At 34.8% G+C, this 263,328-nt stretch overlaps 3 protein-coding genes and 1 long non-coding RNA gene across 46 annotated transcripts; 2 read left to right on the forward strand and 2 right to left on the reverse strand.

Annotated features, from left to right (window-relative positions):
• Positions 1 to 3,046: 3,046 nt before the first annotated feature.
• abcc8 (ATP binding cassette subfamily C member 8) lies at positions 3,047 to 134,324 on the forward strand. 5 transcript variants are annotated; one of them, XM_087310752.1, is made up of 40 exons: positions 3,047 to 3,624; positions 13,354 to 13,533; positions 20,878 to 21,019; positions 22,343 to 22,464; positions 26,274 to 26,440; positions 30,422 to 30,664; positions 36,836 to 37,024; positions 38,358 to 38,522; positions 38,597 to 38,752; positions 42,921 to 43,055; positions 44,936 to 45,098; positions 54,552 to 54,592; positions 54,671 to 54,816; positions 57,804 to 57,912; positions 60,374 to 60,490; positions 60,597 to 60,669; positions 62,236 to 62,341; positions 69,672 to 69,704; positions 76,686 to 76,718; positions 78,677 to 78,775; positions 85,361 to 85,445; positions 85,869 to 85,949; positions 86,018 to 86,155; positions 97,994 to 98,119; positions 100,760 to 100,856; positions 105,813 to 106,060; positions 112,579 to 112,745; positions 113,862 to 113,931; positions 114,494 to 114,651; positions 116,857 to 116,949; positions 117,060 to 117,162; positions 118,697 to 118,810; positions 119,494 to 119,614; positions 122,635 to 122,765; positions 124,915 to 124,993; positions 125,074 to 125,182; positions 127,458 to 127,561; positions 130,112 to 130,245; positions 133,748 to 133,810; positions 134,066 to 134,324. In XM_087310752.1, exons 2-40 carry the CDS (start codon positions 13,527 to 13,529, stop codon positions 134,201 to 134,203), a joined length of 4,605 nt encoding a protein of 1,534 aa, XP_087166878.1. In that variant the 5' UTR covers positions 3,047 to 3,624; positions 13,354 to 13,526; the 3' UTR covers positions 134,204 to 134,324.
• A 4,501-nt stretch (positions 134,325 to 138,825) lies between these two features.
• Positions 138,826 to 139,971, forward strand: kcnj11 (potassium inwardly rectifying channel subfamily J member 11). Its single transcript, NM_001039827.1, has one exon. It carries the CDS (start codon positions 138,826 to 138,828, stop codon positions 139,969 to 139,971), a length of 1,146 nt encoding a protein of 381 aa, NP_001034916.1.
• Positions 139,972 to 144,933: 4,962 nt separating this feature from the next.
• mob2a (MOB kinase activator 2a) lies at positions 144,934 to 233,200 on the reverse strand. Of its 39 annotated transcripts, none has more exons than XR_015525661.1 (7): positions 232,866 to 233,200; positions 162,360 to 162,523; positions 156,564 to 156,657; positions 151,935 to 152,059; positions 148,338 to 148,897; positions 147,011 to 147,086; positions 144,934 to 146,048 (listed from the first exon to the last, which is right to left on the reverse strand). XR_015525661.1 is itself a non-coding variant. In NM_001430950.2 (5 exon segments), coding segments are annotated over 5 exon segments (672 nt in total). In that variant the 5' UTR covers positions 232,883 to 233,090; the 3' UTR covers positions 144,934 to 148,625.
• Positions 166,504 to 172,492, reverse strand: LOC147830876 (uncharacterized). The gene is made up of 2 exons (XR_015526546.1): positions 170,334 to 172,492; positions 166,504 to 169,925 (listed from the first exon to the last, which is right to left on the reverse strand). It is a non-coding gene; the product is annotated as an uncharacterized LOC147830876 (long non-coding RNA).
• Positions 233,201 to 263,328: the final 30,128 nt, after the last annotated feature.

Genomic DNA, 263,328 nt, shown 5'->3' on the forward strand with positions numbered 1-263,328 from the left:
TTCAGACAGGTTAGACTGGTTAGAACTGTGTTGTTAGAGTTTGGGCTAAGGGCACCACACAGTGTTTTTAAGACCATAAACTGCTATACAAGTTTACTTTTTGTGGCATGTACATGCTTTCAAGTAGACCACAGGTGAATATTTGACATTTTTTGAAAATATGCTTTGCAAGTAGTCAAGCGCTAAAGTGCGTAGACACCAAGTGTGGGTTTTTAGTACAGCACATAGTCTGCATATGGTGAGCATTAAAACCAAAGAACTAAACATTTTAAGATATCTTGCATACATGACATTCTGAAGTTCCCATTGATTAATGGTCTCATTGATTAATGTAGTCCAAAGCATAATGTATTTGCTATTGAGGTTTCTGAAAGTTATGAGTGATATAATTACTCAGTTTTGCTCTGAAACAGCAATTATAAAAGATTTAATAGATATCACACCCTTCTACACTTAATGTGGTATTCCTAAGGCTGTATTCACATTCAATGTACAAAAGGGATGGTTACGTATGTCATGACTCATGCATTGATTATTGCAGCTTTGCTCTGTCCTTTGGCTATGTGTTACTATAACTGTATGTAGTGCTATGTGTGGGGTTAAGAAAATATACTACCACTGGTGTTCAACAATGAGACAAAAAGAAAACAATTCAAGCATACTGATGTGCATGTAGATTCTCGTGAAAAATATATTTGAGCTTGAAGGCACATTGCACTACCAGTAATGGCCTGCTGGTTGCAGCAGATAGTAATTGTGCCTTTAAGCATTTTTCCCTACCGAGTTTTTTATTTATTTATTTATTTTTGCAAATTCAGTGAACCAGCGACATGTTTTTTAAATAGGTTTTATGAATAGCATGTATTTAATTTGCTTTAAAATATATTTTACTTATTTTGTTGGTCATATTTTGTCTTCAATTCTTGTGTGTAAATGTGAAATGATGTGTCTTATATCCCACCAATCATTTAGGATTTACACTCTGAGAAATAAAGGTACTGGAGCTGTCACTGGGGCAGTACTTTTTCAAAAGGAACATACTTGTACCTGAAGAGTCTTTAATGGTACCTCAAAGGTACTTTTTAGGTAAATTTGAGGACTAATGTGGACTTTTGAGGTACCAGTGTGGACTCTTTAGGTACAAATATGTATCTTTTAAAAAAGGTCTTGCCTCAGCGACAGCTCCTTTACCTTTATTTCTGAGAGTGAATAGTGTGTTTACTTTAATGTGTATATATATCTACATGAGGGCTATTACTTAGTACATATTATGCAAGTATATATGGGGTCAGGAAGCAGAGTTAAGCGATAGTTCACCCAAAATAAAACACTTACAAACTATTTACTCTCCCTCAAATAGTTCCTAACCTTGTATTACCTTCTGTTAAACAAAAGAAGATACTTTGAAAAAAAGATGAAAATGTGTAACCATTAAATTTCTTATCAGGAAAAACAAATATTATGGATTAAATATATTATTATGAGATAACAAATATTATATTAAGTTTGAAGCAAGCAGTGCAACATGTTTTTGGTGCATTTATTGTGAACATCGTTTTTCTTAAACAGTTCTTGTGAGATGAAGGTTAGATAAAGTGTTTTGTGTTCAAAAGAAGAAAAAAGATTTGTGTCAAATGAATGATGAGAAAATGATGACAGATTTTTTATTTTATTTATTTTTTTATTTTTTTATTTTTTTGCTGTGAACTATCTCTTTAAAGAAAGCTACTGTATTTTTTGACAGGCTAAGGACTTAATGTCATGGCATGTCTTATTTTTGTTTGCAAAATGCTGTTTTATGTACTCCAGTTAAAATAACTGGGTTAAAAATACCCCAACATATAACCCAACTATAGGTTATTATAGCACCTTCTCACACTGTAAAAAATCTTAATCTTAATCAAATTTTTGAGATCAGAGTTGAATTTACTCATAAAAATGACTCAACTGCATGTTTGTTCAATGAAAGTAAAAACATTGTTCAGGAGCCTTTCAATTTCGATTACTTAATTTGAGCATTTAGTAAACAATAAAGAGTTGAGTTAACTTAAAATTTTAAAGCCACCGGCTGCAAAGAAATTTGAGTTTTTGCTTCTGTTGAAGTTGGGTCAAAATTTTCAGTAAAGTATTCTTGACTTAAACCAGCTTTTTCAGTCAACTTAAAAGAATTTAGCACAACTTGCAGCCACTGAAGCATAATAGACTCAAAATTTCTTTGCAGCCGGTTGCTTTAAAATTTTTACCTCAACATTTTATTTTTACAGTGCAACTATTGGTTATTTTAACCCAATGCACTGGGTCCTATAAAATTATATCCATCATATAAAATTTAACAATATAATTTTTAACAATTAAGAGTGCTGGTGAAAGGGATATAAAAGTCACATCACAGAGAGGTCATTTGATTCAAAGATAACAACAATGTTATTGCATTTGGTGTCATGGTGGCGCAATGGTTAGCACGATCAGAAAGTCGCTAGTTTGAGTGCCCACTGGGTTAGTTGGCATTTCTGGAAGGGCATCCGCTGCATAAAACATATTCTAGATAAGTTGGTGTTTTTTCCGCTGTGGCGACCCCTGATTAATAAAGGGACCATGCCAAAAAGAAAATGAATTATTGCGTTATGGCTTAGATAAACTTTATAAAGCAAAAACAACTTTATGTATGCATGTTAATACAGCTGTTCTGTATCAGTTAAATCAGTTGACTGTTGAAATTAAAATATTTTAACCCAACTGGTCGAGTTATTAAATAAATAACCCAATTAAGGTAAACAAAACAACCTCAAAAGCACCACATATCTAACCCAACTGGTTGAGTTATTAATAAATAACCCAACAACGCACCAACTATTTTTTAACTCAACCACTGGGTTAAATGAACAACTCATTGTTTTTTAGAGTGGTGATGTATGGCAACTGATGATATGGCGGTGTCTCTTTGTTTTGAGCTATAGGGAGGCGGTGTGTTGTGCTGACGACACCCTTTACCCACGACCCGATTGGTTAGTTCGCACTAGTATTATCTTCAGCACCTGTCGAATTTGGCCCATATACGCAGAGCGAATGATGATTAGTAGGGTGCATTCTTGCAGGAAAGCAAGAATATTAGCTTCTTTTTTAAATATCAGCCTGAATATTAATTAATCCAAGGTTTATTACGTTTATTCGACATCATATATTTGAGGTTATGCTCGTTATCATTTATCATTACATATACTTCAAGCATTTGCAGCGTGACACCGATTACGGTATTCGTTTTTGTGTGATTTACTGAGCAGTGTTGAGTCAGTGATTGATCGCTTGTATCGCGCGTGTGTACGTGACGTCTGAATGAACTGGATTCCTCGACCAACTTTCAAATCGATGTTTGGGAATTTGAAACTGTCGGATTCTGTGACGGCTCTTTTCAGCACCTTGGTTAGTTCCTTTGAGGTAAACTCGAACCATATGGCAGACGCACGGACAAATTTCAGCTGTTTTTTATTCCTGACCTATTCCCGTGTGAGTTAGGCGCTTTTTTTTGAACGACGAGGTCTCTGGACTGGATTGAACACCATCATATGAAGTCGCAATTTTGTTTACGACTGGAATTTCAAGATGATGATCACACGCTACAGACCGGTATGCAAGTTTCTTTGTGGCTTGGGTTAGAAATGTTTATGATGTTATATTACGTTGAAAATTTGCATTTACACGACGTTATATCGTTAATAGCATATGTGCTGCTTGTTTTTTAACTGATTTTCTGTGAGGAAGTTGTTAAGAAAACCTTACGAGCTTTTTCCAAAACATTGCTCTTGCTTGCGGGAAAGACCTCCTCTCCCATGTCAATTTCGTGAGCTTTATGTCGTTTTATAACCCACGGGACTACTTACAGCTTTAAATTTCAACACCTTTTTAGTTTTGTCAAGATTCGACAGGATTCAGTGAATGAAAGCAAGTGAAAGATGTTCTGCGCATGCGCACTCAATTTAGAATGAATCCTGTGTTTAAATGGGGTAAAGCTCAAAAGATCAAAAATCAATATACTACAGCCAACTTTTCTTTACAGTGCTTGCGGAAATATGCAATTATATAGCTTTACAAAGAGACATTAAATACAAATAAATGAATTTAAATGGAAAAAAATAATATATATATATATATATATATATATATATATATATATATATATATATATATATATATATATATATATATGTATTTAATAAGGCTTGAATTCATGATGTAAGATTCATAATGTTGCACACTAACAGAGAGTGTCTCAATGACCTGATGACTAAGAGCTTTAATCTGGTGTAAATAAAGGACGCTTGATGTGAACTACCGTTCACAGAATTTAATGCACACACAAGATGACAATAGACACATTACTTATTTGTAAAATCACATTACTATTTGTGCTGCAAATTATTTTAAACTAAGTTAATCCATGATGATGTTGATGATGAATACATTGCTTTGGTAATCTTTGCTGAGAGCAAAAGATAGCAAGGAGAGCGCTAAAATAAAACCTCGTACTCTTGTCTCAATTGGAAACACATCGCAGTACTGTAGTTAAATAATCAGACATTTCTGGTTCACAGGGAATTGAATATATATTGACTGAAATAATATACTCCAAGGCCCACTTTTGATTGACCTGTCGAGTGGAGCAGATTATAGAGTCATGCTACTCATTTAATCTTCAGCAAATGCTTCTTTATGGGAATTAAATGATGGCAGTGCATTTAAGTTTCCGCTCCACTGCATCTGCTGGTCCGAGAACATTAAAAATGAGGTTGCTTACCTTGTTTATTTTTTAAATGTACTGTGACAGGAATGCACTTCAAGCAGATAGAGTCAATTTGCACGTTGGCTTTCTGAAATAACAAATCCATAACACACCACATCTGTCTGTCTCCCCTTGAATACCTTATGAATCAACTTTATCCTCTCACCACCGTCATTAGGATATCAGAGTATTTGTATGGGGTTGTTTTACATTGGATTGTAATGATAAGTCGCAGACCCTAAACACTGTAGTATCTAATATCTGTATGGATCACGTAGGCTGTCTACACACTGAAAGGTGTAATTTGTCAAACAGCTACTTTTAATTGAGATTTATTTTAACAAAGCCTTGAGTGTTTAAGAAAAGCCTGTACTTGTATTGTAATGGTCTATAGACATGTACAATAGTTTATGGGTAGGGCTGCAAGATTCTGGCCAAAATGCGATGTTTAAGCTTAAAATCAAGATCACAATTTTCTCATAATTCTGTAAATGTAAAACAAAGGTTCATATAGTATACTATTAAATGGTAAAACAACAATAATAATATTAGGCCTAGGTGTAGGTCTACTGTTGGTAAAATGCTACATTTTGTATAGACTTCGAATGACTGTAAATACGTCCTGGTTGTTAGTTCACAGTAAAGTGATTACATCAGAATATATTTATTCATAATGCTGATGTTTAATCATTATGTTTGAGACATATGTTTGTCATTTGTCATTGAGAAAATTATCAGACATTTTTTTCACTGATAAAATGAGACATTTGTCATTATCAGATTCCCTCTTGCATTATATTCAACATTGTATACTGTAGGCTAGAGTAGTTAAACCGATACTGTTAAACAATTAATTTCATTCACTACACTTTGTGTTCACTATGAAAGATAAAACATATAAAATGCTTGTCATAATCATGACTTTAAAATGCAATATGATCATTTATATGATGTGCGCGGTTTTGGTTTCACTTTCACTGCCGAGTTCGGCTCATGTCATGAAAATGTACTTGAAAATCATACTTCCAGATCATTCTGTGCGAAAAAACAAAACATTATTTACAAATTTGTTAACTGTTATTCACAGCCTATGCAGGTTCTGTTCACTAAAGCAGACATCATCGGTGGGCATGCACGCATCCTCTCAGTAGTAAACAAACAGTGGGTCAGCTCATGTGTGATTTCGCAGCCGTGAATATGTCATTACATGAAGACAGAAATGACATTTTTGGGTAAATTACACCTTATAAATACAGTTTGTGACTCTTTCAACACCATTTGGAGGTGTCCATTTTGTTGAGCAACAATGCATATAAAACAATGTGAAGACTTGTGCGACTGCCTCTATGGTTCTCTCCTGACCGTGAAAATATAATTGGCTGAATTGTAGGAAAGGTGATTTAAGATTATGTGTAGGATTGAATTGAGATCGCAATTTTTCCGATTAATTTTGCAGCTATAGTATGGAGTCAATCTAGGGCCATATATACTTGCAGAATAAAATAACTTTTTGTAAACAAAAAAATTTAGTTTTAAGCAAAAATAAATAAATAAATAAATGCAAGTCTCCAAAAATTGCATAGCGAAAATACACTTTTGAAAAATAAAAATAATTTTGCTAACAAAAATAAAGAACTTTAAAGGGAAAATGAAGTTTTGAGAAACAAAATGAAATTTGCAAACAAAAATAAAGCAGTGCAAAAAAAACAAAAACCAACAACATATATTTGCAAAACATTTTTTATAGCATTGTCATAACAAAACCCATCCAGGCACTTGCAATGCTCGTTTTAATTAGTTTTTTAGTAGGGCTGTGTGATTCAGGGAAAATATCTAATTGTGATTTTTTTTTTTTTTGACAGATATTGCGACTTCATTTTGATTTGCGATTTAAATATGTAGCCAAGCTTCAGCTCAATAATCTGTTTCGTAGCTTCTTACTGCTAAAATGGAAGAAAAAAAAGGAACTTAAAAGATATTAAGCCTGTGGTGCTTTTTTAGGTGCTGGTTGTTGTATTTTCTCTTGCTGTGGAAACAATTCTGCGACAGCAGATTGCAAATGACCTTGTTTTGTTTGGTGTCTGTGGCTTTGAAACCAAGATATTCGCACCTACCAACATGCTGATTTAAAAAAAAAAAATTAATTAGTCTATTAATGATCCGAAAGTGGCAGACACCGTCATCCCACTTATTCGCGCTTTTTTGTTAGTTTTTTTTATTGTGGGTGTTCAGCATACTTCGGTTGCAAAATTCTGATTGGGCAGAATAAAAGCGTGCTCACTCAATTGGCTAGTAAGACTGTCACACACAGACGGCAGTTACGCATTTGCTCTTGGTGGGGGAAGTTAAGCAATATTTATTTCATATCGCAGCCTTTTGCTAATTAGCTAATCACAATGTTTCAAATCATGATTTGTGATTTGATTTTGATTAATCACACAGCCCTACTTTTTAGTCAACCTTGAGTTTGTGATGCTGTTGTTTACTTTGCACTTAATGTTTCTGCATGTTTCTCTTTGTGGCCCTGAGTTGACAAGGGGGCGGAGAAAAAGGAACTTGGGCATTTTATGGCAGGCCGGGACATACTGGGCTGTTAGACCACCTCAGTGATACTGTGTATCCAGGTGATGACGTCACTTAAATGGAAAATATTTTAGTTTTTTTCTTTGCGCTGCTTGATTTTTATTTGCAGTTCTTGTTTAGTTTGCAAATTTCATTTTTATTTCTCAAAACTTAATTTTCCTTTTGCAGTTCTTTATTTTTGATTTTTGGAGATTTGCATTTTTTTTTTTTTTTGCTCAATACTTTTTTGTGTTTGCAAAACTTTCTTTTATTTTGCAAGTATATATTATGGCCCTAGATTGACTGCGTAGTAGTGTAGTAGTAGCAACATTTATCCAAATTAAAAAATATATAAACAGTATATAAACAGTATGAAACATCTGGAGTCATAGCTTATAAAATTTGCATTTAGAGAAAATATTGTGAAGTCTAAAAATAATATAAGTCTAATTTTAAGAAACAGCTCAGCCAAAAATGAAAATGACCCCTCAATATACTCACCTTCAAGCCATCCTTGGTGATTTATTTTCTGTCAAACTAACACACTCTGAGTAGTTTTAAATTTTATCCTGGCTCTTCCATGCTGTATAATAGTGTTGGATAGTGGCGTTTATTTTGAAGCTTCCAAAAGCTAATAAATCTGTTGTAAAACTAACCAATATGCTGCCAGGTGGTTAACACACGTCTCATGAAGCAGATTGATGTGTTTTTCTACCAAAATTATTTCACATTTTTAAATTATTAACCAATCAATTACTTTGGTGGTGGCAGAATAAATGTTATGCATGACTGACGTACATTATATGACATATGACTCTTGACACATGTGTAGGGGAAGCTCTGGGAATAGATTTGTCTCACGGCAACCACTTGCCACACAGTTTGTTTACCACAGAAGATGACAACAAACAAGGAAACTAGTTTGCTTGTTGTTACTGTATATTGGTATAGAGTATACTGCTCTGCTTCATTCATCGTATATGTCAGTTGTGCATTCAACTTCTAGCAGAAGTCATTGAGTGAAGTGTAAAATGTTACAATTAGAAATATATCTGTTACAAAAACACATCTATCTGCTTCATCATACATGTGTTAATCCTCTAGCGGTGTATGGGTTGGTTTTGCATGCTTATATTTATGTGCTATTGAAAGCTTCAAAATAAAAGCCACTATCCAACCCCATTACACAACACGGGTAAGCCAAAGTTTGTGGTGGGTGAGTGAATTATGTGGTAACTAAAATGTTTGGGTGAACTATTGCTTTAACAATTGCATGCTGTTGGGGATGTTTTCATCCACTCTGAGGTGATTTTGAGACTTAATTTGGTAACATTTTTCTCTGTGTTTCAGAAAATAGAATGATTTTCGGTGACAAATGCTATTCTGCCACATATTTTGGGAAAATGCTCTGGAATTTTTCAAAAACTCAACAATATACTCTATGCAAATTGACTACCCTTTTGTTATGCTCAGGGCGGTTTTGCCCTATTGACTTCCATTATAATGACATTTTTTGATTTTAAAGCCATGATCATATAATCATGTATTCTTCATTGTTGGTGGTTTCCCTGTTGGGAAGAGGTAAAATTTGTGATTTTTACTGTTGATCATCAGTTACAGTGGTGCAAATAAAAAATAAGCAGCTCAGCTCTCAGAATATAGTAAACATAGTAAGTGTATTTATGCATGCATACTATAATGTGCTGTTTTACTCCACAGAGCTTCATACTGTATAAAAGCCAGAAACCTTTTTGGGTTAATGATGCTAGCTAATTAACGACAGTTACAATGACAAACTTTATCTCTTCTCAACAGGGATGCAACGATTAACCGATTTCACTATTAACCGCGCTTTCATTTGTCACAGTTAATTAATCGTAAAGGCTTTTTAACAAAGGCTAATATCCACACACACTGGATTAACTATGGCTCAGGCTATTAACTAAGGGCCGTTTATATGTAGCATCTTTTGCAAAGTTAAATTTGTTTTATTCATTTACTCATGCTCTCCAGGTGCTCCTAGCTGAAAGAATGGCTCGAGCGCACCACGAGTCACGTGACAAGAACTGGCCCGATCAGCTTCATACTTTGTGTGGAGTATATACATTTCTACTCCAAAGATAAAAAAATACAAAATTAAAAATACTAAACAATTTTTTAATATAGTAAAAGTGCCTTTGAGACCGAGGTTCAGCAGCCTTTGACTACATTTGTTCTCTTTAAAAGGCAAATACTTAGCTGATAACTTAGATTTGCATTATACAAATATATACATGACGGTTCATATGACTGTGGTGACCCCGGATTAGTAACTGGATTAAGCCGAAAAGAAAATGAATTAATGAAAGAAATATATATTTTTATTTATTCAAATTTTTATTTATTGATTCATTGTTCTGTCATTTATTTCCAGTGTAAAAATTATTATTATTATGGGGGCGAGGCAGTGGCGCAGTAGGTAGTGCTGTCGCTTCACAGCAAGAAGGTCACTGGTTTGAACCTCAGCTTAGTTGGTGTTTCTGTGTGGAGTTTGCATGTTCTCCCTGCCTTTGCGTGGGTTTCCTCCGGGTGCTCCGGTTTCCCCCATAGTCCAAAGACATGTGGTAAAGGTGAATTGGGTAGGCTAAATTGTCCGTAGTGTATGAGTGTGTGTGTGAATTTGTGTGTGGATGTTTCCCAGAGATGGGTTGCGGCTGGAAGGGCATCCGCTGCGTAAAAAAACTTGCTGGATAAGTTGGCAGTTCATTCTACTGTGGCGACCCCGGATTAATAAAGGGACTAAGCCGACAAGAAAATGAATGAATTAAATTATTATTATGTTTATATTATTGCTTTGTGCTGTATTAATGGGTTATATGCACAGCTAGTGTTTTTCAACCATCTAGTAGGGTTGGGCGATGTCGACCAATTTGGCATCGTTTGATGTCTAATGTAAAGCATTGTGATGGACAAAGGCATCATCGTCATAGGCTGTTGTGAATTATTTAATAATAAAATAAATAATAAATTAATTAATAATCAATTCATAGCAAATTAAATATTTGTAGCCAACCTTTTCAACTACCTGACCCACATAGTCTTTGTTTAACATATAACCAAATCAGAAAGAAATAAAGATAGGTTACACACAAATTACCACCTGTCAATCACTTTTTCCGTGGGACATGATGAATAGGCAGAGTGATCTGTGTCGTCATAATGGCGTCGACAAACTTGGTGCACAACCAACAGGAACCAACCACCAGTATTTGAGGTTTACACTAAAATTACTAAGTACAAGTGTGAAAGCGAAAGATTGAAGCAGTGCACTGACGCTGTGACACGTTACCTTATAGATTCAATAGACTGAAGAGTCGTTAAATAGAGACAAGACTAATTAAATATCACGTTTAACAACTAAAGTGAGACGCGATCCAGCGGTACATTTTTGATAAATGTGTACTGCTCTCTGGGGTTTTGTGCTCAAAGCACCCACTGACTGCTGGAGCTCAGACACGTACATATGTTGCAGCTCATGACTGCGTGTGTGTGTTTTTGTGTGTGTGTGGTCATGTGATGTGCATTTTCAGCAGTATATAGTGAACGGAGAGCTTTTCAGAAATTCTTAATGAAACGCCTGTGTGGATGTGGAAGGTTTTTGTTCTAAAATGGCATTTTAAAACTAAGACGCATTAGTGTAAACGCGGCCTAAGTGTGTATTTTTCATAAGTGGGTTGCTGCTGCGACAGTGGTGGGGTAAAGGATCGCGATGCCGGCTCAGCAGCATGATGTCTAATAGCCATCGGCGATGGATGATGGCATCGTCTATTGACCCAACCCCACCCTCCTGTAAAAACTTTATGTGACTATTTTCAATTTCAGAAGGTTTCTTTTACCGCATTGACGTTGTAATGTAATTCAAATACAATTAGTTAAATAGACTTCCGTCCATTTGGTTGTTAAAGCTTAAAAAAGATGAAAAACAGCAGGCGGCGTCATTAGCAGCAGGCCAGCGCAGAAAAATTGGGGTAAAATTAATTTCCATATTTTAAAGACATACTGTGGAAAAATAAAATTTAATGTAGTGCTTCTTGTTTGGTCTGCTAAATATCGGATTTCAGCCAGGTAGTGCTGTTTTTCGAGGAAATTAGATCTTAAACGTGGGGATTTTATATAGGATGACAATTAACAGGAAACCCTGGGGCTGGCTGAATGAAGTTATGCATATACCCTACTGGTTACTAAGCAGCAATAAAGAACACTTTAAAATATAAGGAATTGTATTGACCTTATTCTAAAATGCGGAATTGTGCCTGTTATCGCGATTTTCTTAGGACTTCCGATTCAGTCGCCTATGGGAGAAATGACTAGGAATAATAAACGGCAGAAAATGGTCAAACTGCTTGCTCTACAAACAAATGTTTGCATGACTATACAGACCAAGTAGAATAATATAATAAAAAAATATCAAATTGCAACATCAAGCAGCGTAACGAGCAGTTTTTAACGTCAAAAAATGAATGGAAGTGAATGAGACCGGAAGTCTTGAGCCAAAAAGATGCAAATGGCAGCGCCCGCTCGTCGGCGGAGAATAAGGTGAATAAACTAGTAGTGTTTTTTACGGTGGCCGGGAAGTGCAAAACAACATTACAAAGTTTGAAACACTTTTACAAAGCTTGAGACAAATTTACATTTTAAAAAACATTTTTACTTATCATCAGACACAATTACATAGGAAAAACAATTTTACCAAGGACGTAACAAATTTACATTTTATAAAACAAATTAACAAGATGCAAAACACTTTTACAAATCCCGAAACAAATTTACGATTACAGATTCCCTACGGAAAGGGAATGTACTGTACCACACCCCGGAAGTGACGTAGAATGTACCAGACATCGGTAATGTAAATTTGTTTTGTCCTTGGTATAATTGATTTTCCTATGTAATTGTGTCTGATGATAGGTAAACATGTTTTTCAAAATGTAAATTTGTCTCGAGCTTTGTTAAAGTGTTTTAAACTTTTAATTGTTGTTTCGCACTTCCCGGCCACCGTAGTTTTGAAATAAATGAATGCGTAATTATCATGATTACCATGAAACTGTGATTGACTATAATCGGACAACCAAAATCTATAATCGTTGCATCCATACTTCCCAATAGGGAAAACTACCAACATTCAAGAATGCATGATTATTTGGTGTGATGACTTTGCATTCATAAAATGCGATTATAATGGAAGTCAAAAACAGCCACGAACACAAGAAAAGGGTAGTAAATTCGAACAATACAAGGGTTAAACTGTGTTAAACTTGAGCCACATTACCTTCTAAAAATCAACATCAGCCTTTAAAAAAAACTCAAATCATTATTTCTGTGTGACCTCAATCCTTAGCCTTTCGTCCTTGAGCCATTCCATAGTTTCCTTTGTTTGTGAATGCCCTCACAATCCTGCTAAAACAGTCTTTGCTTATGGTGAGTCAGTTCACATCATGAACATGTTTAACATCTCATGGCGTGAACCTCACTGTGACGTGCGTGCAGGTTTTTCAGTGCCGCCTGCAATGCAATTCCTCCCCCCCATCCCATCTCCTCTCTCTTCTATCATTCTCTCTCTCTCCTTCTCTCTCGTCTCATCACACTTTCATGCACACACTCCGCCATACAGCAATCCTCCCACAAGGTCAACTCTCAGCTCTTGATCACCGCAACACCGGCAGATCGCATCCCGATCACGCAAGCAGAGATGCTTTTTGTGTTTTAACACCATAAAGCTACTGCGGGTTATTTAAAGCATGCCCGTGAGCCGTGGCTCTGCCGCTGGAATCCGATGCAGGCGTCCCCCTGTCGGACTGTTTGGATGTGCTCATCCCATGCAGAAGCGCAGTCGTTGTTGCACTCTACCTGTCTAGCGATACACTCTGGCTGATATCCTTCCACCTACAGCAAGGATGTAACGGCTTCTCCGTGGACAGATAATGCACTGAGAGGATCTCTTTTATCTCTTTTCCCCTCTGCCGGATTCACCACAGAGACCAGACACCACCATGTCCTTGGCGTTCTGCGGCAACGACAACAACTCGGCTGCGTATAACGTGGATGCCGGAGTCCTGAACAACGGCTGTTTCCTGGACGCCCTCACAGTGGTGCCACACGTCTTCCTGCTCTTCATCACATTTCCTATCCTCTTCATCGGTGAGTGTCAATGACAGGTGAGAGAACTAGCGCATGCTGGAGTGACAGATCTCTCCTTAATGTAATTATGCTAACAGACAGTTTTGGGTGTAATTAGTTACAAAATAACTAGTTACTATAATTAGATTAAGTTTTTGCAGGAGAAGTAAAGTAAGAGATTAATTTTCATTTTCAGGTCAGTTACTTATACTGTACTTTTTTAAATACTTTAAATTTAATAGTTTTGGATCAATCGATTAAAAGGAGCAGAGTAATGCATTTGGGTTTGAGTCCCAGCTGGGTCAGTTGGCATTTCTGTGTAGAGTTTGCATGTTCTCCCTGTGTTGGTGTGGGTTTTCTCTGGGTGTTCTATGGAGCTGTTAATATTCCAAAACAATCTGAATTTGAATTGTTTTAATTTGAATTATTGACAATTGTAATTAAATAGATCTGAATTTTTATATGCTGTAAAAAATGTTTTGAACTTGAATTTCTCAACTTGACTTTGAGGGTGCTTTCACACCTGCCTTATTTAGTTCGGTTAAATCGCACTAGAGTTTGTTTTCCCTCTTGGTACGGTTCGTTTGGGCAGGATGTAAATGTATCAATTGCACTCAAGTGCGCACCTAAAGCGGACCAAAAAAGCATACCGAGACCTCATTGAAGAAGGTTTCAAACGAAACTTGGAGCGGTTCGCTTGTGGTGAGAATGCAATCTGAACTAAAACAGACCCAACCGTAAAAAAATACTGTGCCTTTTTGGACTATTCCAGTTGCCGTAGGCCAATGCGCTGTGCATTATGGGATGTGGAGGAAAAATATTTGTTTACAGCACATTAAACATAGAGAGAGAAAAACATTCCTGATGGATCGTTGGTAATATTTCCAGAAGATGACCATGTCGCTAAATTAATTCACACCTCCTCCTGAAGGGACGTGCGATGCGTCTTCGCTGTTTGGAATGCCTTAAAACATTTTTTTTTAGCCGCAGTCTCTTTCCATTCTAAAAATGTATAGTTTGTCTAAAGTGATGTATACAAACAATATTTTATACTATGAGCAGGGATACAATCAGCCAGCACAGTCGTCCCTCCATATTCAAAAGCAATGTTTGTGTCTGCCGGTTTGTTCACCTGCGGGAGTTCCATTGGCATTTTCCCGAATGTAAATTCTGACCAATCGATAAGCAGTTTAGGAAATATGTTTAACAGCATCTTGATTTTGTCACATGACTGCATTTTGGTTCTTTTCAACTGGTTAGGGCCAAAGCAATCAGTGTGGTGCCAAAAAGACCCAAAGACAGCAGAAAATGCTAGAATGTATCATTTGTTGCCCTCGATCCATACCAAATGAACTGAACTACAGATGTGAAAGCACCCTAAATTTCTTAACTTGAATAGTGAATCGTCTACTCTTCCCTGTTGATCACCCCTGACTTTCTTTCTGCTGAATCTGAATTTCCCGATCTGAATTTGTGGTTTTGAATTTTAGGATATTGAACTTGATGTTCTAAATTTTTGAAACTGTATTTTAACAAAACTGGATATCTGCAGTCTACGAATTCAGAACACAAAAACTTCTGAAATTGAAAATACTTATATAAAAAAATTCCGCCTTAAAAAATTCAGAAGTTCAAAAATTCAGAAGTTCAATAATCAAGTTAAGAAATTCAGATTGAAATGAAGAAATTCAAATTCATTTTATAAAAACGTTTAACAGCATTTAAAATTTCAGATTTTTTAAATTAAAATTGTCAATAATTCAAATGAACACAATTTAAATCCAGATTGTTTTGGCATATTATTACTTCCATAGTGCTCTGATATCCCCCACAGTCAAAACCCATGCAGTATAGGTGAATTATATAAACTAAATTGTCTGTAGTGTATGTGTGTGCATATGGGAGTGTATGGGTGTTTCCCAGTACTAGGTTGCAGCTAGAAGAGCATCTATGTTAAACATATGCTGGATGAGTTGGAGGTTCATTCCACTGTGGTGACCTCTAATGAATAAAGGGACTAAGCTGAAGGAAAATGAATGAATGAATGAATGATTTAACAGGTAGATTGAACATGTTTGAGAAACAATGAACTGAGTCAGAAATCAATGTATGCATGAAATATTGAAACCAAGGGGTATGAAAGTTTCACATTATACACCATCTGCAACAGCAGCATGGCTGCATATGGAAGTCAGGAGATGCACAAATAATTTTTTTCTGTCATTATTGCGAAATTTTACAACAAACAAGCACATGTTTTAATACATTCATAACAGTGTTTAAAAAAAAATGATTAAAAAAACCAACCCAGGCTCATTCTGGAAATGTAGCCATAGCAGACCTTTCTGGAGAACGCGGAATACGTCCCGGGAAGTACTTATTTGTACAGCTATTGTTTTCGCGAATCCGCGAGAGGCCGATGTGCATGCTTTTTTTTTTTTGCGACTCGGATGCCTTTCGCGAACAAACTGCCATTCGCGTCTGCGCTGTTCTCGTGTAAAAAGCCGCTGAAGGCCGATGTCGAGCGACCGTCTGTCCGACTGACTGACTGAATGATGGCCGACCCAGCCACCCTCCTCCTCCTCCTCCTCCCCTAAACCCAAGCAACGATTTGCAAAAGTCATCCAGAAAAAGAAAAGCCCTCGTCTGATTTTGACCGTGTTTTCGGATTTCACCGCATTCTCGCCCCATTATAAAACTCGTTCGCTTCATCTTTTGGATTCTGTTTTTTTGTCTTACCTGATTACTGGAACTGCTCTTCAGAATGACCTTGGATTGAAAAAATAATAATTTAAGCACAAAATAAACATAAATAAATTGCTCACTGCTTATGTAATATGATGAAATATGTCAATGAAACAGCTTGTAAATAATGTCACACAGCATTACATCAACCTCAGGCAAGATTTTCAGTGTTCACAGATTATTAGTTTGTTTGAGAAATGAAGACCTAGAGAGAATTTCTGTGAACATTTTCACTTTAAAAGTGTATATATATACATATAAAAAAATTAAAATGATCTAGTAAAATATTATTTACTGTCATCATGGCAAAGATAAAATTAATCAGTTATTAGAAATAAGTTATTGAAACTACTATGTTTAGAAACATGTTGAAAAAAATCTGCTCTCTGTTAAAAAGAAATTCTGGAAAAAAAATAAACATGGGGCCTAATAATTCAGGGGGGCTTATATATATATAGGAAAAGTTAAGAGACCACTTGAAATTTTACAGGATTTACTGTTTAATGTGCTTGAGTAAAATGCGCACAAGCACTCACGCACATCAGGCGCTCAAGCACATAACTATAAATCACAAATCCAGAAAAACAAAGAAGAAAGCAACACACTGAATTGTTTTTTTGTGTACTTTAAAGTTACACCCATAAAAATAGATATAGGCGTCTACTTTTTGAGTGATGATTTGTGTGTGAAAGGATGAGAGAAACAAACAGGAAATGATAAATGATGTCTTTGAATACATTTCAGAACATTTGGCTCATTCATTACGAAAATAAACGCTGCATAATTGATCATTTGGCATCAGTAATGCGTTCGGCCAACCACATAGGGAGACCAGCATAGTGTGTGTCAATCCACTTTGGAAAGCATTTTTATTTTAGACAAACAAATGTGACCTTAGTGGTGGAATGTACAGCTGAAGCCATCATGCTGTCAGAGAGTCCGGTTACAGGAAGGATGACAGTCGATTTGCCATACCAGAGGAGTCAGAACGACATTAAACAATTCCACTAATGTCAGTGGGTCAGGGAACTAACCTGACACCTAGTGCCAAACTTTTTAGTGATTTCCCAGATGACAGAATCAGAATACTGTCTGATTAATTAAATAACAAAAAACATTTATTTATTTATTTATTTATTTGTTTGTTTGTTTGTTTGTTTGTTTGTTTGTTTGTTTGTTTGCTTGCTTATTTTGTTTATTTACTTGTTTATATATTTAACTTTTATATATTGATTTACTCATTTATTTATTTACTTTTTTGTTTTGTGTATTTCATTCTGTCATTCAGCAAGTGTGCATTATATTAATCAAAGTAGACTGTGGCTATATCTGATTTCGGCTACTACTCAGGCAGTACTGCTTTTGAATTTGAATTTACTACTCGACAGTTTAGTACTCGAAGTACATTCTATAAAGTATGAATGTGAGTAGTATGAAGGTAACTCGGACGTACTACATCTGCCTTTTTGCCATCATCACATGACCTACCCACATCAATTGCGTTGCATTACTCCCAGTGCATTATGTAATAGCGCAGCCTCCATTGGATGTGCACTTCAGAATCTCGCCAGAAGTACTAGTTTATCCTGGTACTTCTTGCATACTGATTTTCGAATTCTGTGAATTCCGATATACCACTCGGCTCGCATACTGTTTTTAGCGTGCTATATAGTATGGAATTATGATTCTTTTGAATTTTATAATGATACAAGAATTAGCCAAGATTACAAGTTGTATCTGAGTGCAAGTACCTTGGAGTTTTGATTCAAATTTTTTATTTAAGTCTCAGGTTAAAAAGGTTTGTAAACGTGTCAGATTCAGTTTAGCAATTTTTTGATTTATTAGTGATCAGATGTCACGTGAGGCTGCCCTAATCTATTATCACTCCATGATTATTTCTCAGGGCGAGGCAGTGGCACAGTAGGTAGTGCTGTCGCCTCACAGCAAGAAGGTCGCTGAGTCACTAGCTCGAACCTCGGCTCAGTTGGCGTTTCTGTGTGGATTTTGCATTTTCTCCCTGCCTTCGCGAGGGTTTCCTCCGGGTGCTCTGGTTTCCCCCACAGTCTAAAGACATGCAGTACAGGTGAATTGGGTAGGCTAAATTGTCCGTAGTGTGTGTGTGAATCTTTCCCAGAGATGAGTTGTGACTGGAAGGGCATCCGCTGCGTAAAAACTTGCTGGATAAGTTAGCGATTTAATCCGCTGTGGCGACCCCGGATTAATAAAGGGACTAAGCCGACAAGAAAATGAATGAATGAATGAATGAATGAATGAATGAATGAATGAATGAATGAATGAATAAATGAATAATTATTTCTCATATCAGTTATTGTTTAACCACTTGGTCCCAAGCATTACTACTTTGAAGCCACTTGAATCATTATACAAACAGTCCTTGAAAACTCTTAATAAGAAATCAGTTCAATTTCACGATTGTTTAATATTAAAGAAACACAACCTGCTTAGTTGGGAAAATTTAATTAAATATGTACATATCTGTTTAATGTTTAAGACCCTAGATAACCCGACTTCACCACTAAATCAGTTTGTGAATATAAAAACGACTGCTTACAGAACGACTAGAGGTGATGAAAGAGGGGACTGTATTAATCCTCTCAAAAAGTAAATTCAGTCAGTCAGTATTTTCAGTAAAAGCTGCTAAAGAATGGACCTCCATCCCACCAACAATTAGAAGATCATGCACTTTTCCTTCTTTTTAGTCTCATGTTAAAAATTGGTTATTGACAAATCAGCATTGTCAGCATTAGTACTGTATTCTTGACACATTTGTTCTGTTTGTTTTTGGCTTTTTGTCCTCTTCTGCTGCCATCAGTCTGTTCTTGTTTTTTTACTTTTTAATTGTATTTTATATATGAAATGTATTTAATGTTTAATGCTGTGCTTCTATTTTAGGTGTGACTTTTTAACATTTTGTAAGGGGTCTACAGATGAAAAATAGTAATTCTTGGCTAATTCTGGCACATTTTACAGAAATGTTTATTAATGTGCATTGACCCTGTAAACAAATAATCTAAATGATACGATTTTATAACTGCGGTGATAAAAAAATCAAATGTGGCCACATTTTATAATACTATTCTACAGGGGTTGAACAATGACACTAAAACACATGGTTTAATTCATTATCATGGTGTAGTGTCTCCTTTTGCACCCCAATACAGCATCAATTCATCTTGAGAATGACAGATACTGTCCTGCACAGATGTCCTGCCAGATGGATTTTGAAACATTCTTCCTGTAGAATTGTAGCGAGATCACTGCGTGGCACAGGTCAAGGAAAACATTTCCTTACTCGCTCCTAAAAAACAGCCCAAAGTGGCTCAATAATATTTAGGTCAGGTGACTGTGCAGGCCATGGGAGATTTCCAACTTTACTTCACTTAACTGTGTATTAAACCACTCTGTTACCAGTTATGCTGTGTGTATTGGTGCATTATCATCCTGAAACATGCCGCTGCCTTCAGGAGACAATGTTTGAACCATTGGTTGCAGATGGTCCTCCAGAATGGTTCAGTAGTCATTGGCAGTGATGTGCCTATCTAGCACAAGTATTGCACCTAAAGAATGCCAGGATATTGGAGCCCAAACCATCACTGATCCACCTGGGTGGTACGATTCTTCAGGGCTTCTCCATACAGTAACTCTCCCGGATGTGGAAAAGACAGTGAAGGTGGACTCATGAGAGAATAATACATACAGATTTTTGCTGCTGGCACCTTCGAAAACTGTCATTTGGCATTGGCACAACTGACCAAAGGTGTGGTTATAGCAGCCCGGTCATGTATATTGACCCTGTGGATCTCGCAATTTATTGTTGCTGTTGTTGTTGTTTTTGTTATTAACGTTTTTCAGATTTAACAGAGTTTTAAGGTGTTTAAGTAAGTATCCTATAAAGAGTTATCGTCTAAAAATAATTTAATTTCATTGTGGTTCGACAGATTTGTGCAGTGCTGCAAAATACAGTTACCTCTAAATTCCCTTGTCATTGAATTACACTTATGGCAACTTTCACTTGGAAACCTTAACCTTTCTGAGTCCTGCTTTGTAATCTATTCTAGTTTAATATACTAATTAAAATGTACCACAGCCATTAAAGAAGCGACTCTTAGGGAATCAGAAAATGTTATATTAATCTTACTTTTAAATTTATATAAATCCTGTCTTGATAATTCTTGAAATTGAATGTATCATTTCATAATATATGCATTATTTCACAATAGTATAATTCAAATAATCATCTCCTAACTCTAACCTTAAAATCACTGTTAATATGCAGCACTGTTTGGTTAGTTGTTTGGTTTGATGTAAGTTATTATCTTTTTACATATATATCCAGTACTTCTAGAAATCAGCGCTAAAATCCGTCTCAGTGAAATTTTAACAACCTGTAAAATGCATTGCCTAGATGTTTTTTGACAAATAGACCCTTTTTCATGCTATAATAAATAGCACATTTCTGACTTCACATAAAAACGCCTAACAAATATGCTTTCTGTATGTTGTTCTTTACTAGGGACTATGATGCATGGAAATCCTAATTATTCCTCAAGGATATTTCACATTGCTTTCTGTCAAAAGTTATTTATTTTATTTTATTTTTTACCATTCCACTGTAGGTTGGGGGAGTCAGAGCTCCAAGGTTCATATCCATCACAGCACGTGGCTGCACTTCCCTGGACACAACTTTCGCTGGATCCTCACCTTCATTCTGCTGTTTGTCACCGTCTGTGAAATAGCCGAGGGCATTGTGTCTGATGGGTGAGATAAATCTATATGTCTGTCTGTCTGTCTATCTATATACAACACCTACTGTAGGTCATTTTGACCATTCAAATTTTTAGGTTTAGAAGATTTTTTGGATTATGACATTCTTCTTATGGCAGTGGAAAAACCATTAAAAAAAATAAGCAATGAATCATAATAATTAATAATTAATAGCATTAATAATAATAATAATAATAATAATAATAATAATAATAATAATAATAATAATAATAATAATAATTATTATTATTATTATTATTATTATTATTATCATTAGTAGTAGTAGTAGTAGTAGTAGTAGTAGTATAGTAATAATGACAGATACATTCAAGTATTTATTTAATTTATTTACATTATATCAAACTTGAAGGATGAAATATCTTTTACTACATTTAATTTTCAGTTCAATAATTACAAAATTTTTACAAAAATATCTTTTAGTGCTCTATTTAGTACAACTAAAGTTAGCAGTTGGCAATTATTTTTTTGTTTTTCAAAAAACAAATCCTAATTTCATCAAGGCTGCATTTATTTGGTTAAAAAATAAAGTAAAATGGTTTAATAATAATAATAATAATAATAACAATTATTATTATTATTATTATTATTATTATTAGTAGTAGTAGTAGTAGTAGTAGTAGCAGCAGTAGCAGTAGTATACTGGATTAAAATATTAAAACTTTCATTTAAAATAACTTTCTCCATTTTAATGGAATTATTTGTATTTCTTTCTGTCATACAATTGTTTTGTTTTAGCAACCAATACTTTAACAATCATTCTTATATTAATTGCGGCACAAAATGACTTTCTTTATTAAAATGTTTATCATTTGTCAAGCATTGATCAGCTTAGTATTTTTTTGTAAAAATGTATGTTAAGTTAATTCAGAATTATGGAGTTATAATAAAAAATAAATAGAAATAAAAATAAATAAAAATATGGAGCTTAGTAGGTCTGACTAGGTCACTTGGTGTTTCTGTGTGTAGTTTGCATGTTCTCCCCTGTCTTCGTGTGGGTTTTCTCTCGGTGCTCCAGTTTCCCCCACATTCCAAAGACATGCAGTATAGTGAATTAAATAAACTAAATTGACTGTAGTGTATGAGTGTATGTATAGATGTATCCCAGTACGGGGTTGTGGCTGGAAGGGCATCTGCTTTGTAAAACACATGCTGAAAAACTTGAGCTCTGATGAATAAGGGACTAATTAGTTAATTAATTATAAAAATAGTGAAATCTATATAAGGTCATAGTCCAATTAATACATTAGCAATGATTTCTAAATGGATCTGTGTTGTTTTTCTCTCTCTCTTTCTCAGGTTTAATCAGTCTGTCCACCTGCACCTCTACATGCCCTCATGCTTGGCCTTCATGGCTGCCATTACATCAATCATCTACTATCACAACATAGAGACCTCCAACTTCCCCAAACTCCTGATAAGTATGTGTCAACTTTATAATGTCTTTTCTTGTTTCACATTGAGTGTTCTTTTATTTGTATGTAGCATATGTGCTATTCATATATTGTAAAAAAGTAATTACTTACTTTTCTTTTTTTTCTTAACTTAAAAAGTGATGGACAACTTAATTTTGCATGTTCATTTACTTATTCATTTTAAATTGAATTAAATTCATCTTTATTTCTACAGTGCTTTTACAATGTACATTGTGTCAAAGCAGCTTAACATAGAAGTTCTAGGAAATTGAAATAGTGTCAGTCCAGTTTTCAGAGTTGAAGTTCAGATCAGTTCAGTTTAGGGGTGCTTTTCCAAAACCATCATTAGCAAACTAAGGTCACAAGTTCCCTTGTTACAAAAATAGTTTGTTAATTTGCCGTTTCCCAAATTTATCGTTCCAACGAACTGCGTCGGAACCTTGTGCACTTGCAACAACACCTCTGGAGCTGTACTTAGAAACTTGTTTCCTGACTGTGTTCCAGTCCCACTTATCCCCCATATGCCCTATTCATTTAGAACATTCTAACATTTAGAACTTGGAATGATTAAAAATAAAAAAGTATTAAAGTCATCACTCTTAGCTGTAAATTGTTTTCAAAGTATTTTTACAAATCAATTTTAGCAATCTTCATGTTTACAATTGCGCTCCCTTCGCAGTGCACTTTGAAGACATCGATGTCATTTTGAACACAGCCTTATGGCAAAAGCTATAGGTGAGCTATTATTTGAAAGTGGAATTTATGTTACGTCTCCAAAGCTTTTGAAAACAAAAAATATATATCTAGCATACGTTAATGCTTTTAATTTATAATATAGGTAATTTATTAAGTATCTTTACTGTATATGCAATGGGCCTGTTGGTTAGAACATTTCTGCAGTGGTTTGCATGTCTCAATTCGTAAAAGTAGACTTTAAAAATAAATGAATAAATAAATAAATAAACAATATCCTACTTAATAATCATCATCATCATCATCATCACAATTAATCTTATCAATAATATTATTAAGGTCGGATTTTTAATAAATATTACATATAAATTTTTTTTTAAAATAAATAGCCTTATTATTTTTTTATTATATGATTTATATATGAAATTAGAATACTTGATTGCTTTTGTAAGTGGTTTAATGTTTTAGAATAGATTATGTAATATTCTTATAATATTTGTAAAGGGAACATAGGCCCTATACAGTATGTGCCATTTACATATTCAACTAATTTGGAAAATGAGTGCATGTTTTTAGCAAAACTAATATTGGATTTTATTTTAAATGCATGTGCGTGGAAAAAAAATATTATTTCCACAAAGAACTTATGAGATTCCTCTCTAAAGAAGTTGTTACTCCACCCTGTTTAGAGCATCATTATGGGTGTTTTATGTTATAACTAATGCAGTTCAAACGATGGCTCTGCAGCAGAGAAACTATTCATATAGACTAACTGTTCTATATAGAAATTATTCATTTGAAAGCAACTCACTTTTTAAAGTCAGCTAATAGTCTTAAATGTACTAGGTTTACTCACCCTATTTGAGTTAAGACAACGAATCACTTTTGATGGAGTAATCTAAACTTTTTATATAGTGAGCTAAAGCACGACTCACATCAATGAGGCTATTACAGCCGTTTTAATAATTCATTTGTAATATAGGCAGAAAATATTTTCTACACATGGCTTTACACAGATCAAAAAATGGGTTACATTCCTACTGATATTTTCCAACAACAGTTTCTTTTCCAGAATGAAATTGTTATTTAGAATAATTTTGGATCGTCTTAACATTGCCTAGATCAGGGTTTTTTCAAAAGTTCAATGCCAGTGACTTACAACCCCCACTATCCTCTGAGGAGGTTATCTATATACAAAAGGTTCGAACAATAGCGCACACAAATACCAATTGTCGTAGGACCCCCTTTGGGGATCATGACCCCCATTTTGAGAACCACAAGTCTAAAGATTAAAGGGGGGGTTAGGTCGCTCGGTGATTTCCCAAAAAATGCACTAAATTATTATACATTACTAGTTACATTAAAAACAACAACATGCGAATAAAAACCCATCAACCTTTTGATTTTTGTCCATTTGATTGCAAATCCTGGGTTGAATATATTATATTTACGAAACAGCAAGATTATTAGTTGCAGCATATTGGAGTTTTAGTTGCATCATGTTAAACTTTCTGACACCCTTTTGACACCTTTTTGTTTAAAACTAAGTACAGAATCTCTTAATGTGGCGGTCTCCAAAATTGAACCAAGAATAGACTTGATTATGCTACCAAACATTGTTCCCATCTCCTCAGTTGGTAATTGTTGAAATTAAACCAGTGAATAAATTACTATAAAACATTATAGTGCATTTTTAAAGAGCCCCAATTTTACTCCTTTTACAAGATGTAAGATGAGTCTAGTGTCTCCAGAATGTATCTGTAAAGTTTCAGCTAAAAACACACATCAGATTATATATTATACAATGCAGAATATGCCCAATTTAGCCTCAAAGCAAAGTGAAGCTATTATTGTAGTCTGTGCTTTAAATACAAATGAGCTTGTTCTCCCCACTCACTGTTTCTATGTGTGTGGCTGCATCTTGTGTGTTATGTAGCATAAATGGCAGTCAGTGACAGATACAGGGAAGAAGCAGATCCAGTTTAGGTTGCGAATTACAGGGGGGGGGGGGGGTTGGGGGGGGGGGGGGGTCTGACCCCCTAATCAAAACTTGATCCCCCCCCTGATGGACATCAAAACAAGATGTATGGGGGGTCTGCCCTTTAATAGTTAAGAAATAGTTTGCTCTGATCTGTATCTTAAATAATTTTAATAATTAAAATAATCAATAACTTCAATATACAGTTGACCACCCCTATGATGGTTCATACCATTGTGAATGCATGTTTGAGCCAAAAATATTAATTCATTGATTTGAAACTAGCAGATCTAAAGCACCAACAGACAGTTCACAAGTGTTTACAAAACATACTTCTTTAAAAAAAGTGTTTGTTAGTATCTGTAAAACTAGATGCATAGTTTGTATTTTATTATACACTAGCTTACACATGGAGGTTAAACAGTAAAATAAAAAACAGGGAGTCTTTCATGGTCAGAAAAACCAAAACCTGGCAGGAAACCAAACCGGTCACCGTTTATTTAATGTCACAAATGTCATTGAGAATCAATCAATATCCCTCGAAGCACTGAAAACGTAATAACAAGTTTGATTAATAAATTAGATGTAATTGAATTAAATCTATAAATTTGGTTCAGTGAGGCATATTACTGAACATAACCGAATATCTTGATTATTATTAAGATTTGGACCCTGATTTAATGTCAGGAAAAAAAAAATGACACTTCACACTTGGTGTTTGTATCATTCCAATATGTACTATACCTACACACAAATCTGTCCAAACAGCTTCCAAAAGTTGATTTTGCATCATAGGTGCCCTTTAATTTTGTCAATGTGCTAGTGTTTATATAGGCCCATTGGTGTGTGCTGTTTGTATATTTAAAACCCACTTGCGAGGATAGTGAGGGATTGCAATTCACTGGTATTGTTATTTTGGCAGCTGTGGGCATTCAACATTCATTGACTGCAATATTTATTTGGGATGGCAGAACTTTGTGAAAAAGACTCCAACCATACTTATCATCCTATCAAAGAACATCTAGCTAGAACAACAAAGTTTGGCCTGCTGAGCAGAACCAGCAGAGATTTATGCCTTTTAGTGCTAATGTGTGAAGAGAATTTGATGTCATTCATCATTATATTCACTGGCTTTCTTTCACAGCTTTGCTCATTTACTGGGTTCTGGCATTCGTCTCTAAAACAATCAAGTTTGCCAAGTACACCGAGCACGGCATTGGACTGAGACAGCTGCGGTTCGGGATCACTGGCTTGCTTACCCTTCTATACGGTCTCCTGCTGGCTGTGGAAATCAACGTCATCTTCAGTAGGGTAAATAATGTGTGTCTGTGCGGTTTCTGTTCCTGGTCAGTCTTTCTCAGTTCTTTTCAGGGTTCCCACAGGCCATGAAATATAATGCAATTTTATTAAAAGTCAGGGAAATTGGATATATTTGTGTTCGAGTCATAGAATGTTATGCAGTTTTGTTTGTCGAGTTAATTGTAGTTTTCATTAACCAAAATGTCATTTTTCTATGTTGTATTTTTTTATAAATACAGTATCATGCTGTTTTGTCAGCTATTGTTATGGTTTGGTTATATTTTTCGGCTCATCAACTTTTAGTCACTGAAGTCAAATGCAATCATCAGACTGTACCTGTTATTTAAGGTTCAGAATAATATCAATTTAATTGTGGACTTACTATGTCCCTTTTAACAAAATGTAATCTAAATAATAAGTATCTAATGTCCCTAGAGCAGAGGTGGGCAAACTCCAGCTCCAACCCTAATCCAACACACCTGAACATGCTAATCAGTGGCTTCAAGATCACTAGAAATCTTTAAGCAGGTGTGTTTGATTAGAGTTGGAGCTAAACTGTGCAGGAGACCGGCCCTCCAGGACCGAGTTTGTCCACCCCTGCCCTAGAGTGTGTATGTGAAGTTTCAGCTCAAAACACCTCATAAATAATGTGTTATAACTCTTTAAAACTGCCTCTTTTTGGCTTTGATCCAAATTGTGCCATATTTGTGACTGTCACTTTAAATTCATATGAGATTGTAATGTGATTGGGTACGCTGACAACAGAAGTGCATACAACGTAAAACAAATAAAACAAAGAGAGGTTCAAACACTGATGGCAAGGAAGACACGTCATAATGTGTACAATCAGTAAAACAGGACTCAGCACAGACGTGTGTATGAGTGCTCTCTTTATAGTCCGGGTAATGAATGAATGAATGAGCTTCAGCTGTGTCTGTGGTGTGTATAATCCCTGGAACTCTGAACAGATGCATGTTGTTAATTAATTAATTCCATCTTACCATTAGAGGCTGGCTGTATTCACACACTGTCACCACACAACTGTGTTTAAACCCCTCATAAAAGTTGTGTTTTGCATAATAGGTACCTTTTAAGAGCCTTGGGTTTAAAATGACCACTTTAAAGGCCGGGTGATAAAAAGTAGATTACTGAAAAGCTAAGTGTAGATTTGTAAAACTACTATTGAGCTGTGAAATATGAAAAAGGGAACTATTCACAGTCACACAAACAGTAAGTACCTCAGATTTAGAAACAAAAATAAAGAAAAAATATTAGTACATGATCAATTGATGATCTGAAAGTGGCCAAACATTTTAATATTGTTATTATTTTAACATATTGTTTTAATATTAAACTATTAATAGTGCTGGGCAATGATTATGATTATTTATGACTAATCACATCTAAAATAAATGTACATCTGTGTGCTGTGTATATTCATTATGTACATACACATAAACACATGTATACATATGTTTGAGAAAAAAATAATTAACGTTTGGACATATATAAATGTATATGATACAAATTATACATAAATTTAAATATATATATATATATATATATATATATATATATATATATTTATATATATATATATATATATATATATATATATATATATATATATATATATATATATATATATATATATGTAACACCATTGTGAATAGTTTTTTTAATTTATGTATGTATTACATAAACATAGCAAATATAAATAATGTACACAAACATATTATGTCAAAGCAACCTTTTATTTTGCATGTGATTAATCAATGAATGTAATTATTCTTTGCCCAGCACTAATTATTAGTATGTGTGTGTGTGTGTGCGTGTGTGTGTGTGTGTGTGTGTGTGTGTGCGTGTGCGTGTGCGTGTGTGCGTGTGCGTGTGTGTGTGTGCGTGTGCAAAATAGAGGCCTGTTTTTCTATCCATTAGATGCCATAAAAATTCTGCTTTTTCAGTCAGTTAAGGGTCATCGACTTTGATACTTGGCTTAAAGCGGGAACCCTGTCTCTTTCTTCAGACTTTGAACATGAATTACTCACTGTATCCTCAAATTGCAGTCTCAGGGAATACAAAAGTCAGATCACGTATGCTTTGTCAGCCTGACAGACTAGAGGGAATTCGGGATGTACTGAAGTGAATCCAGTCCAGTCTCCTAATTTTAGTGTTATCTGTCAGAATACAAAGTATTTACCATTTTCCAATATCCTTCAAACCCGACATCAGAAGAACATTTTTATTCTATGAAGCCTCAACAGTAAATAAAGGGTATTTATATTTATTTACTACTATTACTATATATATATATATATATATATATATATATATATATATATATATATATATATATATATATATATATATATATATATATATATATATATATTTTTTTTTTTTTTTTTTTTTTATCAGTCATTATATAAGCAATATCCCATGCGGTATATTGGCACTGGTGGTAGGCGTGCATTGGCACAAGGCCACATGCCATGGTCATAGTATGCCACCAGTGAGGATATACAGCCATATCGCACTGCTATGAGTGTGATAATGTGTTTTACAACAGTTTGATGGCATAATTGTGTATATAAAAAAAATCAAACATGGAGAGTCTCAAAAATGATTTTGTAAGAGGAACAATTTTCTTCTGCTGTGCATTCACATCTGAAGCTGGTCAGAAAAGCAGAAACTGTTAATATTGGACCTCACAAACATCCCTTTAGAGCTAGTATTTAAAAGATTCTCTAGCATCATGTCTGAAGTGATGACAAAACAGGTGATTTTGCTAACATTTTAAGATTACAAGGCTAAACGGCATGAAATGCCATCAGTCTACAGAGATTTCCCAATATTTCTCTGTCACCATCTTGTGGCAGAACGTCAAACATCTTTGTTCTGCGCAGTATGGTAGGCTGGCCACCAACGCGCTGAATCTCCGAAATTTATAAATATTTAAAATAGGCACTATCTTTCTAAATAAACTGCATAGTTTATTATTATTACATAGAAAAAGCCTTAAAAGTACATTATGTTGTCCAACAGGTGCAATATCTGTCAAACTGCAGTCCTCTGCTTTCCACTTGTGTGGGTGAAGTAATACTGTATGCAAAGGTGAAGAGGCTATATGAGTGCTGATATTATTTTAATATATCACGGCTATCAGCCAATCAGATTCGAGAACCAGACAGAATTGTTGTATATTTATACATATACATATATATAGATAGATAGATAAATAGATAGATCTCATCACCTTAGTATTAAAAGGTTCTATCTGACATTTTTGTCAAAATTGAGTTATTTTTGCTATATGTAATGCAAAAACTTTGAACCTCAATATCTCTAAATCATTCAGAAATCAGGTAGAACCTTATAAATCCAAGGGGACGATATATACTGTACAAAAAGTTATAGAAAAAAAAATATTAGCCCTTCTGTGATTTTTTTTTTTCGGTGTTTATTTTTTTTCCAAACATTACCCAAATGTTTGAATTAAAAAAAAATCAGTATTATTAGCCCCTTTAAACAATATTTTCTTTTTAAAAGAGAGACTATTACAATGTTACCAAAATCTATACTCAATAAATATTTAGTTTAGTGACTTTAAGCAGTTTTCATATTTGTATTCATTTTAATGTTTTTGTTGCATTGTTCAAAATATTTTAATTGATTTGATTACAAAAGATTTTTTTCAAGCAAGCAAGATCCCCTTTGCCACATTTATTATATTTTCTAACTTTTGTAGATGAAACAGCCATTTAATCTTTAATTTTTTCCATTGTTAATTAGTCTCTTAACTTATTCAATTAAAATTCATTGTCTATTTATAGGACGCCTGAAGCTAGTAAGTTTAAGAGAAAAATTACTCTTCTTAAACCGGTTTTGTTAATGTTGAGATTAGAAACATTGCTTTTAAACTGCCACTTTATATCATGTACAGTCAATGCAAGAATTTTTGACTAGACCTTCTGTTTTTTTTTTCTTCAATAGAGATATATGTGTTTTGCACATGCAACTGAAGTGAAGCCCCCAGAAGATTTGCAGGATCTAGGGGTCCGATTCCTGCAGCCATTTGTAAACCTACTGTCTAAGAGCACATACTGGTGGATGAACACCTTTATCACTTCAGCACACAGACGTCCAATTGATCTGAAGGTCATCGGCAGACTACCAATCGCTATGAGAGCTCTGACCAACTACATTAAGCTCCGCCAGGCCTTTGAAGCTCAGAAGGTACTGTACAGTTTAAGAATCTGTCATTGTATTTTTACATTATTATCTGTTAGGATTATTAGGATAGTATTTTAAGCTAATTCCTATTTTTATCTCAATAATAAAGGATGTGCTCTAAACATATTTATATTACACTTTACTATTGTTAATATTATAAAGTGCTAGAGTGATTTTTGTTGGCTGTTTTGAGCTATTCTTCTTGCAGAATAGTGATTGTCACTATGTGATTCTGATGGAGGAAAACTTTTCCTTACTCAATCCTTCAAAACACCTCAAATTGGCTCAATAATATTTAGATCAGGTGACTGTGCAGGCCAATTATATTAAGCTATAAAAGCCCCAAGCCACGCACACACGGTGACTGAAAAATAATTTGTATTTTGTGAAACTAGAAAAGATTAGATACTCCCTTCAAAGACATAACAGAAAGTTTGTTAAAATTTAGAAGCCCTTTTTTCTCGTGTTAAAACTCTCCAGCTAGATCTAGACTGATCACCTTTACTAGCTTTTGACAATAATATTACAGCAGTTTGTAATCTTTCATCACTCGATTTGTAGCATTGAGATTGTTGCATAAATGTAGAAAACTGCCATTCATTTAGTCGTGTAATTGGGTTTTATTTTATTATTATTTTCATAGATTTATTTATTTTAATTGTTTCTATAAGAGTTGTTTGATATGTTTGTAAATTGTAAAAATTTTAAATAAATCATAAATAAAAAAAGAAACGAAACAAACACCAATTTGATGATGAAACAAATATCATATCATTATGGTTATAACATTGTTTATCAACATTTGGCTCATTTTGGATTCTCAGAATTTATAGAACTTATAGGAACTACATCAGGACCATGGTTTTTGTTAACATCCCTCAAAATAGTCTATAGTGTATTACCAAAATGTTTGTAATTTTAAGCAACTTTATTTAGGCTCGTTTGTAGTGAATCCCGGTATAATTTCTATTTCTTTGACGCTTATTTTTTATTCACGTTTACCTATTCGGAAGACTGTAAAAGTGTTTCTGTCCTTTCAAACCTCTGAGACATTCGTTTGTCTTCAGAACACAAATTAAGATATTTTAGTTCAAATCTGTGAGCTCCCTCGACCATCATATAGTCATCAAGGTTCTTGAATTGTCTATAAAAATGCTAAAAACGCATCATCAGAACTGACCATATGCCTTTGGTTGTTTAATCGAAATATTATCAAGACATTAAAACACTTTTATGTGCACATAACTTCTTTGGATGTGCCTATGCTTTGTTTCAAATCACATAAAGTCATTATTATTATTATTATTATTATTTGCACACACACAAGTATTCTTGTAGCTTAATAATATTCGTAATTAACCAATGTAGATAAATGTTTTCTTAAACCTTTGTTTATTTATTTATTTATTTATTTATTTATTTATTTATTTATTTATTTATTTTTACATTTTATTAATCATTAAAGTTGTATGTAATTAGAGCTACTTGAAATGCCTAAGGTAATTACCTTCCGGTATTAAACACATTTTATCCAGCATTTTGGTCAGAAATGGATTTATATTTATATAATTATAAGATTTATATACAGAATGACCTTTTATGTATTGCAAATACTAAAAGAAAATAAACTTTGCATTCAAAGATTAAAATTTGAAAAAAAAATCTCAGTTTAATTTGAACATTTTAAATCTTAGTAGATCACATTTGTTGGTCAATCAACCCATTTTTTGTTAATTAAAAAAATGTATGTCTGCTCTTGTCACACTTTTTAAAGTGTTTAAGTATTTTGAATGTTAAAATAGGGGTCTCCCACATTTGTTTTCACATGACATCATTGATGAGCTGCGAAATTCAGATGAAGGGCAGGAAGTGATTCTTCTCCATAGGAATCGCAATCAGAACATCAAAATGTTTCTGGTTTATGTTGTGTATAATTATTTAAATTGGCTAAAATGCTGAACAAATTTTTTTGACTTCCAAAAGATTTTGCTCATAAAGCGGAAAAAATACAAGTAACTGGCTGAAAAACAGAATAAAAGGCTGCATATAATAAACATTTTTTCAGTACATCCATGTATACAAGCTTTTTTTGATTGCAATAATTTGTTTGACAGCACTAATAAAAATTATATACAGGCCTAGCGATGTGTATATGTTGATATATTATATATAAATCGGGTATAAACACTTTCCCAGAGATGGGTTGCGGCTGGAAGGGCATTTGCTGTGTAAAAACGTGCAGGATAAGTTGGCGGTTCATTCCTTTGTGGCGACCCCTGATTAATAAAGGGCCTAAGCTGAAAAGAAAATGAATGAATGAATGATACAAACACCACACATATATAAAATCGAGGAGAACATAAATAAATTACCCTGCCATGTTTTGCAATATAGTATAACTGTTAGTTAATAATTGCTACAGAATACTGTAGTATAATAAACTGTAATAAATAGCTTTAGTGTTAACTGGTGGTGCATTGTGATGGTGTATAGTTATAGTGTAGAAAACTGAAGCCTATTGGATAATTTGCTTATTAGTACAGGTGTGTTGTTCCACAGCAACCTTATAATTGACAGGTGAATTCAAGTAATTATCTATAGTATGCTTCAAAACACTAGTATTTATTATAATATTTTTTTTCATGTAATAGCTTACAGTAACCACTGACTCGATTTCAGGCAAATATGTTTTAGTTTAGTAGAAAACACAGTCATCTTCATAATATAAGGATCATGCCCAACAAATGTATCTCCTTCGAAATATAGTCTAAATTACAAATAACAAACTTTCCCCTAATGCATGTCTCCCATTCAGTTTTTTTTTTACTTCCTGCCCTCCATCTGAATTTTGCTTGTCACCATGTGATTGCAAACCTATATGATCTACTATTTGGTAAACATTTGAATGCTCAACATATACAAAAACCTTACTTATACATTCTGCACAGTAAAATAGTTAATTTAAAATTAACCAGGTTTCAACTTTACCTATTAAATGAAACATATGTTCTGTATGTTGATATTTTAAGCCAGTTTATTTGATGTAAGTTGAAATGGCCTTTAAATTTAACTTGATTCAACTTAAAAAATACACAAAGCAGCAGTGTAGCAGGATACTATCATACTTCATCAAAATGTTCTCAGAAGTAGATGTTTAAATATAAAGCACATCCGGCTGTCTGTTCTCAGTCGGTTTGGGAATAACGTCTTTCTCTTTGATGCTGAAAAGAATGACGCTTGGGTGAAAAGTCACGTACGTCACAAACCACATGAAGACAGATGTGGAATACCACTGAATTATCATGTAAAGAGTGTGTACATGTCTTCAAAACACTGAAAAACGGAAGATGTTCCTTTTGCTCTGTGAATACAGTGACATTTTGACCCTCACAAGGGTGAAGGACCTCTTTATGTCTGTTCTTATGGGAATAAAGAGCAAATGACGTGTGTAGTTACGTGTTTGTGCACAGTTACAATGTTTGTGCACCCAGTTTCAGGTAGCAGAAAGAAAAGCTTCAGAAAAAACAAATCAAATGCATTGTTGGAGATTCTGTGAGAAATTAGATTATTTAAAATGTATATTAAGAGAAAATTAAATGTGTTTTTGACCATGAGTGTGTATAAACACAGTTAAGATATTAAAATTAATCAATATTAACAATTTTAATAAGTTAATTAGGTTTCAAAAAATTTTTTAAGTTATGCAAATTTTAACTGAATATTTGTAGTCAGTTTGATTGATGTAAGTTAAGATGACTAAAAAATATCGTTCAAAATATTAACCAAAACCATTAAACTTTAATATAGAATAGGGTTAACACTTTAAAAATGTATTTATTCAGTCTTTCATTCAACATTTTTATCAATATAGGCTTATTCCGAAAATGTAGCCCTATATACATTTCTGGAGATCGCGAATTATGTAGCCAGAAGTATGTATGGCTGCATTTCATTCCTAAAATGAATGCTATGGGGCGGTATGACGCTGTTCCTTATCACACTTACCAGCTGACCGATTACCTCTGTATGGACTGCTCTCCCGCTTTTACCAGTTTGACTAGTAGCTTGCCATGTACGCCGGCAGACTTGAGACGGAGAGGGTTGACCACAATGACGGTGAACAATGATGTCCGGTGAACAATGGTTTCAGAAATCGGATAGGATAAAAACAGAAGCCAAAAATAATCAAATAAACTAATAAATAACAGAGTGAGAAAGTTATCCAATCTGAAAATGTGGTAAAAATCAAGTGAGGGCTTTTATTTTTCTGGATTGCTTTTTAAAACTGTCGGCTGGGATTAGGGAAGGTAATGGGCAGGTCAATCGGCGCTTTTGAAAACATTATTGGTTAAGTTTAGGGAAGGAGGGTGGGTCAGTCAATCGGTCAGTCAGTCATTCAGTTAGTCGACAGCGGTGGATCTACACAAGAATGACAGAAGCGATTGGCACTCCAGAGATATATTTGAGATCTTTAAAAGTGTACACAGCAGCCTCTGGTGGATTTAAGCAAGTACAGTAGGTGGCAATGGCACTTTTAAGAGAAATTGAGACCTTAAAAAAGAATGCACAGTGCAAAAATCGTGCCTTCTGGAAAGTATTTGGTGCTCTTCAGAAATGTATGTAACGGTGTGTTTTCAGAATGAGCCTTGGTTGTTTTTATGCAGTATAGTAAAATACTTTTAAAAAAATAATGGTTGTTGCCAGATGTAGGCATAATCCCACGTAATTTGTATCGATCATTTGAATGTGGTCAAACATTGGCCCATGTACATTTCCTGCTTGTTATCAAATTATTTGATAACTGTATAAAGAAGCAAATCAATCATAACTTAACGTTAAAACAACTATCATACCAATATATATCAATTTGTGGCTCTTTTTGAATTCTCTGAAGCTTTATAAATGTAAAAAAAAAATGTTAAAAAGAACTACATCCCTCGAAATGGTCTATAGTGCATTTCCAACAGTATTGGAATTTTTAACAATTGTTTTAGGCTTGGTGTTAAAAAATTGCTTGTAGTGAATGCCAGTATAATTTCTATTTCTTTTATACCTATTTTTCTTTTGCTTTTACCTATTCTGAAGACTGTAAAAGTGTTTCTGTCCTTGCAAACCCCTGGGACCTTTGTTTGTCTTTGGAACAGAAATTAAAATATTTAAGGTGAAATATTAGAGCTCTCTCATTCTTCTTATAGTCATCATGGTTCTCGGATTGTCTATAAAAATACCAAAAAAACATGTAATAATGTTAACAGCCACCTGGCCGCGGGGAAATAGGAGGCAGAAAATCAATGCACTTTAACATAATTTAATAACAAATTAAACAAAACAAACTGAAAGCAACAGTCACATAATATGTCCATGCCCGGCCCTCTCTCGTCTAGCACTCACGTCTCTACTCCTTTTAGCTTTCAGGTCTCCTTCGTTAGACTCGAGGCAGGTAATGCGTCAGGGTGTGTCTGATTATCTCACTCACAGTGTTTGGATGTTTCCAAGTACTGGGTTGCGGCTGGTAGGATATCCGCTGCGTGATGCCTCATTTACACAAGCAGCGAATTTGTAGTAGCCTGTCGCTCTGGGTGGCGGGCTGCTGCAAATGCAAGTCTGTGTAGGTCAGCACAAATAATACAACCGGCCTCTGAGCGAGCTGAGAGATGATCACTTGAGCTCTACTGGTATTCCTATTGGCTGTCGCTTAAGAAAGTCGCTCATCATTTGCAGAAAGTTGAAGAATTCTCAACATGCCCACCTTGTTGCCAACGATCGCTGTCTCTCACGTAGATGGAGGTCGCTGGAAGTCTCTCACTCTACGTTGAAATAAACAGTCACTTTGTTGTGTAGAGTCAGTAGTGTGAATGTGGCTTAAAAAATATGCTCGAATAGTTAGCGGTCACTGTGGCAACCCTTGATAAATAATGGACGAAGCCGAAGGAAAATGAATGAATGTCAGTTATTTGATGTAATTAAAGTGGGAACTGGAATACTTGGTCTTACAGTGTTTGTAAGCAGTTTGTTTAGTTTAGGGCTACTTGTATCCTATTGCAGTATGTGGACATCTTTGTTTTTACCTTTAATGCGTTCTGACATTTTTCTGGAAACTGGAGTGTATAAAAATGGGAATAAATGACATTGTTTATGTTTTTTTGTTTTTTATTTTTGCTGTTACATATTCAGGGTCCCCAAGACACTCCGCCACAGGGGTCTAAGTGGATCTGGGCAGCTCTTCGACAGGCCTTCGGAAAGCCTCTCATCCTCAGCATCACCTACCGTTTCATGGCAGATCTTCTTGGCTTTGCTGGCCCACTCTGCATCTCAGGCATCGTTCACCATCTCAGTAAAGAGAACCACACCATTCTGCCACCAGTAAGAACATTTATATATTTTACACTTATCAGAACAACATGCAAAACCATCAAAAATCTGACAAAATTAAAATTGAGTTGTTGGCTGTCTAGTGGGGTATTTTGAAGGTAAAATTAGAAGCAGTTTCTGCGAGGGATTCAGTTAAGGTCATGGCTGCGTCTTTTCATGTAACATTTCCCTCTTGTGTTACAAAGCGTTTTATCGTCATGTGCCTGCCATTAATTATTAAAAAGCTGAACAGCATAATGTCTGGATGTCTTCCAGTGGGCAGGTTTCAGCTTGTTTTCATGTCTTTGCATGATGTAATTCACTTCACTTTGAAAATTAGCTTTGACGGAACCCACTTCTGATAATTAGTTCTCATTTACAAATACAAAATTTTAATAATGTGTGTTATTCAGAGTAGCAGTTCTCAACATAGCTGACATGTTCTAGATAAATTGAATCCACTATTCACTCGCCAATGGCATTTTAAATGAGTTTAAGAAGCTTAATTTTTCCCATTTGCATAGTAGTACTGATTAAATTCCTTGCATTGAATGCATTGAAGGAATTTAAAATTCTGTTAGTGTTGGTCCGTTTGGCTCCTTCATTCCTTATTAATCTGTAATTACATGGTATGTTTTGCATATTGGAATTCTAATTAGTTTCCAGCACTCTTTCTTTGGTGGAAAATTGCTGATCGGAGACAAGTTAGCGTCATAGTATTAGGGGGATCACACTCCTCAGCCTTTCTGGCAAAGTCTATGTCAGGGTACTGGAGAAGAGAATCCGACTAATGGTTGAACTTAGGATCCAGAAGAAAAAATGCGGTTTTTGTCCAGGCCATGGTGCACTGGACCAGCTCATCAGGGTGCTCGAGGGTTCATAGGAGTATGCCCAACCAGTTCATATGTTTTTTGTGGACTTAAAGAAGGCTTTCACCCATGTCCCTTGTGGCATTCTCTGAGGGTGCTCTGGGAGTATGGGGTTCAGAGGCACTCTGTTAAGGGCCACCTCGTCCCTGTATAACCAGAGTAGAAATTTGGTTTGCATTTCCGGCAATAAGTGAAACTTGTTTCCAGTGCATGTTCCAGCAGGGTTGCCCTTTGTCACCAATTCTGTTCATAATTTTTATTACGTGTGCACTTGTATAGGCTACAGAGTGTGAGAGCAGAGCTCATTAATATTCATGACCATTCCAAATATGGTCAAAACCAAAATACTATAAAGATATTAGAGAACAATTGAGCATATTGGATTAAATCACTCTTTGACACTTTTAATGGTAAATTTCTCACTGTGTGTTTTAAGTGATTTCTGACAATCTTGCCTGGCCCTTGGTGTGTTTCAGGTGAAGCATCTTGGAATGTACTTCATCTCCTCCCAGGAGTTCCTTGCCAATGGTTATGTACTAGCCGTGCTCTTGTTCTTTGCCCTGCTTCTCCAGAGAACTTTCCTTCAGGCCTCCTACTACGTTGCCATTGAGACTGGAATCAACTTGAGAGGAGCCATACAGGTCAGTACACTGAATTCAGTGACTTTTGATTGCCCAAGTCCCTTAAAATAATATGCTAATCCTTCTACTTCCAGACAAAGATCTTCAATAAAATAATGCGACTCTGCACCTCCAACCTGTCCATGGGGGGAATGTCTGTGGGTCAGATTTGCAACCTTGTTGCCATAGACACCAACCAACTAATGTGGTTCTTCTTCCTCTGTCCCAACCTGTTTGCAATGCCAGTTCAGGTAATCTTCATCAAACTGTATTTATTATTATTTATATATGATATCTTAAGTACCTTAAGAGCTAGGAGGAGTTAGGGATGGTGAGAATTTCATGCATGTTGGGAGTTAAGGAAGTAATGCACCTACCAAAACCAACCAACTAATGTGATTTTCTTCCTCTGTGCCAACCTGTTTGCAATGCCGGTTCAGGTAATCTTCATCTGAGGTTATGTATGAAACTGTATATACTATTAAATCCATTTAATATAATTTCTTCTGCCACCTAAATACTTTGAACAGATATAAGAAATGAGCTAAAAGGAGTTTGGAATGGTGTAAGGAGTTTAGAATTGGCATGCATTCACCAACACCAACCAACTAATGTAGTTTTTCTTCCTGTTTCCTAACCTGTTTGCAATGCCGGGTCAAGTAATCTTCATGTGAGGTCATCCATGAAACTGTATATATCATTAAATCTGTTCAATATAACCCCCTGCACCCTAAATATCTTGAACAGATATAAGAAATTACCTAGGAGGAGCTGGGGATATTGTATGGAATTGGCATGCAGCAACCATCTAATGTGTTTTTTCTTCTTCTTTTATGGCTCTTTTCCACTGACTGGTACAGTACTGTACGGTTCGGGTTGGTACGGGTCATCTTTATCAGGCTTGCGTTTCCACTACCAAGAGTACCCTTTAGGTGGGCGTGGTGTATGACAGGGAGTTTTACCATTCCCCATGAGTTAGGGATGGTATAGGAAGTTTAGAATTGTCATGCACCAGCCAACACTAACCAACTAATCGGGGTTTTCTTCCTCTATCCCAACCAGTTTGCAGTGCCAGCTCAGGTATTTTTCATGTGAGGTTATGTAACCAACACCAACCAACTGATGTGGTTTTCCAACCTGTTTGTAATATGGGTTTAGGTAATATTCATTTAAAGTCATGTATGAAACTGTATATATTATTAAATCCATTCAATATACATAATGGGATTGAAACCACGCTGTCACACCATAACATGGTAATCTCAATCTTGGCCTGAAGCTGGTATTTCCCTCACATGGTTTGTTATCTGTACTTGACCCACATAGGAAGAGATTTTGCTTCAACATGTCCAATCCCTGCAAAAGTGAATTTAATTATATTTCGAAATTAAGACTGTTTCAGAGACTTCAATTAATTCAGTTCTATAGAAAATCATCGAATTTGGCAATTTGTGTAGATCACACTAACAATAATAACTGTATGTAGGAATTCTCTTTATAAATTTCTTTTTAGATAAAAACAAACTTTTTAAAAATGAAATGTACACCGAATGTTAACACAGATCTCAAAAAAATCATCGACATAGATCACAAATAAAATATTCAATAATTCAGTAATTGAAATAAAACTCTATATAAATAATCACATAAATAATCACCTTTCATAGGTAAAATTCAGTGAATCAGAAATTCCCATCCTATTTTCTTATCAAGCTGACACTTTTAAAGGAAATGAAATATATACAGCAAATGAAAAGAAAATGTAAAAATGCTGCAAACCCACTCGGTATTCGTCACACTCTTCCTGCTATTGGATGTGTTTCTCCTGAGGTTAGGGAGAGTGAAATGCCAGATACCTCTGGAAGATCTATTTTTAGTCTGTGAATGACAGTATTTTGTCCTCGAAAATCTCATCTTGTAAAATGGAGCAACACTTGACGGAATTTGTGTTTTTGTCAATGGGGCTCTTGAATGATGAGGACCTACTGTAAGTGCTCTCATTTAAATAATTAATGCACTCATTTGAGCTATGGGGAAAATTCAATAAGTCAATAATAATTAACTCTTAAAATAAATACAATTATATTATTCAAGCATTTAATAATTATTCTTTTAAAACATAAAGAGATTTTTTTCTAATATATGTATGCATGCATGTGTGTACTGTATGTATGCATCACTCTCAAGAAGCACTAGGAAGTCTCTACATTGTGCATGGCACGTACTTCGCTCCTGGGGTTGCCCATTGTTGCCTTGATTAGATCCCTGATGTATTTTCAGTGAACAACAACCTTTTTTTTTCATCACTGCATGTAAACTACACGCTCAGCTTCTCCATAGTAATACGGTTTTGTTATATCTCTATATATAAATATAATGGCTGCTAATAAAAAAATAGTTGCTGATAGTTACTATATTTAAATAACTATATTTAATTATGTTTAAATCATAAAATCTATTGCTATTTCAATCATAATTTAATGCCGTTATTTGTTCCATGGCAGCCTTGTTTTCTCGCATAAATTTTAAAAATGTTTATAATGTTGTTAATAAGAAGAATAACTTATTTATAGTTAAACTAATTGCATATAGACAAATTAGACAAGTTATTAAAAAAAACTGACATTGCAATATTTTATTTTTCTCTGATATATATTAAGACATTGAATATAAATGCAGCAGATGAAATTAAGAAGTCTATTTGGGGTAAAAAATCATCACTTTAGACACACTGGGATTGTTTTTTTTAAGGGAGTGCATCTACATAAAACATAATAAACCGATCACCAACACTGAGAAATACCGTTGAACAATGATACTGTATGAATAAAATATACATTTTATGGAAGTCTAGCAATATTCAGATACACAAATTTAATAATCAAATGTAAAATAATACAGTGTAGTCTTTATTGTAGAAACAGATAAATACACTTCATCTTTCTTAAAATTAGAAACCTAATTGCACATCCCTAAAACACACATGCTGAAAATGATAAACGTTTTGGTAAATTTATGGATAAGCATCGCGATGACCTACAAAAAGCCTTTTCAAATGTGGTTCTTGATTAATTATAATACAGATTTGACATTACAGATCCTGCGATATGACTATTGCAGATGCACATATTTCAATATCGATGATGAATTTATTTATATTGCAGCCCTGGTTGGTACCAAAAAAGCGGTGACCTTTGGATCCAACTTTAGTGGTTAAGCGGTTACTAGTGGCTATTCTACAGGGTTTCCATGCATCATTGAACTTCTGGAATAACACAATCGTTTAAAAAGATTAATTCCAGACATTGAAAGTCGGGAGATTCCATGGGTTTTGTTCAAATCATCATGGAATATCAGTGATTTATTTTTGTTCAAATTTAAATATACATGTATCGATATTTTAATATAAAAAAATTATTTGAATTATTATTCATTGTTATTGTGTTGTTTAAGTGATTGCCGGTTGACAGTGAGGAGTAAAACAGCAATCAAAAAAATTGCCTAGCCATAACAATAGCCAAAACAATTTAAAGCAATAGTGTATTCCTTAGTAGTGAATCAGTTATTCACCCTCAATTGATTCCAACCGCTCCGTAGGCTCATTCTAAGAACATACCCCTATATACATTCCTGGAAATTGCAAATTATGTAGCCAGAAGTAAATATCAGCTTCATTTCGTTTTTCAAACAAACGCTACAGCTTCCCTACATATGGATGGCTGTCCCACTTTTACCAGTTTGTCTGTTGGCTCACTGCGAATGTCGCCAGACTTGAGATGCCGAGAGGAGTTGACTGCTACAACGGGGTTTGAGTCTGGTGGACAATAATTCCAGAAAGCGGGTGAGACAAAAACAAATGCCAAAAAATTAAATAAACAAGTAAATAACAGGGTGAGAATGTGGTAAAATCTGAAAATGTGGTAAAAATCAGGGGGCTTTTCTTTTGCTGGATTGCTTTCCAAATCACTGTCGCTTGGGTTTAGGGAAGTAGGTAGGTGCTGGTAAATTAAATAGGGCTATGTTTTCAGGACGAGCCTGGGTTGTCCAAACCTTTTTGAGTTTCTTTTCAAACACAAAAGAAGATATTTTAAAGAAAGCTGAAAAACATCGACTTTCATAGTCAGAAAAACAAATACTATGGAAGTTAGTTACAAATTTCCAGCGTTCTTCAAAAAAGCTTCTTTTGTGTTTAATAGTAAACTCATTAATGTTTGAAATAAGTAAAGGTTAAGTGAATGATGACAGAATTGTAATTTTTGAGTGAGCTATTCCTTTAAATGTCTTTGTTCTTGTTGTTGTTGTCTGCTTTTTGCTCAGTAAACGTCAGGGAAAAGGCTTAGAGTGGGAACCCTAAATTTAACTGCGACAGGGCTACTGAATATGGAAAGCATTACAAAGGCGTTTTCATTCTGCTTTCAGATCATAGTGGGAATCATCCTCCTTTACTACCTCCTGGGAATAAGTGCCTTGATAGGGGCCACAATCATCACTCTTCTGGCTCCAGTGCAGTACTTTGTGGCAACCAAGTTATCAGATGCACAGAAAAGCACATTGGTGAGCTACTTTATTTTGGTTAATGTCCTAATGAGGCCATATAAATGAATAGAGATGTTTTTCTTTCTATTTAGTGTGCTTGTGCCATCTTAAGATTTGTAAAAGGATTTATTGTATTTAAGAACAGACTCAATCCGTCAATTACAGTCCTGCACAATTACATAAAGACACCCAATAAAGGGTACTTCCGTGGAGAGAATTCCAAAATAAATTTTACAATGTGAGCGCTGTGCTTGTAAAATCAAGTCAAGTTGAGCTTCATTGTCAATACGCTACATAGGACTGGACAAAAAAACATTAAAAAAACCCCATCATCATATCATGTTTCATATCATTTGGTATCCATAATTATTTACATTAGTTTTTTTTTTAACAACCGATTTAAGTATATTAGATTTTTTTACATTTAACCACTTTATTTTAATTTACCAACAATACTAAGTCAAATAGATTTAATAGTCAAAAAACAAAAAAATAAAAATAAACAAAAATAATTCATCTTTTTAACTAGCTGTAAGTTACCTAAAAAAGACGAGCACATCACATGCACACCGCTTGCAAACCATGTGCAGTTCGTTCCCTATTTGCGAGCACAAGTTGCGTGCCCTCGATTGGAAATAACAAACGTACACCCTAAGCTTATTGGCATTACTTCCAAGTTGCATGCTCTACAGCCACATTTTAATAAAACTATAACATTTCATGCCAAAACTTCATACCAAACTATTTTTTAGCGTCATTGACAATGATGTACGGTCGATAAATACTGTAACCGTTTTTATCGCCCTTATCTACCGCTAAATAAAGTAAAATGTAATGTCATTTACATTTAGTCATTTAGCAGACGCTTTTATCCAAAGCGACTTACAAATGAGGACAAGGAAGCAATTTACACAACTAAGAGCAACAATGAATAAGTACTAAAGGCAAGTTTCAGGTCTGTAAAGTCTAAGAAGGGAAGTGTTAGTAGGTTTTTTTTTTTTTTTTTTTTTTTTTGTACAGTTAGTGTGATATTCAAATAGGCAATTGCAGATTAGGAAGTGAAGTGGAGACTAAATAGTTGAGTTTTTAGTCGTTTCTTGAAAATAGCGAGTGACTCTGCTGTTCTGATGCAGTTAGGGAGTTCATTCCACCAACTGGGCAGATTGAGCGTGAGCGTTCGCGAAAGTGATTTTTTCCCTCTTTGGGATGGAACCACGAGGCGACGTTCATTCACAGAACGCAAGTTTCTGGAGGGCACATAGATCTGCAGAAGTGAGTCATTTTTCGCAGGACCACAGTGCTACATAAATAAACACAATCATAAATATGAACACAAGCTATTTTAAACCTGTGCATGCTAACTTACTGAACTACTAACTATACAAATACTATAAACACTAAACAAGACACATAATAAAAGTACTTTTCACATAAGACAGAGCAACATTGTGCAGAAGAGGTATTTAAGTTTGAAAAAGCAAGTAGTTTGATACGATTTGTGGTACATTCACTTTAGTAAACATTGTTTTCCTTATTGAAATCCTCTAAGATGGAGATTAAATAAAGTATCCGGTGCATATAGAGTGTTTCTAAGAATGGTTTGGCATACCCACACCTGTGTGAAGTGTACATAGAAAAGCATCTTTAACAGAGATTTATCATCCACATTGTTAGAATGGGCTGAATTTATACAATAAGGTCAGTGTTATTAACTCTTTGTGTTCAGAGTTGATTGAGAAGCTAAGGTAATGTGCTTTATATTTCTGCCAGAGATAATAGTAAACCTATGTCTTGTCCAAATGAAAATCTTGTCAAATATTGAACTCAAATAACACCCAAGAGGTTTTTCATCTCCCGTAGCATTGTTACTAATGTATAATGTATGTGATGATGCTTAGGAGTATTCCAGCGAGCGGCTGAAGAAGACCAACGAATTGCTGCGGGGTATTAAACTCCTGAAGCTGTACGCTTGGGAACACATCTTCTGCTCGAATGTGGAGGAGACCCGGTGCAAGGAGCTCACCAGCTTGCAGGCCTTTGCCCTCTACACGTCTATATCCAGTAAGAAGCCTCAGCTTTCACAGTTACCACATATCAGAAAAAAAGTGTCGCTTGTTAAAATCGTTTCATATAGGGTGGATGACGGGGGTTGGAGATTGTAATATAGAGGTATTGTATTTTAAGTATGGGTTAAAGCTGTGTCCTGTTGCAGCTTACAGTCTTACAGGTATAATAGCTACAGTTTGGCAGGAACAGTATATTTAAATGAAATCTTTCTGCCTGCCAATTTTAGGCAACACGACAACAGCTACGGCCATAATTTCAAACTGTATTACATTACAATGTGCATAGAGTAATATGGAAATTTGTAATCATGAAAACATTTTTAAAGTAATAAGTTCTGTCGCCTCACAGCAAAAAGGTCACTGGTTTAAGCCTCAGCTGGGTCAGTTGGCGTTTCTATGTTTAGTTAGCATGTTTTCCCACCGTTCGCATGGGTTTGCTCCAGTTTCCCCCACAGTCCAAAGACATGTGGTACAGGTGAATTGGGAAGGCTAAATTGTCCAAAGTGTGTGATTATGAATGAGTGTGTATGGATGTTTCCCAAAGATGGGTTGCAGCTGGATGGGAAGGCATTTACATAGAACATATGCTGGATAAGTTGGTGGTTCATTCTGCTTTGGTGACCCCAGATTAATAAAGGGACTAAACTGAAAAGAAAATGAATGAATGAATGTTTTAGCTGTTTAGATTGGAACGAAGCAGTTTATTTGTAAGGATAGTGGCTGTTTTAAAATATTTGTAATTTCTGGGAGACAGCACGTCTTTATCCATCAGCCTGCCATTGAGCTATGCAAAGACAGTTAATGTTGTCCACTTACAAGATGGCTACAGAGACCGCATAATAAGCCCTTAGAGAAGAAAACTCAGCATACAACTACTAACTACAGCTGATCAAATCATAATAAATCTGGTGACATTCTAAGTCAATCAGTTTCTTTTGTATGTTGCAGTGCTGTATTTATACCATATAATTGTTGCTTTGGCTTTTTCAGGGTTAATTATTGTGATCTTCCGATTGCAACAAAGAAATACTTGGAGATTTCTCTGTAGACTGATGGCATTTCATGCCGTTCAGCCTTATATTCCAAAAATGTGAGCAAAATCACTTGTCTTGTCATCACTTTAGACGTTATGCTAGAGAAACATTCAAATGCTAGCTCTAAAGTGACGTTGGTGATTGAGCAGCGATTTCTGCTGTTCTCAGTCAGCTGCAGATGTGAATGAAAGGCAAAGGCAAGTAGTTCCTCATACAAAAGGATTTTTAGACGTGTTTTTTTATATATATATATATATATATTTACCATTGAACTGTTGTATGAACACAATATCACACTCATAGCAGTGTGATGGGGCTGTATATTGTCACTTCCCACCAGTGCCGTTATACAGCCATATTGCACTGCTACGAGTGTGATATTGCTCATATATATATACATAAATGAAGAGTTCAGATGCAAAAACTTCTAAGTGCCATCTGAAATTTCCATTCGAAATGAAAAATGTTCTCACCTTAGTTTATATTAAAATTGTTAAAATAGAATTTTAAAAGGCAAATATATAGTTACTTATTTAACTCAAAAAAGGCAATGACGCTCTAAAAGGGGAAATGAAGCACTCATTTACATTATTTTGTAAATTGGATTCCACTTTAATGAAAATATATTAAACAAACTCGAGAAATGTAACAATTTAGAGGAAAACGGCATGTTTCACTATAGCTTTTAGACCTAGGGGGCAGCCATCTTGGAATATCACTGTGTCTGACATCACAGGGTTGATTCCGTTCCCTCAGCTGAACAGATACAGTGGAAGTAAAAGACTGAACACGGAGACTGGAAAGCCTAATTTAACCCAATGTCTGAAGTTGTGGACATGGAGCTGGTGCAAATACAAGCATCAGGTGTGGGTGTAATATAAAAATAGATATATTTATTCTATTTTTCATTTTTTTCCCCTTTTAATTACTGATAATTTCATGTGCTTTGGTCCACTCTCTGTATTACGCTGCCTGACGTATGAGTTTTAACTAGAGATCTGCGAGGGACAAAATTTTTAATCCCACTACCGCCAGGTTTTAGTCCGAACCCTGAGCAGCACATTTTTAACTAAATTCTTTCAAATTATCCAACAAATCCATTATTTTGATAAAGAATGTAAAATATTTTGTAAGGGTGGAAAAATGTCACCCATAACAAATATTTAAAGCAGTTAAAAGCCTCAGTTTGCTTTCTGAAGGTACTTTAATTTAACTAAAGGTCACACAGTCTTTCATCCACAAAGCCTGTTTGTTCGGTGGTCTCATTAGCAATATTAGAGAAGAGCTGTGTTGTTCAGAAGGAGAACATCCTGGATGCAGTGGAGCAAAGAGCTGCCAGGTTTATGTATGATTTACTTTAAATCAATATTTTCTACCCTAATGAATTTTCTGCGGAGGATTATGGAATTGGGATAGATCCACAAGTATCAGTTTTAGCAGAAAAGAACCAGAAAACTCAGTTGGGGGAGGAAATTCATTAGTGTGATGTAGACACACAGGAACAATGTGAATCACTGAGACAGTTGTGAAAGGGCTTGATAACATCAGCAGTTCTGTCAGCAGTTCTGTTCTCTAAAAATATATAATTTTCATCCCCAGTAGGTTTTGGAATCAAAGCAATGTCATGTTTCTAAAAAAGCATCAGTGGAATGAACTTGTCAACCCATTCTGGACATGATTGAACTTAATGTGATTTAGTTCTAATGGCAATTCTGGGTGCCATCCGTTCTTCAAAGAACATAAAGGTCATCTTAGAGTAATGGATCATGTCAGTAGGAATAACTGCAGGCCATATATTCTCTACGCATTGGTCAGTGTATTTTGATTTAGAGACAATTGCAAATATTGTTTAGCAGCATACCTTGAGGCAAGAGCTGCTAATGGTTTAATATCTGCGACAGTTCAGTCACTACACTATAGATCAAAAATCAAAAAATAGATTTTTTAACAATCCCATACAAATCAAGAGAGATCAACCTAAACAGTTACCTAAACAGATTTAAGTATAGTTGTATGTCTGAGTTACCCGCAATGAACAACAGAAAAGTTTTTGGTTTTCCATGTGGTCTCTGGTTGACTAGAGCCTACTACTAAAGGTCTGCACGGGACAGTTTTTTTCAGGCTACATCTACACTAATCCGGAATTTTTTTTTTTTGTCTAAAAAAAGGTCTATATTCACACTACCATTTTTTTTCCGCCATCCATATAAAAATGACTGAAAATGCTTTCGTTCAGTATATTTACAGTGCACCTGGAAAGTATTCATCGAGCTTTACCACATTTCTTTATGTTACAGCCTGATACTAAAATGAATTAAATTAATTTATTTTCTCAAAAATTCAACACACTATACCCCATAATAACAATGTGAAATTGTTGCAAATTTATTAAAAATAAAAAAGTATTTATCATGTCATACTCTCATGTCTTTGCAAAGAAACTGGGATTAAAAGATCTGTTCCAACTCTCTGTTATCAGCTGCACCTCAAGAATGAGTTTACAAGTTTAGAATGTTTTTAAAACAGTGCATTTTAGTAATAAGCTCTCTGTCATTGTTCTGTGTTATCTGGTGTAAAGCAAGAGTAGCAAATATATTAACTCGCAACTAATAACTAATGGAATAACTATATTTTCCATAACTAATGGAAAAGCTTTGCAAAAACATCTGCATACCATGATTTTTTGCTGTTGTTGTGTTGTTGAAACGGTCCAAACGAAACAGTGAATTTTAATTATTCAGCCATTTCCAGCCACTAAAATCACCTAAAAATAACTTTAATTACAAGTTGCAGCTGGTCTAATGCTTCCAGCCATGATTGCATAATTCATATTGTGGCCTGTTTGGCCTTTTACTTACTGCTTTCTTATATATTTTTTAATTCTACTAATATTTAGCTGTTTTATGCTTTTTACTTTTTTAATGAACATTAACCCTCAAACTTCCCCTAGGACATTTTTTGGGCAAAATCATTATATTTAGATTTTTTTTTTAAATAGTTGCCTTAATTTGAACAGTTCAAAACTTGGCTACTTTGTCAAAGTTTGCCTTCTGAAAACACACACACATACAAAAAAGAAATTCAACTATGTTAAGTGGTTGGTCTCCAAACACTGCAGACACCTCAACGGAAACCCTGTCCTGCCTTCAACTGATTGGAGAATGAAGCATAAGTGACTGATGTAACATGAATTTTTCTTTTCAGAGTTGAATTTTTTCAACTGCAAGCGCACAGCACGCAACAACAAAAACGCAAGGCGCAGCAGGTGGTTGAAACATGAGACACTCAAGGTGTATAAGCAGCGCACAAAACTCTCACGGCCATTAGTTATTCATTTTAAAAAGGCACCTCTCCACCATAGCTTAATTTGTGCCAGAACAAGCTGGATCCAGAACCTCTGAAATCTGAGCTGGCATTGTACATTTGAACAAACCCCCTGCTCACACGCACCCCCGCCCTTAAAACCAACAAAATGCCAACCAGTCATATGCCAAAATGAAGGTCTGAACCTATACATCGTATTCAATGAGTCAAAATACTCACACACACACGAACACACAAAGACCCCTCCCCTACCTCCACCCCCCCATCCCCCCCACCACAATATGTGACTGGTCCTCGCATCTTTAGTCTATGGTTGGTCTTAAATGACTGCAATAATATTTTAGTTGGAACGAAAGCAATATTACTCATGACATAAAAAATAAGCATATTTTTACATAACTATACAACTGAATTTGCGCAAAATAATGTAATTTTTTTATTTATTACTTTTTACTACTTTACATTCTTAGCCAATCATCATTAGTTATGTGGTTGTCCCACCAGTAAACACAATTTGCCACTTCAGCAAATTCATACATTTTCTTTTTGGCTTAGTCCTTTTATTAATCAGGGGTCGCCACAGCAAAAGGAACTGCCAACTTATCCAGCAAATGTTTTACGCGGCGAATGGCCTTCCATCTGCAACCCAACACTGGGAAACACCCGTATACTCTTGCATTCACACTCATACACTACATTTAGTTCATCAGTTGACCTGTACCGCATGTCTTTGGACTGTGGGGGAAACCGGAGCACCCAGAGGAAACCCACACGAACATGAGGAGAACATGCAAACACAGAAATGCTAACTGACCGAGCTGAGGCTCAAACCAGCAACCTTCTTGCTGTGATTCAATTGTGCCACCCACTGTGCCACCGTGATGCCCGGACTTAATTCAACAAAGTAAAAAAATAAATAAATAATAATAAAAATTTGCCTTAATTTGTCTCATTGGAAATGAATGGGGAATACTAAAATTAAAAACTTTCTTTGAATCTGTACTTTTAGATGTATATAAATAAAATTATTTTAATGCATAAATTGATTGATTTTATTTTATTAAAGACAGTGACATGACATTTATTTTTAAATAAACAAATTGGGTTCACATTTGAGATCTTCAAACCCAAAAAGTCCACAAGGGAAGGATTAAATGCAATATCAAGACATTTAACCGATGCTGAGTATAGTGAACGCCTCAGTAACATCTGGATGGAATTGGGTCAGAAACGTGAGTAGCTAAATCGGAAGCATCTCAAAAACCAACAAAGCACTAACTCAAATAGAACTAAATCAGCAATGTGTTTGCATGCTAGTGCATTATCTGTATGAAATACCTTTGAGATTTATAGTTATCAGCTAAGAGGGATTACAGGGATTTAAATTAGTCCATAGGGTGCCCATTATAACATTAGCAGACATCTGTGAGTTATGAATGTAGTCAGGTCTCGTTTGCCCTCATTTAACGAAGCATGACGATGTAAAGTTCGTAAGAATGATAGCATGCTATTAGCAATCACTTTATAGCAGTTGCTGAATGTTAATTATTTAAACAGTTCCTGGTATTTGCTGATTCGCTAGCCATCTTGCTTTACTATCTTTGTTTGTTAATTACTAGGATTAAAACATCCACTCATTCACTGTCAGCATCCAGCTGGCACACACATTTTGCGGATACAGCATCCCTCAGCACTTTTCTTTTTGAATGTGGGGTTTTTGGAAGAAGTTCTTTACATGGTGAAAGACAGGATTCAATGCAAGCTATTTAAAAGAGGAACATTCATGGAGTTGCACTTTTTAGTATGTAGGTTAGAAACTAGGGCACGCATTATAGAAATTAGGATTTGCCCCCTGCTGGCATGGAATAACCAAACAAACAAACAAACAAAAACAAATATCACACCTTCATGTACATGCATTTTTAAATTTTTTATATATTTAAAACTTTATTTTATTTTAGTTAATTTATTTTTTATTATATTCTATTTTATTTTCATATTTTATTTTATGATATTTACATTTATTTCATTTTATCTGCATGTTTTATTTTATTTATTGACAGGCTTACATAATATAATTATATTTATCTGCATTTTATTGTATTTTGTTTATCTGTATACGCAACATTATTTTTATTTACATGCATATTTAATTGTATTTGCATATTTAATTTAAATAATGTTATCTGCATATTTTATTTTATTTATCTGTTTATGCATATTTTCTTTTATGCAATCTTTGTACATAATTTATACATAATTAGAACATACAGAATTTTATCTGCACATTTCATTTTATTTGCATATTTTATTTAATTTATTTTATATGTAGTTTTTATACACAAATATAACATACATAATTTTACTTATCTTTTTATGTTATTTTATTTTAGATTTTTATTTTATTTGCACATTTTATTTGATTGTAATTATCTGTAAAGGCTTACATAGTTTTATTATATTTACCCGCATATTTAATTTTATTGTGTTTTATCTATCTTCATCTGCATACATCATTTTATTTCATTTCATTTATCTGTGTACACATTTTATTTTATTTATCAGCTTATTTTATTTTATTAATCTGCATATGCATACATTATTTTTCATTTATCTGAATATTTTATTTTTGATTTATTTGCATATTTGATTTTATGTTTTATTAATTTGCATATGCATACAAAATTTTGTTTGATTTATATACATATTTTATTTCATTTATATGCATACGCAAACATTATTTTTTATTTATCTGCATTTTTTTTTTTTTTTGTTTTTTGCTTTGCGAATTATTGCCCCCCGTTTAGTTTTTTCCCCCAAGTTCTGTTTAACGGAGAGCAGTTTAAGTAATAGTTTTAATTACTCATCTCTAATAACTGATTTATTTTATCTTTGCCATGATAACATTAAATAATATTTGACTAGATATTTTTTAAGACACTTCTATACAGCTTAAAGGGACATTTAAAAGCTTAACCAGATTAATTAGGTTAACTAGGCAGGTTAGGGTAATTAGGCAAGTTATTGTATAACGATGGTTTGTTCTGTAGACTATAGACTGTAGACTAAAAAAAAAAAAAGCTTAAAGGGGCTAATAATTTTTTTTCCCTATAATGGTTCATAAAAATTTAAAAACTGCTTTTATTCTAGCCGAAATAAAACAAATACGATTTTTTCCAGAAGAAAAAAATATTATTAGACATACTGTGAAAATTTCTTTGATCTGTTCAACATAAATTGTGAAGTTTAAAAAAAAAGAAAAAAAATTCAAGGGGGGGCTAATAATTCTGACTTCAACTGTAATTGTATTTAAATTTATTTGCATGTTTTATTTTATTTGCTAATTTAATTTAATAATATTGTATCTGCATATTTTATTTAATTTTATTTCATTTATCTGTATATGCATGTGTTATTTTATGTATTTTTATACATAATTTTATACATAATTATAACATACATAATTTTACTCATCTGCATATTTTGTTTTATTTGAATATTTTGTTTATTTCATTTGCATATTTTATTTACTGTTATTTACATTAATTTTATTTTATCCGCATGTTTTATTTATTCATTCATTTTCTTTTCGGCTTAGTCCCTTTATTAATCCGGGGTCGCCACAGCGGAATGAACCGCCAACTTATCCAGCACGTTTTTACGCAGCAGATGCCCTTCCAGCTGCAACCCATCACTATGAATGCATGTTTTATTTGATTGTATTATTTTGCATATGCCTACATAATTTTATTATATTTACCTGCATATTTCATTTTATTGTTTTTTATTTATCTTCATGCACGTACATCATTTTATTTCATTTCATTTCATTTATCTGTATAAACACATTTTATTTTATTTATCAGCTTATTTTATTTATCTGCATATGCATACATTGTTTTCATTTTTCTGCATATTTTAATTTTTTATTTATTTCATATTTTATTTTATATGGTTTATCAGTTTACATATGCATACATAATTGTATTTGATTTATATGCATAATTTATTTTATTTGCATATTTATTTTAAAACAATTTTATTTATATATTTTATTTTATTTCATTTATCTGTATACACATTCATTACTTTATGTATTTTTATACATCATTTTATACATAATTATAACATACATATAACATACATACATCTATTTTTTATTTGGCATATTTTATTTAAAGTTATTTACATTAATTTCATTTTATCTGCATGTTTTATTTGATTGTATTTTTCTGCATAGGCTTACATAATTTTATTATACAGTATTTCCTTGTATATTTTATTTTATTGTGTTTTATTTATCTTCATACGCATGCATCATTTTATTTTATTTCATTTCATTTCATTTATCTATATAAACATATTTTATTTGATCTTTCAGCATATTTTATTGATATGCATACACATACATTATTTTTTTTATTTATCTGCATATTTTATGTTTTTATTTATTTGCATATGCATACATACTTTTTATTTAAATGCATATTTTATTTTATTTGCATATTTTATTTAATTTTTATCTGCACATATTTATTTCATTTATTTAATCTGTTTACACATATTTTATTTTATTTGTAATTTTTATACATAATTGTAAACATAATTATAATATTAATATTTTTACTTATATGCATATTTGATTCTAAATATAGATATTTTATATTTAAACATTTTATTTTATGTGGCAAATATTTTTTTTATTTTTTATTTTTTGCTTTGTTGATTTTTAAAATATCCCTGTCTTATATACTCTTTAGCTATTTAGCTATATAATCTTCTCTCAGATCTGTTTGAGACATGAGTACAAATTTGAATCCTAGATTCAGAATAACATACAGAAAAGCAGTAATATATTGTGCTTACAGATACATCTATATGTATGGTGCTATATAGTATTGCTAGATAAGTGTTAGTGTTCTTATACTCATTTTAAGGAATTTACTTGCTCACCTTGAGTAATGGTAGAGGAGCTGTACTACATCTCAGAATGTCTTTACTATTAATGATAGTAAATTCTACTGAGTAAACAACATTTATGTTTTGCTTACTTTTTTGTAAAAAACCGCATTGTTTGTTTGTCTTCACAGTATTTATGAACACCGCTATTCCCATTGCTGCAGTACTCGTTGTAAGTATAAGGAATTCTACATACGATCTGTTGATTTATTGAAATAGCAGAGTGAAACATCAAATGTTATTCTTACAGACATTCGTGGCTCATGTGCATCTGTCTGACGATGCGGATTTGTCTCCTGCTGTGGCCTTTGCCTCCCTGTCGCTCTTCCATATCCTGGTCACTCCTCTCTTTCTGCTGTCCAGTGTTGTGCGATCCACTGTCAAAGCCCTGGTCAGGTCAGATACACACCAGTAGAAAAGGATACATTTCATTTCATTTGGTTTCATCACAGACAGTTATCCAATGTTGGGGAATGTTACTTAAAAAGTATGTATATATATATATATATATATATATATATATATATATATATATATATATATATGGGACAATGTGAGAGACCATGTACATCTTGGATATTTCATCATAAATATTATCATTTATTTTAGTGGAACTTATATAATAATTACCACAACTAGCCAACCATAAAATCTAAAAATAAATGATGATCCTGCTTAAGAAATGCAACAAAAATAGAGTAGACATATTACAGTATTAGTTTTAGAGTGTTAATTAAAGCATATATTTTTAGAAAATATAAAAATAACATTGACATCTGTCCACGCATAATATGGAAATATGAGTGTAAAGTACTGTCAAAATCTACTGACATGGTTTAATTTTTTTGCTTCTGTTGATTATTCATGCATGTCAGAACACTACTAAACTAGTTTTAGTGCTTAGTGGCTACATCTACACCTTTGAATATGTCACCTGCATTCTTAACCAATCATTATCAGTTATGTGCCACCCCTACACACAACACGCCAGTCATCGTTAATTATTTGGTTTGTAGATCATATAAAGATTTTTAGTTCTTTATAACAATAAAAAATAAACTTGCTAATTAGCTAGTGCTACACTGTAGTTGTGAACAGTTTTTAAGCCATTTGTACCTTACTATACAACAACAACCCAGACAATATATCACGTTAAACTATTAGAAAATGTTAATAAAAGTCACTTTTTCCTACTTTTTAAGGTTAAAAGTTGTTGGAAGAAAGATCAATGTCTCAGAAATGCAATTCAAAAGCACACATAAAAACATGAATCACAAAATACAGAAAACTGCTAATTTATGGATATTATTTTACAGTGTATAAGGCAGATGACAGCAGGCATGTAACAGTTTTTTCTCAGCAGTTAATGAATAATTCAGAGGCCTTAAAATTGCATTTCAAATACGATCCAGTAGACTTTTATAAAATGAACCATATTTATATGCACCGCTTAATTTCTGTTTGGCTTTTTGCTGTAGACATATGACAGTGATACAACCAACAGCAAGAGTTCAGGATTTATAGATTTTAATTAACCGCTCAGGAAGAGAATGAATCGCTTCTGCCTGTTTCAATCTTTTTCACTCTTCATCACAGATACATTCTCCTGTGAAGAAGCAAATGTGTGTCTGTGTGCCTTGGGTTAAAACTCATCAACCCAATGACGTGGAACACATTTAGAGAGTGAAGGCTGTATTTATAGTGTACAAACAGGTCGTTGATCAGAGCTGTCTGGAAAACAGGCCATATGTGACTCTATATATATGACTTGGCACCAGAAGGAAATTGACTAGCTGCTAGAGATCAGAATTTTTCCTGATAGCATCAGTTGCTTCCATTGACTTTACAACATCATTTCTTGGCAACAGTGTGCTTTAGACTAGAACATAAAATATATGTATAGCCTTCAAATCTTGTTTTATTTTCTCGATGTTGGACTGTGGTTCTATTTTAGAGTGGGGATGAAGGGTATGTAATAGGTTACATGCAAAGATGGATTTTCTATCCATTTCTTTTTTAGTTAAAGGTCCCATGAAGTGCTTTGAAAGTGCATTTTGTATTTGAAGATTGACGTAACATCAATTGAAACATGAAGACAGGGCGAGAAATATACTAGCCAAAAACAGCCATTAGCTCCAAGTGTATCCGTCTGCGGACTGCAAAACGGGGGCGTATCATGAAGGGGCTTAACTGAAATTAAAATTAGAGAGAGTAACTTGCAGTTATCGAAATCCCTTTGAACCATGCGAGATGTCACAACGACATGTTGTTGGTTAGTTGGCGGAAATACTTACCAGAGTACATTTTCACCAAATATTTTTAATAATGAGTCTTCTCCAAGTTTATCCACAACCCATTCAGTTAATATGTTATTATATTTATTTAACTAGCAACTCCACCATGCAGCTCACACACTTCATCCGTTTTGTCATGACAGCCTGCTCGGCGTCGCCCCCTGTGGTTGCAAATAACAGTACAATGGCGACCACATCACGTTTGACAGCCTCTGCAATTTGTGGCTGTACATCAAAAACTATGATGGTTGGGTTTAGGTTTGGGGAACATGTAGATAATAACAATTATAGTGTGGTTTAGAGTTGTGGTAGGTATAGACATTCATAACTATGATGGTTGGGTTTTGGTTTTGGGAGGGTGTAGACCGTAATAATGATGATAGTTGAGTTTAGAGTTGGGAAAGGTGTAGATGTTTGTAACATTAGTGGTTGGGTTTAGATTTTGGGAGGGTGAAGACGTTAATAAAGATGATGGTTGGGTTCACGTTTGGAGAAGGTGTAGACAAAAATAATGATAATAGTTGGGTTTAAGTTTGTGGAAAGTGTAGACGTCAATAATGATGATGGCTGGGTTTAGGGTTGTGGTAGGTGTAGACATTTATAACTATGATGATTGGGTTTAGGTTTGGGGAACGTGTAGATGTCAATAATAATGAAGGTTGGATTGAGGGTTGTGGTAAGTATAGACATTAATAACTGTGATGGTGGGGTTTAGTTGTAAAGAAAGTGTAGGATATGAAGTCTGAAATCGTCTTGTCTTCTGTCTTGTCGTCTTGTCTTCTTGTCTTTAAGTGTTTTTTATTTTATTATTATTATTATTATTTTTTACCTGTGAGTAACCCTTCCTTTTCTGGAGAACCGTGGGAGGATTATCATGAAAGAGTTTTTTTTTTCTTTCACGAAAATGAATTTTTTTCCTTATTTCTTTAATTAAATTCAGTTTTTTATGAGCCCTGTCAGAAAAAATGAGCTTTTATTTTGGTATTTGATCAAACAGAGAAAGAAGAAATTTGTCCTTTTTTTGTGATGGAATATCACTCGATATACTGTATTGATTTTTCTTGTTTGATTTGGGTTTTTTTTGGCCAGTGTTCAGAAGCTCAGCGAGTTTTTCTCCTGTGATGAGATTGGAGGTGAACAGGAGCCCAGAGCAACTGTCGTCCCTAATTCAACCAATCACAACAAGTATCAGGCACTGGTAAGTCAAGTCAGTTCATCATAAACACTTACTCTCACCAAGAGCAAAAGAAACGACAGTTAAAATGTCACACTGTTACCAAATAAAATGTTTCGTTTCATTCATTCATTCATTCATTCATTCATTCATTCATTCATTCATTCATTCATTCATTCATTCATTCATTTATTCATTCATTTATAAAATAGTTTTTTTTATTCATGATATAAATAATATTAATTAAATTATTTATATAACTTTTTGTTATATAAATAAACAATCAATGTAAACACTTTATTGATTTTATTATTATTATTATTATTATTATTATTATTATTATTATTATTATTATTATTTTATTATTGCTACTACTATTACTATTATTCATATTACTACTACTATTATTACTATTATTAATATTATTTTATCATTATTATTAATATTATCATTATTATTATTGTTATTATTATTAATAATACTATTATTATTATTATTATTATTATTATTATTATTATTATTGTTATTTATTATTATTATTATTATTATTATTATTATTATTATTATTATTACAGCCTGACAATAGAATATTCCATTTTGTATATGTTATTTATTCAAACTTCAGCTACATACTTTAGGCTTTTAAAACTACTTCATACAGTACTTCAATGTCATGCTTTTTCTGTAAAGAGATAAATACATTTATTTAGATGTTAACTTTTAAAAATCTGTTTTGTTAAATGTTTTATAAATTAAATATGTGGATATGTACTATTTAGGCAAAAATGTGAAAAGGGCGACAACAGAAATGCATAGATATTCATTATTTTGATAAAAAAATCTGTTGTTGATATGAATAGCTCTTAAAAGGACAATTCACACAAAAATGCTAATTCTATCATCAATTACTTCAATTGTTCAATACCTGTGAGTGTCTTCTGTTAAACATGTGAGGGATAATCAACGGCTTTCCATGTGTTAAATGATTTTATACAATAGTTGACTGACTGGTTCTTGAATCTGATTGGCTGACAACCGTGCTATATTCTGCTATATCAGAACTCGTACAGCCTCTTCACTCTTGTGTATTACTCCTCTCACATGAGTGTGAGGTCTTCAGTTTGACAAATATTGCAGCTGTTGGACAGCAATGTACTTTTGAGTCTTTTTTTTAGACTAGAATGTATTTTTTTGTAGCAGAGCAAAGATGGTTGACGTTGTCCATCCACAAGATGGTGACGGAGACCTCATAATAAGCCCTTAGAGGGGAAAAACTACAGCTCAGCAAATCTGGCTTATAAACCTGGCAAGTGACATTCTATGTCTATCTCTCTCTCTCTTTTTAATAGCAGTGCTGTATCTATACAATATAATTGTGGTGTAATGAGTGTGAGATGGGACTCAAATATCAGAAATGTATGTATTTTGTGTTCTCCACTCTTTGTATAACCCTGAGTTACTTTTTGGATGGCCATCTGTTTGTTTCTAATGAGTCTTCTGTTTTGTTACTGCAGACTAGCTCAGTAAAATGAAGGAAAGAAGAAATGCCTGCATGTGTTTAGAGTTTTTCCTCATTGCAAACACAACAGTAATCTGGTAGTGATTGCGCTGCTTTGGCTTTTTCGGGGTTAATTATTGTGATCTCTTGATTGCACCAGAGAAATACTGGGAAATCTCTGTAGACTGATGGCATTTCATGCTGTTCAGCCTTATAATCTTAAAATGTCAGCAAAGTCACCTGTTTTGTCATCACTTTAGATATTATGCTAGAGAATTATGCAAATATGAGCTCCAAACTGCCGATTTGACTTTAAAATAACTACATTCTTGCTTTAAATACGCTTAAAAGTTGATTTTGTAGCATAATTGATGAGTATTTTTCATAGTTTTGCAGATTTCCCATCCGCCATTACCCGTCCTCATTGGTTTCATGTGCAGCACATGGGAGTTGCTATATGGTAACTACAAACATTTGGGAAAGCGTGTTTATTTCAAACTATGATCAAAACTGAGTAGAACTACCTGTTCTATTCAAAGAAAATAATGCACACCCTCCAGCCAATCAGAATCAAGAATTTTAACAGATCATAGTATAAAATCGAAGATATTTTGAAGAATGCTAGTATCTGGCACTTATTGACATCCATAGTATTTTTTTGCGTACTATGGAAGTCGATGGGTACAAGCAACCAGCATTATTCAAATTATCTTCTTTTGTAAAGCTCAAAGGTTTAAAACCATGTGAGGGAGAGGGAGAGGTTTTTTTTGTGAACTATTCTATTAGTAGTTATTCTGCCACAATAACCGGCCATAACAAGTGCCATATTGCATTTGGATGGCCTATATTGTTTTCTAGGACTGTGGCTATACATGATTTATGTTTGTAGTATCATAGTATAGTTAGGCATGGAGAGTTTATTACACTATAAGAGGCTGTTCAAGCTGAGCTGAATTAGATATGTTGTTTTTCTCACCTCTAATAAAGCCTCTGAAGGTTGTGAACCGTAAGCGCCCTGTTAGAGAGGACTGGAACAGCTTTGCCCTCCAGAGCGAGCAAGAGGACGAGGTGCTGGCGGTGGGGGATGAAGATATCTGCATCAAGGTGAGACAGGTTATTTCTATACCCTGGCAGGAAATGAGAAATTGAGCTATATGAAGAATTTATTGAGAATGATAAAAACAGTCATTCTGTGTTTTGTCTATTACAGATAACAAATGGATATTTCAGCTGGACTGAAGGCACCTCAACGTTGTCCAATGTGAATATTAAGATTCCTTTTGGTGAGTCAAAATAAATAAAGATGCTTGTGAATCTGGCTTGTGGGAATTCCTTGTCCTATTTAAACCAAAACACATACCTACATTCATCTATAAATTAAGATTCTCATGACAATCCAAATTAGGGCTGCACAATATATCATTCAGCATCTATATTACAATGTGCACATCTGCAATTGTCACATCATAGGATCTGCAATGTCAAATTGGGATTATAATTAATCATAAAGCGCAGTTCATAACACTATACTCTAATAGTGTGAAACATTTATTTTTTTTATTTCAGACCTCTAACTGTGCACTTTCAAGCCAACTTAAATTATTTGGATTAAATAATCTTCAATGTTTGAGTGATATTTTGCATTTGAATATTGAATTTTTGTGCCTAAATGCTGTTAGACTCCAGCAAAAAAAAAAAAATTTAGGTCATTTTTATCTTTGCTCTTTTTTTTTCATCTGTACTTTATTTTGTTTAGGTTTGTATATTTTTGTGTAATTTTGTATTTTATGCAGGTTCACTTGCCTACAAAATCATTCAATGTTAAATCATGAATTAATAACTTATTTAAAAATAAACAAAACATATGTTAACATTTTCTATAGACTCCAGTTTTCGAGTTTAAAACATTTTTTTTTTTTTTAATAAAATCCTTTACTATTGTTTTATTTATTTTTTAAAGTTGACAGGAAGGGGTGCTAAATACTGTGACATTTTCAGTTTTACCATGGCTTCTGTCAGGGGCTCTCAACCTTTTTTACTTCGGGGCCCACCTCCTTCTCTGGAAATGCTTATTTTAAACCATTATTCATTATTAAAACATTTTTTTTGTTTATACTATTATTATGTTTTTTTCAACAGCATTTTATATAAAATATATATATATATATATATATATATATATATATATATATATATATATATATATATATATATATATATATATACAGTTGAATTCAGAATTTTTAGCCCCCCTGAATTATTAGCCCTCCTGTTTATTTTTACTCCAATTTCTATTTAACGGAGAGAAGATTTTTTTTAACCCATTTCTAAACATAATACTTTTAATAACTCATTTCTAATAACAGTTAGACACTAAATAATATATGACTAGATATTTTTCAAGATACTTCTATACAGCTTCAAGTGACATTTAAAGGCTTAACTAGGTTAATTAGGTTAACTAGGCAGGTTAGGGTAATTAGGCAAGTTATTGTATAACAATGGTTTTTTCTGTAGACTATCTAAAATAAATATAGCTTAAAGGGGCTAAAAATTTTGACCTTAAAATGGGATTTTTTAAAATATTAACAACTGTTTTTAGTCCAGCCAAAATAAACAAATAAGACTTTCTCCAGAAGAAAAAATATTATCAGGCATACTGTGAAAGTTTCCTTCTCTGTTAAACATTATTTAATAAATATTAAAAAAAAATAAAATAAAATCCAAAAGGGGGCTTATAATTCAGACTTCAACTGTATATATACAGTATATATACACACAACAACAAATTCTGTGAAAATCATATAGATATATTTTGTAACTTTACTCTTTATTAAATTTTTCTGCAGGTCAGTTAACTATGATAGTGGGCCAGGTGGGTTGTGGAAAATCCTCTCTGTTGCTTGCTGCACTAGGCGAGATGCAGAAGATCTCCGGCACAGTTATATGGAACAGGTAAGAATGCAGAAATTCTTTAAATGATTACTTTCAGTATGGAGCCTTGACCTTTGCATTTAACTTGTGGAGCATTTTACAGTACTGGAGACTAAAGGTCATGCTACAACTATAAAAATAACAACACTGAGAAACAGCACAGTTAATCAATTTTAGACGGATCAATTTTTCCCAGCTAAAAAAAATACAAGACAATCTAAAATCATCCAAGCTAAACATTTAAAGTGGCAGATGACAAACATGCATAACATGCTTAATAATCAAAGCTATAAATAAATTTGTGTGAACACTATTAAATTTATTTTTAATGTTCATAACCATGAACATGAACATAAACATTTAATTTTACATTTTTAATTTTAATAAGAAAAGGGTTCAATTATGTAACATTAAAACTAAAACTAAAAATTATGCTCTAATGACAGAAAAATATTAAATCTATGCCATTTTGTACGGTAGAAGAATACAATGTCTTCAAATGTTTTCTAGTCGAGCTGCTGCAAAAGTTCACATTTTGCAAGTGTCAACAAAATCTCTTCTTCTGCATCTAAAAAACTACTTAGTAAGTGTAGTTTGAGAACACTTTTAGTTAATTACTTTCATTCATTTTCCTTCGGCTTAGCTACTGTTTTTCAGGGGTCCCCACAGTGGAATGAACTGCCAACTATTCCAGCATATGTTTTACACAGTGGATGCCCATCCAGTAGCAACACACGCATAAATTCTCACATTCACACACTCATACACCACGGTTAATTTAGTTTATTCAATTCACTCATAGCGCACGTCTATAATCGAAGCACCCAGAAGAAAACTACACCAACATAGGGAGAACATGCACCCTCCACACAGAAATGCAAACTGACCCAGCTGGGACTCAAATCCATGACCTTCGTGCTCTGAGGTGACTGTGCTAACCACTGAGCCACTGTGCCACCAAAATGACTTTAACATAAATTAATTATATTTATTTGTTACCTCTGTTAAGGTGATTGAATGACATCATATGTCAATTCCTCTTCCTGTGTCTTATTTGGTTTCTTCTGAGGAAAATGTACAGCCAATCAGAATTCACCTCACTTTACTCACATCAGTCACATGACACAATTACAGCAAATATACTTTCACATGCATTGCACTGTAAAAAAATACAGGGTTCCACAAAATTCATTATTGTCCCAACGATTAAGTTAACTTCACATATATATTTATGTGGATTGAACATAAAAAAAATTCAAGAGTTCACACTTAGAAGTGTGACAACTTGTTAGCAGGTTTGGCATGCTGTCCCGGGAGAGAACCCTGAGCTCGGAGAAAGTTGAGCCCAGGGCTCCCGCCAGGTCCATAGAGCATGTGAGGGGAGTACGAAGTCAGGTGTTTCTCGAGAGCTCCCCTCGGCAAAAGAGGAAAAGAGGAGAAGGGGTGGATGGGGGTTTCTTCGGGAAAACGAAGATAAGGGAGTAGTTCTTAGCAAGGTTACTTATAGTGTGTTTGGATGAATCTGATTGGCTAGCTAATGAGTGTAGATGAGTGGCCAGCTGCAGTCAATCATATCACATGCTCCTCTCGAAATTAGTTTGTGAAACTTCATTTAAGTTGTCTTAATGAAATCTCAAGTATTGTGTTGTTTCAGCTCATTTTAAATAAGTAGTTTAAACGAGCAAAAACACAAGCATTTTTTTGAATGTATGCAATTTACCAGTGTGGTCACAGTAAAACAATCTCAGATCACCTCATAAATGTCTTAATTCAAAGGTCATTGACAGAAATGTCATATGTTACTTCATCCCATAATGCCTAAAATGTCAGAGGATTAAGGCTAACAAGGTGCTGTCAGCAATACAAAGCTGGTCCACACACCTGACTTTCTAGGGTTTAACAGAGGATGTGATGTTCATTCTACCATCATATCAAGGGCCCTTCATAAACTAGTCACCTGTTCTTTATCCTGCAGACTATTGGTGATTACAATGTTGATTTGAGGTTTGTGTTTTGATGTCAGCACACTCTTTTAAAAAATGCATCCTGGGTCAAGCACACTACAGAAGGGTGTTTGCTCGAGCACCAGTCCCCCATGGCAACGACCAGCCAAATCAAAGGGGTACTTAAGATAACAATGGGATTAGGCAGACAATGTGCATCCTCTTAAAATATTTTAGATTACAATCTAAAATTATAAACCTGTAAGAGTGCTGCATGAATTGGATAGAAAAGAAGCCTCATTAAAATAAGTGGGCTTTAAAGAATGAGTGGCAGTTTTTTTTGGCAACAACAGGAAATTATTATGCCTTTTGCTTGCTTTGTGTAAATTATAGTTTTGGTTTTGTGACTGAAAAAGCATTAATCTAAAAATAGCGTAACAAATTGGGAATTTTTTAAAAAGCTGCTATTGTCATCTGTGTTAACATCCAAAAATTAATCTGTGAAAACTATGATGTCACATGTTGTTGTTGCTAATGCTTTAATAGCAAAGTGTAGATTTTTTTCATATTACAACCGATACACACATTGCAAATTCAACATATACACTCACTGGCCACTTTATTAGGTACACCTTACTAGTATCAAATCGGACCCCCTTTTGCCTTCAGAACTCCATTAATCCTTTGTGGCATAGTTTCAACAAAGGACTGGAAATTTTCCTCAGACATTTTGGTCCATTTTGACATGATAGCATCACGCAGTGGCTTCAGATTTGTCGGCTGCGCATCCTTGATGCAAATTTTGAAAAAAAAAGGTGCTCTATTGGATTGAGATCTGGTGACTGTAGAGGCCATTTGAGTACTTTGAACTCATTGTCATGTTCAGGAAACCAGTCTGAGATGATTCACGCTTTATGACATGGCACCTTATCCTGCTGGATCAGAAGATAGGGTACACTGTGGTCATAAAGGGATGTACATGGTCAGCAGCAATACTCAGGTAGGCAGTGGCATGGACACAATGCTCAATTTATACTAATAGGCCCAAAGTATGCCTCAGTTTCCTGTTCTTAGCTTATAGGAGACGCACACGGTGTGGTCTTCTGCTGCTGTAGTCCATCCGCCTCAAGGTTCAACATGTTGTTGGTTCAGAGATGCTCTTCTGCATACCCTAGTTGTATCAAGTGGTTTTTTGAGTTACTGTTGCCTTCTATCAGCTCAAACCAGTTTAGCCATTCTCCTCTGACATCAGCAAGGCATTTTTCGTCCACAGAACTGGATATTTTCTCTTTTTCAGACCGTTCTCTGTAAACCCTAGAGAAGTTCGTGTTTGAAAATCCTAGTAGATCATCAGTTTATGAAACACTCAAACCAGCCCGTCTGGCACCAACAACCATGTGTGTCATGCTGTCATGTGATTGGCTGATTAGAAATGTGCGTTATTGAGCAGTTGGACAGGTGTAATTATTAAAGTGGCTGTGGGTGTACATCAGTTCAGAGTCACCGATTGCACATCGTTGGCTTTATAAGGTTTTTACATACATTGACACTTCCAGATATACATAAAGAAATAAATGCATAAGTAATAAACTGATCCATAAATTAAACAATCAAGTCTTTGCAAAAGCAAAACTTTATTTAATTAAATTATAAACATTGATCATCATATATGAATGAAAGTCCAAAATAGTTTGTTTGACATGTAAAAAGGAACCCCATTGGTTTGGATCTTCAAACATGCAGGCCTGACTCAAGAATGAGTTGTTCTTGTGCACTAAAAGACACCAAAATCAAATCAAACTTTAATGCTTTAAAAAAATCATCCTTTTAAGAGGATACTTTGAGCGTAGGATCAGGATTCTATCAAATTGGATTAAAACATCTCAGTGTATTGATAAAATATCAAAATTTCATTTTGAGGTTAAATAATGCTTTATTTCAAAGACATTTGCGATACCATATCCAAATATCCACATGGCTGAATACATGTGTCCAGTATGGCTATTGTAACTTGGCGAATCTAAATATATACTTGCTCTAAAAATGATCTACAAAGTCAGCGCATAATGTTTTCTGGTAATCTACTCTTTAAGTTAAATGCTGATCAAATGTTTATTCTTCCAGTATAAAAATGAGCTGGGTAAATGGGGGTTTTCTAATTGGAAAGGAAATGGTTTTTACGTGTGAATGTTCATGAACATGACCTTTTTTTGGCTGATGATCAGAGAGTATCAGCCACTGTGGGAAGAAAAGGTCTTTTATCTGAATCGTTCATCAGACAAATGACTCTCACAGCTTTTGATCTCAAGTTGTCATTCCCTAAACATCAAAAATAGCTGCGATAATACTGTATGTAATAGATAAGCTAAGTAGTCTTTGATCCCTGACAGCTATGGCCAGTAAACATTGGCTTTATTTTCCTGTGACATCTATTGTTGAAAACTAAAAATATATGAAGAGTTCAGATCCAAAAACCTCTTAGTGCTATATGAAGTTTTCCTCTAAAATTAGCATTTTTTTAAAATCAGGTTTTTGTGTGTGGGCAAAGAGCTTAGAATCACCAAGAGGTGACACTCAGTAGAACGTTCCATTGCAACAGCAGCGCATATTCCGCCATTTTGGAGTGAAAGTGATCGGCCATCTATTGGATCTTATTGCTGTCGTGATGGCAAGCAGCTGATTCGTTTAAAAAGTGCAATAAAGCTGAAATACAACCTGAAAGACGACAATACAACACTTACAATCAAAGACTGTTGATTATTAGCACTTTTAATAGTTAATTTTACAGTTTTGTTTAATACATTTTAACCATATTTGTTTTCTTGAAACTGTCACTTTTAGGTGAAATTAATAGTTTTAACAGTTTACGCACTGTCATAATACAAATGAATACTGGCACGTTAAATTTAATTAACATGACTTTAAAAAACTTGTTGATAACAGATTGACAGTACTTTTTGTTGCTGTATTATGTTATAATAGTATATAGTATTTTTTTCAGTGTTGTCTGTTAAAGACAGACTAATAAAGCTTTATGTAAAAAGTCACTTTGTCCAAAATGATTGAATTCTGACACAAAAATGTATAATTTTTTCATTCAAATGATGTCATTTGACACCATATACATATATATATTTTTGTTGTGGGGTATACTCCTTTTTGTATCACTCTAATTTGAGTAAAGCTAAAAAAATTAAATCGTAATCGAAGTTGTTTTGTTAACCTTACTTTCATGTTATAAGTGAAAGATACCAGATATAGTAAACATTTTGGAAATTGTTGGTTTTCATTGAGATATTGTTTAAAATGTTACTCATTTATACTGAGACCATACTTTATATATATATATATATATATATATATATATATATAATATTTTAACTCATATTTAACTCAATAATGTCATTCAGTTATTCGTGCTGCTGTTCTATTGGAATTTTCATTCCAAAATGGCCACCGCAAGACACAAGCGGCATTTAGTGGCTGTTTCCCAAACAACAACAGAGTGTCGCCTCTTGGTGATTCTATGCTATTTGGTGTAGGTTTCAGTAATTTTCCTTTTTTAGCAAATAATGTTATTTCCATTGGCTTTAAAGTGAAATAACTGAACATAAACCAAGGTTGAGAAAAATGCTCATTTCAGACACCACTTAGACATTTATGCATTTAAACTTTCAATAATATTATAAATTAATGTCAAAGATTGCGGGACTTTCAGGTAAATGCTTAAAATGACAACATTTAAGGTAATCTACAACACAATTTAGTAATAGCAGTATATGTAGCAGTAAATAAGCTAAATTCATTTAAATCTTTGTTCTCTTTTTAATCTGTAATCATTAACGATTAAGTCAATATTAGGTGTTATTGTTACCAGCGATGGGAATAACGGCGCTATAAATAAACGGCGTTACTAACGGCAATACTTTTTTTTTTCTTTAACTAGTAATTAAATAATTTATTCTTTCCTCCTTTTCCACGCCGTTATCGGTACTGACAATAAAACGCACGTTACTATAATTGCGAACACTGAAGTGGTTTTCATGCAAGCAGAAAAAAAAGAGTCTCTGCACCTCAAATCTTGTGAGTTGTAGTCTGTTTAATAAATACTTAAAGTTCTAAACCATCTATTGTGTTTTATTGTGCAACTATAGTAATGATAATATTTATAACAATATGTTGAATTTGATAGTTGTCCCTCATATTGTCCCACAACAACATTGAATAGTGTAGATTATTGTACAATGTTTTCTATTTATTTTAAAGTTATTTAACAAATTAGATTGTTTTAAAGTAACGCCATTGTTACTTTCCCTGGTAGTTAGTTACTTTTATAGTTATGTAACTCAGTCATTAACTATTTACTATTTACTATTTGTAAGTAACCAGTAACCATAACTAATTACTTTATTTTTTTCACACTGACTTTTACTTACACTGACTGTTAGTTACAACATAGGTGCAAATGTCTCCTTTTTAAAAATATAAAACTGATATAAACATCTAAAGCTTACAGTTGGTCACTTCGGCCTAAATCGATCAACGATTTTTTTCAGGTCACCTCGAACTACAGTTTCTCATTAAATCTTAACCACACAAATGCTCTTTAGTATCTGGCATGCCCTGTCCCCTTCAAGACCCTTCTCATTTGCTTTTCATTTGATGTCCCACCCTTTTTCCACATCTCGTGTTGAGATTATGTCAAACATGGAATAAAATGCATATTTCAAAGCTCTTCATGGCACCTTTAATAATGTCAGGCGTTTTATAATGGCATGTGTTGGCTAATCTCTCAGTAGGGTGTATAAAAATTACTCCTGGAGCTGTACACGTCATCTGCTCTCTGCACTTGTCCCTTAAGTGAATTTGTCATTAAATCAATTACTAAGCAAAGATAATGAAGGTGGAAATGTTCAAATAAAAGATGATTAAGGCCAAACTCTGCATTCTTAGCTTAACTATAATGCCAGCTTGGAAAAATAAGTGTTTCGCATGGATTTACTGTAGATGTCCCATAGTTTCTGTTTTGAAAGGTCACAGAATAAGAGCTACAACCACAGCTAACACCTTCAGGCAGAAGAAAAGCTCTTATTTATATTCCTGTTGACTTTTCAAGGACGATTTATTTAGTTTAGCCTTAGAGCTCATTTCAGTTCAAGCTGTGGCATTTCACAGATTTGTTTCGCACATCATTTTATCTTGCTTTTCAGAATCATTACAATATTCCGGCACACTGTTTGTCATGGATCTCTTAGAAACGTTAAATGCAATATTAATGACTGATTCTTGTTTACGATCATTGATAGTGTCTTTTTAAAATTGTGTTTTTTAGCACAGTTTTTCAGTCAGGATTTTAGTATTTACCCCTCATTTGTTAAACTATTAATTTTCTGTTTATTACTTTGCAGAATGCCCACCTTGGATGCTGAAGGAAATGAAAGGTTGGTTCTTTTGTCTTTCAAAGCTACAGAACACAACATTAGCGCATCTTGTTAATTATTGTGTACACATGGGGAGACTGAATGGATGTATCCTGTCATGCTGTGCAGCATTAAGCCTTTTCTCTGTGGTGGCTTGTTGGCGTTAATCCCATGGCTTTCTTCTTCTGCTCTTAAGTCACCATCAGCTTTATTATGGCTTTAGACATATACATTTTACTATTATTAAAATATACAATCTTTTTAATAAATGTGCTATTTTAGAGAGAAGGAGCTATGACATCACTTTCGATCGGCTGTTGGCATTACATTGGGTCTCTAGACAAAATGCCCATAAGGTATCCCCATAGGCTTTATAGATTATTGCAAATAATAAGCTCTGTGTTCAAACATAGTTCATTATATGTTGTCCATCAAGATAATCTTCTCAATATACTACATCTTGCATGACTTTTGTACCCTAAATACAAGCACTAAAAATGCTAACCTATATATAACCTTAGCTATAAATGAAGTAGCTCGTCTTCTACATCATCACCAACACTGTGATCCTGATAACTTGTTAAGTTTACTTTTTGGAAAAATGGTCGATGATAAGGATATACACTAACAATTTATTTTAATCAGAATACTATATACATGTGCACAGTGGCGGAAAAAAAGTATTGAACATGTCATCATTTTTATCAGAAATTTATTTTAAAGGTGGTGTTGACTCAAAATTTTCCCCAGATCAAAAGAAATCCATATATGCAAAGAAAATAAATCTAATTAGTTTACAAATATAGTTTTGTGTCATAAAATAAAATGACAAGGAAAAAGTATCAAGTTCAGCAGTAAAAGCCTTGACAGCAGCTGAAATCTCTCAGTAGGTTTTCAGCAAACCTCTCCCCTTCATCAGTGTAAATTAATATTCACTGCTTCAGTCCCAGCACCTACATTAGCAGGATGATGAAGATGAAACCAGAGTGGACATTTCGGATAATGAATCAAAACACATCTAAGGAAACTCAAATGCTTTCAAAGACAGAAAATCAAGCTATAGAATGGCCTAACCAATCACTGAGTCTACTAAGAAACCCAGAAATGTGAAAAGGGTCTATACTTCTTATGTCGCTTCCTTCACCAATTTCAATTCGCTTTTGAGTTTGTTTCTGTGGTGTATGTTGTTGCTAAGCAACAGTGCACTTGCTGCTATCTGGAAAGTTAAGATGTTTTTACTAACTTCCCCCATTACACATCAACTGAAGTTTATAATATGATATAATGGCCTCTTATGGCCCAAGCTGTTTTTACATGCATTTTTTTTTATTTCTCTTTGCTATTTGGCTTATTGGAACCTACTTAGAATAAAACTTAAGTATCATCCTTTGATATGATGTACATTTAGAGAAAAAAAGATGTCCATATATGTAGACTCATGGTCCGAATTTAAATAAAACACAATAAAGTCACCTTTTTGTAACAGAATAAAAAAAAACTCTTTATTTCTGCCTCGAACACAGCAGTTCTTTTCTTGACAGTTTTTTAATGCATCAACTCATACACACATTTTTTGAACATGTTTTGACTATCAGTAAAAACAAAATGTTTTGCCAATTTTGGACAGTTAAAAATAGTGTTTGGGACATTTCATATGCTGCAAAACAGTTGCAGGATGGCACTGTATGTTTGTAACAAAATATAAAACATAAGACAAGAACTAAAATGTGCTGTCCGGGTATGTGGCCACTAAGCCCTAGGAGGATAGTGAACCACCCTTTTAAGTAAATACTTGAAATGCATTTCACACAGCTGAATTTATATTTTTTAATATGTAGCTGAATTTAATATTCTATTAAGCTTTACAGTTCAATTGAAAACAGCTAATCCAGAATGTTAACAGTTGTGAAACCTTAGTAAAATACCTAAAAAGCTTGTTTCAAATAGATAATGATAATCTGTCACCTACAGTCGGACACAGGCAATTCTCGCTCACTGACAACCGTGTCGCACACAGAGCTGATGTGATGCATGTGAGTGCTAAAAGCTCCCGTGTCCCATTTCCTTGTGCGAAGTAACCGTGCCTAGAAACATAGACTGTAAAAGATATGGATGTAGTATCCGTGACTTCATCCATAGGTTTCTGAAGAACTCAAAAGAAGCTACAAGTAGGCGCAACAAACCTCGCCATTTTGTTCGCACATCATTGCACCGACCGAGGGTGACCGAATAAGGGCAAAGAGTTGGGAGCGTGAGCGGAGCTACATTTTGCTTAGACAGGATTTTCTTTAGGAGAGACACTTAATGCTCCTTTACCAGCAACTTGTTTGTGTTCTGATCACATGTGCTTGGTTGTGTACTATATCAACAAAGTGTTTTGACTTTTAAAAACACTATTGTAATACATTGAGCCACTAAGCATTGTTCTTATGACTGGAGGAAAACGCGAACTAACACTGTATGACAACAGTTCAGATGACTGTTATAGCCTACAGCTAATCAATCTGTCAGATTCTGGAGAGCATTACAGCTCTAAAGAAAATTATAAATGATAAATGATTTTAAATAAAACAAATACATTTATAAATATGGTATATATGTATATATGGCTAATCAGCTGGAATCAGCTGAGGTGAAGTGACGTCGACCAGTGAGACCAGTTGTCTCTCAAGTGGCCACACCCTTAATTATGCTGACTTAATATAACTTAATATAAACGAAACAGATGAGTTATAAAAAATTCACCCCCCTCACAGTTGTCATGAAGGTAATATTAGTTATCCGAACCAAAATCGTTCTCTGTACCAGGCTGTAAACACTTTTTTTTCTGCTGTAAAGTTGGCCATTTTAACAGTGGGGTCAAAAGAAATCTGCTCTTTTGTGGAGCCAGGACTAGCGAAATTTCTATGCACTGCAGTTTCATTTACTTCCGTATTTGCATCACGAGGGAGAGCGGGAGGTTAAAAAAGACAACTAGTGTGATTGTTTCTCTTTGCAACAGACTGAAAAAAAGTGGTATTTTTTACAGTATTTTCAAGAGCTCAAGATTTTTTGAAAGCAGCAGCGGCTACCACTTTCCCTTTAACCATTCTTTGAACAGATTATTAATGAGCCTAATATTAACCGTGTGCACGTGATTATACTTTCATTATCGCACATGGTTTTTTGGCTTTCTTCTGCTTAGATATTTTTGTTTATGTGGTGTAATTGATATCCTGTTCAAAAGCATTGCTTCAATAAGAGATTAACTCTCCATTTATCCATAGTTAACTGATCTAGGACCTTTAGCCTGGACAGAATGCTGTGTCTAGTTGTAGGTACTTTTTTAAAAATGTCACTTGTTATTAAAAACATTTTTGTTGAATAAAAAGTTATATTTTGTTTGTTTTCACCCATTATTTAAAATTTTTGTCAAGGAAAAAATATGTTTGGTGTGGCCAATGCGACACTATTAAACCACAACCCATTTGCTCATGCTCATTGAGCAAAGTCCTAACACAAAAAATTCAAACAAGTAATTTTAACATGCCTAAGTCAAAGTTATGCATATAAAATATATTTTCCCATCAACAAAAATGTGGCTAGTGAAAATGGTGAGTGGTTAGTAACATTGGAAAACTACTAGCCACAGTGGTTAGTGATCAAAAAAGTTAATACCAAGCCTACAGTACCTACTTCTGGGCTAAAAAAAAAAAAAGCATCTAGTCAGGTTGCTTGCTATTTTTAAGCTAGTTGTTTTCCATTGGAGAGAGAGAGAGAGAGTGAGAGAGAGAGAAGGAGAGAGAGAGAGAGAGAGAGCAGAAAACAAGGAGGGAGAAAAAAATATCTGGAAATGACACCAACAGGATTTATGTTGCTTGTACACTAGCCATTAAGTAAGGACTCCAGCATAGACAGCTGCAATTTTAATAGCTTTCTTATCTACTATAATGGGTAGACTCTGTTAAATACATAAGCTCTGTTGGGAAGGGCTCAGATATTAGCTCTTTGAAGGACTATTAAAAAGCATTTTACTGCAAAGTCGACAGTTGGTGCTGGTGATAAAATGTACTACCGTCCCCTTGATCATCAATAAAACAGCAAGCACTGTCACAATGTGTGAATGTGTGCGCGAGCTGCGTCTGTCCTGTTCTTGGCTGTTGAGCTGGAATGCAGCCAAGAATAGACATCTCTTATTACCACTGGTGGCAATCACTATGCCATACATTACAAAGCCAAGGTGTATTATTACAGACACTTACAGAGACCATTTCAAAAAGACATCTGCTTTTTCCTGCAATTCACTAAAATGAAAAAGGCATTTGAATACTTCATAAACACCATCATAAATAAATAAATAAAGTTAATTTCTTTGCTCCAATCATTCTTTGTATGTGACTGACAGTTTTTACAATAAAGTTTGACATCCAATCAAAATCCATTGTCATTACTCAAAAGGAGGATGTTAATAATGGAATACTAACAACATACTACATCAGGGGAAAAAACCCGATTCATTGGATAAATAAGTAAGAAAGTTGATTTATATAATAATTTATTTGGGCTAAATGAAAGCAAATTAAATTCATTAATGTTCCACTTAATTATTTTATTTAAATTCAGCCTATATTAATTGTTTGCAACTACTTGCCTTAACAAAACTTAGTAAATCCAATGAATCATTGTTTAAATTTACTAAATACACAGAAAATCTTAAGGCAAGGCAAGTTTATTTATATAGCACATTTCATACACAATGGTAATTCAAAGTGCTTCACATAAACAAGAATAAAAGAAACAAGAAAATAAAAAAGACAAAGAATTAAAAATGATTAAAAATAGATCAAAAACAGATTAAAATGTGTTAAAATGGGTTTTAAAAGAATGAAAAAGAAAAGAAAGACATAGAAGTGTGATCTGTCAGAAGTAGCAAAGTGCTCATTCAGAAAACAGATGTGTTTTCAGTCTTGATTTGAATGCGTCTAATGTTGGAGCACATCTGATCATTTCTGGAAGCTGAATCCCACAGTGAGGGGTGTAGTTGCTGAAAGCGGATTCACCCTGCTTTGACTGAACTCTTTCTAATTTACTCAGAGAGTGATCTGTTGGGTTTGTATGCAGTGAGCATATCTTTAATGTATTGAGGTCCAAGGCCATTTAGGTATTTAAAGACTGCTAATAATACTTAAAAATATATACTGAATGTAACTGGGAGCCAGTATGGAGACCTGAGAACAGGGGTGGTGTGCTCGGATTTTCTGGTTTTGGTCAGAATCCTGGATTGAACGTTCTGAATGAACTGTCTGACTGGCTTTTTGGGAAGGGCGGTGAGGAGGCCGTTACAGTAATCCAACCTGCTGGTGATAAAAGCATGAACAAGTTTCTCTATGTCCTCACTGGAAACAGCAAAGCATCTAATTCTAGCAATGTTTTTGAAATAATTGTATACCGATTTATTTACTGCTTTGACATGACTATTGAAATTTAGATCTGACTCCAGAGTCACACCAAGATTCTTGACCTTATTTTTTGTTCTTTGACTTTTAGAGGCAAGGGACGCATTCACCTTGAGAGCCTCATCTCTGTTCCCAAATGCAATGACTGTTTTCTCTTTGTTTAACTGAAAACTTTTTGGCATATCCAACTGTTATTTCATCAATGCATTGGCAGAGGGTGTCAATGGGCTATATAGGCAGTATGTATAAGTAGGAAACTATTATTTCAGTTACTTGTCACTATTAATGTTTTTTTTTTTATATATGACCTCATATATTAATTTATGTGTGGTGAGAGGTGTTCCCTTAGTCAGCATTAGACCGAATACATTAAGAAAAGCGATTAATTACTTTACTTTAAAAAAAAATTTAGAAAACACATTGCCTTAAATTAAAGATTTAAAAACAAAAAGTGAGTAAACCTATTCTAACTTGGAACCATTAAGTTGACTTGACGTAATTTTTATAATTATGCTCAGGTCATTTACTTAATCATTTTTAAGGCAATGGGTTTACTCAATTAAAGTCAACATATCGATTTTTACAGTGTAGAAACTGTTGATTTATTGTTGAAAATAATGTTGAAAAAAATGTTAAATATCAAATGTTGCTAAAAGGTTTAACAAAATACTTAAAGAAATGCGGCAATTTAAACTAATGCTAATTGTGCTGATTGAAACTGCTAATTGTGCCAATTAAAACTAACTGAAACTGCATTGCAATATTAACTTTGATCCATATGAAAAGTCTACAAATGTGTTTACATTGTAAAAGACATGAAAATAAAATCAGTCAAAATGGTTAGCCCTTTTGTGAATTTTTTTTATTTTTCAAATGTTCCCCAAATAATGTTTAACAGAGCAAGAATTTTTTCACAGTATTTCCTATTATAATTTTTCTTCTGTAAAAAGTCTTATTTCTTTTATTTATTTATTTATTTTATTATTTTAAGGTCAATATTATTAGCCCCCTTGAGCAAATTTTTTATTTATTTATTTATTTTTTGGGATTGTCTACAGAACAAACCATCTTTATACAATGTTTTGCCTAATTACCATAACTTGTAATTAACCTAATGTATTCCTAGACCTATATATTCCAAACATAGCTGACTTTTCACACATGTTATCCTACAAACCTTATTACTTCTAATTAATGCAACTCTCAATACGTCTAATGAATACTATAAAGTCTGATCTTGAATTGTGATGAAAGTCCAAATGCTCAATAGAAATATAGTTTTTTTTCTAACTGTCGACATCATTATGTAAAGTTTCTCTGGGTCAGCTTCACTGCATTGCGATTCATCTATACATGATTACACAGCACTTCTCCAGCCTCCTATTACATGGCATCAGCACCACTGCTTCAGTTCTAATGTAAAGCACAGTGGTGCTGAAAAAGAAATGTTCCGCAGAGGTCATTGTGATAAGCTTGGGAGTGCTTGGTTGTTTATTTATTATTATTTTTTTTTTCATGAAGCTTTAGGGAAACCTGAAAGTAATATTTATGAATTTTGTGTTTTCAGCCCCCCAGATGCAGCTGCAGAAGGGGATATCAGGTGTGTACACCTAAAACACACATACAAACACAAATATTTTTGTAATGTGATTTTTTTTTATCAATACTAAAGGGAAATTTATATATATATTTTTTCTGTAAGCATTTTTTTAAAAGGAAGTATTAAGTATCAAGAGTTTATTCTTATCATAGGAAACAGATCCCGTTTGCTGAAGCACTTTTGTTTTTATTTTGAAGCCAGTTTACAAAAATGTATTCTGTCATTATTTATTCAACCTCATTGAATAAATGTATAATATACAAATGTATGATTAAATTAAATGGGCAAAAGCATATCAATAATATCTATTGTTTTTTTTCCATTACTAAAATAAAAAACAAAATAAAAACAAAAACAAAAAAAAATTCAACAACAATACATTTTATGATTACATTAAATCTCTAAACGTACACCATGTTGAGCCTTGAGGCAGATGTGCTACAGCAGCAGAAGACCACACCGGGTGCCAATCATTTTAGCTAAGAACAGGAGACTGAGGCTATAATTTGCACAGGCTCAGCAAAATTGGACAATAAAAGATTGGAAAATTGTTGCCTGGTCTGAAGAGTCTCGATTTCTGCTACGACATTCGGACGGTAGGGTCAGAATTTGGCATCAACAACATGAAAGCATGGATCCATCTTGCCTGGTATCAACGGTTCAGGCTGCTGCTGGTGGTGTAATGGTGTGGGGATATTTTCTTGTAACACTTTGGGTCCATTAGTACCAATTGAGCATCATGTCAACGCCACAGCCTACCTGATTATTGCTGCTGACCATGTCCATCTCTTTATGACCACAGTTTACCCAACTTCTGATGACAACTTCCAGCGGGATAGCATGCCATGTCGTAAAGCATGTATTATCTCAGACTGGTTTCTTGAACATGACAATGAGTTTGCTGTACTCAAATGGCCTCCACAGTCACTAGAGCTCAATCCAATAGACCACCTTTGGCATGTGGTGGAACAAGAGATTCGCATCATGGATGTGCAGCCGACAAATCTGCAGCAACTGTGTGATGCTATCATGTCAATATGGACCTAAATCTATGAGGAACATTTACAATACCTTGTTGAATCTATGCCACAGAAGATTAGGCAGTTCTGAAGGCAAAAGGGAGTCCAACTCGATACTAGTAAGGTGTACCTAATAAAGTGGCTGGTTGATGTATTTACTAACATGAAAAACAATGATCAATGCTAGTACACCATCTGAGTTAACATGACCTAACAATGAACGACTGTATTTTCGCTAATGAATAAATATTAACTAACATTAAACCTTTTACTAATAATAGTTCCATTTTATAAAATGTTACTAAGTTTCTTTGTTCTGTTAAATACAAATTAAGATATTGTTAAAAGTGCTGATTGCTATAACCTATTGACTGCAATAGTCATTTTGGGGCAACCAACATTCTTCAAAATATCTGCATTTGTGTTCAACAGAAGCCAAAAAGATTTGTAAAGGTTTAACACCACATGAGGTTGAGTACACTAAAAAAAGCGATTCTTCTGCTTGTTCAAACTGCTTATATAAAATGAGCTGAAACAACACAATTATTGAGATTTATTTGGGGACAACTTAATTTTATGATTAATTGACTTAAATTTTACTTAATTAATATTTGTCTGGACAGATTGAATAAATTGTGTGGAAAGCTTCATTTTTACACTGTAAATGATGAGGTCATTTGAATTTTTAGGTGAACAATCCCTTTCATAGTAGTTGAGCATAATCGTTTGGGCTTTAATATTATAGTAGTGTGCAAGGAATATATAAAATATCTATCTTTATTTTTGTCATCATTGTTTTTGTGTACAGCTTCTTCAAATTATAACTCTTAGTTTAGATCAGATTAAAATAAAAAGCTTGAACAAGCCTTTCTTTTATATTTAAGAGCAACATTGGTGTTGTGAAGGAGGTCACTGATGTTATGGCAACCCCTCTGACAGGAAAAGAGGCGCTGTGGCATACGCTTCCCAGAAGCCCTGGCTCCTAAACACAACACTAGCGGAGAACATCACCTTCGAGATGCCTTTAATAAAGCAAAGGTAAATGACCTGCATTTACTTTAACAGCAAGGATTTTTTTCACAGTATTTACTAGAATATTGTTTCTTCTGGAGAAAATCTTATTTGTTTTATTTCAGCTATAATATAAGCAGTTTTAAACCCATTTTAGTCAAGTTATTAGCCCCCTTAACCCTTGTTTGCTGCTGTGGATGTTTTTATCCACTCTGGGGTGATTTTGAGTCTTAATTTGACCACATGATTTAACCATGATATTTGGTGACAAATCTTTTGACATATTTTGGGAGAATGCTTAGAATATTTTTAAAACTCACCAATACACCCTCGACAAATTTACTATTATTTTATTATGTTGATGGCTGTTTTTGCCCCAATGACTTCCATTATAATGACATTTTTCTGATTGCAAAGCCATGACACCGAACAATGATGCATTCTTTATTTGTTGCTGGTTTTCCTTGTTAGGAAGTGGTAAAAGTTGTGATTCTTACTGTTGATTATCAGTTGCAATGCAATAAAAGTTGAGTTTCTGGCTTAAAATGATATGGTTATATGGAGTGTGTGTGTGTGTGCATGTGTGTGAGAGAGACGTTTGTGCACTATAGACATCTAAACATAGACAGACTTTTTAGACTTTACCGATAGACTTACCGTAGACTTTTTGATCCAATAAATTTTGTTAACATACTTTTTTTTGTCCTACGTACTATCCATAACACAAAATTTGGGCTGTCAGGCAAAATTTGGGTTGTCAGTGAAAATCTAATAGACATCTAAGAATAGGCCAAAACTAGACGAGTCGTCAAATAAACAGAAATGATTGATGACACATATAAAGTCTGTCTAATCTGTCTATGTGATGACTAGTCTAGTTTTGTCTAGTTTTAGACTAGTTTTAGACTAGCCCAAATTTTGTGTTTAATGGATATGTAATAGGTATCTTAATGTAGACAGCTTGGCTAAAACAAGGCTATGGACAGGCTATAGATTTCGTCAAATAGACAGATTAGACAGACTTTATGTGTCGTCATTCATTTCTGTTTATTTGACGACTCGTCTAGTTTTGGCCTATTCTTGGACGTTTATTAGATTTTCACTGACAGCCCAAATTTAGTCTGACAGCCCAAATTTTGTGTTTAATAGACATGTAATAGACATCTAAACGTAGAAAGCTTGACCAAGTTGGTCATTGCAGTCATTCATTTGTGTTTATTTGATGACTCGTCATCAATTCTGTTCACAATTTTTATAGACAATTTCAAGGCGCAGCCTTGGGCTGGAGGGGTTCCGGTTCGGGGACCACAAGATTTCATCTCTGTTATTCACAGACAATGTTGTTCTGTTGGCTTCATTGAGCATGAACCTTCAGCATGCACTGGGGCGGTTTGCTGCCGAGTGTGACGCGGCTGGGATGACAATGAGCACTTCCAAGTCCGAGGCCATGTTGCTCCACCGGAAAAAGGTGGTTTGTCATCTCCAAGTTGGAGAAAAGTCCTTACCCCAGGTGGAGGAGTTTAAGTATCTCCGGGTTTTGTTCACGGTTGAGGGAAGGATAGAACATGAGATCGACAGGTGGATTGGTGCAACATCAGCAGTAATGCAGTCGACGTACCGGTCCGTTGTGGTAAAGAAGGAACTAAGCCGAAAGTCAAAGCTTTTGATTTACCGGTCAATCTATGTTCTACCTCTCACCAATGTTCATGAGCTTTGGGTCATGACCGAAAGGACAAGATCTCGGATACAAGCGGCAAAAATGAGTTTCCTTCGAACGGTAGCAGGGTGCACTCTTATGGATAGGGTGAGGAGCTCTGAAACTAGGTAGGAGCTCGGTGTAGAGTCGCTGCTCCTCCACATCGAGAGAAGTCAGCTGAGGTGGCTCGGACATCTGTTTCGGATGCCTCCTGGATGCCTACCTAGGGAGGTGTTCCAGGCATGTTCCATCGGGAGGAGACCTCAGGGAAGACCCAGGACATGCTGGAGGGACTATGTCTCTCGGCTGGCCTGGGAACGCCTCGGGATCCCCCCGGAGGAGCTGGAGGAAGTTTCTGGGGAGAGGGAAGTCTGGGGTTCTTTCCTAAGACTGCTGCCCCGGCAACCCGGCCTCGGAAAAGTGGCCGAAAATGAATGAATGAATGATAGATGACTTGTCTATTTGTCTAGTTTTGGCCTATTCTTAGATATCTATTAGATTTTCACTAACAGTCCAAATTTTGCTTGACAGACCAAATTTTGTGTTTAATAGACGTCTAAATGTAGACATCTTGGCTAAAACGAGGCTAAGCTTGGGCTGTCAGTGAAAATCTAATAGTAATAATAATTTTGCACAGGCCTTTCTAAAGGTTTAATTTTGCCTAATGATGATTAACAGTAAAAATGAAAAATTTTACCTTTTTCTAAGAAGGAAAAACACCAACAATCAAGAATGCGTGATTATTTGGTTTCATGGCTTTGCAGTCAATAAATGTCAAGTAAAGTCAATGTTTCTTTAAAGCACTTTTTAAAAACAAGTAAAAATGGGTTTTAGGGCTAGATTTAAAAACAGAAAGGGTTGTGGCCTGCCTAACATGGAGAGGCAAACTATTCCAAAGTTTGGGGGCCACCACTGCAAAGTCACGGTCACTCCTACTTATTAAACTTGTGCGTGGAACAGCCAAAAGTACCTAATCAGCACATCTAAGTGTCCTTGATGGAGTGTACAATTCAATTAATGAAGACAAATACCCTGGTGCTAGTCCATTTAGGCATTTAAACACCAAAACTAGAATTGTAAAATGTATCTTAAAACTGCAAGGGAAGACAATGAAGAGAAGCCAGTATAGGTGTAATGTGCTCCTATTTGCGTGTCCCTGTCAGCAAACGAGCAACAGCATTCTGCACCATCTGTAGACAAGTAAGGGAGGCATGGCTAATTTCCACATAGAGGGCATTACAGTAATCTAGTTGAGTCGAAATAAAAATATGTATAACCCTTTCAAAGTCGCTAAAAGAAAGAAATTATTTTGAATAATTTAGATAATTTCCTCAACTGGAAAAAATAGCTTTAATTACTGAATTAATCTGTTAATTCAGTTTGAAGTCACTAACCATAATAACACCCAAGTTTTTTACACTAGATTTTACAAAATGTTTTAACACCCTAAAATTAAAACCAAATGTTTTAATGGAAGTCAATGGGGCAAAAACAGCCACCAACATAATGAAAGGGTAGTCAATTTGAACAGTACACAAGGGTTAAGCAATATTTTTTTCCTGATTGTCTACAGAACAAACTACTGTTATACAATAACTTGATACTAGTATCTTGAATATATTTAGTAAATTATGCACTGTCAAAATTCCAAAGATAAAATAAATCAGTTATTATAAATGAGTTATTAAAACTATTATGTTTAGAAATGAGTTAAAACAAATATTCTCTCAGTTAAACAAAAAATTGGGAAAAAAAAAAAAAATCAGTAGGGCTTTCAACTGTAGACGTGTTTATCAGTTGATTGCTCACTTCATAGAGAGAGGATACTAGATTTGTTGCCAACACATTTATTTAAGAAAGATGACACCATATGGCGTCTAGGTACAGCATTTATGTCTAATGGGCCCGCTGAACACATTAACCTCTGTCAAACACTCAGTTGCTGTAGTGATGTACAAAAGTCAAGTGTTTACCTTCGTTATTTGTGTCCATTCGTCAATATAAAAGCGTTCTTTCTCCCAGTGTGACATTCGATCATTATCGCCTCTTTAAATTTCAGCAGCAGTCATTAGACTGATGTGGTCTTCGGTAAGTGTCTCTCTGTGAGCTGATGAGTCTTGTAATCTCTCTTGTATATTCAAATTCCCTGGAGCCTCCACAGCTGGCAAGTGTCAACAGTGTCTCTACTGAAAATACATGAATTTAGGACACATTTTACACTAGAGATGTGCTTCTCAGGAATAAGGCCAATATGATACGCAACTCAATGCATAGCCAATAATACAATACATAAAAATCAACACAAGCTCATTCTGAAAACGCAGTACCACAGACGTTTCTGGAGACCGCGAATTATGTAGCTGGAGGTACGTATGGCTGCATTTCATTTTTTTAATTGAACGATACGGGGCGGTATCACGCCGTTCATTTGACCGCTTACCCCCGTGTGAAGGGCTGCAACCAGTTTGTCTGGCTAGCTCGTTGTGTATGTTGGCGAACTTGAGATGCAGAAAGCAGTTGACCATAATGACGATGACCGGGTTCGATTCCGGGGAAGATCGGTTTCAGAAATCAGGTAAGACAAAAACAGATTCCAAAAAATAGTGAACAACAGGGTGAGGATGTGGTAAAATTCGAAAACGTGGTAAAAGTCTTTTTGGGGAAGTAAGTGGGTATGCGGGTCAATCTGTAAAATTGGTTGGGTTTAGAGAAGGAGGAGGGTGGGTCAGTCGATTGGCCGGTCGCCCAGCAAACTATTCAGTCATTCAGTCGGTCGACAGCGGCCTCTGGTGAGTTTACACGGGAACAGCACGGACGCGAGCTGCACTAGCGAGAGACATTTGAGAATCGAAAAAGCACACATAGAGGCCTCTCGCGGATTCTTGAAAACAAAAACTGCAAAAAAATGGACCTCCCGGGACGTATTTTGTAGCCTCCAGAAACGTCCACGGGACTACGTTTTTAGATCGAGCCTGGGTTGATAAAAAAAAATATATATATATATATATATATATATATATATATATATATATATATATATATATATATACCCCATCACGATGCAGTGCAATTTGAGCTTAATCCGGTTCCATTCAACACGATGCAATAGAAAGATGCTATAGAAAAAATATAAATCTTCAGATTAAGCTCAGTTCCTTTATAATACTAATAGAAAAGCTGTGAAATTACTTGCTGCCTCTCTCACATAGCATAGACTACTATTATAGCTTTGCAGATTTTCTGTTTGGTTTTCCTATAGTTTTCTGATAGCATTCAATAGTTCCAACTTAGCTGATTGATAATAGAGCTTGTTTGGCACACTGTCCCGGGAGAGAGCCCTGAGCTTATAAGATTTAGGGGCTTTTGAGCTCAGGCAGATCTCGATGAACTCCCCCGACTTGTCTCTGGCTAGGGATGGCTAAAGACTGATATACAGCTTACTAAGAGCTTGACTATGATGCCAATTTGGAATGTTTATTTTTCTTGAGTCATGTGTTTTTGAACTGTGGAATGAAACCGGGGAGCCCGAGGTAAACCCACGCAAGCATGGGGAAAAACAAGGAAACTACCTACTGAACCTACTAGTTCAGTAGGGACTTTAACTAGTAACATTCTTGTTGTGAGTCAACAATGCTAATCACTGGGCTGCTGTGTTGCCCACTCTAAAAAAGGGAGGGGGAGTAGGGGTGGGAGGAAGGATTCTTCAAGACGAAGATATTTGAGGTATGAAACTCTGGTTATTTACAGTGAGTTAGGAGTCGTGTGATTCTTGAATCATGTGGAAAACGTGTGTGTGTGTGTGTGTGTGTGTGTGTGTGTGTGTGTGTGTGTGTGTGTGTGTGTGTGTGTGTGTGTGTGTGTGTGTGTGTGTGTGTGTGTGTGTGTGTGTGTGTGTGTGTTTGAGGGGTGTATAATTAGTCAGTGTAATAAGTCCTGAACAGCTTCAGCTGTGTGTGTTTGCAATCATGGTGGATCTGGACCAGGTGTCTGAGCGAAGTGCATGATGGCATTTATGGTTCATTAAAGTGCCAAATTTGTAGTTCTTCAGCGACTGCACTGGCTGGATCGCTGGTGATTGTGACACTTATGGGGTACATATCAGTAATGAGCCGAAGTTGAAAATTTTGATGGGTTTGTGAATGTAATTTTAATACCATTCGAAGTAGTTTGTGTCTTAAAGGTGCAGTATGTACATCTCGTCACTAGAGGGCACATATTCAAAACAAACAAAAAAAGTGTAGTTTGATCATGCACTAAGCGAGTGTGGAATCATGGGAGTTGTCATCTTCATTACATCCTACAGAAGTCATGCAAAAATCATGTTCATAGATAAGCTAAAGTGCACTTATTATCATGGTAGTATGAAGCAGAGTAATGTGAAAAGCTATCGAAGCGAAATGAAACCGCTGAAGCAATTGCTAATAAAAGCAGCGGAGCTTCTAATTAGCCACAGTTGACCACTTCTAGTTCTTTCAGTCATGATCACATGGGGAAAGAAGCAGTGCTGTTTTATTAACCTAAATATCTTTTAAGGTACAGTTATAATGCTGCTCTGTGCAGTCGAATAAATCACACAACATATTAAAGCGTCTTTTTTAGCATATTTAGCATGTGTGACGTCATTAGCATGGTGACACAGTATGTGACTCTAGTTTAAATCTTCAAAACAATTGAGATAATGTAAGTATTTAAGTCAGCAAAACACCAATGTTCTGGTAGGTTTTGCATATTGCATATTGTGCCTTTAATTAGCTATTATATCACTAACAGAGTCCATGCAGAGAATCGGTCATTCATTATTAACCACCAAATCTATTTCTACATGAATATTTTAAAAAGTAATAAAGATAGATTGCCACATAGTGTTACATTTCTATCCAACTGTGCTTCAGTCACGTATCTGTTGTTGTTTCCAGGTACAGAGCAGTAATTGAAGCATGTTCTCTCCAGCCGGACATTGACATCCTGCCTCAGGGGGACCAGACGATAATCGGAGAGCGGGTCAGTGTGCCGCCCATGCGACTTTAGTGACGCATTTAATTTCCAGCCATCTGGAATGCTTTTAGTACTAAACATAGTAGAGTTTCACTTATGAACATCCATAATGAATTCCACTAACAAACACACATTTAGTGTGGAACATCCTCGTGTTTTAGTATCCAAGCAGCTGTTTAAAGGACACCCTGTCTTTTGTTTACTCTTGTTCAGTCAGGTTTTTATTTCAGGTCACATTTAAGGTTGTAAATGGCCTAAAAGCTGCCTTCCACCTCATTTAAGCAGTGTTAGCCCGGTCAACACGATCGATTGTTATGCTAGATGTGTATAGTACGTTACCGTAACAACTTCTACCCCATGTCCCCTTTCTAATGAGGTGTTTTATCAATAATGCCTTGCTTGTAACTTTCTCCTTCATAAACTTTCCAGGGTATTATTCTTTCTGGAGGCCAGAGACAACGGATTAGTGTGGCTCGAGCTCTTTATCAAACTACCAATGTGGTGTTCCTGGTAGGTTCAGATACATCTGTACTAATAGTGAAGTAAGACATCAATTAATTACTTGTCTGTTTTCACAGGATGATCCTTTCTCTGCACTAGACATTCACTTAAGTGATCATCTGATGCAGGAGGGTATTCTTAAACTATTGAGGGAGGAGAAGAGAACGGTGGTGATTGTGACACACAAACTGCAGTATCTTCCTCATGCAGACTGGGTACTGCGCATTTTCATTTTCTTTTACACAGGAACACTCCATTATTTAGAAAATAGGCTCATTTTACAACTCCCCTAGTGTTAAACTGTTGAGTTTTACTATGTTTAAATGTGTTTAGGGAATCTCTGGGTCTGGCTCGAGTACATATAGCTTAGCTTAGCATAAATAATTCAATCGGATTAGACCATTAGCATTGAATTTTGAATTTTGTTATTACATCAGTATTAAGACAGACAGAAATGAAAAGTTGCTAATTTCTAGGTTGATAGGACGAATCAGACAATGTTTTGGAATATGTCTGGTAAATGTAGGTGGCATAGTGAATGTAATCATTTGAAGTGGTCAGTTTCTTATCTAAATCATTACATGAACAACAATTAGCATCTCACTAAAAATGACCAAAAGCTTGACTTTTCTATTTTTACGTCTGTATTAAGGCAGACACAAATTAAAAAGTTGCTTATTACTAGGCTAATAGGAGGAATCAGACTGCTTTGGAATATGTTTGGTAGTTTTGGTGGCATTGTGAATGCATTTTTAATACTATTTGAAGTAATCAGTGTCTTAAAGGCACAGTGTGTAAATCTTGTCACTAGAGGGCACATATTCAATACCCAAAAAGTGTAGTTTGATGAAGTGTGGAATCATGGGAGTTGTCATCTTCAGCACATCTTGCGGATCTCATCCAAAAATTAAATTAGTTTTTAGCTTAGCATAGATCATTAAATCAGATTAGACCATTAGTATCTCGCTCAAAAATGACCAAAAGCTTGACATTTCAATTTTTACATCTGTATTAAGACAGACATAAATTAAAAGTTGCTCATTTCTATGTCGATGGGAGAAGTCAGACAATGCTTTGGAATATGTCCAGTCACTTTCGGCAGCATTTTAATACTAATTGAGGTGTTTAAAACACAAAAAGTGTAGTTTGATGAAGTGTGGAATCATGAGATTTGTCATCTACAGCACATCTTACAGATCTCATGCTGAAATCCTATTAGCTTTTAGGTTAGCTTAGCATAGATCTTGAATCAGATTAGACCATTAGCATCTCACTCAAAAATGTCCAAAATCTTGACTTTTTTATTTTTACATCTGTATTAAGACATACAGAAATTAAAAGGTTGCTCATTTCTAAGTTGGCATCTTCATTATTTATGGATCTCAAGGTGAAATCATAGTAGCTTTTAGCTTAGTTTAGCATAGATCATTAATTTGGACTTGATCATTAGCTTTTCGCTCAAAATTACCAAAGTGTTTGAATCATTTTCTGTGTTTACATTGTGTAGTAAGACTAGTAACTATACTCTCATTCATTTTTATTTATTTTTACTTTAATTTTAATATTCTAGAAACGTTGATGCTGTATAATGGCTGCGGCTTCGTAGCGATATTACACAGATTCTAACTGGTGGTGGAAGTTGGTTCTGGGGACTATTTTCAGGCACTGTGTAATTTAATTGCACTTGTTGCAACCATGTTATGACAACAAAGTTCCTTGCTTTTTTGCATTGGATAGAGTAATCTATAGTTCATAGCTGTAAAGGCTAGAAGATAGCAACCATTTTGTTTTTCATTGATTAATACATGATCTAACTACAGAAGTCAAGTTTTCAATAGGAAAATAATCTGAAGGTCATATTTTAGCAAGATGCTTATGGTCTAATCCAATTCAATGATCTATGCTAAGCTATGCTAAAAGAGATGCTGCCAGACCTGCAGATTGGCTCACTGGATTCAAAAATGGTAAAAAAAAAAATAAAAAAAAACACTGACATTTGTTGTTTGTTCAAAATACTTAATTATTAAAAGATGAAACAACACAATTCTTGAGGTTTTTTTGGTGACAACTTAAATGTTGGCAATGCATGGCGCAGTAGGTAGTGCTGTCGCCTCACAGCAAGAAGGTTGCTGGTTTGCTGATTCAAACTTCGGCTCGGCTCAGTTGGCGTTTCAGTTAGACTGCATTCCTCCGGGTGTTACGGTTTCCCCCACTGTCCAAAGACATGTGGTACAGGTGAATTGGGTTGGCAAAATTGTCCGTAGTGTATGAGTGTGTGTATGAATGAGTGTGTGGATGTTTCCCGTAGATGGGTTACGGCTGGAAGGGCATCCGCTGCATAAAAACGTGCTGGATAAGTTGGCGGTTCATTCCGCTGTGGTGACACTGGATTAATAAAGGGACTAAGCCGACAAGAAAATGAATAAATGAATAAACTTAAATGTTTCATGTTGAATTACCTTAATTTTGTAAAAACTAATAAGTTAAAACTAGAACCTAAAGTTCGTTGACGAACTTTGATGTTGGCTTGAGAAAGCCAACGTGACTGCGCCGGGGACTCAAAGGCAGTTGGCAGGAAGCACAGCGGTTGAGAAGTGGTTGCTAGGCGGTTGCTAAGATGTTGCTAAGGCATTCCTAGGTAGTTGCTAGGGTGTTCTGAGTGGTTTCTAGGCTGTTGCTAGGGTCCACTGGACTGTTAATCGGAAGGCCTCATTTACATTTTTGATCAAATCGAGAGAGAGAGAGAGAGAGAGAGAGAGAGAACTGATTTGTTCAGGTTGTTTAATGCAGATCACTATAGTATAGTTAGTATTTATAGTATATATTATAATCTGAACAAAATTACATTATAATAAATATCATATAAAGAAAAATATTAAATTAAAATACTAATGAAACAATAGCACATGCATTTAGTTAATTTGTCTTTTATTTAATCAGTCTTATCAGTTTTGCAGTTAATAAAGAGTACAGTCAATTTACAGTAATTTGCAGCGTTATATATATAGTTATAGTTATATAGTTATATATACAGTTTACAGGAAGAAAATTGCATTAAATACAATATTAGGCCATCTTCATCACGTGGTTAATTCTGACCAATGACGTTGTTTCACCCCACTGGCCACTAACACAATGTTATAATCGTAATATTTAATTGTCATCACCTGGGTGATTTTATTTTTTTTTGGTACAGCATAGGCCAAAAGCTTGGCTTTCATTGTCATTATCACAAGTGAGGAGAAGGCTTTTTTGCGGTACAGGGGGATAAAAAATAATCCTTATAACCCTAACCATAAATGTGTGTGTGTGTATGTATATATATATATATATATATATATATATATATATATATATATATATATATATATATATATATACACACACATATATATATATATATATATATATATATATATATATATATATATATATATATATATGTATACATATATATATATATATATATATATATATATATATATATATATATATATATATATATATATATATATATATATATATATATATATATATACACTGTTGAAGTCAGAATTATTAACCCCCAGTTTATTTTTTTTTCCCTTTTTTAAATATTGCCCAAATGGTGTTTAACAGAGCAAGGAAATTTTCACAGTATGTCTGATAATATTTTTCTTCTTGAGAAAGTCTTATTTGTTTTATTTCGGCTAGAATAAAAGCAGTTATTAATTATTTAAAAACCATTTTTGGGACACAATTATTATCCCCTTTAAGATATATTTTTTTTGATAATCTACAGAACAAACCATCGTTATAAAATAACTTGCCTAATTACCCTAACCTGCCTAGTTACCCTTATTAACCTAGTTAAGGCTTTAAATGTGACTTTAAGCTGTATAGAAGTGTCTTGAAAAATATCAAGTCAAACATTATTTAATGTCATCATGGCAAAGATAAAATAAATCAGTAATTAGAAATAGGTTTTTAAAACTATTATGCTAAGAAATGTGCTGAAACAATCTTCCCTCCATTAAACAGAAATTGGGGAAAAAATAAACAGGGGAGCTAATAATTCTGACATCAACTGTATGAATATATATATATATATATATATATATATATATATATATATATATATATATATATATATATATATATATATATATATATACAGGGCTCGAAATTAACTTTTTTACTTGGTAGCACCGGTGCTCCCAACTTCAAATATTCAGGGGCACCAAAATAAATTTAGGAGCACAAGAAAAAATTTAGGAGCACCCACCAAAAATGAATGAGCACCGCTGCAAATTGCTTTTTAAGGGATTTATTGTATTTTAAAACAACATCAATAGGACTGACAAAAACCAGAAACAACTATCTAACTAATGCTGCGAAGACATTGATATTTGTGTGCAATAATTCTAAAATGAATGTCTAATAATTAGGCCATAGAATATTAGTATATTAATATATATTGATGATGAAAATGACAATAATAGTAACAATGAATTCCATTTCTCATTATGATACTGCCTTGAATGTGCATGAATGTAGGTTATCTGCTATAAAATGTCTGTTACTTTATATAAAATAATTGTATAGTTTGCATCAAACAAAAATGAAGCATTGCAGTAAGAAATATTGATTTTGTACTGCTGTTTTTATATGCATGTCAATTTAATAAATAATATTTCTGCTACAAAACAAACAAAAGATTATAATAAATAATTCAATTCAATGATGAAAGCTGCAAAGCAGTCATCAGTAAATAAATAAAAAAATAATATACACCTCAAAAAAGAATAGACAAAAGAAAGAAAGTAAAGTCTCACTTCTATCACTCTTTAAAAGTTTTGGTTTCAGTTTGTGTCAATTTAAAGGTTCAGTCTGAGATGATCTTCATTTTTCTGTGTTTGTGGAAAAGCTGGCGAGTCAGCCGACCCAATTTATGAGCAGGCAGAGCAGGATTATTGCACTAACCATCGGCGCAATACTGGTCTTTGTTATGAGCCGCAGTTTCAGTGATCTCAGCTGGTGGATCATTATTCACCACGTGACGTGTCACGATCTCTCTCATCTACACCTCAATTTTAGGTGGGGTTTGCAAACCTGTGTGCTTTAAGTTTTTACTCTTCAGCCGTTTGCATTTCCCGTGGTCATAAAAGCTCCTTCCCTGTCATCTGACAGCGGAATACCTTGAGTGATTGACAGCTAATATGAACCAATATAGCGGCAGGGAAGAGCGATTCAGCACGTTTTTACAAAAAATCAAAACAGGTCGCACTACAAGAGCGATTTAGCACGTTTTTACAAAAAATCAAAACAGGTCGCACTACAAACATTATCAGCAGTTGCACTAATGCGCCCAAATATGTTATGAGGTCGCATAGATTAATTTTCAGGCGCATATGCGACCTTTTAATTAATTTTAAATAAATTAAAATACTAATGAAACAATAGCACATGCATTTAGTTAATTTGTCTTTTATTTAATCAGTCTTATAATTTTTGCAGTTAATATAGAGTACAGTCAATTTACAGTAATTTGCAGCATTATATATATAGTTATAGTTATATAGTTATATATACAGTTTACAGGAAGAAAATCGCATTAAATACAATATTATAGGACGTCTTCATCACGTGGTTAATTCTGACCAATGACGTTGTTCCACCCCACTGGCACTAACACAATGTTATAATCGTAATATTTAGTTGTCATCACCTGGGTGATTTTATTTATTTTTTGGTACAGCATAGACCAAAAGCTTCATTGTCATTATCACAAGTGAGGAGAAGGCTCTTTTGCGGCACAGAATATTGTTTTGAAAGAAATATCTGAAGTAAACTTATGTTTTTGCCAACATAAAAGGGGGATTAAGAAATAATCCTTATAACCCTAACCATAAATGTGTGTATGTGTTATATATGTATATATGTATGTATATATATACATACATATATATAGTTGAAGTCAGAATTATTAACCCCCATTTGATTTTTTTTCCCCTTTTTTAAATATTTCCCAAATTATGTTTAACAGAGCAAGGAAATTTTCACTGTATGTCTGATAATATTTTTCTTCTTGAGAAAGTCTTATTTGTTTTATTTCGGCTAGAATAAAAGCAGTTATTAATTATTTAAAAACTATTTTTGGGACACAATTATTTGCCCCTTTAAGCAATTTTTTTTTTGATAGTCTACAGAACAAACCATCGTTATACAATAACTTGCCTAATTACCCTAACCTGCCTAGTTCACCTTATTAACCTAGTTAAGGCTTTAAATGTCACTTTAAGCTGTATAGAAATGTCTTGAAAAATATCAAGTCAAATATTATTTACTGTCATCATGACAAAGATAAAATAAAGAAGTTATTAGAAATGAGTTATTAAAACTATTATGCTTAGAAATGTGCTGAAACAATCTTCCCTCCATTAAACAGAAATTGGGGAAAAAATAAACAGGGGAGCTAATAATTCTGACTTCAACTGTATGTATATATATGTATATACATACACTTTATTTTACCTGTTTGTAAATAATTGTTCTTAACATTTTTGCTTTAAAACATTATAATACTGTTTGGATTTTCCCCCCATAATAATAAATTGTGAACATTGCAGTGTAAATTGCAATCCAGATGTTACAGAGAGAAATTGATGCAGCAACAGCAGAGCATATTAAGGGGATATAAAAAATCCCCTTAATATATTTTGTATATATATATATATTCACTATTTTAAAATACATTTTCTTTGCTGTGTGTTTTTATTGGTTATGATGCTGTTTGGATGTTTTATTTTTGCACAATAAATAAAATGTGATTTAAAAAGTGCAAACATTGTCTTTGTTAGAATTTACACGTGATTACAACGGTATAAAGACGTTCAGGTCCGACCGGACCGAATGGAAAGAAATTGTAGGTTTTGAAGATGGATTATTAGTTTTGTGGCAAGGACATAGCTGTTTTAGAGGGTTAAAATACAGATTAAAAATAAAGTTAGAAGGATTTTATATTAAATATGTTTATTGTATAATATACGTGAATGTTCGCATGGCTTTCATTTTCATTATCACAAGTAAAGGAGAAGGCTTTTCACGGCACATAATATTTTGTTTTGAAAGAAATATCTGAAGTAAAGTTATGTTTCTGCCAACATCAGAGGCATGCATTTTAAAACTCACAGGGTAGCAGACAGAAATGCATGCGGGTCGATTCCGACGCGGATGATTCTGCATCCAGGGCTGCGTTTCCCGATAACGATTGATCTTAGCACTTAAGAGCGTTTTCTACGAGTCATTTTGCGAACGTTCGTTATTGTTTCACGTGCGTTTCCCAAAAATGCACTTAACACAATTGCACGTAGCCCAGCTTTAAGTGCAACTTAGGAGTCGCTATCCGTTTGTTAAGTGCTGAAATGTCACGCTATAGAATGGCTCGTTATTGTTGCACATGTTATAGCAATCCATATAATTCTTCTTCTACTTGTGTGAATGTATATTCAACTCGAATAACATAAAAAAAAAAATATTTTTGAGCCAGTTTAAAAACATAAATTAACTGGAAAGTCGTACTGTAAAAACACTGTCTTGCTCCAATCTCGCATAAAACTAATTCTAACAGTCCTTGCCGGAAATGACATCAGCATCATTTTCGATATTTATATGAAACCTTAATTAAGTAGAATTATTTATCAATTTCTTTATCAAAAATTGCTTATCTCACATCAAAATAAATAAATAAGTAAATAAATAAATAAATAAATAAATAAATAAATAAATAAATAAATAAATAAGCTCTTACATTTATTTTTGAAAAGTTTAGCCTAATTATTAATTATTATTATTTGTATATTGAATTGTGTAATGTGTAGAAAATATAAATGAATAGAGATATACGTACAAATAATATGAATAATGACTTTGAAGAGAAGTAAATTGTAGGTGCAATTTGCCGGTTGTCCAGCAGGTGCCCTCATAACTCTGTCTCCTTACGATGCACTTAAGGCTTTACGATTACTCCAGAGCACTCGTAGATCCACGAAGATTTTCAAGTGCTACTTAAGTTACGATGCTTTTGGGAAACAGACCGTAATATTAAGATCAGTCGTACGATCATTTCTACGAACTTCTTAGGCTTACGATGCTTTTGGGAAACGCAGCCCAGATCAGTTTTATTAGGCTTTTTGGAGTTCACCGCGAGCATAATATGAATGACTGATGACCAGAATTAAGTTCAATCTTACCTCGATTTTGACCACAGATCTGTCTGCCTCTTAAAGGAACACTAAATAGTGCTGTATGACTTGTATTTGTGTATTTTCGCTGAGAAATTTTAATGTAAACAGCTTCAAATGTTGTAACAAGCACGTCTGAAATGAGCCGAACTTTCTGTAGAGCAAAAACAGTCAGCCCGGACATCTCCGCCTCTTAAAGGGCCATTACTAAATTACAAAGGGCTCAAAAATGGTTCTCTGGCGCCATCTCGTGGACACTCTGACAAGCTTTAGGTTTGAAATTAACAAATTTAATATAAAAAAAATATTTATAGGAAAACTGTTATTTATAATTACACCAAATAAATATGATAATTATCTTCAATTTAAAGCACATCTTTTGGCCAAATTTGAGGATTGTATACTTTTTTATATGCCCCAAATACTCGATTGTAATATTTACAATTTTTTAATTCAAAAAATTTTTAATTCAAAAACTACAAATCTTATCGGCATGAGGACATACAGCAACCATCTCATGGGCAATAGACAGCTTTTGACCAAATTTGGGGCTTGTAGCATCTAAGCCCTGGGAGGAGAAGCGATTGCTTTTTTTTGGTCAGAAGCCGGAATAATAATAATAATAAGAATAATAATAAGAATAAGTTTAAGTAGCATTACAGTATGTTGGCTTTCTCAAGCCAACATAATAATTCCTTCTTGTTGTCCCACAATCAGTTGTGTGGAACCCAACATTTGTACAGTGTAGATCAGGTTTAATGCAGAAATCATTGACACTTCTCTGGTAAAGGTAAAAGGGGAATAAATAGAGGAATTGTTGAATATGTGTGCTGCTGTGCTCTTAGTAGAATCCTAATTTAAAAGTCAAATCTCACAAAGCCTGAATAATAAATTATTAGCTTTTATTCATTATCTGTCACGTACATCCTAAACCTATAGAAATCGTTTTAGAGGAATCCCCTAATGCATTTTATTTATAGCTCAGAGTTTATTGTAAAGGATGAATTATTTCATTTCTGTTACATTTTCAGCTGAAAATCCTGCTGACACAATTCATTATACACCAAACTGAGCGAAATAGACCGTCTGGTCTGAAGAAAAATCTAATTAAATCCCCGTTTGGCCACTATGAGAGGAATCAAACCGCAGACCAAACCAAAGCCATTCAATCAAAATAGGGTCACTGGGGTTTTAGAATAAGCAAAATCAAAAATTATTCTTCAGCCTAACCTGATTTAGTTTTTCGCCAGAACAAAAAGGCCAGGAAACTGTGGACAAAAACACTTTATGTAACATGAATATACTCAGCCTTGCCCCTTCAGAAACACTCCGGTGCATAAAAGACCTGCATTTTAAGCTTCATCCAGGGGTATTTCACCAAAAAAAAAAAAGATAATTCTGTCATCATTTACTCACCCTTCACTTGGTTTAGACCATTCTGAGTTTCTTTTTTTTTTACATAAAAGCATGGAACGTGTAACAGTTGACTCCTGGGGCCCTATCTTACACCCGGCGCAAAAAGGCACAAGACATGTTTTGCTCGATTTGTTATTATTTTTAGACCACCGCAACCTAGAGCTGCACAACTAATCGTAAAAAGATTGCGATCTCGATTTGACCCCCTAGACAATCTTAATCCAGCATATCTACGATTCTGTCAATCATATTTTCAAGTTCAGGAAAGATGCAATGGTGGCCGCACAAGTCTTCACATTGTTTTACATACGTTGTTCAGCAAGGTAGACACCTCCAATTGGTTTTGAAGGAGTCACATGCTGTATTTATAAGATATAGTGCACCTCAAAAATGTAGTTTGTGTCTTCATGTAAAGTATTTGCGACCGAAAAATCACAGGTGACGTGAGCTGACCGTCAGCTTTTACCACAGGGAGGGCGGGCACGCGCACGCTTTTGAATTAAGTTTACTTTAGTGAAAAGAACCTGCATAAACTGTGAATAACAGGTAATAAAGTTGTAAATAACATTCTATTTTTGGCACAGAGTGATCGTTAGGGAGGAATTAAAATAGACTACTCCATTGACCAAGTAAAAGCTGTGCAAGTTGTATGTGCCTATGCAGGTCCAAACACTTACACATTACTTAATACAAACAGGAAGTACACCTCTACACAAATATATTTAGGATAGGATTAAAATGTTACATAAATATAAAAAAAAAACTACCTCCATGCCTTCTTTATCTCGGGGGGCTTTTTCAGTTTATTCATGGCAATTTGCATTTGTAAAATGTTATTATTAGTAGCAGTGTTATTAATATATGCATATTCATATTTATTTTAATAAAAACTAGTTTAGATTTGTCCACCTGTCGGGTTTTGGAGACGTATGCATCACTTTTTGGGGCAAAAGAATAAGATATGTGGATATAACTCAGTTTAAACACTTCATTATTTTTGTTCATTTATTCGTTTGCTGAAAATTAGAACTAAATTTAGAAATATTTTTTAAACAAATCTTTGCGCTTAACAAACAAAATTAAATATGTAGGCTGGTGGATGTCTTCAGTGGAGTGCGAACAACACAGTTTTCTTTATCCACAAAGGTAAAGAGTAAAAGTAAAGTAAAGAGAAAGTAAAGTGGCCAAATGGAGAAGACACATTCTTTATCCTCGTGCTGCAGATGGTCTGTTTAACTGTTTTCTCGCTATTGAAGATGAAGTTTTTCCACTTACAAGGTTCGCTATGCAATAAGCTAATGAGCCATGGCGTGGCACAACTGACTCATATAGGGAATGGGAGGTCAGATCCTGATTGGTATAATGCACATAATGGTCAATACACACCCATTACTTATTAAGGGAATAGACCATACACTAGGGCACAAACCATATTTTTCCAACCTTAAAATAGCAAAAGTGGATTCGGACATGCCCTTAATGCTTTTTCATCATGTGCTTTAGACTTTGCGCCTAGATCATTAAAAAAGAGCCCCTAGTATTTATTTTTCCTACTATGGATGTCAGTGTTTACAGGTTTTCAGCTTTCTTCAAAATATCTTGTTTTGTGTTCAACAGAAAAAACTCAAAAAAGCATTACAACCACTTAAGGGAGAGTAAACAGTGAGAACATTTTCATTTTTGGGTGAACTATCCCTTTAAAAATTATTTACAATTTTACCTTTTAGCATTATTATAGAAGTGTAATGCTACACACAAAAATATGGCTATGACTTTACATTTAAAAAGTCAACACACAAAAAAACTGTTCTTAGAAGTTGAACTCAATTAAATTAATTTGTGAATATAAAAGCAGAAAAAGACAAAGAAAAACTTTGGTATTGGCATTCATCTTTGTGTTTTCATCGATTTATGTATTTAAGGAGCTCTAAAATTTAATTTTAGTACTTTCAGAGTAGTTTTAGAGTCCGTGCATCATGTTGACAAGGCAAAGTTATAATATTGGTTAAAAAACATTATGTTAACCTGCATTTATTTTTTAAATTACTCATTTTATTGCTAATTAAAGTAACTTTGTATAAAAGGATCTACTAAAAGAATTAATGTAAATCAATCAACTCATGGTATCATTACCAACCTTGTTATTATAAATTAATTAAGTCTCTTGTCTCTTTCATTTTGACCCTGGTTGATGAATTGCCTTGTTAATTGTCCTCTTTATGGCACTCAATAAATCACCAGCAGTCAAGAGTTTTTCAACTCCCTGTTCTTTGGACATAGCCACTTTAGGCTGTCAGACAGTTACGGGTATGCTTGTTGTTAAATATTGTCTTTGCTTCTCATGGGACATTAAAAAAGTCCACCTTCTGTAAGAAGAAAGAAGTAATAATCAATGTTTGTTGTTTTTATTTGTAGATCATCGCGATGAAGGATGGCAGCATACAGACAGAGGGAACATTAAAGGACATCCAAAAATCTCAGCCTGAGCTCTTTGAGCAGTGGAAGACTCTGATGCACAGACAAGACAAGGAATTTGAGAAGGTAGACTGCTGAAAATAAATGAGATATGAGAGAAAGCGTTTTGAAGGTCAAGTTCATTTGTTTTGCTTTGTAAAGCCAAAATACTCACTTGAGCTTTTTTGTTGACATCTGTTTGCATTGTTTGAGAGATTAACCTGGGTTTCTGCTGATTAAAATGCAAGCTTAGCAATCAAGTGCGCAATATTTATGGGATACACTGTGAAGAGAATGCATGTAAATGTTGGCATAAAAAAAAGGCAGTGACGGAAATGAATTCAATTCTCTAAACAAGTGCCAAATGTGCCATCTAGTGGCCAACAAAGCTACCAATCAGGTATTTGAATAGTCAGTCTATGTCCTAAAATACAGTAGTGCTAATGGAATCTCTTTTAACACTAGGACATCTTGAATTATATAACTACCGGAATGGCCAGAGTGGTTAATCTGACCATTTTCACATAAGTCATATGAGATACTAGAACTGAGATTGAATGTCTGTCATCATAAATCAGAAAATGTTGGAACAGTATGAAAAATGTGAATAAAAATAGAAAGTAGTGATTTCTAAATTTACTTTGACTTGTATTTAATTGCAGATGATAAAACAAACATTATTTAACATATTCCTCATGTGTTTTTTTTTTAAATAAACACACTAGGTTCCAAAAAATTTGGAACAGCAAAGCATGTACCTCTGTAATGTTGCTATTTGTTTTCACAACATTTAAAAGATGTTTAGGGACTGAAGACACCAAGTGATGAAGTGTTTCAAGTGTTATTTTGTCCAACACTTCCTGCAAACAAGTCTTAAAGTGGGCAACAATACAGGCTCTTCATTGTCGCATTTTGCACTTCAAAATGCACTGCACATTATCTTTTGGAGACAGGTCAGGACTGCAGGCAGGTCAGTTAAGTACCTGTATCCTCTTCCTCCGCAGCTAGGACTTTGTATTGTGTGCAGAATATGGTTTTGCATTTCCTGCAGACACAAAATGTCATGAGGTGTCAATATTGGGTTGGATTTAGATCTCCAGCGTCTATAGACAATGTTATTTTGACGTCCAATAATGACGTGAAATGACGTTGATATTTTGTTGATTTTAGGTTGTGTTGGAAAATGGCCCAAATCCAATGTCGAGCCAACTTCTTAAACCAACATCATAGTGACATCAAATATTGACATTTATTATCTGGTTTGGCAACCAAAATCCAATGTCTGATTGACGTCATAGTGGTAACGTCCACACAACATCAAGCTGTAACATCATTAGACGTTGATATTTGGTTGGAAAGTAACCAAAATGCAATGTCTATCCGACATTGGATATTGATGGCGGCCTAACGTTGGGTTCTGATGTCAACACGATTTTTATGTTTTTGGCAACAGAAACTTATGTTTCTGTTGTCAAAAATGAGTCATGAATATTTAAAGGCAAGGCAATAAGTAGCGAACACTGAAATGCATTTAGACAATTTGCTATGGTAATTCAAAGTAGAAATATTCAGATAACAAAGTTAGAAAGAAATATACACACCATTTTGTTATTATAGTTACTGTATATATTTTAACACTCATTCAGAAACGTTTGGCTTAGGCCTTAATTTATCAGTGGCTGCCACAGCAGAATGAACCTAGCAATTGCACTTACGTATGTTTTATGTGGCAGATGCTCTTTCCTAGGTGTCTTCACCTAGCAATGTAAAACACCCATACACTCTCTCACACACAAACTCGAACTCTACAAACAATTTTGTTTTACTCAGTTCAACTCATATTTGATCGTCGGCATTTACACAGCACACGGCAAAGGCACAATGACCAGGAAAAAAAAGACCAGGCTCTGATTAATAGCTGCTAATTAAAGAATGCTCTTTACTCTATTCCTGTATGTAATCTATCTGTTTGCAGCTTTTGACAAGCTTTTACTATAGTTTATGACAGAAAGGTTCTCATTTGTCCATCTTCTTTTGATGTATAGGCTTATTTAAACATTTAGGCATCTTAATGTTATATCCATGGCGTGATTTATGCACGTGATGTATCCATGCACTAGTTTTAAATTAGTTTATATTGGTTACGTGGCTGACATTGCGCTCTCTCGTTCTTGTTAACATGCCTAAATGCCTGTGCTATATAAGTTCTCGCGTATGAGATTTAAGGTTTGGGACTCTGCTGAAGTCTGATCTGAAATGAAAGCACCAGTGTTGACGTCATTCGCTATGGTTTTTAATGACGCGTGACTGGCATTGACAAGTGAAAATCCGATCTACCTGCTTACACTGCAGACATGAGAACACAGATCGGATTCCTATCGGATAAATTTCCACATATGAACAAGACCTGAATCTGGTTTGAGTAAATCGGAATCCACGTGATTTGTTCCTGCTTACACGTACATGGGCCATATCCGATCTGTGCCACATGGGAGAAAAAAAAATCGTAATTGAGTCACTTGAACAGTGCAGTGTAAATGCGGCCTTAGATAACACCTCCATCATAGTCTCAGATCTTTAAACATGCTGAATGAAGGACATTTTCAGTGACACAAATGCCAAATAAACACAGTTTGCATAACTAATAAACAGACCTTTGATCTAGTTTACTTAATCAGTGGAATAGACTAACCAGAATGTCCTGTTTTCTGTTATTCATGGTTCCAGGAGACGGTAGATGAAAACATGACGGTGCTGGAAAGAAAAAACTTGCGGCGAGCCATGTACTCCAGAGAGGCTTTGAAGACTGAGGAAGATGAGGAAGGTAAGAGTACAAGAGCTTGAAATTTTATATAACAATGCACAAAGACAATGCGGGGCCCTGCAAGGAATCCTCATTAATCTTCATTAAAGATTTGTGTGACAAGTGGGGTAGTGCCTCTTGTTTTCTTCGTAGTATTTGCTGACTGCAGCTTCAGGAGGGAAAGCCAGTTTTCTAACAGTACTCTAGCATGCCTTGCAGTTTTCTGTGATTTCATTTGTAAGTTCGCCTGAAAAGATTACCTGAGGTAATTAGATCATTGATGTGCATTCCTGTCCAAGCTGTTGATGTGAACGTTCTATGCCAGGATGTATGGATGCCCACCTTCACCATCTGTCAGGAACTAGAGGTTCAGTTGACAGATGGCTGAGGTCCTTGGACTTGGTAGGGAGCCTGGATTGGGCTCTGTAATGAATCTGTAATTAAGAAGTAAGATCTTCACAAAACTCTTTCTCCTTGTAGGAGAGAGCAACTTATTGGCATCCCTTTATTGGTATCTGCTTGTGACAATCATGCTCCTGGAGCATTGTTGACTTCAGGTACAGCCCTGCTTCAACACACCAGCCAGAAATGTTCAGTCAATTATAAACTTTGGCTGTTTCTTAATATCAAGATTGCAGAGAATGGACTTGTATTCTTGTGGAGGCTGGTGTATATGCAGAGCTAGTGTTTCTTCCCATATTAATGAACATCTGGTGAACGGTTTCAATTTTACACGGTTGCTTTTACAGCATTGATGTTGCAATGTAATTAAAATATAATCAGTTCAATAAACTTTGTCATTCATTTAGTTGCTCAAGCATAAACGAGATAAAAAGCCGTTTACATGCACGAGCCTACCAGGATAAGCAGGCTACTGCAGAAGCTCAATCGAATATACTAGGGTAAAATAAATGTTCATATTTTAAAGACATGGCGCAGGAAAAAATATTTAATGCAGTGTTTCTTGTACAATCTAAGACCCACTTTATATTGGTAATCACTCAGCCAGTGGAGATTGCTGCTTTTTAAAGATCTTAAACACGCCAATTCTACTAATACCAGTGAAACTTTTCTAATCAATTTTTTTTATTTATTTATTTTGTTTTCATGTTTAGCACAATAAGTGCCCAAACCTCATGGGTTTGCATTCTGTTGTATACTGCTGTTCTGCCATGTGATGTCTCAGTATGTGTGTTTCTATACTTTAAACACAACAATCAACATTTCATCTGTGAAGTGTCTTTCGTAAAATACAGCACACAGAAAAGCCTATGAGTGGAACAAGGTTAAGGTAAAAAAAATGTTATATTTTAAATATCACATCAAATTTCTGTAGCTTGAACTTGTTCCATCCATTTGCTGTTCTACAAAGTTTTGCTGGTATTAGTAAGTGATAAATAAGCTATGAACAACTGATCTGTAAAGTGTGAGTTAATATATTAGTTAAGTGTTAGTTATTAGCTTATGTATGTTATTGGGATGTTATTCTAAAGTTGCAACTATTCACCATTTACTAACAGTTAATAAATGAAGAAGTATTGCAACTTTCAAATAACGTCCTAATAACATGTATAAATTATTAACTGATACTTAACAAGACTTTAAAGGTAATTTACTAACAGCTTGTTCATGATCAACTACTAATTTATTAGGTATAGCTATAAATCATTAAAATGCAGTTAACAAGTCATTTATAACTTGTTAACTAACAGCTTGTAAGTTATCTGTTGGCTATCGATAAGGCACAGTTATAAATAATTAACAAACAATAACTTTTATTTAACAAGTCATTTATAACACATTAACTAACAGTTTATTAATGATCTATTAACTAGTTATAATGGATAGTTATTTTAAAGTGTTACCCAATTTAGCTACAAATTCACATTTTTTCGTTAAACCCCTGTAAACACCCACAATCTTTACTAGCGCTGCTGTGTCTCTCTATGGGGCCGCCTTCCTTGCATTCTAATTCTTAAATAATAAACTTGCAAAAGATATGAGAACGTTTCCTATTACTTACATGCTTATTCCAGATATATACACATGTCCGATTTTTTTTTAGAGAGTCTGTCAGTATCAGCCTCAAACTGATACGACTAACAGCTACACGGACTAACAGTATTTACTCAACGGCAAAGTGTATGCTAGTAGAGGCATGACGCTTCCTGGTGATGTGGAGCCAGTCCGTGAATCACAGCACATTATGTTAGCTGACCAATCAGAGCCTCTTGAGGGTGAGTTTTGGGGAAACTAGGAAGTACAATAGTCGTTTTCATGTTAGTTGAGTAGCTGTATATGATCAAAGTAAGATATAAAAAAATTATGTGATTTTCTATAAGTGAAGCATGAGCACACATTATATGTATATAATGTATTAAAAGTTATATCGCTGACCTGTAAATGATAGCGAATATAAAATTCTGTCCTTACCCACATGGGATTTCTGGGACTATGAGAGTGTGGGCTGCAATTCCAGTCCAATTTGTTATGCCTTTCACTTGCTAACTTCCCTCTATCTTGTTCCCTCAGCTCCATTGATTATGTTACAGAAATGTCCACTATTACCAAAAAAATATGAAAGGGTTTAAATGTTATACCCTAAACCCTTGAGCACTTGGGAACTACACTGTTGTGATGTGACAATCGCATTGCATTGGGAGATATAGAGTGGACATATTAAGCCAACTAGCTCACTTGGTTAATATCAAGGGATTGAGGGTATGTCCATGTAAACTTCCCTCTTCCATTTGACGAAGTGGAACACACCGGGAACAAGGCAAGTGAAGTTCATGAGTGTGTGTCTAAAAGTGGATTGGAATGCAGCCAAGCATGCTGCATTTGATGCACCCTCGATATCATGAACACATCCGTTTAATTTCACGCATCCTCAGTTCTTGTTGTGTTGAGAATTGGAATTGAACTTTGATGTTTTATTATGACCATCGAGTCCCAGTTTGGCCAGTAGACATTTCTGTGTGGAGTTTGCATGCTCGCGTCGGTTTCCTCAGGGTGCTTTGGTTTCCTCCAAAGTCCAAAGACATGCGGTACAAGTGAACTGGATTCACTCAATTGGCCATAGTGTACGAATGTTTGGGTGTTTCCCAGTACTGAGTTGCTCCTGGAAGGGCATCCACTGCTTAAAACATATGCAGGAATAGTTGGTGGTTCATTCCGCTCTGGGGACCCTGATAAATAAGGGAAGTGAAGAAAAATTAATAAATGAAAGAACAAACGGATGCAACATCCCTTAAGAACACTAATTAAGAAACAGCACTTGAGTAGCTTGTTTCGGGTGTTCTTGGTCAATGCTGGAGCTAAACTCTGCATAACGGGAGCTGCTCAAGATTTATAAACTACATCATGTTTTTATTGTTCTCAGCAGCACAATAATTTGCAGATATTTGAAACTTTATCATCAAGCTGAGCGAATGGTCATATTTGGATGGTCTTCTAGATGTTAAGTCAGCATGAAGCCTGTATTGTATTAGCCTCATTCAGCTAACTTTAGTGCATTAAATAGGTCCTGCGCTCTTGCGGTGGAAGAAAGTAAGGATTTACAGTAATGGAGTACTCTCTTGATGGCCAGAAATAGGCCAAGTGCCAGTCATGTGGCAGTTGGCCAAATTTGAGACTGCAGTTAAAAGATGAATCCCCTGAAGAAGCATGGGCGGATCTACCAGGGTGGCAATTGTAGTCCAAACAAAAGACTTTTAAGAACTGCTTTGTTTAGGGCATCATGCAGCCTCTACTCCTCCAGTCCTTATTTATAAGTGCAGTATCATAGTGCTTGCTTTTTTAAGACCATTAGGCTATTTACTTTTTAATTAATTTGTACTTTAATGATAAATGAAAGATGAATATTATGGGTAAGGGCATACTTATATTAGGTAAGGCTGCCTTGAACCGTGCCGAAGCATGATTGTCCCCCTTCACCTCTCCCCAGCGACCTGCACTCACATTGCATTTTTACCTACCAAACCTGAGCACGCTTACGTCATCGATGATGTTACTTTTCAGTTTATCAGGGGTGTGTTTCCCAAAACCATCATTAGCGAACAAAGGTTGCAAGTTCCGTCATTACAAACATAGTTTGTTGATTTGCCGTTTCCTAAATCCGTTGCTCTAACGAACATTCGCAAACTGCATCGCAAACTTGAGCACTCACAATTACACCTCTGGAGCTGTAGTTAGAAACATAGTTCCTGGCTTTATTCTATTCCCACTTATCCCCACATGTCCTATTAATTTAGAACATTCCAACATTCAAAGTTGGAATTAATAAAAATAAAAAAAGCATTACAGTTATCACTCTTAGGTGTAATTTGCTTTCAAACTATTTTTACATTTCAGTTTTAGCGATCTTCATGTTTACAATTGTGCTCCCTTCGCAGTGAACTTTGAAGTCATATATAGGTGATTATTTAAAAGCGGTATTTATGTTACGTGTCCAAAGCTTGTGAAAACAAAAAGCATATGTTAATTCTTTTAATTTATAGTAGGTTATTTATTAAGTATTTGTACTGTATGTGACATGGGCCTGCTGGTTAGAACTTTCTGCTGTGGTTTACAAGTGTCAAATTGTAAATGTAGACTTTTAAAAATATAATAATAATAAAATAAACAAACAATATCCTACTTAATAATAATAATCATCATTATCATCATCATCATCATCATCATTAATAGTATTAATGTTATTATTAAAGTATGATTTTTCATTTCCTAATACATAATGAATATAAAATTTCCTTTTATATTAAATAGCCTCGGTATTTATTCGTATGTTTTATATATGATATTAGAATTTGTGCTTGCTTTTGTAAGTGATTTTAGGTTTTAGAATAGTATATGTAATGTTCTTAATAATATTTGTAAAGGAAGCACAGGCTGAAACTCAATACAGTTTCAGCCTGCATTTGTTAATGGATTTGTAATTTGCTGATTGTTGTATTTGTTTCCTTCGCATACTAATAGAAGAGTCTTTGGAGAGCGACGATGATGATAACCTGTCTCAAGTGATGAGGCACAGAGCCACCATCCCGTGGAGATCCTGTGGGACGTACCTGAGCTCTGCAGGCCTCCTCCTTCTCCTCCTGCTCCTGCTGTCCCAGCTTCTCAAACACTCCCTTTTGGTGGCCATCGACTACTGGCTCGCTCATTGGACGTCCAAAGTCATCACAGCCAAAATCGATGCGGCTGCACACAACTGTTCTCTAGTACAGGTAAATATAAGTCATATATGTGTGAACTGTTTTTACTCTTTCTGAAGAATTTGAATGGTGGAAATTGAGTGATAGGGCATTGAGGTTGGTTGTGGCTGTGTGGTTGCTCAAGTGTTTTATATGGCTGCCAGGCAATTCACAAATCTGTATGATATTATGTCTGGGTGGCACGGTGGCTCAGTGGTTGACACAGAGGGGAATAATGGATAACAATCATGTAGAAGTGCATAAACCTAACTGTAAGCCTAAACTCAACATATCCCTTTATTCTGATTGGCTGATTGAAATGTTGTTCCAGGATCAACATAGATGTTAATTCAGGAACATGTCCTACTTGGTGAAACCAGGTTGGCGGAAACATATTCCTCATTATAATATCGTAAAAAAGAAGCATGCTTTATATTTCCATGAGGCATATCAATTCTAAGAATAGCATGCATACAAGAAAAAGACAGGAGAAGGTCCTAAGAGCCAGACACAAACACTTCAGATTATTAATAGACCACCCTGTCACTAAAGAAGAGCATGTTGTGGAGGGTATGTTGTGGTGTGTGCTATGACAGCTTAGATAACAGTGTGAGACTAGACTCCAGTTGTTCAGCATTAGAGCCGAGTCATGTTATCTAATAAACCTCAACTTGACTGAGTCAGATGGTTAAAACGGTTGTACTTGGAGGATGTCTCAGTGGTACTGCTGACGAGTAGGGTATGTTTAGACATAAATGTATCTCCCCATAAACAGATATAAATACAATCTTCAAATCCCGTGCTATTTGCAGATTTGACTTACATCAGATTCTTCCATCCACTCTCTCCATCCACTCACTATCACTCTCTCAATGGGCATCAGTGTAACTTACCCTAGTATGTACAATGTACTAGGGTTGTCACCACACTGGAATTCGGTACCAATCCATACTGAAATTTTAAAAACATCCATTTCCCACTAACAATTGAGCACTGTTGAGCACGTTCTTAAACAGTGCTGATTTGCCAATGCGTTCACATGCTCACGTTCTTAAATATTGCTGATTTGCCAATGTGTTTACATGCTCAACAGAAATGATTGTGATTGGCAGTGAAGGTCATCAGTTCACTGAACTCACCACTGCTTACTGAGTGCAACTACTGATATAGGGACACTGGGGCGTTTTAAAGCTACCATTTATAAATGGATTGCTCGTAAGTCAGCTTATAGACAAACCAGCTGATAGATGTGACTTAAAAATGCTCTAGTGTCCCTTTATCTGTGTTTAAGAATGTGCTAAACAACACTTAAATATTAGCGGGAAATGGTTGTTTTTAAAATTCCAGTATCGTGACAACCCTACAATCACTGGAATACTGGAGTCATACCTCACCGGCAAATCTTTCTGGGTTTCCTGGAGAGGAGAGGTGTCCAAAGCAACCGATCACTGGGGTACCTCAGGGATAAGTTCTTGGACCCCATTTATTTTCAAATACATTCTATTTTCAAGACCCATCACTAGGAACCATTGTTCAATCACATGGTTTCCTTTATTGTCATGCTAACAACATGTATCCCTAAAAAAATTCCCTCTACCTCCGTCTTCAAGAACTTAAGCACTTAAATATAAATAAATAAACTCAAGCTGATGATATGAGGTGGTAGCGCATTGGGTAGCGATGTTGCCTACAGCACATAGGTCACTGGTTCGAGCCTCTGCTGGGTCAGTTGAAATTTCTGTGTCAAGTTTGCATGTTCTCCCCTTGTTGGCGTGAGTTTTTTCCGGGTGCTCCAGACATGTGCTGTAGGTGAATTAAATAAGCTAAATTGTCTGTAGTGTATGTGTGTGAATGAGAGTGTATGGGTGTTTACCAGTGAAGGGTTGTAGCTGGAAGGGCATCCGCTGTGTAAAACATACGGTGGATAAGTTGGTGGTTCATTCCACTGTGGCCATCCCTGATTAATAAAGGGACTAAGCTGAAAAGAAAATTAATGAGTAAATGATTGACCTATGGCTACTATTGATTAGGCTATTTTTACCTGTCAGAACACTGCTAAACTCGCTTTTTTTGCTTTGATGTACTGGCTCCATCTCGTCCTGTGAATGCCAAGCTCACATTATCTCCTGCAATCTTAGCCAATCATCATTAGTTATGTGGTTGTCCCACACCCAACATATACACACCAAACATAATCAGTTATGTGCCCTACCACTTCAACAACACATAGAGCAGGTTCTATACATGAAAGAGCCTAATCAGATGAAAATCGCTTTCTTAAGCTCAATTATTCCCATCACTTGCTGCCATTTTATATACACTACCTGACAAAAGTCTTGTTGTCGATGCCAGTTGTAAAAGCAACAAATAATAACTTGACTTCTAGTTCAACAGGCCTTTAGTCAACAGAAGATGACAAATTCTTCAGCAGGATAGCACTCCTTCTCATACTTCAACCTCCACATTAAAATTCCTGAAAGTAACGAAAGTCAAGGTGCTCCAGGATTGGCCAGCCCAGTCACCAAACATGAACATTGAGCATGTACAGGGTGAGGTACAGGAGGAGCCACTGAAGATGCATCCAAAAGATCTTGAGGAACCTGCAGGAATGCTTTCTTTGCCATGCCAGATGACTTTATTAATGAGTTATTTGAGTAATTGCAAGCTCATAGGTGTCATACACAATATTCATTCGTTTTCCCCTGCAGCATAACTTTATATTCCATACTGTACATTATTTCTGTTAAGTTATGGCCTACTCAGACTATACTATCCGTACTGTGCCCAGGCCGGTTTCCCGCATCGTTTGAGAAGTGTGAGTGCGCTGAATCAGAGTTCACTTGGGCTTTGGCGCGGTACGCGTGTTTGTGAGTGCAAAACGCGCCAAAGCCCAAAACTGAAAGCGAGACGTGACTTTTAAGGGACTGTTTCATATGGATTTATTAATTATTTTTACTGTTTAGTCGCAAACTGCCGTAGTTTATTAAATACGCAAACCCCTCACTGCACGACAGCTGCACACCTTCAGCAAACCTCCTAATTCCTGCCGCACGAGGGCTTTATGAATGTTTATGAGCGTCAAAAGTGGCTGATGTGTTTGGCGAAATATCTGAGTGTGTGTCACCGCATCCCTAAGGACTGAAGCGATATAACTAGAGAAATCTCCACTGTGCTGAGCGAGAGTGCTTACTGAACAGCGCAGCATCGATGACGTAAGCGTGCCCAGGCCCGATTGTAATGTGAGTGCGAGGCGTGGGGGGTGACGGGAGGGGGGACAAGCGTGCTTTGGCCCAGTTCGAGGCAACTGTACATAGTGCGAGTACGGCCTTAGAAGACTTTTGTTTAAGCAAAGTCAGACCTTACTCTCCTAATTAAATAAATAAAAATCAAAGCATGTTTTGGTAAAACAAGCATGATCTAGAGGCCTTTGTCTTCCTAAAACTTGGATAGACAATAAGACTTTTGTCAGGTAGTGTAAATTTAATAACTACATTTAAAAATGTTATTTCTCAATAATCAGTTAAAAGTTAAACAGGAAAAATCCCAAACTATCACATGTTGTTGTTTTTGCAATTTGCATTAGCGCTGTTAAATTTGACTATGAAAAATACCCAGTCACGTTTATTTAAAAAAATACTTGAAGTGGAGTGAAATTTAGATATGTAGTCTCAACAATTTGACCAGTTTTGTCTGAAATGTGTCACAGACCACCTCCTAAAATGGTTTGAGTGATTGGATTTATATTTAATTCAAATGCATTTTGAATGGCATTTATACCTACACTTTTCCTGATTAAATAGCTATCCTATGAGTAAAAGCAGATGAAGTGACCAGCCTCATAGGCCTTATAGGTCCAGCATAAAGGATTCCTCACACACAGCTGTTCTATGTGATAAGTGGAAAAAAAATGCTGCTCCTGAGCAGAGATAAGTACAGGACAACTTACCAGCCTATTTCACAAACCGGCTTATTCCGATCAATACTTGATTCCTAATCACAGCTTAGGAAATGCTTCAATGCATTTTAAACAGCAGTTTGTGCTGCAGCATTAAATATAAGGTGGATTCAACCCAATTTAGATTTTCCACTAATTAGTTGGTCTTTTTCAGAGTCAGTTCTCTGTATTGATGTTCTTTGATGGAGGTCTACAGTAATAATTAGCCTTCTCCATAGCCAGATTGATTTTCTTTCATTTTGTTGTTTCTTCAGCATATACAATTAGCTTTAGAAGTGTTCCACTACATAAATCAAAATCAGTCACACAATCCTCAGTGTTGATGTGTAATTGGAAGAATTTGCTTGGTAGCAGTGTTAATAGATTTTTTCGAATACACTTAAGATCCGTTCCCACCAAGCATGTGTGGGGAGATTAAATAAAATAAAAAAATGCTGCTGAAATACCATAAAGGAAATTGGGGGAAGTGTGGGAGAACCGTGATGTTGGTGTAATCTTTCTCTAGTGGGAAGGGAGCATAATGATTGGAGATGGAATGAAGAGGCAGATTATTAGCGGAGTCGATCTGAATCTGTGAAGAGAGCAGAGAATTGTCATTAGTGCTTTGATTGAAGTCAGAAGCTCCCTTAGCAACGGTACTCTTGTCCTTATATTTGCCCTGATTAATAGGGTTAACAAGGAGCAGGTGCTCACAATCAGGCTGCTTCATTCTCGTTGTGGTTACTTTGGTGAGGGTGACGAGATGATGACTATGATTAGTACACAATCCAGACCAGATGAAACCGGACAGGTCTAAATGTATCTGGTTGTTTAAACCACAGACAGTTGAAGTCAGAAGTATAGCAAGTGCTCACAACTGTTACACATGCTGAACTCAGGACCAGTACTTTCTGCACATGCTTTTTTTACGCAGAGTCTGTGCTCGCATAGTCTGTGCTCGCTGTAAATACACTTTTCTTCAGCTTACATTAGAAACCAGGTAGTTTATTGTTAGGAAACTAACATCGGGCAAGTCTTATGTATGGAAGTCTTTTTTTATATAATACCCCAATAGTTTACCCTTTAGCAGTCAACTGCAAGGAACCTGGAACTTCAAACAAAAGTGACATTTAGCCTACAATCCTTGCACAACCTACAGTTTTATCTGTTATCTCTCTCTTTTGGTAGTACACAATTTAAACGGGAGGTTTTGGAAACCAGATCTAATTTCAGCGGGGACCATTCAGAACGGGTAGAAAATTATTCTACTAATTCTACTACTAAGCTGGCAGCGGGTGAACAAAGACTGAATATATGATGGGAGTGGTCAAGTATGGAATAAAACCTTGTGGTAGTGGGACTAAAAAGTTTGTCCCGTGCAGACCTCTAGCTTGCACGTGTTGTCTGAAGCAGCGTGTATGCAATGTGTCTATTCGTTCTATTTGGATCCTCTGCACTTTGTCGCTTCTGCACTTGATCTGCAATATAAGATTATTACTTGTCTTGGATGCGGAAATAAAGCAGCGTGCACGCAAAATGTTGCAGACCACGATGGATGTGGAGAACTCGCGGGAGACGTAGAGTGTGCGCATAGAAAAGGGAGATCAAAGTGCAGGAAAAAAAGACTCGTCTCTGTGCACTAGAATAAGCAGCTTGCTCCCTCGTTGTTTAATATGTTTAGTGAAGTGCCACAAAGTAAGAAAGTGCCTCAAATTATGTTCTGTCTTGGGCTACTACCCAGCAGGCACACAACGTCATAAGTTGTTAATATTGGGTTAGATTTGGGTCATGACGTCAGGTGATCAAAATTCAATGTGTAGCCAGCGTTTAAAGACTAATTTATACTTCCGCATCAAGCACATGCATGCTCTAGCGCAGCCTTCACATGGTCACATAGCTCTCGCTGACAGAAGCCGGCGCTGATGCACATCTCTCAAAAAAATTAACAAGACATCGCATGCTCTTTGATTGTTATGGACGTGACGAATGTGTAATGGCATTTGTGTGACTTTGGTAAATCTAACCTAATATTAACAACTTATGACATTGTGTGCATGCTGGGTAGTAGCCCAAGTCAGAAAACCTCTTGCGTTTTGCATCTGTCCCTTTCTGAAAGGATCAGATGTCAGAAGCACTTCAAAACTTATGTGCATGTCAATATCATCAGCTCAAGTTCGTTATTTCAAATATAGATGTACACGCAAGCTCTCTTGAAAAAAAGTGAAACCATTTTTAGACGGCCTTGTAAATAACAACACCACAGATGGCAGATTGTGTTCTTCTTCTTGGCTTTGTGGCTGTTTATCAAGACAACAAGGTTTGTTTGAGCTCAGCTCAACCATAGCTTGCTATTATATGTGTATAGTATTACAATGTAATGTCTTGGCTGTGTATTTAAAAATGGCACTTTCTTTGTTTTAATCTGCTGGCTTGTACACACGCTAGTAATGTTTGTCACTGTCTTGGAGCGCACTAGCTTATACTGTAGATATTCATAAAACTAACATAATGAAACTAACATTGACTTTTTAATTGCAGAGATATATTCATCCTTGAACCCAGGTGGACTCCAAGCGAGCTGTTTTTTTTTTACAGTGCCATCATTTTCTTTCCACAGGACATCGGCTTTACTCACTCATCATACCTGCTGGTGTTCAGCCTGCTGTGCTGCCTGGGAATCGTGCTGTGTTTAGCAACATCAGTGGCTGTGGAGTGGACAGGCCTGCGGGTGGCCAAAGAACTGCACCACAATCTGCTCAGTAATATTATTCTTGCCCCAATGAGGTACATCTGAAACCTTCCCATACTTCTCAAATGTTTATGTGAAATATTATTGCAAATCAAATGTACATCATTGAGTCATGGTGTGTGTGGTAACATATCTGAGTCATGTTGTTTGTGTGTGGTTATATATCAGATCAGAAAATGTGCTGTAGTTGTCTGTTTTGGCATGTGAGAGAGTTTAAGTGCACTATAAAAATTAATGTAAATTAAACACAATTGTAATTGTTAATTTAAAGTGCACTTGTAATATTTACAGCATTACAGGCTACCAAAATTGCCAGTAATACTGTACATTTGACAGCAATTTCACAATTTGTTTTACATTTATTTAAAGATTTTCAATGACAAAATAATAGTATATACAGCATTTTTACAGTGTCTGCTCTGTTTAATTGCATTTATCTTTATGAATATATATATATATATATATATATATATATATATATATATATATATATATATATATATATATATATATATATATATATATATATATATATATATATTCACTTAGTTTGACAATGTTTTGGAGATTTGGCAAAGCTACACAGAAAGGGTAGCTAAAAATAAAAAAAAGAAATAAATGAATGAAAAATACTAAATAAACACAATCAAAACAAAAATACTACAACATTTAATTTACTGTATTTTGTTTTGTTTATGATTAGCAACTCTTTATATTTGTTATCCCGGATCCAATATTTCATTTGACTAACAGAAAATCATCAACAATCAACAAATGTGTTCTTAAAGGGTTAGTTCACCCAAAAATTTAAAGTATGTAATTAATTATTCACCCTCATGTTGTTTCAACCCCTTCAGACTTTTATTCTTCCTCAAATACAAATGAAGATTTGTTTTAGGTGAAATTTGAGAGCTCCCTCATCCTCAGTAGACAGCCTTGTTCCCGACTTGTTCAAAGCCCATAAAGGCACCAACAATATGTGCAATATACTGACACTGAGGAATAAGTAAAGTCATTATTTTTGGTTTTGAATTAATTTGCAGGGGGGGTTGGGGGGTTCATATAATGTTTAGTCAAAGTGGTTTGGCTGAACAAATATAAATATGTTAATATTTTATATATAAATTGCTCACTCTGTCTTCTTTTCCTAGGCTCTTCGAAACGACACCTTTAGGAAGCATATTAAATCGTTTCTCTTCCGACACCAATACAATAGATCAGGTATTATGTCCAAACAATAACTAAAATGAATTCTTTGTGCAGTATTTGCACAATAGGCAATATATACATTTGAAGTCAGAATTAGTAGCCCTTATTTTTTCAATACATTTATAAACATAATAGGTTTAATTACAAATTTATTTTATCTTTGCTATGATGACTGCACAATATTTTACTAGATATTTTTGTAAGATTCTAGTATTCAGCTTAAAGTGACATTTAAAGGCTTAGGTTAGTCATTGTATAACAGTGGTTTGTTCTGTAGACAATCGAAAACAAATATTGAATAATGGGGCTAAAAATATTGACCCTTTAAATGATTCTTAAAAAATTAAAAACTGCTTTTATTCTTGCCGAAATAAAATAAATAATAAAAAAAATATTAGAAAATACTGTAAAAAAATTCTTGCTCCCTTAAACATCATTTGGCAAATATTTTTCTTCCTAAAAGGGCTAATCATTTTGACTTTTAATGTACATATCCTTAGTGATTATTAGAAACTGCATTTAGCATTAGCTTCTTCTATCTGCATATAAATATTTCTGTCTCTTTATGTTCCAGCACATTCCTGCTACTCTTGAGTGTCTGAGTCGCTCAACGCTGCTGTGTGTGTCAGCTCTGGGTGTGATCTCATACGTTACTCCAGTTTTCCTCATCGTATTAGCCCCTCTGACTATCGCCTGCTACTTCATCCAGAAATACTTCAGAGTCGCCTCGAAGTAATTCAGTTTTTGCTTCTTGCCATTTATTTATTTATTTATTTATTATGTGAATGATATTGTGTGTATGTACAGTATAACATATTATTCGGCACATCTGGTGTCAATAACCAGACTGAACTGTTCTGACAACAGTTCTGACTGGTTCTCGAGTTTGATTGGCTGATAGCCATGCAATATTTTGCAATATCAGAACTCGTACAGCCTATTCACTCTTGTGTATTACTCCACCCACATAGAGTGGCAGCAAATCAATAAACTCACTACAGTTTGACAAATATTGCAGCTGTTGGACAACACAATGTACTTTGAGGCTTTTTTCAGGTGAGAATGTAGTTGTTTAGATTGCAACTAAGTAGTTTATTTATAAGAATAGTGCCTATTTTAAATATTTATATTTTTTCCCAACTCCTTTTTATTATATTTTAACATGTATATACACTTTCTATGTGTCAGATATAACATAAACCAACAAGCAAACAAATTGACAAACAAAACAGAAAGCTTCATTATGTATTCATTTCTTAATATATAAGTTACTTTTTTCCATTGACATGTTTGTTACCATGTCTTTCAGCCAATGATCTATAGTTGGAGCATGTATACTTTTCCAATTTAAAGAAATAAGCCGTTTAGTTTACAGAATACATATATTCATAAATATATGCTCCGTCTTTTTAAACTTGATCTCCTTGGGATATAAATGAAATTTTAAAAAAATTTAAGGACACATTAGTATATTAACCTTAAGTCAAGTTTTCAAGAATTTCTTCACACCTTTCCAAAAGTTATGTATTTCTTTACATTCCCATATACAGCGATGCAACGTTCCTTTAAGGTCCCTGCATCTCAAGCAAGTTTCTAGAATATTTTCTCTTTATTTATGCAACAAAACGGGAGTTGTGTAAATCTTCATCAACCACTTAAATTGTAACAGTTTCAGACGAGTGTTCATTGTTAGTTATTGAGCTTCCTCGCATGTATTAATCCAGCCCTCTGCAAAAATATCCTCCTTAAGAACTAAATACTTATAATTTTGGAGATTCAGTGCATCGGCGGCTAGCCTGTCATACTGAGCAGAGCAAAAACGATTGCCGTTCTGCCACAAGATGGCAACAGAGACCGCATAATATGTCCTTAGGGGAGAAAAACACATTATTTTGTGTAAGTTTCCACCTACAGCAGATCAAATCCTTATTAAACAGGCAATTGACATTATTAGACGATCTCTGTCTTTTGGAGTGTTTGCTTTGCTTTGGCCTTTTTTTGCAGTTAATTATTGTAAAATCTCAATCGCAAAAGGAAATCTCTGTAGAGTGATGGCATTTCATGCTGTTCAGCCTTATAATCTTAAAATGTGAGCAAAATCATCTGTTTTATCATCACTTTAGATATCAAGCTAGAGAATCATTTAAAGTTAGCTCTAAAGTGGCGTTTGGGAATTAGCAATGATTTCTGCTGTTCTGACAGTCAGTTGCAGATGTGAATGCACGATGGGAGAAAGTAATTCCTTGTACAAACAGATTTTTGAAACTCTCCATGTTTAATTTTCTTTTTATATACACCATTATGGTGTTGAACTGTTGTATAAACACAATATCACACTCGTAGCACTGCGAAATGTCTATATATTATCACTGGTGGGACATTAAAGCGGGTCGCACACCGGATGCACACATTTGCATGTTATTTAAAGTGAAACTATTCAGATTGCCTTCTGTAGCGTGGCAGAAATATGAACAGTGTCCTAAGTCGTAGCTGGACGCCGCAGACAGCTGCCGACATCGAGCCTCGGCTGCGTCAGTTGGCATTTATGTGTGGATTTTGCATGTTCTCTCTGTGTTGGTGTGGGTTTCTTCCGGGTGCTTTGGTTTCCCCCACAAGTCCAAAGACATGTGCTATAGGTGAATTGGGTTTGCTAAAATTGACCGTAGTGTATGTGTGTGTGGGTGAGTGTGTATGGATGTTTCCCAGTGATGGGTTGTGGGTGGAAGGGCATCTGTCGCATAAAACATATGCTGGATAAGTTGGTGATTCATTTCACTGTGGTGACCCTAAAATAATAAAGGGACTAAGCTAAAAAGAAAATGAAATGTGTTGAAATAAAAAATCTTCTTCCCATTAAACAGAAATTGTTGAAATAAATATACAAGGGGCTAATAATTCTGACTTCAACTGTATATATGTCTGTGTGTGTATTTGCAGAGATCTCCAGCAGCTAGAAGACAGCACACAGCTTCCTCTGCTCTCACACTTCTCTGAGACAGTAGAGGGACTCACAACCATCAGAGCATTTAGGTGGGCAGAAACACTCTGTTATAGTCTCAGCACTTGTTCAGTCATGCAACACCTTCTAAGTGCCTTTACAAGTGTATTAAACGGCTTCTTGGTGTATTTTCCTTTCTTAGGTATGAGCCTAGATTCAGACAGAGGCTTCTACAGTTCACAGATGCCAATAACATGGCCTCTCTCTTCCTCACAGCAGCAAACCGCTGGTTGGAGGTTCGAATGGTGAGTCTGTAACCCACTCAACTGCCCTGTTTTTTGTGTGGTGTTTATTCATGTTACAGCCTTATTCCAAACTGGATACCTCATAATGACTATGTGAAAAACGATTTTTTTGAATATGTTGCAAGTTTCTTAAAAATAAAACACCTGAAGAAATCACATGTACAGAAGTATTCACAGCCTTGCTGTAAAGCTCTAAATTGAGCTCAGGTACGTTCTGTTTCCACTGATCATTCTTGAGATGTTTCAGCAGCTTAATATGATTTAATAGGAGCACCTGTGGTAAATTCAGTGGATTGAACATGATTTGAAAAGGCATACACATGTCTATACAAGGTCCCAGGGTTGACAGTGCATGTCAAAGCACAAACCAAGCATGAAGACAAAGGAATTGTCTGTAGACCTCTGAAACAGGATTGTCTTGAGGCACAAGGCTGAAGAAGCTTACAGAAGAATTTCTGCTACTCTGAAAGTTCCAATGAGCCCAGTGGTCTCCATCATCCATAAGTGGAAGATGTTTGTAACCACCAAGATTCTTCCTAGAGCTGCCTGGCCGACCATCTAAGCTGAGTGATTGGGAAGAAGGGCCTTAGTGAGGGAGGTGATCAATAACCTGATGGTCACTCTGTCTGAGCTCCAGCGTTCTTCTGTGGAGAGAGGAAAACCTTACAGCAGGACAACCATCAGTGCAGCAATCCACCAATCAGGCCTGTATGGTAGAGTGGTCAGACAGAAGCCACTACCCACATGGAATTTGCCAAAGTCATCTGATGGACTCTCAGACCATAAGAAACTAAATACTCTGGTCTAATGATACTAATATTGAACTCGAGTGAATGTCAGGTGTTACGTTTGGAGAAAACCATGCACCGCTCATCACCAGGCTAATACCATCCATGCAGTGAAGCATGGTGGTGGAAGCATCATGCTGTGGGGATGTTTTTCAGCAGCGGGAACTGGAAGACTAGTCAGAATAGAGGGGAAGATGAATGCAGCAATGTACAGTGACGTCCTAAATGAAAACCTGCTTCAAAGTGCTCTTGACCTCAGACTGGGGCGACGGTTCATCTTCCAGCAGGACAATGACCCAAAGCACACCACCAAAATATCAATGGAGTGGCTTCATAGCAACTCGGTAAATGTCCTTGAGTGGTCCAGCCAGAGCCCAATCCTAAATCCTATTGAACATCTCTGGAGAGATCTGAAAATGGCTGTACACAGTCGATTCCCATCCAACCTGCTAGAGCTTGAGAGGTACTGCAAAGTGGAATGGGCAAAAATTCCCAAAGACATGTGTGCCAAGCTTGTGGCATCATATTCAAAAAGACTTGAGGCAGTAATTGCTGCCAAAGGTGCATCAACAAAGTATTGAGCAAAGGTTGTGAATGCTTCTGTACATGTGATTTTTCAGTTTTTTTCTTTCGAAAAATCTTTTTTCACATTGTCATTTTGGGGTATTGTGTGTAGAATTTTGGGAAAATAATTGTACTTCTTGTCAACTCCACAATGACCAGCAGTCTGTTTTATCTCTGCACAGGAGTACATCGGGGCCTGTATTGTTCTAATAGCAGCCGTTGCCTCCATTACAAACTCCCTGTACAGTCATCTATCCACAGGGCTGGTGGGGCTGGGACTCACATATGCCCTAATGGTATGACAAACACACACACACACACACACACACACACACACACACACACACACACACACACACACACACACACACACACACACACACACACACACACACACACACACACACACACACACACACACACACACATATATATACACATACAGTTGAAGTCTGAATTATTAGCCTCCTAAATTATTAGCCCCATGTTTATTTTTCCCTCAGTTTAGAGAAGATTTGTTTCAACACATTTCTAAACATAATAGTTTTTAAAATTTCTGATTTATTTTATCTTTGCCATGAGGTCAGTAAATATTATTTTACTAGATATTATTCTAGACACTAATATTCAGCTTAAAGTGACATTTAAAGGCTTAATTAGGTTTATTCGGCAGGTTAGGGTAATTAGGCATTTCATTAATAATGGTTTGTTCTGTAGACTATCAAATTAAAATATTGCCTAAGGGGGCTAATAATATTGACGTTAAATGGTTTTTAAAAAATGTAAAACTAGTCAAAATAAAACAAATAAGACTTTCTCCAGAAGAAAAAAATATATAATAGGAAATACTGTGAAAAAAAATCCTTGCTCTGTTAAACATCATTTGGGAAATATTTGAAAAAGGAAGGCTAATAATTTTGTCTTCTACATGATAATCATCAGCAATATTGGGTAACTTGTGCAATATTTTGTCTCTCAGGTATCCAACTACCTGAACTGGATGGTGCGTAATCTAGCAGACATGGAGGTGCAGCTTGGGGCTGTGAAGAGAATAAAAGCCTTACTAAGGACAGAACCTGAAAACTATGAGGGTCTTCTGTGTGAGTATCATGTGACCACGCTTACTGACTAAAGCTGTTTCGCTCCTTACTTTGAGTCTCAGTTTCAGCAGACATGCACGCTCAGCATCTGTCTCCTTCATTTCTTGTTTGCTCAGGTTCAGGTTCATATTATTCGTACCCTGTATGTGGTAGACTAGCTTTTGCAATGTTATGAGTTCTCTAGTCCCTCTGGGATTTTGCTGGGATTTTTTAATTTTTATATTTGCACTGTAATATGAGTGATTTCTGTGATTGCTTTTCTGAAAACTAAGCTTCAAGTCTTGTGTTTTGCTGTGAAAATATATAAAAGTTTTGATCTCAGGAAACCATTAGGCTCTGTTGCTAATAATAATAATAAAAATGAATAAAAAAATAGTTTTAAAGTTCCCAGCATCACTTTATCTGCCTCTGGACTAAAATGTTGCAATAAAAAAAATTATCTGCATTAAAAATGTCAAAATAAAAAAAATATGACTGTTAATAAATTGACATGTATATTCATAAGGCCTATAGGCTATAGTTTTAATAAGGCTTAGCTTTACAAAACAGGATTATAAATGATAAATCTTTGCTTAAAAAATTATTTCATGCTAGGAATATATACAAATATTATATATCAAACTAAAGATTGAAGATTCTGCTTTTAAATAAACAAAACGCATTGTATTTTAACCTGTGTTCAGGTTTTATTGCCAATTGAATCTAGATAGAAACAGAGATTGTTACCAGATATATAGTATATAACACACACAGACATATACACTCACTGGCAACTTTATTATGTACACCTTACTAGTAGTATCCAGTTGGCCCACCTTTTGCCTTCAGAACTGCCTTAATCCTCAGTGGCATAGACTTTAACAAGATACTGGAAATATTCCTCAGAGATTTTGGTCCATATTGACATAATAGCATCACCCAGTTTCTGCAGATTTGTCAGCTGCACATCCATGATGCAAATCTCCCGCACATCCCAAAGATGCTCTATTAGAACCATCTGGTGACTAGGGAGGCCATTTGAAGCTAGTCTGAGATGATCACGCTTTATAAAATGGCACAGTATCCTGCTGGAAGTAGCCATCAGAAGATGGGTACACTGTGGTCATAAAGGGAAGGACATGGTCAGCAACAATACTCAGGTTGGCTGTGGCGTTGACATGATGCTTAATTGGTACTAGTGGACCCATAGTGTGGCAAGAAAATATCGCTCACACTATTACACCACCACCACCAGCCTGAACCGTTAATACAAGGCAGGAGTGATCCATGCTTTCATGTTGTTGACGCCAAATTTTTCCCTACCATCCGAATGTCACAGCAGATATAGAGACTCATCAGACCAGGCAACAATTTTCCAATCTTCTATTGTCTAATTTTAGTGTGCCTGTGCGAGGTGTAGCCTCCGTTTTCTGTTCTTAGCTGACATGAGTAGACCACAGTGTGGTCTTTTGCTGCTATAGCCCATCTGCCTCAAGGTTGGACGTGTTGTGCGTTCAGAGATGCTCTTCTGCATACCTCGGTTGTAACGAGTGGTTATTTGAGTTACTGTTGCCTTTCTATCAGCTTGAACCAGTCTGGCCATTCTCCTCTTACCTCTGGCATCAACAAGGCATTTGCGCCCAAAGAACTGCCACTCACTGAATATTTTTTCTTTTTCTTTTTCGTTTAACCCCAGAGATGGTTGTGCATGAAAATCTCAGTAGATCAGCAGTTTCTGAAATACTCAGACCAGCCTGTCTGGGACAAACAACCATGCCACGTTCAAAGTCACTTAAATCCCCTTTTTTCCTAATTCTGATGCTTGGTTTGAAATGCAGCAAGTCATCTTGACCATGTCTACATGCCTAAATGCATTGAGATGCTGCCATGGGATTGTCTGATTAAAAATTTGCATTAAGGAGCAGGTGATCCTAATAAAGTGGCCGGTGTGTGTGTGTGTGTGTATATATATATATATATATATATATATATATATATATATATATATATATATATATATATATATATATATATATATATATATATATATATATATATTATAATTATATAAATTTATTTATTTTCCAAAAAATGTATCCAAATTTTTGTATTTTTGATTGTGATAAAAGTTGTGATTAAAAAAAACGTGAAAAAAAATTAAGTGTGTGTGTACAGGTTTTTGGAAACTTACAGGGACAGAAAGATGTCTAATGACATTTGTGTGACTTAACAGTACTCTATAAAAATACTCACCTTGTGTCAATGTAATTCAAAATGCTTAAAATTATAGATGATAAGGGGATACTTTTGATATAATAAAAATTTGCTGCAGGTTTCCTGTGAGATTTGAGTTTATGGACATGTAATAATAGTTTTGTTTACTGAATAAAATGCATTATGCCTATAAGGTGTCCTTGTATTCCAAGTATACTTGTATGTTTGTGTGTGTGTGTGTGTGCTTGTATATTTTGTTTGTGGTGTCTGTCAAATGTAAAAGATTTGAGAACTGTCCTATCACAACTTCAATAGTCAAAATTTTGGTATTTTCACAGTAAAACACTAGAATTAAACCAAATAAGTTCTTAAGTTTTAGAAAAGCAATCACTAAATCATTTCAGATTGCAAAATTGCAAAATAAAATGATGGGTTGGAATATAGTAATTACAGAACTTTCATTTTTGGGTGAACTAACCCTTCACTGTAAAAAATCTTGAGCTCCACACAATCCCTTCCTGTCGTTATAACACAAATTAAGGTAATTCAATGTTTATTACAAATTTAAGTTGATTGAACTTAGAACCATTAAACTGTAGTATAAGTGGTTTGACCAAGCAGCAAACATCATTTTTTTAAAGAGTGTTTAACCATAAACAGTTACATTAAAAACCTTACACTTTGACTTAAAAACACATTATAGACACGAGCATGTGGACAGCAAACTCTCACTGCCAACGGTTGTGTATAAGTCTGATGAGTTTCTGTTTATCTTTCTCTGTATACCTAACGCCTCCTATGTCTTCGCTTAAATGTTTCTCTTTCAGCGGCATCTCAGGTTCCAGAAGGCTGGCCTCAGCAGGGTGAAATTCAAATCCAAAATCTGAGCGTGAGATACGATAGTACCCTGAAACCGGTCCTCAAACATGTCAATGCCCACATCAAACCAGGACAAAAGGTAGAGTTGCTGTCAAATATCACTGCCGAAACTCTAAAAGAATTACAGTTGAATTCAGAATTATTAGCCCTCCTGAATATTTTTTCCCAGTTTCTGTTTAACATGATGACAAAACATAATATTTTACTATAAAATTTTCAAGATATTAGTATTCAGCTTAAAGTGACATTTCACTATCAAGGACCAGGCTACAACCCTTGCTTGTGAAACTTTATTACAAGTTGTTTTAGTGAAGTAGGTAATAGTTATAAAGATTGAGTCGAGATGTATGGATGATCGTTAAACTGGCTGATCAGGGAGTCTTGTCCAGGGAGACTCAGAGTAAGGGCTCGATCTCATAGGTTAGGGTGGAACCTTTAGAAGACCCCCGATGAAGCCTGTGGAAGAAGGATTTTAAGAGGTATAAGGAGGGGAGGGAGGTGTGTAGGGGATAAGTTGGTGAGTTTAGAAGGAAATTAGGTGGGAGTGAGTGAGAATCTGAGACAAACGGTTTAGGGAGGATCCATTTCCCCTAAATAGTAGACGAGGGAAGCTGATTTGTTTAGGCATGGCCCCACTACTAAACTTTTGTTAATTCTTTAACTCCATTGAAAGGCTAAACAAGGTTATCTTGGCAAAGTAATTAGGCAAGTCATTAGCCCCTTTCACACATACAGGTCTTTCCGGAAAATTACCGGCAATTTTCCAGAAATGGATGATGTGTGAATTGGCCCTTTTTGAAAATACCGCCAAATTTGTTCTGGCAATTTTCCGGAAAGAGAAGTTTTACTGAACATTACCAGGAACTTTCCGTTATGCTGCTCTGTGTGAACACAGAAAGATATTTGATGGAAAGAGCACGTTGACGTTTGGAACACGCTGACGTGAGACGTCTACTTCAGCCAATCAGAACATTCAGATACACTCACATCCATGCTGTTTATGAAAATAAAAGCCTTTGGTTATTTTTCCAGGCACATTTAGCTGCTAGTTGTTAGTCAGATAATGTTTCTATGTTCCTTCTTTATGCCAACTGTGTCAAAAAATAACAATAAACTGCCAGTGATAAATCACTGTTTAACTTCAAGCTCTGCTTCAGTTGCTTGTTGCGTGTGTTCCTCCATGTTTTCATTGAAGCTGTTCACAGTATTTATCCATCCACAGAATTTGAAATATAGTCAAAAGTGTAAACATTTAGTTGCGGTTAGCGCTTCTGCTTTTGGATGCCTCTGGGACAAAAACTGCTGTATGAATGCTAAAGCTTTAAATACAAATTAAACCATCAACAAAAGCCTGACCCCTTCGATCTTTACAAATACAAGGGCAGCCTTTAAGAGGTCATTTGGTTAATAATGTCAAAATTTACTGGTATTTTGGAATGTTTGTGTGAATGGTCTTTTCTGGAAAAATTCAGGAACATCCTTGCCTGTGTGAACAGCGCTTTTTTGACTTTACTAGTAAAGTTGTTCCGGAAATTTTCCAGATATTTACTGGTTTCACTGTGTGAAAGGGGCTATTGTTATAACAAAGGTTTGTTCCGTAGTCAACCGGAAAAAAAAATTGCTTAAAGGGGCTAATAATATTGACCTTAAAATGATTTTAAAAAATTAAATCTACTTTTATTCTAGCCGAAATAAAAAGAAAAGTCAAGTCAAGTCAACTTTATTGTCAATCAAACCATGCAACATTACATTACACAGTAGACTGAAATTGCGTTTCTCCCATACTCCAATGTGCAATTTAAAAAACAAAAACAAAAATATGACACACACTAGACATAAACTAAACATTTAACTAATATAGTACAAGATAAATTAAATAATAGACACTAATAAACTGTGAACAGTTACCATATATCCTATTGTTCCAGAATGGGACCAAGTTGAGGTATTTATTGTAGTGCAATTAGGTGCAGTATGGCAAAAGTGCAAAGTGCAAAGTAGCAGCTTAGAGGTAAGTGAATTTTGTAAACATGTTACACGTGCAAGGAATATTAAAAGACTTCTTCCAGAAAAAAATATATATTATATGAAATACAGTGAAAAAGTTCTTGCTCTGTTAAACATAATTTGGGAAAATTTTTTTTTTAAAATTCCAGCAGGTTGAATAATTTTGACCACCTGTGTGTATAATGAAGGGAAATAAATGACATTGTGTTCTTCCGTTACAGCTTGGAATCTGTGGTAGAACAGGAAGTGGCAAATCATCGTTCTCCTTAGCTTTCTTCCGGATGGTGGACACATTTGAGGGTAAATATTTTTCGAGCTAATATACAAACTGTAATTTCAAATATGGCATGAACTTTAAGTCATTACATATGATCCAACAGGACGAATAATCATTGACGACATCGATATAGCAAAGCTGCCTCTTCAGACGCTGAGGTCACGCTTCTCCATTATTCAACAAGATCCATTCCTATTCAGTGGAACAATCCGGTATGACCCCACATTTTCGCACTAACTGTCACAGCCCATTAGAGCTGCATGATCAGTCATAAAACATGATCATCTTGATTCAACCCATCACGCAATCTTAATCCAGCATTGCTTATATTATAATTATATTTCATCTTTACATTGTTTTCTATACATCGCGACAAACTCTGAATGTTATTGAACTCTTTATTCTTCCAATTCAGTTCTGTCTTCATGTACTATGTTGCAAAATTACATGTTTGCCAGCGTGAAATCACTCGTGGCCTGATGCGTTTGAGTTTTCTATGATCATGTTTAAGCATACCAAAAACAATATTAATGTGTAAATTTCTTATACGTTTCATTACATTTCTTTAGATTTGATTGACTATTGTGTATTATGAGCAAAGACTATTATGTCTTATTTTATTGTTTGAAAAAGTAATGCTCTGAAATAAATTTTGATTTGATTTACTTCAAACAGAATATCCAACGCTATCCCACAGCAAATCGTAACTTGTTTGATTTAGTGGCTTATTCGTATCAATACGTACGATCTCATTCGTACAATTTAGTACAATTTGCTTATCCCCCAAAGACGGCTGGGTTGGGAGTGTGGTTGGGTGCCACACACCTTTTTAATATCATACAAATTAGCCACTAAACTGACAAAACCTAAAATAGTTATGTTTACTTATGAGATCAGGCTGGAATATCATACACTTAAGACAATTCTTCAAACAAAATACATTTCATCATAATCAACAAAAATATTTCCTTATCTTTTTACTCTTAAATAACAAATAAATTTAGACGCGCAAGCTTATTAACAGACATATAGAATCGTGATCTTTGTTTGAAGCCAAAAAATCATTGACAGCTCTATAACCTGTATAGAAATCTGATACATGTAAATATATGCAAATTACTTATATAATGTAACATATTTGAATATATATACACATACATACATACATACGTATGTTTGTGTGTGTGTGTGTGTGTGTGTGTGTGTGTGTGTGTGTGTGTGTGTGTGTGTGTGCGTGTGTGTGTGTGTGTTTAAACAAAAATTGCAACCTACCTATATTTTTTGTATCATTGGAATTACAGATATTTACATATATGTTTCTGTATATTAGATATAAATATAAAAACCATATATGAACATATATAAAATGAAAGCTAAAAAATATGAACATATATACTTGAGGTCAGAATTATTAGCCCCCCTGAATTAATAGCACCCCTGCTTATTTTTCCCCCAATTTCTGTTTAAAGGAGAGAAGATTTTTTCATATAAAACTATTAATCTCTAATAACATTTTTATTTTTTTCTTTGCCATGATGACAGTAAACTAGATATTTTTCAAGACAGTTTTATACAGCCTAAAGTGACATTTAAAGGCTTAATTAGGTTAATTAGGGTTACTATACAGGTTAGGATAATTAGGCAAGTTATTGTATAACAATGATTTGTTCTGTAGACTGTCAGGAAAAAATAAGCTGAAAGGGGATTAAAATCTTTTCTTAAAATAGCTTTTAAAAAAATAGCTTTTCTTCTAGCCAAAATAAAACAAATAAGATTTTTTCCAGAAGAAAAGAATATTATCAGAAATACTGTGAAAATGTCCTTGCCCTGTTAAACATCATTTGGGAAATATCTAAAAAATCAAATAAAAATCAAAGGGGGGCTAATAATTCTGACTTCAACTGCATGTATACATTTTTAAACCAATATATGAAAGCGGCCATTTTTGCAATATTTCAAAATATATGTAGCATATATAACATATTTTGTATTTTAGTTGAATCAAATAAACTTTTCTAGTCATCTCAACTTGCATCAATCAAACCTACCAAAAAATATTAAATTAAACTTTGTATAACTTACAATAATGAGACCTGATTAACGTATTCAAATAAGTTAAAGCAACAAAATATTTGTTGTCTTGACTGTGTCATTACAATTTTTACAGTGTATGTAATATATAAATATGAACTTGTATGTCATATATGTAATTTGCATATATTGTCACATTTCATATTTCTATATGGGAAAAGTATAAACAGTTCTTTTCAGTTACACAATCTAAATTTTAACTTCATTTTACATTATGAATGAAGACAGATAAGCATGAATTAGCATTAATAGAATATTCATCAGTGCTGTTTCCTCTTCGAATGTGCCCTAGTAACAGCTCTACAGCTTAGCGGTGTGTGACCAGAGCGGAAGGATTTCTGGGCCAAATGAATTAATAATAAGACATTGTATAATATCTCATTTTCTTCTGTTCAGATTTAATCTAGATCCAGAGATGAAGGCTACAGACAGCATGCTGTGGGAGGCGTTAGAAATTGCACAACTCAAACCGGTAGTCAAAACCCTCCCTGGAGGACTAGGTAAGACAAATAAGACCGTAAGCATCCATGACACACATGTCATTTCAGATCTTTGACTTTATTTGTTATGTGAAAATATCATTTTTTTGGACAAAAACAGTGTCTGAACAGTGTGGATATATTTTTTTCTGCATTAAAAGCTTAGCTTAGCTTGCTACATTCTTTTTTTTAAGTAGTTTGCCCAGCATTGCTACTTCCTCATTAACGAAACTTAATCATCTTGACACATCATCCACATTTGTTTAATATTTTATGGCCTACCATATTGGACATTCAGCTGTGTGTTAATCTGCCGCATGCAGAGAAATCTCCTCAGGTCATTGGATAACTTTGCATTCAGAAGTTAATGTCCAAACAGAACTTGATATAAGTCACATTGTTGTTGCAGATGAAATATATTAGGAAAACATGATTTAAATATTTCCCAGTTGGCCAGATATTAATTAATTGCCATTTGAACATCTTTACCGAAGCCTCTCTAGTTGACGGTTGGTCTCACGCATCTGCCATGTTAGTAGTTTGTTTACATTTTTTTTCCTCAAGTTTTTGCTTAATTCCTATTGCTTAATCTATTGTGGGCAATATTAGCAGTTACAGTATAGATGGTTCTTAGTTTTAGCGGACTTCAGATTAACAATTGCGCTCCCTTCATAGTGCACTCCGAAATAATTTATGCTAATTTGAACACAGCCGTAGCTCATAACAAAAGCTATATGTGACTATGATTTACTAGCAGAAATCTATAGTCTATAAAGATAATCTATAAAGGTATTAAATTACAGAAATTTGCCATAAAATAATAGGCGTTAAATAACAGAAATTTGTCATAAAATAACAGGCGTTAAATTACAGAAATTTGCCTTAAAATAACAGCCGTTAAATTACAGAAATTTGCCATAAAATAATGGGCGTTAAATTACAGAAATTTGTCAGAAAATAACGGGCAATTAATTACAGAAATTTGCCATAAAATAACAGCCGTTAAATTACAGAAATTTTCCATAAAATAACGGGCGTTAAATTACAGAAATTTGTCGTAAATAACGGGCGTTTAATTACAGAAATTTTCCATAAAATAATAGGCGTTAAATTACAGAAATTTGTCATAAAATAACGGGCGTTAAATTACAGAAATTTGCCATAAAATAACAAACGTTAAATTACAGAAATTTTTCAGAAAATAACGGGCGTTAAATTACAGAAATTTGCCATAAAATAATAGGCATTAAATTACAGAAATTTGTCGTAAAATAACGCGCGTTAAATTACAGAAATTTGCCATAAAATAACGGCCGTTAAATTACAGAAATTTGTCGGGAAAAAACAGGCAATTAATTACAGAAATTTGCCATAAAATAATGGGCGTTAAATTACAGAAATTTGTCGGAAAATAACGGCCGTTAAATTACATAAATTTGCCATAAAATAACGGCCGTTAAATTACATAAATTTGTCATAAAATAATGGGCGTTAAATTACAGAAATTTGTCATAAAATAACATGCGTTAAATTACAGAAATTTACTGTAAAGTAATGGCCGTTAAATTACAAAATATTTGCAGTAAAATAACAGCCGTTTTACATTTACATTTTACCAGAAATTTTAATTTAAGGATATTTCTGTAACTTAACTCCTGCTATTATATGGTAAATTTATGTAATTTAACGCCTGTTATTTTAAGTTTTTTTTTCCGTCACCCCAGTTGTCGGAAAAAAAACGTAAAATTAAGGGGTTTTTTTAACAGTGAAGAATATGAGATTAGCCTACGTGCTAGCTATGGTAAGCTGTTTTATAGTCTAGAGTAAAACGTGGAATATTATCCATATAGTTTTATTAAATAAACAAAGAAATATAGGCCCAATATGTAAATTATTATTATTAAATAATAATAATTTACTGCAAATTGTCTCTAAAGAAGTTGTTACTCCACTCTATTTAGAGCGTCATTACAGATGTTTTTACTTTAAAAATAACCAACGTAGTTCAAACAACAGATCTGCGACAGAGCAACTACATAGTTGTTTACCCAAACAATGCATCTTACCCTGGTAGGTCAGGCGTGAGTAATGTCGTTGTTTGAAAAACACAAACCAGACCAACGCTTACTAACAGCCTGATGAAGCCTCTGATCTGAATCTGATTGTCAGGTTACATATATTTTAGGAATTGGGCGTGGCTAACTTATTTAACCACGCCCCTCCAGCTATCAGTTTTACAACAAACATAAATAGATAGGAGGAGGTGTCTGTTGGATTGAAATGTAAATCTCCCTTAACCCTTTTCCAGAAACGCCTATTTTACTACATCCAATCAGCTTGCAGTAGAAAAAACAAGCCACACCCACTAGTTTGTCATTAAATAATTCGCTTCTCTAGGAACTGCATCACAATACAAAAAATAAATGAATAAAACAGTTGCAGTTTCGGTTCATGTGGACTTTAAAAGACCTCCAGACATCAAACCAGCTGTACCAACATCTCACTGTGAACATATAATCTATATTGGAATTTAAAATATTTGAGTGATAAATCTCTTACCTTGCATTTCAGATGCCATAATAACCGAAGGAGGAGAGAACTTCAGCCAGGGGCAACGTCAGCTGTTCTGCCTGGCACGCGCATTTGTGCGGAAGAGCAGTATTCTGATTATGGACGAGGCCACTGCTTCCATAGACATGGCCACGGTGTGTGTCTGTGTGTTTGTGTGTGTGTTTAAAAGTACAATAGAGAGTAAGAGTGTCTAAGAGGTAGACAGCAAAGCCCCAGAGGCCACAGCCTAAATATATTCTTCTCCTCGAACTGCTCTTCATCTCTTCTGAAGAAATGAAGCGTGGCCGAACTAATGGACTTTAATAGAGGAACACAGACAGTCAGAGGCAATCTGACTGATTTACAATGAAGGGAAAGCATCTATGTGAAAAACACTGTTGCTTATACACCACCTGCAGACTGATATGAGGAACTCAAAATAAATACATTATTATTAAAGCACTAACGTAATATACTAGCACTTAAATTATAAATTTAATAATTTGTTATTATAAATAAATAATATTATTTAGAGTATATTATAGTAATATATTGTAAATATATAGTAAATAATGTATATAGATAATGATATATGTGGGTGGCGCAGTGGGTAGCACAAGTCCAAAGACGTGCTATAGGTGAATTGAATAAGCTAAATTGACTGTAGTGTATGAGTGTGAATAGATGTGTATGGGTGTTTCCCAGTGCTGGGTTGCAGCTAAAAGGGCATCCACTGTATAAAACATATGCTGGAAAAGTTGGCGGTTCATTCCGCTGTGGCGATCCCAGATTAATAAAGGGACTAAGCTGAAAATGAATGAACGAATAAATAATATATTAGTACTTCACTTAAATGATTAATTCCATATTTAGTTACAATTACATATTATTATTTAAAATGTTACATTATAGTTATAATAAAATGATTTGTTAATAAAAATATATGTCAAAATTCAATGATACATTTTATATTATTAATATAATCATGTATTTTTTTAGATAACTAAAAATACATATATTTTTAGAAGTTAACTATAAAAATACAAATAGTTAACAATGATCTGTTTTCAATGGGTTTGATTGACAAATGAATTATAAAAATATTTTAATTATATAATGTTATATAAAATTAAATTAAAGTTTTAAAATATTTGGTTAAGAAATAAATAAGGAAAATAATTATAATTAATATAATCAAACAAAATATTGCTCTTTAAAAACAGTTGTGGGTAAAAGGTTAAAAATGTACCTAAAAGAATATAATATATCTCATTCATACACTACGGCCAATTAAGCTTATTCAATTCTCCTATACCACATGTTTTTGGACCGTGGGGGAAACCAGAGCACCCGGAGAAAACCCACACCAACACGGGGACAACATGCAAACACTACACAGAGATGCCAACTGACCCAGCTGGGACTCGAACCATCAAACTTCTTGCTGTTGTTCAATCGTGCTACCCACTGCGCCACCGTGTTCCTAATTAACTACGTAATTAAATTAACACACAGTGCTCAGCGTACATTTAATTTATGAAAATGAATCAATTTCTCAGTGAATATAGTTCATATATTTTGGTGCATTTGAACAAAACAGATTCACTAATTAAAATAATATTTTAGTCACTGAACATCTTTATAAATAGAAATAAATTTAATTAAAGTTTATTTATAAACTAGTTTCGAGAGGATCACACGTGCTTATGATTGTCCACGGCTGGTCCCACATTAGCTAACACATGATTCACCAATCAGACGATTCCTAAGTCACTATAAATTAGTTTCATACCTCAGTATTTTCGTCTTAAAGAATCCCCCTCCCACCCCTACTCCCCCTTCTTTCTAGATTGGGCGACACAGCAGCCCAGCGAACAGCATTGTTGCCTTACAACAAGAATGTTACTGGTTAAAGTCTCTACAAAGCCAATCGACATTTCTGTGTGGCGTTTGCTTGTTCTCAGGAGTAAACTTAGTGTTTCGGGGGCCCTAAGCAATTCCAGGTATGAAGCCCTGACATTTTTGAAAAATAAACTGCATGTTAAAAACTATATATACAGTTGAAATCAGCCCCCCCTTTTTTCTTCTTTTTTAAATATTTCCCAAATAATGTTTAACAGAGCAAGGAAATTTTCACAGCAAGTCTGATAATATTTTTTGTTCTGGGGGAAAGTCTTATTTGTTAATTTCGGCTAGAATAGAAGCAGTTTTACATTTTTCAAAAGCCATTTTAAGGTCAAAATTATTAGGACCTTTAAGCTATATATTTTTTCGATCTAGTGAAATATTATTTACTGTCATCATGGCAAAGATAAAATAAATCAGTCATTAGAGATGAGTTACTAATCCATTGTGTTTAGAAGTATGTTAATACAATCTTTTCTCCGTTAAACAGAAATTGGGGGAAAACATAAACTGGGAGACTAATAATTCAGGGGGCTAATAATTCTGACTTCAACTGTTCGTTTCACTGTACCAGGAAAATACCTCACACTCGCGATGCTGTAACATTTGCCGTCGATATGCAGAGGAATGATCTGCTCTCAATGCTGCAGGTGTGAGGGACGGCTGTGTAGCACTGTGCCACCTTTGAGTACTCTGAGGCAGGGAGAAGACCGACGGCATTAACCACAGGTCGTTGCGAAGAGTAACATTAGGAACGTTACAGCCACGGACACGAGTCTCTAAAAATGTCCAGTAACGCCTAAAAACATTTGCTAGTCACTTTTTTTTTATTTGGCACTAGGAGGGTCTGAAAAGTCACTATGTTGGCAACACTGGCTGGCAGTGTCTTTGAAGCACTTACACTTCCCGTTTGTGCAGTACAGAAGGAACGTTCCATTATTCATGGGGGCCCCGGTTTTCAATAGAAGAAATAACGTTAAAATCTTAACGGTTATAGTCAGATTTTACAATATATAAAAAATGTATAAAAAAGCTATATGATTAATATAGACTTTTTGGCATTGGTCGGGTACCCCTTATTTCTCTAGGGTCCTAAGCGGCTGCTTACCTCACTTATTGGTTAAGTCCACCCCTGCTTGTTTTCACCATGCTCACAGTGGTTACTCCCGGGTTTTTCCCACAGTCCAAAAACACATGACTTAAATAAATTGAACACAAATTGGCACCATAGCTGAGCTCCTAGCTGTACAGCTGTATATCTCTCTATAGCCACCTCTATATCTGTCAATAGCCAGAACAAGTCAGGGGAGATCTACCTGATCTCAAACTCCCCTCTTAGGGGCTCAAGCTTTATAATCAATCATAGGCTAAGTGTAAACTCTTGAAATTCATGTTAAACTAAAAAATATTGACAAAAAAATATATATGATTTTTTTGTTTCTTTAAATTTTACCGTTTAGTTTTTTTTGTTTTTTTTGTTTTTTTCATATTTACCACTAACATATAAATTTGGACTACTCATTTTTTGGACCGTTCTTGTAAGCTGTTTTGTAAGATTAACCCAAAATTTGTCTTCAGTACTGACTAATATAATATATATATATGCACAAATATAATATTGTAAAGCATCTTATTGAAAATTTTGTGTTAAATGAGAGATTTGCGATGGGTGAACTCATATCTGAGCACCGAACACTTCAATCAATGTACTTCAGGTTAAAATTGAGAAACTCTCTTGCTCTTTTATTGTAGGAGAGCATTCTACAGAAAGTTGTGATGACAGCCTTCGCCGACAGAACTGTGGTCACCATCGCCGTAAGTTCCCTATTAGGTTCCTTTCTGACTTTAATATTTAAAGTCTAGTTGTCATTAAAGTCTAATGGAACAATGACGACGATTCAAGTCTTTTAATGATTGAGAGCCATTTTACCCTGCTCAAGCAAAGGCATTTTAATTTGTGTGTTTGTGTGTGTGTGTGTGTGTGTGTGTGTGTGTGTGTGTGTGTGTGTGTGTGTGTGTGTGTGTGTGTGTGTGTGTGTGTGTGTGTGTGTGTGTGTGTGTTTTCCATAGCATCGTGTTCACACCATCCTGAATGCAGACCTGGTGATTGTGATGAAGAGAGGAGTCATTCTGGAGTTTGATAAGCCGGAGGTTCTTCTCGACCAGGAGGACAGTGTGTTTGCATCATTCGTGCGAGCGGACAAATGAGCAGGGAGACCCTCTACTGAAAGTGCAATTGTATCATGAATAATGCATTATTTATTACTGTGATTATCATCACATTTGTAAATACAAAGTTAATCATTTATTAATAAAAATATATAAACAAGCTCTACTTTTATTTATTTTTATTATATATACTTTAAAAAGTGATTAGTTGAAAATTTCCAAAAGTAGTAGTCCAAATTACAGATTTACTCACTTTTAAAAGGGTTTGTTCACCTAAAAATGAAAATGCTAGATCTTTAATACAGTGTTTTTAAGGTTGGAAAAGTGCTTGGATATTGGACACAGAGCTTGAACCTGTTTAATTTTAAATTCCAGGGCTCAAAATTGTGACAGTCTTGGTTGCATATGTGCCTGAAATTTTATCTATGCTACTTCAAAATATATTTGGGAGCATTTGTGCAAGTGGATAAAATTGTTCCCGTGCGACCCATTTTCACTGCCAAATGTTTACAGTATATTTATTATTTATTTTAGTTATTGCGTATTTAGGAGACATTCACATCTCAAATGCATATTTTCACCTAAAAATGCCAAACGCAGCGCTCAGAAATAGTTTAAAACAGTTGACATGTCAACTCTCTGCAGTAAACAAAGCCTGCAATGCCTGCCCCGCCTTACAGCTCTTCTGATTGGCCCACTGCTCTTGAACTGGACGTAAATAGAATAGCTAATATCAGCTGCCAATCACTGAGCCAATGCCTTCCTTCAAATCAGCTACAGCCACGAACATGTAAAGGTCTGGGTACAATGAAAATGACACTGACAAATTTTGTTTTAGAAACCACATAAAGTTACAAATAATGGCACATTTTACCATTTTTGGGTGAACTGTCCCAATAAATCTATGCTCCAAAGTATTCAACAATGTCCTTTTGTGTTTTTAAAAAAAAAACACAAAGGATTTAAATGTGAAAGTAGTACATGTAGCATATATATAAACCAAAACAATTGCACCTTAACCTCTTAAGGCCTAGGCTGTTTTTTACAGCATTTTTTTTCTCTTTGCTATTTGGGCTTATTGGAACCTAATTAGAATAAAAATCTAAGTTTCATCTTTTGATATGATGTACTTTTAGAAAAGAAATTATGTCCATATATGTGGACTCGTGGTCCCAATTTACAGAAAACACTTTTTCCTGAAAGTTTTTATTGCATATATAACACACATACATATTACACATAATACAAATTTTTTGAACATGTTTTGACTATCAGAGAGTCAAAATAATTTTTTTTTGGCCATTTTGGACTGTTAAAAACACTGTTTGGGACATTTTAAAAGCCAATATGGCTTAGTTTTTAGGTACGTTCGACTTGAACCACGGCTGCAGCCAGTGATCAACGGGATAAGCCAAGGTGGGCGCGGAGTTCAAAATGGAGTCTTCAAGCCGGACACTTTGGGGCTTAAAGTTCCTGCAAACATGATGACTGATCACATGACATGATAAACTATTTGTTTATTTATTGCAATAACAACAAAAGATTTACAGTAAAATAAAACAGAATACAGTCTCTGCAAACTGTAGTTCATTTTCAACAATAAGGGAGTCATGAATTCATTTTAAGTAGCCTATAACAAACGTATGAGAGTATTAAGGGGGAAGCGAGAGGTCATTACTTGTAATAAAATGCATTCATTATTTTTAGTTATTACATTATTTTATTATAAGTAGAAGACTTATTTTAGTTGATATTTGGGTTATTCACTCAAATATATCATTTAAATTGGCTGATATTTTAGAAATTATGGGATGTGTTGGGAAAAAATGCATTGAGTGTGTTATAGTGACATAAGGAGTTAAGAAATGGAACCATTTTTTGCACTATACAGTATAACTTGCAGAATTTCATACAAAAATATTTTAGAGCCAAATGTGGTATGGCATTCAATAGTAAAGACTCAATAGTAAAGAACGGATGTCTTGTCATAAGCAACCCTTGCTAATGTGTTAATGTATCACTATTCACATATACGATTATGGAGTGTAATAAACTATGGATGAATAACATTATATTTTATTATGTTCTATTATTTAAACAATTTGCTAATGAAATGATTATATACAGTTGAAGTCAGAATTATTAGCCCCCCTGTTTATTTTCCCCAATTTCTGTTTAACGCAAAGAAGATTTTTTCAACACATTTCTAAAAATAATAGTTTTAATAATTAATTTCTAATAACTGATTTATTTTATCTTTGCCATGTTGACAGTAAATAATATTTGACTTGATATTTTTCATGACACTTCTATACAGCTTAAAGTGACATTTAAAGGTTTAACTAGGGTAATTAGATTAACTAGGCAGGTTAAGGTAATTAGGCAAGTTATTGTATAACGATGGTTTGATTTGTAGACTATCCAAAAAAAATAGCTTAAAGGGACTAATAATATTGACCTTAAAAAGGATTTAAAAAAATTTAAAACTGCTTTTTCTCTAGCCGAAATAAAACAAAGTAATGCTTTATATAATATATAATGCTTTTTTAAACCTTATAAACAGTTTGAAATTGTTATATCTTATATTGAAATGGATTTTCAATAGGTTCTTAAATACATAAAAAATGATTATATTGGTAATTAAATGAATAGGCTAGGTTTATCAAACACTGTAAGAAAAAAAAAAGGTCAAATGACGGCTGCCAAACAAAAACCATAAAATTACGGTAAAATGTCTTAGTTGAAATAAAGTGCAAAAAATAATAAATCTACAGATATTTTCATTAAAATGTTTACAGAAAAACACTGTTATTTTACAGACTTTTCCTAGATTATTATGATCAAATCCGTTCAATAAAGGTATACACTAAGAGTTCTACAAAGAAACACTATTATACAGACTTCTCCTAGATTATTATGATCAAACACCATCAATAAAGTTACTGCACTAAAAGTTCAAGAGAAAACAATGTTATTTAAAAGAATTTTCCGTCAATCATTACAATTAAACACCTTTAATAACATCCCAAGACATGCTCATGATCGTAATTTGACAGTTTTAATTTGGATCAAAAATTTTTGGAAAAAACAACAAACGAGATACAACGGATTAAAATTCTCACAACTTTAAAATTACAGTTGTTACATTTTATTAAATAGTGTTTATGTAAAACATGTAGAGGTTTTAGTTATATGGAATAATTCAGTTACAGATCTTAAATGAAATGGAACTGTAACATGAAGGGGACGCTGACAAATGAGTGCAGATCCTAAGGCAAGCAACAGTCAACACAGGAGTAACAGATGTAACATTTTGCAGGGAATCCAGAGTCATGATCAAATAACAGGCAAATGGTCAGTCCCGCAGCAAACAACATAAACAATTAACAAGCAAAGCAAGGCAAGGCAAGGCAAAAGAAGAGAAACGCGTCATAATGTTCACAGTAGCAGCATAACAAGACTAAGCAATTGGTGCGTGCGTCTGTGCTGCTTTTAAAGTGCATGTAATCAGTTCATAAGAATCCTCCGACTGTGTGTGTGCAATCAGCGGAATCTGAAACAGGTGTATGTGAGCACTCTTAGTGTGTTACTTTATTAAATGGATTTGATAGTAATAATCTAGGAAAAGTCTGTAAAATAACAGTGTTTCTCTGTAAACCTTTTAATGAAAATATCTGTAGATTTATTATTTTTTGCACTTTTTTCAACAAAGAAATTTTACCTTAATTTTATGGTTTTTGTTTGGCAGCAGCAGCTGCCAGTCATTTAACCTTTTTTTTACTTTTTTTTTTTTTTTTTACAGAGCAAGTAATTACAATTTATTACTTTCATTTTACTTAATGTTAAATGTACTTAAAAAACATGAAAAAACATTGTAAATAATATGTCAATGTTTTTGTAAAAAACAGACAAATTGCTGTAATTTGTCATTACTTATATAGTACATAAAATAACAGTCAAGCCGTTAATTTACAGAAAATGTTTGTGATTTTTACGAACTTTTGAAAATAATTTAAAATAACAGAATACTGTATAAATAATACTGTAATTTCCCTGTATAAAAAAACACAAATGTCAGTAATTTGTCTTTAATAATAAAGTACCTAAAATGAAAGTCAAACGGTTAATTTAGAGAGATTGGTTGTCATTTTACTAAGTTTTGAATATAATGTGAAATGACAAAAAATTACAGTAAAAAATTTAAGGATATTTTCTGTAAAATTAGTTTTTTTTTTAACAGTGTAGGGAAAGAGATATCTACAAACGCTTTTTGCTGTAATGAGCAGGCTAAAGCATCAATGACTATAGTACAGATAGTAATGCAGCCCTCACTGTCATGGGTATATAGTGGTCTGTACAGAACATGTCTTTTAATTATTGACGCAGAGCGGTTTTTTGTGGTAAAGTTCGCGTTTTGCACGCATGCCCTGTGTCTGCTCTGTGCAGCGCAGTCACATCTGAGGATGTGTGAGAATATATCCGGTTGCAATTGACAGGCAGCGGCAGCCGGTGAACTAAAAGCGGCGCCTTCCCACGGGACCTCCTCACCTCTAGTGAGCGAGTGCGCGCGCAGCGCCTGGACGGACACGCGGAAAGTGCGCAAAAGCTGTGCCATGTTACAACTTAGCAGCGCGCCAGCGAAACAGTAGCATGGACCAGCAATGTTGTCCAGAAAAGGACTCATTCCCGAGGATTATTTGTTGACTCGGTTGGCGGAGGATGTGTTACAGCCTAAATTCAAGACTAAACAGCGAAAAGCGCGATTCGTCGCCAAAAACGGAACGTGCAACGTCGCGCACACGAACATTCGCGAACAGGGACGGTTTCTACAGGACGTGTTCACCACTTTGGTGGATCTGAAATGGCTTCATACTCTGGTGATCTTCACCATGTCCTTCCTGTGCAGTTGGCTTTTGTTCGGGATGATCTGGTGGCTGATCGCCTTCGCGCACGGAGACCTGGATTTGAAAGGCGAGGACTTTGTGCCGTGCGTAACGGACATCCACTCGTTCTCCTCCGCCTTTCTGTTCTCCATCGAGGTGCAGGTGACCATCGGCTTCGGAGGACGGATGATCACGGAGGAATGCGTTTCGGCCATCGTCATACTTATTCTTCAGAACATAGTGGGTCTTGTGATAAACGCCATCATGTTAGGATGCATCTTCATGAAAACGGCGCAAGCAAACCGGCGAGCGGAAACGCTCATCTTCAGCAAACACGCGGTGATAACTGTCCGAAACAACAAGCTGTGCTTCATGTTTCGCCTTGGTGACCTGAGGAAGAGCATGATTATCAGTGCCACCGTCCACATGCAGGTGGTACGAAAGACCGTCACCAGCGAAGGCGAGATGGTGCCTTTGGACCAGATAGACATCCAGATGGACAACCCGGTGGGCACCAACAGCATCTTTCTGGTGTCCCCCCTCATCATCAGTCACACCATTGACAAAAACAGCCCTCTGTATGATCTGTCCGCGGACGATTTACTGCATGAGGACATCGAGGTGATTGTCGTCCTGGAAGGGGTCGTGGAGACCACCGGCATCACCACTCAAGCGAGGACCTCTTACCTGTCCGAGGAGATTTTATGGGGTCATAGGTTTGTGCCTACGGTGTCTGAGGAGGACGGGATGTATGCTGTGGACTACTCGAAGTTTGGAAACACGGTTAAAGTGGCGACGCCGAACAGCAGTGCGCGGACTCTCGAGGAAGCGGGAGGGATGGAGAGGTTCAAACTGCAGGAGACCAGCGGCGCATGCGCAGCAGTGAGGAGAAGAGTCAAACACCCAAACACCAAAGAAATGTGACTTGCTTCTATCATTATCCTCCTGAGACACGACAAAAGTTTTTTTTAAATATAGATTTTTTTTTTCAAATAATAAATCTCCACAATTTGATATATTAAACATGTTTAATGTAAATCAGAGATCGATTTATATTGTCTTAAAATTAATAAAAAATTAAATGATCAATTATATCAGGTTTGATTCGCATTTTGGCGATCAAATACAATCAATGTACACGTGCTTTTACATACAGAACATTTTAAATACACATGTTTATTTTCATGTTTTAAAAATGATGTGGAAATTAAATGTCAAATATGAGTGAATCTTCCAACATCACTCAGACTAATAGATATATTTATGTAAAAAGAAAACTATAAGCAACATATGCTATAAATGCATACATAAAAGAAGGTGATCATGCTAACGTTTATTACGCTTAAAATTATTAAAAACGTTTTGTTGAAAAAAAAAATCTGAATGATTTAAAATAATTATTTTCATGGGGGGGGGGGGGGGGGGGGGGGGGGGCACTATGACCTTTTTTATGTGTCATTAAACGATTCTTCTAAAAATGTGCCTGACAATTATTGTTATTTTTTTAATAAACTTTTATTCTAGTCAATATTATTTGTATTACTTTTTTCCTCAGAAAAATACATTTAAAAAAAGGACACTATCTGTATTATGTTTATTGTTTTGATGACAGAAAATTCATTTTCGTCTTTCTCTCATTTAAGATGCATTATTAAAATCATTTATTATTGATATCAACAAAACCGACATGTCCACTACTGTGGCCAAAGAAATAAGCAGATCTCAGGAGGTAATGGTGAAATACTATGTTTGTATGTATAAACACTAGAGCATTATTATAGAGAGATTGTTGGCTATATTTTACTGTTGAAAATGTTTTTTTCTTCATAAAAAGATCTCTTAGTGAGGCTATGCTCGTTTGATTAAAGCTCTCAGGGTATTGAATAACTGCATATGCAATGGAAATGCGCATGATGTTTAATAAAATGAATATTTTATGCTTGCCTTATTATATAAACCAGCCTGTTTATTAGTACTGCTCATGTTTTAGATGTGTGCCACATATTAACATTTTATAAATAGCAATGGGCTTTGCTATGGTTTTCACATGGGTGGTTTTCCTACAGTCTAACTTGGTTTATTTTATGATAATACATTTTGGTGCTCCGGATGCTGCTAAGAATTTAATTAGCACGTGTCATCGTTGCTTGGCAACCGTCTGAGTCAGGTTAATTAATATTCATAAGCCAAGTTAGGCTCGTTTGAGGTGGGCCTCGCCTTGACTGCAATGTAAACGAGAGCAGGTGGCTGCAGTAAGAGGAGGGCTCAAAAATTACATCAGAAGTCAAGTCGGACACTTCCCGAATCTCGCTGTTTTGCCGCCCTGAAATGTCACCAGTGGCGGAGATTGCATTCGCGTTTTTTATCGCAGACGAATGACCTCATGAAAAAATACTATGGTGATTTATAGTAAATATTATAGTGTTTTTGAACATGTTTTTTCAGTATTGGCTTATGTTTATTGTTGCGATACCAGAGCAACTATAGAATTTAAATAGGCTATTTTGATTCATTCATTCATTTTCTTGTCGGCTTAGTCCCTTTATTAATCCGGGGTCACCACAGTGGAATGAACCGCCAACTTATCCAGCAAGTTTTTACGCAGCGGATGCCCTTCCAGCCGCAACCCATCTCTGGGAAACATTCACACACACATTCACACACTACGGATTATTTAGCATACCCAATTCACCTGTACCGCATGTCTTTGGACTGTGGGGGAAACCGGAGCACCCAGAGGAAACCCACGCGAACGCTGGGAGAACATGCAAACTCCACACAGAAACGCCAACTGAGCCGAGGCTCGAACCAGCGACCTTCTTGCTGTGAGGCGACAGCACTACTGCGCCACTACTAGCTTCGGCCCGGCTATTTTTATAATATGGCTCAAAACACTTATTCCTATAATTTACTGTAGCTATTATTTAATGTGGCAGTGGATGCAATTGAAATATCTCAGTTTTTACAAAAAGATGGTCACAATCACAGAAGATGAGCAGCTCATTGCTTAAAAGGGTGTATTTAAAATATAAATTTGTATATTTAACAAATGTTAAAAGAATGACTAAATAAACAGCTTATACAGCAAGAAAGCTTTCAAGAAGTCTCATTTGGCTACATTTTAAAAATAGCTATAGCAAGATGCTTTTGAGTGACAGGTCATGACAAATGTTTGTTTGACATAAAGAAATTCTTAAAGGGGTTTTGTTATATTGACATGCTTATCAGGCCTTTATAAACTCCAGCCAGACTAAAATAAACAGCCTAAGAGTTTCTCCAAAAAAAAAAAAAAAAAAATGCAACTGTAGGAAAGACTGTGAAAATGTTCTTGGTCTATTAAACATGACTTTTGACTACACGTGTGTGTGTGTGTGTGTGTGTGTTTTGTTTACTACACCACTTTCACTTTTCATATGAAACCACACAAAGATGAGGCATAATGGCAAAGCAGTCTGATTACCTTTGTATGTATATGCATGTATGTGTGAATTGGATTGACTTTCAATAAATAAATGCATAAAAATTACAATACAAAATTCACACAAACATACAAAAAAGTGAAAACGACAACAAACAGGACTTTAAACTGAGAGAGAAATATAATACACATGCACATACTAGTAACATTTAGTTATATTAGATAGGTCACGTTGTTTTTACAAATATGTGTTTTGTTTTTGTTTACGTGTAAATCTAAAAAAATAACTATATGTAATACTCTTTTTTTATTATTAGCAACGAAAATACAAAAAAGGTAGGCTATTCAACAAAGCCAAGCATAAACCTTAGTAAAAACAAGAAAAAGAATAAGGTGTAATTTATCAGTCTCATCCAATAAGTGTGTCTTCAGCCAGTCGTTTCCCATCATGCTTTTTGCGAGCACAGTCTTTGGAGAGCAACCGCTGCCGACTGCTCAATCCGAGGCACCCGCCTCACCGTCGCGAGTTTTTAGACGCACGTCAGTGACATCAGAGCGAGGCGAAAGCAACGCGGACGCATTTCTAACCGGCATGCATCTTGCGGTAATCACTGGTGATCGGTTCTGTGCAGATTTTGGCCTAAACGAGTCTAATGCTCAAATATGTAAACAAACGCCGTGCATCACAGCTATTTCACTGAGAAAGGCTGCCATCGTGTGGTCATGCAAAGTAGTGCTGAAATTTCTGCTGTTGTTTCACAGTATTAAACGGACAATTCGCCCCAAAAATTACTGACACGGCGGTAAACTTTTCTTTCTTCTGAGACACAAAAGAAATTATGAAGGATGAATGATAGTCATAGTAGAAACGCATATGCAGCCAACCTTTTAGTCCATTGTGTTCAACAGAAGGAAGAAAGTCCCAACAAGTCATGGGTGAGTAACTTAAATGATGACAGAACTGTCATTTTTGGATGAACCGCCCATTGAGTCAGCGTTTTTCAGAATACTCCGGTCATAAATGGTGTTTAAAGCTGCACTACTTGCTACACTCTTAAGCAGGGGTGCCCAAACTCAGAGGAGGACCGGTGTCCTGCATATTTAGCTCAAATTTCCTTTAACACACGTTTGGAAGTTTGTGATATAGCTACCTAAAAAGAGCTTGATTAGCTGTTTCAGGTGTGCTGTGGTTGGAACTTGGAACTCAACTCTGTAGGACACTGGCCCTCCAGGACTGAATTTGGGCACCCCTGCTTTAAAAGGTTCTTTATCAGCGTTGATAACAATTTAAAGAATCTTTAAGACATTACCTTTTCTTTTCACAAAAGATTATGATTCATAAAAAATCTCATAATAAAAAATGTTTTTGAAAGAACTTTTCAGGGTCTTTGGAAAACAAAATAGTATTTTCTATGCCAGGGATGCCCACGCTTTTTTGTATGATGGGCCTAAAAGTTAAAAATAAATCAAGACATTACTTTAAATCATATTAACTGCACTATAAAAAAATCCATAATTTTACGGTTTATTTCCGGCAGTTGGAGTGCCGGAAAAAGTAAAATAACGACAGTTAAATTACAGAAACATACCGTTAAATAACGGATACTAAATTACAGAAATTTCCTTAAATTTATTTTTCTGGTAAGTTTCTGTAATTTAACTGCTATTATTTTAAACTTTTTCCAGTTGCCGGAAATAAACAGAAAAATTACAGTTTTTTTTTTTTTTACAAAAATTACAAAATTAAAAAAAAGAAATTATATATATAATAAATATATATATAACGTCCGTTAAATTACAAAAAATACCGTAAAATAACAGACATAAAATTATAGAAATTTCCTTGAATTTAAATTTCTGGTAAATTTCTGTAATTTAATATCTATTATTTTACTGTAAATTTCTGTAATTTAACGGCTGTTATTTTACGGGGTTACCAGTCGCCAGAAAAAAACTGTAAAATATATATATATATATTTTTTTTACAGTGTATAATTTTAAATGCTAACTTATTAAAATAAAAAATAAAAAAACATTTATACCACAGTGTGGTTCAATGCTGAATACACTAGTCAAGCAGAATCTGCTGTTGCCTTTATTTACTCACTAATGTCGGCATTGACCGCTATATCTCGGGTGACAGTACGTACAAAAAAAAGAAGATATTTTTACATTTCATTGAAACATTTCACATTTTAGTTTGTTTTTTGTTAGTTGGCAATAAAGCAAACAAAATTAAATTTTAAGTTACAGTCTTTAAAACATGGATCTCAAACTCAAATCCTGGAGGGCCGCAGCTCTGCAGTTTTGCCCCAACCCTAATCAAACACAGCTGATCCAAATAATTAAGGTGTTCAAGACTACTAGAGACTATCAGCAGGTGTGATTTGGAGGTGGTTGGACATTATGGATATTTTATAGAATGTTTCAACCAAAACGTCCTCAGAAATAAACAACACACACTAAGGTAACATGGCATTTCTTGATTTTATTCGATTATATTTCGCAGAGCTTTAAAATATTGAGTGGCTTTTAACTTAGATAATTAAAATACATAAAAGAAAGCAAGAACCAAATAACTCTGCAAATAAAGTATAAAATAAATAAAATAAGTAGGAGAGATGCTCTCTCACTAAAGGCAATTATTGTTTTTTTTTATATTGTTACAATTTATTTCCTTGGAGAGAAAAAAAACTTAGTGTGCATTTTCTACACAAGTGGGCTGCCACAATAATCATGACCTCTGATCATTTAGAAAAAAAGGGAGAAATAAAAAAAAAAGTGTTTCAGCATTGGAGATGTGCTTTTCTCATCAATGCAACACAGCAAGTCTACTGCCATGCAACAATTATGTGTCAGTGTCTGCAGCATCTCTCTGAGGGCGCAGAGAAGCAGATATCGCTAATATCCTTGTCAAAAAACTACCGAGCAAGTCCAGACTTTCCCAAGAGCATTACTGGGAACATCAGATAATTTCTGCCACAAAATAATAAAATAAGGCTTATATTTTAAATCCCAGCTATGAGTTTCTTTCTCAGAACTGCAATTTTTAGATTAGCATCTTGCAATTTAGGAGTTTTCCCTTTCAGAAACGCTAAAAATACTTGATTCTGATTGGTCACTTAGAACATTTCAAGGTATATTACTCACAGATAACAACTGCTGATGCTAATAACACAAGCTCATCCGGGTACTTCAAATCCTGACCGTTAGTGAGTATATCCACATGCTTAGTTCTAATCTTATCTCTGAGGCCGCTGGTCTTGACTTTTTGGCGCCATATTGTGACTGAATAATACGGAACGGATTGAGCCATTTTTCATCCTTTACGTTTGATTAAAGGTAGGTGTTTTGTCTCTACTTGTTCATTTATTCATTTTTTTAACTAGCAGCCATGTAATACGTGGGAAAATTACCATTTGGCTGGTTGTTTTCTCAAAACTTGTAACCGTTATCGTCACACATTTGTTACTTTGTATCTTAGAATTTCTTAAAAGATAATGTGAACTAATTGTGATTTCAAAGTCTGTGTGAAGTCAAAACTTAATATGTTTGGTTAATCTTTAGGTCAGAGGTGTCCAAACTCGATAATGGAGGGCCAGTGTCCTGCAGATTTTTGCTCCAACTTGCTTTAACACACCTGCACAGAAGCTTCTAGTACATCTTAAGCTGCGGTCACATTAGAGTTTAAGCATGCATTATTCTGTTGTGCAGCGCTACAAAAAGGGGCGGGATTAAACAAGCTTAATAAGCTGCAGTCACATAAGAGTTTGAGCATGCGAAATTCTGTCGTGCGGCGCAGCGAAATTGGGCAGGAATAAACAAGATTTTCAGGCATTAAAAAAAGCGAGCGATTGCTCCATGTTTTAAATTTCTGTCCAGAGATGTCATGTTTTGATCCTTGATTGGTCTTACGCAGTCAAGTGATACGATTTCGCAGGTCAGAGTTCACCAAGATTGAACTTTGCTCCGCAGCAACCTGCTAAACTTGACGCATGACCCTGCCTTTCTGGTCTGACGCATTCGCATGCGTATGAATGCAAGTCTATGGGAGGAAAAGCCCAGTGTGACCGCAGCTTTAGACATTTTTAAAAGCGAGCGATTGCTCCATCTTTTAAATTTCACACAAACTCTAGTGTGACCGCAGCTTAATGCTTGATCATGCCATATTTTGTCGTGCGGCGCTGCGAAAAGGGGCTGGATTAAACAAGCTTATTAGCCATTTAAAAACAGCGAGCAATTGCTCCATGTTTTAAATTTCTGTCCAGAGCGATCATGTTTTGATCCTTGATTGGTCCCATGCAGTCAAGTAATGCGATTTCGCAGGTCAGAGGTCACCAAGCTCGAACTTTGCACCGCAGCAACCTGTGAAACTTGACGCATTCACATGCGTATGAATAGAAGTCTATGGGAGGAAAAGCCCAGTGTGACCGTAGCTTAAGAGCTTGATTAGCTGGTTCAGGTGTGTTTGATTAGGGTTGGAGCTCAACTCTCGAGGACACCGGCCATCCAGGATCGAGTCTGGACACCCCTGCTTAGGTGAACAATGGAGTACATGCACACAGACTTTAGCATTTCAGTCAGCAAGCCCCAGGGTTTCCGGTTACCCTGCTAAAAAAAACTGCTTAAACCAGCCTAAGCTGTTTGGGTGGTTTTAGCTGTATGTAGCTGGTCTTTTTTTCCAGCTCGACCAGCTAAGACCAGGCTGGAAATGGATTGAAACCAGCCTGGAGATGTCCAAAACCACTTTAAAAACAGACTGGGCTGGTTTAAGCAGTTTTTTTAGCAGGAATAATAGTCGTCCCATTGAAAATTGCTGCGTTCAAGATCTGATTTCTTTTAAAAAAGTGATTTTCACGCTAGCCTGCTCCTAATGATAGCGCCTGCGTTTAAAAGGTCTTTCGTCTCGTTTTACGCTTTAAAAAACAAATGAGTGCTTAAGTCAATTGATTATATTTGAATAACATTATAAAGTCGATGAAGTAAAAGGAACCTTATGAAATTGAAAATAGTCACATAAAGCTTTCACCGGATGTTCATCATTGGCTGAAAAACACTAGCTGTGCATACAGCCCATAAATCCATGCACGCTAATTCATGGAAAAAACATGTTGTTGACTTCAGCCACAATATTCTTAACCACGCCCCTCTCACATTTAGTTTGCTTCGAATGAATGATGCAGAAGTAGAAAGCCCCGCCCCCTACTCAATATTCCGTTTCAGGTGGAAGTGCATCAACATACTGAATTATCTCAAACAAGTCTCAGCAACTTCCAGTTCAAGCAGACTTTAAAAGTTAAAACTCACTATTTCACGTTATCATACATCTCTTGATTCTGAGGGAAAAGAACTCAATTTTGACTTTTGCGATTGTCTTTAAGTAGCAAAACTTTTTCCTCAGAAGCAAGTTTATATTGGAAATCAGACTTTTTCACTCGTAATTCCATTAAGAAAGTTGTGACTATATATATATACACATATATACATACATACATAAGCCTATATATTATTAGTATTATTCAGTGGCAGAAACAGGCTTCGATGTCACCATTATTAAAAGAGAGGTTAAAAAGTAAAAATAATAGGAAGTGGATAATAGGAAAAATAGGAAGTGGATGATGACTTGGGATATAAATGCACGAGAGCCTTTGCACTAGTCTGTCACAGTTTTATGTAAAATAAAGCTGCAGAGATTACGAACAGTCAGTCGGTTTGGGACTTCACTCCCTCCACAAGGGGGAGCCAGAGGTCGATGATAAATTCCTAAACATTGTTGCATATAAACAGACAATACCTTTGCTATATATCCAAGGCACTGATGAGAGCGCAGCTGAAATACCATTCCCTAAAATAAAATCATAATAAAAAAAACTCCAAGAGCGCATGCGCAAAACAATAATAATAACAATAAAAAAGCAAAATAAAATATAACTTGTTCCTATATAAATGACAATGGAGACAGATTGTTTTGTCCTGTAGGAAACATTCACACCAATCTGTGCTGGTACAAGAATTGCAGACTACCGGCCCTCATCCCCACCTTTTGATTATCAAGAGGCTGAGGAGTAGTGATGGAGGGGCTTGTCCTTACTTTTTTGTCATCATCCCCCCCTCCCTTTTTTTTTTTGATCGAGGAGCTTCATGAATGAGACGTTTAGGCTCATCTCTCGGTGACGTGATTGTGTGCAGTGGGGGGCAGCGGGGCGCACAGCACCTCCGACAGGTCGTCCATGATGCAGGTCTCCTTGGGGTCAATCAGGTTGAATTCCCTGATAAAGACGATGAAATGTGCGTACAGTGTGTTCAAGTGTCCCTGCAGGTCCAAAGCCACAATCTCTTTAAAGTGAGCCCAGTAGATGTGCGCCAGCACGTGGAACAGATACCGACAGACCTTTTTCACCAGAGACTCGAACGAGTTGGGAAAGTCTTTGCCTGAAAAGAAATTGAGACAATTATATTTGTATAATTGATTGATTTCATTTTTTATTATTTAATTCTTTATAAATGAATGTCATACAGTAAGCATACTTTTCTAGATTTAATCAGTTGTGATAAAGTGAACTAGGGCTACATGATATTGGAAGAATCTGGTAAATAAATAAAGAAATACATTTTTGGCCTCTCAAACATCACAAATACAAAAACACAAACACAGAGCACAAACGCAAAGCTTCCTACACCACAGAATAACCAACACACATCTCTAGACATACAATCTACTTCATGGTCATTTATTCAGTAGGGTAATGGCAGACGGTATTAAAGATTTCTTAAAAATATTTGTTTTTGCTGTGTGTACTCTGTATCATCAACCGGAAGTAAGCTATTAAAATTCATAATAAAGAGGATGAGTTGAGTGCTGAACTATCTGTAAGGCTGGTCTGGTTTGTATACAGTTCCATAAGCTGCTTCTAGGGATCCATTATGATCTTAGCCATATTAATGATCTTTGCAAGTATTTACTTGCTTCTAGCTCCAAGACTTACCAGCAAGAAATATTATAGGAGATAATACTTTCAACCAGACTGGTACCTCAAACCTACCTCAGAATACTCTTACTAACATTAAAACATTTTTTTTTAAAGTCTCTGTGTTGCCTTCTTGTAGATATAGTCTGCATGTTCACCAAAATTTAAGCCAGTATCTAAAATAATTCCCAGATACTTAAAATAGTTTACAGTCTCCACATGTTGACCCTCAATCATAACTGGATGACATATAGGCTGCCCTTCCCTATTCTTATAATTAGTTCCTTAGTATTTAAAGCAATAAGTGACAAAACACTTTTGTCGGCTCGCACAACTCTAGCTCCTTCTTTTCCTTTGACCATAAGTCCGACCACAGCCAGTCCATGTCATCAGCATACTTATAAGGTAATATTGCTTACAGAAATCTGCATTTCACTTATGTACATCGAAAATAATGCAGGTGATATCACACAGCCTAGGGGTACTCCAGTGTTCAAAACAACCTCTTCAGATATTGAACCCTTTACAGACATTCTTTAAGAACGATCAGTAAAAAAATCCTTTGTCCATAACACTAACACAACATTACAAGCAAAAATAAATAAACAATGTTTTATGGTTGGCGGCAAAGTGGCTCAGTGGTTAGCACTTTCACCTCACAGCAAGAATTAAATAAAGTGAATTGGATAAACGACATTTGGCCGTAGTGTATGTGTGTGAATGAGTGTTTCCCAGTACTGGGTTGCAGCTGGAATGATATCTGCTGTGTAAAACATATGCTAGATAAGTTGGCGGTTCATTCCGCTGTAGCGACCCCTGACTAATAATGGGACTAAGCCAAAGAAAAATTAATAAATGTTTTAATGTTTTCTGGGGAGTTTTTAAATACACAAATTGAACAATCAAATGTAACAACATGGTCATCATAGTATAAATAATCAAAAAAATTATATCTTATAATATCTTTATCTTATAATCTTTAGTAATTCATCTAATCCTACAATGTGATTATTGCGGATATGTAGATTAGGATAGACATGCTCAAAAATATATATTGTTCAGCCCTAATTTAATTCATTTTAGGGTGAGTAAATGTAATTTTTTGGGTGAACTATCACTTTAAGGAGGCATATATAAATTGCACTTTCCCCAGAAGATAAAATATTTTCGCAAATACTTAGAAAATGTCCTTGATAGTATATATTTGGGCTGTAATGGCTAGGTTGAACAGTCGATACATGATTTGTATGAATCACAACGAACATTTTTTTATACTTGTAGATTAATCCTAAATTATTAATGATTGCAGAGATCGTCTCTCGCGTCATTCAAATCACATGTATGAAAGCATTTAGGCTTTCCTGTAAATAAAATGAAGATGAAAGAAGTTGTGGTAGAGTTATTCAGGATGTGGTGGGTTTGTTTGGTTATTCAAGGTGTTTTTTTGTCACTACTTGTTTAGCCTGCATTAATGCATTCAGTGTAAGCTGCATGATTAATCAGTAAAATATCGTGATCTCAGCACCCACGCAACATAAATTATAAATGATGGTGATTTGCATATGTTTATTAATCCTTCGAATCGCTGCATTGAATCAAATTTGTGTTTGAGAAACCCAAAAATCATGAAAGATATTCAGTATTTAGGCTTGATTTAGTTATGAAGTTACAAAAAGTCAAATAACCTAGAATTACTGGGATAACATTTTATAGTTTAGATAAAACCACTGTTGTTTATGGTAAAGATTAAAATTACTGTCATGCTCAAAAATGAAAGTTGTAGGCAGAAATTATATTATTTAACCAATAGGTGGCGACAACCAGCCATCAAAAATATGCCACTCAATTCTTCAAAACATTATCCATCTAGCAATGAAACAGACAGTTTTATGAGTGAATAACCAAATTATTTATTGAAAATTAGATTAAAAACAAATATGGGCTGTACAAATGATAATGGTAGATTTATACATTTAGCATAACCAGCAACAGTAGAAGTAAAAGTGAATTTTTTACAGTCCTGAATATTTTACTATTTATTTTTGCTCAGCTGATTATTTCTTCATTTTATTTTATTTTATGAAACCAAAAAGTTTCTTGCAGTACTGTAATTGGTAATAAATAGAAAGCAAATTACATTCTCTCCTCTTTGGCAGATCCAAAAAATGGTCTGATCCATGACTAAAAAAATTAAAAGATTTGTAATTCGTTACACCATATATATATATATATATATATATATATATATATATATATATATATATATATATATATATATATATAATTATTATTGTATTATTGTTTAATTATATATATCTTTTTTACTACAGCATAAATATTGCCAAAAGTAAACATATATGTTTATTCACAAGGCTCATTGCACAATATGAACCCAGGAGGGTATCAGTGGTCCAGGACATTTCACATCAAACTTCAAGAAAATCTAATCCCGTAGTTTTCCATTATGACGAAAAGAGGGCACCGATTACACACACACTCACCATATTTTGTGGGAAAGATTTCTTCATCCGTCACTAATTTCTGCACAAACGTCATGACGAGGTCGACATACTGAGGCGCTGTGCACTTTGTCTTCTTTCCCCTTTCGTCATACCAGTAGTATATTCTGTGGAAAAAAAGATGACAAACGGGGAAATTTACCTTTTTGTGAGTCACTTTTCACACACATTAGGATATGTTCAACACTTTACTGTTAAAGCAACTGGAATGCAGCCGCCGTCACCTTTTTAAGGAGGACTGTGCATCACGAAAGTCAGTTTGGGAGGCTAGCATGGGTTCAAGGGGATGTAGACATTACAAATCTCCTGGAATGCAGACTGTCCGCATAACTGACCCTACAGCAGGACTCAAACACCAAACCAAATAAAAACCACTCAACCACTAAACCTTAACTGAAATAACCGCCATGGTAAACTAAAGCCCAACTGGTACGTAAACAAGGATGAATGGACAGCCAAATAAATGGTGATCGGAAAACCAATTTCTTTTGTTTTTGCCATGATGGCAATACATATATTACTAGGTAATTTGCAAAACACTAGTGCATTTTGTCGATTTAACACATTGGGTTAATTAGGCAAGTTAGGTTGCCATTGAGCAACAGTGTCTTGTTCTGTAGACAACTGAAAGAAATTCAAGGGATCTACTATAATATTGACTTCAGCATTTTTATATATACATTTTTGTAAGAAAACAAGAGGTTCTCCAGAAGATATATATAGTATGATTGTAGTATTTTGTATTTTAAGTTCTATATTGGCATCAGTGGTTCCGTGAAGAATATTCCACGAAAAGCTCTTTATAGTAAAAGTAGATATAATAAAAATGTCTTTTAAGATATAAAAATGTTTTTTTCTCTTTGAAAAATCGAACAATAAAAGTTGTTTTTATGGCATCACTGCAAAAATGTATTTAGAGCCCTTTTTATGTGTGATTTTCTGAAATGTCAAACAAATAAATGTATAAATATCTACAATTCTCCTAAAATTATATTGTGGGAATTATAATAATAATAATAATAATAATAATAATAAATATATATATATATATATATATATATATATATATATATATATATATATATATACTAAAGAAAAAAAATCTGGGGTGCCGGAAAAAAAAAGTAAAATAATGGCCATTAATTTACAGAAATTTACTGTAAAGACACAGAGGTTAAATAACAGAAATTTACCAGATATGTAAATTTAAGGAAATTTCTGTAATTTGATGGCCATTATTTTACAGTAAATTTCTGTAATTTAATGGCCGTTATTTTACTTTTTTTTTCGGCACCCAAGCTGCCAGAAATAAACCATAAAATTACGTTTTATTTATTTATTTATTTTTTTATACAGTGTACAGTGAGGGGAAAGGTATATGATCCCCTGCTGATTTTGTATGTTTGTATTTTTTGAGGCGACAGCAGTGTTTGTGTTGTCAAGACAACTACAGAGACTTCTAAAGATGGTGGAGAGACTAGTGGCCACTGTTTTAAGTTATCCAGAGCTGTATTACTTTACAAACATTAAATATCACAATATTATTAAATATTATAATAATAACAATATAAACAGCAACATTCGAACACAATACGCAGCTGATTCAGTCACTGCCTGGTGACGTAAGAAAAAATAAAATAAATAAAAATTCGCACTTCCACAAAAAAAGGCGGTGTGGCGCGCATTTTTGGAATGTAAAATCATGTTTTGTGTGCTCTGCCCCTTAGTCGTTTAATCATTTCTCCATTAATTTAAATTTTATTATAAGTTACAAAAAAAAGCTTCTATACTTTTTCTCCTGTGTATAGGCATACTATTAAAAGCATCAACAATAAATAAATGAAAATGAAACATAGTAATCACATTTATGTGTGCTTCACAGTCCCTTCCCTTTCCTGTGTCTTCTCATCAGTCGTTGATTTCACAACTGAAAACCAGAGGTGATGGAAAATGCGGCTTGCGGTTGGACAAGCGCACCCATCCTTGCCCTTTGTGGTATGCCTGGGGTGAGTACGTAATTGTTTGCTTTTTGTGTGTTGCTAATTCTTGTCTTTTAGCTTCTGCAATGAATAGTCATGTATCTGGTTTTACAGGGTCAGTTAGTGAATTCAGCGATTCACACCCAGGCGTTGTGCCGACTAAACAGGGTGAACGGGTAAAGCGAACATTTTTAAAAAGTCAACACTGTTACCTGTGGGAATGTACATGTCTTTAGGGTGATTTCTAACGTTAGGAAAATTTTCTGAAAGACCGCTGCATATGATTAAAACCTATGGATTTGGTCAAATGAATAAGGCTGAATTATTTAATAAAAATAGTTAAAGAGAATTAGATCACAAATCAGGTGATTGGTTAGGCCATTCTACAGCTTAATTTTCTTTCTCTGAAAGCATTTGAGAGTTTCTTGGCTGTATTTTGGATCATTGTCATGCTGAAATGTCCACCCTGGTTTCATTTTCATCATCCTGCTCATGTAGATGTTGGACTGAAGCAGTGAATATTAATTTACAATGAGGAAGGACAGAAGGTTGCAGAAGAAGAGAGATTTCAGCTGCTGTCTGGGCTTTCACTACCTTTTTATATTTCTCTTTCTTCATGTGTTTAACACTTTTTCCCTGTGTCATATTTCGGATAACTTAATTTGTGAACTTATTAAATTAGTTTTATTTGCATAAATGGAATTCTTTGGTTGTTACCAACAGCTGGTGTAAAGTCAACAGCATCTTTAGAAATGTTTTCTGCGAAAAATGATGGCATGTTCAATTTTTTTTTTATTTTTTATAACAAATCATGAATACTTATTTTAAACATTCCTAATTAATAAACAAGGGATAATAATTAATAGAAGTATGTATATGTTTGATTAATATCACAACAAAAGTTGTTGTTACTGCATTATTATTTAAATTAACTGTTGTAAATAGAAAAAAAAGATTATCTCTATTATATTTATATTCATAACAGCAACAATATGTAAGTTGTTAAATATATGTAAATTAAATAAATAAACAATAAAGAAAAATAAATATAAATATTAACAAAAGAAAAAGTTTTATTAATGTTTTATATAGTTACTTTATTTATATTGTACATTTTTATATTAATTTTCCTTTTGGCTTAGTCTTTTTATTAATCTGGTGTCACCACACCAGAATGAACCGTCAACTTATCCAGCATATGCTTTACACAGCAATTGCCCTTCCAGCCGCAACCCATTACTGGGAAACATCCATACACACTCATTCTCACACATACATACACTACAGACAATTTAGCTCACCCAATTCACCTATAGCGCATGTCTTTGGACTGTGCAAACCGAAGCACTCAGAGGAAACACAGGGAGAACATGCTAACTCTAAACAGAAATGACAACTGACCCAGCCGAGGCTCAAACTAGCGACCTTCTTGCTGTGAGATGATCATGCTACCCACTGTGCCAGCATGACGCCCACAGTGATTATTTTTATCATTATTTAACTATTATAATCATCATCAAATGTGCAAAACAGTCAGTCAAGAGCCCTAAGGGCTCATTTATACGAAATTTTTTCAGCCAAAATACTGGAATCCTTTTTTGGATTTTGCCTGTTCATTTACATGACAACAGTGCTTTTAAAACTAAAAGCACAAAAATCTGGAAACGGCCTTAAAGTAGTTCATGAAAACTTTTTTATTACAAAGCTGCTGTCTGTCATGTCCATGTAAACACCTGAAAATGAAAGTCGAAACGATGAAAAGGATGATGGTATGTGTTTAGGGAGGTGTAGATTAAAGGCAAGAGCGAACAAACACACAACAATGGTAGAGTACGTGCTAGTGTTATTGTTGCTCAAGGGTTTGCTAAAGGTTCATCTGCAAAGTGTGGATTTGCTTCACATAATAACAAACAGTGGAAACACATCTTACACACACTACAATTTTTACATATACCTGACTACAGCGTTTTTAGCAGATGTGTAAATTAGAGTGTTAAATTGGATGGCGGATTGTTTGAAACTTTACAATTTTTGGCTACATCATCGTTCTATAAAGGATTCTTAAAGCTGCAGCGTAAATTCTGTCACAAAAAATGTAATTGATTTACCCCAAGTCTCACTTTTCTTTTCAATTTTGCCCCTGATCTTGTCAACAACTTACCAGCCAGTGGAAATTATTATCTTTAGGCCTTTGAGGCCATTTAATTGGTTCCGTCTCAAACAGACTTACAAAACATGTATTCTGAGAATACTTCCTTTGTATTTTCTTGTTCAAAACACATCTGAAATGCAAACAAGCACTGGCTTCAAGTAAAATGTGTGTCAGCTTTCATTCCAGTCATGCTTTAAGCCGAATCAGACCCAGAAACATAGATTCTTATGAAAGTCAGTGAGCTGATCTGCGATGAATTTAAATGGGATAAAAATAAAAGAAGTTAATTAAAGAAATATCTGATTTAGAAGCAGTTTCTATATAAGGACGATAGTTACTATAAGGACCATTTTGGAGGTATGTTTGGAAGAAAGATAGAAAGAAAGAAAGAAAGAAAGAAAGAAAGAAAGAAAGAAAGAAAGAAAGAAAGAAAGAAAGAAAGAAAGAAAGAAAGAAAGAGACAAAAACGAAAGGACTTACGTGTTATAGGCTGTCATGGCTTGACATGTGTCCCCAGTGCAAAACTCTGAGATTGTGCTATACTGCAGATTTATGAGATTGAAGAAGGTTGTTGCTGCATAGAACAAACAAAAAAAGTTGTCTTTTAGTAATCTTTCTGTAATATTTCACTAAAGCTGAAAACAATGGCTGCTACAAAACATATTGAGTACACTAAAAGACAGCATTTTAAGGCTATCATAGTCAATCTCATGGTGCGAGTCTGTCTAAAATACAGTGTTTCCTCTAGGATTTTTTCCAGCTGTGGCGGCAGGCCTTTTTTTACACAGATCTATCTGTGGCATTACTTCAATGACAAATGTCATGAGCGTAGTATTAGAAGTTGAGATCGCATTTATGTAATAGCCTACAGCATGCGGATCTCTTTGCTTGCGCGCTGATTTCCTCTGCTCGTGCACAAAACTTTTTGCATGTCCCCTCAAATATAAGCCGCTTCAAGAGCGCGCAGATCTTGTGCGCTCTCAAATAAATGCTGCTGAAGTGAGATTTATTGCATTTATGTAACGAGCATGTCTCCTGCATTTATTAGATTTGCGAGGAATATTTATGAATGTCTCTCAAGTAAACCTACAGAGCGATATTAATGCACCCTGAAGTAAAGTGAAATGGCTATATGTCGTGTTTGCTTGCCTCACGCATCACGCACCTGTCAGTCAGCCAGTCAGCACGTAACCTTAAAGGGGGTAAACAAATGACGCACAGCACTACTACGGTTACAGAAAAGTTTGCGCTGTTATAATTCACTTACCCATTATTACGTTTTGGTGCGATTACTACCCGCTATTAAAAAAATAAAATGTTTTGAATGAGAAGCTGTAATGTAGCCGTGGCGGGATGAATTTTGGCGTGGCGCCCCGCCATGGAAGAATGAATGTGACGGAAACCATGAAATATAGTATATCAATAGGGTATTCCAGAATGCATTACAATTGTGTATATAGATATCAACAGAATGTACTGCACATTACACAATTAACAAAATTTAATTATTCAAGTGCCCAAAACTCTGCTTTTTTAAAAGTGTCAAAATAACCCCCAAGTCAATAAGCAGCACTTACCAACTACTCATTTCCCTTGTCACTTTTAAACATTTCCCTTGTCACAGCAATTCATATTTATGTTCATATTCTGTGAAATTTTTTAGTTGAGAAACCAACAATTATGGAGCTAAAGCTTAAGGATCAGGTCAGCCAAAAATGTAAATTATATATATCTCCCTGAGACCTTTGTTCATCTTTAGAACACAAATTAAGATATTTTAGATGAAATGAGAGAGCTCCCTCATCCTCCATAGACAGAAACAAACATCAAGAATGCAACCAACAATACAGTGGATTTCAGTGGTCCAACTGTAACCATGTAAAGCTCCAAGAACCCTTTTGTGCATCCAAATTTTTTTTAGATATGACTTTGCCTATATATAGTCTTAGTACAATGTATAGAAGTTAAAAGATAGCAGCGCGACACGCAAGTTAATGTGCACCCTGACCTGCTGACACAAAACACGTAGACAAAGTTATTTGGTAATACTTTAAAATAACTACACACTATGAACCATTTATTAAGCATTAGCATCTAGTTAATTCATTATTTGTTTAGCATTAACTCCACATTAATAAACGTTAGTAAGCAGTTTATAACTGCAGCTACAAATGCTGTATTCTTGACTTACAAACAAATTTATAATGTGCTTAATAATTGTACTTTCATACTTAGTTAATGATTTATTTTTCATTACTAAATGAAGTATCACATTATTTACAAACCATTTGTATTGAAGAGTAGTTGGAGGTTTTTAAGATCATTCAGAATGAGATAGTAAATGATGAATAATCTATTGAAATCAAGGTTTTTACATATTATTCAGGCATATATTAATGGTTACCATGCAGCATTTTTGTGACCTAATCTAAAGTGAGATTGGATTATCTAAAGTGAGTGATTATTTATGCTTTATAAATCCCTTATAAATGATAATCGGTATCAAACGTACAATAATCATTGCAATCTCATATGAAAAGTATAATTACTGTAAATATTAAACATTGCTGAATAACACGAGTGTCAAAATACAACATAAAATTGGATAAAACAACAACAATGTAATAATTTAAAGGGGTGGTCCACTACGATCTCATATTTTAAACTTTAGTTGATGTGTAATGTAGCTGTGTGAACATAAACAACATCTCTGAATGTAAAAAGTTCTAAGTTCAATGCTAAGGGAGACCTTGGTTTTTACAGAGTTAGCTTAGCAAAGCCTAAAATGAACGAATTTGGGGACTACAAAAAAATACTTGTGACATCACAAGTTAGTTTACTGCGCATGCAGGTAAGGGCCGTGGCCAGAGGTGCTGTAACGTTATAGCAGAGATGAAGCTAAAAATGCGTCTAAACACAGCTGTTTCCACAGAGCTTCGTCTATTTCTTTATTTGGGCTTCCAAAGGACACAACACAAAGACAGAAGTGTCTTTAGTTCAATATTAATTATCTTCCAGAGAATTATAAAATAATCAGCAAGCATGATCTGACAAAACAGTTCCAGAATCTCTCCCAGTTCAGTGCTGGATTCGGCTAAAAACTCCTCAAAGCAGAAGTTGTGATCTACAAGTAAGTGTTTTTATTTGTTAAAATTGATCATGACATGTACAGTGTCTAGTGTTAACGGTATGCTGTAGCAATGATGTAAACAATGCGAAATGCTGCTTTGCGGGCAAACGATTTAGCTACAAACTCACATTTATCAGCCAAACTCCTGTAAACACACACACTCACTTCACCAGCACGGTCTCTTTTGTGTGTGCGCGACTGCACTGATTGTCTTCAGGCAGCTTTTTCATGTGTTTCACATCTCATATAATGATGTCGCAAAAGATATGTGGATCATTCATATTACTTACACCTGCATATTCCGGATACTCGTGAAAGACGTCATAACGCATAGAGTTAAAAAAAAAAATACAGATTAGCTTACCTGACTCGTGGTCGCAGCAGAATAATAAATCAAGGCTCAACAGGTAGCATCTCACATCTTGTGCTTTATTCTTCTGTCACGATATATTACAGAAAATAACTTAATCCGAGCATCAGAGAAAAGAGAGCGGGCGCAAGGTTGACTGCATGTTTACACAGCAGAAAAACGCGTGCTTTTACGGGCGTGACGTGGAGCCGATCTGCCAATAGCAGCACATTATGACAATGACCAATCAGAGTCACTTATGGGCGGGCCTTTTAGAGGAACTAGGAAATATGACAGTTGTTTTTATGTTAGCTGAGTAGCTGTGTATAATCAATAAGGGTGTCACGATCCTCCAAATCCTCGATTCGATTACATTTTCGATTCTAAAGGCACGATTCGATTCGATTTTCGATTATGAATAATTAATTAATTAATGACCAATTAATTATTTGTAGCCTACCTTTTAAACTACCTGACCTGCGTGGTCTTTGTTTTACCCATAAACAAATCATACAGTAAATGAATAAAGGCAAGATACACACATAATTACCACCTGTCAATCACTTTTTCTGCGGGACTCGTGAATAGGCAGTGATCTGTGTCGTTATAATGGCGTCGGTAAAAAAGACGCACAACCAACAGGAACCAGCCAACAGTATCTGAGGTATTCGCTAAAATGACTAAGTACAAGTGAGTGAAAGATTGAAGCAGTCTATTGATCCTCTGACTGCCTGAACCCGCTGTCTCGAGCCCATGGCTGTGTGTGTGCGTCTGTGTCTGTGTGTGTTAGAGGTAGAGAGGAAGGAGGGCCGCTCAGAAACGCTACACGCCACTGTGGATGTTAAATCGTTGTCGTTCTAAAATGCCATTTAAAAACAAAGACAGTGTAAACAGGGCCTAAGTGTGTACTTTTCGCGAGCGGATTTGCAACGGGGACAGGCGGAGGATCGCGATGCCGGTGTTGCCTATCGGACGAACCCTAATACGTACATAGCAGAGCTTGCAAAACTGTGATTTTTTTGTCAATAACACACACGTTGTCAACATAACTCAATCTTTTTTTAATCTTTTATTAAAAAACGCCAACAACTCTTAAATACAACTGGTTTGTAAATAATGCAATACTTAGTTTAGTAATGAAAAATAAATCATTAAAGTATGAAAGTACAATTATTAAGCACATTATAAATGTGGTTATAAGTCAACAATATAGCATTTGTAGCTGCATTTATAAACTTCTTACTAACGTTTATTAATGTAGAGTTAATGCTTAACAGATAATAAATTTACTATTTGCTAATGCTTAATAAATGATTCATAGTGTGTAGTTATTATAAAGTGTTACCCTATTCTTGGCCCCCTTTTTTGGACCTTGAACGTCTTGGAACCAATCCCATCTACGGTGAATCCAAAAGCTCAATGAATTTAATCTAAAATGTCTTATTAATGCTCTGAAGATGTCTTTTAAGTTTGGATTGCTATGAGGTTGAGTAATTAATAACAGAATTTTCATTTTTCCCGGTGTCCTGACCAAATTCACGTGATTGACCTTTACGGTCATGCCTTCCCAATCATCACCATCCATTGAATTGGCTTTATCACCGTCTCTCCACTCCACCAAAAGCTGGTGTGTGGTGAATGCACTGGCCCTGTTGTCCTGTGGCTGCCGTCACATCATCCAAGTGAATGCTGCACACTGGTAGTAGTGTGGAGGAAACTAACACTAACTAAAACTAACAAATCTGCTTCACACTTTGTATGGAATATACACATTTCAGTAATAACGGTAGACTAATTACCTCAGACAAACATAGCGCATCCAAACTATGCAGCACTTTTTACTTTTCTCCATACACTTGTAATAGAGCAGCAGCAATGGTTTGTCTGTTTGTCATGTTCTGAGAAAACGGTTGATGGCCGCCTAGTTACGAGTGACGCAAGGGGAGCGCGAGCGCATTAAAAATAGTCAAGGAAACCACACGCTTGTGGTTTTCACATGTGAGTTTTGGGTTGCATCATTGTCACTTCAGATCAGAATAACAACACGCATGAAAATGAATGCTGTGACAAGCAGCAGTGAGGAGATTGTAAATAAAAAAAACAGTAAGGATGTCGCCATAGAGGCTTTTTGGTTTCTTTTCTTGTGCATCCCAGCCACTAGCACCCTAGCTGAAAGAGTTTTAGCATAGTGGTAATGTAGTTATCCAACTTCACAATTTGTAATGTTGCAATATGTATTTGAATAATGATGGCTAATTTCTTTATTTGAAAGCTCAGATTTGATTATCATAATTTGTTTTGTTTACAGAGTTTGAGGTTTACTGTAGTAATATTTACACCTTAAAGTAAGCTTTGATTGCTCAGCATTTATACATTACTATTGCAAACACTTTGTACATGCATTCAAATCATAAACAAAAGCACAGAAACTCCAATTGTGGTTAAAATGTAAAGATCTATGCACAGATGCAGGGAAAAAAATGTTGGTCAAGAATTGTTTTGGAAATTTATCATGACTCCCAGAATTGTAATTGAAATGGATCGGATTATAAAGTGAAGGTCCCTGAAAATGTAAAAATGTCTGAAAAAACACATTTTGTTCAAATATTGTACAAGGATTAAGGTAGAGCTCAGTGAAAAATTTAGCTCACAATATTTTGCAAACACACACTAAAATCTGACTGATATCCTAAACTCCCTACTAACAAAAGGTTATATCTGAACATCATCAACAACTCCAAGTCTAAAAATACAGTAAACACAAATGAAAGTTGATCATTTTTAGTGGTGAACTCACTGTTGCTGGCAAGCCATTCGTTGAGGTCTATCTCTTTGGTGGGTAATGCCACCAAATCTTTCAGGTCAAAGTCCGCAACTCGCACTTTTGTGTACTCTGGCTCCAAATAGTGCTTTTTTTCTTCAGGAGGTGCCTTCTTTCCATTGGGCTTCGTTTTAGATTTCCTGCAACAACAAAAAAGAGGGACACGTTAAAATGAGAAAGATGTGACTAATGACGTGACTGTCATTAGCTGTAATTAATGCACAAGTAATTTTCAATCTTTCCCGTGTTTAAATTGTGACTATAAAAAGTAAAACAGACTTAAGCAAATATTAACCTTCCCATGAAAAAAAAAGTGTTCACCAAAATAGTGAAACCCTAAAGATGCATTCACACCAGATGCACATGAAGCGTCAAGCGCCAATGATTCACGTTAAGTCACTGCAAAGATATGAATAGACACCCATCATCCAGGTATAGTTTCTGGAGGACTTGATAAACTCACAGAGCTGGATGCGCCACTGAAAGGATCTAGTGGATTCAGACATGGCACCAAACCAATATATGCTGTTTATCAGCATTCCTAAACCACATAAAGCACAGCTACTATCTCAATAAAATCCATGTTAGACATTTAGCAATGAAGCTGGAGTCACCGTGCAGACAGAAGCCCTGCCCTGCCCATAACGCAAATCTGCATCAACTATGAAGTGAATTTGACGTGCGAATAAAGCGAATTTGACGTGTGAATGATGCTAGATAACTCCAAATGTTCATGCGTCTTTTACACACAAATAGCCTGATTTATCCACGCAAAGAGTGTCTGGTGTGAACATAGCATTAGCAAAATTATTTGTGTAGTCTTGTATTTTTCAAAACTGTAAAATTACTTTAGGCTGTGTCGTGTTTCTTGCTACATTAATGTACAAGTAGCTCAAATTCACTTTCTTCTGAGGTGGGAACAGGTGGACATGCAACAACTTTAATAAGGTATACGGTAGGGTAGAAATAAGGTAATACACGAAACAAAAGTTTCTCAACTGGAGCTCCTTCACAGGACTTGTCGCTTGTAAACACTCGCTCTAGGGGATTCGTGCAGCTCTCTGCACTCCCCATACTCGTCAGCACCACTAAGTGCTATGCGTTGTTGCTAGGTGTAGTTACATTTTTTAGTGCCAGTGTTAGCTATGGCGAGAACCATGCGAAGGCGGCACTTGACAATACGCATGCGCTTGATGCAAAAGTATAAATCAACCTTTTAGCTTGACTCTGTCAACATTTAAAAATGAATTAATTTGATTTAATAAAATCACATCTGTAATGGAGAGATGTCCCAGCTTTAAACTTTAAAAATAAAATAAATATTTTTTGTTTTACAGAGAGCAAACTCTTGTCCTTTTAATTAGCATTATTTCTTTTAGATTGTGTAGATTAATTCACAGAATTTCTACAAAGTGTGTTGAATACACTAAACTTGCTAAAGTTTTTGGTCACATCCATAACCCATGGTAATTTTACTCAATTTAAATATAAAAAATGTTTACAGATTGATATTGTTTTGATCTCTTATCTCTGCGGCTAGTCTTATTTGTTTATTATTTCAAACACAAACAAATATTTTAATGTCTCATTTATAGTACATTCCATGTGAATTTGTTTAAGAAATTTATACCAAATGTCACACCCATAATGTTCAAATTAATAATTTTGTCTTACATAGTAGGTCATTTTCAAATGTTCAGCCTTTGGGGATTTTTACCACTTGACATACTTGACATAGTCAGGTTTGGCTTGTCAAATGTTTCTGTCATAAAATTCTGTTATCCACCATGATTTGGTTTCAAGTTTTCAGCCAATTTTTTTTTAATCCAAGGTTGTCGAATTAAGGATAAGCATTTTAATATAACATCTCTATGCAGCAAATGAATAGCAGTTGATCGATCACCAAGCATGTACATTTTAAGCTAAAAATCCTTAATGTTCTAATGATATTTTGTTTTATATGAGCATGAGTAAATTAACTGCAAGTTTAAAATTAGGGGTTAACTCTGCCTTATTGTATACACTTTAAAACTAGTCAGAATAGATCCAAACACAAAATTGCAAGTACTTTCAATGATTTCTAAGAAAGAAATGAAACCAGACTAAACTAGTCCTACAGCTTCACTTCTTTGGAGTAACCCACATTTCTCGTCCGTTTCAAACGTTGGTGTCAAAACAGACTTGAGCTTCCAGTGCTAGTTTTAACATGTAAATGGCAGAATTGCACTGCTCTGGCAGATCCCGCAGCTGGCTGGGGCGAAGGTTATAAAAAAATCTCCTTGCACTCGTTTTAACTCATCTTTGGCTTAAACACGTTAGACACTTCTATCAAGAATTTCTCTTTTCCAACTCTTTAACTCTTCTTCCTTACAACTATAAGATATTGTTGTTGTTTTGCAAAGGAACTCCCAAAATATATTGGTCATCCACCAACCTCCAGTTAAGGTCTCTCTCTATTGTAAACATTTCATTCACAACTTCAAGTTTCTGACCACTATCACCATTTCCCCTTTTTTCATATGCAACAGTTCATCATAGGGCCAACAATTATGGTCCAAAGTCCATAAACAATGTTTTTAAATAGAAGCTCAAACAAAGGAGTTGTCTGTTGGACTGGATTGCTTCCGAGTGGGAAAGATCTTGTCCATATCAAGGTCTTACTGTTATGAAAAGGGTTAATTATGAAGCATGGTCTGATCAAACACCACTGGAGTGTGGGAAGTCTGTTAAACTTCAACTTTATTTGGAGTCATTCTGTTTAGCAACACTGGATTAGTGTTGTGTGTAAAACAGGAAAACGGTTAAAATAAATCACCATGGGAATTGCCAGTATGATGAAATTTACTGCTTAAATAACTTGGTCCAAAACTGATCGAAATAAACACAAAATACTAATAAATCAACATTTTAAGGAAGTCAAAACAGAACAAAAAAGATAACATCCCTTGAGGATATTATACATTTCACTACCAATGCTGCAACTGTTTTTTGGAAAAAACAATTAGGCCCAAATGATCACAACATATGATTATAAAAAGAGAGCAAACTTACATTAATAACAGACTGTAAAATCAAGATAACACAGCCTGGCTCTCCCAGTGGGCCACAACCAAGAACAAGTGTCGAGTAAATGCCCCACGGTGCATACCTTGCATGTAGCCCACGCTGTGCGAGCATTCTGTCTGAACTGCACTGGAAATAAAAACTCCAAAAACACCAGTAGCAGGAGGGGTTACTATGTCTAATGTGTTAAGATTTGCCAGTGTTTTGGGTTTTGTGTGCAATTCTAAAGAAATAACTCAAACTTGCACTCATTCAAGGAAGACAGAGGTGGGAACTGGCAAATGTTCTACAACTTTAATCAAAAAATGTACACTAAACAAATGTCGCCATCCTCCACGAGACTCAACACTTGTTAGACTCCTCGGCCACTGGACTCACTTCATGGTCGCAGTTTGGCAGATGAGTGTGGGCCCCGCTCACACTCATCATAACTACCTATCTAACCAATCACAGATCTTGCACTCTGCCTCGTCGCAACGTGTAGTTACATTTTTTTAGTGGTGTGCATTAGGGTTTGGTCAAGGGTATGCAGCTGTGTGGGGAAACAGCCGGACCATCCGCACACACTCAGCGAAGAAGTATAAATGGTACATTTACACCAGACACGGAGGAAGTGTCAAGCGCGAGTGATTTACATGTTCATGGTCAATGCTTAGATGCGATCAGACATCCTGCAGTGCCATTCTCGGCACAAGTTAAGTAAATGATATGGTGCGAATTGAGCATTTTAGGCATTTTACATGCTTAAGTTTAAAAATCTGAACTTTGGCAGACATTAGGAGCTTACTCTAGTAGGGGTGTGATTATGACTATTGCTGGGAGATAAAATTGGTATCGGTGTTATTAACTGTACACCATTGTCATGACGATTAAAAAAAAAGTTTGGTATGAAGTTTCGTTATAAGGGCTATGGGTTTATTAAAATGTCAATGCTGAGGACGTGCCTTGGAAGCAATGAATTACATGCATGAATGAGTAAACTAAAAATGTACATGCAAATAGCATGATCGATTCGCAAAAGCCGTGTGAACTTTTTTTCCTTTTTGAACACAATATATTTTATTTTGAGAAACATTTTAACTATTTTGGAAGTGTAAACGTGAGGCTAAATAATTTAAATGAATTATTGACTTCTGCTGTCTTTATTAATTTCAAAAACAGTTTTTTTTTACAATTTAAAACAGCATCTTTGGATATCTTTTCTGCTGGAGATACTGTTGTCCTAAAAACAAACAAAAAAGTAAACACATCTTAGGAACAGTATTAAAGAAAATTTTGACGGTTTTAAAACCTTGACTTTTTCAAACCATGGTATACCTTGAAAATGATTATTGTCCCATGTCTAGTTCATACCATGTAACAATTACTGTAATTCATTCAATTTATGCATTAGTTCTTAGAGAACTAGTTGTAATTTCAATTTGTAAACTGGGAATTTTCTGAGAGCTTCGACTTAGGGTGCTTTCACTCCTGACTTATTTAGTTTGATTGAATCGCACTAGAGTTCGTTTTCCCTCTTGGTGCGGTTCGTTTGGGCAGGTGAGAATGCAGCAATCATACTCTATTGCGCACCAAAAGCGGACCAAACAAGCGTACCGAGACCTGCTTGAAGAGGTGGTCTCGGTACGCTTTCAAACGAACCCTGGAGCGGTTCGTTTGTGGTGAGAATATGATCCGTATTAAAACAGGTCAAACCGCAAAAGGTAAAAAAAGTTTCTGACTAATTCAGCTGCCGTAGGCGGATGCGCTGTGCATTATGGGATATGGAGGAAAAATATTTGTTGACAGCGCTTTACCAATAGAGAGAGAGGGGAAAACATAACCTCATAGATCTTTGGTAATATTTTCGCAAGATGACCATGTCACAGTTTAGCTAAATTAATTCACCCCTACTCCTGAAGTGACGAGCGATGCATTAACACCTTGTTTTCCTGCCGCGGCCGCGCTTTATTCTCGAAATGTATAGTTTGTCTAAAGCAGGCAAACAATCAGCCAGCGCAGTCGTCCCTTCATAGTAAAAAGCGTCATTTTGTGTCTGCCGGTTTTGTTTACCTGCAGAATTTCATTGACATTTTCCGGCACGTGAATTCTAACCAATCAATAAGCAGTTTAGGAAATATGTTCAACAACATCTGGCCAATAAGAGATGTGAATTTTGTCAGATGAGTGCATTTTGGTTCGTTTAAACTGGTTCGGACCAAAGCCAGCAGTGTGGTGTGAAAACGACCCAAAGACGGCAGAAGATGCAACAATGTATTATTTATTGCCCTTGGTGCGGACCAAATGAACCGAACTACAGATGTGAAAGCACCCTTAGACTGCTGTACCACCTGACCACTGGAGATTCATTTAGGACCTATGTTTAGGAGTAGACAGTTCTCCCACGAACACATAATTCCAAGCCTTTTGACATTTCAGCGCTTCACGCCTAAACCCCTAATAATATAAGAAAATACCAGATTGCAGCATCAAGCAGCTAAAGTGGCTAAAAATCAACAGAAGTGAATGAGACCTGAAGTCTTCAGCCAATAATGTTCCAATGGCTACTCAGATTGTACATAAAACAATAAGATCAATAATAAATAATGGTGGAAGTCAAGAAAAGAGAGGAAAGTAACAACATCTTAGAATTCATTCACTCATTCATAGGGTTTTAGTCTAAATATTTGCACCTTTTACATTTTTTTGGTTAATTTTGGCATGTGATCACTTCAAAAACAAATAAATTTATTAAAATAGCAAAAACGTTGTTATTGCAATACTTAACAACATGTCATGTACTCAATGATGCTTATTTTCCCAATAGCATGCAGGCCTACATGAAAGTAACATCATCACGCAACCATGGAATTGCAAATTTTAAAAATAAAATTCTACAAAATAAAGGTGTCACTCTTTTGTAACAAAGTGAACATTATAGCAATGCTGTGCATCTCAAGCATTTAAATCAATGGTTTACCTAATTGCCATTAAACTTTACATGAATTTGCAATCAAGCCTAAATTAAATATACCTCTATAAACAACCAAACTCGAAAACAAAGTGAAGTGAAGTGAGATTTAACTGGAGCCCAAAATGGTAGTTTGTACAACTGAACCATGAGTTTAGTGTTTGCTGAACAAACAAATGGTTTTCTGCAACTGATTGGATGATACAAGTCTATGGTCAAAACCTTAAAATCTACAATGCCTTTTATGGCAAAGATATCTGCGGGAAACTGCTAAGAGTGGGCATGGTATGTGTGTGCGTGCGTATCAGGAGGGCCGCTGGCAGCTAGAAAGTTTTTCTTTCTCCTAAAATATACTAGCTAATGGCTTGAGAATTTGCCCCGTGCCGCATAATTCATGAAACAAAGTAGTTCCTGGAAAATTACGAAACCCAAAGAAAGCTAAAATAAAACTTACCTTCAGGGAAATCCATACTAAGGACCCACAAATACATTTTTTTTTTCATTTTATTTTATCTAATTTTATTTATTCTTGCTTTTGTCAAAATCAAAACAGGACAATCAGAGTCTTCAGTGTCTTCTTGTGATTCAAATCAAAATATTAAACATTAAAGGAGAAGATTGTGGCACAGCAATACGTGTTGGCTGGCTTTCTTAAAAGGTTTTCGGTATGGATAGGGATCACAAGTTCTTTGGGGAACTTAAACAATTAAACAATCAACTGCACTGCCAAGTAAACATCTTGTCAAAAGTGATTATTAAGTGCTGTGTGCTGTTCAGAATCTCCAAGATGAACTAAGCATGAGGCCTGGAATTATGCAACGCGCCGTGCACATTCTTATCCAGCAGCTAAAACATCTAAACATCCCTAAATCATACTGACTCAAACCGAACTCTGAGAAAACTTCAAAGCTGCCATATGCATACCAAAACTATAATTTGCTAATCAGTAAACAGCAGTGAAACAACCCGGCATCTACAGTTGAAGTTAGAATGATTAAACAAAGAAAAACTATTTTTCAACACATTTCTAAACATAATAGTTTTAATAGCTCATTTCTAATAACGGATTTATTTTATCTTTGCCATGATGATGACAGTAAATTATATTTTACTAGATATTTTTCAAGACACTTCAATACAGCTTAAAGTGACATTTAAAGGCTTAACTTGGTTAAATAAGTTAACTAGACAGGATATGGTAGTTTGTCAAGTCATTGTATTATGATGATTCGTTCTGTAGACTATTGAAAAAACAAGCTTATAGGGGCTAATAATGTTAAGCTTAAAATGTTTTTTAAAAAATTCAAATCTGCTTTACTTCTAGCAAAAATAAAATAAATGAGATTTTCTACAGAAGAAAGAAATATTATCAGACATACTGTGAAAATTCCCCTGCTCTGTTAAACGTCATTTGGGAAATATTTAAAAAAGAAAAATTCAAAGGGGGGCTAATAATTCTGATGTCAGCTTTATCTGCTTTCATTTATTACAACTTATACATACTTTAAGGAAACCGAGAACTGCATACACTCTCAAAAAAAGATTTTTCCTGCTTGTTAAAATTATTAGCTGAAATAGCACTGTTTTTAGCACAACTTAATTGTTTTATGTTTGATCTACTTAACAATAGTTACCTTAATTGATTTGTTTTGGGACAACATGAACGAAAGTGCGGAACCCTGCTTTTTTAACAGTGTATGGGTTGTTGATGAGAAGTAGGCCTGTCCAAATAATCAATATATTGACTTATCATACAATACACTGGCACTGGCATATATATCACCTTTACATAAAAACCAATTCTAGTAACATTTTATCCGAGAATATACTTTTTCACATCCTGATTCCAATGCCTAATTTTTAAAATGTTAAAATGATTATAATTAAATGAAATGTTTGACAAAAAAGTATATTATGCATTCTTTGGAAGAGTGTACTTGCATTGCAATCATATTGTATTGTCATTTTGGCATCATATAATGAGTGCCATAAAATGGTCTTAAAATGGCAATAATATTGTTTATCACAATATATTTTGGTGCAATATATTGTACGACAAAAGTTAGATATCGTGACAGGCCTAACGAGAAGTTGCACTTTCCTAAAAAATCCAGGCAGCATGAGGAATTTCTTCAAACGAATTTTGCGAAAACATGACACCAGCATACACACTGTTTTGTATTTTGTGTTTAGCCAAGAAGGCTAGGTTCACACCAAATGCAGAAAACTGGATTGAGGCAAATTCCGTACATTCATGGCAAACGCAACCCATATTTTCTGCTGTATGCCCCGTGGCATAATCTACCTCTTTTCTCGTGTTTGCATAAATTTTTATGTATTGTACTCACGCAAATAGATAATTCTGCTTGAATTAGCACAATTTTTTTATTGTGAAGAACAATGTACTTTAATAGTCATTGGCTGCTAATAAGATTTTGCTATTTAGAATTTGCAAAGAATAGTTTATGAAATTATGTTATTAAGGTGAAAATCCGAATGTGTGAAACCAATAAGTGTGAAACCAACTTAACCTCAAAATAGTATATGGGCTTTTTGGGGAGGTTATTTACACCTGGAACTGTGCTAAAACAATATTCTGTTGAATACACTGCTTATATATGACATAAAATACATTCTTGGTGTATAAATCACATAAATTTTTTTTTATTGAAGTTTGGTGTGAATTCAGCATTAAAAGCTTTTATCGCCACCTGTTGGTTCGGTGTGCCCTTAAAATGTGAACGAAGATCTTTTTAAAAACAAAGGCAGAGAAAACTCCATTATAAAATCACTGTGTATGTGTGTACATGGCCTCAAGAGTTGTTGTTCTTTATTGTTGCTATCACATATATTTTCAGTACAGTTCAGTAAAAGGTTATTTTTTTTAATTAAAGAATTGATAAAGTTGTTGAACCCATATGTTTTCACAAACATAAGATTACATAAATATAACGTTTACAACATTTACATAAATATAAGTTTTACAAAAAAAAAAAAAATAAATGCATTTAGCCATATATGAGAGCATGTTGATCTATATACAGTACATCTGTCTACTGGGCTCCATAGACAATCAATGGACTCATGCATTAACAAAAACCAATATAACATTTAAATTTTTAACACGAGCACCACAAAATATTGGCATACGGTTCTTGTAATAGTCTTTGATTAAAGTAATATGTTTTAAAAATAAAAAAGGAATCATACTGTACAGTCAGAATGATGATACACCCGTTTCCACTTAACACAATTTAAACATAGACCATAACCATCATGCCTAACGCTAAAGTGTTTTCTGTCCTTTGACTGAGCATGTTTAGCCACATTTGGACTTCCAAGTTTTCATGGGCTTGAAGCATGTGTGAAAAGACATTGAGATGACAGTATTGTGTTAAACACAGCAATAGTGCCATGGGAACGACACAAGGAGAGCTCATCAGCATCACAACAGATAGGTAAATGAAGAGATTGGTTTCTGTAAACCATCCCCCCACCTCTCTCTCTATCTCTCCTAACACAACTCACAAATTAATTTGAGTTTTTCTTCTCATTAGGAACACACCAGTGGTGACTAAATATTTCTACTTTTTCTATACAGTACTTAAGTATCTGTGCTTTATCAAACTGTTATTTTTATTTTGGTAATCTACTTTTAATTTACATTCCATAGCATATTTTTTTCTAACGTTTTAAGTTTTACAAAAGTAAATATTAAACTCTACTACATTTTATAAAACAATGAGTTTCTTGTCATTCTTTACAAGCAATAAAATCAAAAAGTCTTGCTAAATAATATTATTAGTACTAAAATATATAGTTCACACAAAATCGAAAATTCTGTCGCTTATTCTCCCTTGTGTGGTTCTAAAACTTTATTATGAGTTTCTTTTTCTGTTGAACACTAAAGATGCTGGTTGCTGGTACCCTTCAACTTCCAAAAAAGAAAAAAAAAATCACTATTAATGTCAATGGCAACCAGATTTTTTTCAAAATATCTTCTTTTATGTTTCATGGGAGATACTTATTTACATTTTGAACAAGTGATGGGTAAGTAAATCATGGCAGAATTAAATTTTTTGGGTGAACTATCCTACAACTTTCACTGTAATACAATTTATAATATATAGGCTAATATAAAATCATCCAAATATATATATATATATATATATATATATATATATATATATATATATATATATATATATATATATATATATATATATATATATATATATATATACATACACATTTAGGATAAACAAATACTTTAGGGTTTACTTTAATAAGACTTAGAGCACATTGATATAATAAAGTTTACATGCAAACATATAGGATAAATAAAATGACAGATAATTTTCCACTCATCTAAAAATATTAAGATATTCGTTTTTAGGCACTCGTTATATGAATTTCGACATTAGTTACCTCCAAGTGCTCGAAGTTATTCTCATGAAAATGCACAAGACACGTTGTATCGCTCAACCAATGTGATATTTGCGGTCAAATTGTTTATCTTTTGTTCTTGCTGTTCATGGTAATAAAAATAATGGATTCTTATGAGGACATGTCAAGGGTACATTTTTTAAATAGCTGTTAATGACCTCCAAGAAATGTCAAAGTTATTTAAGTTCACTCAGATAGTTCCCTCATATTTAGTAATCTGTATATGGATAACGACTTAGTTTTAAGTCTTGCAAATGTAATAACTTTATAAGTATCTCAGTCTATAATAATCTTAAAATAGCCTACATAACCATGTTTACAGTATACCATTCTCAACAGATATAGTGTATATTGAGGTAAAGTTGGTTTTATATTCGCACATTCGTTAAGTGAAAACTTCTGGCATACTCCTTATATTGTTTACCATGGTACTTTGAATATTCGGTCTTAAATCACGTGTAAGTATGATTGAAAACAACATTAGCACTGTTTATAGTGAAGAATGATGTACTTTGATAGTCATTGGCTGCTAATATTTTTTCACTATTTAGAATTTGCAAAGAATACTTTTCTGAAATTATAATATTAAGAAGAAAGTCCGAATGTGTGAAGCCAACTTTACCTGGCTCTTGAGGGTACTTTACACCTGGAACGGCAGTAAGAAGTTTTATTTCTGACATTATAGACTCACTTTGTTTATATATCATGTATATTTATGAACGTAGCATTGTTATATTGTTAACTGCATATCCCCGTTTACGTTTTTGGAGCTGCACGAGACATGCACATCTATTTATGTACGAAAACAACAAGATCACGTTACCTTAAAACTTTACCAACAGCCTGAAGGACCATCTTGCAACTTAATCCGTTTCTGGGAGTTTTCTGCGAGTGCATATCCGAAGTGCTGACGACAAAAAGGACTGAGAGTCCAAGCCGTTTTGAAGTGACCGGTTTTTCCCTTCCCCTCACACAGATGTTTTCAAAGTCTGCGTTGCGAGTGGATATAAAGTTCTTGCTCCCAAGTCCTCGTTCTACAACCGGTCATCCAATCAGAACACTGCACAGGCGGGGCGTGATGTGTTAACACCAGACGGCAGCCAATCATACGCGAATAGGCGGGGCGTGCTGTGGTTATCATACAGTTTCAAGGACCGCTCTTTGTTGATGCTGTGGGTCAGACAGTGTGTTTTATATTCCGGCAAATGTGGTGTAAACCAACTTCCGAACAACTTCTTTATAGTTTAACAGAACCATTTACCATAATTGCAACACTTTCTGACGAAACGAAACAACGAATCACGTATTTTTCTTAACTTTACTTTGGGATGAACTTATTTTAGACAGAAATCTTCATTAAATATTAAAAGAAATTCTAAATTCCAAGTCAGTTATATAAAGGGACATTTTAAAGGAATGATTGAGTGAAGTTTGTGAATGAGGTGGTCAATATAGCCTAATTCACATTTTCACAACGAAAATGATCAAAGATAAAATAATTAGAGACATACATACACTGTAAAAATATTCCTTACATTTTAAAATGTTTCTGGTAATCAACTTATATAAGTCAAATTTATGAAAACATTAAGGTAAACTTAGTATAACTTTAATTGAAACCTGATTAACTTATTAAAATATAAACATAAAACATTTCTTTTAATAACTTATTGTAATGTTTTTTTTTTTACTTTTTCAGGTGACTAAAAGTAACTAAAAGTGCTTCATTTTTACCTCACTAGAAAGACAGTTATATAAACTGTTACAAAAGGCTTTTCACAATTGGCATCTTGTGCTTCTTTCCATGAAATCCAGACTACAAATGTTTAATTAAGAAGCCAGTGAATTACAAAAGCACAACATTCTAGAAACAAACCAAGTTAGACATAATCTGATAACAGATAAGGAATAATACCATATTTAGAAATTTTCTTAAAGGGACAGTTCGCCCAAAAAAGAACATTTACTCGTCCTCAAGTATACTGGAGTTTTCTTTTTTATGTTGAACACAAAAGAAAACATTTTGAAGCAAAAAACCTGTAACCATCGACTTTCATAGTAGGAGAAACAAATATTATGAAAGTAAATGGTTACAGGTTCAGAGTCCATACAGGAATCAAAGAGTAAAATTCAATAACTTTTAAAACCTTTTAAAGACACTTTTCATACATTTTAAGACCTCATAACCACTTTAGGTTTCAAAAGGAAACACTGGCGAGATTTTACCTTACAGTATATTTACTAAATAAATACTGATAGTAAAAAAACACTCCTAAACTACAACATTATTGATATACTGAATAAATATGCTAATCCAGCACAGGGCACCTATGGACCCATTTCACATGTCTGGGTCTCTCAGTAGCGGAAGTTGTCATAGTTGGGTAAATTTAGAGTGGAGTGAATGGGAGAGTACAAAAAAATTATTATTTTTACGATTCAATTTGCTGAAATTATAAAAGAAAAACTTCTTAATGGTGTTATCAAGACTTCCAGAAAAAGGAAAAAAATTGTGTGAGGCTGATAACGGTGGACAGAAGAGAGAAAAACATCAAATTTACTGTCCTATCCCATCAGAAACGCCTCGCACAAACGCTAATTCAGACAGCAGAAATAACATGAAATAAATGTGGCCTTGGTTACTGCAGTATACAAAGCAGAGTGGTGTCAAATGTAGCTGGATTTTAGTGATTTCAAACTACACAGCATCCTGATATTTACACATTAAATTCAGGCAAACTTTAGCATACAATTTAATAATACATTGCAAAGTAGCATTTAAGACTTTTAAAATACTTTTTAAGGGCCTTCAAATTCTCTAAATTGATCAACTTTTAAGACCCAGCAGACACCTTTAGAGTTTCAACATTCTTTAAAATATCTTCTTTTGTGTTCAACAGAAAAAGAAATGATTAAACAGTGAGTAAATAATGACAGAATTGTCTGTTTTTTATCCCTTAAAATAAAAAATAGTACATTATCTTAATAATCCTATTATGTAACAGACACTTTTTTGGAAAAAATACACGAGGATTACACGTTATCTGTCAGCTGAGGCTCAACTAAAAGTGATCCCACACACTTTGTGAGATGTTTACTCACCACCTGATTCACGACAACTGAAACAACATACTAGCAGCATCTGCCATGTCTGATAACACAATCAAGTCACTGATTTACAGCATGTGCTTCCAGTTCAGACCTACACATTTAGTCATGTTCTCATATGTCCATATAGACCCATTATAGAAGAAAAAACAAAATAAGGACCAGACGTCATGTCTGAGACAGTGACATAAGGCCAGTGTGAGTAATAGTCATGACATAAGCTTGGCTACAATGTTTCTCATCACTCAACTTGTTCAATTAGAGCAGGTCAAATGAAAAATTAAACAAAAATAAGAACATTTAGGGATAGTTTACTTAAAACTGGAAATTATGTCAACATTTATTTATGCATTTAATCTTTATGAGTTTCTGTCTTTGGTTGAACACAAAAGAAGATATTTTAAAGAATGTTAGAAATCTGTAACCATTGACTTCCATGATATAATTTACTATGGACGTCAATGGTTACTGTTTTTTTTTTTTTTTTTTGTCTTTTTAAAAAATATCTTCTTTTGTGTTCAACCAAAGGAAACATAAAGGATTTGGAACCACATGAGGATGAGTAAATAGTGCGTAAATTTAATCATTGGGTGAACTATCTCTTTTAACATGGTCAAATCAAATAAAAATACATAAAAAATAGTAATAAAAAAAGGTTTAACTTTAATTTAAGTACCAACCCTCATTATTAACAACTGGCTTATCATCTGCCTTTTATTAAAATATATGCAGTTTATTAGTACTTATTTTATTTTACAAACTTAATCCTAACCTAAACCCAACGATTAATTACTAACAAGCATCAGATTAGTAGTTTACTGAGCTACAAATCTTAGCTAATAGCAGGAATTGAAACTTAAAATAAAGTGATCCAGTTTATGCCAGTGCCAAAAACAATTACTGTTTTTTGTTCCTCGAGCTTGATCATACGATTGGTCACATGGCTCGCTCGACTTGTTCGGTAAGAAAGTCAACGAACATTCCTCTCAGACAAAGCAAACAGGAAAAAAATCCTCTCAGACACAGCACATGAGGCCCAGAGCTAAAGCATCCAGCAGATGAGTAATTCAGCACTGCTGAAATGCCCAGGGCGAACCCAGATGAACAAGACAGATAAGAACTACAACCTTCCTGCAATCGCAGAAAAAGAAACACAGCAAGAAACTCTCAAAATATTTACTGTGATTGTGATTTTCAGTAGAAAAATGAGTTCATCCATCTTCGATCAGTCTTGAAAATCTACCGCATTTAAAATAGTACACCTTATAAAACGACTCCCAAAAAGCAAAACCTCCCAAAATTTGGTCTATTTTTGTTTTGGTCAACCATTTAAACTAAAAGGTTTACACAAAACCATTCTCATCAAAGATACTAAAACTAATTTTTTTTTAATATAGTTTTTTTTAATCAATTTTGCAGATAATGTATTGAATATTTTTTAATATAATTGTTTTTAGCATTTATTAAAGTATAGTGTATATATATTTGAAGAAATCTGGAAACCTCCCATTTCTTTCTTTGTTGTTGAGTCAACTTAATTTTTTTTGCAGGGTTCCACACAATTACTTCATGTTGTTGCAACACGAATCAATTAAATTAACTTGATTTTTTTTTATCAAATTTAAGTGGATTGAACATAAAACCATAAAGTTTTCCCAAAAGGCACTCAAGAATTGTGTTGTTTCAGCAAATTTTAAATGAGTATTTGACAGCAAATGAAATATTTTAAAGTGTACTAATTACTAAAGTATATAATTTGTTTCTAAATTAATTTTGCTGAGAATTTGTTAAATTATTTTTATCATTTATTAAAGATAAATTTTACTATTATTTATTCCAAACCTTTTAAACTTTATTTCCTACAGCGGAACACAAAATATATATTTGAATAAAGCTGGAAGCCTTACATTTCTTTCGTTGTTTGTTGTTGAGTCAATTTAATTTTTCTAGTCATCTCAACTTGCATCATTCAAACTGACTAAAAATAGTTCAACTTTGTATGATTAAAAAAAAGTTGAAGCCTGATTAATTCTTTGAAATTAATACGCCGAAAAATAAATGCAGGGTTCCACACATTTTCTTCATGTTGTCGCAACACAAACCGATTAATTTAACTTAAAGGTGCAGTATGTAAGTTTGACACCCAGTGGTTGAACTAGGTATTGCACTCCTGGATCAAAACACATTTTTACTTGGCTTCTAATTTGACGAGTTTTGAGACACCAACATGAGCGTGCCTGACTATCAAACCTAAAGGCTGATTTGAAACGTTTTCTAACTTAAAGCAACGGTACCCAGTAGAAAAAATATTTTCCTGAAGTGTTTGCCCTAACCAACACCTGAAATTTATATTTTAAAAATAGCTTCTGTTTCTCACAGGAGAACAGAATAAACTGATCACCTCAGTTACACCTCATGTGCTTCCTTCAGTGTTAAATGCTAATAATGTTTGAATGCCATTTCACATGACATTTATTGCCATACTACTGCCATAATTTAAACAACTAAGTTGTCCCCGAAAAAAACCCTAAGAATTATGTTGTTTCAACTCATTTTTTAAAATAGGTAGTTTCAAAAAGTAGAAAAAGTCCTGTTTGAGTGTAAAAGTAACAAAAACATTTGTCATGACTTGTTTTTCGTACAGTGCAGTAATCATTGACTTACCAAGTATTTATTTTTTCTATTGAAGTCAATGGTTATCAGTTTTAAGATTTTTTCGAAATATCTTCTTTTGTGTTCAAACAGACTAAAGAAATTCATAAAGATTTGGAAGCACTTGAGGGAGAGTAAATAAATAGTGAGTAAATGTGTTATTTTGGGTGAACTGTCCTTTTAATACTCATCTCCCCGGTTGTCCTGAAGAGATTTTGGAAGATGGCCATTATTAACATGGACCTGCATCCTATCGCAAATTCCTGCAGGGCAGCAACTACATGAACCAACACGCTCAGCTCCCGACTAGGAAAACACACAGCAGGGAGCAGCGAAAGCAAGAGAGAGAAAGATAAGGAAGAATACTTTTCAGGAAACATAAAAAAGTAGCTTTTTTTAATAGTGCTGGTGAAATAAATCTTACTTCTTTTGATTTTGGATTGAATATTTGCAGAATAATTTAATTTTTTAATGTATAAAGTCTTATTTTTTAAAAAACAGTTGTGACTTCATTATTATTTTCCTCTGAAAATTATCAGGCGCTATAAAAATTGTGTAAAAAAGGCCAGAGGGGCAGAAAAAGCAAGTGAGAAAAAGAGTAAATGAAGCAAAGAGTGACAGAGAATGTTGAAAGCACGTTGTAGCATGTTCAAAAGGCTTCACCACATACACACGCCGCATTCCAGAAGGGAATCTGGATATGGGGTAAACGAACCTACTAACAAACCCTCATGTCTCAACAAAATCTTAAATCAAAAGTATATCAGAATCAGAAGTTAATCAAAATTTTAAAATAGTTTCAGTTTTAACTTGTTTTCAAAGGAATTGTGCAAGGCTTATCCAACAAAAACTGAAAATCATATAGTGTGGGGATGAAATATAACCTGTTTGGTTCCATTTCACAATCCTTATCATTACATGTTTTCATATTTTTAACAAAAAGAAAAAGCAAATTAGCACCAAATACACTATGGTCCACTTGGCTTTGTTTTTTATCATGGCCATACTGTATGATTCATTTGATTTACTAAAATGTTTAACGTAAGTGGTTGCAAAAAATTTAAACAAAGAAATTATATTAAGTAATGTTGAACTTTATTTGTAGTTTTTAGTGTATTGGTTAAAGGTGTTTTTATTTTGTAACATTGTTACATGTAATTTTTAACTAGTCGTAAAATGGATATCATTTTTTAATATGATTTTTTATTCCCTACTATAGAGAGTACTACGTGATGCCAAAATGCGCTTTAGCATCCATTATTTAAACTGATATTTTAGTACTTAGACATAAAAGAAGATCTAAAATAACACTAAATGACTTTTGCTTCAAACTACTTATTTAAAATAAGCTAAAACAACACAATAAAAAAGTTTTTTTCTGAGACAACTTATTTTTTTTTACAAATTTCAGTGGATTGAACATAAAACAATAAAGTTAACTTAAAAGTGCAGTATGTAAGTCTGACACCCAGTGGTTGAACTAGGTATTGCACTCCTGGATCAAAACACATTTCACTCGGCTCCTCTGATGAGTTCACTCAAGCGCAGGTTGCCAGATTGATGTGAGTGTACCTGACTATCGAGCTTAAAGGCTGATTAAGGGCTGATTTGAACCATTTTCAAACTAAAAGCAACGGCACGCAATAGTTTTCATACTAAAAGGAGTTTTTGTCCTACCCAACACCTGAAATGTATATTTTAGAAACAGCTTCTATTTCTCACAGGTGAACAGCGATCCCTTAAGGTACAGCTCATGCGCTTTATTCAGTGTTAAATGCTAATAATGTGAGTTTAAATTGCATTTTACATTTATTGCCATACTACTGAAAGCAGCAGCAGATTGTTCACCTCAGATCTTCAAAATAAAATAAACCGTTCGAAATAATGTTTAAGAGGTTTAATATGTATTAATTAGATTATAAACCTTACCATTCTACTGGAGTGCAGTGAGATCACTATTCTGTGATTCTGAATGGCTGTATTTAATTTTCTGTCGTGTCTTGTTTGACGCAAACAACCAAATTGCTTATCACTGCCAATCTAGTCACGTACATGTTGTTAGGACACGGGTTACAATGTAAACTGCTTTTTTACGTTCGTAATATTTATATTATTTGCTAATTAATAACCTCATGTGGAACTCATTTTGGAGGATGTTACGGTCCATCGGAGGTTACATTTTGGTTGCAGGCACATACTCTGAGAGCCTTCCTTACTGCATGAATCAAATATGCAATTTCCCATAAAGATAACCCGGGATGCTGAAATATAATTGGTTAAACTAACATTGGGCAGGTGGACCAAAACAAAGACAGATGTTCTGGCACGTAACACACATTTTCAAAGCAGAATATCTGACTTTAGCATTGTTTTTCAGATAAACATATTTACTTTGCATGTTTCTAAAATATCTGCCAATATATAATGGTTGTTTTATGCTTTTGAAGAGTCAAAAACTTACATAAAGCACCTTTAATTGATTTGTGTTGGGACAACCTAAAGGAATTGCATGGAACTCAGCATTTTTTACAGTGAATGTTACATTTTATACAAATAATATTATTAATAACAACTATTATTATTATAAATGTTATTATTATTATTATTAATAATAGTAGTAGTAGTAGTAGTAGAATTAATTATATACACATTTTTAATAACAGAACATCTCCATCATCATAGGTCATTAAAATTTAATTGTTAGATATAAATCTAAAACAAGTTTAATCATCGTTTCATCATATTACATGCTGTGACCTTTATTTACCCCCAGATATAGTGATCTAAATGAATGTAGTCATCATATATAAAGTGAACTAAGATTATTCATTTAAAGATGTGACACGGCTGGTAATCCATAGCAACATCGATTTAGTAACTAAAGCACTCGACTTTTCAAAAGAGCTACTGAATGTAATTATGGAGGCATTGATGCTTGGATTCAGAGGTAGCAAAAGCTAATCAAGGCCTTTGTTTGGAGAATGAAGAGATGAAAGGTGACGAGACGAGTTTGATCAGTGTGGACTATGAGGTGCCGTATAGGATTTAAATCAAACTTTGCTTATCAACACATACATAAAACACGTGTATATACACCTATAAATTACTCGCATATACACCTATACTACTGGATGTTCAAAACAACATGGATGAAACTTGTGTATATACATATAAACTTGACGCATGAATACACCCACATACACACGCACATACATATAAACTCGATCCTCACATAAACACTCACATTAACACACGCACATACATATAAACTTGCTGCATGCAAACACACCTATACACTCTTGCATATACATATAAACTGGATTCTCGCATAAATACCCTCATTTACATGCACATACATATAAACTCGCAGCATGCAAACACACTTATACATACTCGCATATACATATAAACTCTGTCTATGCATATACACCCTCAACAACACGTGCACATACACAAATTCACTGCATGCAAACACACCTATAACATCTCGCGCAAACATACAAAAAATAAATAAATAAATAAAATTCACAAACATTTATCACAAATCTGGTTATTGCAAAGCTTATGAGATAGAAATAATGTGATTAATAGAGGGATTAAATATGTTAAATTATGAACATGTTATATAAAATATTAGTCTATATAAATAGACTATTCAAAATGAGAAATATTTTTATTTAAAACCTTTTCATTTAATTAGGTAATTACATACACAAATATAAATGGACAGATAGAACCCTTAAAGGACGTTCAAAAAGAAACCAGAATTATAAATATAAATGTATACTCAAACTAAACTCCTCTATTCTATTGCAAATGTTAATGTAGCCTATAGTCTTCTTGTTTTGTTTTTTACATTTTTATAATTATTTACAATGTGGGTGTCAAAATTGCAAGATTTTGGTATAATTTTGATTGTTAATTATTCAGCATATACAAAAAAAAAAAAAAAAAAAAAAAAACGCTGATTAAAAGTCTCTGCTCATCATGTTGGTCAAGTTAACCCCCATGGAAAAGCTATATATATTATCTGGACACTCCTTTTGTGTTTAATAACTACTACTTATATTTTTACAGCAGCTGGCATCCAGCATTTTGGTGCATTAGCCTGTTTATTGGTGACAGGAAAACCCACTTAAGTGCATTCCTGCCCCCTACTGGACATGAGTGTGTATCATAACCCTTGACGAATAGTGACACCAATAATAAAACAAACATAAAAAAACTAATATTAGACAAACATATTTTATTCAAAATGATTACTTAAGCAACTTTATATTTATTAAACCATAATAACATTTCCAATAATTTAATTGCATAATAAACCTTTAATTTTGCAGGACCATTCCTTTGCATTACCTTTTTATTGATTTATATTTTAGAATTAGGATAATCTATTTTCATAATTCAACAGATGAAATTCCTCTATTAATCACATTATTTCTGTTTCTTAAGGTTTGCAATAACCTGATTCATGACAAATAATAATCTTGCTTATTACACTCAAAGGACTTTTACGTTGAAATTAAACGACTTCCTTTTAAAGTGAAATAACTTCCTTTTACTGTGAAAATTCATGCATACACACATATGAAATCACTTGCATATATGTATATACACAACTAACTGTATATATGTTTGTGAATTTTATTTTGTATGTTTGCACAAGTGTCATTTGGGTGTTTATGCACACATCAAGTTTATATTCTTATGTGAGAGTTTACGGGTGTATATGCATAGATCAAGTTTATATGTATGTGCGTGTGTTAATGTGAGTGTTTATGTGAGGATCGAGTTTATATGTATGTGCGTGTGTATGTGGGTGTATTCATGCGTCAAGTTTATATGTATATACACAAGTTTCATCCATGTTGTTTTGAACATCCAGTAGTATAGGTGTATATGCGAGTAATTTATAGGTGTATATACACGTGTTTTATGTATGTGTTGATAAGCAAAGTTTGATTTAAATCCTATACGGCACCTCATAGTGGACAGACAATATGTAAAGTAATTAGGTACACATGACTAGTCTTAAACGTTCACACACAGATACTTCCTCTGAAATGGATTGCATAAGCTCAAGCAAACACTTAAAAAGATCAAGACAAAAAAACAGCTGTGGGCTAAAGGACAAAAACAGAACAAATAAATAAATAAGTGAATAAAAGAACAGACAAGGAAACCATGTGATAAAAAAGTTCTATCTAAAAGGCACAAAGAGATAAAAACAGTGAGCAGGACTCTTTGTTGTTACTACATGAAGTTCAGCGCCTCCTGCTGTAGAAATACAGAAATACGTCAACATTTTGGTTTGTTAGCATGGTAAAGTTAGCCTCTGCTGGTTGATACTGTAACTACGCCTTCTGGCTGCAAAGTGACTTTTTCTTCACTTACAACCATTCAAAAGCAGCCGTGTTTCCTCCGTCATTGCCAGCCAAGATTGTATTATTTTTTTACATATGTGTGTTAGTATGGATTTAGTTGCATACCTTGAACTAGCTTCTATATAAAACTGTATAAAACACCCCATTCTTGAATCCTCACTCAATAACTAAACCTGTTTTTAAAGGGTTAGTTCACCCTAAAAGGAAAATACTGTTATTAATTACTCACCACCAGCCGTGTTGAGCAAGCTACTTTAAAAAAGTGAACACAAATTACTGACTTCGACTGGAAAATTGTAATCTGATTCCATTACTAATTACTTTATGTAAAATGTGGTCAGATTACTAACTGCTTTACTGTTAAGTTACTTTTAAAACATATAAAATATACCTAAAAAATACTAAATAAACTTCATCTCTTTAGAAATTTAATATTCACTAAGAAACATTACAATGGGTTGATCACAGCAGCTTGACATATTGACTTGACATATACAAAGACTTCAAGAGTTCGCCCAAAACGTAAAATTCTCTCATTCACTTGTTCCAAACCTGTTTGTCTTTTTAACACAAAAGAAGACATGAAGAAAACTGGATACCTATAACCATTGACATCCATAGTATGCAAATAAACTGCAGTTTTTGGGTGTTCTTTGTTTGTCTAAGGCAGGGGTTCCCAAACTTTTCAGCCCGCGACCCCCAAAATGACAATGCCAGTGACTCGTGACCCCCAATATTCTCTGAGGTGGTGGTTATAAATACAGAAACCTTGTATGCAATGACGAGCACAAACACACCAATAGACCCAAGTCTCTTCTTTGTTTTTTTTTTTATGTATGTCAGTGCTGTAAATGGGCTAGAAAGTTTAACCTGGTGTTACAAAATCTGCTGCATCTGACAGTATTGCTGTGTCTTTAGTATAATGTAATTACCCGAGAAGTCGCAATCCAATAGAACTAGTAACTATAAGCTACTATAGTAACTATATAGTTTATAGTAACTATAAACGACTATTTTTTTTCTCTTCAGTAGGTTGTTGATAAAATACAGTAAGTCTTAAGGTTTAATAAAAATTAATTGATTTTTGAAAATCACCAGGCGACCCCCCTTCATTGTCCCACGACCCCTCGGGGGGTCCTGACCCCCACTTTGAGAACCTCTGGTCTAAGGTATAGTTTACCAAAACGTGTATATTCGAAACAAAGCATGAAGCTAGTCTATTAGTTCTTGTTGCGAGACTTGAGGTTTTCAATTGGTGTGCCTAGAAAATACGCATGTGTGCAATATGCGTTCTGAATATGTGTGCACAAGCCGCGCACCTTCATTAAAATTAATGAACTTGCGCACACAAAAGACGTGATCTGTGAATGGCCCCATAAGCAGCTACGCTTATTCAGAAGATACCTTCACTCCTGATCCTGAACAAAAATTAAATTTAGCCTGTTAAGGATTAATTGAACTGCCGTGTTTTTGGGCGCTGGTGTCTTCCTTGGTGACGAGTATTGTAATACTGTGCTGCTCAAGATAAAAGCAGTTAAAAGTTCTTAAGAGACTGGACAAAACTGCATTTCACAGCAATATTTTTGTTTTTACACTCAATGAAATCGAAGTCATGCCTGTATTTCCACTTGAAGAAGCAGCCACTCTCATCAGCACCTATTTCAGCTCGTGTTCTTCAGTAATTTAAAAGTGAATGCTCATTAACTGACGTTGTAGTGGAAAATGTATTTTAAAAACTATTTTGTAACATAATTAACGCAATTACACTGACAATAGTAACTGTAATCAAATTACACAAATTTCAAATGTAATCCGTTACTTTACTTTTCTCCCTAAAATGCAATTAGAATACAGTAACTCTGCTCACCACCATATCATTTCAGTTCCCTGATATCTTCATAAAACAAATGAAGATGTTTTGGATTATATCTGAGAGATCTCTCACCCTCCATAGATGACAACAGTCTAGAGACGTTAATAGTGCAGAAAAGGAACCGAAAACATTGTCAAATATATTCCATCACATCAACTGTAGTCATATGAAGCTCCAAAATCACTTTTGTGCACCACAAAAACTTTAAATACGAATCTGTTTGGCAATATCTAATTTTTACAAGTAAATGTGCACCCTGATCTGATACATAAGACATTGGTGAACCAAGTTGTTTCTACCTTTGTACCTCACAAAAGTGTTTTTAGTGCTTAATATGGTTACAGTCAAACCACTGAAGTGACACAGATTGTTTTGTCAATGTTTTGGGCTCATTTTCTGGCTATCTCAGGACCATTGTTGTATATGGAGGATGAGGGAGCTCTCAGATTTCATCTAAAACATCTTAATTTGAGTTCTGAATATAAGTGAAGGTGGATTTGAAACAATATGAGGGTGAGTAATTATTGAAATATTTAACCTTTTAGTGAACTAACTCTGCATGGCAAATCCCCCACATGTGCAACTAAAAGGACAACAAAAAGCATAGGCACATTTTCAATTATTTTGGGAAAGAGACAAAAGATTTGTAATAGCAGAAAACAGAAGGGGAAAGATTGAAGGTTGTCATGTGAGTTGCAAACATGGGTCCAATACAAAAGAAAAAGATCATTGTGCAGGAAAGCAGAATAATCTACCACTTTGTACAGTGAACTGACACAAAACCTTTGTAAAACAGCTTGTTGAAGGGAGCAAGAAAAGGAAACACTCTCTCGGTCATTGACTTTAATGGGGTCAAATGGCAGTAAGGATTTCCTGATAACAGCAGTGCTCAAGTACAATTCTGCAATAGCATCAGGACATTTGCTCCAGCTCTTATGTTTTTATTTTAATGTATTAGCAGTTTTGCAACAAGAAGGACTTCATGCACATGCTCACTGCATGCTTCTGGGATTTTTAGTGTGTCTTGTGACTCTGTGTTTCTCCACTTTATAGTATGACACGTGGCATAGGTATCACACACTGTTTTGTTGCAGACATTTCTTGAAACTTGTATCTTGATATGTGTATGGACAAAAAAGAAAAGAAAAGAAAAAAAGAAAAGAAAAGAAAGGAAAGGAAAGGAAAGGAAAGGAAAAACATGATCATTGCTGTTTGAATGTGGACTGAACCTCATTGGTTATTGTGTATGAAGCAAGCACGCTTAAAGAGACAGCTCACCCCAAAATTTAAATGATGTAAATAATTACTCACCCGCATGTTGTTCCAAACATATTAAACCTTCATTCATTTTTCTGAGGCAAAAATTAAAGGATCTGCATTACTAATTCTAGGTAAACTGAGTTTTATCATTTTTTAACCCATTTAGATTATCTTCAGGTCTGGCAGGAGCACTTTTAGCCTAGCTTAGCTTAGCTGAGCATAGATCATTGAATTTGATTAGACCATTAGCATTAGACTAAAAATTATTAAATTGTTTTGATAATTTCTGCATTTAAAACTGGACTGTTCTAAGTTATATTAAAATTAAAAGTTGCTATGTTCTGGGGCAATATAGCTAAGCTCCCATTCCGGCGTATTAATCAATTAACTTTGGTATTTCATTAAGCCTGCTGCAGCCATGGTATGGCAGCCAAGTTGCTTAATTATTACACTAATGATAGTATAAATAATAGCCATATTGATCTAGAAAATAGTAACTTTTTAGTTTCCATCAGCATTGGCACATCATTTATCTAGAGTCAAGCTTTAAATAGGAGAACAATCAAAGTTTTGAGCGAGATGCTAATGGTCTAATCTGATTCAATGAACTATGCTAAGCTAAACGTGCTACAGCCAGATCCGGAGATCGGTTGATTGGATTAAAAGAGTTGGTAAAACTTAACTGTTTAACTCTAGGGGAATTGTAAATTGAGCCTTTTTTTAAGTGAAGTGTTCCTTTAAGGCTGTCACAAATCATTATGTAGTTAGTTTCTTTCCTGTACCAATTCCTTTTTTGGCAAGTAGATTTCTATAACCACGCAGGAAGCATAATTTGGCCCTTCAGTATCCTCAGATGCTCATTTCCTGAATACTAGCCTGATTCTGCTCTAGTAGGTCTTTCGTTAATCACATACATTTTTCCAGTGCTTACACAAACATCTCCGCCCAACCTTACTGCAAACCAAAGATTCATTCAAAGATTTTTTTTTTACCTTTTATAAATCAATAAACAGACTCAAGCAAAACGACCTCACAGCAACTGAGGGTTTGAGTCTACTAGAAAATACACATGCACCTATGTATAGTGTCATGTACAGAGCTCAGCCTTGTGTTTTTATTGGCTGCTGAAAATGTAAACAGCAGCCTTACTCAGGTGTGAGGCTCATGGAAATTGTTATCCTGTAAGCAGCTTAGATGCCTTTGGGACGGAGGCGGTTTCAGAGAAACTCACCCAGCCAGACTTCAAAGCCTACTGGTATCATCCCAGAGGATGCTGAATCCACAACAACAAAATGTTGTGGTTCAGAGCTTTGCCTATTTGTAGCCAATAACCAGCAGTGTATATATTAATATAGCTTCCTGAGTCTGAAATACCTAGTGCTGGTCCAGTGAATTATTTTCAGCAGTTCCCATTTTTGAGACTCATATCTGACATGCTTTCCAACAGATGTCAATAATGAAGAACACAAGTGTAGGGGGGGGATGACTACAAGCTTCAAGAATGAAAATTAATTAAAGATACACATGTTTGATTAATGTGTTGCACAAAGCCTGAATAGCCCAACACTTCTAACAGAGCAATCTGACTAATCTCTGCAAAAAGTGGTTACCTCCATAACATTTGGACCAAAAAGGAAGTTGTGCAAAGCAAATATCTTGCTTTTTACCACTAGGATTCTTAAAAAAAAAAACACAACGCAAAGAGACCTGATTTCATTTGAAGACATAAGCCTAAATAAACAGCATCTATTTACATATGAAAACTCCTGACAGACTTTATAGAAACCTGCATACCCTGACTGTGGAAACTGTGCCAAACTGGAACTGTGGTTTCAGTCAAGAGGTAGGATAGTCCAAAACCATTAAGCACATGGGCCAATACAGGACTATTGAAGTGCTGAAGACAAAACTGCTACATTTAGCAAAGATCATGCCATTTGATGATTTAAAAGGGGCATTTTAAATAACTAAACCAATCAACCTTGAATGAAGAGATCCCAATCCTCCACTTACAACATCATAGGCTATGTTATCATCACCCAATTTTTTCCACATTTTAGAGTACCGCATAAAAAATGCATAATAGATATGCATAAACAAACATATACGCACGAGTAAGAGTAACGAGTAAGAGTATTGAGTAAGGAACGAGTAAGACACAATAAGAATAAATGCTCATAAACTACAATGGAAGCACATTTACTGAATAAATTCCAGCATTTGCTTCAAAAAGTCATGTGATTTTGTTTTAAACAGACCATTTGATCAAAAAAATGGGTGTGATGGGATGGCATTAATGAACAAATCAGCAGATCCACATTCTAAAACATCACTTTCCAACATTTTCCACATTTTGCTTGTAAACAAAGTTTATTAGACTGTACTGTCTGGAATTCTCTCAAGCAGTGGGCTTGTACATTTCAATAGGTTGCCACCGAACAGCATCATAGCTCATTATCATAAAGTTGACCTGATTTCAACTCTCTCTGCCGACTTCCATTAAAAATGAATGTCTTTCCAGCTACTTTGACGCTCTCACTGGTGGCGATGACCTGAACACATGGCTAGCCAAAGTCTGTCACTAAAGTGGTTCAGTATTATTACCCCCAAGGAATGGTCTCACGCCCTAAAAAACCACCACACATATATTTGCTATTCCTGTTCGTCTTCTGGGATGCAAATAAATTATTACACGATTTTTGATATTTGCAGCCAGTTTATTAGGAAGTGATGATTTTGTTTCGTTGATACACTAGTTTAAAACTGTGTTTTATTAGCAAATGTTTATGCGATATTTCAGTTATCAAGTTATCCGAAAAGAAAAATTGCACATAAACTACAATGGAAACATGCTTACTCAATAAATTGAGCATCTAAAAAGTCATGTGATTTTGTCTCAGCAGATCATGTGATCACAAAAATGGGAGCAATTAGATGGCATTAATGGACAGATCAGCAGACAGACCACATGGTAGAACATCACATTTCAACATTTCCCACATTTTGCTTTGGAACTAATGTGGTCAGAACCAAACTTTATTGGACTGTATTCTCTGGAAGTCTGCCAAGTGGTGGACTTGTACATTTTGATAGGCTGCCGCCGAATTGCATCATAGCTCATTACCATAAAGTAGACCTAATTTCAACTCTCCTTATCGCTGCCAGCTACATTGATGCTCTCGCTGGAAGCGAAGTTAAGATAACACACGATTAGCCAAAGTCTGTCATCAAAGTTGCTCAGTATTATAACCCAAAAGAGTAGTCTCTCACCTCTAAAAACCACCACACGTCCACTGCATTTTATCTTCGACTTCTGAGGAGCAAATCGTTTATTTTACAATTTTTGATATTTGCTGCCAGTTTATCAGAAAGTGACACAATATTTCAGTTTCACGCAAATATCTAATTCGCATCTTTGGATGGAATCAAAGTTTTGCTCCACTTCACACCTTTAACTGTTACTCCCATGATGAACAAACCCTTTAATGTCAAGATGTGCAAACAGGATTAAAAGTTGAGAGCTACCCTTTGCAACATGATTGACGTAATTTGGATTTGCATGAGCAGCTCAAGGTTTCTAACTGTGCGTTCACACCGAAGACAGCAAGAGCGTCAAAGTTCCCTCTGGCCACCCTGGGAACAACGCTGTCTGCCTTTATAGCTCCCCCAGCGAGTAATATTGTCTGTCTGCCGACTGCAAGACAGGGGCATAACCTGAAGGGGTGTAACTTGTAGTAAAGGCGTAACTTAAAGTTATAGAGACACATGTCAAAACTATGATGTCAGCAAGATGGCGCTGTACCCATCAGTTATTAACATGTACACCTACTCCAAACCAGGGTCTATACCAGGGTCCAAACTCAGTCCCGGAGGGCCGGTGTTCCAACCCCAATCAGACACACCTGGGCTAGCTAATCAAGATGTTATTAGGTTTTCTAAAAACAGTCGTGCAGGTGTGTTGATGCAAGTTGGAGCTAAAACTTGCAGGACACTGGCCCTCCAGGATCAAGTTTGGACACCCCTGGCCTATACCTACCACAACCTTAAACCCAAGCATCATCGATATTTGTGTCACTGTCTATACCTTCCACTAACCTAAAACCAACTATATTTATTAAGGTCCACGTCTACCCCAACCCTTAACCCAACACTCTCAGTTATTAATAACGTCTACACCTTACCCATCCCAAAACCCTACCATCACCGTTATTAACGTACAGCCGCGAGTTGCGGCGGCTTTCAAACTTGACGTGCTCGCCATTGTTCTGTTATTTGCAACCACAGGGGGTGACACCAAATAGGCTGTCATGACAAAATGGATGAAGTCAGCAAGTGGAGTTGCATGGTGGAGTTGCTAAATAAATAAATATAATGATATATCAAATAAATAGGTTGTGGATAAATTTGGAGAAAAGTCATTAAAACATTTAGTGAAAATGTTCTGTGGTAAGTATTTCTGTCATCTTGCCAATAGCATCTCATTGTGACATCTCACATAGTTCAATGGGATCTTGATAACTGCAAGTTATGTTCCTTCATGTTACGCCCCTGTCTTGCAGTTCGCAGACAGATACACTTGACGGCAAGCGTCAAAATTCACTACCTTAATCTCATATTTAAAAGGGCCGTTGCAGCATATCAACAAATCACTTACATACCCCAATAAAAGCGTGCTTTCTAACAAAAAAAACGTTGCACATCTTTTATCAAATTAATTTAACGATGGAAGATCAAGTCGTTATGTATGGTGTGGCTTTGCTCCACTTATCCAATATGTCTGAAATGTTCTGAAGCAGCAATACTGTTTTGAACTATCGTCATAGTAAGCATGAGATTCACATTCAAACAAAAGTATATGTTTTATATATACATGTTATATTATGTTATATTATGTGTTATATATAACATTAATGCACATCAGTAACTCGCCAGTAACTTGTTTTTATTTATGTCCCTGTAAAGCTGTGTTCAGACTGGTCTTTTCACCCCATAGACTTCCAATCATATGCACGGGAATGCGACAGACTGGAGACCCAAACTTGTGCGACAATTTTGGGGAACTCTGACCTGCGAAATCGCATCACATGATTGCGTTAGACTAATCGAAGATCAAAATATGACCTCCATGTACAGAAATTTTAAATATGGACAACTTTTTAAAGTGTCTAATCATCTTGTTTAATCCCGCCCCTTTTCACAGTTTTGTACAACAGAATTTTGCATGCTCAAACTCTAGTGTGACCGCAGCTTTAGAAAACACTGTAAATAACTGGAAATCCGGCGACCGCAATAAATAAAACCCTTGGACTGTGTTCTTTGTAGTCCTCTTAAGCGGTGGATTTCTACATTCTGATTGGTTGCCTCAGAACCTTGTCTCAGCTCATTACCAAACAGTTGACTTTATTTAAACTGTACTCGATGTCCACACAGGTGAAGACGTGTCACTTATCGCCATTGGCTCCCATTCAATAGAGTTGACCCTCTCGCCACCTTCAATGTGAATGCACAGTAGAGCATTTCTAAACGAATGACATCACAGCCATGACCTCTAGATGTTGCGTAACAAGAACCTGCTGCGATGAGCAATACTGCGTTCCTCATTGTAATTGTCCTCCAACAAGAAGAAGCTCTTGTCTACTAAATATAAAAAGGCTTAGCACTGCAAAAAAAGCCATCACTCCAGTTATAAGACCATTATCAAGCTACAGAAGCGGTGAGGACTTCAGTGGTGATGGTCTTGAGGTAATCTCCCTCAATTTGAACAAAATGAATCACAGAGAAATAAAAAAAAATGAAAGAGGGCACGTCTGTCAAGAACGAACAACCCATCTCAGGTAATTAAATGTGTATTGGGAGGGGTGAACACCTCTTAAGCATTCATTTATCCTTTGCTGATGTAATTAAGTGTCAAACAGCTTTGATGTTTGCTGAGTCTGGACCGGAGGTGGGAATGAATGGAGTGACCTTGGGTGCTGATGCTGAGCTGGCATTATCAGGTGCTCGCGCTGCAGCTCGGGATGCTGAGGCAGAGCGACAGAAGCATCACTGCAACCCGATCTATCACAGGAGGAGGAGGCACTTACGTAATTCTCACACAAGAGACGGATGGGGGGTGGAGAGACAGTGGGGAATTGTGAGATCTAAAGGGGCTACAGAAAATACAACAACATTATTCCATTGATGACAACAAACTACGAATTAGGGTAGTATCTAATTAGGGTAAATCTCTTTCAGAACATGCTAAGGTGGATTAAATTGTAAACAAGATGTACAGTTGTGTTCAAGAGCAATCTAGAATGTTTGTTGTGAGTGTGGCTGATATGATGAATATATAATAATTGTTCAACTTTATTCAAATTTAAATAAGATTTAGACGAAACATATCAACTTTAAAATGTAATATATACAATCGTTTGGTCTAGTTCAGTTGTAAGACAATAAACTGAAACCTGGCTTAACAAATAAGATGAGAATGACTGAAAAAAATAAATGTTTACTTTATTATATGGAATACAATTGAAATGTAAAGTGTAAACCTTCTTTATTAAAGGCATGGTTTGCTCAAACCTGAAAATTCTATTATCCTTTACTTGTTCCAAACCAGTTTGACTCTGTTTCTTCAGTTAAACAAATTAAAAAGATATTTTGAAGAAAGCTGGAAACCCTTGATCATTGAATCCCAGTATTTGTTTTTCTTACCATGGTAGTCAATGAGTACATTTACATGGACACCAATAATCCGATTTTATTATGACAAAGATAATACTCTGATTAAGAGTCTACCATGTAAACAGCAATTTTGATTTAATTCAATCTGATTAAGGTCATAATCAAACAAAACAGAAATCAAATAAAAAATCTAATCACATTATTAAAGCACAGATATGTAAAGACCCTAATCAAACTATTATTGCGGTATTACCGCATTCTCCAGACATCTGCATCGCGAAATGCAGTTTTTTTTTTCCATACGGCATGTAGTATCAAATTCCATTAAAACAAAACTCTTCCAGCATTCATACTCATATCCAAAGTCTCGTTTGTCATGGGGTCATGCATGAAATGTTTCTGAATGAAAGGGAAAGTGGCGAAATGCGGTTAAAATCGACAAATTAAAAATAAAACACCTTTAGGAAATGTGGATAGCGTGGTAACGCAACAACATTAATAGAATTATGTGCTATAACATGTAAAATGGGATCACGAAAGGAACATTCAACTCATGTAAACACCTTTATCATATTATTGTCTCATTCAGATTAAGGCAAATAATTTATTACAGATGTCCATGTAAACATAGTCACTGATACAGGTTTTTAGCTTTCTTTAAACTGTATTATTTAGTGTTCAAAAGAATAAAGAAATCCATAAAGGTCTGGAAGCACTCCAGGGTTCAAGAATTGTGAGCATTTTTCATTTTTGAAAGAAGTATTCCTTTAAGCTTCTTTATAATATAGACCATTTTGAGGGATGTAAACAAAAACAAAGGTTGGTCCCAAAGCATTATGATTGAATTGGCTCTAGTTACATCTATGAAATAGTTTGATAACAAGCACGAAATGATCATGGGCCAATGACATGAAATGGTCTATAGCACATGAAAAATGCAATTTGTTCCTTAAAATTGTACTTGTATTCAAATGACACTTCAAAAGATCATGAACTTGGACCTCAGCTTTTAAAAGCCTTGGCTTTTTCTACCCCAGGACTTGATTGTCACAGGAGATTGGCCCAAAGCTAGAGAAGAATGCAGACAGTAAGGAACCGTTGGCTGACACAGGCCAATTAAAGCACATCAGATTAAATAGACGCCCCAGTCAGATGGCTTAGCAGATAACACTGTACACTCTAAAAACAGTGTGGAAATATTTTTAAACTACTTGCACTCCTTTAACAAATCACTTCAATGAAAAAAAAATATATTATGCCACATTTTAGGCAGCCTAGAACGGAAATCTGCGCCAATTCAAATATGTTTACACAATCCCAAACAGGCTGTGATTACAGATTTTGAGATCTGGACATCACCTAAATAGGTTTAGAAACTAGGGCTAGGCAATATAACAAAAATCTCATGCATCACAATCTCATAAGTCATCTCATATACTGACATATATATGACAAATCACAATATAGTACAGTATAGTCCAGTATATAGTACAGATATACTAGAAATCGACCCAATTCCATCATTTTTGGCTCTATACAGAAACACACTTGATTTGAATTGAAATGAACAAGATGTGCTTTAAATGCAGACAATCAGCTTTATTTTGAGGGTAATTATATACAAATCAGGTAAACAGTGTAGCAATTACAACAGTTTGCAAATGTGCCTCCCACTAGTTAAGAGTCCAAAAGTAATTGGACAATAGGCTTCTAAGCTGCTCCATGGCCAGGTGTGTTTTGTTCCCTCATTTAAAGTGTGCTATTTGCATTTGGAATCTGTTACTGTGTTATTGTGTAGGTGTATAGAGCCAAAAATAATAGAACTGTGTTGATGTCCAAATATTTATGGACTTAACTGTATATATTGATCATATGTAAAGAAATGTTTTTTCATTTTAAAGTATATACTCAGATTTACTTTCATTTGTGACTATATTTGATATTTATCATTTTATTTAAAACACTGTAAAAAATCCTGGGTTCCACAATTCCTTTATGTTGTCCCAACACAAATTGATTAGGTTACCTTAATAGTTTTTACAAATTTAAGTGGATCGAACATAAAACAATTAAGTTATCCCTCCAAAAACCTTAAGAATTGTGTTGTTTCAACTCATTTTAAACACGTAGTTTAAACAAAAAATGATTGATGACAGAAAAATGATTGATGACTACTGGTCTAACATAAAAATAAGCATTGCTAAATAATATGCTAAATGTAACCATTCTACATTCAAGACTGCAACTTTCTCATGATGCTATTATTCATGTTTATGTCTGCATCCCCATAATGGCATGTAACACTGCGCCCATGTAAATTATGAAGACGTATTACCGTAAACGATGTAATTTGTGACACCATGAAATAAATGATTTAGCATAACAGACTAATAGTATACACTGACAAAAATTATTCAAAGATGACTCCTTGGATTTACTCATTTTGTTAAGTTAACAGATAGTAAACAATTTATAAGGGGCTGAATTTAAACAAACAAATTAAGTTGAACATTACCAAACTTATTTGTTTGTTTAAATGCAACACATTTAAATAGTTTGTAACAATTTTGCAGACATCTTTTTTTTTTCAGTGTACACTAAAAAATGCAGGGTTCCACACAGTTTACTCATGTTGTCTCAACACAAATCAATTAAGTTAACTTAACAAAATGAAGTGGATTGAACAATAAGTTGTCCCCAAGAAAATCTCAAAAATTGTGTTTCAGCTCATTTTAATTAGGTAGTTTGAGCAAGTTCTTTGAGCATAATATACTTTTTATTTTGTTCCTATGATGTTGTCTTATTGTTCATCCCTATTAGCAACAATGTATTTGACGGAGCATGAACTTTGCAAGGACATATTTTCCATTCATCCAAGTCTTGGCTTGGTCACATTTCTTGGAGCAATTTCCATCCACCCGCATTCAATTTAGCAGCATAGTAACTGTTACTCGAGTATAACAACTTGTACATTATAAGTTATCTAAACATAAGACGCTACAGAAAGCAGGTCTGTCTTAAAAAACCAACATCCCCAAGGACAGTTGTGACTGGAAACAAAGCAAAAGACTAAACAACACCACCTGATGGTAATGTTATAAATCAAAACAGCCGAGTTTGGATACCACACTGCAAACTTCTTCCACACCGAAGAGCCAATAACATTTCAGCAACAGAGGACAAAACACGCTGGCAGATTAGGCAGAGCTTGATTGTTTTCCAGTCTGCCAAACGTAAACATTGACTGTGAACCAACGCAAATGTCTAAAAGTAGACGAAAACAACAAGAGAATAAAACAAAGGACTGATAGATCAGAAAGCTTTAAAAAAAAAACAATAACTATCAAATACTAGGGCTTTTATCACATTGGCCAAAATCCTTGAAAATCCTGCACCAAAATGACTTTTGCTGCCTGTTTAAACTCATTTAAAATGAGTTGAAACAACACAATTCTGGAGGTTTTCTGGACACCTTAGTTGGTTTATGTTCAGCCTACTTAAATTTGCAAAATCAATTAAATTAACTTAATTTGAGTTGGGACAACATGAAGGAATTGTGCGGAACCCAGCATTTTTACAGTGTATAGTTCTAATCACAGTAAAAAATAAAAAATAATAATAAAAAAATGAAACGTCATGATTCAAGCCTTCCATGTGAAAATCATACACTGCTCTGTTGATATTCGCTAGCTTTCAAACAGCCCCCCTTGCTTAACTTTCCAAATCGAAGTAGAGGTCGAAACTAACATTGAAGAGGGCAAAGTCTGTCCTAAGCAGTAGGGGAAAAAGCAAAACTGGGAACACAGTGTCCCAACCAACATTGGTCTGCAGCCTCCCCACATCCACACTCACCACAAAATATCATGAGCAGCACTGATTTTGAACTTTCTTACCGTCCCTTTAACTTGTCATATAACCTAATGCTTCCTTTCTGCATAACCTGGCACAGCAGAAGCTTTCTCTTTACATGTAATGCAGCAGAGGAGGATATAAAAAATCCCAAAACGAGTACCTGTAAAAGAAGCAGTCACAACACACTAGAACCCCCATGCAGCTTGCGAAGCTGGCAATCAGATTGTCCCGTCCTCTGTTGCACTGGCTTTAAGATGAACTACAGCTGACTGGCATCCGTTAGAGCGTGAACTCTTGGCATTGCATCTTCATAGATCTGCAGCGAATTGTTTCTCCTAACACTTCTGTGCCTCCTCTGGTTTCCCGCTCTGTTTTCAGCTGCTGGACAGCACAGTCGGCGCTTTGTTAGGTGGTGATATCCCTTGGCGCGGCGCAGACAGAACAACACTTCAGTCAGCAAACAAACACAAGCGTCTGCAGCAGGCAAGCACAGTGCGCTCAGTCACTCTGCACTTGTGTGCTTCCCTCTAATGATACCCTCTGTTTTCCCCCTCCCAACTTGCCTCTCTCTCTCTTTCCTCCCTGTCTCTCTCTCCTGTTGGCTCTGACTTTGAGGCGGGAGTGTTGGGTTGGCAAATAGACTTGCTGCAAAGTGATGACGGCCCACTGCAGAAATATTCTGAGCCAGAAATATTTAAGGGCCCAAACAGCCCTTTCAAAATGGGGCCTTTAGGAAAATTACTTCTTCCATGAGTGCTTTCTTCACTCTCAAAGAACATACTTGGCATATATATTATATATACAGTTGAAGTCAGAATTATTATCCCCCTAAATTATTAGCTCCCCTGTTAATTTTTTCCTTAATTTCTGTTTAACAGAGAGAAGATTTTTTTTCAACACATTTCTAAACATAATAGTTTTATTAACCCATTTCTAATAATTGATTTATTTTATCTTTGCCATGATAACAGTAAATAATATTATACTATATATATATTTTAAAGCCTCTTCTGACATTAAAAGACTTAACTAGGTTGATTAGGGTAACTAGGGATGTCAGTGTAATTAGGCAAGTTATTGTATAATGATGGATTGTTCTGTGGACTATCGAAAAACAAAAATAGCCTAAAGGGGCTAATAAATTTGACCTTAAAACAGTTTTTAAAAAATTAAAAAAACAGCTTTTATTCTAGCTGAAATCAAACATACAAGACTTTCTCCAGAAGAAAAAAATATTATCAGACATACTCTGAATATTTCCTTGCTCTGTTAAACATCCTTTGGTAAATATTAAAAAAAGAAAAAAAATTCAAAGGGGGGCTAATAATTCTGACTTCAACTATACATATATATAAAAACGTCTGGATGAACTGATCTGAGATCTCTGCATGTGTTGTGGAGGACTGATCTATCTATCCTTAAAATCATGATCAGCAATGCAACTATTGGCTGCAGCGTAATGACATCATCTGATTAATATTCAATTATCCATGTGAGCAAAATTATAGAAAATTCGTAGTAAACTTTTTGTCAATTATAAAACGCAATACCTTTAAACATTTGTTGTGGGTTGCAGGTTTTACACTTTCATGTGTCAAGAGTATTTATAAATTTAGCTTTACATTTTAGATCTGATATTCTTTATTATAGTAGCCTAGGCCTATTTTAATTTCTTAATCGACGTAGGGAATTTAAATTGTTTTTGCATCAAAAAAGCATTTTGACTTTATCTAAGATGTCTGCAACTTTTGCAAAGCATCAAATCACCGGCATATTAGCTTTCAAAACATGTGCATGACTGCATAGATTATTATTCTGTTATAAAAAAAAATAAAAAAAACACACACACAAAAAATATTGATCGAATATAGTCGAATATTGTGCATGTCTATTATCATACAGAAATTGTACTAAAGCTGGATCAATACCTTAAAATAGAACACATTTCAGTCTAAAAATCCATATTAATAAATGTTCTCTTTGATCCCCTTGGGAAGAACCACTCCGTTTTTGAGTGGAAATTGCATAAGTATATAGATATATATATATATATATATATAATTATATATTAATTATTTAATATTAGATAATATACATTTTTATAAGTTATAAATGTGTATATATAATTTTTTTTTTTTTACTATTTTAACAAGTGTACATAATCTATAGGTTACTACTGTAAGAAAATATCAGCATTTGGTACATACTTTCAGTATTACCTTTGCTTGAAATAAGCCGATCTAATCCTATTTATATGAAATAAACCTGCTCCCGAGCAGGTTTGAGCTACCAGAACTGTTACTATGACAACAACTCTCGGATCAGTTTTGAAGAACGAAACAATCCTGGATCGTGTAAAATCGTCAATAACCTAATCCAGCTAATTGAGTAATCCACGTATGAAGAACAGACCCCTGGTGTTTCAGCAAAATAAACAATCGTAACGTGAACATAGAGATGCGCGGCAGCGCTGAATGTTTGTTGATAGTAAGTTCATTAACAAAATAAAAAATAAATGCAACTCTTGCAACAAAACTAGACAGTTATTATTGTGGAGCACTTATTATTCCCCTTACAAAAATAAATAAATAATAATCCAGGCTTTTGTATGCTTTCATTTGTTATTTTGTGATGTCTGGAATATATCGGAAAAAAAACTATAGTTATTTATAATAAACATGTTTTTAACCATTTCCCAGAGATGGGTTGCGGCTGGAAGGGCATCCGCTGCGTAAAAACTTGCTAGATAAGTTGGCGGTTCATTCCGCTGTGGCGACCCCGGATTAATAAAGGGAATAAGTCGACAACAAAATAAATGAATGAATTAATGTTTTTAAAACATAGTAAAGTGTATAAATGTACAACTCTTTGTCAATAAATGCTGCAGAATACTGCAGCATAGTAAACTGATAAACTGTAATAAATACTGTAATGTTAGTGTGATGCAATGTGATAGCGTAGAAAACTGAAATCTACTAAATAATTTGTTTATTATTACAGTTGTGTCTTACAATTACAGAGCAATAATTTATTTACTATGACAGTTTAATTTAAGTAGTTATCTATAGTATGCTTTAAATCACGATAGTTTTTTTTTTATGTAATGTAATCGCTTACATAGTATCTACCGCCTCAATGACAGACATAGTTCAGTAAAAAACTAGGCCTTCTTCATGATAAGCATGCAAAAAATGTGGGTATTTTCCATTTATTTCTTCTTTGATATATTATAAATTGCAAAAATACAGACTTTCCTCTATGCTTCCCATTTAGTTTTTTACTTCCTGCCCTCCATCTGAATTTTGCTCATCACAAGAACCACATGATTGAAAACAACCTATTCTGCCATGCGAATGTGCAGAAACACGTTTCCAAAACTATACATAAAAAGTAGACTAATGCAATAAGAAAATATCAGTTCTCAACATCAAGCAGCAGAACAAGCTGTTTTTATTGACTAAAAATATATATAAGTGAATAAGAACAAAAGTCTCAAGACAAAAAGATTCCAATGGTTGCGCTGACTCATACGTGAAGAATAAGGTCAATAGGGTTCAGTTATTGCGATGCGGTCATAAACTAAACATGGTTCACTTTGCAAACATTTAAGAATATACTACATGTGTAGCTAATAATTTTATTGTATACAATCAATGTGACCCAAATTTTTATTGTGACACATTATCAGTTATAAGTGTACACATTATCAATTTGCTCATGAAACCACATTGAGATCCCAATATAACTGGAATTGAACCACACAGCTAGGATAATTAAAATAAGGATAACACTTGAACAGTTTGGCAGAAGCCAAGAAGTCAAATTATATTTATAGTCTTTAAAACATCTTGTGTTACAAGCATGCAAACTTGAAACAAGTGGTCTGAAAATATCTGTGTGAATATCTCACAACATCACCATTATCAGTAAATATACATCCATGACAGCACTGTCATTACCTTGTTCCTCCATTTACCATAATAAACCAACATTCTGAGTGGTTCTTCTTCAGTGAATGGTTTAAATTTAGCCCTTTATTAAACCAACCATTACATGTTCTACATAGTCAGAAAATATTAAACAACATGGAAAAATGCTTCTGTGTGGTGAAAAACACACACACATTTTATTATTAATGTCCGGTTAATGTATGTGTACATGCACACAGAACACAATGGGCTACAGTAGATCAGCGCCAACGCCAGACAAACTCTCTCTGTTATGTTTTTGTATATATGTGAATATGCATAAAGGTTATCAATTAACTAACCACTGAAAAAGATTACATCACCAAATATGTCAATCAAAAAGCACCAAGAGGAACACAAGCCTTAAATCTTTGCTCTCTCTGCATTATCAAAGCAGTACACACAGTGACCATGTCCCAGACTCGATGACGTTATCCTTAGCAGCACTGAATGATTACAAGGAGCTGAGTTGATAGGAACCTTTCCTTTGTGATGAGAAAGATGCAGAGAGTACAACTGCTTGTTGTACACTTTTCCAGGAAAGAAGAACATTTACTAATTTATCCTAACATAAAAGCATAAATGAAAAGCCACAACTTAGCCTGTGTGTTTTAGCCTCAAAAGGAGAAGGAAAGCATGCCAGATAACAAAGAACAGAGAAAGTGCATGTGTCTTGTGTTCTAATGATCTGCTTATGAATGGACTGGTCACTCAAAGCTTAAACGCTAGTTTCACTGAATCCAGTGAAAAACAGTTGCGGGGAGGCAGTGGGAATGGATGATGCTATGCGTTTGTTTCGGCTCACTCAATGGAAATGAAACACCCACCCTCCTAAAAGCGGATTTACAGGTTTACTGGTTTGTTCTACAAAATCAAACCCATTAATGAATAAATCGTTTAAAGACAGAGAACATTTAAACCCCAGAACAAGTTGTAAAACTTAAACAGCGATACACAATTCGTTTGCGCCAGGCTTCTGCTGTGCATTTTTACATCGCCGCTTCAGAAAACATTGGCGTTTGTTAGAATATTGTGAACTGAAATCGTTTTCAAACAGTGTAGTAGGATCTCCGATTATCCGACCGCCCGACGTGACCTTACGATAGCGACTCACATGTGGTTTAAGCGGAATGGAACAATGGAATCTGAACGCAAACGCGCATTCAGAAACAAAGTGAATTCCGACATTTCACCAGAAAAGTTTAATACGGTCAAGTTTGTTTTTCGAATCAATGAATGGACATATATATTTGGAGTGCTTACCTATTTAATGTGTACGAACCGTTCCGCTTGAACCTCATCTTGGATGATAAAATTTTGACGATTAAATCCAGAACTGTAAAAAATAAAAATAAAAAAATAGGCTGCTAACGGGGTAAGTTACAGTAAGCTGCTAAAACACAAAGAGAGGGAGTCCTGTGTAGGAGACCGCCTCTAATGTCCGTTTGTCTCAGTAGGACTGGCTTAAAATCAGAGAGGGGGATGAGAAGGTGATTAATAACACTTTGTTGTATCCCTCTGAAGTTAATAATGCTAATAAAATGTTATATTTTGTCTCAGCTAAGTTCATTTTAGGAAAACCAAGGCGTTTGTAAATGTAACTAGTAAAGAATCAAAAAGCTTTTGTCAGTCATTTAATCTTTTAAAAATAATCCCCGTTATTCGTTTTTGTGTGTGTGTGAGTGTGTGTGTGGCCAGAAAGAAAGAAAGAAAGAAAGAAAGAAAGAAAGAAAGAAAGAAAGAAAGAAAAAAAGAAAGATGTGGTCATCATAACACCAACATCCATTAATTTGTCTTGTTCCAAACAGTGAAAGCCCAAAGGATCCGCCTATAAGATAAGTTAGCTGCTTCCGAAAACATGCGTCGGGATGGGCTAAAAATAGCCATAATGATATACTTAAGATTGATCTCAACTCCAGACCCCACCCATTTTAAAAACACTGACTGGTTCCACTTAACTCAAAGTGCCAGGATAAAAATAGAACCAGACCAAAAGTGGGAGCAGAGCTGCTCTGAAAGAAAGGCATTTCATGAAGGGGAAAACAGAAGAGAAATAACTTTTGTGTTCAGTGTAGTTGGGGGATTTGTTTAAAAAAAATTATACTGAAGGAATGATCACATTTGGCTGCTTTTAGACTGAAGGAATGTCCTACTAATTATCACTCTAGTTCATTCCTGAATGGAGGAATAAGTCTTGTTTTGCAACTGCCCCATGTTGCAACAGTCCCACTTTCCCCTATATACAACATCTGCATTTTGGAGGCCTGAAAACAACTTTTGGAAACGTGTTTTAAAGTGACAGATAAAACATAGGCTACCATTTTTGTTCCTGTTTAAACAACAAAAAATAAATTAATAAATAAATTATAATAATAAAATCCTAATTGTGTAAAAATAGTATTGTCATGAGCTTGTGTATTACAGGCTTATTCTACAAACATGCACAGTTGACAGATATCTTCATTGTTTATTTTTACCAATTTAGGAAAAAGAATTATGGGTGGAGATGCATACAAAGTAACATAACTGCTGTAAACTAAAGGGATAATTCACCCAAAAATGTAAATCTATTTGCATTTTACTTAAGTGGTTCTAACCTTTTTCGAGTTTTTTTTTTTCTGTTGAACACAAAATAAGATATTTTGAAGAATTTACAGGCCCCTAGTCAGCCTGGTCAAAAAAGTGGTTATTATTATTGTTATTATTATTATTATTATTTATTTTTGTATTTATTTATCCAAAGAGTGGATTTTTTTGCAGTTAATTGCATCGTTTACTATTCAATTATGAAGTTTAAATACTTAATTTAGTGAGATTTGGATTGGTCATCATAACCATTTGATGGTACCAAAAACATTTCCTAAAGATTTATAATCAAGAAACATAAAGAAAAAATAAATACAAATTTATTACACCATATATGCATAGAAAAAAATGTAGCCTATTGTTATTTATTAAACAAATAACCGACTAGCCAGCACATTCAAATTTACAGAATTAGGCAATTTGAATTAAAAAAACAAAACAAAACAAAAACAAGTAAAACATAATAATAATAATAATAATAATAATAATAATAATAATAATAATAATAATAATAATAATAATAATGTAGAGTTTCACAATTTTTTCTAGCATTACAAAAGTACATTTGAAAATTCATGGATAACAACAAAAGCCTAACTATTAGGCAGCTTTTGGTGCTTTACACCTTTTCATTGGTGATTTTTTTTCTTTAAAAAAAAATGCAAGAAAAAAAAGTGCAAGATTTGGAATAAAAGTTACTTGTAAAAAGTTTTCTGTATGTAACAACAATACAGTAGGTTAATAGTGAAAGTTGACTTCATTTATGTCAGATTCGGCATGGCTTTAAAGCCTTGATGATTAACAGTGTCTTTAGTCATTTCTGTGGATCTGTGTGAACAGGGATAGTGTTTACATCCTTGTTTTCTGTCTGTCCTTGTTTTGTTCTTGTCTTATTGAGTAAAAACACCCTAAAGGCTTGTACACACTGGGACGCTTTTTGTTTGCGTTTATCGTCAGCGTTTTTCCTAGACGTTCTTCCGCATTCGAGCCCAAACGATTTTCGGTTGTACACTGGATATGGTTACGGCCGGAAGTTAACAGGAATTGTTTTTAGTATTCATTAAATTTCCCATTTGTTGTATTTTATTAACGTTTACCCCCATTCCAACCTTTAACCCAACTGTCACAGTAATGTAAAAACAGTAGTTGTACTGAGTATTATTTATGTTATCTATTAAATTACCCAATACATTGTATTTTTTAATGCCTACCCCCACCCTAACCCCAAACCCAATCATTGCAGTACTGTAAAAATATTAATCATCGTTATACAGTGTCATAAAAAATGCTGCTATATTGATATATTGGCTAGCCGCGTATCTGATCTGGACTTGACAGATCTAGACTTTACCGATCCAGGCTTTACCGCGTTTTTCTCTGGCAGAGCATGCTTCTTCCTTTACTGATTTAAATGCATTTCTGAACTCGTGATCCTCTGCTGTTTGCCGCGGGGAGGTCAATTTACAAAATAGTTTAACTTTTGCCATTTTGTCGATTAATGCTGTCACGCTGAACGCAGTTGACCAATCGCAACAGACTGGGTCATCGATCCAATCAGCGCAGATTAGCTTCATGCTAAGGAGGGGTTTGGGAACAAATGAATCACTGAACGAATCATATTTGGGGTAATTAGGTCAAAATAAATGCAAATTATAACACAATGAAAGTGTTATTTGACCTTGCATGCATATCAGCCTGTTGTTAGAGACCTATAAAACCAAAATATGACTTTTTATAATGCAAAATAGGAGCTCTTTAAGTATCATATTTAGAGGGAAAATGTGCATTATGCATTCTTAAGCTTGAAGCATTAGAATCGGTACTCTGTATCGGCCGATCACCATGACAAGAAATCAGAACTCTGTATCCATAGTGCAAAAATCCATATTGAAGCATCCCTAATATGAATTGGAGTAAATTATTATATCAAATACGTTTAATTATTAATCTTACCATAAGAATTACAAAAAAGTTATATACAAAAAGAAAATAAATCAATTTCTATGAATTGCTGTTTGGACAATTCCTCTTTAATCCCTCAAATTCAATTTCCATTCATCATCCTGTCGGGTGTGGTGAAGTTAATTCAAAAGCACACTCGTGTATTGAAAAGCAGCCAATTCTTACTTTCTTAATCTTACACAACCTCTTTCGAAAACAAAAAGAAAAAAGAACAATCTTTCAGAATATGATGAATGTGATTCTCTCTCTTCAGGTTAGTCTCTTGCAGAGAGCTTGGCTGGCAGGACAGTCGTTATAATTACAGCTAGCTGGCAGTGTCCTGAGTGATCAATCCCTGCGGCTGCAGTCTGCAACCGATTATGCAATACTCAGCGAGAACCATCAGTACACCAGGACCAACCAGCCGTACAGTCCCAGGACAGGCGGCTGTTTATGGTAGAACACTGACACACAGCTATTTTCTGTTTCATAAGAGCAGTACATCTTGTAGTGGCCAAAGTAAACAGCAATCAAAAATAAAACAAGTTATGAAGCAATAGCCCACACTGGAAAAAAATTGTTCATTGGATTTGCTAAATGTTTTTTTTTTTTTTTTTACATTTAGCAAACTCAATTTAAACAGACAAATTAAGTTGAACATCACTAGATTTAATTTGTTTAAATTCAGTGCATATAAAATGCAACCACTAACCTTAAAAACTTTTAGTAAATCCAATTAGTTATTTTTTTTGTTTATCTTCTTATTTATTTCAAACTACAATGTAATAAAAGGCAATGTGCTCTGTATCTGGGTAACAGGGCAATTTATTTTGGCAGAACTAATGTTCACTATAATTTCGGAATAATATTTAGGAAAATTTTCCCGGCCAGACTGTTACAAAATGCAAGTTCAAGTCTCCCACAAGCACCATCCATCAGATATGAAGTAAATGTCAGTTTCTAGAACAAAATGGAAGACACAGGAAAAAAGAAGAGAATTAAGTCATAAATATCAAATAAATATCAAAAGGACGCAAAGCTTTGCTTGTTCAAACTCAAAAATGAAATCTTTTTCTCATGGCTGCAGTAACGGTCAAGGGTAATTCTTTCAAGACACCTAAAATAATTATCTATGCATTCTAGCAATTTCTATGAACTCCTTCTACTACAGATTTTGCTGTAATCTGTGAATAAAATATATTAAAATGAGTCATCACAACAGGGGCGTTGCTAGGGTCAAAAGGGATAAGAGGCTTAGCCCCAAAGACCCCCCAATTACCCCCCCCATAAAAAATTTCTAATTCACCACACTAAAATACCACCACTTTCATAAGGTAATCTAATTTTACAATAGATTTATAAATGGTTTAATAATAAATAAGGGCTTTTGAGTTGACTTTTAACAACACATTTTGAAGCTTTGTGACTTGTAACACCAAAAAGGAAAAAAAAAAAATTATCCCACTTCTCATTTACTAGTCTGTTGTGAGCCATATCATACCTCTTGAGCCTCCTATCTCCTCTCCTCTTTTGCAGTTTCTGTTTGTTTTTTGAAAATGTAATTTTCTGCATGTCTTCAAATCTGAAAGTATGATTTATTTTATAGTGTGAGGTTTTATCCAATGTGATACAAAACTACAAACATGTTCAGTTGGACAGAGCGATTAACTGAGGCGTAGTTTTGTCAAGATACTGGAATTTCTAAATTCAATACCTTGCAAAATATTGATATTCAATAGGCTCGTATTTTTGATATAACAATTTTATCAAAAATAGTACAAAAAATAAAAATAAATGTTTATATGCTAGAAATGTGTTTACTTCAAATTTCTTTTAGGGAGATTTTTTTTTTCAGTTTTCCTCAAAATAAGGTGATGGGCATTGTAGCGCTTTAAATGCAAGTAATGTCTGTTTCATTCATTCATTGAGCAGAAATTCCATATATGCCTCACAAATGTAGTAGAACAGTCCAGGAAATCCTTAACATGGATGAAGGCATCCAGCTATTGCTGTAGTTGAATGAACATAAGATCTGAATAAACATAAAAAGGCTTTAACTGATCATTTACACGACTGCGATAATAAATGTTTTATACAGTTGAAGTCAGAATTATTATTCCCCTTTGAACTTTATTTCCTTTTTAAAATATTTCTCAAATGATGTTTAACAGAGCAAGGAAATTTCCACTGTATGTCTGATAATATTTTTTCTTTTGAAGAAATTCTTTCAGTTATTTCAGCTAGAATAAAAGCAGTTTTACATTTTTAAAAAACCCTTTTAGTGTCAAAATTATTAGCCCCTTTAAGCTAAATTTTTTTCTGATAGTCTACAGAAAAAACTATCGTTATCCAATAACTTGCCTAATTACCCTAACCTGCCTTTAAAGCCTTTAAATGTCACTTTAAGCTGTATAGAAGTGTCTTGAAAAATGTCTAGGCATATATTATTTACTGTCGTTAAGGCAAAGATAAAAATAAATCAGTAATTAGAGATGAGCTATTGAAACTATTATGTTTAGAAATGTGTTGAACAAATCTTCTCCCTGTTAAACAGAAATTAGGGGAAAAAATAAACAGGGGGGCTAATAATTCAACTGGGGCTAATCAGACTTCAACTGTATGTCTTCTTGCAGCCATCTCAGGTATTTTCATAAGAAAGTCGATTTATAATCCCCTGCTAACTGACATAGCATGTTACAGTAGAATGTAGCTATAGATGCATGAACTCACTGTGATTTAACTATTACAGAAACAGATGTGACTGGCTATATCATATCTAGATAAATAAGCTTAGATATCTATATCATATCTAGAAAGCTAGAACAATTTACGTTTTTCTGACTAATTTGCATGTATTGATATGATGCACATTTTATTGATTACAGTTATTTTATTTCACCAAAACTACACACATTTTATACTGTGAAAACAAATGTTAAGCTTTATTAGTAGTTATAACTATTCAGTTTCGCGAAAGAGTTGTATTATTACATCATCAACTTCAGCTCTTCAAAATAATGAATAAATGAAGTGCAGTGGCGGAATTTCTTTAAACATCATAGGACAACAGTGCCACTCCCACCTGCCGGTAGACACAGGTACTGCTGAACAGCTGACCCGACACAAACACTGTTAGGTGGAATGTGCGTGATGTACGCGGTAATTTGCAGTACTTAGAAAACAAATTAAATGTTATACACCATTATATACTTATATATTACATATACTTATATTTTTATTTAAGTGCAACATATTGCAAAAGATCAGGGGCTTTTGACAACACATCAGGGGCTTAAGCCCCCAAAGCCCCCCCCCCCCCCCCCCCCCCATCCCCACCCCCCCACCCCCTCGCAACGCCACTTGCATCATAATACAGTACATCACAATTTTGTTTTTGCTCAATTAAATCAAATAAATGCAGACTTAGTAAGCATAAAAACCTCCATCAATACAACTTTAGGTGAAAAAAAGTTTAAAGAAAGAGATTTTTTTTTTTTTTTAAGTAAAAAGTTAGTTTCATTAAAGTACATGTCAAGCACACACATATTGTCCAGCGCAGCCTTCACGCAGATTCATACCCCTCGCTGTGGCCATGGGCATCGCCAACGTGCACCTCTCAAAAAATGTAACTACACGTCTCAACGACACATATCGCAAACTTTGTGATTGGTAGCGCTAACGAGTGTGGGCTGTGCTAAGAGCCGCAAGCCGGATGAAAACGAGCGTTTACAAGTGGCGAGTCCCATGAAAGAGCTTCAGATGGAAACTTTTGTTTTGCGTTTACCTTATGATTAAAGTTGTTGCACGTCCGCTAATTCCTGCCTCTGAATGAGCGAGTTTTATCTAGCGTTCAGAAAAAATACTCCCAAAGAAACTCAACGCAGAGGATCCACACTTCAGAATTTCACCTGAAGTAGTAGGTCATCCAGGTATTTCTCGCATACTAATTTTTGAAATCTAAGAATTTGGACATACCACTCAGCTTGAATACTGTTTTTAGCGTACTATATAGTAAGGAAGTATGCGATTTCGGACGCAGCCTACGAATTCAGACATACTTCTCGGCTAGCATATCGGTACTATATATGCTATTTCAAAAACAGACATTGACTATTTTTAGACCAGTTTCTATACAATAAGCTTATACCATAAAATGTTATTAGCGTTTTAGCACACTAGTTAATAAATGATGTATAACTCATAATATTACTTATTCCAAATATTTCACTTTTATTATGTAGGCTATATAGCATTTCTCAAACAATAGGAAAGGGGCTAGTAGGATTGGGGTCATCTTACAATCTGCTGTTGTAAAGAGCATAGCGTGTCATTGCTCAGTCCGATAGCACGAGCCATGTGGTCAGGGTTACGTAAGTGTTTGATGAAATGTGTCAGACCTCCTGGTTGGACACACTGCCTGTAGGCACACATGAACAATTAAATCAATCACCACCAACCCTAGATGAACCACACTGCATCTCATAATAACCTTCCTCCACATTACAGCAGGAAAGATATATTATATACCATGACTATTTGTTGCTTCACTAATCTATTTAATGTTGCAAAATTTGTGGCAAAGTTAACACAATGATGAATTGATCCAAACCCTTTTTAACCCAAAAGAGTCAATGAAACCTCAGACAGTAACTCATGAACTTATGTAACTTTTAATACTTGGACAAATAGCTAAAGAATGCGATATTAGTTTTCACACAAGTTTAAGATGATAACATTTGTGGGAGGCTGGGTAGAGACTATAACAGCCGCTGTGTTCCTCTCACTCCTCTAGAACATTCCATTCATGTCCGCATACTTCCCAATATAGTCCAACATCCCTTTTAAAGACACAGAAACAAGACCTTCATTTGGGTTCAAAAGGGACTGTTAAAAATGTAAATTTACACAATCAAACAGGTGAAACAGATGGTGAAATTGTTATTAAATAAGCCTTTAGGATTAGTATATGGAAGTTCTTTTACAGCAGTGGTATAAAGATATGCTATTAGAGTGAATGCTTTCACAATCAGAGATGATTAAATGCTGCCATCTAGTGTATAAATTAGGAGTTTTAAGTTAATTTGCACAATAATACAGGCAATCATTTTATGGTGTTTTTGTGGCTTTTAGAGACACTTTCTCACACAATAGGCTGGAAATTCTGCTTTATGAGGAAATAGTTTTGACTCTATAGGGTTAGTTCACTCCAAAATTAAAATGCTATCACGATTTACCCAATTTATTTCAAACCCTGCAGAAAAAAAAAACAGCTCAAACCAGCCCAGGCTGGTTGGCTGGTTTCAGCCATTTCCAGCCTAGTCTTAGCTGGTCAGGCTGGTAGATAAAACCAGATAAGACCAACGTGACCAGCTTAGCCAAAATGGGAGCCTATTGGACTGAGTTCTGGTGACTGTGGAGGCCATTTGAGGTCAATGAACTCGTTGTCGTGTTCAAGAAACCAGTCTAAGATGATTTGTGCTTTATGACAGGGCGCGTTATCTTGCTGGAAGTGGCCAACAGAAGATGGGTACTCTGTGGTTGTAAAGGGATGGACGTGTTCATCATTAAATGCAAATGTTTTCTTGAAAAAAATAAGGAAAAGAATAAAAAAACTAACTACAATCTTATGAATATTAGTAAATTTTGTTAAAAACCAATGATGGAAATGACCATAATATAATTAATATAATTAACATTAATATATTAAAACATTACTGTAATAATTTAATACAACTAATGATGTTTTTGTTTTGTGAAGGATAATTTATTGGCGAGAGTTTTGTAAAGGCTAAATATGCAATGAAATAATGTTTTCGTGCTTATCATTAGAAAATATCATAGCTACATTTGAAAGTACTAAAAAACTAAAGATGGGGAACCAAAAATAATTCCTTGCAGTAAAAACATCATGGCTGCTAATTAAATCAATAGCCACCAACCACTGAAAATAAAAACAATATCAACAATCATAAATTGCATGAAATGTTCCTGTTTGCTGGTTTAGACCTTAAGATTTTTGTTTTTGTTGATACTGTCTGAGGTCATCATAGGGCATCTCGCAGCTGTCAGGCCACTAACTGCTCTATAAGACAACTGTTCAGTACTGCAGTGAAAGCCAAACACATTGCATACTCTATATTCTCTAAAACTGCAGCTGCAACTCCCTCTCTTTTAGTCTCCCAAATTACACATTTTACTTTGTTTTGTGTGATTCTTCCAATAGTAAACATACCTAAAAGAGAATTACTGCAGATAAACAACAGCATTTAGTGAATAGTTGTTTGTATGATAATAAGTATGATTGCATACATACAAATTAGCATGACTTGCTCATCTTCCAATGACATTTGGGTTTATGCGTGGAGTTTGAGGGCACACCTCTTTTTAAAAATCAAATGCTTTCATGTGAACAAAATTGCAGGTATTAGAACAAATTAGCTACTTTTCTGCAAACATGTAAAATAGTTATGTTTTTTTGTGAGGTCATGAACTGAGGTGTGCTTACATGACAATAATTTACAGTTGGGAAAAAAAAGTATTGAACACATCATGTTTTTTTATTTTCCCCCAGGGAAAAATATTCTTAAGGAGCTGTTGACATGGAAACTAGATTTTGGTAAAAACCCAAACAATACAAACATAAAAATAAAACAAAACAAAAATTAAGTATGTGTAATAACAATGAAACGACAAATAGATAATTTACCAAACAACTGAAATGTATTTAAAACTTTATAAACAGTAAAAGGCTTTTTCGGTGATGACCACTTAAAGAGGCCACTCATATGGAGAATGAAGTCACATGAAATGCAGGTGTAATTTTGTTCACAAACTTCAACAGAGTGTAACAGTCTGAATGGTTCTGTGGGTATTGACTATCAAATCTGATCTTTATTTGGCTGGGCCATTCTACAGCTTGATTTTCTTTCCCTGAAAGCATTTGAGACTCTCCTTGGCTTGTCTTGCTGAAATGTCCACCCGGGGTTTATCTACATCATCCTGGTAATGTGGATGTTGGACTGAAGCAGCGAATATTAATTTACAATGAGGAAGGGCAGAAGGTTGCTGAAGAACCACTGAGAAATTTCAGCTGCTTTCTGGGCTTTCACTGCCTTTATACACCTTCCTTTCTTCATGTGTTCAATACTTTTTTCCTGTGTAATTTCATTTCATTACACGTAACTTGATTTGTAAACTAATTAATTTTGTTTTGTTTGCACATATGAATTTATTTGTTACCAACATCTGGTGAAAATTTCAAGACAACAGCACCTTTAGAAACATGTTTTCAGAGAAAAGTGGTGACGTGTTGAACACTTTTTTTCCCCAATGTATTTAAAAACCTTTTCTTTTGCAGTTTTTAATTTTCAATGTAAAGTTATCCATTTTCGCATGGATCTAAAGAGTGACAAAACTACACCAGTGGATGTCCACCAGTACATCAAATAACTCTGGACCGAAAAAAAATAAAAAGAAAAAAAATAATAGTAATAAGTGTTATTTTTGTTAAATTAAGATTCTGAAATCAGAAGGTTCAAACAAAAATCAAAATAAAGAAAATTTGGCTTTAAAGTTGTGCAAATTCAGAGTGTTTGGAAATTTTATTTTACCAATAAAAATTGAGTATTGATATTTTTACAGTAGAAATGATCTTTACATATATATTTTTATGAGTTTAGTATAAAAGAATAATCTATAATTTTAATCCATCCAATATATGTTTTGGCTATTGCCAAAAATATATAAATAATACCGGAGCAGTTTAAGACTGCACTGTAAAAAAATTACTTTTAAATGAAGTGTAACTTACTGCCGATTTTTGGTTGCCAGTAAGACTGTAAATTTACCAGCACACAGTAAATAAATAATTATAGTTGTTCTTTATTTTTACAATAAATTGTTACTTATAATTAGTAAATTATTCATTTACAGTGTGCTTGTAAATTTGCAGTCTTACTGGCAACCAATATTTTTACATTGTTTGTTTGTTGAGAATTTTTGTTAAATACCCAAACTTTAAAAATATTGGCATTTTCAGACCCCCAAAATTGCATGTAAATAAAAGGCAAAAACACAGAAGTTTCTAGTTGTAATTGAAAACATACTGAATAATAAATTTATGAATAAATGTAGATTATTTCATTCATTCATTTTCTTGTCGGCTTAGTCCCTTTATTAATCCAGGGTCGCCACAGCGGAATGAACTGCCAACTTATCCAGCAAGTTTTTAAGCAGTGGATTATTTCACATATTATTTATTTCGATTACATTGTCAGTGACAGCTGTGAGACCACATTCACAGTTAGACATGAAAGAAGAAGTCTTTTTTTATATCACTCTAGAATCTTTAACCTTCTGTTGACTTATAGTGGAGAACGGGGACGAAAGTAACAGAAACAAAAGTATCAACGCGATTTTCTCTAAGTCCTGACAACAATTGCTTTCCAGGCTATAACAGGACATTCAGCATGCAACCCTTGATGGAGCTGCCAAATATCATGTGATTTTGGGACAGTGTCTCACAGTTAGCTCCAGATTTCGTTGTTTAAGTGCAGAAATTATTGTAGCCGCTCATTTTTTCCTTATTAGAAGTTGTGTTTCTCTTTAATGCTCAATCCACAGGTTATTTAGTGCAGTAACACATTCTTAAGTTTGCATTGTCTGAGTTTTTCAGTTTAAAAGTAAATCAGGTTTAAATGGCAAGAGTTCCTGTTGGGACGAAAGTAACCGTGTTATTCATGTTCCAATGCTAATAGACAAACCTTATTTTTCACTTATCCATTAGAGTTTGCAGTGTTTTAATTCATATGTTTTATAAAATGAATGCATATTGTCAATAATAATAAAGAATACTCAAAAAATGCAGAAAATGTTAACATTTTGCATTGTTGGATTGCATTTGAAATGTTTGATGAAACTGAAATTAAAAACGAAAATGCAGTTTATATTTTTGATAAAGGACAAAATATGTTTGCAATTAAGATTAACAAGGCCATAGACAGATATATTTAAAATAAACAAGATTAAGTAAGTAAATCGGTCCCACTTTATATTAAGTGTCCCTAACTACTATGTACGTACATCAAAAAAATAAATACAATGTACTTACTGTGTTTATAATGTATTTGAGGACACTTGTGGTGCTTTTGAGTTGGAATAGAGGTTGGGTTATGGACAGGTTTGGTGGCATGGGTAGGTTTAAGGGTGGGTTAAGGTGTAAGGGATGGTCAACAGTGTATTTACAAATTTAATTACAAAAGTTAATTACATACATGCATTTAATCAAGCATAAGTACACAGTAAATACATGTATTTAGACAACAAGTACATTGTAACAAACTACTAATTCCTGTGTAAGTACATATTAGTTAAGACCACTTAATATAAAGTGGGACCAGTAAATCTAACATATATTGTGGTGTTACCTTCGACCCTACTGATGGGGTCAAACGTAACAATATGCAATTTATGTTTAAAGTTAAAATATTTTTGTTCAACATTTGTTCAAAATACCACCTGATATTGATAGACAACATTTATGAGTACAGCAAAAATATATCTCTGTCTAAAACTTTATCTTTTAAAAAGAGCTTTTTATGAAAAATGGTACTTTCATCGCCGCTAACCCTAGGTGAAAAATTATCTGTGACCATTTTAGACCAAAAAAATGTAAGTTTTTTTTTTAAATCATGAAGTGTGAGAGCTTTTTCTAAAACAACCCCAACATTATAAAAAGGTCAATTTTCTATTTTCATGAAGCCTGTACACATTAACGGTTGTATAATACATACTTAATTTTTTTATCTAATAAATCTAATTTAATATATATATATATATATATATATATATATATATATATATATATATATATATATATATATATATATATATATATATATATATATATATATATATTACCTGCCAGCTATAAAACCATCTTTAAAATCTACAGGGACACACATGCATACTCAAACACAGACTTTGTGATGAACGACAGTTATTTTTTCATGCAAAATAGATTTTTGAGAATTGAAACTAAATTGTGTGGCTTTATTTTATAGTTGAAGGGGGTCATTTTTCACCCTTATAATTCTAACTAAACTAGAGTTAAAATAAAAGTTCATTTCAAACATGTAGCAATAAATACTTTCAATTTCACAAGGTGTGGAAATGGATGAGAAGAAACACTCTTTAAAGCTCATTCAACCTTTCAACATTTCATTGTTTTCTAATGGATGAGATTTGTATGATGATTAAAAGCTATTGATCATATTAAGATGGTTCTAAATTTGACTCAAGACTCCACAATCATCTAAATACTCTCTGAGACAGCGGTTTACTCCCAATTTTGTTGAGGCTTTGACTTGTTTTTAATTCTGCTGCCGAGACCTTTCTGTCTCCTCCTTTTGCTGAATGACATTACGTTGCAGGTAGATCATTAATATCAGCAGCTTCTACTGCTGTGTGAGGGGATTTGTTTGACTCGGTTCCAATGGTGTTTCATTCAGGAATGTGAACTGATCTGACCTTGACTTGCTGTCCAGTGGCTGGATGTATTGCGTCTTCCTTTTAATAATTACACAGAACACTAGTGAAATAAGTTAAAGGTGATGTTCTGCAATAAACAAGCTATTTCTGTTCCATTATGACTGAATTTTACTGTAGAGGACACACCAATTACAGATGGAACATTTTTTAATAACATATAAAAGTTGATACAATAAAACTTAGACATTTCTATTGTTTAAATACTGAGAGTTGAAAAAAAAATGAGGCAGTGTTATTTTTGTATTATTGAAATGCCATATGAAGTGTTGACATTTGTTATATATTTTAACTTAAAATAATTTTTAAAAAGTTTAAGGTTTAAGGCAAACTAATTAACATACATAGTCATATGTACTGTACATACAAGTACATTATAAAAATTACAGAATAAAAAAAAACACATGGCAACATGTTTTTATGTAACTGTACCCTAATTTTAAACGTTATTCAGGTTTCAACTTAATTTTTGAGTCAAACTGTTTTAACTTGATCTATTAAGTCAGCTTAATTGATGTAAGTTAAAATGACTTGTAACACTGATTTAATTCAGCTTAAAAATGTACACAAGCAATACATTTTTAGTGTAGTTGCCTGTGTATATATACAATTTAGAAGGTTTTACAGTATTATACATTTTATTACAAATGTACAAATATGTTTAAAAATAATATACACTCACCGGCAACTTTATTAGTTACAACTGTCTAACTGCTCGTTCACGCAAATTTTCCGTCAGCCAATTACATAGCAGCAATCGATGCATTTAGGCAACACGGTCAAGATGATCTGCTACAGTTCAAACCGAGCATCAAAATAGAGAAGAAAGGAGATTTAAGTGCCTTTGAACTTGGTATGGTTGATAGTGGCAGACAGGCTTGTCTGAGTATTTCAGAAACTGCTGATCTCTAGTGTTTACAGAGAATGGTCCAAAAAAAGAGAAAATATCTAGTGAGCAGCAGTTCTGTGGGTGCAAATGCCTTGTTGATGCCAGAAGTCAGAGAAGAATGGCCATTAACTCGAATAACCACTCGATACAATTGAGGTATGCAGAAGAGCATCTCTGAACACACAACATGTCCAGCATTAAGGCAGATGGGCTACAGCAGCAGAGGACCACACCTGGTGCCACTCCTGTCAGCTAGGAACAGGAAACTGAGGCTACAATTCGCACAGTATAATTCCATTGCCTTATGACCACAGTGTACCCATCGTCTGATGGCTACCTCCAGCAGGATAACGCGCATGAATCATCTCAGATTGGTTTCTTGAACATGATAATGAGTTCACTGTACTTAAATGGCCTCCACGGTCACCAGATCTCAATCCAATAGAGCACCTTTGGGATGTGGTAGAACAGGGAATTCACATCATGGATGTGCAGCCAACAAATGTGCATGTCAATCTGGACCAAAATCTCTGAGGAACATTTCCAGTAACTTGTTGAATCTATGCCATGAAGGATTAAGGCAGTTCTGAAGGCAAAAAGGGGGTCCAACCCAGTACTAGTAAGGTGTACCTAATAAAGTGGCCAGTGAGTGTATACTTCAACTGAAACAAGTAAAATACATTCTAAGTTGATGCTTCCTAAAACTCCTTTAAACAGTATGTTTTGAAAATCTATAATGATTTTGATGCCCTCAGAAGTTTATTCATTCATTCATTTTCTTGTCGGCTTAGTCCCTTTATTAATTCGCCACAGCGGAATGAACCGCCAACTTATCCAGCAAGTTTCTACGCAGAGGATGCCCTTCCAGCCCAACCTATCTCTGGGAAACATCCACCCACACACTCATACACTACGGACAATTTAGCCAACCCAATTAACCTGTATCGCATGTCTTTGGACTGTGGGGGAAACCGGAGCACCCGGAGGAAACCCACGTGAGCGCAGGGAGAACATGCAAACTCCACACAGAAACGGCAAGTGAGCCGAGGCTCTAACCAGCGACCTTCTTGCTGTGAGGCGACAGCACTACCTACTGCGCCACTGCTTGGCCCGCCTTCAGAAGTTAAAAAATTATAAATTATATATATATATATATATATATATATATATATATATATATATATATATATATATATATATATATTTGAACAATTTCGACCTTTAAATATGTATTTAATTAATTTAAATGTTGATTTTGATACAAAAAAGGTTAATGAACACATGGACAACTTCCTGTACACATAAAATAAAATGACAAACTTCACACACAAAGTACACGTATGCCTGATTATGTCATTTATTAAGCCTAACTTAATCTTAGAGCTGTTCCTTAGAAGGGGTCATTGTTATGGACGTGATGTTTACAGACAAGAAACACTGCACCCGGCAGTGCAATGACAAAGCAATTACAGCATCCAGTCTAAAGAGGGCGCATGCACATGATAGTAATAGAGCACTAGCACAGTGGTTCCCAACCTTTTTCTTAGGGGCCCCCCCATGAACATATACAAACATTGGAGCCCCCCCACCATTTAAATACACACGCACACACACCCATGTACTATATATATATATACTGTATGTGTGTGTTTGTGTAATATTATTATATAATATGTATAGAAAATATAAATTAATCATTAATTTATGAGTTTTAAATGAATGAATATGAGTTTCATTCATCAGTTTTAACTTGTCTTGGCCATCAATAAAACCAAAATTTAGGTAGGCTTTGTCATACTGTCTAATCTTTTTCTTCGCCTCTAAAGAATCACTGCATTTACGATTTCTCTGCCGATTTTGTTTTGATTTTGCCTTTACACGTTGACAAGCACATTGCGTGAGTGAGCTACATTTAAATAATTATTTAAAGTTATTCATTTTAATTATTTTTACCATTATGTTGTAATTTTAACCATGTGTTTTGATATATATATATATATATATATATATATATATATATATATATTGTACTTAAAAATACATATATAATAGTAGGGCTGCTCGATTTTGTGAAAAATCATAATCACGATTATTTTGGTCATAATTGTAATCACGATTATTCAAAACGATTATCAGTTAAAGTCAATATTATTAGCGCTCCTGAGAATTTTTTTATTTTTATTTTTTATAAATATTTTCCAAATTATGTTTAACAGAGCAAGGAATTTTAACAGTATTTCTTAATAATATTTTTTCTTCTAGGCTTATTTATTTTATTTTAGCTAGAATAAAAGCAGGTTTAAATATTTTGAAACCAATTTAAGGTCAATATTATTAGCCCCCTTAAGCAATAAATATTTTTGATTGTCTGCAGAAGAAACTACTGTTATACAATGACTTGCCTTATTGCCCTAATTAAGCCTTTGAATTGCACTTTAATCTGAATGTTTGTATTTTGACCTGTGATCATAGCAAAGATAAAAGAAATCAGTAATTAGAAATGAGATATTAAAACTATTATGTTCAGAAATAAGTAAAAAAAAATCTTCTTTCCATGAAACAGAAATTGGGAGGAAAAGGGTTGCTAATATTCAGGAGGGCTAATAATTCTGACTTCAAGTGTTTACATACAGTTATTTTCCACCCTGCAAAGGAAAGAGAAATAAATACAATAGAACAAAAAATTTAAACAAACTGTGCTTTAATCATCTTCACTGTAAGAAAAACACAGCAGTCCTTCAGTCAAGAGTAGTGAGGGATTTTCTCGTTGTTTGATTAATAATCATAAAAACAGGCGGCAGCAGGAATATTTCTCGCTGTCTCTTTAGTTTCTCTTTCACATGTCTTTTGATCCTCAACTCGTTTGTTTATTACACAAATGATGGTGAATATAAATAATCACTAAACATCGCGTTTTGACACCTATTTGACCAGTAAAGCGCTCACGTTAATGACTTTAGATGTCTGCGCTCCTCTGCTCGTCTCAGTGTGCGAATGGGAGCGAATGCTGACCGGCCACATGCTTCTGGCTGCGTGTGCGTGCTGCACACACACAAGCACGCGCTCGTTCGCGCTTTTAAGACCAACAGTGTACAACTGGAAAGGTGGCGGTATATGATGCAATAATCATTTATCTCGATTAATGCTTTTTTTATAATCGTTTGAAATCGGATTTTCGATTAATTGTACAGCCCTATATAATAGTGGAGCATTTTTATGCCTTTTTCTACCTCAACACTTATCCTCTCCCGCGCCCCCCTTGTGAACTCTGGCGCCCCCCTTAGGGGGGCGCGGACCCCAGGTTGGGAACCACTGCACTAGCAGGTAGAGACAACGAAGCACATTTAGCAACGTTCCTACAATATAACACATCATGTAGTGCTCATTGAACTGTCAGAGTTTTTTGAAAACCATTTAATCATTGTCCTCGATTACACTAGAAAGACCACAAGAGATTTTGATATAAAGAGCAACTTTCTTCAAACTGCCAATTAGAAAGACTATCGAGAACTTAAAAACAACCTGACAGCATGTGAATCTTTAAACAGGATAAAGCTTTAGCCTAATAATGATTGTAACAGCATGACAACAGCGTGACATTTAAACGAGTACAACACATCCTCTACCTCAGGACCAAATCAAATTTAAGAAAAGAACTGATCATATGCCTAATCAGAGCTCATTGGCTGGCAGCAGACATTCCATCTCATCAACCAATGCCAAAGGTCAAAACTACAAGGCGTAAGGTTTGTTTTTGGTTTTAATAGATTGACTGAGGCTCTTAAGAGTGTGTTTGACCCAACTTTACAAGGTCTCAAGAAACTTTCTTTAAGCCAGTATTATTAAAATTTTGTGTGGTGGTGTTTGCTGTGGAGTGCTATTGACTATGTAAAACCTTTGAGCTAATTGTTAGCAACACATGTCAGATAACACATTCAAAGCAGTGGCGCCCCCAGAAACTTTTCTTATAGGGGTGGCAAGATGATGCCACATCAAATCTTGGTGTGACACAAACATTTTTTTTTTATATATTTTTGTTTTTGGTAAATTAAATAATGCTGTTTTAATTCATTACTCTTAAAATATTGTGATTTATTCCTAGAAAATAATTCAGCTGGTACACATGCAAACCAAATTAAATCAATATTTAGTTTTAAAACACTTTTCAGGTCAGATATTTTTCACATACTTTTATTGTACATAATGCCGTGTCTAAAATTAATGAAAATAAATAAATTAATTTATAAAACAAAAGAACAAACTAAACAAAAGGCATCACTATATGCACACATTACATTACATTACATTATTAATACAGTTTTTATTGATGTACCTTTTTACAAAATACATCCACAAAATCACTGAGATTTCTGGCCCTTGTAAGTCAACAAGCAAAACAGTGGAGGTGCTAAATAAGCTAGATTTTCTTTATAAAAAGTGTACAATCTCATGAACCCAAAGTTGTGCATAAACCCCACAAACAATACTAAACTACTTATGTTATGAGAAATTTACCCTTAATTTACTTATTATTATTTTTAAATGTGTACTAGCCTAATCAGCAAAAGCGATCGTTCTGTAGAAAGGTGAAAAAAAACATTAAACTATGTAAATCAAAATTACCTAATTCTGAGCCTTGCTAACGTTAACACATTTAGTACTCAACTAGAAAGGTTACCAGAGAGCATAGAATAATTACTTAAGTGAAGATATGCATGGATGACAAACATACCTGTTGTTGTTTCCTAAATAATTGCCATAGCTTTCTGTTGAAGGTGTGTGCGTGCTGTCAACAACGATCGGGGAGAGGGAGGGGCAGTAAATCATCTACGTCAGTGGCACAAATCAATCCACAATAATTTAGTGGCTGCAATTTATTTATTTATTGAAATATTGTGAAATTCCGTAAGTACATTTAAATTAATAATACCAACAACAAAATCATATTGGGGTGGCCACAGGGGCCTGTAGTAAAGGTTATATACATCATCGCAAGAGTGTCAATATTTCGTACAATAAGCTATAAGTAGGGTTCTGTGTTGTGTTTTTGAATGTCATGGTTTTTGTTTACTACACTTTTGAGCACACATGGAGCTCCATTTTAACAATCTAAGTTCTATTTAATAATCCTTTACACTAATATGTTTTAGTTTTAAAATGTGTACGTTTTGCTATGGTTACGCCTTCTATCCACACTACCCCGGAGTTTTCCAGCCCCAAAAACGGAGCATTTCGGAAATGCTGGAGAGGCCGTTTTCATTTTAAAACGCTGCTGCTTCATGTCAGTGTGGATGGAGAAAACGTAGACATCTGTAAACGGAGGCGTGGCTGCAGACATTCACCTATCTGATTGGGCTTTTCCTCAATAATAAATACACAAAGTACGCCATTGTGGACGTGGATTAATTTCGTTCTAAAACTCCATTTTTAAACTAAAACGTATTAGTGTAAACGGGGCCAAAGTGTAAATAAAGCAGTGTTCCCCAAGCACCGGGCCGTGGATTAATAAAGATCCGTGAATCAATTGGTACTGGGCCACATAAGAAGTCATTAATTATTTCCATTTTATTTATTACCCAAGTCTAATGATCTTTTATGTTGAAAAATCTTTTATTTTGAAAATTTACTGTTTTCTCTCGTTACATCTCAGTCTCTTGAGTGACAAAATTGAACCCACAGGCTGGCAAAATAAGTAAGAAACAGATGCCTGGAAAGTTTCTTTGCAAAGTAGAAAAGGCCCAAAAGGACCCACAAACTGGCAAGAAATGGATCCGCAACCCAATTGTCAACAAATCAGGTGAATCCAGCATGTCTGTGCAAGAAAAATATTAACTGCTGGAGATCCCAAATGACAGTCGCTTTTTTTACATATCATATCTTTTCAGCATGCAAGTTCGTTATTTTCAATGGAGGCGCGTGGCTTGTGTGCATATCTTTCCAGGCACAGCCAGTTGAAAACATCTTAACTTTTCAGAATGCAGTGAGCGCTTAATACTTTGTTTCGAATATACACATTTCGGCAGACTAACTATCTCAGACAAACATAGAACACACAAACACTGCAATGCTTTTACTTTTCTCCTTAAATAAAACTTCATCATAGTTGCAGCAATGTTTTGTCAGCTTGAAAAGGATTGATGGTCACCTAGCAATCTACATACACCCCCGGGCCCCATTATATTATGGTATAAAGTGCACAGCATAGGAACACTTGAAACATCTACTTTTGCCACTTTAAGGGTGGAAACAATTGTTGGCGTGCCAGGTACATGGTCTAAAAGAGTCCTTAATCTCTTAATGAGTTATGGGTCTTTTGGGCGTAGTGTGCATTAAAACAATCAGAATCTCATCTCCCATTCCTTTTAATAGCGAGTTGTGTTGGGAACCTCAAACAGGTTGGGAAGTTGGCTGCGCATTGATGGATTTGCTTTTAGTGTTCGGACTCTCAGTAATGATTAATAACCACACTGAACTGAGCTAAACTGAACTGAACTTAAACACTGAAAACTGAACTGACACTACTTCAGTTTACTATGATCTTTTATGTGAAGCTGCTTTGACACAATCTAAAGCGCTATACAAATAAAGGTGAATTGAAAGTTAGATCTCAGTTAGTTATTCAATGCTTTTCAAATGATATACATTATCCTCTGAAGAGTGAAAGCAAACATGGATGCCATAGTGAAGTGTTTTAGATGGGCAATTCGGGCCATGATCCTTTGAGCATTCAGTTCTAAAGGGTTCATCCCTGTGCCCTAATGCCTTCAGAGAGACCCCCAAATAGCATTAGGGCATAGGGAGGAGTTCTTCTAAATGAAACCCAGTTATTTTAGATTTTAAGAGTTCCTTTTTCAAAAGTATTTGGAGTTTTTGCGCAAGAGTGGCCTTTGGCTTTCAGATCAAACTTACTACTGATCACACAACCATGCCCCTCTAACAAAATGTACATGACAATTCCAGCTTTATGAGGAAATTATTATCTAGAAGCAAATATTACCAACTAAATAATTAATAACCAAAGCTGACCAGTCAAAAAAAATCTTAACTGACAGTAAAATCTGACACAGTTCCAAACAAAGCACTGGTGTAAAACAATGGCTCCCTCCACCCAAAGGAGACCATTTCCTTTCCTCTGTGCTTTCTATAATCGCTACTTTTCTACACAACAAGTTACTCCACTCTAATAAAAGTTATGGTCCATCCTTTGTGTGTCAAGTGCACTCTTTGATATCAATATCTTCAAAGTCTCTTAGCATGCAAGCAAAGCCCGAGTAGTCTTTGTACTTTTCATTGATCAGATTATGGACATCATGAAATAAAAGCTGAAAAAAATGCCTTGGCAATTTTAAAAGTTTATGTTGTTTTTACATTAATTCAATTATTAGAATAAAAAACTTTAAGCTAATTAAGACTAAATAGGGGAAAATAAATGTAAAAAAAATCCATGAAGAAAAATAGCAATAAAAACACTCTGTAAAGAGTTTAATTTGTGATTATTTTACATGTAAATGAATTAGTGGCATATTTCTGCAATCTTACTGATAGGTATTTATCAATAGGAAAATACCTTACTTGTTAGGCTTTGAGTAAAACTCCACACTTACTACTTTCTACAAATCTGTTTCTGTACAATTCACATTATATCAATCTGAAATGGCAACCAAGCAATGTCATCGAAATGTCAAATGTCATGCTTTCTTATGAGTTTTTATAAAACAAAACAAAACAAAAAATGAGGTAAAACAAGTTCAGATCTGCATTCTTTTCCAAAATATAAAAAAATCTGAATAATGTTGTCTTTATTGATTAATTCAAATAGAATAATTGAATAAAACTACTCAAATCCATTATTTTGACAGAAAATTAGGTAAATCGCAGGGCAGGAGTCAAAATGTCCCTTATGTAAGACATCAAAACAGGAAAGGACTTGATCTACCAGCCTGCAATGGCCAGTATGATTCTTTATGTGGTCAGAACACACAAAAAACAGCAGCAGCAGTTCAAGAGAGGGTGCTTATGTAATGAGACAGGAATGTGAATGTATGGTTGCTGTCTTTTGACCTGTTAAACCGGCTGTATGATGGTATAAACCCACAGGAATGCCTGACAATGTTTATTGTCTAAACTTCTTATTATAACCAGGCTGAAGCTAGAATTTGACCTGTCACTGACAAACAGCAGAGAGACATTATTAAAATGACATTTCGGGGCACGTTTCATTTTGCATGTGCTTATTACTCTATAACTCTAGCTTCAAAACCCATTTATGCACAATCATCCATTTTTCTTTTGCAATTGGTCTGCACAAACAAGTCTATAAGAAAGTCATCCTCCAAAATATCACACTGACCAACGCAAATGCTTTGCTCCTAAATTTTGGTACAATTTACTCATCCCCAATAAAGGGTGGGGTTGGGGTGTAATTTGGGGAAACGCCATCTTTTGTAATAATATATAAAAAAATAAAAAATGTTTTAATATGATTGAAATTGTATGGATGTGTAAAAATGAGCCACTTTTCTGGTAATCTGTAAAATAGTTACATTTCCCCATGAGATTGGCACAGTGATTTTTAATATTTAATAAAACTTGCTTATTTGATCCAACATGAGCAATACAGTTTTACTATATGTGCAAATTACAAGTGATATAATGCAGGGACAACCAATTAGACTGCAAAAGATTATTAAAAAATAGGGATGCATCGATATGGGTTTTTGGCCGATATAGATAACTGATAACTCTTAAGATTTGGAGGCTGATAACCGATATACTACAGCCGATAATTATAAATATTTCAAAATGTTATATTTGTATACAGTGAACAACTGATTTGATTTTTAACACTTCATTAAAGTTTGTATTGATCTTGTGAACTAAATAGCCTACTCAAAGAAAAAGAAGCCAATTGCAAGGTGATTATAGAGATATATTCACAATTTCACATAAATCAGCATGCCAAAAATAAAATTTATTTTCTTCACATAGCAAAGTAACATGCAACTTGACTGCATATAATAATAGGTTAAATAACAAAATGGGATTTAATTAATAGAAGGAAATGCTCAGCAAAACTCAAAGAGTGATAGGAGATGATTTTAATCCTCTAAAGCCCTTTTTTCTTCTGTTGCCCTCTGGAAGAAGAAATTTTAGAAGTATCAAATGCTTTTCTAACAGATATAAATTCACCTTTGTTCCTGAGGCAATAAGGCTTTACAACATCACATTTTAGCAAGTTTTACATTTTTAATATACGGGCCTTTCCAATGATTTAGTTCTATTTATGAAACATGCTGGATTGTGTTTTTTAAAACTGTAAGTGATTTGCTTTTTTATGTGTTTGTTGTATCATGAAATGCTACTACCCTAATCTAATTGCCCCTGGTGGGATTAATGAAGTTGTTAAACTTAAGCTTAAAACAAGTTAAATAAATATATTTTAAATAAAATGAAAATAAAATAACTAAAAACTGAAACCATCTCAAATGTTACAGTAATGTACACATGTACAAATATGTAATGTCTGAAAAAATGTTTTGAGAGGTGTTTCGGCAGTTCAGACCCACCGTGTACGCGAAAAGCTAAATAAAGATAGTATTAGGCTACATGTGTTTTAAACACATGCTTGTCAATCAGACAACACTTCTATGTTCGTTTTTGCTGTCAATTGTGGAAAAAATTATCCATGAAAGGTTTATGATAAACCTGCTAATTGAAACTTTAATTGCAAGTGCTGTGTGGTGAAGGCCTGGGATGATAACCGTTTTCAAGGTATACTGTGGTTGGGAAAAGTCAAGGTTTTAAAACCACCAAAATGTTCTGTAATATCGTTTCTAAGGTATTTGTACATTTTTTGTTCCTTTTTTTTTTTTTAGAACAACAGTATCTCCAGCAGAATAAAATTCCAAAGATTCCATTTTAAATAGAAAAAAAATCTGTTTTGGAAATAAATCAAGACAGCAGAAATTAACAGTTAATTTAAATGATTTAGCCTGACATGTTTTCTGTTCAAAAATATTTAAAATGTTTCTCCAAATGAAATATATTGTGTTCAAAAGAGAAAAAAGTTTTAGTTTTTTACCCGGATATTTAAAAAGAACATATTTTAGAGAAGTAATTATAATACCGTGAAACCGTGATATTTTTATCCAAGGTTATCATATCGTCAGAATCTTCTACTGGCCCATGCCTATGTGATGCGCGTGCACAGGAAGCGGAGTCAGATTTTGATACAGCCCTTGAGCACAGATGACTTCATGACAAACACAGTGCATAATATAAAGACAGAATGTGGCGGACAGCTGAGAAATCTTTGCTGTATTCAGTGACTGGCACACTCTCCCCTGCCGCTATTCGTGGTGCTGTTAAGGCTCTGTCGGCTCTCTATGTGTGTGCGTGGTAATAGTCATTATGTGCGCTCGTTATAATCATTATAAATATGCCGATCAAACTGAATACAATCTTACATTAACAACACATGGCAAGCAACGCATTATAACAAATAATCATAATAGATTATAAACAACCCAACAAGTTGTTTAGCACATGTGCATCACTGCTATTATGTTTACACATGTAATATTTAACATGTTTGTAATTTAACAATGTACCTTGTTACTTACTGAGTTATTAACGCACAGCAATACCACACAAAGAAAGGACGGACTTTGGAGGAATAAACAATGTGAGGTAAGCTTGTCATAGTGCACTGGACAAGTCTGAACAAGTTCGACCCACGCATGAGCAGGGCAATTACGTAATCTACTGGCTAAAAGATATTGGCCTAATTTTGACATTGGACCGATAACATTAAAAATAGCGTTTATCTGCCGATAACGATATCATGCATCCTATTAAAAGTAGTATGTATGGCTAACAAAGTGACTGGGCATAAGTCACACACAGATTTCAAAATGTATCATTCACTTAGACTGCAAAATAGACTGCAATCTTATACAAATGTATTGTTTACAATATGAAAAAAATATATTCTTTTCATGGGTTTATCTGTGAGAGCAAGAAACATTGTCAAAATGCTTATGTAAGAATGATAATTGACTTGCAAATATGCAGTTTTAAAATGGATTAAAGCAGATACAAGTTAAGCGCCATTTCAATTAGCCAAAATAAGAACAGTGCAGCACTAAGCAGATCTCAACTTGCAGTTGTTATGAATCTACCAAATATAAGCTAGAACCAAACTCATTCAACTGTATAATTAACGTTACTTAGTATTTATTTAAGCGTTAGAGCTGCAAAATATATTGTTTTAGCATCAACATCGCAATGTACATATCCACATGTCACATCGTAGTATGTACAAATTCAAATGGGATTATTGTTGACTAGGCATGGGATGATAACAGGCATAGGACAATAACTGTTTTTAAGGAATCCTAATAGATATGTAAGAGCTTTTTAACATGTTTTTTTTTTTTTTACAAACAATTTATTTAGTTTTTTAGGGCAACAGTATCTCCAGCAGGAAAGGACACTCCATATCAAATGCTACAGGTCAGCCCATGATTTAGCAAACATTTAATAAACAAATCACTTATAAACCAACATCCTGCTGCTATATGTACCTGAACAGTGCAGTGGCTTACTTACTTTATTTCCAAATAAAAGATATAACAAAAGATGCCTTTTCAAGTTGTAAAGAAATCTGTTTTGTAAACTAATTAAGATAGCGGGTCAATGATTTATTTTAATTATTTAGCCTAACATGTTTACTGTTATGAAATATTTTAAATGTTTCTTAAAATATAATATCTTGTGTTCAATAGGAAATGTTATTTTATTTTTTTTACCCAGAAGAACATATTTCACAGCAAAAAATACTGTGTCATACTGTGAAACAGTGATATTTTTATCCAAGGTTTTCATACTGTCAGTCTTATACCGGTTCATGCCTAGATGATTACCGGTTTTAGTTTAGCGCAGTTTGGAAAAATCAAGGTTTTAAAACTGCAATAATTTTTTTCTGTTATACCATTCCTAAGGTATATGTAAGGTATTTTTTAAAATGTCCTGTAAATAAATATGTTTTTGAAACCATTAAAAAAAGCAGAAGTCAATTATTTATTTAAATTAATTAGCCTGGAATGTTTACTGTTCCAAAATATTACAAATGTTTCCTAAAATAAAATATATTATTGTTAAAATATATGTGGGGGAAAAAAACTTCCGATATACCGAACACCATTGTCAATATCGATAAAAAAAGATTTGGAATGTAGTTTAGGAATGTAGTTTCAGTATGAATCGCTATAGTTTTATTAAAATGTGACTGCTGAGCATGCGCCTTGGAAGTTATGCCAATAAGCTTAGGGTCCAATGGAGGGATGCGACTTGCACAACACGCATATGGCAGTGATGCAAATATGCTGTGTAAGCGGCGTGCACGTGAACGAACGCATTTTTCAGCAACACCTAGTTTAAAACATCTTAACTTTTCCAAATGCTGCAAGCGCACTGCAATGGTTTGTTCATTTGTCATCCTCTGAGAAAATGCTTGATGGTCGTCTAGTTACTAGAGACGCCTGAGGAGTTCATTGTAAATAGTAAAGGGAAACCACGCGCATGCTTGTCACTTCAGGTTAGAATAAAAACACGTGTGAAAATAAGTGCCGTATAGCAGCAGTGAGGAGATTGCATATAAAATAGAATGTAAGGATGTCATCCAAGTGGCTTTCTTGTGCATCCCAGCCACTAGCACCTCAGCTGAAAGAGTTTTTAGCACAGGGGGTAATATAGTTATTGAACTTTACAATTTGTAATGTTGCAATATGTGTTTGAATAATGATGGCTGGTTCCTTTACTTGAAAGCTCAGATTTGATTATCATAATTTGTGATGTTGACAGAGTTTGAGGTTTACTGTATTATTATTTACAGCTTAAAGTTCGCTTTGATTGTTCAGCATACTTTACCATTGCACACACTTTGTAACATTTTATTTATCAAGTTTAGGAGTCTCTTTAACTCTTATGTTTATTTTATTTTAAATAAATCAGATATATCAGTTAAAATTTTTTTGATTTTGACTAGTAAAACTATTTCCCTCAGTCATTTTGGTAAATTAAAATAAAGTGGTTAAATATAAGAAAATCCTAAAATTTCCTAAATGGATTGTTTAAAAAAAGTTAATAATTATCTATATCGAATAATATGAAACATGATATCATGATAATTGATTTTGCAATATCACCCAGCCCTGGGTGAAACAATAGTATTTTTATCTAAGGTTATCATACCATCAGTAACTTATACTGGCTTATGCCTATTGCTGGCTAGGAGCCACGATTTGGAATGCATGTAATTCGTCAATTAATTGCAACGTGTAACTATTGTGGTTAAACATTCAAAACTTTTTGTACACTCTTATACATTTGCAAATGGTGTTTTGCATTTGTGAAACGTATTTTATGAAAATGTATTTTTATTTTGTGCACATGAAATTTTTTTTTAATATGAATGAATATTTTACACACGTGAATTTGATTTTATGCACGTGAATTTGGCTACGCATGTGTACATCGTGTCTTTTGCGTGAATTATTATTGAGTCTAATCTGTCTCCATATCTCTGGGCATTTACAATGTCCCCTGCAACGGAAAAAAAAACCCTCTCATTTGGGACTGAGGTTTCTGGGACAGAGATATGACTTGGCCCAGGTTGACAGCAGTGTGTAACGTTGTGCATTGTCTTTCCCCCACTTGAGAGGACAAGCCATGAGTGAGATAGAGGTCTCTTTGCGGTACAAGTCAACGTCTGCATCAATCTGAACAGTGTGCTGTGTTTCTGCAGTCCCCATGACTGTTATTAGTCGTATTCCCCAACTTGTATTTTACCACAGTCTGGCAGTGCCTGCATAACGTTTTTTTTTTTTTTGTCTGTCACCTTTTCTCCTTTCTCGTATGTTTTTAGAGAGAACCCGAAATACTTCCCCACATCCGATTTAAAACCCGCTTTAAGTTCGATCATTTCCAGCTCTTTTTCATCCCCGCTACTAGCAGCACACTCCATTTCCGCATTACTGGATCTGTAGCGACAACAGACCGCAAAGGATGATGGCCACGCCTGGGCTGATGGGAATTGTAGTTTCTGCCACCTCCCGTTCGCTTCATTCGCCTGAGCAAATTTTCTCAGAAGACCTATAGTTTTATCGAGTCATGCGACTAAGGTAATATTTACAAAAAATTGCTATTGCAGTATGACGGTATTTACAATACCGTTACATCCCTAATTTATACCATAGTAATTGTAGTGTATTGAGTGTGAGATGGCAATGTGTGTATTTTGTGTTCTACATTGTTTGAATAATCGTGAGTTACTTTTTGGTTGGCCATCTTCTGTTTTTGTTACTGCAGACTAGTTCAATTAAAAGAAAAAAGAAGAAATGCCTGCATGTGTTTAGCGTTTTTCTTTATTGCAAACACAACACAATCTGGTAGCTTTTTCGGGGATAATTATTGTGATATCTCGACTGTAACAGAGAAATACTGGGAAATGTATATAGACTTATGGTATTTCAAGCCGTTCAGCCTTATAATCTTAAAATGTGGGCAAAATCACCTGTTTTGTCATAACTTTAGACATTACGCTAGAGAAACATTCAATTACTAGCTCGAAAGTTTCTTTTTCTTTTTTTATACACACGATTATGCTATCGAACTGCAAGTCTTCTTGACCTAAAATAACCCAGCAGGTCAGGGTGTAGCTTCTCATGTGGCAGGATGTCGTGAAGGAAACCACACGAGTAGACAAATTGCCATGCTCACTTTAAAGTTACCATTTTAGGTTTACACAGGACTCTAATGAAACTCTGCAGGATGACTGAACAACTTCAGTTCAAGAGATAGTTTACCCAAAACTGAAACTTCTGTCACCATTTACTCACCCTTCACTTGTCACAAAGCTGTTTGGCTTTTTTTTCTTCTGTTGAACCCAAAAGAAGTTAATTTGGAAACCTGTAATCACTGATTTAACATTGTATTTCTGTTTCCTATTATGCAAGTCAGTTTTCTAACATTTTACAAAATATCTTCTGTTGTGAAATAAATTAAGGTTTCGAACGCCTTGGGGGTTGTAAAGAGAGAGTAAATGTTTAGGTGAACTATCCCTTTCAGTGCAGCTGGTGAATTTAAGTTACACTTATTTTCAAAGTTGAACATTTATTAGGATATGATTATTTAATGTACTCTGAGAAACAACTGAACTTATCAAACTTTTAATAAAAAATTCCAACAAAGACAAATTTTTAAGTGCCCAAAATTATAAATATTGAACTCACCCCATCAGCCAGTCCATGCTGCTGGCAGCTGATCCACGCCAGCTTTGACTGTCACCGGCTGTCCAGCGCTATTTGATCTCTATGAAGTGGTGCCTAAATGTGAAACAGTTTTTGACATGGAGCTGCTCGTCATTACGTTGAATGTTGGTTTTTAAAGAGCCACAGCAGCTGGAGATGTCAGCACTGAGGTGTCGGAGCAGAGCTCAGTGTTTTGGGATCCGAGCCGAGCTCAGTGTTTTGGGATCCGAGCCTTGGTGTCTGTAAAGCGGGCAAGTGTTCTGAACGTTTGATGCGTTCAGTCCGCTCCTCGAGTTCAGAAATCCGGAAGTAAACACGGTCGGTGTCTCAAAACTTTGTAAAATGAATATGCACTGAAGCACGGCACACAAAAAACTCTGTCTAGTCAGTAGGTTTGACTTGGAAACACAATCGATCCCCCCACCATCGCTTCCGTGGGTGTCATTGTTTAACGCACAGTCAGAAATACACACAAACTGAGGTAAGGAAATAAATCATTTAGTCTATATTATTATTATTATTATTATTATTATTATTATTATTATTATTATTATTGTTGTTGTTGTTGTTGTTGCAGTTAATGTTATTATTATTAGACATATTATCATTTATGAAACTTGTTTGTATTGTATTTTTAACAATATGGTCATGTCTTGCTTCTGATGTCAATAGTGTAATCAGTTTTATATTTTACACATGTAAACATTTTTTACATAATTTTATAAATATTTTATACACAGAAGTTTCAGCTTTGTAATGAAAATAATTTTGATTGAAAATAATTAATTGGAGCCACTGTATAGCCCAGGTCGCTTCTTGATTTACTGTCTTAGAATTGGTAGTTTTAGCACATGAAGTAGGCAGGCTAGCAATAGCATGGCGTTATTTTCTATCAGCTGTACGCTATTTGATTGGCTAATTATAAAATTGACACTTCCGGTCCGTGAGCTGCTGATCAAGAGGTGTTTCAAACCAAAACAAACAGTTGGATAAACATAAAATTAGTCGTATATGTATATTTATCCCTAAATAACTACATAACATTTATTTATTTATGTATTAGTGAACCCTGCTGGCGACTAAAACCATATTCCCCGGTCAAAGAAAACCTTAGCTATTTGTGCTTGCAAGTGTGTAGAAGAGCTTTCAGAGGTGCTGAATTTTCTAGGTAGGCCTTGTTTGTTCCCTGCCTAGGGCTCAAAAGCCACCTCGCCCCAGGGAGTGCGCGAACAAACCGGGCGCCAGGCCGTGCCAGTGTTCACTGGATGTTTCTCGGCGGCACATTTCGAGCAACAAACACGCAATTTTCTTCTATAATTGAGCCATAACTCACTTTATATCTGTTATCAAGCATCTAAAAATACAGCTCCTGAGATGAAGATCATCTGACAGTCAGGGCTAACGATGAAACTTCTGCTCAAGACAATGATCTGAGGACAGCAGGGATGTTGAGTTGACATGAACTTTTTTTCTCACCACCCCACTGGTCATTTTCTCAAAATAAAATTTTGTTGTTGGAAACTGTATTTTATATACTTAAATTTGACTTTTGCATGCTAAAACTTGAGTAAGAGACATTTTACTTGATTTGGGTCATTAAAAAAACTCCCGACTATCAATATTATGATGTAGGTAGCCTATACATGCTGTAGTCAACCTAAAACCTACAGTAGGTTGACATAAAACCAAAACAACACCCATTCTTGTCTTAGGACATTTTATTTAGCACATTTTTGAATAACAGTAAGTTCATGACATGTTAAATATACAGTAAATCTGCTGGTTTTAAACATACAGAATAATAATAAATACAGGTATGTAGCAAACATAACAATACCCTTATGTCTTAAGACATCTTTGATTAACTTTTTATTACCTACACTAAATGTTGACTAATAACACCTAACTTATTTATTTGTTATTCTAATGTATTGTCAAACCATGTTGCATACAAATACATTCAACAGACTTATATGACAGTGTATTGCTGTAGTGGACAAATAAAACACGAGACACAGGTGTTTAATAAGAGTATAGTTTATTTAGTTTGACCTGCAAACTTATCTAAACAAGATAAACTTTCAGAAAACAGCCCGGAAACATTATGATGCGCGCGCTCGTGAATATACTGTAACCCGCGGTGGTCTTCAACTGTTGTCTTCAATAGTCCTTCTTTGCTCAACAAACTCAGCTGAAAAACAAAGCAAACCATTACAACAGCCAGACATAAGTTAAATCATAACAGTTACCATGGTTTCTATATTAAACTATGGTAAACTAAAGTTTGAAACTATAGTTTAAAATAGACGATGAGTGGGCCTCGCTACTCCCACCCACCATAACCCTCGCAGCGAGGTTCCACTACCGGCCTCCTGTGTTTCCCTGAGGGTCCTGCCTAGGGCTCAAAAGCCACCTCGCCCCAGGGAGTGCACGAACAGACCGGGCGCCAGACCTTGCCAGTGTTCACTGGATGTTGCGTTTATGTACGCAAACCGCAAGGAACTGCAGCCCAGACGGGCCCGAGTGAAGCTTCACGAAGCGGACTTCGTGAGATTGGCGTGGCTCCACTCGTACCGTCGGTATTGAACTCACCTTGGTCCAGTACAAACAGCAACACCGAGCGAACTGACAACGCTGAGAGAAAACCGACGAGCTTTATAGGAATGCAGATGCAAATGTTTACAATGCCACGTCACTGTTGTGAGTCTCGTTGTCATGGTGAGCACACAGACTCGGGAATCTGCGTCACTGCGAGTTCTGGTCTCCTGTGAACGAAATATATTAAATATTAAAAATATATATTAAATATATATTTTGAAAATATATATATTTTTAATTTTTGGTGCTGTCTATTATTCTGGGATGCAGTAGAATATGAAGACAGATTAATATAATTGGTATATGCCCATCTACTGTTGTTCCCATACTTATAAACTTCCGGTGACCGGTTATTGTGTTTTTTCCATTTTATACGGCTCCTTTTACACCATTGATGTTGTAATATAATTAAAATACATTCAGTTAAATAAACTTTGGCATTCATTTAGTTGTTCAAGTGTAAAACGAGACAAACGGCCTATAACTCGCGCTCGCCCTTCAGAATCGGCAGGCTAGCGCAGAAGCTCCATTGAATATACTGGAGTAAAATAAATGCTCATATTATAACGACATGGCGGGGAAAATGTAATTTATTGCAATGCTTTTTGTACAATCTGAGACCTACTTTATTTCGGATATCACTCAGCCATTGAAGATCGCTGATTTTTAAAGAAAACAGACCTTAAACGCGCAGATTTTTCCATTGGCATACAGTTCACCAGATGCACTTAACCTAGATTACTGTCAAATTAAAAGTCCTATTAGCATGCTTCGGCATATACCCTATTAAAGACAGATGCGGGACATTAGAACAGAAGGTGAGCCCGGCTAGGACACACTGCTCTGATCAAAGACTCTAACAAACTCCTAGCGATGGTAATTCTTCTTATTACCGAAATATGGTTAGCGCCTATCAGCTCAGCAAGCAGCCATATTTATGCTACTGTGTAAGGCTGCCCCCTACTGGCGGACATCTTTACTGCACAGAAACTACTTACTGATCAAGGAAAAATGATTAACCCGATCTCCTCTGATTTCTAAAAATACTTATATATATATATTTAAGTGCTTTATAACGAGAAATATCTTTGTTTTAACACATTTTAAACACGATCGTTTTTTAATCTTTACCATGATGGTAGTGCATAATATTTTACGTTATTTTGCCTAATATTCAGATTAGGGATTAACTAAGTTAATAAGGTAAATTAAGCAATTTAGGTTATTTAGGCAAGTCATTTGACAATATCTGTAACCAATGGGAAAAAATCCTAAGTAATTTACAGTAAACACTCAATTAATTTAGTACCATATTACAGTAGTGTATTATACTGTATATTACTCACTGTTAATTGATGCTACAGAATAGTCCTGTGATATTAACTTTAGTGAACTGATAAACTGCAAGGCACTGTAGTATCTATTAGTTTTTTATTACAGTAAACTGTCGTTTATTGTAATATAATATACATAGTTTAATATACATAATTCTTTCTTTCTTTCTTTCTTTCTTTTTTTTGCATTTTATTTTTCAACCTAAACTAAATTAAAAAAATTATAATATTGGAAATATTGTGAAATACAATTTCACATAATGGATAATCATTTTGTCTTTAACTTTATAAGTACAGAAAAGCTTTGTTTTGAATTATTCAGTAGGTTTCAGTATGTAAAATATCAAATTATATTTATAAAATGACATATTGCTACTTAGAATATCAAATTAATCAAATAAAATTATCTAAATAAAGCCCTTTTATTAATAACAAAAACTAAACCTAAAAGTAAACATAAAAACTAAACATAAAAATGAAATGGATGGCAAAGACATTTTTATACACATATAAATAAATTGTTTTAATTATAATATAAAATACAATAAGAATGAAAACATAAACATGTACTATTATTATTTTATTTTACATTATAATAAAATATATTATATTTAAATACCTTTAAATATTATACAAATATATGTTAAAATATGAGCAATATCACATGAGTAGCAGTGTAATATGACTGTACACCGGCACTGTTGGGAGGCATGCGTTAGCTTGAGTGCCCCCCACCATTGGCAATAATATACAGCCATATAGCTGCTACAAGTGTGATATTGCGTTTATACAACAGTGTGACGGCACAGTCATGTATATAAAGAAGAAGATCAAACATGAGAATGTAAAAATCCTTTTGTACAAGGAACTACTTTTTTTCCGCCGTTCATTCACATCTGCAGCTGACCTCAGAACAGCAGAAACCATTGCTACTAACTTCACAAACGTAACTTTACAGCTAGTATTTGAACGATTCTCTAGCGGAATATCTAAAGTGATGACAAATCAGATGATTTTGCTCACATTTTAGGATTATAAGGCTGAACGTCAGGTCGTGGTTATCTCTTTGGGCTTAATATGCGTTTCTGTCATCGTCTTGTGGATGAACATCGTCAACCGTGCTCAAAGTCAGGCTAATGGTCTCTCAGAAGTTATAAATATTTAAAAATAGGCACTATAAATAAAATTGAAAAAAATAAACTGAATAGTTGAATCTGAGTAACTACATTGTTGACTAAAAAGCCTCAAAAGTACAGTATGATGCCCCAAAGCAGCAATATTTATCGTCAAACTGTAGAGTGTCCTCTGCTTGTTGCAGTATGTGGGCAGAGTAACACACAAGGGTGAAGGGTAAAGTCTAGATCGGATATGCGGTCGGACGGACGTGGGATATGCACATTAATAAAGCAGCATTTTTTAATGACACTATATAACAATAATTAATATTTTTACAGTTCTGTGATGGTTGGGTTTAGGGTTGAGTTGGGGGTAGACGTTAATAAAATACAACAAATGAGAAATTTAAAAAAATACATTTTATTATAGCGTAAAAAAATACATTTTATTGGGTATTTTAATAGATAACATAAATAATAATCGGTACAGCAACTGTTTTTACATTACCGTGATGGTTGGGTTTAGGGTTGGGGTGGGGGTAGACGTTAATAAAATACAACAAATGAGAAATTTAATAAATAATAGAAATAATTCTCGTTAACTTCCAGCCGCAAACGTATCCGCTCTAGCAACAACCAGGGTGAAGGGTTATAGAGGCTGCTTGAGTGCTGTTACTAGCCGAATATTGCACTCCTATCAGCCAATCAGATTCAAGAACCTGACAGAACTGTTGTATAAATAAATAAATACATAAATTACATTTCTTTATAACAGTCCTGGTCAAATTCCCTCAATCAGCCCTTGCTCCGCCCAGGTTGGTTGATTGGCACTCGTCTACATTTAATTTCTCCTTAGCGATGTCAGTTTGAACATTTGATCTATAGTTTGAGGACTTGATTTATCATTTAATTATTACAGGTTAATACTGAGTTTATCATAAAAATTAAATATCAAATACATTTGATTTCTTCCTTTGAGAATGCAGTTTAATTTATTATTTGATAGTTTGGGCATTTGATTTATCATCTGGGGAGTTGTTTTGAGAGTTAAATTTATTATTTAATCTTTTTAGGCATTTAAACTTTCATTTTAATTTTGCTAGGAAAAAAACTTCCATACATTACAATTAGAATCACTGCTTGGTTGTAAAAATACAGTCTAAAATAAAACAAAATATTGTAATGTAAAATTAAATAACATATCCGTCAGTTTTTTCCATTTTAAATAAAATAAAATTTTATGAAAATAAAATGTCAAAATTTGAGTGTCAGTTTATTTATTTATTTTCAGTTTATTTAGAACTTTGTTTTTAATTTATTTTTAATATTTATTTATGAATATTTTATTTATATTCTATATCTATATTCTACTTAAAATTAAAGGGAATATATCTGACTTATACTACAATACCATAAAAAAAGAAAAAATATTCATATAAAAATATATTTAACAACCTGTTAAAGTTATAAAATAACACTCAATTAAAAAATTTTTGCAAATAATATATTCTAAAAAATATTTTAAGCACATTTTTGAATAACAGTAAGTTCATGACATGTTAAATATATAGTAAATCTGCTGGTTTTAAACATACATAATAATAAAAAATACAGGTATGTAGCAAACATAACTGGTTATTGTGTTTTTTTTTTTTCATTTTATACGGCTCCTTTTACACCATTGATGTTGTAATATAATTTAAATACATTCAGTTAAATAAACTTTGGCATTCATTTAGTTGTTCAAGCGTAAAACGAGACAAACGGCCTATAACTCGCACTCGCCCGTCAGAATCGGCAGGCTAGCGCAGAAGCTCCATTGAATATACTGGAGTAAAATAAATGCTCATATTATAACGACATGGCGGGGAAAATGTAATTTATTGCAATGCTTTTTGTACAATCTGAGACCTACTTTATTTCGGATATCACTCAGCCATTGAAGATCGCTGATTTTTAAAGAAAACAGACCTTAAACGCGCAGATTTTTCCATTGGCATACAGTTCACCAGATGCACTTAACCTAGATTACTGTCAAATTAAAAGTCCTATTAGCATGCTTCGGCATATACCCTATTAAAGACAGATGCGGGACATTAGAACAGAAGGTGAGCCCATATATATATATATATATATATATATATATATATATATATATATATATATATATATATATATATGGTTAGCGCCTATCAGTTCAGTATGTTCATGGAGTTACAGTGTTTTTTGCGATGCTCCTTGCTGTGGTTCAAAATAGACCCCTGAAACCTTTGTAGAAAGATTATAATGGTTTCAACTGCCAATACCATTAAATCTTTACAAACATTACAAAGTTTTTAAGCATAAAAACTGTGGTTTATAGTGTGTTTTGGGACAAAAATTGGGATTAAATGGTTTTAACCAGGCGATGCAGTGGCGCAGTAGGTAGTGCTGTCGCCTCAAAGCAAGAAGGTCGCTGGTTCGAGGGTAGGGTAAATTGTGTAAAAACATGCAGGATAAATTGGCGGTTCATTCCCCAGATTAATAAAGGGACTAAGCCGAAAAAGAAAATGAATGAATGGTTTTAACTAAGGCCTGGTGTGGTGGGGCCCAAACTTTAAATGTACAACCAACCAATGATAAATAAATAAGCATTTGCTCATTAACCATTAAATAGAGATCATCTAAAACAGAAAAGATGATCTTTTGCACAATTATAAAATTAAAAATAGGGGAAAAAATAATCCCAAAAAACTGTTCAACACAATGGCACATCGGTATTAAGTGAAATTTAAATTTGGTTTGATTACAAATCTACATCATCCAAATAAAGACTTAAAGGTGAAAATAAAATTGTGTGAACAAACTTTATCATCAGTAATTTCATTCACAAATTAAATAAATAAATCTTCTTTATTAACAAAACATTTAATAAATAATATATAATTAGGAGGATATGCAAAAAAAACATGCCTGCAAAGCTACAGTACTCCATAAAGGTTTAGGCACTTGTGTAAAAATGCTATAAAGTGAGGATGCTTTAAAAATTTAATACATTTATTTCATTTCATTTATTTGTTTATTTTCTTTTCAGCTTAGTCACAGTGGAACGAACCGCCAACTTATTCAGCATACGTTTTACGCAGCGGATGCCCTTCCAGACACAACCCATTTCTGGGAAACACCCATACACACCAGATACACTACGGTTAACTTATTTGACCCAATTCACCTATGTGAACATGTCTTTGGACTGTGGGGTAAACTGGAGCACCCAGAGGAAACCTACACAAACATGGCGAGAACATGCAAACTACACATAGAAATGCCAACTGACCCAGCCGAGGTTCTAACCAGCGAACTTCTTGCTGTGGGGCGACAACACTACCCACTGCGTCTCCGTGCCACCTATTTTATTTACTTATTATCATTATTATTATTATTATTATTATTAACTTCTAATATTTAAATTAAATCAGTTAGATTTCCGGGCAGGTTATTTAGGTGTTTTGTAAATGTTCTTTAGTTTTTTACATTTAGTCTGTCTCTGTTGTTTCTTCATGATGATCCTGAGATCAGAACTCTGTGTGGAGCATTGAGTGCACAAAGAAAGAAAAAATCTCATTGAATACTTACAATTAATTACAAAAACAATGATTGGAAAACTGATTTTTCCTATAAGTATAAGTGAAAACTGAATATCCTTCTAAAATACACTACACCAAAAGATATGAATAATTGACTTGAAACCATATCAAGGTTTTAGGTTAAGCAATTAGTTCCGGGACTAGTTATAACATGCCACCAATAGGGAGAGGTAGATAGATAGATAGATAGATAGATAGATAGATAGATAGATAGATAGATAGATAGATAGATAGATAGATAGATAGATAGATAGATAGATAGATAGATAGATAGATAGATAGATAGAAAGATAGATAGATAGATAGATAGATAGATAGATAGATAGATAGATAGATAGATAGATAGATAGATAGATAGATAGATAGATAGATAGATAGATAGATAGATAGATAGATAGATAGATAGATAGATAGATAGATAGATGTCACATTTAAGATTCTTCTTCAAAAGATAGAAAGTCATATGGGTGTGTTATGAAATGTAGATGAGTAAAAGATGACAGGAACATCCCTTTATGCTTATGACCAGATCTTAGATGAAATCCTATCACACAAGGTTGATTCTTTTAGAGTCTGACCCTGTAAAAATACTGTACAAATCAATACACATATCTCTGATTCCAGACCCGCCGTCTCCTGTCTTTCTGAGTGATGTGCTTGGCGCCTGAGGAGTCAGCGTTACCTGTGACTCAAAAGCTCAGCTGACCTGCCTAACAATTACAAAATGGTGTTTCCTTTCAATGGCATCATCGAAATCACAGGAAAGCACAGATGATGAATGTGGAAGGGAGTGAAGTAAGTGAATAATTCATGATCCCTGCCTCTTTGATGACCAGGAACAACAACAATGCAAACCACCAATAGATGGCAGCACCATACAAAGTTCAACATACTGTGTAGGTGACCAATTTCATGCAAGTAGCCCACCTTGTTTTTCTTTTTTTTTTTTCAGTTATATCCCAAATGATGTTCAAAAGAGCACAGAATTTTTCACAGTATTTCCTATAATATTTTTTCCTTTTCTTCGTTCCTTATTTATTTTATTTTGGCTAGATTAAAAGCAGTTTTAAATTTTTAAAACCATTTGAAGGTCAATATTATTAGTCCCCTTAAGCAATTGTTTTTTGTTCGATTGTCTACAGAGCAAACCACACAATAACTTTTAAGTTATACAATAACTTACAGGAGGGGACAGGGGGGCTAATAATCAGTGGTGGAAAGAGTACTGAAAAATCATACTTAAGTAAAAGAACCATTACTTGCCTAAAAATGTAGTGCAAGTAGAAAAAGTATCCGTTGTAGATTTTACTCAAACTATGAGTAAAAAGTAGACCTGTCAAAACAAAAGTACTCAAGATAGTGAGTATTATGCTGTAAAAAGCTGATGTGGTTACATGTAATGTGTGGTCGTGTAACCATAACATTCTGTTGTGCATTTAGTTATTGCCCAGCAGGCTTTAATATAAGGTTAGATTTAGGTCGTGGCGTCAGGTGAATAAAATTTTATGTCTAGCAGGGGTGTTCAAACTCGGTCCGGGAGGGCTGGTGTCCTGCAGATTTTAGCTCCAACTTGCCTCAACACACCTGCAAAGATGTTTCTAGAAAGCCTAGTAAGAGCTTGTTTAGCTGGCCCAGGTGTGTCTGATTGGGGTTGGAACTAAACTTTGCAGGACACCGGCCCTCCAGAACCGAGTTTAGACATGCCTGGTCTAAGGACAATGTTATTTTTATGTCCAAATGACGTCAAATGATGTTGATATTTTGTAGATTTTAAATTGTTAGAAAGTGACCAAATTCCAACGTGGAGCCAACATTTTAAATGAACATCAAATTGACGTCAAATAATGACATTTATTCGCCAGATATTGCAACCAAAATCCATGTCTGATAGATGTTATAGTGGTAATATCCACACAACATCAAGCTGTAACATCATAAGACGTTGATATTTGGTTGAGTTTTAGGTTGGACATTGACGTCTGCCTGATGTTGGGATCTAACGTCAACCCGATTTTCATTTTCAAACAAAATGCAACGTCCCCATGGCAATTGGGCACAACGTCATTCTGATGTCATGTTAACGTCTTGTGCCTGCTGGGTGTTTAAGGCCATTTCGGTCATCATACAGTAAACATCCGTCATTTTCTCATCAGTGACATGCATATAAACATTCTCTGGGTCAAGGAATGTAAAGATTTTAGACATCTTCTTGGACGTGTGTAATGCTTCTAAACAGTTTATTGCAATTATAAATCGCCCATGTTTTGAGGTAGTTCATTATGGTGTGATATAGGCTACCTTTTATGTTATTTGATTGGACAGGAATCACAGGACTGATTTGTCTAATCCGCATAGACAAGAAAAATAATAGTGAGGGCAGGTTGAAGGAAAGTAGTGGAGTGAAAGTAACGATACAGCACTAAAAATGTACTCAAGGAAAAGTAAAAGTACATATTTCTAAAACTACTTAGTAAATTACTATTTACTACAAAGAAAAACTACTTAGTTTTATTCAGAATAATATAGTAATAGTTGTAAAAAAAGAGATTTAAAAAAATCATCATTTAGGATTTACATTCAACAAATTTTTTATTTCATTTAATAAGTGAATAATTAGCTCATAAATCTCATATACAATCTGACGAGGACTATCCGACCAGGGCCCAATATGTGATATAAGGAATGTGTGTTGCCCACCATTTCATGTTGACTACAACCTTGTGTAAAAAATTTAACCGATTACATACAATTATTAATACAATGAATAGTTGAAATACAATAATCAGTTATGATTTATGTGATGGGCAGCACGGTGGTGCAGTGGGTAGCACGATCGTCTCACAGCAAGAAGGTCGCTTGTTCGAGCCCCTGCTGGATCAGTTGGCGTTTCTGTGTGGAGTTTGCATGTTCTCCCCATGTTCGCGTGATTTTCCACCGGGTGCTCTGGTTTTCCCCAAAGACATGCGCTATAGGGGAATTGGATAAACTAAATTGTCCGTAGTGTATGTGTGTGAGTGTGAGTGTGTATAGATGTTACCTGGTGTTGGGTTGCGGCTGGAAGGGCATCCGCTGCGTAAAACATATGCTGGATAAGTTGGCGTTTCATAAAGGGACTAAGCTGAAAAGAAAATTAATAAATGAATGAATTGCTTTATGTGATTTTGTGGTTTTCTAGCAAGAAACTCTAAAAAGAATTAAAATATTTGTACTTAAAAATGTCATATAATGAAAATCTGCATATACGTAGGCATAGCTGAATAATAAGAGTTCAGAATGTGGAAATGACGTACTGTGAGCCTCAAACACCATTGTTTCCTCATTCTCATGTAAATTCAGTATGTGTAAAACCCAGTGAAAATCAGTCTAATCAAAACAAAACACATACTGTTATGATGCACGTGAGATCATTGGTATGCATGCTGCGTTTGACTGACCACAGTATTTATTAAGGAGGTTAAGGGCCCTATCATGAACTCGGCACAATAAGGCAAAAGACATGTTTGGCGTGATGTGTTGCTATTTTCAGACCAGCACAACCCTAATTTTCACGTTTTGCACCACTTGTTTAAATAGCAAATCCATTCGTGCTGCTTTGTGAACTCTTTGTGTGTTTTGGTCTAGAAAGAAGGTTTGTTAAGTCTCATTGTTGGTGCAGTCTGTTTTAAAGAACTGAAATAGACAGCGCAATTGACCAGCTGAATGTCTAAAGTCCAGCGCAGAGTACGTTAGTTGTGCACCTTAAACGCTTACACATTGCTTAATACACGCAGGATGTACAGTAATATGCAAATTTCTTTTCAAATGAAAAAAATTAAAGGATTAAAATACTACAAAAATTATTATTTTATACATAAATATAAAAACCATGCCTTCATCTAGTTTTTTTTTAGTTAATTCATGACAACTTGCTTTTGCATAATGTCATTATTATTAGTAGTATTATTTATTATGTGCTTATTTATATTTGTTTTATTGAAAAGAAGCTTAGATTTGTCCACCTGTCGGGTTTTGATCCATATGGGGCAAAAGAATAAGACGTGTGTTTTGATATAACTCAGTTTTTTAACACACTTTGTTTTTATTGTTCGTTTTTATATTTGCTGGAAATAATATTTAATTTAGAAATAGTTTGAAACAAATCTTTGCACTTAACAAACATAATTAAAATTTGTAGGCCAATGGATGTCTTCAGTGGAGTGCGTGCAACAAAGTTTCATTATCCACGAAAGTAAAGGAGTAGAGTCAAAGTGAAGAGAAAGAGAAAATAAACAGACTGAATGGAGGAGGCTCGTTCTTTTGTCCTCATAAAGTCATAAAGCGTGAATCATCTTGGATTGGTTTCTTGAATATGACAATGAGTTCACTGTACTCAAATGGCCTCCACAGTCTCCAGCCCTCAATCCAATAGAGCATCTTTGGGATGTGGTGGAATGGGAGATTCGCATCATGTGCAGCTGACAAATATGGAATATTTTCAGTACCTTGTTGAATCTATGCCATGAGGGATTAAAGCAGTTCTGAAGGCAAAAGGGTTTTCAACCCAGTAATAGTGAGGTTTACCTGATAAAGTGGCCAATGATTGTAAATGCCAATAGGGCAGATTGTCACCAGTCATGTATAGGTATTTTGCATAATTGATTCATTTCTAGTTTAAGATGTTGTTGTTTTCAGTCTTTGATAATAAATACAGCAAATATTTATAAATTGACACTACATTGGAACCAAACTAATATAACATGCAAACATATTAAACATCATTTTGTGACAAAAAATGTAAAAAGAAAGAAAGAAAGAAAGAAAGAAAGAAAGAAAGATGTATATGGTTTTTATGGCTTTTATAGCATATAAACTTTTTCACATGCTAGTCATTTGAGGACAAACGTTATGGGACAAGTAATCTCATGGAAAGGTACCTACTGACTCCAACAAACAGAACTAAAGTGAATTTTTGCGATGATGTAACAGTTTTATAAGTTGCCATATTTTAACACTGGCATTCAAGAGAAATCTGGCAAGCAAAACAGTTGCATCTGGGAACAATCAACTCTTTTGGAACTTGTCACTCTATCCAATTGCATACAATCACACAGTTTTCTTGATAAAACCCTTCAACAATATTAATAATGCAGAGTTAATTTTAGTATATATAAAAGAGAACAGCAAGATGAACAGAATCAAATATTTGGTGCAAAATAATATCAAAAAAAATTTTTTGCCAGTGGTGACACTGGCTCTGTCGTTAGTACTGTCCCCTCACAGCAAGAAGGTCACTGGTTTGAGTCTCAGCTGGGTCAGTTGGCATTTTTGTGTGGAGTTTGCATGTTCTCCTCGCGTTCACATTGGTTTCCTCTGGGTGCCCCGGTTTTCCCCACATTCCAAAGACGTGTTATAGGTTAATTGAATAAACTAAATTGGCCCTAGGAGTGAGTGCGTATGGGTGTTTCCCAGTACTGGGTTGCAGCTGGGAGGGCATCTTCTGTGTAAAATATATGCTGGATAAGTTGGGGGTTTATTCTGCTGTGGCGACCCCTGATGAATAAAGAGACTAAGCTAAACGAAAATTAATTAATTTTTGCCAGTAACTTTTTATTAAAGTACACAAATATTGATTACCTGTCATTTTAGGTCTGTACAAATTTTTTCCACAACCCTTCAAACCTCTAGGTTTTACTCATTTGTCATCACAAAGTTTTATCAATTAAAAAACTTTAGTGTGATCATGTTATTTAAATATTAAATACAGTACCATAGGTCAGAATATAGCTTGTAGCTTCTTTTTTGCACAATTAATCCCATGCACATATACAATTAACTTTAGGGTAATTTTTTATTTGAATTGTTTTCAAAATATTTACCAAGTGCTGTTTAATGCAGAGAAGATTTTTTTTAAGCATAATAGTTTTTATATCTAATTTCTAATAACTAATTTCTTTTGTCCTTGCCATGATGACAGTACTACTTTACTAGATATTTCACAAAAGACTAGACTGTTAACAAATGTTAACAACTGTAATATAAACTGGATTGTACTGTAGGCAAGCGTACAGTATGTGTCTGTGGACTGCAAGACGGTGGCGTAAGATGAAGGGGAGTAACTTGAACCATGTGAGATTTCACAATGAAATGTTGTTGGAAAGATGGCGGAACAGAGAACATTTTCACCAAATGTTTTCATGAGTTTTCTACAAATTTATCCACAACCAATTTATTTGTTATAATATTATATCCATTTACATAACAACTCCACCATGCGACTCGCTGACTCCAACCAATATATCATGACAGTTAACCTACTTGATTGGCACCAAGGTTGCAAATATCAGTACAATGGCGAGCGTGATAAGTATGAAAGCCTCCGCAACTCGTGGCTGTACCTTAATAACTGTGATAGTTGGGTTAAAAGTTGGCGTAGTTGTAGATATTCATAACTATGATGGTTGGGTTTGCCGAAAGCATAGTTGCCGAAAGCATAGTTTTGACATGTGGGTCTCCATAACTTCAAGTTACACCTCGTACTACAAGTTACGCCCCTAAGGCCCCTTCATGTTACGCCCCTGACTTGCAGTCCACAGACAGACCCAACTCATTGTAGGACAGTTATGCAGCATGTAAGTGTATTTTAAAGTTGTGTTGAGAAAATTACTGTATATTTTTAAGTAAAGATGCACAATATTGTAAATACACATATTGCAAGATAAATAGTGCTGTAAATGGAAATACTGTATTTTTGCTGTAACCGTAACGGAAATTCAGTAAGTTACTGTAGAGTCTTTGATAACAGAGCAGTTTAAAGGCTAGGATGACTAGATTACTTTGACATGTTATTTTATTAGGCAAGTCAGGTTTATTAGACAACATTGGTTTGTTCTGTAGCCAATCAAAAATAAAATGAAATAAAAATACATCTTCAAGGGGGCAAATAATATTGATCTTAAAACTTTTTTTTAAAACTGCTTTTAAGAGTTCGCCCTTGCCGATGATTGATTATAAAGGATGCTTGGCATGACATGTCCCGGGAGAGAGCTCTGGGGTTCCCTCCCGTTGCAGGGCGAGAGGGGAGTCTGAGCTCAGGTAGGTCTCGAGAACTCCCCTGCTTGATTATGAATTGCTACGGAGAATGTATGCTGAAATCATTGCTTGCCTATAATGACGATTTAATTTGTCTATTTATTTATGTTACATGTTTTGGTCCGTGGGAGAAAACCAGAGTGCCCAGGGAAAACCCACGCAAACACGGGGAGAACATGCAAACTCCGCACAGAAACGCTGACCTGGCCAGGTAAGGTCTGAGCCAGCGATGTTCTTGCTGTGAGGCAATGATGCTAATCATTGGGCCTCCATGCTGCCCTAATAAGGAAAGGGGAGGAGTAGGGGTGGAAGGGGGGATTCTTCAAGACGAAGATGGCTAAGGTAAGATACTCTAGTTATATACAGTGATTTAGGAATCGTCTGATTGGTGGATCATGCGTTAGCTAACGAGGATCAGCTGCTATTAATCATAAGTGCGTGCTCCTCTCGAAATTAGCTTATAAATAAACTTCACTTATTCCAGAAAAACTAAAATAAATAAATCTTTTTCCAGAATAATGTTCATAAATATATGAAATAATGTTGATAAAAAAATGTTCAAGGAAATACTGTAAAAATTTGCTTCCCCTGTTAAAAATCACTTTGTAAATATTTTAAAAAGCAGGAAAACTTCCTACCCAGGCTCATTATGATTACATACCTTTATATACATTTCTGGAGAGGGCCAAATATGCAGTTTTTGTTTTCGCGAATACACCAAAATCCGCGGCATATGCTTTTTGAGATCTCAAATTTCTTTTCAGTGCTATTCAAGCCTGTTGTTCTAGCGTAAATCCACCCAGAGCTGCTGTCGACTGTCTGACCGGCCAATCCCCCCACCCTCCTTCTACCCTAAACTCAATTGATAGTGTTTTATAAAGCACTACAGTGTTTCCTCTAGAATTTTTTCCAGCTGTGGCGGCAGGCCTTTTTTACACAGATTTACCAACTACCTGTGGTGTTATTTCCACATTTATGTAAGAGCCTTTTTACATTAATCACTTTGCTTGTGCGCAGATTTTCTCTGCTAGTGCACAAAAATTCTCGCGCGCCCCCTCAAATATACGCTGCTCAAGTGCAGATCTTGTGCGCTCTCAAATAAATGCTGCTGAAGTGCCATTTAGTGCATTTATGTAACAAGTATGTCTCCAACATTTATTAGATTTGCTTGGATTATTTATGAATGTATCCAATAGACCTACAGAGCGGTATTAATGCGTCCTGAAATAAAATGAAACGGCTATACAACACAACTTCAATACAACAACTAACATTGTATTCAAAACCAATACAAAAAAAGAAAAACCCACACGGCAGCCTGAAATTTACCACAGTTTTAGATTTTACCACATTCTCAAGCAGTTATTTACTTGTTTATTTTATATTTTGGCTTTTGTTTTTGTCGTACTTCCTTTCCGGAACCATGCTTCACCGGACTTGAACCACATCGTCACCATCTACTTCACTCTGCGGCTCAAATCCCCCAACGTACGTGGCGAGCCACTGAACAAACTGGTAACAGCAGAAAAGCCAAACACACAGAATTAACTGGTCAGCTGGTAAGCGCAAAAATTAATGACGTCATATCGCCCTGTAGCGTTCATTTTAGGACAAAATGTAGCCCTACGCTTCTCTGGCTTCTAATTCGTGATCTCAAGAAACGGATATGGGGCTATGTTTTCAGAATGAGCCTATGTTGAAAACTCCACATGTGGGCCAATAATTTTGTATACCATGGGACATTATTTCACACATAATTAGCATTTTGGTTTCACAAATGATATTTCAAATTAAAACATCATTCTTGCATTCCATATATGAAATCACTTTTATAAATCAGTTGCAGAAATAGGCTACTATAATGATTAGACATTATTTAATCTCATCATTATATAGCATTGCTGTATTTCTCTTTATGAAGCAATGAGGATGAGCTCTGGTCACTACAGGCTTGAAACTGAATGTTTGTTGCTTTGATGGTGATGTGAGGGAAGAGGACAGGAGAGTCTTTTGTTGTGTGGACTGCATGTCATGATGTGGTCATCGTCAGCTGGCCGTCCGTAATCATTATCTCTTCAGAACATGCAGTCCGACACACTTACTCAACAAGTATCTGAATACGTCACACGGGTTGCGTGTATGAATCACCCACGCTCAATATCATGGCCACTATTTTGTTTGTACAAAGTAAAAAAAAAAGGTTCTGTTTGCACCATAGAAGGAAAATATACCCAGTCCTTCTCACTGGTTTACTCGCATTCAAAAAAATAAGACTAGGAATGAAAAATCCCCAAGCTGAGTGAGAACTGAATGGTATTCTTAAGTGGGAAGTTGGGAATTTTTCTTTCTTTTCCCGCAGGATTTCAGTGTTCCTGGTCATACGGTGGGGCTTTCTTACCATTGGGGTTTACCTTGAGCCCAAAGCGCTGTTTGTGCGATGTTCTATAGGAGGGTAGTTAGGTATGAACTATTGGTGCCATGGGAGATTTTACACCACCTTCTCCTCTTTCACAGGGGCAGACGATAAAGACTTCATTGAGAGGAACAATACAGCAGAATAGACCTCTAAAGTATGTGCAGTACGTGCAGAAGCAACAAAGGTTGTGTGCAAGCCCTGCTAAAAAGTACAACTGTATTCTCATGAGGAAACGTGACTATTTTACATTTTGTCAGTTTAGTGGCTAATTTGAATCAGTGGCTACTAGTTGAGTTGTACGAAAATATACGATTTTAAAAAGGCCCGTCATTTGGGGATGAGCAAATTGTACTAAATTGTATGAAGGAAATCATACAAATAAAATCAAACTAAATCAAAAATTTACGAATTGTCGTGAGATTGTGTTGGTATTCCTCATGCCATATAGAAATCTGATATGTGGAAATATATTTACATTCTAAATGACAGACAAGTTTGTATTTGGATTTTATGCAAACAGCAGGGATCACCAAACTTGTTCTTGGAGGGCCGGTGTCCTGCAGATTTTAGCTCCAACCCTAATCAAACACACCTTAACAAGCTAATCAAGGTCTTTCTATGTATACTTGAAACACCCAGGCAGGTGTGTTGAGGCAAGTTAGAGTTAAACCCTGCAGGGCACCGGACCTCTAGGAACAAGATTGGTGACCCCTGGCATACAACTGGGTACAACTGTCCAACTGCTTGTTGACGAAAATTTCACATGGCACCAACTTAATGCATTTAGGCATGTAGACATGGTCAAGATGATCTGCTGCAGTTTAAACTGAGCGACAGAATAAGGAAGAAAGGTCATTTAGGTGACTTTAAACATGGCCTGGTTGTTGGTGCATGGAGTATGTCAGAAACTGCTGATCTACTGGGATTGTCATGCACAACCATTTCCAGGGTTTACAGAGAATGGTCAGAAAAAGAGAAAATATCCTGTGAGTGGCAGTTCTGTGTGTGCAAATGCCTTGTTGATGTCAAAGGAGAATGGCCAGACTGATTTGAGCTGATAGAAAGGCAACAGTAACTCAAATAACCACTTGTTACAACTGAGGTATGCAGAAGAGTATCTCTGAATTCATAACACTCTCAACCTTGAGGCAGATGGGCTACAGCAGCAGAAGACCACACCGGGTGCCACTTCTGTCAGCTAAGAAAAGGAGACTGAGGATACAATTCACACAGGCTCACCAAAATTGGACAATAGTAGATTGGAAAACTGGTCTGATGAGTCTCGATTTCTGCATGGAAAATGAAAAACAGATTTTATTGTGTGTTGCAGCATTGGGTCAAGTGTAGTTAGAATACTGTCATGTCTGTGTCAGTGTATGTTCAAACAAAATTGTTTTATGAAGAAATTATCCTACTCCATATTAAAGATAATATATGTACTTAAACATGCCTTAAACATACCTCCATCTAAGCATTTCTCTGAACAGCCGCAAATCAATTTTCCATCACAGAATTCTGAAAATTCGATATATTTTTTGATAATTATCATTTTATTTCAGGTCGTTTTCGGAGGACTTAGTTTTTCGTTAGTTTTCTTTAGTTATACTTTTTCATTTGTTGTAAATATTTAATTTGATTTCAGTTAACAAAATGTTTTTTGACCAATAGTTTTAGTCTTTGTTTTAGTTTTCATTTGCAGAAAAAAACATTTGCAGCTCTTTTTTGCATTGTGAACCACCAGTTGGAAACTACAGTTTTACATCATGTCTAAACTGGACTGTACTTCACATCACAGCAGCTACAAACTGTATGTGACAAAAGGAATGTTACAAATTCATCTTTCACTCTTGTCAGAAGTCGTGTGAGTGCTTGAAGTATGTCCGAAATAGAACATGGCATCAGTTTACTGTTGTGGATACTTCTTGTTGCTCTCATCATGACGCATCCAGTGTAAAAATATATCTGAGAGTGAAGTTTGATTTAGGACCTACTTGGTGGCTCATACTCATAAATTCTATATCATCAAATTAGCTACAGTTTTTGTGGTCAGGTTAAAGTGATTAGTTGATAATACAATTATAAAAAAGCTCACAAAAATGTATACAATATATATATATATATATATTGTATAATATATATATATATATATATATATATATATATATATATATATATATATATATATATATATATATATATTGTATAGATTTTTGTGAGCTTTTTTATATATATATATGTGTGTGTGTATGTGTGTGTGTGCGTGTGTGTTTGCGTGTGTGTGTGTTTGTGTAATAGCACTAAAAAAGGCACCTGACTTTGCAGCAGACTCTAGTTTCAGTATGATGATTGTAACTGAAATTAAACAGTAGGGGGCGGGGTTTTATTTTACACTCCTGTCATCTTTTACCTGCAGCAAACTAACTTAGGGGTGTGACTAAGCACATTTTACCCAAGCTGTCAAACTAATGTCATCAGATAAGGACTGCCATTCAGGAGCAGAAGCAAATAGTTTGATTTGAATTTAAATTTATCAAACTTTTTTTCTAGTGGATTAACTTTTTAGATGATTTGTTCACTTTGAAATTAACAATGTACTTTAATAAAGTAAATTCTATTCTAATTTTGAATTTCATGTAGAATTGAAGATATTGAAAAATTGTAAATGATGTCTAACACTATATATAAATATATAAATAAATATATAGTGAGGGAAATAAATCGAAATCACATCAAAATGAAACCAGTGAAGGTCTGCACTATTGTTAAATAATCAATGCAATCTCACAGCAATTCGTAACTTTTTGATTGAATGGCTAATTCGTATGAATTCGTACAATCTAATTTGTACAGTTTGCTTGTCACCCAATGACAGTTGGGTTTAGGGGTGGGGTTGGATGCCACGCCTCCATTTTGAAATTGTACATTTTTGCACGGCTGTATTGCCTGGGATCATCCTGTAGTATCAGTAAATGCCAAGTTCAGACTGCATTTTCAAAGTAATCGTGTCACAGAGGTTTTCACACTGCATGACTATCTGGGCAGCGTTTTGTCGCTGCTTTGTTTACACCGCAAGATAGATCGGCGACAGGGGGTTTTATATTGCATGACTTTACAATTGGAAAAATCACAGACAATGTCGTCCAAACTATGTCTCAGCCAAAAACACGTAGTATATCTTTTTTATTAACTACATAATGAGAAAGAAACCTTTAATGGGGTAGAAAATGTACATATTCTCCTCAACTTTCTTTTTTGACTTTCTGTATGACACATCAAACAGACATAGGTGCTCCTGTCAAATTTACACTAGCTTTTCCTCCATTTCTTGGGTCCAAATACACTGAAAATTAACGCTTTTAACTTCTCCCCCAACCTCCCACTGGTCTGCAGGTACACACACACATAAGTGGAAGCTGCTCTCTCATTGGCTGTAGGTGATCGCCGATGTTATTTTCAGTCAAAACTCATTTCACACGGCATAATTTGAATCGCTGACAGCTCCAGATAATAAGCATGACAAGTATCTCATGGGCATAAGCGACTCATCATTGATTCTCTCAGATCACGTTTTTGATAGTTCACATTGTATGAGCTCCGATTTGCCTGTAATTTCAGAAATGTAATACCATGCAGTCTGGACTCGGCATAAGATGCATCTTATCTACAAAGGGTACACTGTGGGGTACAGCTCTGTTCTGGGTCTCTTGTTTTTTACATCATAAATGCAACTGATTGGTGATATCATAAAAAAAGGGAACTGGTTTCCACTGTTATACCAATGAGACCCAACTCCATATTCCCTCACAGTAATAGGGTATATGCCGAAGACTTTTAATTTGCCTGTAATCTTGGTTAATTGTTTCCATTGAATTGTATGCCAATGCAAAATCGGCACATTTAAGGTCTGTTTTCTTTAAAAATCAGCGATCTCCACTGGCTGAGTGATATCCGATAAAAAGTGGGTCTCAGAATGTACAAGAAGCACTGCATTAAATTACATTTTCCCCGCCATGTCTTTATAATATGAGCATTTATTTTACCCCAGTATATTCAATGGAGCTTCTACACTAGCCTTCCGATTCTGACAGGCGCGTGCGAGCAAACGTCGTTTTTTTGTCGTTTTACGCTTGAACATCTAAATGAATGAAAAAGTCTGTTTAACTGGTTATATTTAAATTACATTACAACATCGATGCTGTAAACAGAACCGTATAAAATGGAAAAAAAACTCACAATAACAGGTCACCAGAAGTTTATCAGTATGGGAAACACACTAGCCCCGCATATACCCTATAGTACACAATTCATAAAGCTTGGAGTGTAAAGCTAATATTATTAAATTTAGAAAAAAAAAAAAAATTTTATTGGACGAAAAAAAAAACTCGCACAAAAACCTAGAACACTGCGTAACTCTTGATGGATGTTCAGCAAATTTTTCTACATCAATCAAAAACTAGGGGTGATGTTTGAAAGCTGCTTGTCATTTTAAGGCCACATTTCAATCATCTATAAAAGTTTTTCTTAAAATGCAGCCAAACCACAACATCAATATGCATTCATGCTTATTCATGCTAATAGGCTATATGCACAGCTAGTGTTCTTCAGTCAACGGTAAACTTCCAGTGAAAGGTTAAAGTGACTATTTTAGATTTTATCAGGTTCCCTTTTACAGCATTGACACCGTAATGTAATAAAATACAATCAGTCAAATAAAGTTGAGCATTCATTTAGTTGTTCAATCATAAAATGAGTTGATAGACCGTGTAAATGCTAGCGCTGTCAGTAGCAGCAGGTGCAGAAACTCTATAGAAAATACTGAGGTAAAATAAATTTTCATAGTTTAAAGAGATGGCAGGGGACAATGGAATTTAATGCAGTGCTTCTTGTCCGGTCTGAGACCTACTTTATATCGTATATCTATCAGGCAGTGAAAAAGCACTTAATTTTAAAGAGAACAGATCTTAAATGTGGTGATTTCAAAATGGAAAGACAGTTCACTGGAAGCCGTTGGGCTGGCTCTCTGAAAATAAAGTCTGTGTGCAAATTCCCCATTGTAATGCACTACTAGAGAGCTAACTGTAATGCGCTACAAGAGCTCTTACTGGAATGTATATATGATATTAGCCCAGCACTGTTAATAAACATTGTACACATTTTAAAAAGGGATGAACAAAACCCATATATTCAGAAAGGATATTGATGAGTCAAGAGCACAAGACTGACTCCGGCAAAGTCTACAGTGACAGATGAGTCTCTGCATAGATCCCTCTGGCTAGTTTAAACACCCGCCTGTTGACCTACTTGTAACTTCTCCATGTTCATCGTTCACAAGCCCTCCGATCTCTATAGACTGCAGTTCTGCCTCTTTTCTGTTTGGCCAGATAAGAACTGGTCCCCGGACTGAGTCAGGTTTCTACAAAGGTTTTCCATTAATTGGTGGAGTTTTGGTTTCTTGACACTGTTGCCTGTGGCTTGATTGCTTGGTGGATTTCAGAGAATCATTCTTCAACAGTGATGTTCATATTAAAGTGAACTGAATTGGTTTTAATCTAACTAGAAGTGCACCAGCATTTTACCACTATAGCCTGATATGCCAATGCAATCTCACCACAATTCGTAACTTTTTGATTTAGTGGCTAATTTGTACAATCTCATTTGTACAATTTGGTACAATATGCTTATCCCCCAATGGCGCTTGGGTTTAGGGGTGGGGTTGGGTGACATGCCTCCTTTTTAAAATCAGACATTTTCATACTAATTCATTTGAATTAGCCACTAAACTGAAAAAACGTAAACTATTTACGCTTCCTCGTGAGATCAGACTGGATATGCTGTAAATGTTTTTATTGGCTTGTTTTTTTTTTTTTTTTGTCTGTGTATCCCTAAGCTGCAACCTCAAGGTAGTGTGACACCCCTTTTTTGTTCATGGTTCACTCCAATCTCAAACTCAATCTCTGGCCAATCAGGACCGCCTCGGAGGCTTTATTATGGCCCATTTCCACTGAGAGGTACAGTACGGTATGGGTCGGGTCCGTACAGGTCACATTTATAAAGCGTGCGAGTCCACTGCCCAAAGTTACCCTTTTGGTGGGCATGGTGTATGACAAAGTTTCAGACGACGTCATTTTTACTCAAGGAAATGTTTACAGTAAAGCTGTACAGGTTGTTCACAAATCATATGAGAAGCACTTCTCTCAAAACAGATGCTTTATACACATAAATACTTTTATTAATTTAAAAAATAACAGTTTTTAAATGTTTGTGTGTATAAATGTTTATTACTAACCTTTCTATGAAGATAATTTGATTATAACTGCAGATCAATGATGAAATAGCCTACTGTAACGTCTGCTATTGTATACATTAAATCAGGGGTCTCAAACTCGCGGCCCGCGGACCATTTGCGGCCCGCAGTGCAATATTTTGTGGCCCGCGCCGACCGCTGTATACTGACAGAATCAGCGGAGCGGGGAGAGAGAGCGCTCCCCGCTCCGCTGATTCTATCCGTACACAGCGGTCAATGGCATTTCCCGCCCGCTGTGTAAACAAAGGGGCGGGGATGCCGGTGACGTCACCACGCACCCCGCCCCTTTGTTAGACGCTGTGACGGGCGGGAAGTGTTTAGGAGAGAACTCGCGCCGGCCAGAACCAAGGTAAGCTGTTCCCGCCCCTGCCTGCCACTTAGCTACCTATCTGTAGCCTGCCACCTACCTAGCTACAGCCTGCATCTTATATATATTATAGGTAGATACAGACTGGTACAGACTGATGTGACTGGAGTGGGGTGAGGGTGTTTTATTTATACATATATATGCCTTTTTTTTAGGTGAGGGAATGGAAGTTTTGAGTGAGTCTAGACAGGTCTAGACTTAATGATGATCATCTTCAAGCCATACTGAGGGTCTCAACTGCTTCCGCTCTAAAGCCAAATGTGGTTCAGATTTGTGAGAAGAAGCGCTCTGGCAGCAAGGAGTAGGCAAAAGATGCCATGTTCAGAAGAACTGTTCATTATCTTCAATCAATGTTCTATTAATGTTCAGGACACTTCATGTTCAGAAGAAATAATTAAAACTGTTAATAATGACATTTGAGGACTTTTTTTTTGTGAAATCCCTTATGCGGCCCAGCCTCACCCAGACTTTGCCTCCTGCGGCCGGAACAACACGAAATATGAGCGCAAAAAGTTGGTTATTTCAAATACAATCGCGTGGCGAGCTCTTTGGAAAAAGTGAAACTGCTCGCACTTAGACGGGCTCATAAAACAGGGCATGGCAGATTTAGTACTTCTTGGCTTTGTGGCTGTTCAACAAGACGACGATAAGACTTGTTTGAGCTTGGGACGACCATGGCTTGTTATTATATGTTTATTATTATGGTGTAATGTCTTGGCTGTTTTTTTAAAAATGGCGGTTTCTTTGTTTTCATTCTCCTGCTTCTGTGAGTGATGTATTTCTGTATATCAAGTACGTCTATACCTTTTGGTACCCTTTTTTTCATGCTAGGTACCCTTTGCAAAGGGTGAACAAAAAGTGGTATGGTACGGTTTGCTTTTAGGTACCTTTTGGCCATAAAAGCCATTGGTATGAACCATACCATAACGTACCACTCAGTGAAAACAGGCAATTAATAAAGCCTTTAAGGCAGTCCTGATTGGCCAGAGATTGAGTGGGTGGAGATTGGAGTGAACCTTGAACTGAACAGGGGTGTGACTCTACTTGAGGTTGCAGCTGAGGGACACAAAACTCCTCAACAGGCTTTTTCTTCTTTTCTTTAAGCTGCTTTTGTAAAAGCGCTATAGAGATAACGATGACTCGACCTTATAGCTACTTTTGCCTGTATTTTTAAAATGATCAATGTTAGTCATTAATTGCAAGCATTTTTCGTCCTCCTTTAGTGATCTCAATAAGGACTTTATGGCACAGATAAAATAAAATAAAAAACACCAATGTTTTAACTACCCCATTATGTTACAGTAATCTGTTTTCCACATCATCATTAATAGGAGATTTTAGTTTGTTTTCTTACTCAACACACAATGGTATGGCAAACTGCTGTTCTTTTTGATATTACTATTTATTAGATATTATATTATATATTATTAGATATTACAGTTTTTCTCCATTGGTTTGGCTCATCTCTTGAAACAGAAATTACATTCTCAAAACAACATGGACAAACCTCCAAACCACTTGGCAATTGTTCACAACATACTTGAATTTCTCATTCATTTCATCAAACTGCAAGTGTCTAAGTACATCTTTGCAAACGATTAAGTACAGATAGCCTACATTTAGCAGTGAATAGATCTTGTTGATCTAAACTGATTGTTAATTCTCAGTCTAATGGTTTTTCTTTCCAAAATGTGTCAGCGTCATTTCATTGCATAAGTCATTACATGCACAATAGTCTGTTCAATTGTCAAAATTAGTCAAGACCATAGTACCATGAATACCATACAGTAGGTGAATCCTTGGAACATTTGATTACAATTTATTACAGCTATTTATTCTTTTTGCTCTGAGATATGGAAGTTACTTTGTGTGTGGTTGATCATTACAATAAAAAAAAGGAGTTACCATTTCCTTGGAAGTAAGACTGCAGTGTGTGACTTTTTTCAGTTTTACACACACTTGTATTCTCTTAGCTAGACAAAAACAGTACAGTAACCATTGTCAATGAAGGACTGGGCTTAGATTGTAAGGTGGACATGAGGGATATTTTAGTTATCCTTTGCCATAGCAACAAAACATCTAAACATTTCGACTTACAGTGCTTACACAATGCTAAAGGCACGAAGCATTTTGGGGGCACTGACTGTTCAGAAAACTGACTAAATCAGAAATTTACAAGCTGCAACACAACAAGCTGTAACTGTTTTGCCAAATGATCTTAAGAGTTTTGAGAATGTAATTTCTGTTTCAAGAAATGAGCCAAACCAATGGGGAAAAACTAAAATAAACAGACATTTAACAATATGAAAAATATCAAATAGCCATTTTGAAAACAAAATAACTAAGCTACATTAGCAAAGACAGAAAGTCTTTGTCGTGATACATGGAAAGTCCTTAAAAAGTGCATTCATTATTATTTGCTGCATGCTTTCCTTCTGGAAAAAAAAAAAAAAATATATATATATATATATACACATATATACATATACACACACACACACACACACACACACACACACATATATATATATATATTTCACAGCCTTACTTTCATAATAAAAATCAGCGGACATGCAAATTAATTATTTTGACACTATTTAGTGTCAACATCAAATTAACTATAATCATAATAAAAAATAAATATATAATATTTAAAAAAAATAAATAAATAAATATATATATATATATATATATTATATATATATATATATATATATATATATATATATATATATATATATATATATATATATATATATATATATATATATATTTATTAATTTATTAAATAAATATATATATATTTATTTATTTTTTTTTCTAAAAACAACAATACCTATTAACTTTTTTGCATGTCTTACTTTCGCTATAAATCATAGGGCTAAAACATAATTTCTGGAGGGCCGCAGCTCTGCACAGTTTTGCTCCAACTCTAATCAAACACAGCTGATCCAAATAATCAAGGTGTTCAATACTACTAGAGACTATTAAGCAGGTGTGAGTTGGAGCTGGTTGGAGCTAAACTATGTAAAGCTGCAGCCCTCCGGGAATTGAGTTTGAGACTGTACCAAACAAAAACCCTAATATTAATTGAATGTTACTAATTCAATAACAATATACAAAAAAATAAATCATAATGCTGATAATTCATCATATGCTGGGGATTTCAGATCTTGAACAATTATGCTAAAATCAAAGAAAAAAGAAATCACAAAACCTTTTGATATTTTGTAATGTTTGTATTTGTTTCATCGTCACAAAATGGGTACATGGGGAGGAACAAGCCTTTCAGAAGAACCTGAGGTATTTTGCGTCAAGCAGCCTAAGGTATCAAGATTTTCTTTTTAAAAATGTTCTATATCAATTAGTTTTGTTGATACGATGCTATTCACACAACATATAATAATAATAATAGTCATAATAATAATAATTAGTTGCCAACTATTAACAGTTTCAGCAAAAAGGACAGCCTGCATCTTTTTATTACATTTTAAATAATGACAACAATGTCTTTAAAAATATAGTACAAGGAAGGATAAGGAAATACAGGTAATGTCTCACACAAGGAGAAAAAAATACAGCAGCACAAATACAAGATTTGCCATACAGAAAAGCTAACAGAAAAAATACAGACATAAATAATTTGCTGAACTTTCTCCCATTCCATTCACATTTGCACACGCACACGCACACACCCTTTCTGTGTTAAACATAACCTTTGGAGCATTCTGGAACTTGTGAGAGAAAAAGAGGATAAAGTGAAAAAGTAGGAGTGAAATTAGTAAAGAGAAGAAAGGGAAGATAGCTAGAGAACAAGAGAAAGCTCAGAGCTCAGAGATGTAACTGACTCAAAAAGCTCCCCTGAGAAGAAAGCAAGCAGATTGTGTTTTAACCATTGCTACTCATCCATTTCTGATCTTCCATATAAAGTTTTAGGGGCTGTTTACAGTTTACACAACAACGTTTTCATCCTAAAACGGTAACCTTTTTATGTTTGTTGCCTGTTCGTTTACACAAAAACATTGGTTTTTTTTTGACGCATGATTCTGAAAATGGGTTACAAAGTGGAAGTTTTCAAAAATCCAGCTGCCACAAAATGAAAGTTTATATAAGAAATGTCGTCATTCACGTGTAAGTTATCCGCTAGTTAAGTGTGACGTCACATGAACCGGCTTCCAGATCCAATCGCTGTATCAAACTGTATAGCGCGACCCAACAAATGGTAATAATAAACGTTTAAAGTGATGGGATATTTTCAAACATCCCGATTGCTGTATATATATATATATATATATATATATATATATATATATATATATATATATATATATATATATATATATATATATATATATATATATATGTATATGCATATATATTCATGCGTAATATCTGATGGCCAAAACGTGATACAGTTTTTATATATTGTTAAAATATTGGTATCTATGATGGAGCAAGTGCAGAGACTGTTTTGTACACCATGATTTTATTTTAATTTCACTTTAATGAGTGATATGACAAAAAATAGTCATAAACAAACATTTTCTCAATTCAAATGAGTAGCGGTTTGGACCTAAAAACAGTATTCCATATGTACTGTAACTGATACGTCCCCACTTAAGCGAGTATGTTATTGGGGATTATATGTATGTGTTGTTGTTGCTCAGTTGTTTCCCATTAGCAAAGTTTGGATTTGCTTCACATTACAACCAAAAGTGGAAACTCGTCTTACACACCTGGCATATATATATATATATATATATATATATATATATATATATATATATATATATATATATATATATATATACATACATACATACATACATACATACATACATACATACAGTATATTTACAAACCAGCACTGGGTCGCTGACGATACGTCATCACTTCTTTACAGGCACTGCTTACTAACAAGGTGAAATGGCTAAATACTGGTTGTGATGACAAGCTAAAGCCTTATAAATCACTGAAGCTCAGCTGTGTCTGAAATCGCATACTTCCATACTATATAGTACTCAAAACCAGTATGCGAGCAGAGTTTAACGTCTGAATTTATAGAATTCGAAAAACAGTAAGTGAGATCTACCCGGTTGGCCTACTTCTGGCGCGATTCTATGCACATCAGATGGTCGCTTGCTATCATTTGATGCACTGCGAGAGAATTCATGAATGGGAGTGAAACAACGCGACTGATGATGGCAAAATGGCGGATGTAGTATGTCTGAGTTCCATTCATACTACTTACAGTCTTACTTTAAAAAGGACATGCTTTTCTAACGGCTGAGTAGTACATTTAAATGCAAATGCAGTACCTACTGAGTAGTACTGTAAGTGATGCAGCCCTCACAAAAGGGTTCATTTCTGGAGTCTTAGTTTGCTCAAGATACCCCCTTGGGGCTGAAAAGTGTAAAACAAGCAGACCTGATGTGACGCTCTACATTTTTCTCCAGTTAAGTCTTAAATAAGAATAAAAAAATCACTTTCACATAGACTCATGCATTTTTAGCCGTGTAATATTTGTTATCTAGTGCTATATGATTATATAGTTAGCTGTATAACTTAGCAATGAAAACAGCAGAACAAAAATGAGGCTTTGGATGCCAAAATTCTC

This window comes from Danio rerio, chromosome 25 (genome assembly GCF_052040795.2).
Source record: "Danio rerio strain M-AB ecotype USA chromosome 25, GRCz13ab, whole genome shotgun sequence".
Lineage (NCBI taxonomy): Eukaryota > Metazoa > Chordata > Actinopteri > Cypriniformes > Danionidae > Danio > Danio rerio.

Excerpts from the sequence above, each read along its gene's own strand:
- abcc8 (XM_087310751.1), top strand. The coding sequence starts at position 3,601 with ATGATGATCACACGCTACAGACCG. Across the intron at positions 78,776-85,360 it reads ATGCCTTTAATAAAGCAAAG|GTACAGAGCAGTAATTGAAG; the intron begins GTAAATGACCTG and ends TGTTGTTTCCAG. Across the intron at positions 124,994-125,073 it reads GATGGTGGACACATTTGAGG|GACGAATAATCATTGACGAC; the intron begins GTAAATATTTTT and ends ATGATCCAACAG.
- kcnj11 (NM_001039827.1), top strand. The coding sequence starts at position 138,826 with ATGTTGTCCAGAAAAGGACTCATTCCCGAGGATTATTTGTTGACTCGG.
- mob2a (XM_087310632.1), bottom strand. Across the intron at positions 148,898-151,934 it reads AATCTTTCCCACAAAATATG|GCAAAGACTTTCCCAACTCG; the intron begins GTGAGTGTGTGT and ends ATTTCTTTTCAG.